The sequence below is a fragment of the Ascidiella aspersa genome, chromosome 2, assembly GCF_963924565.1.
Source record: "Ascidiella aspersa chromosome 2, kaAscAspe10.2, whole genome shotgun sequence".
NCBI classification, from domain to species: Eukaryota; Metazoa; Chordata; class Ascidiacea; order Phlebobranchia; family Ascidiidae; genus Ascidiella; species Ascidiella aspersa.
This window is the reverse complement of record NC_139448.1, coordinates 11,393,153-11,603,106: the sequence shown is the minus strand read 5'-3', so window position 1 is coordinate 11,603,106 and position 209,954 is coordinate 11,393,153. Positions and strand designations below refer to the sequence as shown.

The following is a 209,954-nucleotide window of genomic DNA, read 5'->3' as shown; positions in this document are numbered from 1 at the left end:
CTTACAAACAACTATAGTACATACAAGAAAGTATAGGCCTACAGTGTTTGCCAGGTTTTCAAGTTTATTTCATTAATATGAAAGTCTGACATTTTAGCCCAAATTATTCTTTACGTATAATCTTTGTGCGAGCACCATAATAAAGATGAATTTTAATTTTGGGCGTTCAAATCCCTTACCAATTTACTAACCTTCTTTGAACAATGTTTAATAGTAGTGTAATGAAATATAGCCTAAAAACTTTCTGTAAACTTGGCTGAATTTGACCATAATCAAAACCCGCATAAAAATATAGGCCTAACACTGAATTACTGCTTTAACTCTAGGAGTCGAACCGTTTGAGTTTTCCGGTCCAGGTTCGCGTTCAGGGATTATTTCAGAATGTTGTTCAGTTCCGATTTTGATTCGGAGAAACGTAAAAGTCCCTTTCATCTCCGGTTCGACTTAATTTATTTTTAAAACCGATTAATAAAGTTCAGATACAACATTAGTTGCGGAAACCTAAAAAGGAAATCTAACATTAGTTGCGGAAACCTAAAAATGTGGGTCAATTGATCTTGGGAATGATTATTGATTTGTAACTCGTTGTTTATCTAAGTTTCATGACGTAGGCCTATTAATAAAACATGCATCACAAGTTGTACATGTGCCTATACGAATTATTATTATTAATTATATTATGGTTGAGTGAACCACTTTTTTGACAGGTTCGGGTCCAATTAAAGTTCAGGGGTTCTTATAAAATATTCGTTTTACTTTCGGTTCTTTTTCTTGAAATCTTTCAAAAAAAGGTTCGGGAAAATTGGCCCAAATACGGTTCATAAAGTTCCGGTTCGGGTTCGATTCGGCTCCCTGCTTTAACTTCTTAAATAAAACACTGTTCGCGTTAGATTAAAACATGTTCTTTGTGCGAATCTCATTTATGTTACTAGTTTTTGCATTTCGCTTTGGGCGAATATAACATTGTTATAACATATTTCTGTATATAGAAAGTAACACTTGTCCAAGCCTTATACTAAATAATGCTGCTGCTTGCTACTAAGTACTTGGTTATAATTCAAAAGGTTGATCGATATAATTCTTTCAACCAAAGAAAAGAAATACGTTACGTAAACTCTCGAGTTTTTAACAAAAGGCACTTTGGGGCGTGGTAGTGGGTGTGTTTCAAAAACGTGTGACGTCACAATTGATTGCGAGTTAATGCATTTCATGCTTCACCAGAGATAGAGCTAATACAATGTTGTTATTACAGGTCTCACAGGATTGTATGTTACGCAACCTATTAGACTTCTTTCTTAGCAAATGCAATAGATATAGAAATAAACTAATAGTAGATCATAGTGAAGTGCTGCACCTACATGCTACAATACCTTCGCAAATATTGCTTTAAAATATTACAGTAGTAGAACTCCTACTGTTGTGTTGTCTTGCAATTATAGTTGTGCTCTGGCCGTGCACCTGTTTGCATTCTGTGGCAGGTACACACCCGATATTTTAAAGAATTTTATGTGCACACCATAGTACATTATACACTAAAATTTCGAAAAAAATATAGAAATGTGGAGGATTCTGTATGTACCTCAGAAATTTTTCACCCCCATTATTCCAAACTAGGAGACAAAGTTAAAGTTAAAAAAGTGTATTGTAACAAAGATTTTTAATTAAATGTATTGTACATTTTCCGGCGCTGGTCTAGAATCCTACCACAACGCACATTATTTTGGTTAGGTTGCGGGTTAGCGTTTGGGTTAAGGTGGGTCAAGTATTATTATTAAATAAAGAATATAATAATACTTGACCCACCCACACCCAAACGCTAACATGCAACCTAACTCATATTTGTGCGTTGATTTCATGACTGTGGTAGGATTCTAGACCAGCGCTCATTTTCCTTGATAGTGTTTTAGTTTAACTTTAATTTGATTTAAAAATAAAAGTTGTAAATGTTTACCCCAAAAGCAGGATTTCTTGTCAAGCATGTAGTTGGTCGTATCAAAACTGCAACTGGTGGAATTTCGAAGTGTAAGTTCTTTTGCCAACTTTTTAACTAAAGTTAAATATTACCTTGTTTATAGTTAACAATTGGTAAATGTTTAGCTGAGCTTAAATAAACTCTAATATTCTGCCGACGACCACCCAATGTCACAATCATGGATGGTCAGAATATTTTGGAAAAGAGTCATTCAATGTCCTGTATAGTACTTACAATTATTTCTTTTTACAGGTGTTGTTCCAACTTCTTGTCATGCAAAATCAACATATTCCTGGCAAGATGCGTTTAACCTTGAAGGACAACTTACATCTGATGAAATTTTAATACGAGATCAATTTCATGCATACTGTCAAGACAAATTGATGTCTAGAATTACACTTGCTAATCGCAACGAAGGTCAGAATGCTTAGGTTGTTATTTAGCAAAGTACAATATTCAACTTTTTTTTTAATTATTTTCTACTTTTTGCTTAATATAACTATAAGACCACATTAATATATGAAGTAAAATGTAAACTATTGCTGCCAGGCATAATGTATAACCGAGTGTTGCTCATCCAGCAATTTTATATAATAAACAATTGACATTTCAACATCCTATAAAAGACTCCTTAATCAGGATAGTAGCATATCATGTAAGAAACTGCCGGATGAGAAACACTCGGTTATACATTATGCCTGGCAGCAATAGCTTATTTTTTACTTCATATGTTAATGTGGTCTTATGGTCCTATATTTTTATTAAATATTATTGGTTATATAGTTATGTCTAACATTTAATTTTTACATTTTTGTGCACAGTCTTTGACCGGGACATTATGTATGAAATGGGTGAGCTTGGAGTTTTGGGAGCAACAATACAGGGCTATGGATGTGCTGGGGCAAGTCCAGTGGCATATGGGCTCATTGCAAGGTCTGATTCGGCATTTATATAGTTGTTGTATTGTACACTGTTCCATTTCAGAAAAACCATCAATTTTTTGTGCAAACTATTATTAACTTAGCCTTAATTTACCATTTTTTCTCATTGAATGAGAACATTTTCGGAAGAAAATTGAAGCTTGCTCCCTTTTATGACCAATTCCAAATAAATTTGATAAGGTGAACAAACTGTCAACCTTCTTAACTAAAATGTTGTTGCAGCCCATTTTTTGTTGATTTAATGGCGCTGGTCTGGAATCCTACCACATTTTGTCTGGGGTTAATATTGCTAACATTAATATTAGGTTAGGGTGCAAGTTAGCGTTTGGGTAGGTCAAGTATTATTATTATATTATTTCTAACATTTTTTTGCCTTTTCTTGCAATTGCAATTTCAACAACTCGCTTCGTTACTGTTAAAATAAATGTGGTAGGATTCTAGACCAGCGCCGATTTATTAAATACCCCTTTAGTCATTTTAATGTAAAAAATTTAGCCAGCCCTATACTACCTCATTACCTATATTGAAGTGACACAGCATAACTTTATTGGAATGTTGTTGTCAATTAAATTTACAGAGAATGTGAACGAGTGGATAGCAGCTACAGGTCAGCAATGAGTGTTCAGTCCTCACTTGTCATGCACCCTATAAATGCCTATGGGACAGTTGAGCAGAAAGAAAGGTTTCTACCAAAGTTAGGTAAGGTTCTACCGACTTTTGACTGCCACTCATTAAACATTTTTGCTAAGTTACTTTTTGTTTAAGTTGGTATTCATGAAGTGAGTGTTTATTTTAAAAAAAAAGAATCTTTCTTTCCTTAAAATGCACAATATGTATATGTTGGTAAATGTTATTTAATAATTAACAAAAGCTATATTTTTATGTTTTTTGAATTTTAAAGGGGGTGGTTGAAAAGTTTTATGATTTAAAATGAACCAAATTTGTTTTACAAATAGAATGGTATGTATTAATGAAATCAAGTTTTACCTAAAATTTATCTTAACTATTTCCTTGCATTTTGTAGCCAAAGGTGAATTAGTTGGTTCATTTGGACTAACTGAACCCAACCATGGAAGTGACCCTGGAAGTATGGAAACAAAGGCTGTTTTTGATAAGTCATCCAACACTTATACATTAAATGGTTCCAAATCATGGTGAGACATCCATTTTGTTTCCATGCTATAAGTTTTCGAGAATAGTACTTAGCCCAATAATGTGACCGAAACTAAATTTGTACCTAGATTTATATGCTTGCCAAAAGATGGAATGAAGCATAGTTTTTTATCCAGTTCGATTTCAAATTAAGTTTAAGGTAAATATGTTGTTTTTGCCGAGTTATCAACTTTATTTTTACAGGATCACAAATTCACCCATCGCTGATGTGTTTGTTGTTTGGGCAAAATGCAAAAAGGAAAGTACTGGTAAGGAGGTTGTACGTGGGTTTATACTTGAGCGGGGAATGGCTGGTTTGTCCACTCCTACTATTCAAGGCAAGTTTTCCCTTCGAGCATCCGCAACTGGCCAGATTGTTATGGAAGATGTGAAAATTCCTGCCGAGAATGCCTTTCCTGATATTGAAGGACTTAAGGTATGCAACAACCAACCACATTCATTTTAATGTTATTTATCAAATATATGTCAGAAACATATTTCGCGAAATTACTAAAGAATTAATTTAATAAACCATGTTCTACGTAGTAAAGTTGGGTAGCAGTTCACAATTTAAAAAAAAGATGTTGTGTCAAAAGTGAAGCTAGGTATCTAAACAATTTTTACTTTATAATTTAATGCGGTTTGATGGTTTCACAGGGACCATTCGGGTGTCTAAACAGCGCCAGGTACGGAATCTCTTGGGGTGCCCTTGGCGCCGCCGAATTCTGTCTGGCCGCCGGGCGCCAATATGCCCTAGACCGCCTACAGTTCGGCAAACCCCTGGCCCGCAACCAGCTGGTGCAAAAGAAGCTGGCCGACGCTTCTACCGAGATTTCAATCGGTCTGCAGGCCTGTCTGCGCGTCGGAAGACTTATGGAGTCCGGCGAGTGAGTGAAATCGTGTTTGTCTGCATTGTAAAATGGCTTAAGCGTAACTTAGAAATACGTTTCGGGGACGGTAGAAAAAAGGTTCTTAGGCCAGTTAAGTCAGTCACCAGGCGAACACCCCCCCATAGGACACAATGAAACAAGAATAATGGTAATTTAGAATAATTTTTAGATTTAAACAGCTGTGCAAAATTAAAATTATCAGGAAAATTCATATTTGGTGGTTCTAAACCAGACTTGCGAATTGACTTCAATTTGTATAATTTTGCCACGAAGTTTTCGGTAAGGTTAAGTGAGTTAAAAACTTCGACTTTGATCTCTAATTTTAACCGTTGCAGCACTACTAATGCCACTCGATCTGGAATTTCAGGTCGGCGCCCGAGATGGTGTCTATGGTTAAGCGCAACTCTTGCGGCAAGTCGCTAGACATCGCGCGCCAAATGCGTGACGTACTTGGGGGCAACGGAATCAGTGACGAGTACCACGTCATCAGGCACGTCATGAACCTGGAGTCGGTCAACACGTATGAAGGTGAGTTGGTTTGAATGCAACAAAGAAGACGGTTGTCGTCAACCCTAGGCGTAAAGATAAAGAGGCATAGGGTGGCTATTGGCTTAACAACTTTCTTGGGGGTTTAAAAAATACGTTTTTTCGATCTACGTTTTACAAATATCTCAAATTGGATGAATATTTGGCTCAATGATACTGATTGATTATCCCTAGTTTAGCCCACAAAGCACCGGTAACTTTACCTATTATATTACGTTTACTGAGAAAGGTTAATCCTTGCCAGGTTTTACTTATATTTAGACAAACAAAACTACTTAAAAACGTACAGAGTTATTAGGTAATTTTGGTTATGGTCATTTCAGGTCTAATATTGGCGTTAAAAACACGACCTCCTTTTTTCAAAAATATAAAAAAAAAACAGCCACGTGGTTTGGCAACCGGCTTTTTTAACAGTTTTTCTGCGTTTTTGATTGGATGATATTAATCTGAATTTAGTTCTGTTGTAAAGCCAAGGTCAAAAAATCAACCTAAATTATTTTCCGCAGGCACCCATGATATCCACGCACTCATCTTGGGAAGAGCCATCACAGGAATCCAAGCCTTCACGAATTAAAACACCTGTTCTAATTATCATTTTTCCGTTGCGCAAAAGCCACCAAAGAGAATATTGGTGGCGAAATCATTTTACCTTAAATAATTAATAGTTGTTTTAACTTGACACTTTATGTTAACTAATCGTAGTGAGTGAATTAGTACGAACGTGTCTTTCTTGTCTTTGGGCATTTTAACTTTTTCGAAAGTAAGTTGCACTACCGGGTGAATATGAAGTAAAACGTTAGCACTTGTTTCAAGTGCCTTTTCATCGCTGTGTTTATTTTTGATTTCTTGATAAACGTAGATCTTCTATTCTGTAGAGCACACAGTGATAAATTAAATATCGCAAAAAGGTGTCCTGTCTTATGATTTTCCGTACTACTGACAGATATATGATGCGAAAAGAACAATAGAGTAAACATTTTTTATTCCACGTTATTTTTGGTTGCCGTATTAAGCAGTAAATTGTAACAAAACAAAAAATAAATCCGATTTTTTTGAAGGCGGTTCATTTAAATAACAACACTTTCGTTTTAAAAAAAATATTGTATACATTCTGTTGACTTGAGCTTCCAATTCGCAAGTTAGCGTAGCAATTGTAATAGATTTTATAAAAGCGTTTAATAAACTGAACGCATTTATAGTGTAATCTCCGAATCATCGTGCAGCACATTTCTCACTTTGGTATTTTTTCCGTTATCGTTTTATACTGTGCAAAGTTTGCTCGTTACGGTCCGACTGACCGCAGCTTACTTAAAGATATTATTATTATTATTCTCGAGACGCACCAGGTGAAGTATATTTTTCCTAAATTTTACGGTTTTCAGTCCAAACTCGGCTTTCTGTGTTACACCACGCCAAACAGGGGCGGATCCAGGGTATTTCTTCTTAGACCTGCAAGATGAGTCTTGTTAGCTGCTGTTTTATATTGGTCTTCATTCATAGAATATTTTCGCACTGAATTGTGGATACGGGCATAAATAAAACAAAAATGGAATAATTTATAAAAATATCCCTCACCAACACTTGAACCTGAACCCAAACACCAACGACAAAATTATGTTATATTTTAAAAATTCTATGAACTTTTGACAAAAAACGTTGTTAACTTAATGTATAAAATAAAACACTGTATCCGCCACGTGCTTAAATTCGCAATACAGTCCAAATTTGAGAAATGTTACATTTTTGCCCAACTAATAAGCGCGAGTAGTACGAGGTCACCGCATCAAACCATATGTTATCCTCTGTCAGTAGGCCTATATCATCTTTTTAGCTACTGTGACTCGATATCATGGCTGGATCCAGGATTTTTGTTTGGGGGGTCGGAAAAGCTCGTGCACAAACTCAGCTAAAATCCGGTCTAATCGAGCGAAAAAAATTGACTAAACTTTTAATATAAAAAGACACGTGACGCATTGGGCACATTAATAAGATTCGCATATTGCTCGAAAAAAACGGAATTGGAAATTTATTTTTTTAGAGCCTATAGCTAGGTCACACGGTGCAACATGTCAATGATAGGCAACGACTCGATGACCGCAAGGTCCTTTTGCTATCCTTGTGTTATTCTTGGTGCTCTTACTTCCATGTTTGCAAAGATGCAAAAAAGTGTGTAGTCTGTAACGCCTCTTTGCAAAAACTGGCAAAAAGCATAGTTTGGGGGCATAGCTTGGTTCCACTCTGGATCCGCCCCTTTTCGTTCTAACAACAAATACCTTAGCACCGTGGTCGGCAAACGCCGGTCCGCGGACCGGTACCAGTTGGTTACCGGTCCGTAGCAGGGTTGTAAGATTAAAATTTTGTTAAAACACGAACTTAAATATCCTTATTTTGAGAAGCTGGTAATAATATAGGAATTGGTATTTATGTTATACGGTTATACCAGTGTGATTTAAGAAAAAAACGTAAAGGCCTAAAAGTTTTGAGATAAGCCGCGGGCTGGGTTAAACTAAATTGTTTTGCTGGCCGGATGCCGCTCGCGGGTTTCAGTAAGTTCAATAATTCTTAGATGGGAGCATCTCTTTGCGGCAAAACATGCATAAAGTTCGCATTGAAAGTTGTAATAAATTTCCTTTCCTGAACATTTGTTGTTTTTTCAAGGCCGGTCCGCGACAAAATTTTAGTTTTAAACCAGTCCCCGCAGTGCAAAAAAGGTTGCCGACCCCTGCCTTAGCAAACCATATGTGCAACGGAATCCTCAAATTGGGATGGATTAAAATTGTCCTTAAAATGTGGTGGATGTAATCTGTTGAATAAGCAGTAAATGGTTTATTAATTTTTCGTAAATATAAACCTTTTTTGGTCCATGGTCTGTCAAGATGACAAGAACAATTAAGGTGCATTTACCTGATCACCCATTAAACTTTAGTAAACATGACATAATCATACAATTTCGACTCTAAATTTCAGACAATAAAATCTCTTTGGCCATAAAAGTATATAACACGTTTGTGTGCATAAAATCCAAAAATATGTAGAAACCTAACAATTTTTTGCTGTAGCGAAGAAGCCTTCACCTTGTTGGGTCATGTCAATCAAGACATGAACAAAATCATATAAATTTGAAGGATAATATTTTTGTTGTTATAGATAAAATAACGTTTACAAAAAAATAAATACGACCGGCTGAAATATTGTATTCGTTTCCATTAATTATTAAATCTAAAATCTTATTTGATTTTATCAAATGTTATTGTAAATTGTGTAAATTTGCCCTTCCATCAGGCGTATGGGATTTATGATTTTCATCAAGTTGTCAGAACAGAATAGGTGTTAAAAGTTTGGAACGCTGGGTAATACAAATTAAAAAACAAATAAAGAGACTGGTTTGCCGAAGCAACTACAGCAGTGTTTGAAGAAGTGATGTATTACAGTAAAAGTAATATGCCGTTACCAGGCAATATATAACATATTGCTTTAACCATAATCTTTGGCAACTTGTAGTTAACTAAATATGAATTTATGTTTGCATTGATAGGTAAATTTAATAAATTGCAACATGTCCGCCACAAAGCACGGGCTTCAAATTTTGAAAAAGATTCGACCGACCAATGCAGTCAACACCAATTGGGAGGTTGGCAAGTTTGCAAATCAGCTTGACAGCATTAAAAGCGATTCTTCCAATTTGGAAAAGAAATGGGAAAAGCTGAATTACACAGCAACCGGTTACGCTAGGTTGGGATTGCTCAATGACGACATGTTACACGAGGAGAGCTCCCTTATCAAAATGGCCCGAAAAAGGATGACCGATGAGCAGGCACAAGCCCGTTGGTTTCGAATCAACCGAGCTATGTTGCTCTCAGCCAATCATCAGTTGCTTCCAAAAGACCAGTGGACGCCCATGGATGCCGAACATCAATACATGAAGCCTATTGTCGATGGAATGAAAAAAGAGATCCAGGAGAGAAATCTGATGAAGTGTGCCCTGTTGGATTTTGAAAGCTCGACCGAGAGACTCGCCATGATCCCCTTCCGTATCATAAACTACCTCCAAATCTACAAGCTACGCAATCAATTGAAGCAACAGCTGTTGGTTTAATTTAAAAATGTTTCCTAGGATATCTGCAAGCTTTAGGAGTTCCAAAATATTATAATATTTGCCCAAAACGGATATATCATTCAATAAATTTGTGTTTGTTAAAGGATTTTGTGGTTGAATACACATTTGTATTGATAAAGTAAACACTTTAAGGATAACACTTGGTGTACATCTAAACTATTTTTTAAAGCATAGCTTAACTCATTAAAGGGTTGTGTCTGGAAGAGTAGATCAGAAAAAGGTACACTTTTCTTGAAATTTATACTACTGTTAAAGTAATTCCTGCGACCTCTAAAACATTCTGTGTGAACCTTAGTTTAGGACAGGGCTGCAGAGTTGTAAAAAATAACCCTAAACCCTAATCTGTATCAGGCTATAAAAATAAACCGACCTGTCTGACCCCGGCGGCTACTACTTATTCCGCTTATTTGAATAGAATGAATTTCAGCAATCAACTTCTAGGGGTGCCTGGTTTAGGGTGTTTTGGCTTCTGTTATGAAACAGAATAGTTTTCTACATATACAACTCAAATGTTGTAATCTTTGTATATGTATGTATAAGGCTCTGAATACCCTTCTTTGTATATGTATGTATAAGTATATGTATGTATAAGGCTCTAAAATCTTGATCTGTTGCTCAAAATATTACACATGGAAACTACTTAAAAAGAATGTGCAATTAACTAGTGGAATGAATTTAAAACATTTGTTGCTGTTGAAATAACAAAATGCATTAAAAGCAGTCTATATAAAATATAAGTTAATCATCCAGCTCAAGATAAAATATTTGTATTTCAAAAACGAACATAAAAAGGAGAAGACAAGACAACAACTGGACAAAAAACGAATTTTGAGAGAGGACATTTGGATAGAAAGACAATAAGCAATGACAATGTTGTTAGACAAAAATGATAAGCAAAAGGACAAAAAACAATAACTACACAGTCAACCAAAATTTTAAATTAAAAAATAGGTTAAATTCCATTTAAACTTTGTCCGCATTAAAGTTTGACAAATATTAATTAATTGGGATTCAAGGAACACATTTTTTTGTTATGGAAAAGAGAATCATGAACAATTTCTTTTGGCAAAAATTAAGGGAAATGAATTAGGTGGAAAAGGGAACAGCACCAACCCCGACACCTCCATCATGGGCCCACATTCGGTCAGAATCCTTCCAAGAGTTTGATTCAGGGTCATAAACTTCTACGGAGTTGAGATTGGAGCAGCCATCATAACCCCCAAGAGCATAAATTTTGCCGCCACTTACAGCCACGCCGACACGGCTTCGCCGTAACCGCATAGGTGCAATGAAACACCACTGGTAAGTTACCTTGTCAAAAACTTCAACAGAGTTAAGAAACTTTTGCCCATCATAGCCGCCAACGACAAACATGCGACCTTGCAAAGAGGTGACCCCATGTCTGCAACGCTTCGACAGCATCGGCACACTCAGGCACCACTTATCCTGTTTAGGGTCATAGTACTCAATGGAGTTGAATAAAGACAAGCCGTCGTGACCACCAAGAACATATACAGTTCCTTCAAAGACACACACAGCAGCAGCACTTCTGCTCTTATTCATGTTGGCAATCTTTGCCCAATCCTGCGTGTGTGGCCGGTAGACTTCACAGCTGCTTAAGGAAGCAATACCATCATATCCTCCACACACAAAAAGCTGGTCATCATGAGCGACACATGCCAAGGCACTTCGCTTTTCCTGCATTGGCTTAATGTCACACCATTCGTCAGCATCAGGAAGATAGAGCTCAACAGTATTGAGGCGATTTGTACCATCATATCCACCAACTGCATAAAGCTGGCCAGCCAGAACTGCCACACCAACACGACTCCTGCAGGTGTGCATTGATGCCACAATCTCCCACCTTCCAACTATTGGTGTATACTTTTCTACAGTGTTTAGTGCTTCTCCAGCAGAAGTCAGGCCACCAACAGCATAGATCATGTCAAGAATCTCGCTACAGTAACGTGGACGTACAACGTTTGGAGGAAATTCAGATCTTCTATCAGGAATCAGGTGATAATCTTTTGCCTTGTCCACCAGATCCCTGCAGTTGAGACAGGGCTTAACTGCTTGATCAACCTGCACAACGTCACTAAGAAATTCGGGACGTAGCAGGGGAAGCCGGACTTGTTGAAGCAGCTCATGCATATAAGCAGAACGGTTCTCTGGGTCATGTTTTGCCCAAGCAGCAGCTGCATGAAACACTTGTTCCTCTGACTTCACATGAAGCTCATTGCGCATCAGAATCTTGATGACGGCATCCTTTGAAAGTGTGAGGAATTCTTCTGACTTGGAAACTTCCACAAAATGCTGGTGTAGATAGCTGTTGGCTTTTTCAACAAGGGGCAAGCACATAAGCATTTCGCCAAACTGTCGGATGCCAAGACAGTTGTTAGGGTGGAGCTGTTTCTTCATGAATTCACAGCAGAAATCTTTGACAACGTCAAGCTGAAGAAAATTGGCACCGACCATGACAGATTGAACACTTCTGTTGTCAACTGTGATACTACCAGTGTAGGCATAGTTAATAAGTGATTCAAGGGCATGTTCTTCGATGCCTTGTATGACAATTTCATTTTTATGAGTCTCCATCATGTCGCAGGTGAACATACTGTTGAAGTAGGGAATTGAAGCGGCTAGAATGATCCGGTGAGCTGAGAACTTTGTGTCATCTACCTTCAGTGTCACATCACACATTTTACCTTGACGTCTGATATGCTGCATCATGGAAAATGCTTCACTGTTGAAGTTGTGGTTTTGCAATGTCTCCTCCGCAGTGACATAGTCAAGTTCAGATAAGTCAAACGACATTTTTTTTAAATAAAATTTCATGTACTAAATATGAAAAATATAAATTACTACACACAAGGCCTAGCTAAACAGCCAACAATAAAAGCACGCCTAATAATACAATGATTCCAAATTTTAGTAAGCATATATGGAATTTTTGTTTTGAGCTCATAGATTTGCATTGTATAAATACTTAATTAAACAAACATAACTATTCAAAACATCAGCTTCAGCGGTGGTTATGATGAATAACCTAACTAAAGTGTTGTAAAACGAGTCCCTTCATATAATTTATTTTATAAAATAACGATAATACTTAAACACCAATGTAAAGAGATAAATGTCATCAAAATCTTACAAAATATTATATTGCCTCCCGCATTTGAAGTCATTTATGTGAAATAGTCAAACCGGTACCAAAACATTTTATTAAATGCTATCAAAAAATTGTTTCGCAAAGCCAAGACTTTGAAACCGAAACTAAACCTCTTCATATTGCACGTGTAACTTTAAGCAACGACATATAACTTAAAGATGGGGACATTGACTGAAAACCTTGTCAGCAAAACAAGCGCGTCATGGTTCAGTGGGCGGCATTTAATCGGATCGCATACCAATATCCACTGATGCGTCAGTAGTTCACACCTGTACTTCATAAATTTTGCATTTTTTGTCTGTTCTGTTTTATGTTTTGTGCTGAGACGGCAATTTAAACAGTTTTCGTTTTTACGAACGATACAATCAGATATTCCTTTTCCTTTTAAGTTTTTAAAAAAGTACAATTTTTGCAAACCTAACTAGGGTAACGGTGTATTTTTTCCTTTTCTTCAAATTTATAAAAAACGCCTTTCGAACTAAAGTTATCTCAAACAACGTTGTTTTAACTTTTTCGGTTGCCTATATTAGCAAACGTCTAAAGTATTGCCTGCTGTGCATATAGTAGCCTTTTAAGTTAATTGTGATGATATAAATAAAAGTACTAATTTCTTATTAAATGCTCATACATATGTAGGGTAATTTCAAAATATGGCTACTGGTCATACATATATCCCTCCTGCACCGGGTTGTTTATTAAACATAGCAACTGCCGTAATTGTCCCACTTGAAAAAAAAATAATGAATGAGACAGGTGCGTGACGGAAAAGTACATAAAAGAGAAAATAAAGAAGCTAAAATTTTACCAAATAAATTATAATAATTGAAACACTTTCACACAAGAAAACCCTCCTATCGAAATTGAAAGTTTTACTCAACGATTTTCGAGCAAATATATACGGTAGCTCAGAAGTCCGGGTCACTTCAATCTGTTTGTTTTTCAAACCACATTATTTATTTTTTGCTTCATAGGCCGAGAAAAAAACTTTGGATGATACTTTAAAAAGCCAGTTAGGCAAAAATTGCGTCGCCAAATTTAATAAGCGTTCTCGCACCCCTCTTCGCCAACACACCAGTATACAAACGCGCTATTTTACCGGTAATTTGCAGGTCCAATACTTAACGTCACCGTCCTGCCTAATTATCCTCTTCACACATTTTCGTTGCGGCCGTGTGCAAACCTTTTTGCAAGTTCATCTCGGTGTAACCTGTTTTTGGACCACCATGCTATACAAAACATGGTGTTTTCGCTAAAGTCGAGGACAATGATTTTTTTAATTTCTTGTTCCTAAGCTTTTTAAGAGTACCGTAATCCAGTGCTCTTTCACAATGTTGGTGAGAGTTTTATATGGCTGCAGACTGCTTGCGAGTACTGTTGAATGTCATAAAACAGCATTTAAACAAACTTGAAAAAAAAATAGCAAAGAAACTATTTAATTATCAATAAATCTGTGAAGTATTATTGGTTCATTAAAAGTTTATGATGCACACTTGTATACCCTTTCGTACTGGTGAACCCCATGCATATTTTGGTGCACCTTAGAGTGTAGCCATATTTTGGTGCACCTTAGAGTGTACCGTGCACAACGGCTGAGGAGCACTGCCGTAATCGATGGACCTCCAATGCTTGTTTCGACAAAAGATCTGTGCAGAAGTAAACCAATCAATAGATTTGACCCAAACGTGTTGCAATAGAAAACTTGCCTCAAGCGACCAGGGAGCTTCTAATCTAAAACATAAAATCGGACATATGGGCAACATTGATTTAATGAAAGCAGTAAACTGTCTGCCTTCTATGACCCATGCGTTTCTACCTGGGGATTAGTGTGTATTGGCAATGCGTAAAACGTGACAGGGCAATGTTGATGAGTTAGTGCTTTGTGAAGATTGGTGATGGCTTTGGCCTGCGCTATCAACGCATAGCTGCCATATTTGCCACCACTGATAGAGTGTCACTGTCTCGCGAAATTGCTTAAAACATATTTGCGTTGCCCCGAAGGGACAGGAAATGTAGGCTTTGGGCAAATTAACACTGCTTAAAATTAGTATCAAGGCCAGTATACACCGGAAGCCTGTTCTAGAATGATAGAGGTATTCAGATACGCACGAGGCTAAAACGTATTTAAATATACTGTGAAAAATACATCAGCGAAACATTTGGTCACACAGATCAGAAAACGTTATTAGATATTACAATTTTTTCCAGGGCAGCCATAGTGCGCTAATAGCGTAGAGTATTTTAGCCAATATGGACTATAATTACCATCGTCGTATGAGATAACAAATATCTGATACTATTGTAAGAAATACCTAATGGGAGGAAGCATTGACACAAAGCTGTAACTTCTGCTTGCGGTTATTTCGAACTCGTTCACGCCTATCTTTTTTATTGTAAGCACGTAATTTAAGGTATAGCATTAAAAATGGTAAGAACTTTGCATTTGACAATGACCCAAATATTTTTTATTTTACCAATAAGCTTATACTTATTTGAATACACGTATGTACTAAAAGTATTACATTAGGACCAATGTCGTTGCTTCGGAAAACAAACAACATTGACGTAATCGGAGAACCGTCGGAAGTTAGAAGACATATTGTTAAACCATTAGTTTAATGTTATTTTGCGTTTAGTACGTGAGATAACAACTATATCAAAAAGTTGTGGTGAAATATGTTAGCAAGAATAACCGCCTCTCCCGAACTTTTGCTAACAAAGGATCCCTAGGCGTATAGGTCTTTAAGTATATACAAATCAAAAGCGATTTCATGGTCCGGTACGATAAGACGTATCATAAATCTGCTGCCAAGAAAGGTTTATCTTACCGACAACTTGGAATTATAATGTATTAAAGTTATTATTTTCTGAAATTTGTATTAAAATACGTTGTAGTTATATTGCTTTTTGGCAGCTCAAATACTTAACGAATTGTCGGATCCCTGAGCCCTAAAATAAATTATTACGAACTAAAAGTTAGCTTTTTTTTTTTTCTTAAATCAACACATATTTCAAAAAAACATAATCATTCAAGACCTAATTTTTTATAAAATATTTATTACCTTTTTTTTTTTTTTCAGAAAAGCAAAGAATTATTGGGGACCCAAAAACAAATGAAGAATAGATAGTTATAAAAACCACAAAAAATCAGCAGTTACCAATACGTTTATTTGTACGATGAACTTTTCATAAACTTAAAAAAATATTGAAACATAAAATGCAATTAGATTCAAAGTGCAAATCCACTTTCATGTGAATGTGTTGTTTGTTAACCGATTCAGCTAACCTTTTGTCCGGTGTTTGCTAGATAATAAGTTTATCGCGGCTTATGCGTAAAATGCTCTCGACCTTCGCCGTTTTAACTTCACCTGGCATTTACGAGGTGCCGGGTTAACGCAAAGCTGACCACAAATAACGCAACAAGTCATTAACAAACGCGTCATCAGTCTCCGACTTTTACCTCGGATTATGCCACCACGTGCGCCAGGAACCGATTTCTTCAAAGAACGCCTTGATCACGCGTTCAAAGCGTGATCGACAACAGTTTGGTCGTGACCTGAGCAAAACGCGAGCATGATTAGTTGCGTGCTAAGAAACAGGTTTTACGTTTTTCACTTTCGTGGTTTCCGTGATTGCGTGTTGCGATAGCGGGATATTTCACTTGCGGATAAGTCGGTTGAAGCGGAAAATTATTTTGCTGGGTTGGGTGGCGTTTGTTTGACAATTTACCATATCTCAGCTCGAAGAAACACACGATGCTAATTACTTTCTCTCCTGCCCGTGGTATGTCTAACTATAGGGATATCCGACAATATTTGATCGAAGCCGATGCCCAATACTGAGACGTAGATGTGCATCGATCCGAGACAACATTAATAAAGGCGTTGATGACATGATATTTTTTTGTTGAAAAACAATAAACATCATTTTCCACAGTTTTTTAAAATAAATCATATGCGTACATGACTTTTATGTGCCAGATCTGTTTTGTTCGGCTCTATGAGATAAAAATAATTTTGATAACAAAACTTATAAAATCGTGCCACTAAATATTTAAAAAACGGAGAGGTTGTTTTTATTACTAAAAAACGCACGTAAGATATATTGGGTTAGACGTATTATGTCTTAAGCTGCCCATGAATTCACAATCTAATTCAATTCCACAACCAAATACAATGAAAAAAACGAGACTAAACCGGATAAACTATAAATCAGACATTTATACCGTTTTAGAAATAAACGCAAATGAGACACGACGGTTATATTTCTCAATACATAACCTTTGGCACCTCGGGATACAAATGTCAAGTCAAAAATATACTATGTTCCTGTAATAAGACGCTGTGTGATAAGTGTTATGGCATTACTTTGGCTCTTTTTAAGGGAAGTAAAACGTATAAATGATGTTTTCTATTAAACATTTTTTTAAATAATACGCATGTTGATATCGGATATTAAATCAGCTTTCAAACGTTTGGGAAACCTTTTTTTATTTTATTTCGTAAGCAATATATTCAAGAAATTTTTTCTTTAAAAAAAAAATAGCTAGTTTAAAAAAATACTTTAAAGACAAAAAAGGTACACTTTAAAAGTCATTTAAAAGACAAATATGGGTAAGATTTGAAAAAAGGCGATCTTTAAAAATATAGGTATATAAGCTTTGCTTTATGGCAAATTTCCCCGATTTATAAACCGCAATCTAAACAAGCGCTGGTTGCTGCAATTAAGTTCTCAACGGGACCAAGTTCCCGTCACCTCGCTTGCAGTGACTCCAAATATCTATATAAACCAGTTTGTGAAAGGGTAGGGCGCAGCGAAAAACCGCAGCGGGAACGGTTTGCGTAGGCAACAAATCCCTCCGTATAGGCCGCAAATTCAGAAAGGAACCGCGAGATTAGACGCTCGCCAAAGGCGCCGGTAGTTGCTGAACTAGTTAGTCCAGTTCGCTGCCTAATACATATAAATCACCGCGTCACTATATTGAAGTTGATTCGAGGATCTGTTGAGGTTGCGACAGCAGCCGTTTAATTGGAGATGACAAACTGTGAAATTACCGTCCAGGGCCAACTGTTGATTCCGAGGACGTTGTGTTTTAACCGTAATTGCGTTCACACGGGCTAGGTTCGGTTTGTGGAATTACTTCCTTTTGGTTGCTGCGCCGTAATTGCCATATACACCAGCATATAAAGCTTAGCCTCCGTATCTGCTCCTTACAGGCTCTCGCAGCAGTAACGCCCGGCACCTGCACGCTGCTCGCAATGTCGGGTTTACCGAGATCCGCGCAACCGTCGGTCGGTGACGCACGTGGAAAGGCGCAGATATTCTTGTAACTTTCGACTTGAACGTGTCACGCAGCGACGTCATCTAAAGCGCTACAATTCGGATCTCTTACGATAATAATGAATCAGGTAGCGGAGTCACGCGTGCAAAACCAGAGCGACATATTTTTAGTTTATGGAAGGTGTCGTATTCCGTGGAAAATTGGGCAATTGAGGATGCGGCTTGGACCCCGAAGGACGTTTAGGTAGGGGTTAGCTGATTAATTGAGAGTAATTAAGAACTTTGCTCCTGGTTTAGTCGGCATAGTGGGGTGTGGTAGTAGAATGTCAATTATCAGGGTTCGTGACAAGCTTAAACAAGGTAAAATAAGAACCAGCAAACTAATATCTTTATATTTTTTTCTGCCGGAAAATACTACCTACGAACGTTCGTAAAGTTCACTGTTGTATTATAAACGCGATGTGGTTGTTGGTATGGAAGAAAATAGTTTAGAAATTGTTTTGAATAAATTTTTGAATCATTTTTTTAATGATGATTGTATTTGAATAAAGATAAATAGAACAAAAGTGTGAAATAACATATAACTAGTGGTGTTTTGGTGCTACCATCAAATGGCTTTAAATACTTTTTTCTACAAAGCGTGAGAATTGGTAACCAGCGCGAAAAGACCCGCGAACTTCACCTTTTTCTGAACATTACGACAACGATTACGAAACCTCCCGACACGCGTTATTTCAAGACTCTGGACAGCGTTGAAAAGAAAGATTTCCTCGGTATATAGTTATTTCGCTTGTAATTACGGGATTGTGTCTTCCGAACCTTTTTTTTCTCGTGTGTTGGTCGAGCACATTTCTACTATTTAACAGTGTAATGCTACACCCCTTATCAAGGTTCAATTGAGAATTGCGTTTAGACAGGTTTTGAGATACAGGTTAGGTTTAGTGAAAAAGGACGACGAGTTCCGTTTTTAGCGCAAGTTTTAAAGGCATCTGTCGAGATTTTATAAAAACACAGTTCATCATTTTTAAGTTTGTAGCGTGCACTTGTTACGTGTGGAATTGTGTTCAGTAGAATCTTCGAGCTTTGATTTTATCGTGTTTAATATAATAGTGAGAAACTGGATATCGTGCGGCATGTTTAAGTTTTTAGGACGATTATCAACAGTGTATTTTTTTTATATATTAAGGTTATTGTGTAATAATTATAGATATTAATACGTAAAATGTACCACATAATCACAACATAGAGCACTTTTCCAATTTTCGACTAAAATTTAAGCAATATCACCAAGATAACGTGTCGCTTAGATCAATAAAACTTCGAATTTTGTATTGTTTAGAGAACGGCGCACTTTAACGAGAAGGTTCACCACAAACCTTTTCATATCGGTTGATGTTTAAAGACAACAAACAGACTCATTTTCATCCGTGCTTAAGGGCAAAGAGTGCGCCACATCTTTCATGTTTTGACGCTGTGCAACTTTTAGGACATGTCGGGGCACAGTAGGACCACTGGATATTAACTTTTAATTGAAATAATGAATGTGCAATGAATCGAACTATATCGGTTGAAATAGTAAAATCGTCCAGCAAACATCACCGACGAAAATGAAAACACCCAACACCGCAGAACTTGTCGTTCTTTCAATGTTCAACCTAGTTGTCATTGCCTTCACGATGCCCGCCAATGTGGACAATATTCAACATGAATCCGAGTTAAAACTCGAAAACGCGATGACCGCGCAACATATTCAAACCGGGTACATCGAGGTGAACCTCACGACGCCCTTCGAAATTTTCGGCCAAGGAAAATTCCACAAGTTATTTGTGAGTATATAAGATGTTCAATCGTGGTGTGTTGTTATCTCACATATCTGACATGAGTAATTGACACAATAAGGCCATTTGTTACGTAAAAATTTTAGCCATCATATTCGGAGTGAATAACAGTCAGGCCATTTTTTACGTAAAAGTTTGCCCATCAATTTCGATATGACAATATATATTTAGCAGGTTATAAATTAAGCATGTGCCTTATTTAAATTAATTGTAAAACATTTGGGGTAAATGTATTCAGGTGTATTTTTAGGAAGCTTTGTTAGGATATCAAGTGTCAAATATTTCGACAAGGGGGTATTTTAATTCAGCTGTAATTACAACCGATAAAAATGTCTCATTTTTCATTGGCACTATAGGGCTAACTAAATAATTTTTGAAAAGCCTCAGGCTTTTCTCGACCCGAAAGCAAAAAACACTGCGAACTTTGTTTCGGTGTCATGAACAGCGGGCGAAGTTGTTGTATAAAATTTATCGTCAGCTAATCCGAAACCCGTTGATAATATCGACGAGGCGCATGCTAATTGGTGGGTTTCGCAAGTGCAGTTATTATGTATGTAGGTGCGTATAGGTACCGGCGTTGATTTCCGGACTAGTTTCCTTCTCTAGCCTACCGCTAAGTTAGTTTACCGGGCTTTGAGAAGACGTGATAACCTTATTTTACTGGTAGAATGTGTTTTTCGCCTATAACTACATGAAGTATGGAATTTAAAAATCCGCTAAAACCGTCGAATCTGAAAACCCTCAACAACATTGCGCCTCGAACAGTATTGTAGATGAAAATACCTTGATAGATCGACGTACAAATAGCACAATACTAAGTTAGATCTAATCACTAAAATCGAAGCTACGACAGAAACGTCCACGTCATGGCTGTGAAGCACTACAGCTACGTCATAAATGGAGTTGCGCCCCAATTATTATCCACGAACACTCATTCACGTAAAACGGCAGTGCAGTCCCTAAATTAAATCCAGACAGACGGACTGTCATTCGTCCAAGAAATGCAAGTCTGCGTCGCCGAGATTCTTATCGCGTTCGATAAGGTATTTCACGCCACGGTTAAAAGTTCGCATTCCACAAACAGACACTCACCTACATATGTGGCAAAACCTAAATACTCCCCTCATAAAGGCATAGGCATGTACGTCTTTACTTGGGTCGCCTATAGACGTGATTAGACGGTTGATAACAGTGCAAACCTACAATACAGATCAATACAGTGGGAGCAGTGAGCTTCGGATCACCACTGCGCACCAGCGTCCTTAGCAAGACCAGGAAGGACGTTATTATCTTAGCTCCGCTGCTTCTCGACACCACATCACTGAAACGTGAGTTTAGAACGGTCAATTTTCCTCCTATATTTTCAAATGTCAAAGCCAATAAATAGTTCTGTCACTTTTCCCAATTTTCCTCCTATTTTGTTTTTAATTTCAACAATTGTCACAGTGTAAAGCGTCCCTGAAAATGGCCTCTTGATATATTGTTCATGTATTCAGGGAATCCGAAAATGAGTTTCTCCCTATTTGAAATACGTTTCGCAAATGTGATACAATTTAAACCATATGACGTAGCGTCTAACCGCGCCTTAGTATTTCATCAAATGAAGTTAGATTTCCACGATAGTGTCATGGAACCTTCAATACAGCAACGCAATTGCAAACTATGTGAAAACAGATGGCATAACGTCTTTTGCAACCAAATAAGATTTGTGCGTATATTGTAACGCATTGTTTTGCTCTTGTAAACTATTTTTAATAGTTACTTACAAATCGTTTATGGATCAATTGTAAAATAGTTGTTGTTAAAAGTTATTGGTCAAAAAAATTTTTTTTTATAAAAAATCGTTAACATAGAGATTACAACAGACGGGTATCTAAGAGCAAACTAACTATTTCGGCAAGGTTGGGGGCCAGGTGATTTTTAGCTCCACAAGTGGTTTAATCCAAACTAGATAAAGCAAGCATTCAAACGCTTTGATATCGATCACAATCATAGCGCTATGTTTGACAGCAGCCGAGCAAAACATAAACTTCGGTGTTGTCGGCGACGAGGAACGAAAACAAGTCGAAGCCGATCTGCGCGTTGCAATGAAAGACGAAGAGATCGTCGTTGATCGCACATTTGCTGTTAGATTCAACTTCACCTTTCAAAACGTAAGTTCTAGAAACTGATATATAAACCAACCTGATACTTCAGGCCTGACAATTTCTTAGGTTTGTTTTTCAAAGAATAAAAAAAGTCATTTGTCAGAATGCAAAGTTGTTTTAGATTACAAAAAATAGGAGTGTCAAAAAGTATTTCATAATTAAAAATCAACCAGCACATTGTGTAATTCACTCGAACGTAAATTGTTGGTTTACTTTAATTTCATATTTTATGGAGAATTCCCACATAACCCAAGATGTATATTCGAGCAGTCAAAATAGCTAATAATAATAGGAACTTCCTGGCAATTATTATAATTGGGTGGTACCGAGGCCGGCGTTTTTTTTAACACTTGGAAATCTTACCTTTACAGTCAGTCGACAGTCCTGCGCAAAACAACGCCTTTCAAGTCGTAATCACGAGCGGCGGCGGCGAGACATACGTCACCTTTAAATATGACTCGGTTGACGTTTTTGCTGTAGGAGATACGTACGCCAGGGTAAGTACTTTACGTCGAAAACGTCGAAATTTCCCATTGTGACTTATCTGTTAAATACAGGCAAGGACGAAGAACTTTTCTCTTTATTATGGGCGGATGATTTATTCCTAAATCAAACAGTTCTGGGAGTTTTCTTTCGATCGTAATAATTACACGATTCTGTTTATATCTTAGATCGGCATGATGCCGAGTGTTTTTTAACAGAATAGTAGTTTAACTAGAATTAAAACGCCGTTTTGACTTGTTAATGTTAAGAAATAGATAAGATTTTAAAACACATTATTGTGTTAGCGTATTTTTCTTGAAGTTTGCGTTAATATTTTCAAAGCGGTATAAACTGTTTTTTAGAAATTAATATTGTAAGCTTACAACCTTGATAATTTTTATATATATCCTCGTCATAAAATACCTTCAAAGAGGCCAGTTCCTCACTTAATGAACGTGCGAAATAAAGCAGAAAATAATAGACTATTTACTCCTCGTATCAAATAAGGGCCTTTTTCACCGCATTTTAGGCGGGACTATTTGCTGTCCGCGATGGCGCTATCCAATGCACGCATGAAATCGAACAATCGGGAACCGCCGCTATGAGTGACGTCACAAATTCGACCAACGTTGGGTTGCCGGGACAGCTTTATTGGAGGGGAGACTTGCCCCTGGAGTGTCGCAATTTTCGTAAGTCAAAATATATCGTACTAATAAAAAGATTTTAAAATGATTTGAGAAACCCAACTTAGAAATTTTACGAACTCGTTGTGAAAATCGTTTTTATTATACGCAAATCTGGATTACTTATGATATTAAAATGATTTTACGCCGTAAGCAATTTTGGCGTAACTGTTCCGCCTGTAGTATAAATAAATGTAATGTAATGACAAATTAACTGTTCAAACTTTTTGTAGAGACTCTCACTCAAGGAAGTGTTTTTTATGTTGAACTTTTACACGTACTTCTTTATTAGCGAATACATACTGGCTACAGAAAGCAAGAAGTCAAAGCATGACGCAACCTTACCTAACCAAACTGATTCTTATAATTTAGGTGAAACAGGTTCTTCTGAATGTTCGTATTATTATGTTAACAGCCCAGCCGATAATTTTGTTTTGGGACCTAACAGTTCGAAAGAGATATAAAAGCTAAGAATCCAGCGTGTTTGTTTTTAGTTTGCCGTTATCTTTCTGCCGCGTTAATACGTGTAAGTTCGTTAGCATACTGATTCGCGTTGAGCTTGAAAATCGGACTGAACCACGTGGACCGTACACAGAGCCAGCTCACAGACTTACCACAATCGTCGCTTTAGGCAAGATTCGTGCCGGTGCACCTCGATATTTTAGTTGAAAGTTATTGTGATATTTATTTAAATCAATGCATTATGCGGTGGATATACGCGGTAATATTTTCGTGGGTGGAGCAGATATACCTCATGCAGTTAGGCGGTCTGTTTCACGTATAACAGACAAAAACCTAGCAGTCTAGCCAGGGTAACTATGTAGGTGTTAGACATATACAAAGTGTGTGGGCGATTCTGGGTAGTTATGCAACGGTTTCCTTCTATGTGGGTGTAAACATTAAAAGAGTTGTTCAACCAGTCTCAATTTTACACAGAAATTCTACGTTTCTGCCTTCCAAAATGCAGGTATTTACCGAATGTTAATAGCAATGTCTTTGATGTAGATCTTAAGTAATAGAAATTTTTGAATTTTATATTATCCGGTCTATTCCGAAAAGCAGATTAAAGCGCTAGGAAGCAAATATCGGGTGTCGGCACGAATTTCTTTAAAAAAAAATTGTTAAAAAGAAAAAAAAATATCAATTTTAATTTTGGGTATTCTTTCTTTTATTTGTGCAAACGGTCCCCTTAGAATGTTTTCTAATGATTTTTTGGGGGGCTTTTTAAGGTATTGTTTATTAACCACTGTTTCATTTTCTTTAGTTTTCAGAACATTGTATAGTTGCGTGCTTGGAGTAAATCAGGCCTCAGCGAGTCCGGCAAAACCGACAAATCTTGACTCGTCTCCCTTTTTCAATGCCATTATTATTTGTTGTTCCCTGTCAGGCTCGGACTGCGGCAAGGTGAAGGAGGTGCCAGAAAACTTCGACCTCTGTCCGGTGGGCAGCTTTTTCGAGACGCTTACCGACGAAAAGTGGCGCTTCTATCGTTTCTACTTCTGCACGGCAGGGCGAACGCTAGCAAACGGGCTGGTGACGGTGAAGCAGGAATGCCGCTACGACCCCGACTACTACAGTTACGAGTGGCGGAGCCTATCCGAGGCCGAGCGCTGCTCAAAGCGAATCAAAGGTGCGAGTTACAGTCCGATCACAATAGCCGGCTGTTGATTTTGTTGAAACTGAATAAAGACTCATTCGAAACGTACAAAAATATTCCCTATACTTCTGTATATGGGCTTTGATGTTTCTACTATACGTTTAACTAAAACCTCCGACCGTACGGCTAAAAACATTGCAAACACAGTTAAAATATTTTTTTATTTTGGCCTTTCAACTAAACAGCAAGTCAGTTCGAAAATAAACTTTATTGTTATTCATTTTGCTAAATAGGCTACTTATTCCAAATTTGCTCAAACGATTGCCCGAAAAATCTTAACAGGCCTAACTGTAACTATAAGAAAAATGTTAGAATTACTAACCCCTTTTCAATAGGATTTGAAATACATTGCACAATTTAAAGCATATTTTTTCCTTGTTGCAGATTTCTGGGCCAACTTTCACCGCACCTCCAGCATTTTTGGTTAGCAAGACCAAAAAACAACAAAATTCAGAGCAATCCCGAGTCTTCAACCGTCATTCACCCTACCCTTTATTAACTTAATTCGCAAAGTGCAGTGTATTCATTCGGTGACCAGTATCGCTTCGCAAAATAGAAAATCCTATATATTTATCAATGCAGTTTGATGTCATGCTGCTTTTAGTTTAGAGGAGTCTAGAGGCGTTTATTTGGTTTAAATTGGCAAATCTTTCAATCCAAACCAAATGGGCTGAAGGGAAGGAAAAGAATCGCATGTTGTTAAAAATATTGGCATTTATGTTCTAATTTAACCGAAATTGTATTTTAAAGATAGTGTCAGTAACGCGGCGCAACAAGTTATAATGTAGGTACATCAGTGGTCTCCAACCTTTTTATAGGCGACCCCAATTTAAGTAAAATAAAATCAGAATTTACATTGTGACCCCATTTTGGGAACCGTGGCTACATATGTGCACCAAAATGATTAATTTTAGAAATTAAATTATGAATTTGAATCAGGCACACGAACGAACCCAAAAAATTCAATTAAGTTCAACACTAAATTGCATTCAGTGCGATGCATGTACTAACAATCCACCAAAAAAATAAAAAAAAACGCGACTTCACTTTGCAGAAGATAACCGTCATGTTTTACTTCTATGCGATTTACGATGTTTCGTTTTTATTATGCTCATTGCGCGGCATTTCGTGAAACACAACCATGTGCTTGAAACGGAAACAAGTTTACTCACAAAATTGAACAGTCGGGTTTTAATTGCATCGAATCGAAAAGTAAATATTTATTTGCTGAACTCTTTGTAACCTACAATAGCAGCTCCTCAAGCTAAAAACAACTATGTTCGGTATAGAAGAAACACAACCTTATCTTTGCTATCCACTCATTCATGTTTATCGTGTGACGTCATTGTAAAGAAAATACAAAAATTGTACCAAAACAGCAGAAACGTGATAAGTTATGGCGACCCCAGAAAAATTGTAGGCGACCCCACAGGTTGGAAACCACTGATGTACATAGCGCCTTGATATAAACGGACTTACTTAATAAAAAACTATTTACATCCGTCTGCTCACAGTAGCAATGCTCTTAGCCAATGACCAGCATTTGAAGACTGATGTTTGCCTGGCCCATAGCATGAAAACCCTGCTAATTTCAAACCTGTTTCAAAATGCGAATTTGGGAATTAGGTGGACACAAGTTTTTATCAACGTACGTCTGCCAACACATGTATTTTTCTAACCACGTGCATGGCCGCAAAAGTTATAGTAAACGGCCACAAGTTGTGCACCCCTGGCCTATAAAGGTTTTAAAATACACGGTTAAATCATTTAGGTTTCTTAATAATTGTTAACATCGTCGACCGCAGTAGGTATGGTTAGATTTATTGAGATTGGTTTTGAGCGAGATTTCTTAAAAATTTGAGAAAACTGTCAGACTAATACAAATAAATGGATCATAGCATGAAATTAATTTTTTTTTGATGCTAATGTCTTGTGATTAAAAAGTTTAGTAAAGGGTTTCTATTTCTAATGCTTTTGCTGTTATACCTAAGCTTAGTGTTTTGGTCGCCACGGAAAAAATGTTGAAACACACTGCTTGAAATGCACAATAAACATCGAAAGGCTGGTAATACACTTTGGTATTTACCGGTAGGTTGAATAAATCGCAAAAGCAATATAGACCGTAGTACGTCATTTGAACTAAAACGAAATAAAGCTATTAGTGCTATGAGCGAAAGGTCAGACAACCCTCTTTATGGAAATACATGTAGAAAAAAGAATGCCTTTAGATGTCTTTATTAATCATTAGGAAAATTCCTAAAACTTTCTAAACTGAGCTTTCAATTTAGCGCCTGTTATACTAGTTTGGAGAAGTAACCTTAATGTCTTGCCAACAGATGTACGCTAGTCGGCAGTTGAAAATTTTATTGCAAAAAAGAGACAGCGTTTCGCGAGATACGGCTAACAACCGTGGCGCAACGGCAAAAAGGGCGGCAAATACTCTCAAAAACGTGCCAAGTCTGTTCCTTGTAACGCACACACACCATATAGGTGGCCTATGTGCAGCCAAAACAGCCAGGTAAAAATGTAGACCTTGATGCTGCGTCAATCACTGCACGAGCCTATAGGTGATATAGCGACCTGCCGTCTCGCTGGGCCGAACGATCTTGACCACTTGTCCGCGCTTGAGTCCAAAATACCTGGCCACCGGGTCGCCGGCCTGTATACGCGGTAGCTGAAAGTCCTTCAGCTTGTAGCGCGTTAACAGTTCCTGCTTCTCTTCGGGCGTCAGTACAACGTGCTCCGGTACAAGCTGGAGAGGAAAGATGTTTTTTACATGTGTACGAATTGTGATTATGAACAGCATTAGGAGTGACGATGCCTCGTAGGCGAAATATATATTTCTGTTAAAATTCAAGCAATGATTTTATGTTTTACCTGTTTTTATAAACAGTCTTAAGATTATCTAATACGAAAACAAGAATCTTTTTTTTTACATTTTATTGTCTGCGGGAGATTCTTTACTTCCTAAAGTGCTTCAGCTTGGCTTTAGGAGAGTGATAAATAAATGGGGTGTGTATGTTTAAGAGTGTTGATAATAAATGGGGTGTGTATGTTTAGTCACACATCGTTTTTTTTACCATTTATAATTCAGACACTAAACTAATCAATTAAGTAAGGTGTGTTACTAACATTGCACGCCAATTTAAGAAGTCGTTCCATAACTAGTTGAACACAAAATATGGGCATTTCAGTTATTAATGCAATAGTGGTTTAAATGATTTGGCTTAATTCAAGCACTATTTGAATATAATACAGACCTCATGCTCAGTGATGTTGATAAGCAACTCTTGCTCTAAAAACTGTTCAAGGATGTACTTTGGCGCCATGTCAAACAGTGATTGCTTGGCTGAAGGTGTCATGCTCTGTTGGACAACGATTACAGCCCTTTGTATGTTTTCTTCCTGCATTCTCTGGCAGTAGGTTTTGATGGTTTTCACCCCAACTTTGGGTTCCTCTAAAAAACGAATCAACAAAGCAATGCTTACAAAGTCAACACAAAACTGTGAAATAGAGAAAAATTCCCCTTTTCTAGATAACTTTATGTACATATTACATTTTTATTAAAGAATATTTTTTAATTGGAAAATGATGTCAGAACAGAACCAACAAAGTCAACACAAAACTGTGAAATAGAGAAAAATTCCCCTTTTCTAGATAACTTTATGTACATATTACATTTTTATTAAAGAATATTTTTTAATTGGAAAATGATGTCAGAACAGAACCAAAATATGTCAGAACAGAACAAAAACTAAGGGATCTTAAAACTACAAAGGGCTGAATACACGCATTTAATGTTATAAAAAAATTGATGTCTGTAACAAAAATGGCTACTGAGTACATATTTGCCTTATTTAATATTTCCCTTAAAAACAGCAAAAAGTCATGCATAAACAAATATTAAACCAGATTACTCAAGATCACCTGGGAAAAACACAAACATTTGATCAGTTGGGTCATCATTGTGAGCAACGAGAATGGTGAGATCTTGTCTTCCGGGCTTTCTCTCGCTTGGCTTGTCACCAAATTCATCTTTGAATTCTTCCAAAGATTGATCCAGCTCATGCTGAGTCACCAGGTAACCTCGATCATGACACAACTGTAAAAAAATGTTTTTTTTTTATATTTCTGCCAAAATTGCTTTTAAATTAAGTTTGTAATGAAATGATTATAAATTTGCCAAGCAAAGACTTTATGAAAAAAAGATATTTTTATGGGAATATTGACTTTCTATTTTCACATTAAACAAAATGAAAACCCTTGACAGAGATTTATTGGCCATAGTCTAGAACAGGGGTGGGCAATTATTTTTCACCGCGGGCCGCATGAGAATTTATATATCGTCATACAACTATAAAACAACTAAGCTGACGAATTTGTTATTATGTTTGGAGTTGTGCATTAATGTGCAGTTTAAATGAATTTAAAAATGCCCCAAGACGTCGCGCAAAGCACAAAAAATTGCTATATTGGTTTTAAAATGCAAACTTTAGTTTAGATTTAGAGGGGGTCGTAAAGCATTGTGCACAGACAAAAAAAAAGTACACTGCTTGATATATTGGCGTTAATCAAGTTGTGGGGTGACTTGAAGGTTAGGCTAAAAAACATGGCATTAACTAAATTAGGTTGACAAAAGGTAAATCGGTATATTTCAGAGTTTGGAAAACAGTCGCCATTTCGTACATATTCTAAAGACGAAATACTTTCAACGCGCGAAAATATACAAATATTAGGCTCAGTTTGTTAAACTTTCGTTGGAGAGAGTGCTATTTGTCTTTAAAGTTGCCAAAAATCGCAGGGAACGTACGAGAAAGACAGAAGAGATTCACGCCAAGCGCGTAAACAATTTCCGTTTTAGAATTTAAAACAGGCTAAAAATCGAATTTGGCGGGATCATAACTAGATCCGTCCCCGGAAAAAGTGCTAACGATACAACCAAGCATGCAGAAACCCTTGTTTTCGCTTAGCCTATGTATTTTAAGGAAAATAAGCCGCGGGTCAGATTAAACTGCTTGGCGAGCTGGATCTGGCCCGCGGGCCGTATGTTGCCCAGGTCTGGTCTAGAATCTTCTCACATTTTGCCCGGAGGTATATTGTGCTAACAGTATTTAGATTAGGGTGTGAGTTAGGGCTTGGATTTGGGTGCGAGTCAAGTATTATAATTATATTTAATCTCCTATTGTGTTGCAAATCTCGTTTTCTAGACCAGCGCAAATTTATTTTTTATACCTAGTTACCTGGTCATATGGTGTAATTCAACAATTTACACTGTTATAACAACATGAAACCACCGCTAATTTTCGTGTTTTTTATGGGAGGAACAGATATTCTTGTAAAGCTTTTGGAGTAAACGTATTCTGTTGATTTACGTCAAAAGGCAACACGACATAAATGACGTGCCAATTACATACAGACTAATTCGCGAGGTAATCTAACTGCATGACGTAGTATACCTGCATTACAGTCTTTCGAATTCTCCACAGTCGGTAAGTTTCCGCTTCGTCATCCATCGTGAGCGTATGGCACTTAATCTACAGGTTGAAAACTACTGGCTTTCTAATAAAACACACGTCGACCACATCTATTAGGGAAATACAACCTAACCCCTAATGGAAAGCAAAAAGGAGTTCGTCATGCCGAAGTGATCAACCGTGACGTTACTTTGAGGCTCCTTTTGTAAATTATTTATTCTTTGACATGTAATATTAAAAACCACAATTCAATTCAAGTATAACCCGGAATGAAATTATTTTATGAGGAATTGCTCTATTCGAAAAAATTGAATAACGCTATATCTAAATTTTCACCTGACGTAACGGCGGTTTCACTATTTCAGGTAATTTATCTTATCATCGTTTAAAAACATTTTATTGAAAGGTAAGCAAAATGGACTCATCATCTACATCTGAAAGTTATAAATATGTTAAGGACCTTTTGTGGATATACACGACTTTGCTTTCAAATAAAGAGACATGTTGAATATTTGAATGTATTTGAAGTTAGCTAGAAGCCGTTTATGAAAAATCAATAAAAAGGCTGTATGAATTAACGTAATGGCTACGGATTGTTGCAAGGTGCAGATTGTCAACTGAGCACCACGAGTACAAACAAAAAATAAACTCTATACTTTACGACACAGAACTGCAACATGAATAACAAACCATTCGAGTAACTACTGAAAAGCATATCTTTAATATCTTTAAACATTATTAAAAGAAGGAACTTTTATTCTCTCACATATAAAAAAGCCAATAGTTACGATAATTCTGCATTTCAATATTTTGAAGCTACATCAAACAACTAAAATATAAGACAGCTATAATATAAATCAAATAACTATAAAACGTTTTGAGCTAATAAAATTAGTACAGTGCAAAAATATGATTATTACAGTGCAGTACTATTTAAAAAAATATATGATGTGTAAGTGCTTGCTAAGATAAACGAATATAAGGTATAAAAAATAATCAAATGGAACTATGTAAAATGGTAACAACAAAGATTAAATATGCAGATCATTGAACTCGGAAAGTTTTTTTCCAAAAACTTTAACCTCATAGTTAACCAGCTGATTGAGAAAACCAACGTTTGGTTGGACAGTCGGTCTACAGTCTTTTAACCAGTCACAAGCATCTTTCAATGACCAATGCTTGGCCTCCATCAAATATCCTATAACAATTGTGGAGCTCCGGCTTCTTCCAAGGTTGCAGTGAACAAGTACCCGATTTTGGCCATCTTTCGGCGTACTAGGAAAAATAATAATATCACTTATATTGTAAGCATGAGTGAATATTTCAATACTTTGTAGTAATTTTGACTATAATACATTGTATTTTTAGAGGCCTTGGCCATCTTTCTAAACTATTCCTTTTTTATTAACTATTACCATACAATAATTTTGGGCTATCAACACCCTTTCAGAATATATTTTAATACGATAGGCAAAGCATTGACATAACACAATACATTTAGTACCCAGAAGCTATTTTTAGAGATTTCCTTGTCTGACATTTGTTTACAAATTAAGGCCTGTATACCAAGGTAACCTAAATACCTGCTTAGAGCATCTGATATGAATTTCGTTGACTTTGGAATCCAAGATGAAAGATTTACATGTGCTTCGTCTTTGAGTCTCACCGTCATATATTTAATGGTGTCCGGGAATGAATTGGGCTTATCCAAAGTGATGTTTATAATATGAGTAATGCCTGTAGTATAATGTAATGTTTAGATATTATTATATGATGGAACAGTCTACAAGCAGCATAATTATTACATCTGAACTACTGTATATACAATACACAAAATGGGGAAGAAATCTCACCTAATTTTACCATAATATTGCAGTCTGCAACATGTGTAGCAGCGGATTGATACAATTGACCTTCTAATACTTCAGATGGCCATGTCTGAACAGAATTAGAAAATAAAGTGACTTAACAAACAGCAAATCAAACTTGGGGAATAATTCGATCTTTCAATGACATGTTACATATTTACCTTTATACTTTTTGTTCTTTGCTCGATTGTGGCTACTGTTTCAGATGTGCATAGAAATGGATACTTGCGATAAAAAGTTTTAAACGCAGAGTTCAGCATGCAAAATGAAACATTTCTGGCTTGAAGAGAATTTCCTACATATCCATTATCATCATTGTATCTGCACAATATGTTTTTGCAGAAACCAATTTTTTTTTTTGAAATAAACAAAACATTTACATATTAACATAAACTATTTACAAAAAATCTATTAAAGCTGCCTGTATGGAAAACATACTGTTGCTTACAGAACAACCATGTCAAATGATTCCAACTGCCCTGAAACTTCCAATAGACAGCCAAACTCTGAAGTCAGGCAAGAATGATGCTTTGCGGTGATCACATGATTTTCTTTGTATTCCTCTTCATTTCTGAAAATTTGGGTCAATTTGCGAAAATTTCAACACAAAGACACCATAAATAATAATTGTTTTGAACATAATAAGATGCAAAACAATAACAATGAAATCTGTTACCTGTTCACATTAAAACACATTCCAACCTGTAAATACTGAAAAAAATAAATCTTTGTTTACCTGCAGTCAATTAACAGGAGGTAGTTCAGCCTATGCAGTTGTGCTTTTCCCAACCAGGATTCAGCAATTAAAATATTATACAGCTCTGTGACAGTCCATTCAGAATCACCAACAGGTAAGCCATTCGCATTGACTTTCTCAGGTGGTTTTACATTTTTTGAAACATGAAACACAAATTCTTTTGAATCGTTGCCTTCCATCTTATCTTCGATGTGACTTAAAAAGAAGCCCTAAAAATATATGATTTTCTTTTCAAAGCAACAATTGGCAGTTGGCAAATTATTAACTAGCAAATCATTAAGATTTCAATGTGTTCTTTTGTAGCACTGCAGGGAAGTCTTGTGTTACAATAGGTTGAGTAAATATTAAAGTTGGCAGTTAAATTGGCCAGCATTTCTCTCCTAAACTAAAACAAACTACAGTAGGTGTTTTTATATAGCAAACCTACAACCTACATGTTTCAATATGTAGTAATGTTGGGTAAACATCTACTGAAAGTACATACTAACATTTGCTGGTGCATAAATATGCCTTTGTTTCTGTGATCCAAGGTTTGAGGGGACGCTGCTCGATCTTGGATATTTTAGGGAGTCTTCGGTCTTTTTGTCAACAGATGAGACACTGATCGACCTGAGCTTTTTGGAACCTCCTGAGCCCATTGCATTTTTATGCTAAACATTTCATCATATCTAAAGGCAACACAGAAAAGTTAGTCTCTGCAGTATCCACTCATATCAAATTAGTTCAGATAAAAAATATTTTCGAGTCACGGCTATTTATGTTATAAAATACACTATTATTTATCTCGCCGTGATATATCCCAGTGTGTATTAACCACATTTATAAACTAAACATTAAAAATTTATTTAATCATCGGACAATACAATGTTGCCAGGAGGGGCCGAAAAGTAGTCTTCAAAAACTACTTTGGCATTGGACATTATGTCTTTAGTGCTCCCAAAATCTGTAACCTTATCTTCACGAAGATAAAGGGAAGTGTCTTCTAAAACTGTAACCATAGGTTCAACACCTTCAGTATTTACATTGTTTAGTGTCCTAGCCCATTGTATTGTTTCTTTTAATGATTTGATTTCACTTTCATTGTTCTTAAATTGAAGAAGTGACAGTCTTTGAAGCTGGATGAAATCTTCGTTTTTTAGTTCTATTTCGGGCTGAGACGCATTTCCCATCACATGAGGTGCCAAAGGTACATATTTGGTTTTTATATCCCGTTTGAAAAACAAATGTTTTATTGAAGGCATACTTTGTGAAGCGCAAATTAATCTTGGAAGCCGGGTAGACAGCATTACCTATTTACCTATGCAGGCACCTAAACATAGAACACATTTTTAAATATATAATTTTAGGTTCTGGATGAAAGCAGAAAACAAGTTAGGTGAAAAACATTTTTACATATTAGTTTAACTGGAACTTGAAGCAAAAAATAAATGAATTACATTTTTAAAGTATTGTCTTAAACAGATAAATATGGTTACACTTTAACATTAAGAAATTGTTACGAAAAAATAGTTACAGTTATTTTATTATAGTTAAAGGGTACATATGGCTAGGTGCATTTTTGGTAACATCAACTTGAGGAGTTTCAACACAGTACATTTCACAAAAACAAAAATTTGAGTGCTTAAATAAGTTAGGACATTTTGTTATTTTCATTTGATCCAGATTCCTTCTCGGCGATCCAACTGTTGATTCTTTTGCGCAACTCTGAATCAGGCACAAGCATTTCTGGTTTCAATTCTTGGCGGTTAAAAGGATCAGTTGAGGAGTTAAGCAAGTGCCTCATTATAATACCACGGTCCATTATGTTTCCACTCGTGGGCAGGCATACAGGATCGCGCATCAGAGTGTCCATCAGTGGATCCCTAAACTCATCGGGAATCTCTCCGTAGTCCACCTCAGTTTTGTTAAGTTTAATAAACTCAGCATGCACCTGATCTGCAAAATGCTGAAATTCGCTGAGTTCGAAGCGGGTTTTGATGCCCAGTTTCTCAATTCGTGCGATTGCAGTTTCAAATAGCTCTTTTGAATAGGAACGCTGGTCGCTTGCAACATATGTAATAAATTCTGGTCCGTCAAGGTTTGTGTACAGATCTGTCAGCCTCTCCAACCACTTTTTAGGTTCAAATCCATATTTTTCCGGATTTTGCACCTTTAGGTCTTTGCATTTCGGCCCACAGAGTTGCTGCAGATTAAAATTTAGCATAGTGGCAATTCGGTCACCAAGTTCAGGGCGCAAAAAGGGAGCCTGGGCCAACTTGGTGAGGTAGTGCAACATTTCAAGGGTTTCGTTTGTAAGAATCAGATAAGATTTGCACTGCCTCTCGTCTTGCTGCAGTTGACGTTCGCGGCTTGTACGCCTTTCAGCCGGAAGGGCGTTCCATGCTGCTTGGTCTTTCATGGCTTCTTGTGCTTCGTGAATTTGCTTGAGGGAATCGAGACTTTCGTCTAGCAAAAATGTAGTATCGTTTATCAGCATATTTACAAAGCGCACGAACTCATGCCCAGAGCGACTCTCTTCGACAATAGCATCCTGATATTCGGGATTGTGCCACAGTCCTTTAAAAATGATTGATATGTGATACCGGATGCCAAACTTGTCATAAAATTCATTACTGCTGCCTGTTGTTTCAATCTCAGCATAAAATTTCATCAAGGATGAAGCCAGATGTTTTACAGCCAGTGGGTGGCTTTCGAACATCTCATACAACGGTTGTGCTTTGGGCTGTATGCTTGGGTTTAATACAAACATTACTTCAACCAATTTTGCGACTAGGTAAGGGTTGGTAAAGTAGTTAGGGGAACACACAAATACAATCAAAAAGGTAGCAAATTCGCTTCTTGAGAGGTGATGGAGTGCCCCAGTAGCATACTGAAGAACAAAAAGCAGGGCTTCGGCAATGTCTTCCACATAGAACTCAGGCAGCATTGCAAAAAGTGGTTGCACCTCCTCGGGCAATGGTAATGAGAGGTCATTGATGTTTTTGTTTGGACATGCAAGTGCAAATAAATATTTGATAAATGATGCATAATACTCCAGACAATGACCAAGTAAGTTATCGTCATACAACCCAATGTGATAACAAGTTCTTTCTTTGTGCAAGGTAGACAGTTGCTGTTTACACCTTTTAAGCATTGTCTTGTTCCTGGTTTCCTGTGGAGTGTTTTTCCACTTTGCTTCAGTTGATTCAACCTGTGTAATCATAGACTGTAAATCATGAATTCCCCTAAGCTTTCTCAAAAAGATGCGGGCGGTTTGCAAAAGTGAGAGGTGATGTGCTTGCATAGTAAGAAAGAAGCACTCTGTGGGAAATTTTGGGCTCTCCATAGTTTGCGATCTTTCTGATTCCCACTTTTCCACCTCATCTGATGTAGCCTTAATTCGAGTTTGGCCAGAAATGCTCACCCTGCTTAAGTTACTATAAATGTAGAAAGGCTCTACTTTTTCAACACTGATTTTTAGGGAAAGCCTTTGCAAGACACAGAGAATGTTCATCATAAACCCTGATTTAGCAAGCTGAGTTTCATCAGCTTGAAACTGTGCCCACTTCTCATTTTTCTTAAGAGCAGTTGAAAAAAACTGCACTGCAAAGTCCCGTGACTTGACATTCAATAAAAGATTGTGGAAGACCTTGAATTGCTCATCCCTGACTTTTGCCAGTTGACCCTGCAGATGGTTGACAAGAAATTTTTGACTTTCCTTTGATGTAGCTGGGTTGCTGAGATATTTGGATGCTATTTTCTCGTCATCCTGTGCAAAAACAGACATGGACAAAAATGGGCCAAGGAAGGAAAGTGCCTGAATTTCGAGACCAGCTGCACTTGATACGGTAACAGGTAAAAAGTTCTTCATGTTTACTAGCAGGGTGCAAATGGGGCGTTCACGCGCATTCTTTCTGCTTGTGATCTGGCAGAGCTGTGCCAGTGCAGACACTGGTGACAGGTGGTCATCATCAGCAATTGATGCATCTGCTGCTGCGGACCTAATGTAAAGCAAAACTTCCTCGAAAATCAAGTCCAAACAGTCTCTGTCTTCTGCCTCCAAAACTAAAGCTCTTAAAATATCATGAAATATTGTTTGTTCAAGAATTTTCTTTGATAAACTTTGGACAACTGATAAGGCGAAACCCTGGCCGCCAAAGTATCCCTTGATTAGCATAATTATGTTGGAAACACACTGACGTCGAACTTCTACCACTATGTTGGCCGGAACAGTTGTAATGTTACAGGCTTCTTCATAGCATTGTATTAGGTAGCTCAGTATTAACTGTTCATTGGTAAAAGATTCTTCATGCAGATTTAATGGAACTACTTCTAACACACCACAAGCAACATGCATAATGCATGTATTCAAAAGATCTGAGATTACACTTGCTAAGACAGGAGGATTCCATTGATCACTTTCATACAGTTTATCTGAAATGTCTTTTAAATTGGGCAATCCGTCGTTATCAGCAGACAGGGAAAATATCTTGCTTAATCCTTCATACATCTTTGCTATTTTTATTTTATTGATATCTTTATCAACTTCAATTGAAATTATTGGATCCACAGACATTAAACTTTCATCTTCAATTTCTATGTTTGTGTCGGCAGTTTTTGAAAGTTCCATGGCCATATCTGATATAACCATGCTTGTTCCATTATTTGCAGATTGTACATCCCCGCCATTTCCTTCTGATGGCCTTGCAATTTTTTGCTTGGGAGAAAGACAGGAAACTTGTGAATTTGTTGTTGAATCACTTGACACAGACATGTCAGACGATCGATTTTCTCTGCCTTTCGAAAGGCGTGCCAACCTTTTTTGTCGGATTTCTTCGGGAGTTAATTCGTTTTCACTCATTTTCTTGAGTAAATTTAATTGCTTTATAAATGCCTACAAAACCATAAGATAAAATATTATTAAGAATTAATTGTTAATAGATTTGTGAATTTAATAAAAAATGGGAAGTGTTGTAATCATTTGCAAATTCACTAGAGTAAATACCAATTTTGATATTGGCAACAGATTTTTATTGTTATTGGCAAAATATTTAAAAATCCAAAAAAGGAAAAAACTTTTAAGTTAACTGTTTTATGTGAACAATGTTAAGGTAAACAAATAATATCAATATATACTGAAAAAACTAAATCAAGTTATTAAGAGTGAATAAGGTGCTATAGTGCGTTTAGGTCACACAACACTTTTTCACACTATTATATTTCGCCATATAACAGCAGCACATATAGAATATATCTGTAAAACACACTTTCACCAAATATGAAATTTGAATTTTTTGGTTTATGCACGTTTTCGTATATAGTTTAAATGATAATACAATTTCTAACTAAACCATACAAGCTGTTAAACAAATTCAAACACCTTAAATTATTACTAAATACACAGCAAGACAGCGGTCACACACTTCAAGGATCTTCTTACAAGGCCGCCACTGTTAACAGATGGGACTCTTTGTTTTGTTGGTTACCATAATTATATTCATAAGCAAGACGCCACCCAGCTGATCGCTGTTGTCATTACGTCAGGTTTTCGCTGTAATGCCGTGTCATCCAAACTGCTAAGTATACGAAAATGCGCACAAACAAACAATAAATTTGAAAAATTGAAACTTGCTTGCAGTTCCTGCCAAAATTTACGTCAAATTTAATGAAAAATAATGATAAATGTAAAGTTGTATAGCGTGTTCTTATAACTTCATCATATATGTAAAACTTGCAGATATGATCAAGTTTCTATAGAAACTTGCAGGTATAAACACCTGTTAACCTACAGATCTGATTACATTTTATTACAGTCACTTAAAAAAATTAAAAAGTAATGATTTCCTCTTCAAAATGCGATTTTGATTTTATTTCAGTTTTTAGCAAATTTTTTTGAAGGGAAATCCGTTCCGCTTACTTGAGTATATTAGTAAGATGAATGTAGGTGTAAAAGCAACTATATTTGCTGAAAAGACAAATGGAATTGTTTGTTCATAAGATATTCAAAACATATTTAATTTATTTAAGATGTCGGCTAGTGTAAATTAATTTGTAATGAGATAATGGCAAACCAAGAGTTTGATGTCGATTTGGAGTTTAGATATGACGACTGTGATGCTTATGAAAATGAAATAAGTGAATTATACACTTACACCGAAGAAGCTGAATTTGATGAAAATTTAAAGAACTTTAATAAATTACTCGTGGAAAAAGGTTTGTTAAAACAAACTGTTGTACATATTTGTTACTTTGATTTTTGTCTGTTATGTTTATTTACTGTTAAATGCACTATTATATAAAACCACATTGTTTAGTCCGGTAAAGTCCAAAGTTTTCATGTAGCTTAATTACTAGCAGGTTGGAAAGTTTGCCTTGCACAGGAATTTAATCTCAGAAAGTTTCACAGCTGTGCATTTAATGGAAAGTCCCCAGGAAATGCGCTTAGCCACGGGGGAAGTGTACTGCTGCTCAAGTTTTATCTAATTTAACATTTTAACTTGATGACAGCCGCATAATTTTAGGCTGCATAAACCCCTCCCTGTACAATAACCAAAGTTTGTTGATTATTACCCTAACTAAATTTTAAATGTCAATTGGAAGCTAATTATTATAAGCTTGATGCTATTATATAGTTTTAGCGCATGAGCTACTAAAATAGGCTATGATAGGATGGTAAAATAAAACTGTACTTGTTTATGTTTTAGAGTTATCTAGTTGGGGAGAATTAAATGAATCTCAACGGACTTCAATAGTACAACACATAGTACAAGTGCTGGAGTTTTCAAGCAGAGATGAAAGGTAATTTATTTGATCTGCAAAAACAATTTACCAAAATCATAGTAATATTCCATAATGCTTTCACAAATATGTTAGAATTGTTTTACAAAACTGTATCGTGAAAATAATAAGGTTAAGATATAGTGAGCAATATTACTGTCATACTATCATCATGTTGTTTACCAGTAGTAACTTGATATTTGTTTGTTTCACCCACTTATGTAAATATGCCTTGCAGAGAAGCACTGACTATTTTTAAACCATGATGCTGATAAGCTAAATTAATGTTTTTTAAGTAACAAAAAAACTTGGTATTTCTAGAATTGTTGCTACAACTTGGCTCCTTTACCTCGTGCAAGGTGCCTATGGTGAAACCAATGATGTTGCTTTGCAAAAGAGAGTTTGCAAAGAAAACTGTTTTCTTTTATATAAACTTGGCATCTTCACAATGATCCAGGACCTCCTTCTTATGGAGATGAAGTATGTGCTTACAATTAAAAATCATTTATGGTATTTTTAATGTGGTATAATTCAGGGCTGCGGAGACGGACTCGGGACTCGGGACTCTAGTAAGACTTTGTAAAACTACCCGAGTCCCGAGTCCGACATGCGCATGTGCAGTACCGAATTTTAAAACTGATATGGCCGCCAGATGGAAATTGTAAAGGTGGAATATTATATGGCGGAATTTTTCCCAACCATGTATTGTGAGTGAATGAATTATACGACCCCCCATATTAAGTGGATTGCTGATTATCCACGTTATTTTAGTTACGTAAATTGGTGAAATACAGGCTGCAGTGTCCGGGCCAGACGCGGGACTCGACAAAATCCCACTTTTGACCGGAGTCGGACTCGGGTTTAGTTTTTTGGCCGGAGTTGGACTCGGGTTATTTTTAACCGACTCCGCAGCCCTGGTATAATTTCTACAATTAAAATTTAATTATAATTTAGTAACAAGCATTAACAGGATTTATGGCTGCTTTATGTTAAAATATATTTTTCTAATATAAAAATAATTTAATTAAATAATGTTTTTAGTGTGACAAACATGGATTTAGCTGTTGAAAAAAAGGCAAGTGTTATGTCACTGGAGGACAGTAAGATGTTGAGATACACTATTAGTATTTTATACACAATGTTGGAAACTATTCGAAGAAAAAATGACAATGACACTGAGCAGCAGCAGAAATTGAGAAAAGACTTGCATCATGAACTGGGTAACTAAGAGTTATAAGAATGTCATATAAACAAGAAACCTTTAAACAATGTTGACCTTTATATAGACCAGAGCCTGAATGAAAATGAACCATTGGTCATTGTGCTTTTTAATGCTATCCCAAAGTTCTGTTCGCAAACCTCTTCAACACTCCCAATGAAAAAACTACTGTTACTGTTGTGGAAACTGCTTCTTGTAAGTGTTTGATTGTTTACCGAATTATTGACTTGAGTAATCAAACCTTGGAGAAACACAAATTCAAAATCTTTGTATAACAATTCTGTACAAAGTTATTTACTTTTTTAAATGAACAAATCATTAAAATCATAGACAAATTTGGTATATCTGTCACTTAGCAACATTGATTTCTCACAGCTTTGTCCTTACCCACTGATTTGGAGTTATTGCTTTACCACTTTATTAAATATATACTATCTTGTTTTGGCCTTATAATTGTATTTTTTTTTGCCAATTAAATAAATAGATTTTTTAATATTAAAAATATATATTTTTTTTTAAATAGACGATCCTTGGTGGATTTGAACAAATAAACAACACCAAGAACGGGCTACGCCGTGAAGCAGGCCTGAAAGTGATTAACGAAAACCCAATCGAAATTGTAAGAAATATGGAAGCATCAGTTCCACCCACATCAGCAACAGATCTTCTTGAAGGTGGAGTGGGAAAAAAGAGGGGAAGACGGGTGGGTTTTGTTTCTGTCACAAACTTCCATTGTTAATAGTTCCAACCCATGGCAGTCATTATGCCTTTGAATTGAAAAAATTACGCATTTATCTAGTTAAAATAGCCTAAAATAGGATAAATGGCCCAAAATTTGACAATACTTTTGTGTTAAATGAACCTTTTTTTGGAATTTTCTAAATTAGGCCATGGCAAAATTAATGTAATTTATGTCAGAAAATTTGAAAAAAATTTTTATAATTTTTAATGTCGGTTTGGTACAAGTTTATTGACAAATGTAGAGTATTTCAAGGTATACATAGTATTTATTACCATCTTTAGAGTGTCCTATATGAATTTGATTCTGAAAGCACTGAAGTGGAAGTTGACTCATCAAAGATTGCTGCTGATGACCAAGTAATATCTCATGTTAGGATTTATTTTTATTAGTACAAATGTAACACTTAATAAAGAAAGTGGTTGTTTAAAACCAGGAAAAAATATATAATATCTAAACATATTTGTGAAACTTTTGTTGAGTCAAATGTCTTAAAATATTATGAGTTATAACTTTTGCTAAATTCCAGCCGTTTGAAGAAGAAAAGGTAACAAGTATTGATGCACCACTGGAAGAAAGTGTTGGAGAAGAAACGAGTGCAAACCAATCTAGTGTTGCCACCGAGATTGTACTGGACATTACGAATGGCATTCCACAATCTTCTGCAGTTGATTTAAATGACACTCCCGCACCAACACCGGCTCCTGTAGGAGTAAGTTCTTTGAATTCTGATGTAAATTAACTGAGCCTAATTCCTTTACTGTTGAAATTGCAGCACTATGCAATATGTTTTCTTTCACACAGCATTTTAAATTTAAATTTGGATGACACTTTGTTGTATTGCTTGAATGTATAAGATTAATGAACTTTATTAGGACATAATCACAGGATAAGCAATTGAGTGCATTAGGCTTTATGAAATGTAAAAGGTATGTTTGCGGCATAGTTTTCCTGGGTAAAGTGTATCAAGCGTTTCCCTTTGTGCAGTTTGTTTTTTAATTAGATTTTTAAGAACCGGTTTCTAGAATATTTAGACAAAAAAAACGCACTCTACAGTAGAAATAGTTGAGAAGTTGTGCATTGATACAAGAAAGTTATTAGCCAATGAAAAATGTACAATAATAGTTAGCAATCAACAGCCCCAATTCGCGCGAATTATAGCAGAAAGAACAACATCATCCTCCACGTGTACTTTCCACAGACTCCGATGCCGGGCAAAGAGCCAACCCTGACCACCGACACGGCCGCTATCGCCGCCAAACTCATCAAGCTTAAGCAGGAGCAGCTGGAGGCGAGTGCGAGTCAGGATCCCAGTATCCCTAGCATCAGTGTTGCTCCCGGGCTTCCATGGGCGCCCAAGGCTCGCAAGAAGGACGTCGAAGCGTTCATGAACCTCGTGCGACAGAAGTTCATCGGGTTCCCGCTGCCGGGGTACGCCAACTAGGCTGGTGGTTCTCAAACTCTTTTAAGAGCAATAAGAAATACAACGTGCCAACAATCTCAACACTATTGTAGACAGTGTTTTAGAATTTTACATTTATTATCCAAGTTGGATGGCAATTTGTGAATAATTTAAGGGCTCAACTTCGCACTAAACTATATTCGCCGTTTTGCCTTTTTTATTAGGGCTTTTTTATAATGAGAGCGCTTTGCATAATAACATCTCCATACATTAGAAAATGGTTACATTTATCATCCAAAGTGGACTAACTCACTGTTTGTAGTGCTGTGGTCGTTTGACATGAGACCTTGGAGTATGTCAAATGTGAACAAAAAACAATCAGACTTTGCGTTATCAGAGTCCTAAAATCATAATATTTGGCCTGAATTTCAGGGACTTTACCACGGTGGCCGGTCTGCCGCAGCCAACCCAGGATAGCATCCAGGTTCTCCGCAAACACACGTACACCTCGCTCTCCGACCTCCAGATACAACAGGAGGAGGAAATTACAAAGTGCCCGCTCACCATCGGCAAGAAAGAAGTGAGCGTTACAAATTGTTTGTTCTTTTTTTTAGTTTTCACACTATGCGTGCAACTTGTGATTTCTTTCTAAATCCTTCCTTGAGAATCACATTGTATTTTTAATATTAAGTAACGAGTTATTGTTATTTATAAATTATTATTAAAAAGTTTTGATTTTTTTTTTGTGTAACCATATTTTATTTCGTAAAGTGGCGTATGTCTCGATTTGCCAATTTGTTGAGGCGCTAGTGCACTTAGTCCGGTTGCAAGTACGGACGATCGGACATTGTAGAAATTTAAAAACCAAAATTTGACTTAACACCAAATTCTAACTCTAGTTAGCCTTGTTTATTTATTGTAGCGTGAGCGAAACTCGCGTGAAAATTGACTGTATATTGCTAATACTTTTACCGTGCAGGTGATAGGAGACACGGTGACGGAGCGCTTGTACCAAGCGATGCTGCCCAACCTGCAACAATACATGATCGCACTGCTCAAGGTGCTACTGGCCGCCGCCCCAACCGCCAAGTCGAAGAACGACTCCATCAACATACTCTCCGACGTGCTGCCCAAGGAGATGCCGTGAGTGGTGGTTTTTGTGAAAGTCGGCTCGCAACAGTTTGCTACCGAACCCAAACCTTGCCGTGATAACTTTGTAAAAGCTTAAATATTGCAGGTAGTTGCAAATTTGCCGAACTCAAATGAACCGAATAATCCAGCGGAATTACTTGTTTTATAGAACTGACAACGGCTTAATTACGCGAGGTTGCATTCAATTATAAATCTTTAAGCGGCATGTAACATGCAGTTTAAACCAGTAATGTACAATACCAAAATGGCCGCAAAGCATTTATGTGTTCACGATATATACAAAGTGCAAACACTTTTGGTTCGATAAAACCCAATTTTGTTGCATTAAATGGCTCGCACATCTAGCTATAACCCGTAACTGATACCGTCCTGCTACTGACTGGTCAAACCTCTAATTTGCGTTATCTTAGATCTTTTTTTCTGCGTAGTAATAAAATAAAATTCACGGCCACAACTTTCTTACCACTGCGTGCGCATGTAACCTTACATTTTGCTACCTAACCCAGTAACCTAACTATAAGTCATCGGAATATTTGTGTTAGTATTTTTCCCATATCTTGCCTATACTGTATGGCATTTTTGTTAAACAGAACCACTGCTGCGACTTCACTGAAGCTCGGAATCGACGTTAACCGACACAGGGAAATCATCGTAAAAGCAATTTCGGGACTTTTGCTGCTCCTCCTTAAGCACTTCAATCTTAGTCACGTTTACCAGGTGCATAATTCAACTGTTATACAGTTGTGCTAGGTCTACACTGCATAAGCGTTTGATAAAAAAGTTTTCCTACTCAAGTATGTTTAATATCTTCCCAAATTGGACAACCATATGGAATCTTGTAACTAACTAAACAAGTTAAGTCACGTTTTACTGACACCTTAAAAATTTTCAAATTACAAATGCTAAATCGAACTGAGTCAATAACTGATAAGTATACAACTACGTATCAAATCGTATTTCTTTAGATGACGTCGATTTATTCATTTTCAAGCTACATTATCGACCCGTGCATAGTGTTCCCAAGTACAATGCTAAATTAGAGTAAATCTAAGTCTTTTATTTGTTTAGTTCGAGTACACGAGCCAACACCTCGTTTTCGCCAACTGCATACCCCTGGTTCTGAAGTTCTTCAACCAAAACATTGTGGCTTACGTCACCACGAAAAATACTATTCCATGCCTGGAGTTTCCGGCCTGCGTTCTCGGTACGTATATTGCGTTTGCATAACGTGTTTGTTTAATGGTAAATTTGTGTTGTTGTGAGCGCATGCTTGCCGAATTTAAAAGACCAAACTCAAACAAGCTGACTTAGTTAAAAAAAACACTTTAAATCACTAAGTAGCATTGGGAAACTTCTTTAAAAAAAGAAACTTTATCTCGTTCTGTTTGTGTATTTTAACTACAGCGCTTTACATTTAAAAAAAAAACTGCTGTTGATAAAAACAATGTTGAAAATAAGTTTTTTTCACTGCATTACATCGTTAATTAACATTACCTACAGCAACGGCTACTCTAATTTACCCTAACGTTTTGCAAAATGCTTCAAATTTTACCCAGCATTTTTACCGGCCAGCGCTTTATACTCTTTGCAAAAAACACGAAAACAAACCACGAGCCTGTAAACCAAGCCAACTTTCGCAAAACAACCAGAACTGCTCGCGAAAAAGCCATTCCAGTAAACAAACCAAATTATTTCAGGCGAAAAGCAGGAACTGACGGCTGAGAGCTTCGAGGGCGTGGACACGAGCAGCGCCCCCTGCTGGCGAAATCTCTTCTCCAGTATCAACCTCCTGCGCATCCTCAACAAGCTGGTCAAGTGGAAACACTCCAGGACTATGGTGTGTACATATCGCTTCAAGTCTCGTTTCGAATAACTCTTTATTCATTTTCAACATAGAGAGAAGGCACTCATTATAAGTTTATATGTACGCCTGAGGCAGACGTCAAAAACAAGGAAAGATACACTATCTAAATCGGGGTGTCTTACGTCTGCTTCAGAAGTATATATACACTTACAATCAGTGCCTTCTCTCCATGTTGAAAATAAATAAAGAGTTTTTCGAAACGTTCAAAATGATACCTACTTCTGTATGGGCTTTTGGTATTCTTATTACGTATTTTGCATTTGTTTGGACATTTGTTGTCAAGTATATTTTTTCCAAGATTAAATGATGTCGTGTAATTCGAAATTTGTGTGCTTTTCATAAAGTCAATTAACAATAGCAAAACGTGTGAAACTACAAAATGTTTGAAACTACATGTCCATTGTCCATCCTCGTACATTTATTATTTTTATGTTATAAAAAGGAAATCCTGTACTTAAGATTTTAATTGTTAGTCTCCCAATAAAAATAATTTGTAGACCTCAAATTTTCCATTAAATTGTAGTCTTGTGAAAAAACATGTGCTTAAACATGAGGATTTCTCTTCTGATAGTATAAAACGATACAAATCGCCCCACACAGTATGCATCAATATGTGCGCGATTTTCAATTTAATTCAATACTATTAACCTCCCACAGATGCTGGTGGTTTTCAAGTCGGCTCCCATCCTGAAGCGAGCGCTCAAAATCCGCCAGGGAATGTTCCAGCTTTACGTGCTCAAGCTGCTCAAGGTGCAGACCAAGTTCCTGGGCAGGGCTTGGCGCAAAAACAACATGAAGACGATGTCGGCCATCTACCAGAAGGTCCGGCATCGACTCAACGACGACTGGGCCTTCGGAAACGGTTAGTGTTTCGAATTTTAAGTGGATTTCGTAATCACTGCTTGGTTGTATTGGTGGAGAGCGAAAAAAATACAAAATTACATTGAATGATGTGTTGCTCGGAATGGCTTTTGCATATTGGTGACCAGACTCTGCAAACAAAACAAAACCGTTTATACTTAAAATGAATTGCTTTCCATATTTCAGCACCAATAAAAAAAACTTAGTAAATTGCAATGGTAATCTAATTGAAACATTTAAGGGAGTAATTGCAATTGAACTGAATTAATATAATTGATCTAACTCTAACTAGTACTACTACCAAATGCCGTAAATATTTGTATGTATAGCCTAAGCCAGGGATGGCGAACCTTTTTATCGCGCGGGTCACAAACACGACCTTAATCCTTACAAAATGCACAAGTGGGTCATATATTTATTTATATTTTTATTTTATGCGAAACTTTGCTGCTGCGTCGTTTTAAGTGTTATTGCCTAGGTTGGTAGTTAAAGGTTTTTGGACGATTGCCCAATTCGGATTCCCACGAACATTAAGGACCTAAATAGTCAACAAATGCTGCAGCATTTTTAGGGGATTACAGGAGTTTAGCAGAAAGCTTTTCAGCATGACTTAACTTGGGTTTTCAGAATTTTTAGTCTGCAAGCTCTTAATTTCCCTTCTTAAAGAATCGCCACCCTTAACGCTTTACAGCGATAAACAAAATGCTTTTAGTTTTTTTAATGTTGTAGGCCTACTCATAACCCAGTGGTTCGCCATCCCTGGCACAAGCCAAAGGTAATGCGACTTACGTGACAAAACTGTGAATTCCAATACAGACATGGACGCACGCCCGTGGGACTTCCAGCAGGAGGAGTGTGCTCTGCGTGCCTACGTCGAGCGCTTCAACGCAAGGCGCTACAAGGTGGCCGTCTCGGCGCCGGGAACTTCCCCCGTCGGCACCCCGGGCGCCACGGAGGACTACCAGCCGGTCAACAACAACATGCAGACCCTGCTCGGCGAGGAGTGAGTCTTAGGGGCAACTAACCTTAAATGCGACCGTCGGTTCTGTAGAGCAGACTTAGATAATTTTGTTTATTCAGTTGGCGAATTAGAGAGATATGATGCTCTAGTTTTGATCTTATTTTGGGACATAATGGTTGGAGGTTGTAGTGAAACGTTGTTTTAACATCAAAGCCCATACAGAAGTAGGTAGATTTTTCAACGTTTCGAATGTCTTTATTTATTTTCAACTTAGTGAAAAGACACAGTTAATTTTGTCTTTGTCTCGCGGCGTGTTTTATTTTCTCAGTCGAAACAGATGTTCAGACATGTAGGTAAATTAAACAGCTTGAAAATGCCGATCTTGGTGTCCTTATCTTTAAAACTCAAATGTATTTTTTTTAATTCGATTTTATTAATAATGATTGTGGATCAATTCGTGCTAATTCTGGTTAAGATTTACTTTTTATTTTTTTCTGGCGTCGTATACTTACGGCAACTGCGTTTGTGATACGCTACACCTTACTAGACTAAAAACAACATTTTCACCCAAAGTTCATTGCATTTTCAACTTCATTAATATAATATAACGCGACTATCTACAGGGTCGAGTTGCCGCTAGAATTTCGGAAGTCGTACGACGTTTGGCTCGAAAGAGAAGTCTACCAATCTTCAACCGACTGGGACACGCTACTTCAGATATCGTGTGTTCAATGAAGGGCCGTTCAAGATTTCGTATTTGAGATATTTTTCTGTTGTTGTACTACTCTGCGCCAGCGAGTCGTCCCTGCTTTTATTCTTCGTATAAGTGCTGTTAACTTAGAAATTTTTCGCGACGTTTTTTTCGAAAAATAAAAAATAAAAAATACCGCTCTGACGTAACATGATTGCCACCCAATGTTTAGTTCCAATCATGCATCCTTTTTCACAACCAAACGTTGTTTTTTCGATATTTATATTTTTGTTGCACCCGTATATAATAAAAATCCTACCAGAAGTGGAGAGGGTGGTGGAAATTCAGGTCTGTTATGCAAGTGGCACATTCCGGTTTAAATGTAAAACTTGAACAACAATGTAAACTATTGTCACTGGGGCAACTTTATAAACTATATTCCCTAGTCTTATTTCAATTTGAGTTAGAATTACTGTAAAAAAAACGGTTTTTTTGTGAACCAGGAACTCTCATTGCGATTTTAAACCTATTTTTAGGTGAGTGGTCAATAGTCATATATGCTTTTCGGCCGAATTATGTTGTTTAATAAACACTTTAATTTTAAGCAGCCTGTTCCTACATAGCTGACTAGCATTGAATTTTTTTCTCCAAAACGATGTAGCAATGTTTGCACGACGCACGTGTTATAAATACCCTTGAATGCAGGATTGCTTTCTTTCACTGTGCTAAAAATAGTAATTTTCCCCGGTTAAAAATAAAGAGAGCGAAAGTATGATCAAACGGGTCTTCCATTGTTTTTTCGTGTATCAATCAAGACCAAACCACGCGAAAAGAAAAATACGGTAGAAGTGTCGGGGCGTCGAAAAAGCCCGCGTTAAGAAAGTGGGAGGGGTACCGGGCAAGCGAGTGCGAGATCAGTGGCCTTTTACTCTCACATGCATCATTTTCGAAGTGAAAGTAAATACTCTAGGTAGGTCTCACTAGGAATTGGTGAGAAATATACGTTTTGGACATGAAAAAATAATGATAAAAGTGTTTTACGTTACTATTATTCAAAGATGCTGACAGGTGCTTAGTAATATGACAAGTTTTTTCGACGTAGTGTAGTAGGTGAGCCACACAGTTGGATATGAGAAAACGTTATTTAAAGGTTCCTTTTTTTTTGATCTCGCAATCCTTACAGCATTTGAATTAAGATTTTCGAGCAAAATTTGCGTAGGGTTGACGCCGACAGTGCGTTTTCAGCGAAGCCACGCGCATTACGTAAACAAGTAATACGTCCAAGAACAATGTTTTCACCTTTCAGTTCGATCAAAGTAGCAGAGTGCTTTTCAAATCGAAGCGTCGCAAAATAAATAGCGGAAAAGACATTCTCCAGTAAAGCATGCCACGGGAAATCACCCAAGATGACAATGAAGTTCGCGTAGTTTTCAAAATTAAATAACGCCAAATTTGTTTGCAATAAAAGAACTTTACACGGCGTCCGAAAAATTCTGAAAGCATTCTTCGCGCTGAATATAAACGCGTTTGCGCTCAGGTAAAAAGCTACCCAAATAACGCGACTTCCGCAAGAAAAGACGTTCGCAGGTTGTTAATCGTTTTTGGCGTGTTTAGCAGACTAAGCAAAGCGCTGCCAAAAGAGAAGGCAAGGCAACACACTTTAGCACACAATTCTCCTAAGCAACGGTTTGAGAATAACGATCTATATAGCAATAAAGATGCACTAAAAGCTTTCTAATTTAAAAGTATAGGAACTTGGGGCTGCTTCCTATAAATTATCTCGCCTCTCTAAACGGTCCAATATACTTTAAGGTAATCATTTGAATACCTTTGTAATTGCGAAGTATAAGTAAATCAAAACGCCCAAGGTGTAGCCTATCGCAAAAGATTTTGTCTTCTGTGGCCAACGACTGGATACTTTGGTTTGCGAAACAAAACATTGCAATTATTTCTCGTCCAAACGTAACTGCTAGATCTTTTTTCACGATTTTTCACCCGGTGCCGAGAAAACAAACGAAACGACGACGAAAAGAGGCGCTCGAAAATTTAGCGCCGTTCTAAATAAAACCGAATATAATATATATCACCAAGCAAATTGAAAGAAAACGACAGCGAGTGTCGCGCGCGGGTTTTTGCGGCGCGTCGGGCGTAAATTGCATAACATCGGTCGCAGAGATACAAACTCGTATATATGTATTGTTCGCTGACAACAATTTGTGAGCTGTGTGATCCCAATGGAGAAAAGCACATGCACGGGGGGCGGGTGTGGCGAGCGAATCGCACAGTTCACAAATACACACACAAAGAGCAATGGGTCGAGTCGCTGGCCACTGCAGATCGTGACGTCACAGCACACAGGCGGCCTCAGCGCACGTGCTTGCTTAAACCCGACGACGCAACCTCTTCCCGGTTGCCGTGCAGTCCGATAGGGGATCCTCCAGTTACGAGTACGCGTCCCTGTAGGGTGAGGGCGCGGTGTTGGTCGCTGGGCGTCGGCGAGGGAGCCTTGTCGCTGTCATCGTCGCTGTCTTTGCGGTCGGCCGGTTCCCGAAAACCCCACTCGGGAGCTTTGCGCTGCTGCTCGCCGGCGCCAAGCACGGGCGCTGAACGCGAGCCGACCGCGCCGGACGAGAGAGGCGGGGCTTGGTTCTGCTGACGCTGGTGCTCGCTTGAACTGACGAGCAGGGCGCCGCTTGTTGGGGAGTTCACGTCATCGGCCAGCACCGAGTTACCGACCCCGGTGTCGTCGTTCCGGTTGTTGGAGGAGTTGAACGACGCGCACTGTTCCGACTTTACGTTTTCCCTGGACGAAGAATCGGGTCCCGAAGCAGCGCCGGGGGCGTGAGAAGGGGTGGAGGCCAGCAGGGGGCAGTCGGCGGGCACGGCCGGTTCCACAGCCAGTGGTCGAGGGCTGGACTGGACTTGGGAACCGATCTGCTCCTGGCTGTCGCTCGGGTGGGATGAAAGAAGAGAAAGAAGGAGTTCCTGGACGAATTGAGCTCTCTCGACATCCTCGCTGTTCTGCTTTTCGCGCTCGCTCTCGCTAAGGTTGGGCTCGTCCAGACTGAAGGAGAAAGGATTCTGATAAGTTTATCTTGGCTCATGCGGAGACAATTACAATGCTAAGAGGAACACTTGATGGTAAAAACTTTTTTCTTTAATAAAATGAATATTTAGTAATGCCTTCTTAGGCTTCTTTTATCACTTACAAACCTGTTTTATCTATGGGGGTGGTTATGCCAAAAAATCAAACTGTTTTTTGTTTGACAAAAAATATATAGACTTATAAGCATAGTTTTGGGAAAATATGTGTATTTTTAAGCAGAAAACAAGGGAAAGTACATACCAAGAAAGCAAGTATCTCGAGTCTTCACTCTCTGAAGCATTGCTTGATAACTTTTTACTTGACGTGGCCTTGGAACCAATTACGGCTGCCCCAACTGTTGGGTGAACACTGATCCCTTGAGATGTCCCATTTCCGACTTGACTCTTATTAGGGAATCGCTCCAGCTGTATAGAAAGCAAGACAAGAATTGTGAGTCACAACAAATGTAGTGGAATTCAATATTCTTGTTGCAAATAGCTAGATAATGAAAATAGGTCATCTCTTAGTGTTTTTCCTGGTGCATAAAACAGTAAAATTAGTTAGTAAACATAAGCAATCTTTGCAGAGCTGTTAACATGAGGCAAGTAGACTTGTAACATTTATAATGCAAACAGCATAACTGTATAACGCTAATCATACAGTTTTTAAAACGATAATCTTACACCCTAATGCTAATGTGCCTATTTATTTTTTGAAAGTCATCAACAAGCAAAACAACAAAATAGCAACATCCCTAATATCTTTAATTTTCATTAATACAGCCCTTGGGAAATGAACATAAATTTACCCAATTAAGGTGCCCACAACAATTCTTGACATGTCCAAAACACAAAAATTGATTTACAAAGGAAAAAACTAGTACTGAACTTTTTTAATAACCTAAGCTAGAGAATAAAGAGGTACAATACTCAAGCAAGCATCTATATACTACGATTAATCTGTTACACTAAATTGTACAGCATATAACTTCAAAGTTGTTACATAAACCAATAGGCAATTTCACTTTGGTTAGTTTACAATTTAGTGATACACAAATGGCAATTTATACAACAAACCAATTGTTGAAATTCTGGACTATACACAGGTGGTCTGTGGGGGCCAAATTCTTGCAACATTGGTATTTCGTTTCCTGTAACATGCAACAACTCCTCCATAAAACTTGCACTGATCTGGTGGAAGTTTGCTGGTACAGAATGAGGCGGTAATGGAATTTGTTGATTACTGCCCACAGCAGTGTCAACATTTTGATTTCTTGCAATTGGTTCTCTTTGGGGAACTCTGGGGGGTGTCTGGGGTCTATTTGAAGTAATGGCCATAGAATCAGCAATAGTCACTGAAACTGCCTCAAATTTTTCAGCTGAGTTCCAGTTATTGGCATTTGGGCGTCTAGCATTAACAGGGTTCGGCTTTCCAACTGTCGACCCTGGCAAATATCTTTTTCGTTTTGGCATTAGGTTTCTTTAACAACAGTAATAAAATTACTGGCAAAATTGCTTACTTGCTACTGCAACTAAAAATATGAATGCATGTTAATATGACAAAAGGCTTTGTGACAAAACTGGCCTCTATGACTAACAAAGGATGACATCATCAAATGCAAAACCTAATACATAACATAACCTAGTAAGTACTGAAAGGTTTTACCTAAAATAAAGAGCAATTTGATCACTTAAATGGGATATAAAAACTGTTCAGCTTTATATATTTATAATTTTTTATATAGTTTTGCACTAGTGAAACATCATGTTATACTTTTATAACTGAAATGTGTCATATACCTCCAATTTCTGGAGAACATTTTGTCAAAACAAATTTTAGCGCATTTTAACTTACAGCTGCAGAATGTTGGCTGTCATCATCCGAGACATAAACCACAGAGGAATCCTCATCAGCATCTTCTTCAGCTCTTGATTCCCGGTAGTTTTGCATTATCCTAGCAAGTTGTGCTCCTGACCCTGATACTCTACCTCCTCTTTGCCTATTGTTTCTCTGTCTAGAATATCCTGAAGTTCTGCCAGTTATTGTTGGGTTGGTTTGCCGAAGAGTCAACACGGATGAGGGAGGATCAGGTATATCAGCAGCAGAAGGGGGAGGGGGTATAGAGCTACCACCAATAACTCTTGTTGTTTCTTCTCCATTTGTTTGATTTGAAGATTCCGGTCTACCCACATCACAATTCCAGTCCAATATTTCCACATCAACTGTATTGTCATCTGAGATGCTATCCCAGTCTTCTGTGCCATCGCTGTAGTGATCAGTTTCTTGTACTTCCATCCTGACACGTCTTGGGATGTAAGGAACCCAACCGTACTCATCAACATCAGCTAAACTGGGTTTTGGATAAGCTTCAATAGGATCTTCAACCAATTTGTTCTTCACCTCACTTTTTGCAGTCAAAGTATATTGTGGCACCCAGGAACCAAGCTGAAATCGATTTTTAGGAATACTTTGCTGTTGAGGATTGAAAGACCAATTCCAAGCAGACGGCGATGAGGAAAATATGCTCTCGAATAAGTTGCTCATACCAAATTCTATTCTTCTACCAAGTAAAGTGTTGTCTTTTCTTAAGCTGGTTATTATATAGAGAGTTCTCTGCAACTTTCACTTTACTTCTTTTCTGTTGAGTTGTAACCCCTTTAGCTAGCAGCTGATTTTCACACTTTTTTCTGTCACTTTCAGCACACATTCTCACTTTAAATAGTCAGCAGCATGCAGCACATGTGTCGTTTGACACTATCATTTGATGCACATTTAGCATCACTGTTTGTCATTAAGCATCATACTGCATCATATTTTCATAGAAATGTCATTTTTAGCAGGCCTGTCAGAGCACATCATACTAATAAACTGTAACCAAGTGAAAAGTGCTATAAATAATGAAACAATCTTGTTTTTAACAGGCTACCTTTTTAAGTGAGATACGAAAATAAGCCAAAAACAGAAGTCTACAAAAGCAAACATTATATTCACCAGGTTTAAAAAGATAGAGTTTCTAACAAAATAAATAATAAATAATTAAAGTTGACTATTGCAGGATTGGAGGGGCAACAAAATATAGCATATTAGAGTGTTACAACACCAATATTCGTTGTTGTTTAAATAACGAAATACAGTTAGGCCAAGAACAATTATACTGGTTTACTTCCTCTTGACCCATATGGCATATTGCACTAAAGCACAAGTATAAGGTAATATATATCCAAACAAACAAAAAAGACAACAAACAAACCAAGAAATAAAGACCAACAAAACTGTTTAACAAGGTATTTTCAAAATCTGAAAATTGGAGTATACAATGTTAAACCCCACAAAGCACTATATGCACCTGGTAACATTGTCAAACAATGTTTTTTTCAATTGTAAATGTTAACATAAATAATTTCTTGTTAACTGTATATTGTAATTTTAAGAAAATAAAAGGGTTCATGTACCGGTACCTGCTGCCGGATCTCAGCAGCCCGCTGGCGTTCTAGTTGTAGCTGTGACTGGAGTTCCTGCAGCTGTGATGCAGTCGTGACCGTTTGTTGGAGTTGCTGGGCGCTTCGACGAACCCCACTCAACTGGGAAAGAAGCTCTAGACAAAAAGTCAAATTAAATTAGCTGGCAGCTTCAACTTGTGACTATTTTTTTTTACTTTGTAACTAAATATTGAACCGCAAAAAAACTACGTAATCTTTTCATTCTTCTTTATATATAATAAAAGTTAAATGTTAAGTAGTCCCAATTGTCTAGTTCGCCAACAGAACCCAAAATAAACGACACCGTCAATAGAAATAATGACACAAAGTTATATTTGTCTTTTGTGCAACATAAACTGAAAATGCAATCATTTCCTGCGTTTGTATAAAAAGCCACCTTGCACTAATTAACAAGCAAACGATCTAAGCACGATGACATTAATTATTTATCAAATTGCAGCACAAAAAGTTTAACAGCATTTGAATATTTTAGGGACAGTAAAAGGATAGAATGGAAGCCAGTAAAAATTATTTGTTTTTCGTTGACAATGGTTACAGTAAAATGTTGCTAATTGACAAAAAATGTGTATTGAAATGTTTAAAGTAATGCAACCACAATTCATCTCCTAGTCAGGCGAGTTTCTCAAATAAATCAATTTCTTTATCAGACTTTTAATAGAAATTAAACCTAAGGTCGGCCTGTTTTGCTTAGGTAATCAATTCGGAGAAGAGGCATATTTCATTTGCATTAGCCCAAAATAATCAGAAAAAAAGCTTGTATGAAAATAAGAATTCAATTAGTTAAGTTTGAGGTTTAAGGTAGGAAGATTGAATGATACTTTACAGAAAGTAGTTTACTATTAATTGTGCTGAAAATTAAAAAAAGAATAATTTCACTCTTTAAAGCTTCACCCTCTCTACCTGCAATTGGGTCCATGGAATCCCGCATTGAGGTGGACACCGAGGCACTTGTGTTGTTGTTGCTTGAAGTTGTGCCGACAGCAGGAATCGCCGATGAGCCACCGGTAAAGTTCATGGTTCGGTGGTTGCGCTGTCGCAATCCACGGCCTGGATAGAACATGCCTGAATATGAACGAGCCAAAAAAGACACAATGTTGGCCAGTTCTATGTTGCAGGGTAGGCATAAAACGAAAACATAGCAAAATATAGCATGAAGATCGAAATACACTGATAACTAATTCCATTAACAAAAAAAATGATTTGCACTAAGACTACATTTTAATTTTTCACTACTTTTTACAAAAATTAATGTTCGATTGGCTCAAACCCCCTCCCTTCCCAAAAAATACCACAGACAGCTAATAGGTATTGTGACTATACTAATCAATGATAAAAACAAACTTACCAGAGTGTTACAAGCAAGGCAAAATTTTTATTAAATGGAAACAAGTTGTAATGGCTATTTGACAAGCAAGAACTGCAACATACGACAAGCAAGAACTGCAACAAAGAATGATTAACTTACGACGAATATGTCTTCCCCCAACTGGGTCGTCAACATCTCGGGGTGTGCGATGCTCCATCGTAAGATGAGCTGCTAAGTCATCAGTGACAAGGTTTGGGTCGCCACTTGGCAAAGCCGCACAAATTGGACATACCTGTGGTGAATTTTATGTTAAAAAAGAATTAACTAACATGGTTTAGCTACACATCTGAAAATATATATAATACAGTTTAAACACAATAAATAAAGCTATACTTTTTATTTGATGTCTGATTCTTTTCTTAAAATCTATTCAAGCTCAAGAATTGCATAATATGATATGATAATTTTGTTAGATGTCTTATTGTTTCAAGACTAACATGTTTGCATATAAAAAACTATGCTGTTTTTTGTGTCTGTGTTCTCACTGACATACTCAAAAGGAAAAATATTGCATGCCTAAGCATAAATTAAACACAATTTTTTTTTTAAATAAACATATATGACAAGTTCTATGTAATTGTAAAATATCTACTGAAAGTGGACTGTTAAGGAATAAGACTTTCTGCTTTCTAATATGGTTTACACTAATATATAAATAATATTCAAACAAATAAATTTCATTGGGATACATTAAAAAATATAAATACATTTATAAAACTACTTAATTAAATATTTTTTTTAAATAATAAAAAATATGAGAAAAACCTGGCGAGGAAACCTTACCACTTCAGTGTGTAAGTTTGCATGGTCCTTGGTGACATGATCATATAGCAAACTCTCTGTGAACCCAAGCTTGGTGCAGAAAGGACACACAAATGAAGGTGGTGACTCGGGGGTTATGTTTTCTCCTCCATAATACAATTCTATTAATATATATGACACAAATTATTTTTAGCAAATAAAAAACGGTATAAAAGTAGTTAAGCCCTATTGAAAGAAAAACGGTGAATCAGCAATGGAAGATGTGCCCGCTATATTAATAATAGACTAGTGACACACCTAACCAGCGATAGAATAGTTTATTTTGTAAGCAGAAGTAATTTTGCAATAAAACAGGAGTTCATGTACACAAATTTATAAAAGGACAGTACACAATTGATAACACTTACTGAAGGTTTTTTGTTTTTCTCGCTAAACCTGTTTGAGTAAGGGGCAGCTAATGTTCCTGGCTCGCTGTTTGTGCTTATACCCATTGTTGGTGTAACAAATGACTCTCTAATTGACGCAGATTCTCTTAGTGGTGTAACTTACTGCCTTGAGCGTTTATTGGTGTCCATTTTTACGAAATGATAGATACTGCAGAAATTATTCTCTATAAGCATATTCTAATACCACATCACAGTGTGACATAATTATTTTTTTCGTCAACCACAGCTTGGTTTTTAGCTGACTTGGTACACAGCTACAGTGCATATGTTGCAATAATCGTGGCATAATTAAACCCATCAGCGGTGATCTTTGTTTTGTAGGTGGCTAAAGGCATGCACATAACTTAGTGCACTACTGTGCATGGGACTTTAACTGTGCTGCTTATAAAGAAATTATATTTGTGCTTAAACAATCAAATATATTTCTCAGTCTTGGTTTAGGTTCCCGACAGAAGTTCACGATTGCACAACAAGTGGTTTTGCAGCTAGCGCCTGGCAGGAGTGTCGCTTTTGCTTGATGTTAAATGGCTCTTTTCTGATTACCTATTTTGTTACAACATTAGCATACCAAAAGATGATGTCATTAGTCATTACCGCCAGAAAAATCGAGGGAATTCCTAAGTTGAAAAATCGGCCCTGAACCTAACCTTCATAGATCCGCATGAAACAAGTCATTTTTTTGGGCAAAAATTCTGATTTTTAAAAGTGGTCAACTAAATGAAAAATAAGAATTAAAAAATGTATTGTTGTTTGAAACATAAGTAGCTGTAAATCAATCACATAACAGATCTTGTATAGGGTTTCTATACTGGATGAAAAATGTTTTAAAGACAAATTAGGAAAGGAATCTAAATCTTGTCCTTTCAGAAGTACTTTTTTATAAACAAAATTAGGACAGAAAACATACCAACATTTTTAAACAAAGTTAAACAACAACTAATAAGAAAATAATCAAACAACATAAGTCGGTTATAAAAAGCATGAATCACCGTAGTCGTTGCGTGTTAGTATGCATTGCATGGCATGCGATGCCAGGTGCCTAGAAGTAGTGACGTTCATGTCATGGCATCTCTTGCAAAGGTCGTAGTCGTAGCAAATTAGACATTTGAATCTCTTGCCATCAAAGTTGCTCATCAAACAATTGTCGCAACTTACTCCTATCATATAAAGTGAAACAATTGGAAAATATTTGATTTGATTTCATTTCATTTGCGCATAAACTGTCTTTAGACTCCCTTATTTAGTTAAATGTCTTATTGTTTAAGGGGCATGAAATTGTTTTTGAATACAGTTATTTTCTTCGTAAAGGTGAAACAAACCTTACAAGATTGGCGGAAAAAATTCCTCATTAGATACCACTTTTTTAAAAAGATCTGACGTTTGTTCAGCCACAGGTGTAGCAAAATTGTCCCCAAATATAATAATATATATTTAAAATCTATGCTTATATTACAGACACTTTTGTCAAAATGCAAACTGTGGTAATCGTAATACCTGTTGTAAATATTATAATATAAGTAAAAAACTTACCTTCATGTCTTGACATGTCATTGATTAGCTGACTTTCTGACATTGATTAAAAGACGTATTGTGATATAATTTTAGCAGACTTTAATGGTTGAACAAATTGTATCACTGATATCTCACCAGCACTAATTTATATACATAAACAAACAATCTGAAAAAAGGAACATTAAATTTTTAACACATAAGTCCAACCTAACGTTTTTACTTTTTTTAGTCAATGTTTGTGTTCCAATCGAGTGCAATAACCCATGAAATATTTTCCTGCATTGTGCATGCTCATTGTGTGCTTCAATTAAACTTCCGGAAACCAATTGGAAAAAATGCCAGTAAGGGTGACACTACAAATCTTTCTAGCAGGAGAGAAACCAAATAGACTAGGGAACGACTGATCTAACATCCTACGTTAATGGGCAAAACTTAGCCAATGTGATATGACAATTAGTTTTATTTATGGTTTACACAGAACCAATGTAGATACTAAAAAGAAAAGTCATTATTTATTGCCACAAGTTGACCTGATTTACCACATACATTTCTTCAATAATATAATGCAGATCAAGGGGTCTTAAACTGGAGCCCCTGCGTTCATGGACTATCTAAAGGGGGTCCATATTGGTCTAATCAATATAGGTGCATACTTTATAAAATGGATGACCATTTTTAAAAGAGTCTAATTGAAAGAATTCTACTTAAATGTATTCAGACTTTATTTCAGTCTCACACTTGTTGAAATAAAAACAAGTTTCTACTTGCTTACGACACCACTTCTTACGCAATCTCCAAAAATCTAAGTCTGCGCGAACCAAATATATTTTAACACCACAGTGAGTCTGAACAAACAAATCTACGTTAGTAGTTATCTTCTCAATTCTTTACATGAACTGCGTACTACATTAAAATAGAGTATTTACTTGGGGATTTCGGATCAATAAAAGTATTTACAATAGCAGCAAAAGTAAACCAAAGTCAACACTTTATAGCTTTAATAGCAAAAACAGTATAAATTAATGTTTCACACAAACTGTTCTATAAAATTATACTAATAAAGCAAGGTATTTTATTTGGCATTGACATTAGCAGAAATACACATACAGCCGAAAAAAAAATGGATGTTTACTTTTGTTAAGTGTACTGCAAAAGGAATGTTTGTGAAATTGTGATTTGAAAAAAAAAAGAATTGAAAGTGTGTACAATAAATCTGTAAAAATTATTTTCTATTAAAAATGTTTCATTTTACATATAAATAGTCTTGGTCACAGCTAAAAGCATGGAACAATGATAGTTTGTGTGTGATGAACTTATTTTGCATAACTAAAACACCTTAAAAACATTTAATTCCATAAAATTGTATTAAAAAAAATATGTCAAAAATGAGGTAGAATTTTATTCTTGGTATTTACAGCCATTTTTATCATAGCACCCACAACCCAGATTAAAAGTTGGACATTGAGTTGGAATGTATTTAGGCCACCTAAAATTGCTTGGCAGTAATACAGTTACTGCTAAATTTGCGCTTATATAAATTAGATTTCAGCTCTGTAATAAATTCCTACCTAAAACTTAAAGCTCAGGCCAGTCTGCATTTCTTCACGCCGAGATCTCAGGTGTACTAAAACAAATTTCGAGCTGTGCAATCATTTCTTTTTTTCGCACACCTTACATTGGAAATCTCACCAACATTTAGCTTTTTTTTTCATTTTAGGTGTGTCCACAAATTGCTTTCACGTACACAGGGTAGTTTTGTGTGGCTAAACTGATTTCCCACTATGGAAAGTATGACAAGTACACCTGAATTTTTTTGAACAGACTAGACCTGCAGCCCTAGAAAATGAATATGCCCTGGTTTTTTCAATGTCATAATGGCGGGATGCACTTTTGACCTATGTTGGACATGGTCACACAAATTTTTTAAATGTGCCCCTGCGAGATCTGCCATACTTTCCAGACGGGCAGATTTCATTTCAATTTTCCACTAAATGTTAATTCGTAGCTAATAGCACAAATACTGGACAAACTTTCCAATCGATGACACCTTGTATGTGAGAGGTTGATAAAATTGGGGTAACAGAACATATAGAAAATGGTTGCAAAACATATAGAAATAATAGTGTGCATTTGGTTTTTAGGGTGCAGGTTAGGTCTTTCGAAAAAAAGGTGCAGTTGCAACTGGTTTAATTTACACAGTGGCCAGGTTGGAAAGTAAGGCTTGATAAATCCCCCGCGCAGTTTACCGCTCAGCCACGGTCATTGCCGCGCATTTCATGTAAAACCAACGTAAAATGCGGTCAGCCGCGAAAAATGGCTTAAACGGTTTTCAGTCATAGTACTGCATTTTTAGCCGTGCAAATTTTACAAATAACTTTATTACAGCTGCGCAAATTTGGGCAGAAATGTTATTACAGCCGCGCAATTTTAAGCTGCAAAATCGTCTCCCCCACGCAAAATCCAAAGTTTCCAATCTGGCACAGAGGCATCCTGTGTGGACAATCTTTCCAGATTGTGGGTTATATGAATTTAAAAAAAATGTTGAAATAACTTATAGTGTTGAAAATAATGCGCATCAGCAGGTGAAGTGGCTGTTTCTAAAACAAAAAGTGCAATATAAACATGTATACAGCTAGAAACATTTTTAATAAAACTAGGTTTGTTGTACAAAACGGCGCTCTTTCACTATTGTACGTAAAAATTAATAAAAAAAAAATTTTCTTTAAATACCGCATACCACAACACATATTGTTTGGGTTAGGGTTAGCGTTTGGTTGAGGGTGGGTCAAGTTATTATTAATAATAAACATAACATTACTTGACCCACCCTCACCCAAACGCTAACCCGCACCCTAGCCCAAACAATATCCGTTGTGGTATGCGGTATTATTATTATTTTATTTTTGCATAATTTTTTTACGTACAATAGTGAAAGAGCGCCTACAAAACATATATCAAAGCAGTTTGACCTTTTATAAATTGTTATCAAACAGTGAAAATCCTTTACTTTAACTAATATTAAAATAACACACTTTACGTAAGGTTTGTTGTGCTTTTAAGTTAATAAAACACTTGATTGACTGCAACAAGTTTGCATTTAAATAAACAGGAACAAAAACAAATTAAAAAACAATATATTTAACTATTTATGGCAACAAACACAGACAAAGAAAAAAACACAACGGTAATTTTAAAGGTTTTCTACTTGCAACATCCCAAATTTTACGGAAATAATATGGCCATAAAAAATAATAAGCGAAAAACGTAAAACAATTTAAGTCGCTTTCATCATCAACAAGAAATAGATGAATACATCGGATGACAGCTAAATTTAAAGTAAATCCGTAGCAACATGGTACAGATTCAAAATATTATTAACCAAAAAACTTCAGTTAAATGCAAGTTATAAGCAAATAAACATAAAAAAGCATATATTGTGATATATATATAATAATAATGAGAATAAAAAACTAATGATTTTTGTCAATAATACATGTTAAAATTGTGTATGTCTGGATATTTTGTGTCCGCATTACGATAGATGTCATTCCTTCTCCAGGGAGAATATCTCCACTGGTCAAATTCAGCCCAGCGATTTATCATGTAAATCAACCAGGGAATCGAACCGTTTGAGGTTTAGTCTGGGCTCAAGGATTTTTTCGGATTTCAGTTATGTTCCCGTTTCGGTTTGGAGCAATTTAAAAGTTTCGGTTCTACTGAATTTATTTTCAAAACAGTTTATAAAGTTCCTTGTCGGTTACGACATGAGTTCCCTTAAATCCAAAAATGTGGGTCAATAATTGTAGAGAGCAGTTATTGAACTGCAACTCGTATTTAATCTAAGTTTCCTAGTGTATTAAAAAACAAGCAGCCATAATTGGTATTTAAAGCAACGTTTTATTCAATGCATATTCTTTTTGACACAAATATTTCAAACGTGGCATAACTTGAATCTGTAAAATAAAAGTGGTGACGTCATGCTGGAGTGAACCCTCTTTTTTAAAGGGTCAGGCTTGGTTAAGGTCCAGGTTCCTTAAAATATTCGGTTTCGTTCCAAACTCTGACAGCATTAAAGTGTTACTGAATAAATCCGTCGTGTAAAGCATTCGCATGCTCTTTTCAGGACAGGTGTGACAACCAGTCAGAGACCAGGAGCCACATTTCGTACTTGTTTAATTGCAAAGAGCCACACACTTGCACATGCATAAAAAATAAATATCAGCTGTTTCTTCCTCACTTACATTCCAATGATCAGTTCGATTTGTTATATATGATCAGTTCGATTTGTTATACTATGATCAGTTCGATTTGTTATAGATGTTGCACACTAACAACATTTCGTAGTCTAAATTTGGCGATTTTTATTTACACATTTAGGCGAAACTTTTGTTTTTTACGACTTGGCATAAAATAAATTTCGTGTGCAATGTGCAAATATGCAATGTAAATCAAGCATAATTAGATTCAGGGGACAAAAAGCATTCTCCCCGTTAGGTATTGGCAAACTGTCATGAGACGTACGATGTGTTTATGGTTACAAAATTTCTTAAAAGAGGTCCAAAAAAGACATAGGGCCTACTTGGAAGAAATTTATCACGTGAGAATTGGAACTGGACATCTTAAAAGACCTAAACGCAGTCTGAACGTAAGAGTGACATTAAAACCGGTTAAAGAGCTATATGCAGGGTTACCATTTGCTCAGACCAAAAAATAAGCACGCTACGAAAGACCAGGGGAAAATCCAGAATTCCTTGGGTGAAATCCAAGCTTTCAGGAATAACGTCATAAAATATAATAAAAACTTAAAAAACACCTATGTTTGTATGCGTAAAGCGTAGCTTAATCGCGTTTGTTTGGTTGAAATTAGCAAAACCATATATTTAAGAGGAGCCGTGACGCCTTAGGCCAGTGGCACTAAACTTTTTTCATAAGGGGACAAATAATTGTTAGTGCTAACCATCGGGGACCAAGTACCGGTATCACAATTTTTGTCGAACATAGGCTACTTAAGTTGGTTACTAAATTTCAGTAAACCAAAAATATAAGAAACTATGGAATAAAAACTATTGCCGTGCAGTTTAAAATGTTATCAAATCTTAGTTCTAAATCGCATACGACAACATTTCAACAGTACTTAACCCGGATCTTAATTTGGTGACCCCTAGCCTAGGCCAGTGATTCTCGAACAGTGTGCAGCGGTACAATAATATGCCTCTGGAGATTATTTAAGTGTGATCACAATGCATTGTTATTAGGTAATATAATTCATTGTTGTTATAATCTGGGTCAAATAAATAAATGAAGTCTCACAGTCCTCGGTCAAAGCAAAGAGTTTTGAAAATAAAAAAAAAAGTTATTTAAAACTCTTTGGTTAAAGTGAAAGATTTGAGAAAAAACACTTGAACTAAAATAAGACAAATAAGCACGTTAGTGTGTTCTAAGACACTGCACCCAAAAATAAGCACAAATCTTTAAAAAAAAGCACGGTATGGCAACCCTGGCTATATGAGACACGTGAGCCCCGGTTTTGCCAATTCTGTTTTAGAGTGAAGTGATTCCTAGAACTTAGAACTCCAAACATCAAATTTCACGCTTCACAAACAAGTCAGATCAAACCCCAGGCAGTTGTATGCTGCACATAATTCAATTTTAAACACACAAACTAGGCCTGAGCTGTCTTTTCCTGCTTAACGTTCTTTCCCCGACAACATAAGAAATCAGTTGTTATGCTCGCTTATTTTTTTGCGACCTTTCACATCATACCAAGGTGTCAAAAAAAAATTGCACAAAAAACAAAAAGGCACGCTAAAAAAGAAACGGGAAACCAATGAGTGGAAATTGCGCTCTTTTGCTAAGTTGTTACGTGCGCGAAACAAAAGCTGTTCGACGCAAGCCGATGTTGAAAAGAGCAGAAACTTAAATACGCGACCACGAGCAAAAGTTCAAGGGTATTAAAGTAAAAAATGTAAACGTTCTGCGCTAGCTATATACCACGAAAAAAAATAAAATTAACAAGCGATAGAGAATTTAACAGCAGGGAAAACGTAAAAAATTAATCGATAAGCATTAAAAATAGATAAATGGGAAAATACGCTTTATTAGAAGTGAAACCTTTATCATGACGGCCCCGACAATCAGGCCCAACATATAAAAACACAATTGCTTGAATCACTCGCATCTACATCGCTAAATCATTGCGATGGAGATGTCAGAACGTGTCTTTGTCGCCATCTACCGCTTCGTATGCGATTCGTCGACCGTCGTTGGCGGCGCCATGGAGCCGTTTGTGTGCGAATGAAGTGTGAGGGAGCCGAGCCTAAAGAAAGAAAGCGCGTCAATCAAACTTGACCAAGTTTTTAATTTACATTGTCATTTGAACTTCACAAATTACGTTAAAAAGCAGCGGGTTGATGACGTAAAAATAGAATACATAGTGGAATGAAGTGCTGAGTAGTACGAGGACTGTTTTAACCATACGATAACACGATAAACTTAATTATAGCAATTGGTAGCCAAATAAAAGACAGAATGTTTCATTTACAAAAATAACTGTCGCAAATTGTTAGTTCAATTTTTGAAATTTATAAAGAAATCAATATTAATGTTAGAATCTATATATGATCGAAGTTTTTCGAAACCCTACCAACAACATGATGGCTGAAAAAATATGATGAAGGTTATTTGGTCCTCCAATCAGAACATTTCTGGTTTCAAAGGTAACTTGGAATAAACTGCAGTGAATTCGATTTTGACCAGAACATATAAAAAGCATTGGTAAAATATTAACTGTTTCTTTTCAATGCTGATTACAATACCTACTTCTGCAACAAGCGAATGGAAATTCAACCAAGATGTTTCATTTGTATAAATCACATTACCTTGCAATAACGACTTGATTATATGAAAAAGGACCAGCAAGCATAAGTAAGAGTATAAAATTCAAAATAGATGCTTGTTTAAATTTGTTAATCACGTAAGTAAAGTCAATGGTTGCCCAACAGCAATGGACTATTATAAAGCGAACTCGGACAAAAACAACAGACGTTCCTCTGCCATTTTTGGATACAGTTTCGAAAAAACTCCCAAACCACGCCACCAGAGTAGGCCTTCCGAAGTCAATAGGCCTGATAGGACGGTAAACAACAATTACCTGCGAAACTAGACCCGGAAAGCCCGCAAGGTTCGGCAAGCACATTTTGTACGTAAATGAGGGGAAACACCGACGGGACAGCCCCGCGCGCCTTCGTTTAAGAAAAAGGCGGTCTTGGGTCAAATGCACTTCTCGCTGCGTGGCCTACATTTCGGTTTCGTGCATTAAAGCGGAACGCAATTTTCCATAATAAATAGGTTATTTTCCGTTGCCGAAATAATTAGGTTGTTTTCCCTTGCAGCGAGGTCATTCGCAGCAGGTATAAGCGGTCAGGAAAATTCTTTAACGACGCTAATACCTAAAATGGAGTTTCGGTACCCCGTATAAGGATAAACAACAGAGCATGTTACTGGTAAACGAGGTCACGTAAGCACCACCATAGTTGGCAACACTTTATTTAACAAAAGGCGTTAACTAGCGAAAAACGGTCTTGGAGGAAAATTTTTATTTACCATGGACAAGAATAAGTGGGAAATTCGTACATGATATAACGCGAAAGGGAAGATTCCGTTATTTTATCTGGGAAAGTTTGTTTTTCGGTAGAAATGAGCTTGTGGTATGTTAGTTTTTCTGAGCAGTTAGGACCGAGCACGATATAGAGATTTTGCAAATGGTTTATCCCTTTATTGCTTTTTTATGCAAAACTTTTTAGCAGATAAAACATTTAAGATTAAGTTTATGGACTATATAAATTCCAAATGGCGTCATGACAAGAAAATAGTTTTGTGCCTCAGCAGTTATCAAAGAAAAAATATTACAAACAAAAACAAATTTGACAGATTTGGGCTATATAAAACAGATTATAAATGCATTGCATCATAAAACGATTAAGACTTTTTTATAGGTTTAATTACCATTACATTTTAAAGTATCAAATATTCGATAAAATACAATTTAAGTTTAACTGAATTTATATTAAAACACAGGTTTGTACAACACCTTCGAAAACGAGACCTAATATTATTACACTAAAATATCGCATAAGCGCTTGTCGGAAAGTAAGCTATACGGAATTTGAAGCAGTGATGCTAAATTTGGGTCTCTCTATTAACAACCAAAAATATAAATGTTTACAGTTTATTCTTTGTTAAAAACAGAAGTAATGTATTACAACTGTGTACCATTGCATTAAAAGCGTGATAAAATTAAACCAAAAGTTTGCTAGACGGCAAGGCGAAGCAGCAACAGCTTTACCAACCCCACATCGTTGCTGCAAAGGCGTCAAGCTGGAATCAATTAAAACGCATCAGACCGTCAGCACCCACCTTTTAAGTATCTCGGATCCATTTTCGACCTCCGACTTGACATCATTAAGGCTGCTTTTGGCTTCTAACAGCCCTCGTCGAAGCTCGCGAAACTGACGCTGCCGGCTGTTGGCCTTGTTGGCCGTTTTGGCGCCGCCGCTCGCCGACGAGTTGGGCCACGACGCCGCCCCCACCACGCTTTTCAGGGGTGGCTCGAGCAGGGAGGGGCTGGGGCCGGGGAGGGAGGAGGGGTTTGAGGGTCTGGGGGCAAAAAAAGTACGATTGTTTTTTTTATATTATTATACTGTTACTTGAATCGATGGAAGAAAAAGTCGATAAAAGAATCGAAAGTTTAATATTGAACGTAGAGCTTTGACAAATCGGCACTTTTGTTGTATTGCGATATTTAATTAAAATATGATTATATGTTTGCGGGAAGAACAAATACAATTTTGCCGGAAAAATAATTTTACAATTGAAACAATGCCTGGCAGCAACAGCATATTAATTATGATCAAATGTATTCGATATTTTTTTAAATTGCATAGACAAGTTATAATCTTAAACGTTTTACCATGGGTAAAAGGAAAAAAATATCACGAAGAGTTTTCCAAATTAATACAAAGCCATGCTAATTTTTATGCTTTGTTGATAAAACATGGGTCAAACTTAGGTCCTCTATTAGGCAACATCAGGGCCACACTCTAATTCCAAATTTGAAAGACTTATAAAATCTCGTGTCTAACATTGCCGCCTGGTGCACGGCTCAGTAAAGCGTTTGAAACTATACAGCAGTGGTTCTCAACCTATACGGCTTGCGGTACCCCACATATATAATAAATACATTGCGGCACCCCTACAAGATTTTCCGTAGGTAATTCACTAGAATGTCACAATAAACGGAACTGAAACGACACACTCTGCAAAACGTATGAAGTTTAAATTGGATTTATTTCACTCTAATCTTACACAAAAAGTTGTAAGAGTTAAGCAAAAATCAGATTTTTAAAGATTCTCAAATATCTCTCCGCACCCTTGGGCATAAGAAATGGCACCCCGGTTAAGAACCACTGCGATAAAGGGCATTTGGCGAAACGCGAAAGGCAACTCTTTGGCGAATCTCACCTGGCCGCCGTCTCTTTGAGCACGGTCTCGACGATCGAGAGCTTTTCCCTGTAGACGCGCTGCAGCTCCCGCACGCCATCTTCCTGTCGCGTGCATTCCTCGCACAGACGAAGGATGTTCTTCTCGAGGCCGCCAAGTTGCCGCTGAAAGTCGGTCATGTAGCTGCGAGAAACAAAGAGAGATGCATACAGGGATTCTCAAACTTTTTTACAACAGGCCCCTAAACATTTTTTTGGCTAGCGGTAGGCAAACAAAAATTAAAAAATGATGTCAAAAATGTACGTCACAATACAATTGTACTTCATAAATTTGCTGATTTCGGTCCAAAAATGTAAATGCGAAATAAGGTCTTATACACTCGGTGCAAAACCGTTTTATTTTTAATAAAAGTTGGCGCTGGAAGGCGGTCATGTAGCCGCAAGAAACAAACGGGAGATGCTTATAGGAATGTGCGATAACTTGGAGTAGAGGAGCTGGCCAAAGCACAAAATTGGTCAATTAATTTCCATGGTATACACTTCACTTTACTCAAGTTTACGCCTGCATTACAAACGCTCGTCTGATAATAAATTGTACTCCAAATAAATGGTCCCCTTGATGTAAGACGCTGGGTGCCCCATATCAGGGTTCACGCCTACTGCTCTATAGATTTCTCGGGTCGGAATCGTTTTTTTTTGTTTTTTTGGTTTATTTTTATTTGTCGTTGCGCACGTTTTTGCAATTTAAATGTACGCCCGGAAAACGAATTTTCATTAATGATACGTTATTAGGTCTTTATGTGGCAAAAAAGCCTCCGGGGAAAAAAGTTATAATTGCACGAAATTCGGACGAAAACGAAAGGTAATCTTAGAAAGCTGAACAACATCGTGGAGCCAAAACATCTGTACAGTGAGTCAAGCGAATTTACACGGTGCTGGATCTAAAATTACGTTCAGACGGCTACGGATAGACAATGGCACGTAGAAAGCTTAAAAAAGAATTATTGACGCTATTTAACAAATCTGACTGAAATGATACCTCATTGAACAGTGGCCGTAACTAATCCGTTACAGAGTGTACTTTACTCAGGTCTTCAACGTTGTAAATTATACATATTGAGGTCGCGAACAGCTCATTAAATTGCTCGACTGGCTCTACCAGCAATCCAACATGTTAAAATAACCAGGATATATCTTCAATCATATTCATTGTCGATTTAAGGTCAGCTGAGCAAAATCATCTTACAATCAGAACGCCAGCAAAACAAAACCACGTCGACCTGAAGCGAGTTCAGTTTTCGCCGCAGGAATTCTAAGCTTCACAAGCCGACCCGAACGTTAAGCTCACCTGAACCAGACGGTCGACTCCTTGTGCAGCTTCTTGCACTTGGGCACCGACTGATCAGTAAAGAGCTTCACCGACGAGTCGCAGATCTCCGAGAGGCGCGTCTTCTCGAACTTGTGCACGTGATCGTCGTTGACACTGAGGCCTTAAACGAGATAGAAAAAAAAACGTTATCGTTTTCGTCGACTTAGGACACATGTGACACTGGGCTTTCGCATTGGGAAAATAAAGAACTTGAACAAACTAGCGCCTTTCCATTTGGGGTTAACAATAGGGTTTGATAAGTAAATGTGAGGATTGCTGTAAAAAATGTCAGAAACTATTATCGAATGATTGTCGATAGAAGTTCCTCACATTTATAAATAGTCAACTGTAAGGCTCGCATTCTAAACGCCACACAACTTTTTTCCCACCATTCTCACCGTTATTCATTAGAGTTGTGTTTGTCATAATTTTAGCTTAAAACTGTGGTAAAAATAAAGGACCTGTGGCAGACATTTTTGCAGTCATGCTTATTTGTAATACAAATAAGTAATTTTCAAAAATTACAAAGAGTTCTGCGGCATAATTAGAAATCTTTCGAAGCGCACAGTCCGAGAACCACTTATTTAGACCAGGGATTCTTAAACTGGGGTCCATGGACCCCTTGGGGGTCCGTGAACTAATTTGAGGGGTCCATGAAGGCCAAAATTGAAATATTACTGTATATTTAAGAGAAATCATTTTTTTCCAAAAAAAAGAGTTTAATTCAAAATAAAACATTTTAGCACTGAACGTATTTAGACTCAATTTAACTTAAATCATCAGCATATTTCTGAAAGCCTATTTGTATTGTGACGTAAATTTATGACGTCATTTTTTAAAATTTCTTGCCTACCGTGGTCCACGCGAAGCAAAAAAAATTTAGGCGTCCGTGGTAAAAAAATGATTTAGACGCTTATCACGACTTGAAAAATCAACACCTAAAAAACGCTTACGTTTGCTCCTCTTGTGCTGCTTGAAGAGCTTGTAGATGTCCCGGGACCTCTCCGAGGCCACCATCATGCGCTCCTCCAGCCGGTCATTGCTGCGCGATCCCTCGTCGACGAAGACCGAGTTGGGCATCTCGTCCTGGATGATGGTGCGGTCCAACTTGCGCACCTGCTCCGAGATCGCGTCGAACTTGTCGCGTATCTGAGGAGGAGGAAGTAAATGGTTGCTTTCCGGTGTTTTTTAGTATTGATTTGTGTTCGCGGGAAGAAACGGAATAGCAACACGATATACCGGACAGACTTGGACAACTAGAGAATTCTAGTTTTCTAATTCAATGAATTAGTGCAAAATGCGGCCAATTCTAATTCTAATCTAATATGTGAACTGCTTGTGTGCTCGAATTCAAGTTCTAATCTAATTCGGTTTTAACAAAAATGCTGCTTTGTCCAACGGCATTGTTAGTCTCTTAGACAAATCAAAGAATTCGAATTCCAACTCTTTGGTTTGAACGTAATTTCCACAGTGTGAAAAGCTAAAATGCATTAAAATTAGCACACATTTTAAATTAGCACACCAGTCAACTATGAGTTGATTCATATATAAAATTGTTCGTCTAAAAAAGTTTCGATTTTACTAAACGTGCCAACGTTTCGATGACCTATTCAGGTAAGTTTCGTCAGGGCAATGAACTTGAAACTGTGCGGAAAATACAAACAGCAGTCAAACAATAAAATGCTATATATATGTTTTTCGCTGAGTTTCAAGAGCACTGCCCTGACGAAACTGACCTTGATAGGTATTGAAAACGTTGGCACATTTAATGAAAAAAAATTCTAGGACGAACAATTTTATAATTGATGCAATGCCTGGCGGCAACAGTATATTCATGGTTGGTTCCATGCATATAATTTGTTTTCTTGCATTACGATACCGTGTTTCAGTGCTAACGATATTTATTTTTGTTATACAACTAACGATATTTTTTTTTTTTTTTTGTAATACTATATGCTTTAATTGTACAAATATACCGAGAGTTTGATTTAAATTGTCGACCAATTTACGCCTGTTTAAAACAAAGAAATATATATTGTTTCGTTATGTCTTACGTAATGATTTCTGCTTTTTATCAGTTTAAGTAAACAATTTAGGAATAGGAAATATGACAAGCTTTTGATACATGGTGCTAAGTGGAACAATAATCGCGCCTAAATATTTAAACCAGATATGTTTTTGGCAAAATAATCAGTATTAACATAAAAGTTCTATAGTAGAAAATTAATGCCGCTAATAGTTCAGTTTTTTTTTTTTTCGTTTACCCACCTATAGTTGCCGTAAACAGTAAGTTGAACGTCATTAATAATTAATTTACGCAGCTCCTGGTCAGATAAGTTGCTAGAGGCAAGTTCGCTACTGAACGGTTGGTTTATTTCCGCCGATCGCAAACAAAGACACAAATGGCTATAGTTAGGCCGAGTAGCGCGTGAAACCGTCGGAATGCCGATCGACCCGGTCGACCTGCCGTTTGACGCGAAAACTATAGATATAAGGAACGAGCGAATGCTTACCGCATTGCGTGCATTTGAACGCTGGCGCAAGAACTAATCAAGCAGTGGCGGATTTCCAAAATGTCAAGAGCGCTGCGGCTTTATGCTCGCAAAGTTCTGGCGCCCCGGGCGTTGCAAAGACTTGTGATTAGAAAAGCGAGGTCCGTCATTCGACCGCGAACAGCGCAGGAAAGCTGTTGTTGGCCACATGCAAACTTTAATGGCTGGCGCACTTGGTTCGCGTAAAGGCTAAACTGACCTTAAGGCACCTTCTGCTCAACGAAGTACGAAGTACGTTACACGACATTACTTGAAAACAGATATACCTGTATGAAAACGGATATACCTGACTGGCGAAATTACAAAACTTTATTATGGGCGTACAGTGGGTTACTCTCATCTATTTGCTTTGCTTTTTCAACAAAAATATTTTCGAAATGAATATTAACTTTCGTATGGTGGTGCAGAATGGCTTCCCAAAGTGTTAAGTTGGTGACCATTTCCTTGGTCTTTCTTTTTTAATCTTCGTTTTCAATTAGTTTTGCCATTACAGTATTAAAAGAAAAAAAAGAACAATTACATATGTATCATTTTTTTGTAAAAATGTTGTGTATCAAAACCGCAAATACTAGTTTGACAAACTCTGGGTCTCAGAACATTCATGAGTCATGACTACAAGTTTAGTTTTCGTTAGTACCTATACAACATATTCAATATTCATGCTTCGAATTTATCCATGACTTAATACAGATTTCTATTAAGAGCCGTGGGAAGCCTACAACGTAAAGCGGTCAAGGTTATGTGTGGTCGCCAATTACACGTACCACAAAGTCGGTAACGCTTTTATAAAAAGGGGAATGTTGGAGAGAGTACATTTAAACGAAAAACGTCGCTTAACCGACTCTGTATGCAAATGCCACCGAACGAGTAACGTCTGATAGGCCGACTGCGGTTGCTAACATCAAGCCGCCAAAATTGCCAGGCGCGAAAAAACCCATGTCGCGGCGGAATGTCCGTTGATTTGGCCTCCACGCCGGGCCACCAAGCCAAGTATAGGAGGCCCGAAAATGCAGGACGTGTTAGAAGTCGGCCTAGGTGCGATAACCTGTAGTCAACGCGGCCGACGAGGTAGTTTACGCGCGGCGATTTTCCGCGAAAAAGTCAATTGCACGAAATGTTGGGAGAAAGTGCGGTGGACGATATCGAATTCCGTTTAGTCCGAAATGTGAAAATCATTCGTACTTGTAGGTTGACTTATAAAATCATATACCCGCATTTAGCAAACAAAGGGATAGCGGGAAAATCTTGAACTGCGGTAATATCCCGCTTTTGAAAAAAAAATGTACGCGTTAACAAACCGGATTTGGGTATTTAATTTAGTAATACGAGTTCGACAAAAGCCATGGAAAAATGTTATACTCTGAGCCTTCCTTTTCAACATTTTTTATTTTTTTAAGTGTTAGTCGTCCAGTTATAACCTCCCAAGAAATGACACTATAAAGTAGTAATCCAAATACGGATTCTTAAGAGTAATGATTGCGCTATAGCCGAGTGGAAATTTTCGGAAAATTCTATACTTATCATACGAGCCAAAAAGAGCGTGCTTTTGTTCGCAGTTCTCCCATGGAGATTTATGTGTTTGTTCTGGAGATTGTTTGTAATGGGATTAATAAGCTATATTGGAACTTCACCGGACAAGAGTTTCACAGCTACTGAGTATTTGCGTTTGGTTTTCTTGTCGACTGGGAAACATTCGCCGTTAAACTTCTTTACTGATCAGTGATTAGGAATGCGAAAGTAGTTTTTGGGTAAAGCGGAAAGTCTTCGGTACTTTCCGCGATTCCTTAAAAAGGCAATGGTCAAAGGCTAATTATTCTCTCATTTTCTAATTGAACCACGTTTAGATGAGTGGGATTTTTTCATGCTACGTTTTTAAGCATAAGGCGCGTAATTTTAATTCCGAGGGAAGTCGTTGGTGTCGTCTCACCTCTCGAAGGCACTTTGTCTTCTCGGTGATGTGCGTAAAATACAACTTGAGTTCATTGACCTCTGGCGGCGTGGACAACATCGTGGATATGACACGGAGCAGTGAAGTTTCGCGCTGGTAGCTGCGATAAAAAAGCATAAAATGGTTAATCTTGAATGGATTTAAAAAAGACAAAAAAATCAAAACCACAATCGAATCTGATAAAGATCAATCAACATCAAGGATGTCTGATATTTAAAATTCCACTTCGATACCGGTACTCGATATTTTGGGCAAAAAGTATCGCGATTCGTTCGTAACACCAAATGACGTCATTACTATGCTAAAAAAAAAAAATTACAAAATTAATACCAGAACTTGGCAGCGGGTATCGGATCCCATCCCATTTTATAGAACATTCCCAGTAAGTAATCATTTAATAGGCTAATATTAAAACGTTGTGGCCTGATGTCCAGGACTATGTTGTTCATAGGTATACGTTATAATCGAATTAGATGTTATTCGTTTTGATTTTAATATTGAGAGTGCATTTGGGAGTACCTAATTATTTTCTAGTAAAAACATGATCTGTACACAGCACAACCTATAAGCGGTTGTACAAGAACTTTACGGGCACCTAACTTCCGAAGATTTTTTATTTAATCAGATGTGAAATGGTGTCTCTTTCCAAACCGCACACTAATCCACCCAAAACAACAAGGGTATTTTTCGGTGGTCTCTTTAGGATGTAAGCTTAGGTTCCCAACGCCCCATTAAAGACCTAAGCTGCTGAATGTATGAACGCTATCACATTTCAGATATGGCTTATTTTAGTAGATTTTAATGTAGACTCGCGAAATATCTCTTTTATTGTGGTAACAATCACCATTGATTACGTGATTTTCTGTGGATGAGCAGTGGGTATTTTGGGCGTGTTGACTATTCGATTATCCATAAGGGGAAAACTGGAAGGAAATCCAGGTTTAAAAGAGCTTTCTGCTTTTGAAGTTAGCAAAGCACACAGCATTTGCTGAGGTTTCGTTTCCTGGAGTCAGAAAACGAATAAAACCGCAGTTGGCCTGCTGATAAAAGTTCACCTCCGATGAACAAACATTCCTTTCGGGACAAAAGCTTTAAAATCTCGGCATCTTTAAACAACGTTCACCACTGAACCACTAAAAAGGGGGAATTCGAGTTGGCAAATCGCTTCAATAGGTACTTTCGATCGCCATAAAGATTGGATAAGTAACTGGAAAACCATGGTTGTGTTTCGTTTTAAGTTTACGACGGGAATTTCTCAGGAGTTTTTGGAGGACGTTTGGACCAAGCACTTTAACAATGTCGGTCCGTCATTTTCGTCATGTTGCAAAGTAAAATAATTCTACCAGACGTTTAATAAGAGCCATTACGATTTGCAGCTATATTTTGTGGAGTACTGTATAGTGTATAATTATTGCAACGTGGCTACATAATATAAAAGAGCACTCTTCTTGCCAATTGAATATCTCCGGTATACGCTGGTATCAATCTAATTTTCTTATACGCTGGTCTCAGTCTAATTTTTAAGTGAAATCTTTATTAAAATTGTTTTTAAATATTGACATAACTAGCATAAACTAATTTGCATGTTCCGTGAACAAAAATCGGGGGTTTTACAGCCAACTTACATAGTTTAACGGTTCAAAAGCGGGGCAGTAAAATTGTTTACATTTAAAAAAAGTTAGGCTTGAGGAGCGGACATCAAGAGGCGAAATCCCAACTTAAAGACGCGAGATCCAACAGATAAAAATACAGGAAAACACCAGCCGGCAAACGTGTGTCGCCGCCCTAGCAGCTTTCCCTACTTAACAAGGCAATACTCGTAAGCTCGACAAAATCAGACTGAACAAGACAGAGAGTCTCGACGTACGCGCAAAACAACGCAGATCGCAAGGACGGGCGTGACCCAACGGCGGGATTTCCCCGGGCAAATCGGGTCACGGGCGAGTCGGGCGGGGGAGTTGAGAGTGCTCAAAACGCGATAAGCTGATTGATCGTGGCTCACGCGCCGACGTCGGATGTGGAGAAAAACGCCGGCTTCGGACCGCAGCCCATCGACCTGGCTTAATTAAACGCACTGGCGAGCCTCACGTTTTGCTAATTTGGCGCCCAAGCGTATTTTCTCGCGCCCACCTAAATTTAGCTTTTAACAATGGGGAAGTAACCCGAATGATATAACTTATTGCGTATTGAGCAAGCGTCGGTGATTGATGATTTTTTCGCCGGCTTTCTAACCACGACCTCAGCGTTTGGCGCTGGTGTTCGACGAACTGCACCGTCTTTACGTGTCCTTGGCTGTTAGATTCGAGGAAGAAACAAAAAGTGAACACATATTGATCGCTTAATGACCCTTCGGTGAAAAAGCGCCCCTTTAGCAACGTTAAATTAGGGTTGCTTATACTATCGTGATAAACTGCGTGGAAGGATTTATACACAACACACAACGGCGTCTTTTGACACCGACCTACAGGTTTTGCAAACGTGCCGTTGCCATCAAATGGCCTTATTGGTTTTGTAGCGCAGCCGCAGCGGCAACGTGTCAACAAAACGATGGCGTGTCCTTATTGAGCGGCCAACAGCTGCTTATGAGGGATTTCCCAAAACTTTACGCCGCGCCGAAACGGGTTTTCCCTTCGCAGACACGACGCGGCAAACAATTGTAACGTGTTACGGAAATGTAGGGCAAAGGCTACTTTTTGTACTTACTGCTCCTCGAAGATCTCCAGAGAGGTTTTGAGACAGCCCACTTTGTACTGGAGGTCTCCCTTCAGCAGCTGGACGTTGACAACGCGGCGTTTTAAATAAGAACTGAAAAAAATTCGCAGAAATTGCGTCAGTAGTCAGATCCCGTTGACAGGTAGGCTTTTGTAAACGCGCAGTAATTTGCGTGAATTTATTTTTTACTTGGCGAAAACTAAGATTTGGGCATTTAAAAAAGTGGGACAAAGGCAACAGATAACGTTGTAAAATGTATAGGTGCTGACACAAAGCGCACATTTTCTTTTGTTTGTCTATCGGGTAGGTTCGTTTGTCTTAAAATATCAACCAGCTAGGTCAAATACGATGACGCATTCAGTTAACCAAACATGAAAATGTCGCCGTGTTGGACTTGTCTCTAGTCTCTAATCAAGCATCTAAATAAATAAGAAAAGGACCAAGCCGGATTACGCATCTCTTGATGATTTAACCGCCATTCTTTAGTTTAGAGTGGGTTTAGACGAGATAATATAAAAGTACCAAAACTATTTTTGACAGAGGAAAAACACACACTCACACAAACCACTTGACGCCGAGTCGAATGAGCGACTCGACAAGAAGGAGGTAGGAAACAGTTTTGCGAATGTCGAACAAAGTGCTCGAGCAGACTTTCGCCAGACTCGAGTCGTTGTCCAGCGATAGAGAGGGCTTCACTTTTGGGGGTTTACCTGCGGCGAAAACACACAAGGAAAATGATCAAATTTTTGTAAGCTTTTTTGTCTTTGCGCCGGTTCTTTTTCTTACGACAAAATGTGGGAGACCGGGGTCAATTAAAACCTTATAAAAGTCACATACCAAAAACAATTGGAAACCGATGGCGTGAATATTGGAAATTCGTTAAACTTTTACAGTTGCCGTTTTTTTCTATTAAAAGAATAAAAGTAGAAAAGTCTACATAGAATGCTAATCAAATTTAGAAAACCAATATGTTCATGGGGTATTTGTCGCATTCCGTTTGGTAAAAATTAAACTGTTAAGGTGGTTTCTATTTTAAAAATGATAAAAATAAATTAAAAAATAAAAACAAAATTCCATTGTCAACAAGCAAAGTTCCACCGTTCTCATTTTAATCGAAAAGTAAATTCCTATCAGCGTAAGAAACCTTTTTTTTTAATTAGACTTATGGAGGGCAACAAAGTATGCCTGACCTTATGTAAGTCTGTTATTATTGTTTGGAGATCTATTCTGAAATTAGCCTTAATGGACGCTTTGATTTGAACGACAACTGGAGTAGGTGGTTTACGCTAATTAAGAATAGCCGCATAAGTTGATTTGTTTTGACAACGGACTCCCCGTGAATTTGAAGTTTGCAAATAAAAGCGATAATAATAGAAACTAAGATTTCCACCAATGATTGCAGTATGCTGTTTGGCTGAGTCGAAAACGAATGGAGTCGGTGTTGCTAGTCATATAAATAAAAAATGCAAATAAGGACCCAAAGTAACTGCAAAGAGGCATATGGACAATGCAAGTCATAGTGCGTGGGTCGAACTGAAAATGAGATGCCAGGAAAGCAGAATGGTTGAGCGTGGGTTTATCAAAAGGCATCGGCTTACAGCAAACTAATTTGAATTGAATGATTCAAATTCCAACTAAGGGCCGACGCAGAAAATTGGTCAAAAACATTAAGAATATACGACACCATTTTGTTTCTTTAACAATATACGATGAATTCTTCAAAAAACAAAATATTAAATTAATCGATAATGAACATTTAAAAAAAATGTAGGAATTTTTAGGCTAATAGCATTTATTTTAAAAATATATCACATTTATAAACCTAAAACCGTACAAATCAATAGCAAAAATCAAACGTTTTGGCAACAAAACATCAAGTCATTTAAGGGAAATACTAAATCCTTTAAATATTTTACGTTCACATTTGTAAGTTAAATCACTCTGCCTTAAATACCATGGCATTCGGAAATCGAGGTAGTCAAGTCATGGCATTCGGAATCGAGGTAGTCATGTCATTGCAATAATGAAAATGGTATACCAATATGTTGGCTAAGTTAAGTCTTCAATATATTAGGGTAGTGGTATTTATCCTGTTAGTAGTTACCCCAAAATAAATAATTTATTGATTCCATGGATGTTATTATGACAATGATATTAGACGCCATCTTTTGACTACTGAAAACCAATTGTTAACCAGCTTTAATTTTGTTTTAATTAGAAGCAAATTATCAAGTTATTCTATTGTTGTGTATTCATTTATTGATTGCAGATTTTCACTTTTTTCCGTTATTTGGAGAGTAACTCTATTTTACCCAACACAGGTTAAAAAAGGTTAAGAACCAACACATTGGGGCATTTCAGAGCTGAGCTATATATACCACAAGCGAAACGCATTCAAAAGACAGGGGCTATACTCACACGTATGCGGAATGGGCAGTGTCTGAAAGTCGCCCATGTCGGTGCTGAGTAACACGATGGGCCGCTCCGGCGTGGTAACCGGGTACTTCCCCACGCTGGTGAAGGCCTCCATGGCAAAGGGCGCGCCATCGAAGAGCATGAGTTGGCGACTGGACCTAATGTCGGTCAGCTCGGCTATCTGCTCTTTCACGCATACGAGCCTGTCAATTGCAAAATGTCATCAGTTAAGTTCATTGTTGCTCTATGTCAGCTAGTGATTTTCAAATATTTAAAAACAATTTTAATGGAGACCCTTTGCATTTTTTTTAATGATTCGCGGGTTCCTCGCAGTATACATTAAGCTTAAAAAGGGAAAACGTTTCTACCGGTACATAACGACCTAGATAACAAAGAAAAACATGGCATTTAAGTTCATTGTTGCTCTACAGTATGACAGCTAGTGGTTTCCAAATATTTTTGGAAGTTTTAAAGCCATTTTTGCAATGATTTGGGGTGGGGTCCCCTGCAATGAAAAGCTTAAAAAGGGGAAACGTTACTGCATAACGACCTATGTAACAAAAATAAACACAAAGGTAACTGTAGCGAAGTTTAAAATAATGGGTTAACTATATCTTCGATTTAAATTATTCACCTATTACGGGTTGGGTTAGGACCAACTTTCTGGAAAACTGCTTCACAGATTCGAATTAATTAGCGGGCAATACTTTGGAAAACTTTAATTCAGGCACCCGCCAACATTGCGGTGTCGATACAGGGCTAGAGATATCCGATAACAACGATCGATTGTAATTCCGTTTCCAAATCAAATACTTTTTTTGGCACGTTTCAATTATGGTTTGCGATCTTTATAAAAAAATCGAAAGGTGAATACGTTTTCTAGCGCGTTTGCAAGTACATTTGACATTGATGAGTAGAGGTATTGGATCCAACGTTTGTAGTTTTTACCAAATATATCGGTTATCGCAATAGGAACAAGTTACGAAGTATCGAACACCCACAGTAATTAGTATTGTATAACGGACACAAATATACGGTATGCCGACAAAAATAAAGCGATAGGCAAAATATGATGGTGCGTTTAGATTTTAATATACGATTCAATGAAAAACTCTCAGCGCTACTGGTGAAAAAATGATGCACATTAATTTGAAGATACGATAACTGCAAAATGTCGATACCTTTAAAAAATAAATACTTTCGTTAGCCAGTCAAGATGAGAGTCAAAAAATACCCAACGCATTATACATTGCTTAAGAATGATACTTAGCATGTAGAAAACCTTGGCGATTAAATTCGTCATTATTGGTAAAAGCTTTGACTTTTCGCTTAATGCAACATGTTCGTGAAACCAGGTAAACCGCGATGCGTGCGGACAGGCTATTATTAGAACGAGCGTTTTAACTCAAACGGACGACGAAGGCATACAGGAAACATGGGTCAAGTATAAACAGATAGGTCAACGCAAGGGCGATGTTTATCGACGGAAACCGAGTAACCTTTGATAGATGGTAAAAGCTTTATTTGATAAAGTGATATCGGGTATTTAGTCTCAACTTAAATCAAAAAAGTTTTGCCCTTGTATTTGGGTAGTGTTAAATAGAATGCTTTACAAATCAAATGCCGCGTAAATTTTAGCTTAGCTGGAGGTGACCACAACTGACTTCCAAATCGTTACATGATTAAATTACCAGCCAATATTGCTAGGGTTTCAGAAAGAGTCTAGTTGGAAACTCATGGCGTCGGAACGCTGGGACTTCAGACGATACAGTCATCTGTTATTTGATATTCGGGCGTGACGCAGTTTGTTTCATTGCCTTTTCGATTCGCAATTCTGGTTTGATTAAGCGATGCGCACCACAAAATACTGGTTACAAAGGTCCGCCTAGGCTTGTGTACGTTACGATTCGAAATCAAAGTTCGCTACAGAGGAAACTTTATTTTCCACGCGGAGGGGAATTTTTCAGACTTGCGCTACGGGTATGACGCCACAAGTGTAGTGTTTGCTTAACGGTGGCGTAAAAGCGTATGTTATTGGGACTGAGTATCGAATATCGTGTTACGTTACACAAAGCGACGATTGACTGGGTTACGGGAGGAAGCGTAAATTGGCAACTTTGAGCAACAAAGGGCAAAGAAGGGAAATGGAAAGCGTCTAGACGTTTATATTGCTTTCCACGGAATCCGATATTTCTTTTTACCCCACAGATCTTGTGCAAATGTATACCAAGTGTTTCAGCAACGTGTCTTTTTTACAGCAGCGGCTTTTGTGTGCGACGATGAATGGTTTACCAGACCATGTTCCAGACAGAGTTAAGCCAGAACTTATTAAAATAAAGCGCGCGTCCTATTTTCCTTTTGTTATGGCGATTCTCAAATATACCAGAGGAGTCTGGACCCTAAAATTACGACAAACTAACAACACCAAAACCAATCTTACGAGTAACGAAACTTGATATCATGAAGCAATAAATTGGGACCATTGTTTGTTGAAATATGACCATCTGTGTGTTTTGAAACAAAGGCGAAGTAAAAAAGGATGACGTTTTGTACAAATAATTACATTATTATATCAGACAAAGTAGCTAAAAATAAAGACAAATTAAAAAAATAGGGCGGAATGGCAGTTCTGTATATACCGCTTATGTCAGGCTCCGATCATACCAATTTTCCATGCCTTTTTAAAAACCAATGAAAAAAATCACTATTTATAAAAAAAAAACAGCTACAAGATGGTAACCTTGTGTAAACTGACGGCTCACGTAGAGGCTTTGCATTTCACTCACGTTTTTTCGGGCGAAATGTAAATCTTGTGAAGCATGGCGGAGGGAACGCTGAAGACGTTGATCACAGTTTTGTGCAAGATCTCCTCGACCTCGGAAAAGTAGCGGTCAAAGGTCGTGATCTTGTGGGGGTCGCACTCCAGAATGCCGGAAAGCACGGGGGTGAAGATCTGCTTGAAGCTCCTGCAATTTTTTCGGGGGGTTATTGGGTTTAGTTCGCTCAAAAACGGTGAAACAATCGACGAGCGTTGAAAAATTGGTAGAAACGTGATAGTTTTTATTGAGTTTGAAAATTTAGGACATATTCTAATCGCAGAAATCAAAATTACTTTAGATAAAAAACAATTAGGTTTTTATAAAGTAAAATGCTTATACATCTTGTAACAGTTACACATCACTTAACTGCCCCATTTTTTTTTCGTGAAAGACAATGGCAATAACTATTAAATATTTCTGGTAGCGGTAGGAATTGCAAACTTCAATTAGACTTGTCGTCGGAACTCAAATACATTAAAATACATCACTATTAAATAGAGTCATCACTAAATAAGGGAAGTTTTTTTTTCACTTTTAATTAATCATTTCTAAAAATCTTTAGAGCCGTTACATACTGTTCAATACAAAGATAATTTCAATAATCAAATTTTCCAGCAGGTTGTAAAAAGCATGGCATATATGCAAAAACACGGTTTCGGCAGAAACCTATTACCACAACGAAATTGATGCAAATTTTATTGAAATATAAATAACTGCCAAGATGCGATACGATAAATCGGATATGTAAGTGATGTAAAGGATTGCTTTCGGGGAAACACCACCTGTCATGAAAAGTGGAAATGCAAATATCTAAAAGGAAGGAAATGCAAACAAAGCTTACTGGTGTGACAGAACTACGGGTTCGATAACACTACGAAACTAATTTGCATTTACGGTTTCGTAGAGCGTTTTCACATCAGGGGAGTTCAAAAAGAGAAATACTTAATCCAGTCATCAAGAGGAACACATCTATGTTATCAATACCAAAATTCCAACCACGCAGTTCCACATACGCCTGTCATGGTTTAACGCAACTGCTTTACCGACTGGGCTTCCCCGCTTTAAATAACTTTCAACGTAATGCTTTTCTGCAAATGTGTCTACTGCGTCCAAGTAAACACCAGCTTTTAATGATGAAACTGTCGCTCGATCGTATTTCATGTAAGCTGTTTCTGTCTTGCTTTTGAGTTCCACGAGCAAAAATGTGCACAGCTACCTTACTTGCAAATGATAAAACAATACACAACTTCAATTTCGGGTAATTAGAGGGAAACACTTCTTGTTTTCCGATACCAATTATGTTGCGTTTAAAAATAAAAGGCAGCAATATCAGTTCTGTCAGCCAGTGTCTCTCAACCTATTTTTGCAGCAATTCAATACTAAGCGTAGATATAACAGCAGATTTGGCGACCCAATTGTATCTTTACTGTATTTAGCATAGGACAAATAGCATAAATAAATTCCACTTGAATTCATATCATCTATGTCTTCGTATTGCGTCGGCAATTTCCTTAAATATTCGAAGGAATCTTGCACGAATCAATCAAAATAAAGTTCACTGTGTGAACTACTGCAGTCGGCGACCCGACTAACTCAAACGGCGACTCAACTTTCAAACGTTACTTAATGGTTAAGAAACACTGCTGTAGACAACATTTAGCAAGCTAGGCAGAAGCAGCAAGTTCTGAATACATTAATGTTAACTCACTGAGATAGACGACACGTCTTTGGAAGTTCTCGGCTCCACTCAATGTTGCCTTGATCCGTATGCTGAACCCCCGAAATTACTCCCGAAGGCTTTTCAGTCGTTATCTTGTACCTGTTAAAAAAGTAAATGGCTATCAGGTTGCTGAAAATTAGATTTGGCTTTTTAAAGAATATATTTTATGAACACTGAAGAAAATAGTAATGCATAACAAATAGTGTTTTTTTTTTGGTTTTGGTCGGACACAACAGCACCTTTATATTAAGGTTCTGCGGTACTTTAGAATACGATGTGTAAGCGCTCATTAAATTCATAATTGGATCAAAAAACGGGACTTTTTCTCAGCCATCCTGTTATGCAAAGTAGTTTGTGGATATAGGGCGAGGTGGCTTGAAATAAGTACAATGCTGTTATTTGAGAACTATAACGAACGTTTACCATTGACATTGTAAAATTAGTTTTCAGCGGCTTGAAAAATTTCGTTTCGCGTTGAAATTTTTCTAACTGGCCTATGTGCAATTATTACAGTGTGCTAGTCCAATTTAAAAGCTCAATTTTTTTTTTAAATTAACTATTTCAGGGTTGCCACACATTTTTATGAAATAACTTCCAAGACATTCAACAACTTTTCAGATAAAATTGTATATTTTTTCAAAGACTCAAGATTAGATCACTGTACGTGTTTTGTATAGTAATTAAAAAACAAAAGAGTATAAATGCATGGTTAACAGTTTTTAACACAATAAAAAATAGTTCAAAATATGTGTTTTACCACGGCACTTTCAAAACACTTTACTTGAGTTGCACATAAAATACATTCAAAGACCTTTGAACAAATATATAGTTTTCAAAGACTCTTCATAACGCAGATCAACACTATGGCAATTGAATCCAGTTTAATATTGACGATTTTGCGGCAACCGTACTTATTACGTTCAACAAGAAAAATGTTAAACCAAATAAACAATAAAGGAAAACGAGTTTTTTACTAAATAAAACTAGGTAGAAAGTAAAGTAAGGGCCAAGGGGTGAATGTGTGAGTGGCAGTATTCTTCCCGAAACGTAGGCCGGAAATGAAAAAAACGAAAATTAACTTACATGACTTCCTTGTTGCGCCTGGCGCCGCCGTAAGGCCGAAAGGGAAGCTGACCAGTGGCTACGTGATAAAACGTCACTCCCATGCTCCAGAGGTCGACGGTGGAGCAGAACTTCTTCCCTGCGTGTTTGCGCAACACGGCACGTTCGTAAATGTCGGGATGCTGCAAAACGAGGAGGCCAAGAGATTAGCCAAATATAGTGCAATCGTGTTAGACCGCTACTATATAAGAGGCGAGACGCGTTCCTTTTGCGACTGTGTCTCTCGAAAATGGTTGTAAGATTTAATATTGCTAAAAGAGATATATTATTGATAATAAATTGCAAAGCCAAAAAGGTCGAGTAGATCGACATCATCTTGATTAAGACGTTTCGATACGAGCTTGTATCATCTTCAGTTAATGTGACAAAGTTAGTCACATTAAAGGGCTTCGCAATTTATTATCAAGCTACATGACAGATCCGTGCATAGTGTACCCAAATATAATATTGCTAAAGAAAAGCGCTACCGATTTTGCAGTGGTTCACAACTCTTCTGGATTGCGGCACACCATTAAAAAAATATCCGGTAAAACAAACGCTTGAAAAAATAATTTAGAAAGTGACGCTTACCCAGAAAACACAGCAAGGTAATAAATACCGTAATGATGGTATTATCAGCTATTTTAATTTAAACCGCGTGCATTTTAATATTGTCTAAGTCGAAAATTAGAAAACAAGTCGCTCCACACTTAGAATTTCCCAGGGCGCACTGATTGTAGAATGGCTTATTGCTTTACTATAGCGGTAACGTAATGAGAACGAGCATATTGGCAGCTGAAAAAACACCCCGGATATTGTTTCAAAGCGAGCAGGGAATTTTTTTCTGATTAAATTGCTTCATTAATAAACATCAACCAAACACGATGTGCGGGTGCTTTTCTGTGTTGCCTGTCACAGCAGACTAATAAGGCGAATTTCAAGCCCAATAAAAAATCGACACCACTTCCAGGGGGAATTGCATAGTGAACCATGTAAAGCAGGAAGGAACATGAAATTAGGTGGGAATTAAAATGGCTTGTGTGGTGTTTATAATCATGTGACAGAATGTGAATTCGCTTACTATGAAATCTAAAAATGCATCACAAAATAGAGTTAAGGAAAGTTTTGTTTTCATTTTTTATTAATCATTTTTAAAGATCTGTAAAATTTTTAGAGCCGTTACATACCGTTACATACAAAGATAATTTGAATTATCAAATTTTCCAGCTGGTTGCAAAAAGCATGGCATATATGCAAAAACACGGTATTGGAAGAAACCAATTACCAAAACGAGATTAATGCAAATTTTATTTAAATATAAATAACTACCAAGATGTGATACAATAAACCAAATATGTAAGTGATGTAATGGATTGCTTTCGAAAAAACACCACGTTTCATGAAAAGTGGAAATGCAAATATTTACAAGGAAGGAAACATAGCTTACTGGAGGGTTATGTGAAAGAACTACGATTTTTCACTACAAAAATAATTTGCATTTCCCCGCTGAATCAGCATCATTTAAAAAAAAGCATTTGCATATTTATGGGGACTGTACCCTTAGTCAGGGATTTGCAAATTTATAAAGATGGTTTAGTGTGGTAGTTTCGTTCTATGGTCCAATTCCTAAGCTGTACTCAGTTTCGGGTTATGCCTTGACTGCCTATTATATTCAATAACCCCTTTATTAATCTAATTTGAATGAGGAAGCAAATAGCGTCCTATGTGCGTATACAGTGCAGCAAATGCAGACAAACAAATTTAAATAGCAACTTGCCAAGTATTCTTCTGTTCCGTAAAGTGACATGAATTGCTCATTGTCACTCAGCTCACGTGCAGCACCAAAGTCGGTTAGTTTATACAGTGTGGAGCCATCTTCTGCATATGTCCGCATAATGTTTCCTGGCTTCAAATCGCGATGCACTATTCCTTTATCATGCAAGTGCTTCATACCAGCAGCTGTTTAATCATAAACACTAGAGTGAATGAATGGTAACTCTTACATCACACAAAAAATTATACTCGCCAATAACAATACTTAATTAATACAATAGCTAGTAGCTAGTTAAATCAACTCAGTGCATCCCAACAAGCGTGGAACAAAGCTTTTCCAAATTGTACATTTTCTATTAGATCGGGAAATTTTTGAATCATATCCAATATTTAAGTTCCGCATTAATAGTAAATTTCATGTGGAAACATGTTTTTTTCTCATTAATGTGGTTTTCATTAGTCATATCTCATTGTGGGTCGCACAAAAAATTGCAATAAAAGTGGGTCGCGAACTTAAAAAGGTTGGGAAGCACGGTCTTTAAAACTGATATTAATCAACTTAAAAAGAGTGTGGGTAAATCAGTGTTGCAAATTATAAGTAGTGTCGTTAGAGCAAGAAAAAACAATTTCAGCATATGTATAGGAATATAAAATTGAATAAGATTGCTGTAAGTGAAACTCACTAATATGACGAAGTACCAGCTTAAAATCTTCTTCATAGAGGCCATAGAGGTTCTCAGGGTCATCAAGCATATTGAACAAGCTGCCGGCAGTGCATAGTTCCATTATTATCACGTCATGCTTAGTGGATAACTGAAAATAAATGTTACATTAAGTATAACATAATACAGAGCTTCTGGTGGAACTCACATAAGTAAAAAGTGGCAAAATATTATTGGTTCATGGAAAAAAAGCAAATCTATAAAACCGGTGACGGGGTTCTTGTTACAAATGCTGCATATTAGTTTACAATTCAAGAGACAAATTTTTGTCAATGTTCAGGTACATTCTACACAGTTGTGTCCAATATTATTAAATCTAGATGCTAATTAACTGAAGTTTAAAAGTTTAACTTTATTTAGGGTTTTCTTTGATAATTGCTTTCACAAACTTTTGTTCTGGTTTCTTGATGTAAGTGTTGGTGTCCACATTAGAACATATTATTTTGTTTATCGATACTGCCAAAATTTTTGTCAATGTTCAGGTTAAATTCCATTGGGTATATTTACAAGACTCAAATGAAAAAAGGGTAAGGAATATTTTATACAAAATTATAGATAAATAACAGTTGTAAAAATTGGTTGCACAACAGAAAAAAGGAAACAAAGTAATTAATCAAACAGAATATTTTGATTGTTATGGTATAAAATTGCTTTTAAAAATTAAAAAATCTTTATAACAAATAAAACCCTTTCTGCAATACAAAGTTTTACTTTCCAATCTGTTACAAAATAAGCAAAGGATACAAAATCACAATTACGTTTACAATAGGATTATGCACAGCCAATGAGTAGATTGAAAATCCAAAACCAACAAGTTCTTAGCCAATTTATAACCACCTAATCGAGACGGTTGATTTGTTAAAAAAAAATTATGAACTAGTTGATAGCCACAAAAGTTTGAATGTTTACTTATAATTTTGTTAAACTACGTTACAAACCTCTTCCTCAATATCAAAGAGCCGCACAATGTTTGGGTGGTCGACCTTCTGCAGTACGTCAAATTCCCTCTTTCGTACCTCATGTGGTCGTGCCATGTAACTGAGTGGGTTGAAAACCTTGACCGCATACTCCTGGCCCGTTTTCTGTTAGATTTAAGGCTTCAAGGTAAGATAACTACTATCCAGAGTAAATGTAGAATTGTTGCTAACAAGTTGAAATTGAAAGTTGCAATACATACTTCAATAATGGCTTTGACATTACTAAAATAGTCATAATATGAAGTCCATGATTTCAACAACAAAATTTATACACTTTTTAGTAATGTGTTTTAGAGTTGAAAAACATACTTTTGCTCTTCCTTTATACACATATCCAGTTGCACCCTGTCCAAGGACATCAGACGCAAACCAAATGTAGCTAGCTGTTTGTGTTTGTCGGGACGTTGTAGGATTATTGTGGGGATGGGCAATCATAATATCTAAAATTAAACAAATAGGATTTGAAGTGGTTATCACAAAACAACAACATTAAAAAATATTTTTTAAATTGATTGTGAAAGAAATCAGTCCTAAAGTAATTTAAAGATTCACATCTTATATACGAAATGCTGAAAATTCATTCAACAGCACATTTTTAAGTTGTTACAAAACTCAATACCAATAGATAAAATAACAAACAAAAAAATAGAAATGAGAAATTCTGTGATGCTGGTTGGTACATTTTAAGCTAACAAGTTTCTCTATATATGTTGTAAACCACAAAGTTTCTTTACACAATTACACAGGGCATAAAGAAATTGTTAACAGAAGCAACAGACCATGATGTTTGGATTGTAAAACATAAATGGTTCTTTTTTTTTACAATTTTTTACTTTTCTGATACACACCTTACGAATAACAGCATTACATACATCGCACCCAGCACATTGAGATGTTTACAGGTTTTTAATATACATCCAATAATATTCTGTAACACATCAATTGTACAGTAAAAATTTGCCAGAAAATTACAACTACCTAGATTTTAAAACAAACACACAGTCCTAAATTTAAACGATCAAACGAACAATCATGGAATGCAATAAACAACAAGGAAATTCCGTTTTGACTCTGTCTCAATTGAATTTACTGTGGCGTAAACACCAATTTTTATGGTTGATTTGTTGAAAATCGCCTTTCAGCTTCTAAAAAACTCAACATTTTCAGTTCGGAACCATTTCTACGTTATTAGTCATGCCAAAGGCTGAAACTCCCGCCTTCAGGGCTTTTGTCTCGTAAGTGGTTTAATAAAAGTAAGCAAAAACCTACAACTTCTCTAAAACAGAGTTTGGGAAATTCCCCATTGAAAAATCTGCACTGGAACTGTATGAAGTAAAACCAGTTCTATTTGCTAAACTTTTCAACTTATTGTGCAACGAGGAATAAACAAATCCTGCATAAACTTTGGATAGCAGGTAAAAAGTTATTTTAACTAGGAAAATTAAAATTTCCCCAGTTTATAAAAAAACTGTGCGCTTTTACGCCACCACGCGAAAGTGGAAAAGATGCAAGTAATGTTTTTTGGCAATAAAACGTACGAATAGGGGTCGCTAACTGGCAGTAAACATATGTCTTAGTGACAATTTTTGTAATCAGGATTTTTTATCTTTTGCTGCATGCCGATTTTATTTAAATTGTCATGTTTTTGCAAAAGCATTAGTTATACTTGTCAATTAAAAAACATTGGCGAAATCAACGGATTAGAGTTTTTTTTATTTTTTTTCTTAACTTAAAACAACAGGCGAGCTACTCTTTCAGTGTCTGTACAAAAATAATCTAGAATTGCGAATGAAAACAAAAGCAAATCTATTTAGTTTGTTTGATAAAACTTTTTTACACTATTTCGCTAGCACTTTGTTGCCACGTTTTTAAATTCTTAACAATTTCGTACTAGAATGATTTTAAAAATATGCGTAAAACAATTTTTGTGACAAACATATGTTAATACATGCCGGCGAGTTTTGTATTCAAAGGACACCTGGGGGTAAACTGGAGATACAAAAAGATCTAGAGGTTTTGTAGAATCTCAACATAAAGTAGATAAGCTAACACTAAAAACTGTTAGACGATTGTTTTATTCTAAACATGCTTAAACATCAAAACAAACCGGTTGAACATCAGGTTCGCTTATGACTATGCGATATATGAGAAAAGCGTTCTTTTTGGAACGAAAGGGGCGTTTTTAAAGTTAAGGTTTCCAAAAAAGCATGTTAAGTTCATAATTCGCAAAGCAGTTCTTTTTTCAAACGCTCTGACCGACTGCATTAACTATAGCATGGATAAGGTTTCTAACTTTATAGTACAAAAAAATCGACCGACCAAATCTAAATGTGGTAGTCACCATACCCGCACAACAACAAAATCAGCAAAACACAGTACACCACCCAAAACAAGGCCATGGCCAACATACCGTTCTTCAGGTTGCGATAGTGTCCGTCAGCAATCCAGGCCTCGTGGCAACGCGAGTGGGCAAAATTGTTTTTATCTTTTCTCATCTTGTCCGCATTTAAAGCCGACGGCAGTTTCACTTAGCCACAGTAAAAAGGGACACGAAACAACCTAATCTGTTATGTTTTACACAAACATTTTTTTACAAATATACAGTTGGCACAGTATCAATTCCATTGTTCGTGTCTGTAGAAACTCTATCTATAACCGCAATGAGTTTCATAGTGCCCTATCAGAATTCGTTTGCTTGGTTTTCAGCTAGAACAACACAATAGTATTCAGGAAAATTACAGCGGCTATTAACTTGAAGTTGCTTGTGAAGTACTACACACATTTAGCAAGCTAAATACTCAACGGATAAAGGCAAATTTACGATGCTAAGTATTTCGAAGCCGTGCAAAGATTGACAGCCTCCTGTAATTTGTTACATTCAAAACGTTCGCGAGAGCTAGCGGCACGTCTTACGTCGTTTGCGTTTGCGTAAACCGCTTACTTCCCTTGACGTAATTTCCGTCAAAGATCAAGCTGAAATCAAGCGTAGGACTAGTAAATAGAAAAGCAGTGCATATTACGCCCTGATAAATTGATGAGCCACCGGGCCTCTGTGCTAAACTACCCATCCTGTGAGAAGCGAGACAACACCGTCGGAATGTATTCCCAACCTTTGTGCAAAATTACAATTTCGGTCCTATATATACAGATGTCAAAATCTGATCTCAACTGTTTAAAAAAACAAAGCTTTCTTCAACCTTGCTCTGTGACAAGCCATGTTAAAATCACACCTAATGCTTTAAAGTAAAGCAATGTTTAAAATTGGACAAAAATACTCTCACCACTACTGCGACATAATCATCACTGAAGCCCTTATCGCAAATCGCAAAACCATTATGCCACCACAAGATACAGACAAGGAAGCGTCGAACTGTAAGGAATGTAAACCACTACTAACCTTAGAAACGAGTCGATTTTTAACTGTGTATAAATATATATATATGGTCCGCGAAGCTACGAATTGAAGTTATATGGCAAAACGTTAACGGGGACTTTTTTTCTACCCCATGATTTTTCTGTATGAAAAACAAAAGAAAATGTCAAAATATTTGACTGCTACGCACCTTAGCGGAAACCTGACACCACGTGAGCAAGCGGTAGCCCCTGTTGCCCTTATTAAGCACAATAGACTGCACTAAAAGCAGCACGAGACGTAAATGTCAACTTGCATTTCTCCTTACTCGATTAAGCAGACCCACGCAAAAACGCCGGTATTTGCGTGGTGACGCTCACGCACAGGTGAATGGGGTTTCAAGCATTTCAAGCCGAGGTCACGTCCGCTATGTCGATTGAACTTGGAAATTGCGGAAGCGAAACTATACATAAAGGTTGAGTTCGTTTATGATCACGGGTTTAGGGCAGACCAAGGATGTGGATATTTGCCCGTCACTGAAACTCAGTTCAATTATATGTATATGCTATATGAACCGCCATATTCTCCTACCATGAGTTCGCGTCTTTTTCCGACTGTTTCAATTGTAAACTAACTGTGGTCCAAACAAATTGTTAGCTGAACACCTTGATGCTGTATTGAGATCCATCGATATATGTTAATGGAACGGCAAAAAAGAGTAAAAGTACGCCTGATTAGAAATACAACTGACCGCTTTTTCAAGATGAACATAACTTATCTAGAATAAATGTTACAAGCTACTGATACCTCATTTCAGTAAGGAAATTTACAAATATAAATCATCACTATGGGAAGGCAAGTATTTCGCAAAACAAAAAACGCTCGTCACAATACAATCGCGGGAGGCAACATTACGAAAGACGCACACGGAGTTCTGCGATACTCAGCGTTGAACAGCATTCACCATCACATGTAATTTGGTTTGAAGCAACACTCCTTCTGACTTAATTACTCAGGGGCGCGGCGAGCTACTGCGCAGTTTGCCCAGAATAAAATTACACACCTCGCACCCTTTTAGCTGGGCGGGTCCACGAAAACTCAAAGGTAATTTATGGTTATTGGATTTTTTATGGAGACTGATCGGGGTATTTTTTGTCCGCGATTTAAATTTCGAATACGCCAATGGAGAAGTGAATCAGCACACTTAGGGTTGACAACACTTGGGCGTATTCGTAAAAGGCACGGCGGGCACCCTACGTCATCAATACGTTTTTGGAGCGTCCGAAATTCCATAATAGCGCGGGAAAATTCGTGAATCAGACAAAACAAACTCTATGTCAAATAGGTCACGTACGACAAAACCAAAAAGTGGCTTAGCACAATCCGACAACGATCGACTGGGCTACGGTCCCATGTCAACGCAGAACAAGGGGAAAATTCCCATATCTGAATCACGCTTCATTTTTTCCTTTGACCCGGGCGACACTTTCACTCGAGAAAACAGTCAATTGGCGATAAGCAGAGTTTTTGTAGGCAGCTCACGCGTCTGGTTTGACTGACGAACTGACATCTGGAAAGCCCGCCGTTTAGAGCTAAAACGACACCTTTATGTCTTGAAGAACACGAGTGTTTGCTTTAGTAATAATGCTATTTTCTTTCTTTTGAATATTTTTCTGTAAAATATCAACTTCACTTCTATGAGTTAACTAATTACGGTATTGGGTTGCACTTAAACAGGATTCACGGTAGTTATATAGTTACTCGTGTTATCGACTCAAAATTTTAAAAACTGTTTAAGAAACTTCAAATGCTAAGAGAGTCCATTGCGTTTTAGGTTGTGTCAACAACGACAAAAACATGCAAAGCTGAAACCTTTAACCACAAAACACTGCATGTTATAGGAACTCTGATTTCAGTAGCCTTTTATACCCCCAAGCGTATATTTAGTTTGCTAGATTTGCATCTAAAGAAAACACAAATGACAGATAGTTAATCCCCGCGCAATTTCACACTAATTTACTGCGCCTATGGAAAGCAGCATTGGCCCAAACTAAGTTAATGCACAACATCGCATTGTGGTCTTGTTGGGCTTATCTCATAGCATTTACCTCTACTATAAACAACTCATATTATTGTCTTGAAATATTGCCAAATTCCCAACACACGAAAAAACACTTTAAATAACGCAGTCTCGCTTTGCTCTTATTTCCTCAAATACAGAACAAATGTCGCCATGCCGTTAATAAATGGATAGCAAACTTTCCCTTAAAAAAGGTCCCCGCTCTATAAACAACATTGAAATTGGGCTGAAAATTCCTTTAGCGTATATCTCAGTTTCCAAATGTGGTCCGTAAAACAAGGCTTCATTGTTTTGTTTACTTTATCACTGTCGAAAACTGTTCTAGGTTCGGCCCTCGCCAACCTTTGCTTATGTGTACATTTCCACCTGAACGAATCGGTGCTTTCCGATATAGGCGCCGTAAACAAGTTGAATTACACGTTCTGCGAGTTGAAAATTCCCAAACGCCGAATAGATTCGCAAGCATTCCGTAAACAGGTTTGGCTATTCATGCGAGGCGCGAAATAACAACTCCATGTCACGTATCATCCAGAGGAAAGGCCGGCTGGCAAACGCTGACGAACATCTGACGCAATGCGACCTATGACGTACGTCTAAAGCGTTCACTCGGAATTTCAGTCACCACACGAAATAACCAGCGCGAGATCGAAATAGCAACTCGATCAGGCGCAGAAATTAAAAACTGCCGTCAAGAAGCAACAGAAAACCGGGTCCAACGAAACGCGGATAGGAAGGAAACGAAAACAGCTATAAAGTACTCCCTGCTGCGCCGAATGGTCAGCACCCTATTTCTGCGTCTGGTCAGCGTCAGTCGGCGAGACAGGACCAAGGAGCCCGAGTGTAATTGCCTCCATAAAAGCGAAACAACCTTCCCAAGCACCTTGGCTGCTGGCCAATAAACGCCGGGCGGCGAGGCGAAGTACGTGACCGCGAGACTTGAAAGAGCATTCTGCGAGCTCGTCGAAGACTAGTCGTGAACCGGATGAAAGCAGCGGCCAATTGCGATTATAAATCACCGTGTAGCGCTCGCCACCTACGAGGCCGTTACTCAGTCGTTGGACGGTTCACCGCGTCCCATCGTTTACCTTAGCTTGGAAGACACCCGCATTTGATCGCTGGGTTCAGTCATCGGCGTTTTGTGCAATTCCTAAAGCTGTGAAAAGCTTTTTTAAATAAAAACTGAAACACCAAGATTTAATCCAAGGCGTTGAGATTCTGCGTTGGGGCTACTACTCGTTTTAATTATATTTTGGGGAAAGCAAGTAAAATAGAAAATCACAGCAAACGCAATCTTTTCCACTGTTTATTGTTTTCAGTGTTTCCGCTGCTAATATTTTAGTTGGACTGCTTAAAAGTTTAACGTTTAGTTGCTTAGCTCTACTAAACAATAAAACAGCTAATAGCGAATATAGTATCCGCTTTAACAGGCAAACTACGCCACCTAAAATCTCGGTTTACGAGCACCACGCTTGCTGTAAAAAAATTAACATAAACGCCAATTAGCTCGACAGTAGCATCGTACTCGTGTCCATTTGCCGCCTGTTAAAAATACCAGTCTCATCGCAGTTTCACTCGGCATATTTCGGTTCTGCTCAGCCTCAAACGATCGACACAATGGGCGCACATTTCTGTTTTTCTAAGACGCAACACAAGGCACTACACTAACGCCAACACGGTGACTTTTCCAGTCCCCAGCTTAGCAACGCTACAGGCTAACATGCCATACGCACTTATAACACATACTGGGGCAGAAATAACTCTGGCCGCCATTAACGCCTGAGTCAACTGCCACCGACGTCCGCCGCCGATTAGCCTGCGAGGTTTTTTCCCAGCAAGAGATTCGTCACCGCTTATTCATTAAAAATGATCGGGGGACTTTCCCAGCCTGGTTGTGTATAAAAGGCAATATTACACGCCCTAAGAGGACAGAGACACGTAAGCTCATGCGAACACTCAACAAGTTATGTAATCTTTCATATCGATTTTAATACGATGCCGGCTACCGTTTGAGTAGCAACTCAACGGCTGCTCTTTGTGGGTGAAAGGTCCGTTTTCCATTTCGGGAACAATGTACGTAACGGCAGTTTTCCAGCGCAGACACAATGAGGTTAACGAGTCCATAACCCGGGGGACAGCGAAATTGGAGACGGGTGACATTTTATTAAACCTGCTATAAAAACCTTGTTTTACTACTTTCATCAAGAAACTGTGGCAAATGAGTTAAGGAGGCAAATATTGCGTGACCCGCACATGAATTTGGTTGGGTATAGTCCACGGAAACAAATTAAAAAAAAATATTCAACGCGGTCACTACGTGGCGCTCCAAAAAGACGGCCTTTTAATAGCACAACACGAAATCACATTAACCTTTTCGACAGGTTTCGATGCAACAGTTGTAAAGGGCATGGTACGAGACGTCGCGAGATTTTTCAAAACGAACCGTAAATTCCCCGAATTTCTGCATACGCCACTGTGTGGTCACAATACGTCGGCGTATTCAATCGAAAAATTACGCCGGAAGCATCGCGAAAAGCCAGATTCAGTCTTTGATGAGGAAACTTATGCAAAGTCTGCCGCCGGCTTACCGACGGTAAATAGAGAAGACCCTGTTTGTAAAATATCACGCGGCACATTCAAGTTCTCAAAGATCACAGACACTTCAAACCTTTGATCAGCAGCGCAAAATAAAAATGAATATCCGATTTTAAAGTCAGCACCGAAACTTCCTTATAAGCCAACCAGAAACCTAAAGAAACGCCGGAAATTGGAAATACAGCAACCAGAAAATAAATTTGCATTTCGATGTTTTTTCAGATCAAACTCACCCACAAAAAACTAAACTAAGAGTAATTTGTAAACTGAGTATGTACAGCTTAGCCAACTTATACCACGTTAGCATTGTGTAATTTGTTTTCCAAGCACCAACAAAACTCCCGATGTTGTCACGGGTTTACCAACGAATGTCAAACTGCCAAAAACACGTGATACGAATTCTCGCAGAGAAATTCCAAAAAAAGAGTAATAAAGTAAAGAAGTGACGTCATAAAGACTTTAAAAAAATTCAAGCGTGTCTTGCATTTATTATCACGAGATATGCAAGTGCCGTGTACTATACGCACGTGATTACCTAGTAACTCAAAAAGGGAATTCCCAGTCAGCCATGTGACACTCAGCAAGTCAAACCTGTAGACTCTATTCTATACAAATAAACGTTTAAGTGCTGTTTATTGCGTGCAAATGCAAGTTATCTAATTAAATGTGAGACTATAAGATTTATGGCTGCGTTTTTCGTTCATGCCTAATTATAATATGGTGTCATTTTTATTATAACGTTTTGTCAAAACGGCAACCGCTTTCTTGGCAAAGTGAACACTAAATGGCAAATTTTAGTTATATTTGTTATACGACTATATTTGTTATACGGTTGCGCATGCACATTTGTATTAAAATGATTCACAGCAAGCATTATATAGCTATAGTCAATTAATGCGGTCATCGCGTCACCTGCTATGCTTACGTAATGCCACTATAATGGACCTTGTGCCCAATATACAGGCACAGCATTTGGTAAAAACATTGCCGTGTTTTTCAGCGCAGTTTGGGGCTTTCGTGACTTGGCTGGAATTTCAAGTGACCTTCACGCGTTTAAATTCAGAGAAAGAACGATTACAACCCATACCGCTTAGAATTTCACTGAGCCTGATATAGAGTCCCTTTTGGTTTGACGGAAAAACACTAGATAGCGACTGGAAGACTAGAAAATTTCCCTTAAACATTTTTTCTAGCCCTAAATTGCTTTTATCGGGGCATTTCTGAGATGGATTACAGAATATCCCAGACGGAAACGCTTCCGCTGTCCGTAAAAGTACGCTCACGTGACCTGACAGTCAAATGTCAGGATGTATCATGACATCATATATACCAGAGTGCATAAACTAAGACTTTACGGTCTAGTCTTCCATTGGTCTGATTATAGGGTACAGCTTAAAGGCAACGAAAATCAACTCTAAATCTTTAAAAACTGCTTTACGTTGAATTTGACAGGGATCAGCAAATGCAATACTTGACAAAATCAGTAATATAAAATGTTGTAATTCTTACAAGGGTATGAAAATAAGCATGTAACGATATACAGTACAGCGATGTTTACTAGTCAAACTATTTGACTAATTTGAAATAAAAATCAGTTATAAAATAGTGCGTAAGTTACACACTTTTATGTACAATACATGTTGCGTACAAATTGGAGACTAAGAATAGTTTTTATCTTGGTATCAGACTATCAGTGTTAATATTGCTTTTTAAAAAAACTCTACAAATGAAACGAAATAAAATTATATAATTGAAATTATAAAATAACTTTTATTATAAACAAAAATAAAGCAAATCCATTTGCGAACTTTATAGTGTTGAGCGACCAGACACGGCCTGCTTATTAGGTTTCGTAATCACGTAAAATGACGTTGAGTTTGGCAAGAAACGTTGATGACCAAGAACACTTTATTTTTATACTTAGTTTTCTTTCGCTTTTCTGCTTTAGTCGGATGAAAACATTATTAACCAGAGCTGACTGAAAGTCGTGAGTCGAATACCGTGCTTTAATTAATGGACGATAATCGTGGGGTAATTATATTTCAAGGCGTGCAAAGTGACATTCATTTTTAAGACGTTGCCGGGGTCGTCTGCAAAATGAAGGGCAAAGTACAAAGGAACCTGACAAGCGAAACTTTGTGATTTGTCACGAAAAGCTGAAAACGCAATGCTATCCGTTAAGGAAGTGTTTCCAAACCGTTTTACCGTTTTTTGGGGGTACACTTACCGCCACATTTTCGGGATATAGCGGGATATGCCTTAAATTGCTTATTTTTATAGCAGGCTTCATAAATGCATCATTACAGTACAGTGTGATCAATGAGATACGCCAAAAGATTAGGTAAACGCATTAAAACAAAATATTTCTATTTTTGATTGTTTTTTGTATTTGCTTGCTGGTACACTGGTAAAGTAGTGCTGAGCTAAGGGTCAGTATCGCAATGTATAACAGTTTCGGACCAGAAATTTTGTTGCAACTTATTTCGCTTCTTGACCAAAATGTCCTAAAAGTCGTAAAACAGTTCAGACAGCAAACATTTCTACCAGAATAAAAAAATATGTTTTATATAAAGCGAATGGAACTTCTGAAATTCGTCATACGAATTGCAGCCCAGAGAATCTAGCCTATGTGTGTACGAAACGGATTATAAAACCTATTAATCACGGTCTATTTCGGCGCCGCTCTTAACTGACCGATTACCCACTGGCCATCCAACTGAAAACTCGTACTGAACCTGATGAACGGTGTTTTTTAGCTCCATATGCGAAAGGAAAACACAGGACGGCATGAATAAAGGAAAAAAAACCGAGGACAGGAAATTCACCTCGATTCCTCACTCGCGCAACGACAGGCCAAAGCAACCGGCGTTTAATCACCTACAATCTAGCAACAGCAACTCGAGGCAAGAAGGGAAATCGACCGAGGATGTGCCCGTCGGAAGGCGCTTGACGTTTCCCGGTATTCAGCATACCGTGGATATGTATGGGGGAAAACAAAAAAAAAATTGCGAGGCGACATTTAGAAAATCGAATAACGGCAAAGAGCTGCTTTCGTGGCTACCCTTTTAGTCAGCCACGTGGTTAACCTGAACACGTTTCTCATATGACAAACCGAATGTGTCAAACATAAAGAATTGAAGATATCTCCTCGCCCCTACATGTAAATTACGACAATGATTTCAAATGGGAGCAAATATTCTTTAGAAAGTCAGTCATTTAATTAATATTTAGTCAGTCATTTAATAAATATTTAGTCAGTCATTTATTAAATGTGTAAATGTTTAATAAATGACTGACTTTGACCAAGATAGGAAAGTCTAAAGAATATTTGCATGTTTCTCATATTCTCATTTCAGTCTCGTAATTTACATAATATAGTTTCCAAATGTAAGCCCTGAAAATGTTAAAAAAAAGTGTTTACCTGATTCATAGTTGAGCAATCGAATCAATAACTCTCTAAAGAAATTTATTTTTGTTGTCGAGATGGCATTCGTTCTCTCTCTTTTGATAGCTAATGATAGTTAAAACGGTCACACCAAAAGAGTGGACAGCTAAACTATAACTATATTTAAATGGTCCATCACATTTACTTGCATATTTTGCACAAACATGATGGGGAGGCGGACGTTTTTCGTGCGATGGTGGGTTGGGTGGGCGCCGGGAAGAGGGGTTACAAGACAATATGGTGGAATATTGAGTGTTTCCTCAGTGACTTTGATTTGTTATGTACACATGAACCGTTATAGGGTTCAGATAAAACAAACCTTCACAAAATTCGTATGAGCCTGGAAATCGATAGATATGAAACACATACTGCTCTGTTTAACAAATACCGATCTTCATATATAAAAAAATCAAAAAACCGGCTTTGATACGCGCAAAAAAACACTGTATTTAAAAAAATGATGAGTAAACGTCTTGCAAATCGCGTATGCTTAATATTACAATTGCCTATAATTAACGCTGTAAAAGAAAACTGACAAAACGATTCGGCTCGGTGTCTCATCACGCTTTGTGGTAAAGACAAGCGAAAATTCAGCTGTTTGTTTATTACTTTTGCAAAACGTTCTTACCAAGACTCAAAATGATTGTGAACCTATTCTCTTATAAACGTTACCAAAAATAAAGGACTGTTGTGTTCGGACGGGGCGCTTTGTTTGTTAGGAAATAGTTATGGCGACGCGTATAAATAAACCAAACGCAAGATAAACATGACTTTTGCTCAATGAACAGGCGCACCAAGTCCCCGCGCTTAGGAATGTGAAAATTCGGAAACGATAGAACTACTAGCTCATGGCTTAAAGGTCACTGAGTCGCAACCCCCATACGTCACCTTTTAAATAGATCTTGTGCTGGATTAAACACAAGTCTATCAATATAGGAAAAGATAGAGTTACAAATTTATGTCTTTGTAGTTGCGGATGCCAATGATTTCAAACTGATATATTCGCCCCTTGTCACAATTTGAATAGTTTCTGCCGTTTTGGTTGCATTGTATATAGCCTTTTTAACAAACGTTAAATTTTGTTTTGAGGCTGTTTAGTTAAACTCCACGTGTTCGAATTTTTGGAAATCATTGAACAGTTAATGCGTGGGTGCTCTGTAATATAGTTAGCACAAACTGTTACTTGCTTTTTGAAATGACCGTATAATGGGTTTGGCACCGGAATTTTATTGTGACACCACTTCTTGTCTAGACTTTAAACTGTGTAGCCAACTAAGGGTGGGCAATTATTTCTCACAGGGGGCGAGTGCGAAACAGAAAACGTCTTGTCGGACCGGTTTAAAAAAAGGATTTAAAACATCAATAATATAAAGTATAATTCCTTTTAAAAGAAAGCTGTAGATATCCTTGTTTTTACAAGATGCTGGTAGGAATATGCGAGAATACCTTCCAAGTGTAATTGCTTCAACGAATATTCTAATGTCACGAAAAAAAACTTTAATATAGTTTGGCTCAAAAATGTTTTACGGCAAATTGCCGCGGGCAGATTAAATTGCTTAGCGGGCCGTAGCTTGCCCAGTTTTTTTGCTGTACATTGAATGTCCGGCGAAAGTCAATATTTATGTTAAACCAGTGGTTCTTAACCTTTTGTCAGCCGCGCCCCCCTTTGGCAATTTTTCTATGCCTCGCGCCCCCCTAAGAAAAACAATTCAGCATTCTTCAATTAAATATCACCGAAACAACATAAAAATAGTAATGTATAACGTTGGTCGCTCGAAGCGCGAAAACAATTGAGTTCTATTTGGTTGAATTGGTTAAACTGCAATTTAGGAGAACTTTTCGAATTGGGCACACAACAAATTGCTGGTGCTCGACACATGGATTTTTATCGAGCTGATTTTGATACACGTGTTGTGAGGGCATTTACTCCACAGTTGTAAGGCTGGAAAGAAACCACGTAAAAATGTCAAGTGCAAAAATTAAACATTGCGTTATCGTGTTTAAAAAGATGAGACGGCATACAATACAACGGTAATATTGCAAAATCATTAGATTCCCGTAAAACACTTCGAGTCCCCTTGTTGGTAGCCTGTTATCATATATAAATATGGATAAAAATAGTTCGAACGGAGTTTTTTTTTATCGTTTACATATATATGTCAGCAAAATTGTAATTAAATAGGGCCGCTGTACCTTCGATGATATGAAAATATGCAAAGGCACTCAAAGATAATTTGTGCTAAAAAAGTCAAGTATAAAAAAGAAAGAATGCTTCCCATCTTTTCACCCAATCAGGGTCGAACAAATTTTATTTTTGTTTAACATCTCGCCGACACATGATTGCGGAGGCCCATCAAAATGTTATTTTGTTGTTTTCTGATTCTGATATCTTGGTTTGTCTGATTTGGATTATTTTTGTTGTATGATTCTGAAAGAAATAACCCTAAAATAACTAAAAAAAGTGGTTTAAAAACGATTTTGTTGTTCTATGTTTAACAATTCGTGAAAACGTTTCGGTGTTACGTAAGATGTAAGTTAAATACCAACTGTGACTTGTTTATTTAACCTAAAAACAAAATTTAAAATGCAAATTGGGAATTAGTTTTAATAAGGATTTTCGCGGGGCACGTCAAAGAACTAAGCGGGCACATAAGCCTCGCGGGCTATATAGGTTGCGCAACCTTGCATTAGACTTACACAACTTTTGTCAAGAAACAGTATTCCGAGTCGAATGTTTTAACATTCAGCGTGGCAAAAATCCCTTGGCATAACCTTTAATGTCACCCAGACACGACCTTTTTGTCACAAGCGTGTACCTTTTATAATCCCCGAAATAGCTATCCTTCCAAAGTGTGTAGGCGCGATCCTTCTTCTGCCATTATACGCCCACATATTTGCTTTGGAAAGGACAACAAAGGTGAGTATGATAACGCACTGTTGCAGAAAAACTTGGCTTTGAAATCGGGGCTTTTAGCTGGGGCGGATAAGGGAACGATAATATGTCCGCGATTGTATTTTAGAGTTCAGATTTCAAGAAAATCTGTTTCCCAGTAGGTTCCATTGATTTTTTTCAATAAAAAAACAGTTACACTTGCCTCTAAAGGGGTACAGCGAAATTGTTAAAAATTCATCAATGAAATTGTTATGCATCAAGGTTATCGACCGTTCTTGGTGTGAAAAAGCAGCAACAACCGCATTTATTTCAAAGATACATATCGGCCATAAATAAATATAAAATATAGGCTATACGGGCCTATTCAAAGGCCCCTATATACATAAAACACATATTAACATTTCATAGTAACCATGCTGCAAATGAACGCCAACCTCTTTATAACAGCCATTAAAAACATATACTTGCCAAGTGCAATTAAAAAATGATTAATTTATGAATCAAACTTTGTCTATATGCAACATGCTTATTGACACGTTAGATTTTACGAGTGGAGTGAACTATTTGACAAGCGCGAAAAGCTCGCGAATGACACCACGTGGCTTGAATGAAAGCGAACGCCTCAATATCACACAAATAAAACACTGCGTTTGAGGTAGGGTCATCTTCAGCAATCCTAAAGCTTAGGATTTGATAAATTATTTAAAATGTAGTAAGTTTGGCGAATTTGTTTCAATACAACATTAGTTATACAATCTTCACCTCAACTAATTAATCCAAAGTTAAAATAGTATTATCTTGGTTAGGTTGAAAAGAGTAAAATCAGGGGAGATAGCAATAATGAACAATACGGTTAATGTTAAATAGATAATTAAACATGTCGTCTTCATTAAGCATATTGTAGCAATGGAGCGACATACAATAAATAAACAAAAACAATCCTATATTAGTCAAATATTTGAGCAACTATTGCATAAACTTGAAGCTGCACAGAGCTTTACATTTACACTCAATATACTAAATAAAACATGACCACATTCAATTCAAAACAAGGCAGTTTCATTAGAATATTTGTTCACCTGGATATATACTTTAATGCAGGGGTCGCCAACCTTTTTGCACTGCGGACCGGCTTAAAACTAAAATTTTGTCGCGGACCGGCCTTAAAAAACAACAAATTTTCAGGAAATGAAATTTATTACAACTTTCAATACGAACTTTATGCTTGTTTTGTCGCAAAGTGAGGCTCCCATCTAGGAATTATTGAACTTACTGAAACCCGCGGGCGGCATTCGGCCAGCCAAATCATTTAATTTAACCCAGCCCGCGGCTCATTTCAATAAAACGTTTAGGCCTTTACGTTTTTTCTTAAATTACTCTTGTATACCAATATTACCAATACCTGAAAGGCATAGGATAAACATACGTACAAGGCTTGCCAGAATGGCTTTTTTTGACAAACGAGAGCTTGATACTAATTGTGATTTTTTATTAGACCAATCAACAATGGAGTAGAGTAGGCTTTATTAAAACGAAGGTAAATGTGTTAAATATAAAATACATTTAATTATTTTTGACTTTAACCAGGTTTTTACGTACAGTTCGTGTTTAAACAAAATTTTAATCTGACAACCCTGCTACGGACCGGTAACCAACTCCTCGCGGTACCGGTCCGCGGACCGGTGTTTGCCGACCACTGCTTTAATGTACACCGAGCAATATCTAATGTCACAAATCATTCGAAGTAAGTTCACACGCCATTCGAAGTATAGTTTTTATTACCAACTCACGGTCGACGTGTTGTATTGGACAGTTTGCTGGGATTCGTAGTTGGCTTCATTCAGTTCGCCAGGCTTGATCCGACTGAGTGAAATCGAAGGTTTGAACGAAGTATATGCTTCAACACTTGACTTAAAATTTATCCATGCACCTATAATGCCGTAGACGGCGTTTACTCCTGTTGGAAACATGAAAGTTGCATTAGACAATGTGTTGCCTTAAAATGACTTCCAGTTTAAGAGCGTTAAATTTGATTCGACTGAAATCTATAACTTGACTGACAAATTCTTCATTTAAAAATATTGCAATTTATATTATGTTAGTTTTAGTTACATATTACGCTTGCAATTTAATAAAAACAGTGATAGCTTTGAAAATGAATGTAGGAAATCCACAATAACTATAGCATTTGTACAAAGCAACTAGGTACACATAAGTATGATTTATTTATTTATATAGGATGTCTATAAGCTCATTTGCTTAGGGCTGGGCCAACAATGTAATCTGTTTCCTTTTGGCACAAAGTAGATGCAATGGCGGTTCACATACGCAGTAAGTAGAACGCTAATCTCTGATGTTCAAAAATAGAAACCACTACAGTGCACCCTACAAAACTAAGGTAATGTGGATGCAACGCGATGCAATGTTAGATTTAGGTCCAACAGGTAACATATCAATAGAACGAAATCGCTCTTCTTGCGTAAAAGACAAGGTTATAAACCGATGTTTCGGCAGCAAATACCAGCTGACCTGATAAGGGTTAATATTTGATTGATCACTTACAGAGGTGCGATTTCTATTTTTTTTACCAGGATGAGTTTTGGCAAACTCAAAACATAACTAGGCACCGCTTCAGCAAAGAGAAGGTCGATCGTGTGCAAGTGTTCACTAAACCGCGACGTTAGGCTATACCTCTGAAGCTCGCAAGGGTGTTGGATGGGAGTTTCCAAAACGGAAGTAACGCAAAAATTGTTGCGCCTTCTTCATTTTGCAAATGCTGAAACTACGCAAATCACGATTTTACCGGTAAGCCGGCTCTGCGGTGATTCGTTTTCGCCGCAACCACACGGCGCTCCGAAACGTACCGGCGTTGGGATGATTAGCTGCAAGTAAATCTGCAAACACTAAACGAGTGTCTACTCTATGCCACACATTAGTCTTTGCCACAACATTTTGTTTGCCTATAACGCTTAAAGTGATAGTTGTTTGTGATTATTGCATTTTCAAAGGTGAGATGTAATTACATTTAGAACGCTTCTGGCTTTCTTGTTTTGCTTTCTTTTTTCACACTTAACCAGAGTTTTAAACAAGTTAATAATCCCTTTTAATTTGTTTGCAAAATAAAATCCAAGATAAGGCATTTTAAACAAATGTCTATAGTCCAGTTCTAGTTGATCGGCTTTCAAAATCACAGAAAACGTCAGTCATCGAAGAAAATGTTAAGCTATATTAAAATTGGTCGTTCAAATCGGAATAATATTTTGTAACTGTTAAATAAAGCAATTTTATACAAAAAATTAAATACAAACACTTTATACCAAGTCAGTCAAGTAAATTAAGTACAAGTCAAGTAATTTTGCCCAAAAGGAGTAAGTAAGTCAATTCGTATTAAAAAACAGTCACTTTGAGTGCTTTAAGACATAATTGTTTACTATATTTTGTATAGCCTACTTAGCACCAGTTAACCAAATACGATATTTTAAATCTTTAAAGTACCTTACGCGATTTGACGATTATAAAATGCCATTAAAGAAGACAGTTCGAAAGTTAACCGTTATACACATGATTTTCAAAGGCGTATCACTCTTTAGTAAATTTGATCCTACAAAACGTTTCTACTAAACTCCATGCGGTTACCACAAATAAAAAGGATACACACGACTGCACACTTAATTGTTGTTATAGCAATGAAAAATTCCACACGCTATCTGTTCCAAGATCCCTAAAGCGTTCTGCAAAGAGATTTGCCCAGGTATGGAAGCACAACCCTTTATAATGCGAGGTGCTGCGGAAATTCCCTACCGTGACTTTGCATCAGTCAAAACAACCACAGGCCGGACCAGGATTTAACAGATAGCCTTCTTTGGGATTTTTAGGGGTTAAAGCTTTGGGTTAAAATCAGGCCAAATAGCTGAACGTTTTTTAATTCTGCAACTGGCTGGCATGCATTGAACCTCAATTTTTGGAATTCCGACCGTGCAGAGCGATACATTTGTAATTTACACTATGAACTAGAAGGTTACAACAGGAGTGGCTTTACAAGACTATGGACTTTATTTTCAAATCAAAATGTCATTTTGGAATGCCTGAAATAATTTAAATCTTATTTTAAATTTTCTGACGAAGAAACCTGATAATAATATTACAATTATAACCGAGTCTAAACGCTCAATTTATGTTGAAAAATGTAGCAGCAAAGTAGCCACAAAAGTAGCAGCAAAGCAGAAGGTTAATTATTTAATTAACTGCAAGATGAATAGATTTCCGCGATTTTTCTAAGTATAGGGGCACTTATAAACCTCTATAGACATTCAATTGCAACGGTATCCAATTGCACCATTCCCATGGTCACTTAAGCATACGCAAAGAGATAATTGATATAGTAATCTAACAGCAAAATACCGACTTCAGATACAAGAAAGGCTATTTAATACAGAAGTCATTGCTTCCTTGGGTCTTTGGTCGTAAAAGGAAAAACATTTGAAGTATTCAGCAACACAGTAATAAAAACGCAATTTACGATGCTATAGCTTTGCTTATTGCCACCACCAAGGCAAAATAAATGTATATGATATAAAATTGTTGCAAAGTGTCCAACGAGGTAAAACACAGATTGAGTCATATGTACAACTTATTAGACTGGAATTATGACTTGCTATAAAGTAACACTAATACCAACGTATAAAAGTCAACAAAAGGAATGCAAAACCAAGCGTTATTTCAAAGTTTTTATGTAAGTGAGACCTAAACATAAACAAAACCTTTAAAATAACAAACCCAAATCCTTCAATGACCTGGCTTTACAGAGTTAGCTAGGTTAATCAACAGGGAGTTTAAACGAAACGGTTGCTATTTTTTCTTAGGCAGCTGCCCACCTTTTTGGATATCATATTGAAATGAACTTTAAGGGCACAAGCCGGAATATATTGACCTACTGATAAAGCCGGACCGGATAACCATTTTTGCAGCCAACAATCACAATATCAGGTCTCCTATTGCTTTTCCCACGCGAGGACAAGTGGGGCGAATCTCATAGAAAAATAGGCGCCACTGAAACGAAAACCAGGCTGCCAAAGGGGGCTTTCACATACGTGACGCGAAGATAATCGCTTGCAAGCGACCTCCGTGTGTTGGCCGACACGAGCCATAGCTATAACTGTGGCCGCAGAGGCACGACGTGAGGAAATTGTAGACTATCACAAAGCAGGTTCACGGAGTTACCGGCGCGCCTTTGTGGGTGAGAGAGCGCAAGAACGTAACTAGCGCACGCGTGGGCGGGCAAGGTCACCTGGCATTCAGCCGGAAATCGAGATGTATTTCAAAGAGCAATGTACACATTTCCTCATTAAAAGCGTTTCATTCTAGAAAAAACATAAAAAAATTACTCCTCAACTGACTCTGGCGTCACTTGTTTCCCGTGATGGCAAACAAGCTTATTTTATTTAAGTAGCATTTTTTTAATGTTTTTTTAAAAATCCTGATTGTCAGTAGAAAATTTTAATAGCACAAGTAAGCGTATTTACTGTCCTGTAAGTTAAGCGCCCTGTGCTTATCGTGATTCCTATAGAACAGGGGTGTCCAACTTAAACATGCCGACGTGCCAATTTTTATCTTATAACTTCTTCCCGTGCCAAAGTTTGGCAACTATTTTTTTTCTAGTATTAAAAGCGCTTTTATACAAAAAATAAAAACAGTATAGTGTTATAATACGAGAAGTAATTGTTTGTTGTCGTTATTTCTGGGATTGTTTTGTATTGTGAATAAACAATAACAATTGACTGTGTAACAAATTTAGCTTTTTTAACAATTGGCTGTATTTTATTTTTTTTTTTGGGGGGGGGTGCCTTATGTTGAACACCCCTGCTATAGAACAAAGCTTGTTGTTTGTTGCTAAAAAAAATATCGTTCTCGATCAAGTAACTTAAAACAATTGGAGCCACAACCTGTAAAAAACAGTTTTCATGGAAAATTTTGTAAACAGACGCTTAAACCTACTGATGAAGTTCATTCAGCCACCTATTTGTTGTATTTGTTGCTTAGCTTTGAATGAGAACCATCTTCATCAACATCTAGCGGACATTTAGTTTTTTGAGAATCGGCTCTAAAACTTGCATGGGTTTTCACATTTGAAATTTCCTTAAAGCAAGAAACAGTCGGGAATTTCTATCTTATGCAAAGATAAATATTATAGAAGAAAGGGAAAAATACAGAAATAGGAAATTTGGATATTTCAGTATTATATCTTTCATAAAATTTCTGACGTGCTGGGAAAATTGTCGTTTGTTCGGGCTCAGTGGGCCATCCGAAAATTCCAAATCAGCGTTTATGGTATAACAGCGAGCTCAAAGTATGATGCTTGCAGATAGATTTGAAGGGACAAACTTTTGAAATTTGAAACGACCAACAACACCATTGTCGTGAAATGACTTTAATGTAATTTTCCCGGTAGCTTTTGACTTTGTAGTCACTTCTGTAAATAGGTGTTAAGTAGAAAAAAGTCGTATGGTTTATTTTTAAGTAATTGGATAATTGAATGAAAATTAAACTCAGCACGTTTTTTACAGCTTGTAACAACTTGAGTAGTGCTTCACACAATTTATGTTGCAAACCCCATGCCGGATAATTGGTGATAAAACACACTTTTGAGGGGGTTATTCACCAGTGTTGTAATGACTTGGTTCTGACTTAAGTCGTTGTGTCAAATCATCTGGGTTTAAACAAGGCGTTTTCATGAATCTTTGTTTTTCAAAAATTGGGTTATCCATCTCATTTTTCGCACGTAAAACATTGCGTTTTTTTAGTTTTGACTTATTGCTCACAATCCAAAAAGTTTACCAATATTAATAGTTTAACGTTTTTAACTTTTATGTTAGTGAGATGACTTGTAGTTGAATGGACTCATAATGACTTAAATGGGACTTGATTTTGTCAAATGATGACTTGGACTGGGACTATTTTTGCATAAAAATTACTGGAACTTTAGTCATTTTAAAATGACTTGACTGGGACTTAAGTTACTGTTAACCGATCACATTCACTGGTCTAATGTTTTTATTTTATATCAATGACTTGACTCCAAGTTGACTTCCTCTAATTATGACTTGACTTGACTGGACTTGTTTATTTTGCAAAATTTGTTTATTTTGCAAAGTAGTTGACTGGAAATTAAAATACCGTTGTTAACGGTATGTATTGGTTGCCTTAAAGGCCGATAAAACAAGAGTTTCAACAACATAATTTAATCCTCTGCATATTATATTTTTACGTCGACGCCCTGTTTTAGTAACCTTCTGTACCCTGCAACCAATTTCGCTAACCTTTTCAATAATTTCGGGCTATACTAAAAACAGTAAAAAAAGATCGACGTGTATGTATAGTGAATCACACCAAACGTTACAATGTTTACGCAAGCGATAAAAAAGAATTCCCAAAGCATGTTATACATCACATAAAGTCAACAACGAAAAGAACCTATGTCGTATTTTAGTTTGTGTTACCCGTCGACAACTTGCCGTGCAAACAACCTTTAAAAAATCAACAAAAATTCCTAGATATCATTCAGATCAAAGCATGACGACATCGTCGTTTGTTAACCCCCCAAAATGATTAAATGTAAACTAAAAATAGAAATAAAAAAACACGTCGCAATCGTGACTAAGCAAATCAAACAACTCATTTGACTATGGGTAACTAGGTAGAAAGCCATGTAAAACCCTAACATTTAAGGTGCGCCATGTAAGCTTTTATAGCTTTAAATATTATATTTGTTTCGTGTAGATAATATAGTTCTGTGACTTAGGCTTGTTTGCTGTAGCACTGCGGTCAGTCCTTCTGGTACGCCTATAGCAACACACTTACTATAACAAAGATATGCTAAAGAAAGAATTACGGTATTTAATGTTATCGAAATACCTGAACCAACAACTGAAATACTCTTTGCAAAGATGTGGCTCCTGGTTTAGCGCATTTACACAGTATAGTGTACCAAACTGACCTCTTTAAATGTTAGCTCATTTTTGTATAGTATTTGTATCAGTCGGCCGATTTTACTCAAAATGGCGCAGCGGTAGCGGCGAAAACGACCTACAATAGCTATGAACAACATTTTTAAAATTATAAAACCCATAAGGATAGAATTAAGAAAAAGCTTGTTTTACGTTTGCAGTACAATGACGGTTCGTTGCATCTGCTGTACGCTGAAATAGGCCGCCAAAATGAGGCGAAAGCGACTGGTAGAAAAATGTGAGTTTTACGATTGGACACCATATCGTCGTGTAGCATTATTTATTGACAGGTAAAAACCGCTAAAAACGTTGGCGCCACCATTGTTATACGTTTATCAATAGTCATTGGGATGGAAGCTTGTCGTGTTCGCCTAAAACTATGGCAGCAAGAAGACATAAATTGTATCAGATGGAGGCTAAACTATAACAGCTCAAAACACAATAAGACAAAAGCTTTTTGTCGATTTTAGGTGACCAGTCCTTGCGAAATTTTTCGGAAATAAAAGGGCTGTGTGTATATAGACAGCGTTGTCTGGAGATACACGCGGAACCAGTGATGGCCAAAAGTGCGCAATAGTGAAGGGACATGGTACATAGTTGCGCCATTCTCCCTGAAGCGGAAACGGGTGTCTGTGCACCCACTTATACCCAGCAAAAGCCCTGTTGGAGAAAATCACACCAAACTTCAGGACGAAAAATAATTGGGATAAAACTCCAGCGTGCGCGCACAATAGGGATTTATTTTGGTAAAAATATAGTTACTGTTGTTAGTCTTAATACCAACATTTTTTTGGTGACTCAAACCAACTTTTGAGTAACACCAAATAAAAAACGGGGTAACGCTTTTGTACCAATTTTGCATTGGGTTTACTGAAGCAAAAAAATAAAAGTAGCTCGGTTCTAGTTATTTGAGAAAAAACGCAGATGATCGCGTTTTGAGTTAATCAAACGTCACTGGAGTTGGGTGACGAAAACTTAAGAGTTGACGCATGCGAGTACCCATGTGACTCGGGAGAAAATTTCCATGAAATTTCGATACTGAACGAAAGAAAACGCTGAATGTTTGAATTCGCTCAAGTTGCCACAAAACGTTTTTGTAAATAACGTTTTTATTAGCAAGATAGTAGACAGAGAGGCGACCCTGTTGCTTAACGCCTATGACGAATTCAATAAAAAACATTGTTTTTGTTTGCACAACGCAATGACTGGTCATCTGGACGGCTGTACAAATTTGAAGTACAGTACTAAAGAAAAAAAATGGAAAAATATTTCATATATCAATATTAGGCGCTTATGGCCAAACATGTGAATCGCCAGCACAGTTTACACATGAAGCCTGGTGTCAACGACCGTTTATATTAAAAAAGCAGAACCCCGGCACCCCCAGCTGAGTCACAGTTATCAATATCGGGTGAATGAACGAACAGACGATCTACAGCGCCAACACGCTCAAAATCCGTAAATACTTTCTATCGTAAAATCTATGATACCTGTCGCGCAATGTGCTTGTGTTAGCTTTGGAAGTCTTGATACAAATACAATTTTGTTGCCTAAAGTTTGTCAAACAAAATTCGTAAGGGCAATGGATATAGCCTACGCACATTTCGGATAAAATATTTTTTAAAGTCCAACAACCTCTCTAAAGAAATTACTCAACAAGAATCGCTGTTAAACGAACTAAATTTAAGTTTTGTATATGTTAAACGCATTATATTGGTCGGGTAAAAAGATTAACACTGTTGACTCCACAGCTGAATGAATGCAAAATTCGTAAACAATTGGAGTCCATACGGCTGTGTGCACAAAAACGGTAAAAACTAGACAGGGTGTGTGGTTTTTGTATATTTTGCTAGGGGGGTATAGCGCGGTTCTACTATATTATACCAGGGGTATATAGCGCAGTTCAACTATACTTTACCAGGGTGTTGTTCCTTAGTTGTTCTATATTCTTTCAACGGGTCTTATTTGTCAGTGTCCATATACTCCCAATGTTGTGCTTCCAGTTTCGGTGCTTTAGCAGGCAAAAGCGGATGTGGCCCGAAGCTGCGTGTTATAGGTTGGACATGGTGCACTTTTACAAGATTGATTGCCAGTGGTCTTAATATAAATTTTGCTGCGAAGCAAACCTAAAACTTGTCTTTATAATTGAAAAATATTTGACAATTTTTTCTTGCACCCTATACGCCTCTAATTGGAGACAAAAATCAATAGTGTGACGTATTCGATTTAGTTCTTTACAGCTATCTACTCTAATCTAGCGGCAGAAAACCTTCAATACCGGATTCTTTCATATCGCTTGCTTTATTCTGGCCGCGAAGCGGCTGGCTCCCTGCTGTGCTTATTTTGTCCAGCGCGTGCAACATTCATCGTGCAAAGTGTCTCGTCTCAGTGAAACTAAGCGCGTGCGACTTGCCTTTTAGAAAGAGGCTTCTCTAAGGAAATTAACTTATTGCTCTTACAAAACAACATATTTTACCGCCACAAGTTTAAATGAAAAATCTGCCAGGCAGTGTACACCACTCTGTTTGCAGTTTTTTATTTTATCAGAAAATCACTTTAATTTCTATGTTTTTGGTTAATTATTTCCCCCATGAGTTAATTATTTTGAGTTGAAGGTCAAAATTTTGCTGTGAAGCAACCTATAATTTGTCTTTATAATTGAAAACTATTTAACAATGTTTTCTTTAGTTTTTTAGACACCTCTAAACACAAAACAGCCGAATTTTTTATTTTGCCCCCCCTAAAATACTCCCCTTTTTTCAAGAGGTAAAACGTTTATTTTAACATCAGCTTTAAATGGTCCTATGACATTTGTAAAATTTTCAGATTTTTATGTCATTTTCTTCTAGTGTAAATATATTATTGAAATTTCCTAAAGTGTTGTGCATTTTGACCCCCCAGATGAAAAGTTCAGGGGTACGGTTTAAAATTTTGTTACTTAGGATTGTATATGTCATGTATCCATCATTTATAAATATATCAGATTTTTTATCTCCGAAAAGTGCTTAAAATCAAAATTAACAAAAAATGACAGTTTTGTCCCCCTAAAAATCACCCCTTGGAACCTAGGAAAAAAAATTTTATATTAGAAACAACTTTGGGAGGGTATTTAACAGTTGTGAAAATTTCATGTTCCAACTATGTTTTTTTCCTTGTCAAAAGTGAGCCACAAAAAAATTTACTGAAAAAAAACAAAAAAAAAAAACAACATGTGTCCAAAAAAAAATTTTTTTTTTCGGGCCACATAACTAGACAGGGTGTGCGGTTTTTGTATATTTTGCTAGGGGGTTATACCGCGGTTCTACTATATTTTACCAGGGGGGGTATAGTGCAGTTCCACTATACTTTACCAGGGTGTTATTCCTTGGTTATTCTATATTCTTTCAACGGGTCTTATTTGTCAGTGTCCATATACTCCCAATGTTGTGCTTCCAGTTTCGGTGCTTTAGCAGGCAAAAGCGGATGTGGCCCGAAGTTGCGTGTTATAGGTTGGACATGGTGCACTTTTACAAGATTGATTGCCAGTGGTCTTAATATAAATTTGGCTGCGAAGCAAACCTATAACTTGTCTTTATAATTGAAAAATATTTGACAATTTTTTCTTGCACCCCTATATTTGCAATTTTTTTTCCATCAAAAAATTACTTTAATTTCTATATTTTTGGTTAATTATTTTCCCCCATGGGTTAATTATTTTGAGTTGAAGGTCAAAATTTTGCTGTGAAGCAACCTATAATTTGTCTTTATAATTGAAAACTATTTAACAATGTTTTCTTTAGTTTTCTAGACACCTCTAAACACAAAAATGGCCGAATTTTAATTTTGCCCCCCTAAAATACTCCCCTATTTTCAAGAGGTAAATTGTTTATTTTAACATCAGCTTTAAATGGTTCTCTAACATTTGTGAAATTTTCAGATTTTTATGTCATTTCCTTCTAGTGTAAATATATCATTGAAATTTCCTAAAGTGTTGTGCATTTTGACCCCCCGGATAAACAGTTCAGGGCTAATGTTTAAAATTTTGTTACTTAGCATTGTATATGTCATGTATCCATCATCCATAAATATATCAGATTTTTTTTACATTTTTTCATCTCTGAAAAGTGCCGAAAACCAAAATTAACAAAAAATGACAGTTTTACCCCCCTAAAAACCACCCCTTAGAACCTAGGCAATTTTTTTTTATATTGGAAACAACTTTGGGAGGGTATTTAACAGTTGTGAAAATTTCATGTTCCAACTATGTTTTTTTCCTTGTCAAAAGTGAGCCACAAAAAAAATACTGAAAAAAAAAATAAATAAAACTAGACAGGGTATGCGGTTTTTGTATATTTTGCTAGGGGGTTATAGCGCGGTTCTACTATATTATACCAGGGGGGGGGGGGGTATAGCGCAGTTCCACTATACTTCACCAGGGTGTTATTCCTTGGTTATTCTATATTCTTTCAACGGGTCTTATTTGTCAGTGTCCATATACTCCCAATGTTGTGCTTCCAGTTTCGGTGCTTTAGCAGGCAAAAGCGTATGTGGCCCGAAGTTGCGTGTTATAGGTTGGACATGGTGCACTTTTACAAGATTGATTGTGGTCTTAATATAAATTTGGCTGCGAAGCAAACCTATAACTTGTCTTTATAATTGAAAAATATTTGACAATTTTTTCTTGCACCCCTATACGCCTCTAATTGGGGACAAAAATCAATAGTGTGATGTGTTCGATTTAGTTCTTTACAGCTATCTACTCTAATCTAGCGGCAGAAAACCTTCAATACAGAATTTGTTCATATCGCTTGCCTTATTCTGGCCGCGAAGCGGCTGGCTCCCTGTTGTGTTTTTTTTGTCCAGCGCGTGCAACATCCGTTGTGCAAAGTGTCTCGTCTTAGTGAATTAACTTATTGCTCTTACAAAACAACATATTTTACCGCCGCAAGTCTAAATAAAAAATCTGCCAGGCAGTGTACACCACTTTGTTTGGAATTTTTTTTCTATCAAAAAATCACTCTAATTTCTATATTTTGGGTTAATTATTTTCCCCCATGGGTTAATTATTTTGAGTTGAAGGTCAAAATTTTGCTGTGAAGCAACCTATAATTTGTCTTTATAATTGAAAACTATTTAACAATGTTTTCTTTAGTTTTTCAGACACCTCTAAACACAAAAATGACCGAATTTTAATTTTGCCCCCCTAAAATACTCCCCTATTTTCAAGAGGTAAAATGTTTATTTTAACATCAGCTTTAAATTATTCTCTAACATTTTAAACCTTGAGTTTTTAATAAAATATAACAACTGTTGTGGTGCTAATGTCGTTTTTTCGTTTGCTGCAAAAATGCCGTTGCAAAAAGCTATAGAATATAAATGCTCCATCAAAGGTTACTTTTCATAAATATCTTAAACGTTTGCCCAGCGAATGATGTTTAATTTCCAAATCTTTAAAAAACCTAACTATCTCTCGCACGAGGGTTCGCCTTTTTTGCAAATCAATCCCCGGTAAGTAAGGGATTTTTTGCAGGCACCCGCAAGAAGCGAAGCTTGGCAAAGGCGTACTTTCCCGAGCCTAATCTTACGTTAACAAAGTAGCGTCGGAGCCAAGGTCACACTAAAGCACCAGTTTGCTTCGCACGTTCGAAAACGCCCGCAGACAACGAGCAGTTGAACTATACTCCAATAAATAAGAAAGTCATATCAAAAGCCTGACAGACACACTTTATAAAAAAAAAACGGTAAAAAGAGTAAAATTGTGTTTCATTCGTCAAAGTTCCGATTTTTGCTTTATTTGAACAGCGGGATTATTTTTTTACTAACCTGCTTTGTTTGTATGTTACATACACATCTAACTAACAGAACTGGTGGACGCTATAATTAGGATCGTAACTGCAAAGTGCAAAACCATCGCAACCCTTAAAATCATCATACATATTTTAAAAGTTACAACAAAACTAATAGAAGCAAAAAACAGTAGAAAAAATGTTTTTTAACTTTTTCACCTTCTTTAAAATAGGTGACTAAACTCTTGGTCTGTCCTAGTACCTATTTTTGCAGCAACGATGCAACAAGATTATGGTCCACCTAACGATGTTCCGTTTGGATACTTGGGAAGAAAGTTTGGAAATACCCGAGGTTTGTGCGTTTACGAGGTGAACAACATTTACTTCCAATTCCCATGAAGTTCTAAGGTACACAAGCTTCGGGTGGCGTACCAACACTACCAACTACCAAATGTCTAAGACACATATCAAGATACCGACAAATAAGTCATGTCTGACTGTCAATGTCGTTTTTTAAAGGATATTAATTAAACAATCATTTTTTTTCTGGTTATAATTCAAATTTTGTATGGATAGAACTTCTCAACTTGTTACAGACCAAAAACAACATCCCTTTATAACTTGCATAAAGTCTGTTAAATTAGAAGCTTAACCTAGTTACTAACTTGTCTGAAATAAGTTTGACGTAAAAACAAGCAAACATGTTTAAAGTCTAAACATAAGCCTCAAAGTATATTATTTCACACAAAACTAAGGGAGCACATAATAAAATCAGCACTTTTTTCCACGAACAAAACTCAAAACAACAACAAGGCTAAAAATTAGGCTAGGAATTTTAACTTGTTTAACAATGACGAAGAAGAAACACAAAGAACCTTCACAGGTAATAGCTTTAAATTTGCAGATGTCATGAATGTTTTTGCAGCAACGCAACTCTCGCGCCGGGACTTTCCGTTTCGAGGCGGTATTTGCACGCACTAACGCCAACGGCTCTACTAAAACGTTTGGGAGATTTTTACTGGCACCGGATGTTTTTTTAAGTTTTGCTACTGTAGCTGCGCTTGTAGTAAGCCTGTTACCGAAAACAACCTTGTTTATCTAATTTGAGGTTAAATTACGCAGTGTGTACCAAAGAAATTGTGTCACACCGGTAGCTATAAAGTAAATTAAAACTGGGAAAAGCAAAATTAAAATCAGGCTATGTATAAACTGACTGTTTGTTCTTCATGTGCACATACCTTACTTAGGCTGCTGCAGTTCACTGGTAAAGCTGAACAACAGATAGTGTATTATTTACACGGCGTATTGCACTGTTGCAATTAATTTCCTGCAAGACCTTTACGATAATTAGAAACCTGTTGTAGACTACTTGGAGAACCTATAGTAATTTCAACAAGAAAACAAGTTTTGCAGGCATTGCGGCATTCAAATGTGGAATAAGGTGCCCTTTGCGAAATATTAGACGTACAAAACCATAGCTGCTCTTCTGTTGAAGCTGTCAGACCAATGTACAGTCTGCGCTACAAAAAAAATCCCCGGATATTTTTAGGTAAGGGAAGTTCCACGCTGACGTGACTGTACGACTGTGTGGCGAAAAACGGGTTGAACACCGCTCCAGTTTTGTTGGCTCTAAAACTTAGTTTTGCGCATTTATGGGTTTACTGTCTATTTGGGTTGTTCAAATTGTCAGACGTGAAACTATAAGGTTTACCCTTTGTGTGTATCTTCATATCATTTCAAAGCACCGTTAGAGTCACAATACTCAGTATGAATTGTTCAAACTTAAAAAGGCAAGCCTATACCGTACTGTTAACAGGTATAGCCTACTTCTTATAATCCTGGTTAAGGCTGTATTCCTAGGCAGGTTGTAATGGTATCACAGCACAAAAAAGGCAAATAAACATTAAAATATCTAAATATTGGCAGTGCTACTCAACTCAGCAGCCCTTTGCCGACAATGCCTATGAAGAAACACACACTTTTGTTAGTGTCAGGTTAGTAGACCCAGGTTATTCGGTATGTTATTTTGCTTGCATTGTGTATCACACGGTTAATCGGTTATCTTACTCTCGTCGCAAAACGCTGAAAGCGGAACTAACAGATGCCGTTGAGCATTTCTTTTCCTCAATGATTACCAGCAATCAGTGGCGGGAATAACCTGTGAAATCACCAATTGAATACAAGAACATTCTTCGACGCTTACTCAGACCATTTCAAACGTTTGCCCTGCAGTGTACACAATGTAATGCCCTTTTGTTGCCTAAGCGAACACAATACGAATTACGCAACACAGTTCAAAGAATTAGAATCCTTAGTTCGATTTATTTTTCGTGAAAATTATATAGCCCCCTAGCAGGTTGCGTTAATTGTTTTTGGTGAAAAAAGTCGGACGAACATTGGCAAAGTTGTAATTGACTAAATATTATTTTTTTGACTCGTCAATTTATGGGTTGATGATACAAAAATAAAACAATCCATCAAACGGTGTTGTTACGGAATGCCACATCACTAGCGGAGCCCCAAATATCGAACAAAATAACAATGCAATTACAAAGAACACTTGAGAGTGTGCAAATAGCGACTGTTAGCTATTATACAAAACACAAACAAACGCCCAGTTGACACCTTAATTTGATGCATATTGGCCAATCAACCGACGCCAACAGTTGAAAAGGCAACTGATTGTCGTTGGCCCGCAACCGAAACTGGTTTGCGATGTTGCCTTTATACCCGTCTGCTGAACAGAACAAACGGTGGCCGTGGCATAACGATATGAGTCAGATTGCTCGGCTGAGTATAGATGTCAGAGGGTGGCCACTATATGTTGGCATGCACACAGCTACAGGAATCTAAACAATAAAGCGTGGTGCTGACGTAGGCTCTATTCACAAGTTTCCACTGCCAGCGCACAGTCATATATTTAACCTCGAAAATCGAAACATGTTAATTACGTAAAAAGCGACTTATCGCCAAATAAAGGACATGGCAATGTTACAACTAAGTTGGTCTGATACACCCAGTGAGAAATAGAAACATATTGTTTTATAAACATGTTGCAAATTTGGATTTTAATTGTATAATGATCACGAATTTTAATTTCCCTTTTCAAGCTAAGTTACGTCAAGACAACTTTTATAACCTTTGCCTTTAATCTGCAAACAGCAAAAGTTCCCCACTAACGGCTAACTCTGCAATTCACACAAAAGCGTTTACACAAGGCGAGTCTTATTTTATTGAACGGAAATGCCCTAATTTTACGCTTTTAACAGAGGGTGACCTTTGAATCCGGAATCATCTATAAAACACCTAAACAAATAGCATCTCTCGAGAGTCTAGAAAAGTGGTTCTCAACGTTTTTTCTTTCGTGGCCCACTTACGTCGCAAAAAAAATCTGTTACCCAATAAATATTTATGAAAGAAAAAACTGTAAAATAGGTTTAGAACAAAACACAGCAGAACATATTTCAAAACAGATCATTTATTGAACTGTGCATTAGTGAGATACTTGCGGCTGCAGAATAAATTTATATTCCTTTTTATTTCCTCCCCAAGCCATTATTCCTATAAAATTAAATATAGTGACACAAATGAAACTAAATCTAGCTTTTTTAAATTGGTCTGTGGCCCACCTTAAATGTTATTTTGGCCCACCAGTGAGCCATGGCCCACTGGTTGAGAACCGCTGGTCTAGAACATCTTGATGCGTGAATAATTTATTCGCTAAAAATACTTGTTTTCGGAGAAGCATTTTGTCGCAATATTTGTGGAATAAATGGTAAAATAAAGGTTATTCCACAAATCGATATTCTTGATTGCGCCAGTGTCATTTCGTTGAAGAGTATGGGATGGCAAGATAAAGGTATTTAAGCAGCTGTGACGACTCAAGGCAAACCTGACCGTGCGACCGCGCCCACATAACACACTCACACACCTCCAAGTTGTAACAAAGTCTCCGTTTAGTTCCTCTTACGAATTTGCAGAAATATGCCAACAGGCGTTTCTAAAGACATTCAAATAGCCAACCACTCCTCCTAATGCGAACAAGAACGTAAAACAGTCACACGTGGCTCAGTGGGAATGCGAAAGTTCATACGCTTTGGCGATTACACAACAATCAACGTTGAGTTATTGCTACAAGGGAAATACCCAACAGGAAGGTATTGGCTAACATCAGTGTTGTAAACAAGTAATTTTGAAATGACTTAAGTCCCAGTAAAATCATTAATGAAATAACTTAAATCTAAGTCACGTCTTTTAAAAAAATAACAAGTCAAATCCCAGTCCAAGTCATCATTTGCCAAAGTAAGGTTCCAATCAAGTCATAATTGGGACAAATCAACTCAAAGTCAAACTATTAATATAAAAATAAAACGATAAACGATTCAAATCGGTAAACTCGCCCGATTATGAGCAATAACTCAACTAAAAATATCACAAAAGAAATTTAGCAATCTAATTATTAAATAAGAACTCTTAGTTTGAACCCAAGTCATTTGACTTACCGACTTAAATTCAGGTCAACTCAGTTTACCGAAACGACTTAGGTTGGGTCAAGTCATTTGAAAACAGTGGATTAAGTGCACTTGAGACAAGTCATTGACTTAAGTCATTACATCCCTGGTAAACATATTCACTTGGCTTTCGTCTTTTATGGTTCTGCCTACATCGAAACATATTTCAACAAAAAATTATATCTCACAGTGATATTTTTTTAAGCAACACTAATTCCATCTGAAACCATTCATGAGCTGGTATTGGGCGGTGACTACGATTACTGGATGTAAGGAGAACATTTGCATATTATATCATCACGTAATTGGATAGTTTGGCGTCACCTGTGTACAATCAAAGGATTGTACGTATAGCGTGCCGTATAGTACACCAGGCCGACTGAAACGAATCTCTTTAAAAATACTAAACAGGCTGTAAGTTAAACTGCAAGCTGTTGTGAGCCAAGTTTCTTCCCAACCAAAAAAGGAACGCTGTATGTAAGGATGACAACAACAAAGTATAGGATAGACTATGCCTCGTCACTTGGATGCGTATTTTCTTGTATTCGTCGGTTTTGCAACTTGTTTAATCGCTCAGAGCAACTTACCTGCCGAAACAAAATTTCAATATAGGCGGAAAATAAATTTTAGGATTTTTTCGTCCTTTTAAATCAATGTTTTATTGATGATTTGATTTCAATAAGCCTAATTCAAAAAACACAAACGCCGTTTATGAGCTTAATACTCTTTTGTTACTATTGTACAAGATATAATTCAAGTTCAAGGGTCAAGAAATTTTTAATGATAGACCGGCATAATCATTGATCATGCTTTTTTGTTGCAAACAATCATATTTATGGATTACAAATCAAAAAAATCTGAGCTGCCACAGAGTACTATATTCCATATTATTTAATTGCTCATGGTCCGACGAAACAAAAATGCTTAACTTGACCAATAATGGTTTCTATTCTCTGGAAAAGAACGTATCCAAATGACGGAAAATTCGATTATATCTGTTTATCTATGTAGTCAAATTTATCAACCGTTTAGCTTTCTAGAAAAGAGAACGTTTTCTGGGTCAACAGTATGTTTCTGAAATCTGATACTGCTAAGTCGACGTTTTGAGAGGTTATACCAGGGGTGTCCAACAAGCGGCACGCGACCAAATAAAAAATGGCACGCAAGCCCCCCTGAATTACTCAATTTGTTGTATAGCCAATTGTCAAAAAATACTTAATTTGTTATACAGTAAATTGCCATTGTATATTCACAATATAAAACAATCGCTGCAATCACGACAACTAACAATTACTTTTAATACTATAACATTATATTATAGTGGAGGCTTTCACATAACTATCAAGTTTGGTGTGAAGAAGCAAAAAGCAAAAGTTAGCTCACCGACGGACATTTAGATGCAGTAATGCGCACTGCTGATTACACGTTTTTGTTATTAGAAAGAATTATATTACTAAACTTTGGCACGGGAAGAAGTTATAGGATAAATATTGGCACGCCGGCATGTTTGAGTTGAACACCCCTGGGTTATACCATCAACGTCTCTAGTATTTTTCACAAGATCTACTAAAGAAAAAAATCATAGCTAGGATCGTATGTTTGTAAGAAGGTCGGTTACTTCATAATCCGCTCAGTATCATAATCCTGTTGCGGCAACGTTGTTATTGCTGTCTAAGCCAGGGGTTCTCAACATGAATATCTTTCTAAAATTACTTGGCCCTGACTAAAGCACATTATTTTATGCCGATCACTTCGTCTATTCTCCTCAATGACATGAATCTTTTCTGACCTTTTCTTGTATTCAGTTACAGTGACCGGCATGTGGGAAGTTACTTACTAAGCTCTACAGTGTTGTCAACTTGTCAATATAGTTTTTTTATGATGCGGATCCGGATGAGTGGGCTCGAGGCCATTGCCTGTCAATTAAATCTGTTGCCAAGTTTTACTACATATTAAGTTTTTGCAGTTTTAAGGAAAACTTTTGTACCCAAACGTGTTGGGCACACTATGGTATGAGACGCCATGTGAAATCATCTTGAATTGCAATTTCTGACAAATTAGATCGAGCATTATGCGAATCTCTGTTATGTGATTGTATGTGTGACGTCTTTTTAATTAAAAGTTTTGCTAATGGAAACCAAATAAATGTATATTTTTGGGTTCGAGTCGATTAGATTTAACTTCGCTTGAGTGTTTAAGGCCCGGGTCCACTCGAGGACAGCGAGTGTTTTTTTAAGATTATTAGTTTTATGACTTACGTTATGACGCAATGGTGATGTCATCTCCTGAACATTACAGGCCCCCACAACAAAAATCTTAGATCGCCCTGATCCTCTTATGTCCAGTTGAGCTACTTTTCAACTTCGTTTTAACACGAGCAAATAAAGAATGAGCCTCTAACGTGCAAATCCTTATTATTAGCGCTTTGGCATTTTTGAAAAACTTCTGAACCATAATAAAGGGTCAATTGTTTGCTCGACATGACTTACTGGCAATCTGTCATCTTACAAACTCAAACGAAAATACAATTTTAAAATATTTCTTTCTTGTTTTTAGCGCGCAATAAAACGCAACAACGACAATCAATAAATACGAGAGACTGGAAAACAGTTGTATAGTCGGTGAAAGACCTTTAATATACCGAACGTGGCACAAAATGCAATATGGAAATTTTCGAGTAATAGAAGGTAGTCTTTTAAGAAAAAGCTAACAACAATTTTTGTTTCTATTGTACCTGAAAATGTACAACTTAGTATTGCCTATTTAGGCTTTAAACCAATAATAACAACAAAAACAGTAGCAAAATCTGGGACAATGCTGCAACAAAGTATTTATTTCACAGATCACGGAACCTTATTCACCGCCACATTTAAAAAATAAATTAAGTGAAGAGCAGAATTACCGTAACACCAACCACACGCTGCAATTATTGGGGAAATCAGCAGCGTGTTATATACGCGACCGATATCTGTGTAGCCCACTTATGCGCTAAAACGACAGCGTACGCAGGTAAATTAATTAGGAGCACAATGATAAAAGGGGGGAATTTTGCCACTTCTTGAATTATTTAAAACTGATGTTAGCGCTACATAGGACGTAAATCATACGACAGACTGACGCTTTTTTTTGAAAAAGTTTAATGTTTATCGTCGATGTTTTTTATTTCGAGTAAATAGAAAAGTAACATTTGAAAGAATTTTATTTTCTCATTTTTCATAAGATTTAAACGATCTAAAAAAACGCTTAGACTCTCAGTTAATTTTTGTTTTTACGCGCACGCAAGGGATAATAAAAAATAACACGTGCCGCACACACACCAGATAAAACTAATCGTTGTCAAACAGAGATGTTTGTTCAACCTAATAATGGAGAGTTGCCGAGAACAAGGGAGACATTGTTAAGAAGGGGTATCTTAATAGTTACGACCTAGCAAAAAATTAATAAACCAATTTTTTACGAGTAAAATATGTTTGTTATTAAACACTAGGGATTTTGAACCATACGTTTTTGTGTTTGAGGATATGGTGCTGGACGTAATAGCTAAGGCATAGCGCTGGTTTATAGCACAAAACTGTTTTTCCCGCGGTTTAGTACATTACGACTCATACGAGTGATGTTTTTTGTCAGAATCGTTAACATAAAATAACTGAAGACTGCAATGGGGTGATAATAAAGCGAAGTTACCCATTCGTAAACACGATTATTTCTAAATGAATCGGTATCTGTGTTTTTTAGCTAATAGATCGCAAATTTGTGAGTTACATTTTATTAATTTAAACGCTGACTTATACTCAAAAGGTGTGGCAAACTCAAGAAGAAATAACAAAATACAACACAAATTGACTGGGGTAGAAAACTTCACAGAATTCCAAAAGATGATAAATAAAACAAACATTTTAAAGAAACCTATACTGACCAGCGGTTATTTTTTCAAAAGTGATCTGCACAAAATGGAAATCGTGTGTTTTAGAAAAGGACGCAAAGTATAGTTTTTCTAAGGCCTTATACATAACTCTGTTATGCCGTATTGTGCTCAGCGAAAACAAAAACACAAAACTTGACAACATGTGCGTTGCAAGGTGTCAAATTTGCTGCCGATTGCAATTCTTTTAAACTCAAATATGTAAAAAAAATCCTGCGAATATGTGAAAAAACTCCCACGGAACTTCTAATCAAATTTAAAGACGAAAATAACGACATTCAGTAAAGACCAAAAGAGCACCGGTAAAACGCAATTCACGAATAAATGAAAGCAGTCGGGTAAAACTTAGGCGAAAAAGTTAACACAAACTTTGCTTCGCGCCAATAACTAGTGGCGAAGGACGCCAGCGATTAAATTGCACGTTAAATCGACTTTAACCAAATCAGCAATAAACAGCAACTCTGCAGTGGATCCGCTCGTAAACGAAAATAACACTGCTTCAGCAGTTTTTGAGGTTTGTGCCCCATGTTTGCGGAAAGGTATAATAAATTAGGCAAGTGTCAACTCAAGGCCGCCATTGAAGGTTCAAACAATACAGAAATCGCACTTTAACGGAAATTACTTGCGGATACCTTAGGTAACAAAACGCGACATTGCGCAACTAGACGCACCTAACAAAAACGCAAGAAGTTTAATCGTAACAACGTAAAGTAGATAAAACACCGTTTGGCCAGAACATGGATTACTAAAGTTTTATCAATGTCCTAAATAGAAAAACTTATTAAATGCCTTTTTTCCTCACGTTTAGAAATTTTTATTTCCGCATATCAGCCTTAGTCGGTTCGTTATATTTGCCCGCAGGGACGTAGTCCCAAAATAGTTATGAGCTGTGGCGCAATATTAAATGACGCCATCAAACCTATGGAAAGGCCCGTCGGCGTGACTCAATTCCAACAGAGGGAGAGACTACAAGCTTGCGGGGGTGTGACGTCATAGCATGACGCAACAAGATCCCTGGGAGATTGCGACAAGCTTAGGTGTGGCTAAATGTGGAGTAGTTTTTAAAAGGAGGAGTATTGCGAATGTGGTTTAGGGCAGAGCCCCTGCTATGTATTCGTCATATACTTCTCCGTTAAGTGCTTGACTCAACCCGGTGAAGCTATTTTCGCTTAGCGTTGAAAGCAAATAGATAAAAATCGTCTGCGGACCATAGGAATGCCATCAGGAGGTGGAAAGCAGTTTCTAGGTCCGAAAAGGGCAAATAACCTTTTATTAACGAAATTAACCACTTCGCTTTGCAAACGTAGTACCAAACTTCGAACAATTTAAACACTTTGTTAGCTAGCTGGGTATCTTAAAACCTAAAACTTTGCCGCATAAATAGCAATAAACTTTGTATAGATAACCATAAGCCTTAAGCAAATTTCAAGAAGTGGGCAAACAGAAAATCCCTAAAGGGAGAGAAGCATTTCGATGACATTAGCAATGTCAACACAAGCTAAGCTCTTAAAACTTGACGACATTTTAACATGGTACCATAACGCGATTTGGTCAAAAAGTAGTTCGTATGTTAATAGTTTATTTCAGCGGTCGGGAACCTATAGCTCTTTTAATGAGGAAATCTTGTTTGCAGATAAATCAAAGCTATCATTCTAGCATGGTGTGAATAAAACTGCACGTGGCCATTTTTGCGCTTAATGTGCCCTGTCATTTAAAGAAGAGCAAAACAAACGGCCCTGCTCAGATTACCATTTTGTTTCAAAATAAACTAGTCCAGTTTAGAGGTCTGTTTGTCTATGCTTTGCTTTTTTCAGAGTGTTTCCTGGCGGTTCGCAGTATATAGGATCGTAGAGCATTTTTTTTGGGAGGGAATCCGGATTATCATGTGCTGATCGTATCGTGGTTTGTTCGAACGACCGCTGATGTTACTTCGTCCCAGGGCGACCGCGATCGATAGGGAATCTCCCACTTGGCGCTAATCGATGGGAAATCTCGCGAGCGAAAATAGAAATTTAGCGAAAGTTTCCCGAATAACGCGCGACACCGCGGCGATTTGATGAATAATTGAACAAACGAAAAATTAAATTCCGCGGCGAAACAGAGAAGGGCAATGTTCGGTGGAATTCTCGGAAAGGTGACAAATTCCTGTTTTTGTTATACATTTGTTAGAATTTGCCCCAGCCGTTTTATAGTTACGTTTCGGTCGAAGGTCGGAAGTTGGCCATGTGTATTTGTTTTTTAGTTCAGGACTGTCACCTTTTTAATCTGACAAACGTGTCATATTGAAATATATTTAAATCGAGATGGTACATCAAATGTTTTTGCTTCTACGGGTGCCAAACTTTAAAGATATCGTGCCAAAGGTATACAAGTGTTTTTTAATAGCACCATAACCGCTGGCAATTTTTTTTTGTTAGCACTGGCGAAGACCATTTAGAGTAACTTTCTAAGACTTGTTTATTTTTTTAGAGGAAGCTGCTTCCCAAAATGACGGTTTTTAGTTTGTTCGCGTATGGTTTCATACATCGAAGGACCTCTTCTCCAGAATCGAAAGTAGTCGGACGGCATCTCAACATGAAATGGGCGGCTCTGCCTAACTTCAGGCCAATAAGCTCAGGATTGCAACGAAGCGACGGAATTTCCTTGTAAGGCATAACGGTTTGCTACGTCTTTGCGCGTTTGAAAAACATCTGAAGCAATAAAAACAATATTAAAGAATTTTTAGAATTAAACTTAAATTTCAGAAGTTAGAAAAAACTTTAAATGCCATTTTCGTGTTAACTATATCTTTAATAACTGTCTTTGATCTTATTTTTCAGTGGTTATAAAAAGAACAACGCCGAGTTTTCTAATAAGCAATTTGAATTGGTCCAGCCACAAAACTTGAATTAGAACAATACGTTAACGTCAGAATAATAGGACAAATTTCCGGTCGGAATAACTAAATGGCTTATACATAATACAACCTTTAACCTAACGCCAAATCCCACCCTTAACTACCCTAATAATGTTATTGCTTTGTAGGTCTTATTGTGTGTTCCCTAAAATTGCGCGTTAATATTTTATATGCAACAAAAAAATATTTAAGAAAAAAAAACGTTACGGATATAGGATTATGCTATATGGTTTCTAACACTGCTTTATAAAAATACCAGTAAACTTTTGATTTTTCTAACTCACCTTCAAGTAGGTTCTGAAGTCTCTGCTGTTCATTTCGTGAAGGGCTCGGCAAAATTCCTGATAGTAGAAAAGCAATATGGTTTGAGTTGTACATACAGGAGAATGCTCTTTAAATATTGCTAATTGAATTAATATAGGTCGAATGGTATGATATCGAAAGTAAGTAACTAAGGCTTCCGAAAAAACTTCAACTAGTTTGATGATGGAAAGGTCTGGTTAAATATTACTGTGTAAAAATCGTGGACAGAGTTTCGTGTTTGTATGGAAAAACATGTGTCAAATTATTTGCAGATTTTTCAGCAATACTTGCTTTTGTGACAAATTAGGAAATAAAATAGGAAAGTCAATATTAGTTTTTTTGTTTTATCAGAATTTTTGACGCAACGTGCATGACTGTTGTAGAACGGCAGAATACGCATCAGAGCCTATATATAGAATTAGTAAACATTGCTGAATGTTTAACGCTAAATAAATACTACCCGTACGCCGTACCAATCCCGGTTTCCTGTTACTAAACTAAATGAATTAAAAAGTTAAAATTCTACTGGGATGGTCTGAACTCGCGAAAAGCACAACGGCATGTTACACAATCGAGCGAAATCTTTTTCACGTTTTGATGCCATTTCATGTTCACCGCAAAACGCCTGTTTTATCCACGTGGTTATTAAACCGTTTTCCCAACTATCCGGTAACACTCAGAAAGGGCGGCAACGACCTCTCTCGAAAAAGTCTCGAAACAACCGCCAAGTTGACACACAACGATGGGAAACACCGAGCTTAAGTTGAATGGGGAATTTTCGACCTCCCGAAAGAACTCACGTCGTCTGTAGTCATTAGAATGTCGACTTAAACCGTAAGCAAAAGTTGGTTTGACGCGGAATAGTTGGCGCACACAGCGTGCTCGTAAATTTGCTGGCAACCCGTCGGTGTTTCGTAATGTTCCTTTTCAATAAGGACAAATGCAGGATATGCCGAGAGAACCGATTCCGCTCCTTATGGCAGCACACACATAATGGGTATTTTTGTAATGAATTTCCGACCAAGGATTCATAAGGAAACTTACCGATTCGGCTATTGTGGAATTTTTTTGGTCTTTATTTATTAAGAGCTGTGGTTCCCAACCTTTTTGAAGTCGTGACACCTTTCCGGTTTACAAAAAACCTACGCGACCCCGATAATGGTGTACACAACCACTTCAACCAAGTTACAATATTATACAATTTAATTTTACCATTATTAGACGGATTGTTTAAAAATGTTTAGGGTTAACGCCATAAAAATGTTCAACTAACTAAAATGACCGTTTAGGCTTATTTGTGACATAACGCCTTTTTTTGTCAAAAAGAGAAAATCTATATTGTGTGATAATGATGTAAAAAAGGAAAATTTTGTGTCGTAAACTCGAAAAGTTACTTGAACAAAACAATAAGAATTAATTTACAAGTTTATCTTAGTTGATACCAAAAGTGATTATAGTACACCGAAAGCCATCGCAGACTGACCGAACCTGTCGAACAATGTGTGCGTCCTTCATTAAAGAGATTATAATATCGATTAAAAGATTGTAGTTTATATTGTTTGTTTTTTCTTGACATTTTTTTGACAAATAATGCACGTCTACTTCCCTGACACCTTCTTGCAAGTTGCGAGCCCCTTGGTGTTCATGACCCCCGGGTTTGGAAACACTGATTTATGAGCTTATAATTTAGCTGCGTTATTTTCAAATTATATGAAACAGGATTGAAAATTAAATATGAATGAGCTTTTTAACAAAGTCTATTATTAATGTTTATTCTGAGATCCTGTGGTCCCGAGAAAGACTTATAATTGGTGGAATTCGAATTACACAGGAAACTGGGAAAGGGGGACAGCAGGCCTATACATCCATTTTTTTTTGTAGATTACGTAAAAGCGTAAGATATATAGGAGCCCAAAAAGAAAGCAATTGTTTCGTGGTAAAATTTGCCTAGAGGCCGCGCCCGTATGTTGCGACATTCACCGACAATATAAGCCAAGCATATGTCGGTAATTTGCATATATGGTATGCTAATGATTTTACGGGATAGGGACGCCTGCATGCAAATGCACTTACGTCGGCCACAGATTGCGAAGTGTTGAGAGAGGGTAGATAGACATCGCGAAGGTGGCTCTCCAAGTTGCAGCCCTGCAATGAAAACAAAACACGAGGGTCAGAACTGATTTACATAAAAAATAAGAGGCTCAGAACCTGGGTTGGAAATACGGCTACTTTTCGTATATAAAATTTAAAAAGGTACTGCGATTTTCGGCTAACAAATGACGACCCTATCAGTTCCCCTTATATTTCAAAATAAGGAATTTTTAATTGGCATTAGGAAATGCTTACCGATTTTTATGAACAAATAAGAACAATCGCTTTCCCAAATTTTGCAAAAAAATATACATCGAAAAACTGACCTGTTTAAATTTCAAGAACACATTACCCATTTGCCTAAAGAAAGTGTTTACTTTTTGGCGCAATATAGCACAAGAAATACAAAATAGGCGGCGAGCGGCCTTAAACGGGAAAATATGCACTTTGGCTATTTGAATCCCTTTTTGAAGCGTAGATTAAAATCCTGTGCCTTGGCAATGTGTTCCTTTTTAAAATGGCGCCGAGCAGACAGCAAAAGCGGGGATTTTATATCGACCCGGGGAGAATTGCGGCAAGCTCTTTAAGCTTTTAATGGGCAGGACAGTTCATGATACCTTTGGATTGTGATTTACTGCAAAATATATAGCGCCCTAAGCCACACCGAAAATTTCCCTATCGGAAAAATCGCAATGTCATTGTCGACGCCGAAAAATTACTGTAATATCTCTAGAAACGCAATATTCAAGCGATTTTCATTTTAATACGTTCAAAATCTGAACAGTTTTCAGCTTTACCTGGATGGCGTGACGACAGACGCCTGATATACAAAGTGACCAAGGTATGTTTTACACAGTGGATGTCCTTAAATGACTCGTGTTACTCAGATCAAACAAAACTAAAAAGCGCCTCGATTAACAAAAGCCAGCGACCGTTTAGCATGTAACCTGATCGTTTTCGCAAGGTGTTACATAATCCTAAAAAGGTAATGGGTCACAGGGCGCAGGCTATTTAATAAACAATTGTTACAATCCGGTAGACGTCGTGTGAGGCATGGATAGGTAATAGGGTTGTTCGAAAAACACTTTTTTGTCAAATTGCAGTGGGGAACCCCTGAAATTGTTAGGTTGCGTCTAAAAGCCCCACAAAATAAATCCAAGCACGTTTGGTTCAGTATTCACCGTGCTACGTCAATTTAAAAATACAGACTTAAGCTAAAATTTTTGAAAAAAAAAATTATTCTCCCTCTGAAAAAAAAAATGTTTTCTACTTTTTTTGCATTGCTTTGCAAATGAATAGCTATAAATAAACCTGTTTTTAAAAAAGTGTGTTGTCATGGTACAAATGTCACATTTCAACAATATTTGTTAGGCTGTTTTATACGAAAAATGGCTTTTTAGCACACAATTCCAGGGGTCCCCACTAAAATTTGACAAAAAAGTGTTTTTTTGAACAACCCTAATAGGTAAGTATGAAGTTCCTGCTTTGTTTTTCTTGACGTATTAGCACAATTAACAAGGGTAGCAAATAGGGATGTTTGTTAACATCAATCTGAGATAATACCCGATTCCAAGTGGGTATCGTCCCTTTAAACGTTTTGTAGACCCTTGGGACTGTGGGAATTTCAAAATTAGTGAAATAAAAGTCGAATGTTAACTTATTTTCAACAATTTTTTCCTTAAAACCAAAAAAACATTACAAGTACAGTTGTGCACGATTTAATTATTCCATTTTGGTATTTTGCCAAATGACATTATTCGGTATCGTATAAGATAGGCATACATTTTGACCAAGAACGGAGAAAATACAATATAAAAGGTTTTCGGACAACGCTAGTTACAAATGTTGTAGAGAAAACCGACTGGTGGAAATATTTTGCTGCTTTAATCAAAAAAATATATATATCCGCTGCACACCTTACTCGATCCACAAACAGCGAACGGGTTAAAAGTTCGTGCTGCGAAATAAATCTCTGAAACCGAGAGATAAATTTTGAAAGCCGAGACCAGTAAAGCGCCATTTGTTTTGGCAAGAAATCAGAGCCAGGAAAAGACCCGCGTCCAATGACTGGCATCACAGCGGCAAAAGTACCGCGGCTTTGTTCTGCCTGCGTCTACGTGTCAGTTCGTCCGAACCAACAAGGGGTCAAACGGTAATAAACAAGCCCCATGTTTACCGTTCGTATTGAATTTGATCGAACAACATTGGGACATTGAAGGTGACACGTTTATCGTTGGCATATTTACAGTTGTCGCCCACCAGTTGCCGTATAACACGAGCGACCAAGGAAAGCGAAAAAAGGCGTTTCGTTGGTATTGAAAAGATGATAATAAAATCCGTGACCAAAAATGGAAACAGAGTGAAAAGCAAGCCTTGGACGCGTAAAAATCAACCTTCTAGAGCAGTGGTTCTCAACCGGGGGTCCGCAAAACGTTTTCAGGGGGTCCGCAAAAACTTCTAAATATACCTTTAGTAAAATCATTAACGCTGGGAAACATGCCTAACACAATTTGGGTAAGTGCTGTGAAATGTTGTAAATCGCATTATGACGTAACAAATCGCATTGAATGTGACGTAATACTTTCATTGTAATGTAACACAAATAGATTGTTAAATGAATGGCAGGATTATTACAGTTTCCACGTATGGATTTGGAAAAGATGACATGCGTTTATCTATTCTAGCATTATCGAAAACACAACCACACGCATTTAAAGCCTCGGAGATGCAGCAGGAGAAATCACATTAAAATAAACGTGTTATAAAGTAATTTGGTGTTGTCTGTTAATTTATTCAATATAAGGTACACTATAGGCAGATATACTGAATTATTAAAAAGAACTATAAACGCAGATATTCCACCATTAAAATGTAAGGGGTCCGCGACCATTTGAAAGCATCAAAAAGGGGCCACGGGTACAAAAAGGTTGAGAACCACTGTTCTAGAGATTAAGGGTGCCTTGTCAATAGGTAAATAGTCTCGTTTCTCTAAGTTGACAACATCAGGTGCGGTTAAGAAAATTCCCGAACCGGTCATTGGAGACGGTGGGAAAGGACTGGTAAGCTTTCAGACATATTTGGGGCTGTTAATATGACACTGCGCTCGACAAATTAAGAAGCTAGATTTGAAAGAGCGCGCAAATGGCGGCCTAAACGCATGAAACTGCGGTAGTCCCAGACCTCAAACCGCACCAGAACGTCAGCAGGGGTACGCTACCGCCGTCGCCTACGACTCGTGAGCTATGTTGTGTTCGGGCTTCGAACGCTGTCGGAATTTCCAACTGCGGATCGAGAAAACAATAGAAGGAGCCTTCTCGCGGTGGCAGGCAACGGATCACTTAAACAGTCGGCGGCTGTTGCCATTCAGGCTTTTCAACCTTTTGTTTTTCTTACATTGACGTTATAAATTTACATTGACTGCGCCTTGTTGCATGAAAGCTATGGGTGGGGCTTTGGTGAAATTGTTTTGAGACGTATAAGTCGCATTTAGGCTGTATCAGGCCCAGCGATGTGGAGTTGGAAACACAGCGTTAAAAAATAGTGACATATTCGAAATAAGTGGTTTCGCACGTAAAAATTGCACCCAAGCACCCAGCCAAAATAGCACAAAATTGTGGTCAACAATAGATTTCTAAATATCGGACCAATTTGGAATTCGCTTTATTAGACAAAAAAAATGCTAAGTAAGGTGCGACCTCTCGAGCGTTGGAATTTCAAACCCAAAAAGGTCTCGAACATACGTCAAGTAATGCATTACCAGCAAGAGGCTTTAATTGGATTTATTTGCACAAACTATTTTTCTACGAATGAGGTTTTAAATAAAAAGCCAAGAGTGACTTAACCCTATTTGGTGAAAAACCGAACAAGACCCCATATATAAAAAAATCAAAACACAGTGAACTAACATAAATTGCGTGTTAATCCATCGGAGAACCGCTGAAATAAAAACTATGAACAATCCAAATCAGCTCGGCATACCCCGTGTAAACGTCAATCACCTGCTTTACGTGGAGGGCTTTAAGCAGGTAAGCCGACTCGTTGAGGGCGAGGACAGTTTGCGCGTCAGCAAGGTCAAAGGTCGCCTTCATGGGCGCCATGAAGCAAACTGGGATGAGACTCTTGGTTGCGAAGTCCCACATTGAAACGTCCTTCGTGGCCGCGCTCTCTATTGAACGAAAGAAACGATGTATTTTTTTGCAAAATTCATGCGACGACTAAGGGGACTCGAATATGTCATTGTGATTTTTTTTGTTGTTTTACGTTATTAGTTTTTATTTTTCTAACGTTTATAAATGGCGAGGAATTTTAACGAAGGTTTGCCACCAACAAATAGTAAATTGACAACTTAAGTACACAATACAATAGAAACAAAGTGAAACGCAGATGATTAGTCATGATGACTCCTTCAGGTTTAATTCTGATTTTGCGAATTTTCCAACTTACGCTTTTCCCTCCTTGGTGTAAATTTATACCGTGATAATTATATCCTAATAAAAACGGTGTTGATTGAGCTGATTATACATGAAAGGGGTAAAAAACAGTGTCCAGAAGTTAAAAAACGTAAACTCAAAGATATTAAAGAGAACGCGTTACAATTTTCGGTTTACAAGTAGAAAGAACATTTCGAAACTAACCGCATATTTTCAAATTAAGAACGTTTCCGCCTTTCCTAACCCGGATTAAAAACATTTGACCTAATAAACGCCATCATAATCTACAAGAGTCCCCGACTTACCCCAGGCCTCAATTAGCTTGACCAGCACCCCGAAACAAATCTTCTGCGATATCGGATCAGGGAATTCCCCCGCGCCTTGCACGATAGTGGAAAGAACCATCTCGGTATCGGCGGGAGCTAAAGAAAATGTTTTAAAGTTGTCAACGAAGGCTAACCAAGGTGTTTTATCCGATAATTTCTTAGTTTTTACCAAATATTGTGTATTAGTGTTAAACTGTTCTACTCGGCTTTTAGTATACATCGACGAAAAAAATTGCTGTTTTGCAACATTTTTAAAGTAGATTCATTTAAAATTTAAATATATAAAACTGTTTTAAAATGTTCTGTTTAAAGGCAGCGTTTGAGTTTATAATAAACTAAAAAATAACTCGAGTAATAGTTCTCAATTTTGGTGTAATTAAACAAAAACACAAAAACTATACCAGATCTATAGCAACATAATAACAAGATCAACTACGGACAGTGTTGAACAGACAAAGATCCTAATGTAAACACTAAAAATATTTGTATGAACCCTTTTTTAACCTTGCAATTTGTACAACAACATGATAATGGTGGTTGGGGTAAGGAAATGCGAACAAGGTCGAAATTCGTAAAAATCGAGTTACTGATCTAGAAAAAGCATCACAAACTTAATCGCAAAATGGACAATCATTTAGTCAGTAGTAGCAGCCTTATAGCGACTTGAGTGGTGCGTTACGTCGGGCATGCCACATCCGTTTATCGAATGACGTTGTAAGACAGCACAGCAATAAAGAGGCATGAATTCCGAAACATGCGTAAACCATTTCCACGAGAAACAGCAATAAAAATTAGGCAAAAGCGAACGGGAGGAAATCTGGAACGTGACGAGAAAAAGAACGCGGAAATTTTGCAGCGAAACGGGGAATTTTCGAGCAATTTGACAGAGCAGCAGAAAATGCTTGGCGCTGACTCGCCCGTTTTCCGTGCAGCAATGAATGGGGAAAACCGAGAAAATATCGCTTTCCCCACTATGCAGGCCCACTCGTTTCATTGTTCCCTGGCTGGGATTCCGCTGCACTTTATTAATAAAGTGGGGATGTTTGCGCTGACTGGCAGTGGTCGCTCGTTGTTCGGTCGGGGGAATTCGCGACGTTTGGCTTTCCTGTCTTTCTTGTGCGTTCTCATGTCGTGCCGCAGAAATGGACGCGAATTTTTAGGGCGAACGCTAATCATATGAGGGCAATCGGTCATAGTAATTTTGCGGCGCGTTAGAAAGCGTTGCGGCTTGGCAGAGATGTTTTGCCCTTGTTAAAAGAATAGTACTTATTGCGAAGCGTGTTACGCGACTAATGGCTGAGCGATCGGACTATAGGTTGATTTTTATTTTTTTAATATGTTGAACTTGAAATTGTTCATGTAAAGTTTTATAAAGTATACAAATGTTGCAGATTAATCTACAATTTTTATGTCTCGAAACATTTTTTACGAAATTATTTAATTGTAAGAATGTCCAATAAGCTATTAGGAAATTGAGGTGTGTATGACTAACGGGCATACAGTGGTGACTTTTTTCGCAGATCAGTACATCAATGTTTAGCATTCCAGGGTTGCATTTTTTTTTGCAACGCTCTTTACCCTCAAAAATTTGCCAGCGGGGCACAAAAGACGGAAACCTGCTGCCAATGTTATATCCGAAATGTCACGTAAAGTCTTATCACGTAAGTTTTATCATTTAACCAAACCAGGGTACGGAGCTGTAAAAACACAATATAGGTGGTTCGCGACCAGGTAGAGCTGTAGCAGGGGTTATTAACCTTTTTCCTTTATTATTATCCATTTCTGTCCAGATCAAAGTCTTATTATACAAAATCTAATATCTATTTTGCTATTTTGCCATACTAAAAATATAAAAAAGCGTTATTTAACAAAAACAACATTATATTTGAAGAACAACATTAATAGTGTCAGTGAGACACTTGCTCTTGGTTTTTGTATACAATTGAAGCAGTATAGGGTGCGATTTTATATACGGTACTGCACAACGCAAATCTGACTCCAGATCTAACAGCTTATTTCGGGATTTTGATTTCAAAGCAACACTATGACCCAAAAAAATAACAATATCTCTGTGCTTGTTAGGTTGTTTTAAATGGATTTAAACTTCAAAAAAGTGTAAGTAATAAAGCAACTTCATCACTTACAGCTGTGACATTGTTTACATCTATAATTATAAATATTCTGGTTCAGGTAATCACCCACCTGCTATTCTGAAATTACCAACATGTGGGTAATTACCCATAGGTTAAGAACCGCTGAGCTATAGGGACACTGCTGTACGAAAACAAGTAAGGTCTCACCTTGACCTAGGATAACCTTTGCCACGTCGTTTGAAACGAGGGCGAAGAGAAATTGGAAGTAGGTGCGTCGGATCATCTTAGCGTCGTCGTCTCCTGTGACTACGGCCGCCTCGCCATTGTTGGTGCCGTTGTGACGCGACAATAGCTCGAAGACGGCGCGCACCACAAGCATGAACACCTCTTGCAGAAAAGGCTCGATCAATTTCTGTCAAGATAAATAAGTTAGAAGAAAAAGGAAAGTGTGTTCTTTCGGACTGATTTAAGCGAGTTATTCTAACTTTATAAGGGCGTGAAGATCTGGCGCAGTTGCTTTTACCCTGTGGGTAGTTAGCTCCAAAGGATAGTTTGGCGTTTTACGGGGGTAACTATGGGAATTTAAAGAAATGCTATCGTTTTAAAACCTAATACGTTTTAAAAAGGGTTAATTGGACTTTTCTCAGGCAAAGGTTAACAACTACTGGCCGAGCGAAAATAACTTAATATTTGTCGTGCGATACTTCGTCGTACTTTTGCTCATTCACAATAAACCAGAACAAAAATATATAGGTATTTTTTATGACGCATCCAATTGATTGACATTAGCTATCCCTGTGGATTAAAGTACCCCACTGAGGCAGAGTCAGGCAAAGTCCAGGAAAAATATCTAATAAAAGGAAACCACCAAGTAACCGCAAATGATATTTCCCACCAATTTCCCTTCAGTCGTGAGTCACAAGTGACAAAATCGTAAGGCGCGTAATCTCCAGTAAAACGTGAAAAAAATGGCAGCGATGTTCGTAAAACACGTGGCGAAGATTCAGTGCGACCGGGACATAGCTCTAACTCATAAAAATTCAGGTTTAGAGGAGCTATTAAACTTCAGAGAGATAACGCCTCTTTAACGGGGAATTTATTTAGGGGAATTTCGTCGAAACTTCCTGGAAAGGTGGTGGGAAATACTTTTTGACTGAGGGACGCATGACAAACAGAACATGTTGTGGCGGTCAAGTAAATTTGCGATTATTTTTCAAAAAAGTTGTAGCGGTGTTTGGACAAGCTGGGTAAAGTACGGAAAGTTGCCGTATAAGTGTAATTTATTCAACAAAATATTCGTAAATCAAAATAAAATCGTAAAAGGTTATTTTACCCCCCAAAAAATGTTCTACAAAAAATTATCCGGGGACCGGATTAAATTGTTTGGCGGGCCTTATTTCGCTCAGGCTTCCTATAGAAGGAATAAAATAAAACCTTGAATTTGTTGACGATCTGGTTGAGCAGCGGAATGAAATCGTGCAAGGAGCGCGATTGGTCGTTGGAGAGGAGGTGGCGTACTGTGATTGGTACGAAGGGAAGCACCTCGTCTTCCATGCATATCACCATGCGGTGCAGATACTGACGTACGCCTGCGATGGGGATTGTGTGAAAGATGAAAGATTTTCTGGTGTTTTATTGTCGGAATCAAAACGCATCGCCATACAAACTATTTTGTGTATATGGCATGGCAAATAAAAAAAACGAAAAAAAAGAAATCTAAGTTTTTGTTGTTGATATTGACACTAAGATTTCTGTATTTTTTTCAGTTGGGGTGTTTTACACGCATAATAATACTACTACTTGGCGGTAGAAAATATATTGGTAAGTTTTTCTAAAGGCATCCCTCAACATATAGTGGTAACATTTGTTTGATAGATATGAGCGTTTTGAAAGGTTTTCTAGTTAACTTTACGTTGGCCATATGGCTCAACATAGACACCTAGCGATTTTAAAGCTAAAAAGATGATGGATTAAGAATCAAAATGGCGAATCAGGCAGTCGTCACGGGGACTTGTGGTGTACCATATTAATGGTTGGGAATTTTATACCGATTTACAGTTTCGTAATATGTTCTATTGTAGCGGCTCTGTAATTTCCTACATACGTGTACACGAAGTGAACCTTTTTCTCTTTTCTCTCCTATCGCTTTTTATGCGTATATCGCAGCTCGCTTTGCCCTTCGATACTTGGTTGCTAAATCGACTGGTTGTCGCCTTTACTATATCATATGGTTTGTCGTTTAAAGAAGTCGTTTCGTTCTATATGAAGCCATTGAAGGCACAAATAGCATTCGAATGATATTTTACCACGTTAAGTTTATGTTTACGACCGATGTCTCACCCAATAGCGATGATATCTGTTTAGTTCTACTTTAATGTGAAGTTAAGAATAATCACAAAACTTGGCTACAATACCATGGTTAACCAATTCAAACAGTATTACCAATTACAATCCCGTCACATACCGGTGTGCAGCAGCTGCTTATGTACGTTGGTGTCCAGTGATGTGAGGAATACCTCAAGTGCTCCAGTGTAGACGTTAGCGCAACCCGACTGACTCATCGTGTGCTTGTTGCTGAACGCCTTGCTGGTGCGACTGCCGACAAAAAAAACTTGTCTTATGTGGGTTTAAACTTAAATAATAAACCGAGCCGGTGTAACTTTGGCGTTTCTTGGCTACAGTGTCATTCTTAATCTCGCAAATTTGTTGCACGTAACCTCACAGTTGCGCGTAACCTTACAATATTTCAACGGTTTATACACCAAACTTGCCATTCATTCGTGGGAACAACGTACCATTACGCAATTATTTATTGGAACCCAGTGGCACTGGACACATGACGAGTTCTGCTGTAAATACTTTAAATATACCAGATTTTAACTATATTTGCGCCTAGGCTCGATGATATTACACGATATAACATCCTTGATCCAACTGAAGCCATTTTTTACAGCAGCATATCTTTTTAAAGCTACAGAGCTTTATAGCAGACCACCCTTTTTATTTTCGAGCCCTATTTAAATAAGTGACGCGCACCTGGCGTACGACATGGCGTAGTTGAGCGTCTTCGCCACAAGTCCGCTTCCGCTCGGCTCGTCCTCCTGTTGTCTCTGCGAGGCGGAAAGCTGCTCCTCGGCGGCGGCGAGCTCCTTCATTCGGACGAGCAGCGGGCGAAACTGTTCCACCAGTGGGCGCAGGAGCGCGGTCATTAGGGTTGACTTTTTGTCGGGCGTGAAGGTGCTGTTGACCACCACGTGTCCAGCAAGCTCGTAGATAAAGAGCTGGTCGTCGGGCGAGAGAGCGCGATCCGCGCTGCTGCCGGTCTGCGCATGCGCGTTGTTAGGTGTGGTTTACAATGGTGGGAACAGGTATTTACTGTGCGGAGTGGCGTTTTGACTTTCACTAGGTAATTCGTGTGACTTACACAGTGACAGGAATACTTTCATTCTTAAGCCTATAAAAAGTCTATTTAACTAAGCCGAACACTGAGCAAAGAAGAAAACATAGCAGCGAATTAATAAAATCAAGGATTCCAGTGTTGTTTAGTAAACACCAAACCCACTTACAGCTTTGATGTGCAGAAATATTTATTTTGCTAACTGTGATTTAAAAAAAATCGGTACTAAACTGGCCTGCACAAAATCAAGATTCACATTTTCGATGAAGTTAAACTTTAAAAGTACCCGAAGTCGTTTTGTGTTGCGGAGTCGATCCGAACTCTTTACCTCTTTCTCCCAAAACTGATACCTTGTACGAATGCATATTTTAACCTAGTCACAAAAGTAGCGAGTTTGTACGTAAGAGTAGAAATACTTACCGGATTGAGAATGACTAGATCTTGAATTTGATTCAAGATTTCCTCGCCGAACGGAGTAAGCTGCTTGCCAAGAGTTTTTACGAATCTGACGAACATGGCAAAATTAAATACGGACAGTTCAAACAGTTTTGCTTCTTAACAAGTTACATAAAAACAAATTAAACAAATTGCAATAATTGAAACCCTTGTAAATAAATCACCCTTTCCTGTAACATCCAAACTTATTTCAACCAACTGAATCTCCATATTTGTTTAAATATATTATTTCGAGTTTCAAGGAAAGTGTTTTACTAAATATCATTCAAGCTAGTTAATACGTGAATTTCTTCAATCTGCCTTTGTACTGTGTGTGTCTTAGTCATAACAAATCATTTTTTGAGCATTTTCGATGCGTTTAAGTATTATGATATGCGATTTAAAACAGAAACTACCTTGAAAACAGATAAGCGCATCGACTGCGCACTTTGGGGCATCCAGATCTAAGGCCTCGTTGGTCCAAGAAGGCCTGGGTGGTCCGGGCTACCACACGGGCCTGGTCTCCCTCACCCACGGCCACGGGGAAGTACCGGTCGTAGCGGACCACCGTTTCGAAGAATTGGAGCCGAACTGCCGAGTGCGGATGGCTACTCACATCACTGGTTATTAGCTGTTGAGGAAAAACAGGGTTTTTTTTATTAGTGCCGGGCAGTTAAAACGGGCTGTCTAGTTTTTAATTGATGGTTCAGAGCAAGGACATGGGTTAATCTAAAATATTAATTATCAGTAATCGGATATTTAGTGAGTTCTGCATGCTCGCCGGTAACCCTATTTGCTACACAAAAAGACGAAAAGTCCAACACACTTCTAAACCGCTTAAAAGTCTCGGAAACACTATTTTAAACCATAATTTTGTTGGTGCTTTAATTTGTGTAATTATCCAATCAAACCTTATATAGTGACTTGGGTGTCATATTATAGACTGTGAAACATTATCATGTTAAACAAATTGCCCCAACTCATGTTACTTTTAGTAACTATTACGCATGAAAAATACTGAAATTTTACGTTATGCAAATTCAAGGTGACGAATTCGTATACAAGGTTACGTAAAATGACTTACATTTTTAGCCATTTACATGAGGCCCCCTTTCCGCTTACCTTTGTCATCATTTCGTGGAGCGGCGAGCTCTTGTTGTTTTCCACGGAGAAGTGGGCACTCAGGTTAGAAGGAAGGGTTTCTCCGAGCATATAAACCAATCTGTAGCAACACAACAATGTGTTAATTGACATCACGAGGGCGACGGTGCATCTAAATGTGTATTAGGCAGGGATATTTTTTGATCCCCCTATCCATATACAATATTTTTGGAAAAAGCACCGCTGTCCGACTAGGAAACAGCCTAGTATCGAGCAAGTGGCGCTCTAACCTCTACCAGGCAATATAAATTACCTTGAATCCGATATAATCGGACATCCCGAGTGTCAAGTGACTAAGTTGCACGCAAACGATAACAAAAGAAAAATTCCAAAATATTAATTATTATCAATAAACTATAGCAGACGTTAGAGACGAAAAAACAGTTTCTTTTATGTTGCTTTTATAACATTTAATAGGCCATTTACGTTGTTTAAAAAATAACAACCTAATTGTATATATGATATCTCTTTTAAAACTGGCCCTCAACATCAGTTTGTGTCTCTAGTATACCGAACTGTATACAATAAATGTTTTCACACCTTATTGCCACCTCCACGTCATGGAATGGGGCTGTTTGCCATCGAGAGAGTGTGTCGAAGAGGAGAGCTTGCACACTCTGTGCTGCCATCTGTGGCGCCAGCAAGGCTAGGTTGTCGAAGAGGATCTTGAGACTTTTTAGGAACTCCTGAAACTCAACTTCCTCCTCTCCCTTTTACAAGAAATATGTCTCAATTCTAACGCTATTGCATGAACTACTTACTACCAATTTACAGGTAACATAAACCTCGGAAAACCACACTCATAAATCAGGCCATATAGGTTGTCCACCAACGTCATATTTACTCTACTATACAACGATAAAATTGAAAAATAATTTGATGCAACAAATTTTAGTAGGAATATCTAAGTTCATAAAGAAAATCTTATTTTAACACCTTGATACTTCATCATGGTTTACATCCACATGTGATTTTATGGTTATACTTTTGACAAGTTATATTAATTAACAGTCCCTTATAAATTCTAATCAAAAAACACCAGAAGCCAATGGCAACCTTTATTTGAGGGGGTCTTTTTGTTAGTTAAGGCTATTAAACATCAACTGCAAATACAGAACCATTTTTGAAGTTTCACGATTATATTAGTAGATTTTATTTTCTAACCAAGCTTCTAAACAAAGTAGGTGACCTCTTACCTCATTTTCAAAGTTGTAGTCTTCATCATATTGCAACTTTTTAGCCACCACTAAAAACAGTTGGGTAAACAGTTCCTCTCTGTAGGAGACTCTGCAAAAACGAAAAATAAAATTTAACTTCATTTTTTTAATGTGGTAGCTTTGATTAGTATTTAAGCAAATGGATGGCTGGCTGGCCCATTTTGGAACAAACATGAAATCAATTGTAACTTATAATCCCATCCTATGTTGTGCATGTTAATTAACATTAAAAAAAATCCAGTTAAAATTGCTGTCGCACAACTTGTGATAACTATGCACAGCATGTGGATCTGGCAGCAAATGGTTCACATTACCTGTGTGCATTATAAACCTGTATTAAATCCGACTATTTGCATATAGCAGAACAGTATATTGTAAGACATGCTTAATAATGGCAGCTGAACAAACAAACTTACTGCTGGATTTTCTTCTGCATGTCGATGTAGTCTCGCAAAAAGTCGACACACTGAGCAGAAACGTCATCGTCTTCATGACCAAAAAACTTGATGCACATTGGCAGCTTTGTATTGATGGCATCCAGCATCATAGAAGCTTCATTGTTGCCGTTGGACGGACTTACCTTTATAACCCTTGGAAATAAACAATAAAAAGTTTGCAAAAATGTATTCTATTACAGGGCTTTTCAAACTGGGGGTTGCACAACGAGTTTAAGGGGTCGCGAGTAAGTCTATATAAATTTTTATACAAAATGTTACATTAACAAAATTGGTATTTTTTGATATTCTAATGATAAAGTACAAGCAAAACAAAACACTTAAAATGACTTTACTGAAACGCAGTAAGGCAAGTCACAACCCAAGTCATTTGCAAAATACAATAAGACAAGTCTTTTGTTCAAAAGACTAATTTGTCCAAATCCATACAACTCAAGTCAGGTTATCTTAAAACATTGAGGAAAATGCACTAAAAGCAAGTCATGGATTTAAATCAGTGGTTTGGCAAACTGTGGGCCGCAGCTTAGGATCTTTCTGTGAATGTTGATGATATATATACAAAAAATAACAATATGGGAAGGCTTTAACAATATGAGAATCCTTTCTAAATATTTGGTTTGCCATTGTAAGATAGGTTTGAAGAATTTTTAGCTTTGAAAGTCATACAACTAGCAATCTTACTTGTTCCAAGCCACAACCAAAGCAGAAGCCATTGAACCAACCAATCTGGAAAGCTTTATGACAAAGTCAATTTCAGCATCATCCTGCAATTTTAGAAGAAGGTTATAAATTCAAACCCTGATTAACACCAATAAAAAAAGGTTAGAAATAAGTTCAATTTGCCAAGTTAGCTTAACAGCAAATTCTGCAAAAGTTAAAGTAGCAAATCTAAATACTCTAACAAGCTGCATTACTTGGTAATATTGCTTTGCTTGCACATAAAGGTTGGCCGATTGGTTTACAGTACGTTTAACAAAAACCAAACCTTAGAGATGACCAAAACTTCCGTGCCAAGCAAAGCTCCCCACAGTGTTTCGATAAGGGCAAGCTTATCAAGTGGAAGCATCCCCTTCAAAGCAATTTCCCTCAAGCAGTCACAAGCCGCTTCTCTTGTTGCCAGGGGATATGAGTTGCCAAGATACCCATAAATTAGCTCCATGTAACTGAGAAAAAAACAAAACAGTATTAGGTTTAGTTCTGAATGATTGGTCAATCGTTATGCACGATTAGCCTGTTAGACAAAACAATGCAAACTGTATTTACATTACACAGCTTTAAGTCTATACATCACAAGGTGTTTTACAATTTTAAGCATCCTGGTTCAATATATTATTATTTTAGTATTGTCCACAGCCAACAAACAGCGTGCACCAAAAGTTATAAGCAAACATACTGTTAACCATATAATCAAACAACAACAGATAATCGAGTATCAACAATATAATCAAAAATTTGGCAACCTGAAATGGTAACCAAATTGCTGGATAAAATAAATATTAAATTGTTGAAAGAGCTTTAAGCATACTATGCCTAGTAGCAACAGCATATTTTATCCTAAAATAGAATATTCTCTATATTACTATGTAAACATAAAAATGTGTGGTAAAATGACTGATTTAAGTCATGTATAGCAGGTTGCCACAGGCCACATGTGGCTTGCAGGCCTGACTTGGACCGCCCTGGTATACCGTATAATCGGCTTTAACAAAATTAAATTGATTTTTCCAAAAAACAAATTGCAATTTAAAAGCCTGTATACAGTTTCATCTGCTGATTAGAGTAAGTCATTTTTGGCAATACTTTAACTTCCCATTTTATTTTTTTTAAATTAAATTCATTAAATTCCATTAAAAAGTGAAACATTTCATAAAACACAACAAATCTTATCAGGCACAACAAACTTTAAAGTTATGCATATTTTATTGGCTTTATTGCAATAATAAATAAAAAATAAGCTACCGATGATTGGCGATGAGGTTTATGTCGATCCAAGTAATATAAGCTCCAACAACTTGCAGACAAGTAGCAATGCACTCGCTTGTTTTGTAGTTGACCAAGATCGCATACCACGAATCAACCATCTGGGTGACGCAGCGTTGACGCATCGTATCCTTCAGTAACTGGTTGTGTGTTTGCTCCTGTAAAAAAATTAAAATAAAAAAAAAATTGTTTTCCATTTTATAGTTACCAGGTTAGCTAAAGAAACTCTATTAAAATAAAGGTATTGAATTTTTGGTCAGGGTTTACCAAGTTTATTGGTCGTACATTCAAAATGACCTAATTACAGAATATCTTTACTTAAACTCATAGGGAGGAAAAAATGTGGTCCTTGGACAAAAAAATGCATGTCTGTTTTTTAAGTAATTTGCCAATATTATAAAAGTATGAATTATTGGTTGATTAGGATGAGATGAAACCTAAATACAAACAGCAGGACAAAAAACTACTCTGGAGATGTTACAATTTTACTATGTGTGTATGTATTTGGAAGTAATTCACTATACAAGTACCATGCCAAAACACATGCATGCACAATAGAAATAACTTTTTTAACATTACCTCAGTGGTGTGATCAATGGTTCTATCCACAACCTCAGAGTCAATTGCCAGTAGAACTCGCAGGTACATGTCTCTGCCCTTTTCAGACACACTTTCACCAAAGGGATTTTCCCCCAGTGCGGTATACATGGTGTCGTGAATGAAGGTAGTCCACTGAGACAGATATTCGTGAGAGAAGACAAGGGCAAAAACTTGGGCAGCCTTGTTTCTTAGAAATGATGGGAGATTCCTTGTTGCTTGCTTGCTCTGAATAAAACAAGACACACATTTGTAAAATAAAACAAAACCATATTGTATTTAAATCACAATAAATGGAATAAATATTTACAGAGAATATTCCCAAAATACATAATTTTTAACGATGTTCAGGTGAAAACCAGTCACAATACTGGTAAAAAGTACAACACAGCAAAAAAAGTTTCTTAAATTTAAAAACCCACTTACATAGTTTTGCAACCATAATAGCAGGGTTGCCCTCAAGCCATCCCTTAAATTTTGTGGAAGTTCTGCATGGCGAAACTTTATTTGGTGTTCCAATACCTAAAAATATTATGTTAAGGGTTCGTTGTACTATCAGCATTCAAATCTTGACTAAGTGGAAGAAGTAGATAAGTCATTGTGAAGTTTAACAACTGAAAATAGGGGCACAGTAGAAGTACTTCTCGGACAATACCTTATCACAAATTTTGTAATATAATATTTGAGGTCACAATGATATTTAATAATTTGCAGTACTTTACATCTGATATATTGTTATTCTAAAAACATAAATTAATATTTAGACAAACATAAACTTTAATCATAGTTTCTCTGACCAAATAAAATTTAGCATAATTTTTTTTTCGTGTCAGTTTTTACTATCCTTCTTGTCGGACTTATTTTTACAAATGTAAAATAAACAAAACAATGACTAAAAGGTTATGGCATTTAAAAAACAAAATAACAGTGTACCTGCCAAAGAAAGAAGTTAACATGATCTTCCTGATAAGTTCCCTCTGCCAAGCAGGTCGCACACAACTCCAGGCCATGGTTACAAGACTTCACTTCTTCAAAATATGCCACAGCCTAAAATTAAAAAACAGTCTTAATTATTTGGGCTCTGGATGTGGAGCACTAGATCAACTAGAACAGCGGTTCTCAACCAGTGGGCCAGGGGAACTTTTTAGGTGGGCCACAGACCAATTTAAAAAATCTACATTTATTGAAGAATTTAGTTTGATTTGTGTCACTATACCTAATTTTACAGGGATAAATGGCAATGTAAATGAAACATAAATTTATTGTTCAGAAGCAAGTATCTCACTAATGCACGGTTGAATAAATAATCTGTTTTGATATATGCTTCGCTATTTTTTGTTCTAAACCTTTTTACAGTTTGTTCTTTCATAAAAAATTATTGGGCCACAGAATTTTTGTGCAATGAAAATGGGCCACGAAAGAAAAAAGGTTGAGAACCACTGAACTCTAGAGAAGAACAAACACAAATACAAGGGGTTCGTCGCTTTATACCTACCTTTGCATGAGTATATGAGTCTGCCATTGGGCCGAGCCCCCTGATCACATCAGCTTCCATCACTTTCCCAAGCATCACAGGTTTACCAACAAGTTATGCACTATTTACAGCTCAACTTTTACAAAATACAGATAATTTAATAATTATTAGTTTGAATTTCCGGCGCTCCTTCAGTTATGTCTGTAAAAAATTAACCAAAACAACGGTCTAGAAATACCACAAGGCACATTGTTTGGGTTAGCATTTGGGTGAATATGGGTCAAGTGTTTTATTAATAATATTTAAATGTAACAACACCTGACCCACCCTCACCCAAACACTAACCTGCACCCTAACCCAAATAATGTGCCATGTGATATGCGGTATTTTTTTGTTTTGTTTTTTCCATAAATTTTCTACGGAAGTGAAGGAGCGCAGGAATTTTCTTTACCTAAAACCAGTCAAGCAATGACTCACCAAATCTTTAGGTTTTGAAATCACAATTGACTAATTTAGGTGTGCATATTATTGTTTTGTAAAAATATTAGTTGACCTCACAATGCATATAGTGGTTTTCATATACTGGTGGGCACTGTTTTTAACTGACTTTACTTGACTTGGGCCTTACGAAAATTTTATCGACTCAACTTCTTTTTACAAAATATTTGACTTTACCCAAGTCGTATAACAAGGGTTTTAGCTTTAACAAGTCATTTAGGCAAATGACCAAACTTTTCCCTAATTGCGTTTTTAAGTTTTTTTCATAAAAACAGATTGCTTAAGTAACTACATATTATGTTTTTGATGAATTAAAAGTTGGAACGCAATAGACTTAGATTCCAACACAAAGTATAGATAAACTTTCAAAAATCTGGTTACCCGTACGCCAGAATAACCCAAACATATAATACCTATAGAAAGCATATACATTTTGTTTAGCCATTAACTTCAGCAGACGTCAAATTAGCCCAAATGGCTAAAGCTACTCAACCTGGCAACCCAAGTAAGAGGTTCCGTACGTTACTTGACCACTCCAAGGCAAAACAACAACAACAGCAACGTGACGATATTTTTCGCAACGCGGTACTTTTTTTAGGGGGCGCTATTTTAATAAACATTACTAATCTATGGATGATGCAAGAAGTAGTCAACCTCATACAACCTAATTTATATCACCTGGATATTGAACGAATTTTGTATATCCAAAATTATTTTTAAATGCATTGACATGAATATGACCAACGAGTTTATAACAAATTAATTACTACATTTTAGTGTCAATCTAAAATAGCTTGTCCATTTCATTACTATTTTTAATACTTAATTTTTTTTCAAGTTTTTCTACTGGATTTTTTTAGCCTTTAAAACAAAAACTTAGTATTATTTTTCTTGCCCCTTAAATATTATTTCCCACAGTACCATGCGGCGACATGATTCTGACTGGTTCTTTTTTCTGTGGAGCTTGAGTGCGAAAGGATGAAGGCTAAAGGACAGGCAAGTTTTAACGATTTTTAAAGAGATATATTGAAAATTAGCTCATCAATTCTTCACAACTGGAGGTTGAAATGATTGTGACTTAATAAAGATTTGTAAATCCACTCTTTTGTATCGATAAAAGATAGTTTTTGTTCAAAAACTGTATCGTTTTCTTGTCACTGAACGTTTATGATAGCACAACGGTATTAATGCTCATATCTATGATTCATATTGGTGGTTTTTAGTCGGTTTGGTAAGTGAAATAAATGTGTTGTTGTTAACAGTTGCGAGAATACAAGGTGGTTGGCCGCAAGTTGCCTTCCGATGCGGTTCCCAACCCCCCACTTTTCCGCATGAGACTTTTTGCACCAAACCATATCGCAGCCAAGTCACGGTTTTGGTAAGTTAAAATTACAAGTTGTAAGTCTTTGTGCTGTAGCGAAAAGTACACAATTCTATAGTTTAAACTGATTATAGCTTTGTATTTTTTTGTTCATGCAATTCTTGTACCAAACTTTTGTTGAGTGATTGGGTTATACGAAAACATTATATTTATTTATTTATGCTTAAGCTACCATTCATACTAGGGTTAATGGGCCATATTGTCTACGCCCTAAGAATAGTATTTAAGCAACCTGTATATGAGAAAGTTTTAAAAGGGCTTCCAAATATATATTATTTGGCAGCCTGCATGCAAACCGCGATTATTTTGTATAAGTAACTTTTTAACTTTCGTTTCTATTTAATTATCTACCATACTATAAGAAAGCAAAATAGGCTTCCTGGTGAAAAAGTTTAGAGAACTGCTGTTAGACATCAAAGGTCATAAAATGCATCCTGCTTGTTTAAATGTGAAAAAAGTGTGGTGCATTTTTTAGTTTAAACTTGCAGGTTCACTTGCTATGCGCTAATTTTATCAATTGGTAACTGTCCAATTTCTGTCGCAACAATTATGTTTTTATTCTAATTATGCATAACATAACAATCATCAATAACCTATAGTACGATTTACATGTTAACATCCAAAAATGTTATTTAGGTATTTCCTTTCCTACTACAAAAAGGTTAAGAAGAACGCCGGTGAAATTTTGCAATGCAGCAAAATAGCAGAGAAATCTCCCGGCAGAGTAAAGAACTTCGGAATCTGGCTTCGTTATGACTCCAGAAGTGGTTCCCACAACATGTACAGGTAAGATAACGCTTATCTGTTTATAAATTGTGTTTTGTAAAATATTTTTTTTCTTTCTGTGTTCCAAGTTAATTTACTATGAGTTATGATTTAAAGTTTTTGTTTCCTTTGCTGGCAGATTTACAGTACAAACTGAATATTTAACAATGAAATGCACTTTACTAGCTTGTTCAATGTTTGGTGTTGTTTGTTACTCAGTTTAAAATGGCTGATTAGTTTTTTTAATTTAACACACCTGTAAAGAAAACAACTAAATTACATTGTGGAACGTTCTATTGAATTCTATAAGGTTGGACTGATCCACTAACCATTCCTGAATTTTTATACAACTTGTCAACTTTTTTATGTAGGGAGTACCGTGATGTCAAAGTAGCAAGTGCAGTTACTGCCTGCTACAGGGACATGGGTGCCAGGCACAGAGCCCGACCTGGTTCAATTCAGATAATGCGCGTCGAGGAAGTTATATCATCAAAGTGCAAGCGAAAGCATGTCAAGCAGTTCCATGTAAGAGTGTTAATAAATCTTTTAATCACCTCTTTTGAATAATCATACTTAAAATTAGTTTATTTTAGCCATAAAAAGGATAAAAGTTGCTTACTTTTATTTGAGTTTAAACTTAATGGTCTAGCAATTTATGTTTACCTTCTGGATAGGTAAAGTCGCCATAAAGATCGTAATTTGGTTTCTAAATTAAACCGTCTTGTTTAAAATTAGAGTTCTATGATCAGGAAACAATTTTCTTGTGTGCAAATATACCGTTATGGTTTTCATTAAAAAACAACACAGTATTGGACAATGCGGAAAATCGCCTCCTAAACACTTGTTTTTTCGCCTGCAGGATTCCAAGATTCGATTCCCGATGCCGCGAATGGTGATCAGCAAGTCGCAACAGAACGCGCCGCGCTTCACCAGCAACAAGCCAAAGCTTTTCTTCTAAGTGGCTTGTGTCGGTCGGCAATAAAACAAAACACACAAGTTATGCTTCTTTGTGTCGCCAAGGAAACTCTTAAATTTTAGATTAGTGCTTTGCAACCGGTGTAACGCAACACTGGTCATACAGGGTTTCCATAAAGTCCCTTTTTCAATTTAAAAAAATTATTAAAAAGTGAAATGATGAGATATCGCAATGAGGTTTGTTTATCTTAATTAGTATTTTATCAAGTTTTCATTGAAACTTTAAATATATTTTTCAACATTCAATTAAAAATATCCTTAGTTTATTTAATACACTTCTATATGGGCACCATTTTCATAAACAGTTTTGTGCAAAATAATGGACTCGAGCAGCAAAAAAACTTGAAACCCGTTTGAATGACTTGAGAGACCACCTTAATTTTTTAGCAGCAATGTCGAACAACATGGGATCGATCAGAACTGCAGAGTCTTTCAACTACAGTGGTCGGCAACCGCCGGTCCGTAGCAGGGTTGCCAGATTAAAATTTTGATCTAAACCAAAACCGTACGTAACAAGCAAGATAAAAGTAAAAAAAATTAAATGTATTTCTATATTCAAAACATAACTTTCGTTTGGATGTACTCCATGGTCGATTGGTATGATAAAACTCACTATACACGAGTAGGCCTATAATTCAAAACAGCTTGTCTGGTATGGCCATAGGAGTTATAGCACATTCACAACGTTCAAAGTGTTTTTTCTTATCGTAAAATCCAACTCCTCGTAGGCTACGTACTGTGCAATATATCGAAAAATGGACCAAAATATTATGTTTTTTTATGTTAGTGAGTGCTCACCCTAAAGTCTATTCTAGCATAATAAAATCATTCGTGTATTCGATGATAAAGTTAAATTGATTAACCCCATGCACTTAAAGACCCGGCAGTTTAAAAAGCTATGTGACTGTGAGGACATGAATGCGCCACAGAAATACCTTCTTTTGCACACAGAAGTAAGGTGGCTCTCACGAGAAAAAAACATTAAACAGATAGTGTTTAAATTGCGTGAATCACTGCTAAGATTTTCATTAGAGAAACATTTAGACCTTGCTAACAAATTTATAGACGAAAACTAGGTTGTAAAACTTGCCTACTTGTGTGACATATTTCACTTGCGTGTTATATTGCTAGAGTTCAAGCACTATTTTCGTAAAGACCGTGGGACTGCAAATAAATGGAATCGTAATATGTAATCCATTTGTTTTCAAAACAGGTGAATCGACCTTAGTACCGGTAGTGCGACAAGAGTACCTGCAATTGCTGGACTTTGTAAATAATGGCTGCTTAAAATGAATTTTTCATGCAACTACTTTACCAATGTTTGGATGAAGGTCTTACCAGAATACCCTGACCATGCCATAAAAGCGTTACAGCTTTTTGATGCCATTTCCGACATCTTACTTGTGTGAATCTGGATTTTCTGCGATGACAGCACAAAAGACAAAACCACAAAACAGAAAGAAACTGAGGGACATATTGCGGGTTTCATTAAGTTAAATAATAATAATTCCTATAGATTGCGTAAAACAAGCTCAAGAGTTCTTATTGCTAAAAGTTGCACTAAATTTACTTTACTGAACATTTGTTTTTTTAAGGCCGGTCGGCGGCCAAATTTGAGTTTTAAACCGGTCCGCAGTGCAAAATAGGTTGCCGACCCCTGTTCTACTACACTTTAATTTGGAAAATAATTACCCTTTGACAGAATGATTTTAGAAGTATTTTGTTAAACTTTGTGGAAATTTTCGGTTTACGAAAGCAAAGTTTAAAGAGGGTGTCCCCTGGGTTAGCTTATTGTTAAGGAAGGGGCTGGAGACGATGTGCGGCGGCCAGGCGGCTTTCTTCCTCAAACGAGAGCACCTTTAAGAGTTAGTTTATTTTGCCAGAACTTGCGGCTTGTTCCGTTTCACGAATGAAGGCATTCAAAAGAAATAATGTTTATTTCGGCAAATAGCAATTAGTCTAATTAATAGCACTTTGGCTAGGTAAAAAAAGATACTCTCGAAAAAATGCATTCATATAATAAAAATATAAAAAAAATCAGTTTTGGCAAGCCTTTGGCCTCGTGATCATTTCTAAATTGTAAACTATGATGTGACAGTCTGCCACGTACATTGCATTTTGATAGTCGAAAACAGCTATCACAGCGATCAAAGAAAAGTTACGTTTTACTTGCCCCCCCCCCTGGAATTTCAAAATGTGATTATTAGAATTATTTGTAAGTGTAATATGTATTACTTATGAAGGTTAAAAATAATATACACTATCCATTGCCCCCAGTGGCGTATCCAGTGGGGGCGGGAGTTCTTACCACCCTTTTTGTAAGTGATATTATCGTTTGTGGTTCGTTTTTGTCATGGTTTAACAAACTGTTCGAAGCGGCGTGCTTTTTAAGTAATTGGGTCACGCGTCTTATTCTAATGCGAATCCAAAATCGAGCGCAAAACGCTGTTTTTCGTCTTTAGTTTGATCGACCGTAAACCCTGGATAGTTTTTCTCTTTCGTTATTTGTTTAGGTCAGTAGTTCTCAACCCTTTTTCTTTCGTGGCCCATTTACGTCGCAAAAAAATTCTGTGGCTCAATAGAATTTTTATGAAAGAAAAAACTTTAAAATAGGTTTAGAACAAAACACTGCAGAACATATTTCAAAACAGATTATTTAATCAACCGTGCATTAGTGAGTAACTTGCGGCTGAACAATAAATTTACATTCCTTTTTAATTTCTCCCAAACTATTATTCCTTTAAAATGAAATATAATGACACAAATGAAACTAAATCTAGCTTTTTAAATTGGTTTGTGGCCCACCTTAAATGTTCTTATGGCCCCCACTGGTTGAGAAGCGCTGGTTTAGGTTGACTGATTAGCAAGTGTGTATTCGACAATTGACAACGCTAAGTCAAACCTTATTTCTTTTTTTCTCGCTAAAAAACGTCAAGTTATACGCAGTATGTTTCTCGCTGTTCGGTCTCTGCGCTAATATCCGGTGTTGGTGTAACATCGACATTTGTTTAAATGAAGCAGATTCTTTAAAGGAGGTATAATGGTGACTGTCGTGCGCGTTTAAGTATAAATTTTTAAGTAATGATAGTTAACGCAAAATTATGCTCTTTAAGCATACTTTAAGACCACGTGCTAAGTGTGCAATGAACACGACTTATTTCCCCTCAACCACAGCTTGTAATTTAGCTGACTTGGCACACAGCTCGGTGCAGATGTTGCGCCAATCGTGGCATAATAACACCCGGTAAAAACGATCTTCGTTTAGTATTGCGCGTGGTGAAAGGCTTGCTTCTAATTCAGCGCTAGTTCCGTTCATGGAACTGGAAAACTGCGCTGCTGATAGTTAAATTATGTATGATTCTACCACAATTAAACACACATATTTTAAGGTCTTGGTTTGTTTTTTTGCCTGAAGTTAACGATTGCAGACTGTGGTTTCGCTTTTGCTGGACGTATTTGACTGTTTCTGTTTTTTTTCTATCACGTCTTGCAATCACCATTCTATGACGTCATACTGTCACTAACATCAGGCGGAAAAATAGGGGAATGCCCTAAGTTGAAAATTCAGGACACCTTTTTTGATTTTCTGGTTACGTTCCTGATTGCCCCCCCCTGGAAAATTTTCTGCGGGCGCCCCTGCTTCTAAGCCATGACTTTAGCTGATTTCTGATAAAGGAAATGATGTACTCTTAGCGAATTGCTTCATTTATGCGTATACACTTCACACAAATCGCGGGAGTTCATTAAACAGATGCAAACGGAAAAAAGAAACATCTGATAATTTTTTTTTATTAATTAACAATAACGAATCACGGCATGTTACGGTTATAGCAGTATAGCCTAGATAGGTCATTGTATAAGGCGGAAATTTGACGATTTTTACTTAAGTGGCTATTTAAATAAGTTTATTACCGTACTGTTAAAGTAGCGATTTAGATAAATTACGGATTCGGTTTGTATAGGAAATTGCTTCAGTTTTTGTGTTTCCTACATCGATTTCGTTTTCTACACTCGAAGTACGTGTGCGTGCAAACGTCGATAAGAGGAACTGAAGGATTGCTTGACAATGCTGCTCTTAAAATCGATGCACCAAACCGCCTTGATCCCGAATTTACCAGGAGGCTTGCTTGAGCAAAACATATATAGGCTTTTACCCAGGATTCCAAAAATCGAAATTCAGTTATCGAACTGAATTACACTCTTTTAGACACAAGAAACCAAATATATGGAATCATGGAATCCAATATAGCTAATAGCCTAGCCCAGTGTTTCTTAACCTTTCTTACTTCAAGGCGCATCTAGAGGCATTTTAAAACGTGACGGAGCACCTCGATCAGATTAGACGAATAGAATCAACCAGATAAGACGAATAGAAAAGTAAAACAATATATGTATTTTATATAGTAAAATATGTTTTTTTGCTCGCGACGCACCTGGCAACCTTCCATGGCGCAACAGTTAGAAAGCACTGGCCTAGCTGAACAAAACATAAATGTTTTTTGTTTTGTTGTGTATATGCTTTTACATATCTCCTTCTTTTCGGCCATGAATTTTGGGGGACGTTTCAAACACTCGATATCCTATCCCGTAATTAAAGTAAACAATGACACACAGTAACATTTATTGTCAGCATAAAACAGTCGACATACTAAAACAGGTGAGATTTAACTGTCAGAACACAAAAAGCTTTCGACAAAGTTTTAAAGGAATATTTATGTGCAGGGGCACCGATTTGTTTCAAGTAGTTATAACTTAAAAAAAATCCCTGAATTGCGACAGTAAGCATGTCTTTTCCATAATACATCCTTACATACAGCAAAAGAATGTACTTGACGCTATTAGAGAAGAAATTGCAAAACGACGAGCACTGCATCCAAAATTCAATAACCTCGGGCAACCGCAAAGTAGGTCTAAGCGCAAAGCAAAACAAAAAATAAGAAAACTTGCCGCCAAAAACGCAACAACTCGCTTGCTGTTTGAAGAAGTGACATAGAAAAACACAAGGAACAATGCAGAACCCAGCAACAGCCAAGTCGTCCACAGGAGCCCATTCCTAGGGCGAGGCTTTAAGGCTCCTGTTTCATTAGCGGCTGCTACTTTCGGCTTCCATAGCTCCTTGTACCAGTACAAAAACAGAAACAGCGCAAAACACAAGACACATTTGATTTCAATACGTTTCAGAAGTTAAAGGAAGTTATGGGTCGGGGAAGGTTTCGACGCCTATACAGAGCAAACCAAGAAACAAAGCTTTGGCATAATTTAATAACTTGTACAGTTGTGAAGTCATATGTAAAATCTTGTGTTTTGCGCCTTTTCCGCGAAAACGCAAACAAGCTTGGCTGGAATTCGCCGACTGACTGGAGCATCAGAAGGCGAACTTAGCCTCACCCGCCGGCTCTGTGCCTCGGCTCCTGTGCCTTCATGTTGCGGGGGTAGGAGGGAGCGGCCACTACGATAGTTGGCTTCTCCTCGTAGGGTGGCGGAAGGCTGGTACGCGTTGGTTGGACATCTGCGAAAAATCACAGGAGTTATTTTACAAAAAAATATCAACATTAAGACTGTTTTGACGAGTAGGAATATCGATACCCGATATTTTGGACAAGAAGTATCGCGATGCGACCCGATACTAAATAACGCCATGCTATAATAGGCAAGACGTTCTAGGGCAGTGGTTCTCAAACTGGGGTCCGCGAGACAATTTTCTGGGACCGAAAAGCACCTAACGAAAACTCAACACGACGCTCCTGAAGAAGAACATTTTTTGTGCAATAAAATTTTCAGTCAACTTACTTCACCAAACGAAGTTGATTATTATTATAGTTGTTTATTCAGGTTATTGCACGCTTTAAGTTGAATTGTCCATGGTGACGTCATAGTGTTGCGTAGCGCTCATGAGAATTACGTTTTTACAGCTTGCTGCGCAGGCAATGTGGACTATACGGTCATGGTTTTAAAACTGTTCGTAATTGCTTCACTCAAATAAAGCGATTCGTTAGAGGTTTACATAGCCGAGCTGATAGCAAAGAAGCAAGTGTATCAGTCCCATTAATACCTTTAAAAACTACGTGCTATTTTGTGTATTTTTAAGGGACCGTGAGCAATTAAAATTACTGGGGGAACGCTGCGAATTTGTTTTTAAAAAGTTTGGGAACCACTGTTCTAGGGGATTTTTATTGTAAATTATAAAGACAAAACTTGCTTGAACTTTAAGAAGTTTACCCACATCCAGTTATTAGGGTATTTATTTTTTTATAAATTTACCCTTCAGGGTAGAGATCTTTGCGTTTGATCGCAAACCATGGCTGACAAGCCAAAATCAATTTGGCATCGGATCGGCACCGATACCACCCTAGTATCGTGCGACTATCGATACTATTATATCAGACATCCCTATTGGCAAGTCACAAATCTAATTACAAAATTGCATTTAGGATAACCGTCGCAATATAACTTTGCTTAGAGTGGTGCTTTTAATAGATTTATATTTAGAGTATTGTTGGTGAATTATATTGAAACTTTTAATGTTCTACGTTTTCCACATTCTTAATTAACATCGCTTTGAAACTTATTGTTGGCCTCTATACTTTTCTGCGATAAATATTGTACTAACTTACTAAGTACAACACTTAGAAAACCGAAAGTCGGTTTGCTTTGGTGTTATATAAAAAGTATATTTTATTCCTATGGGCATCATCAGTATCTTATTCACATAGAATTATTCTATCTATTTGTTCTTATTTTATATATATTTTTTTGAATAAGATACTGCTGATGATCATAGGAGTGAAATATATTTATCGTATAGCATCAAACCAAACTAATTTTCAGTTTTTAGGCTTTGTACTTTATTGGTTTGGTCTTTATTATTTTTTTTTATTAAATGTGCAACCAAATTGTTTGATTTTTCCATTTTGATTTGGGCAGATTTTGTTTTCGAAATAAACTCGAACTTGCTTTAATGTAGGCATCCATTTAAAAAAATTGGTATTAGTAGTTTGTATCGACCTTGTTTTTATTTCCATACATGTGAACAAAAGTCGTAACAACAATTCTAGTTTAATACCCAGCTACAGCTTAACCAACTGCAGCTTATGATTTAAAGAGAAATTTACCAAGTGAAGTCATTGAACGCAGACTGTATTTATATAACAGACTGTATTTATATAGCTGGATGTATAACGCGTCACACCAAATGTCGACGTTGCGCAGCTGCTGGTATACAATTGCGGTTGTTTTTAAATCGTTGAATAGCGGATGAATCAACGAATTTTAAGCAGCCAAACGCCACCCAGTTTCGATGTGACATAGCAAATCTCGCAATATGAGGAGTCACGATTTAAAAATGGTATTTTTCTTCGAATTTTATTAAGGCTTGATGAGATTTAATTTTGACTTGCGTTAATCAAAGTAATTTTCGCGAACGTGCGCACGGATATCTATCATAAAAAACTCTTGACATGCTTTAGAGGACGAAATTTAGCGATGGGGTACTACCAATGCGTAATCGCACGTCCAACGGACCCAGCGTAATAATATATATTGCTGTACATTAGTGAAGTTGCGCGCGAGAAATCAAACGTCACAAACAAGAACAGAAAACGCGCCAATATAAAATTAAATAAATTAACTAATGCTGACGGTAAAGAACAGAGTTGTTTATACGTATTATACGTATAAGATTGTTTCGTTCGACCGATGCGATGACGTTTAAAAGGCAAATATATTAGATTTACTTTTTCAACTGGTTTTTGTTACCAGTGTGTCAATAGAAAACGCCTGTTAAACAGCAACTTACTTTTCGTTTGGTTATCCTTCTTTTCTCCGACGCAACAGATAGCCTTCCACATCGCCTCACAGGCTGGAACAAAAGTGATTGGTTACTACTTATTATTCGTAGAAAAATAACGTCTTTAAAATTCTACGGGCAAAAAGTAAAATCCCGCTTTGTCGAAGTTTAATTTACATTTAGGAAAATCAGTTATTTCGAAAAAGTTAAAAATAAAATTTCCACAATTTATGTTTAAACTGGTATAGTTAAATTCTGGTACTCCCTTGTTACACAATGCTTTATTCCATATAGCCCAAAGAAAATAACGTAATATTTGGCAAATGAAATACTTGATATTGCATTTCATGTGCTGGCCTTATGCACGAGTCAAATTGCCGGACTCAAAAATATAAAACCAGAGGTGCGTAAGCGGCAACCAATAAGACGCGCGTAAACTTGGTGACGGGTCACACTATGACCTGAAGCTGTGATTGAAAATTACTATTACTGTGTTTTGCTAACATGTTTGAAATGTAGACGTCATTCTGCGCGTGTTAAACAACTTGGTAAATCGTGTTAGCCTCATACAGGACTAATACAAGTGTTAAGCGAACCTTAATTGCCATATTACGTTATCTGCTTTACTGATATGCTAAAACAGGCGACGTAGGCTAATTTCGGACTTTTCAACTTTACTTTAAAATTGTTGCTATTATTTTTGGCAAAAGGTCTACTACTGCTTGTTGTGAAGGGCAATGCAGATCAAATTACTTTATGGTATTTGTAATGATACCGATTTGGTAAAAACAACTCTATCACAAAATGTTCGCTTTTAGCGATTAAATATAATATTTTAAATTATTTTAAAATTGCCTCATTGACGGCCAATTAACCGTTATAGGGAGTTATACCCGCATATTAACAACCACTGCTGTAATTGATCAAATAAACTAATGCTTCTTTGCCCTTTTTTTGTAAAGGATATTACATCAATAGGCTATGAACAGTAAGCTTGTAGTTCTGTCAAGACCAGGCCTGCACAACATGCGGCCAATTTTTCAATGCGGTCCATAACATGATAGCTTTTTTTATTTTGTAGATGACGTCGAATTTTGATATGTGTTAGGTTATGTATTGCATGAGCTTAACAAAATAAGGTTCCTTTCTTTCTAATGTTAACACTATGCAGTTGTTTTTGGTGTTTACCTTACAATACAAATGATGCTTGTAAATGGCCCGCGATAAATAGTTTTTCTTGATGTGCCGTGTCATGCCAGCCCTTGTTAAGAGGCGTTTTAGTAAAGTTATAGTAAATTAATCAATAACAATAGAATCTTATGGTTTACCGGATATCAGCAGTCAGCACATGTAGTTTCGATCCTTTTCGCCTTTCCTCTCAGTAAAAATATGTTTAGTTATTTACAGCGTTTAAAGTAAATCTACAAAAAAGACATTTCGACGTATTAACATACAATTTTCAATGTGCACTTCAGTGCAAACCAAACTTGTACTTAGGACTTTCGGATGTTTGCCTTTCAAATGGACGGAGGCGCCAACACAAGTCGTAGCTCTTGTTCCAGTCTAATACCTTTGTCGATCTAGTTGTGAGGCTAACTATACAGTGCAGGAACTACAATGACAACGCACAATCCACCTACGACCTATATGTCATAACTTATTAACGCACAAACAGTCGACGCAGTAATAACGTGTGCTAATAGGTTGGTAATGGTATCGCATCGAACTGTTTGCAGAGCAGCTCACATGATGACTAACATGTCGGGCATGGCTGAACTGTTGCACTGTCGAGTGCACGTTCGTTCTCGCTCAGGTCATGGATACTGCAACTTGCGTTACATTGCGGCTCGTGTGGAAACTGCACAAGCAAATCCGATTCTCTGATAGAATCAAAACCGATCAAAATCTGCCGAAAGTCACCATGACAAGCAAAAAGTCGTTCAGACATTCTGCCGAACTTAAGGCGCTTTTGCCACGCGTTCGGCGGACAACCGTAGCCAGCTTAATCGCAAGTTGAGTGCCAATTGTTGTGTTAAGTCGTCCAACGCACTAGGGCTTTACATAAACCGTGAAATGGTGTCGACTTAAGTGACCTGCTGGCAAAAAATCCTAGTCCATACGGCCGACTGTGCGACAAACTTTAATTTGCTACTTTCTAAAGTGCTGCCTGTACTGACTACTCTTCCAAATATTAACGAAAGCTTTACATTATTCGTCGATTGCGCCTCTGCACTATGTTTATGGTCGACACATAGCGTCAGTTCAAACAGCAACAATGCCACAAAGGCCCTTCCAAGCAACGGATAAAAAACGCACTGTCATGCCTTTCTTTTATTGTCGGAAAGAGCTGTACTGCGCCTGCCTCACTCGCCTTTGCGAAACTACTGCCCGGCACAATCTATGAAGGAAATGCTTGCGGCGCGCGTGGAATGGTAGGTGGCCAGTTAATGTTTAACACCCATTATTGAACTGTCGCAATCGCAAAGCACTTTGTGTTTACGCCTACTCCAAATCTGTTTGAGTCAGAAAAAGTGAATTAAGCTTACACTTGTACGTATAAACTAAAAAGCCTACATTCACTGATAACGTTTCAAGTGTAAGACATGGCGTAAAACATTTCGTTAAATCAAATTTCTGCCTAATGTTACTTCGAAACGGTTGCTGTTTAATTTGTATTGAAATACATAAGACACCGGAAATTCGATATGGGCGAAGCAAGGGAAGTAGAGCCTCCGGCTTTGTAAATCGATCGCTTTCGACGTATGACTGTGTGTGTGTGGTTGGGTCATAAAAGGCTCACCGAGTAAAAAGGCACGGATGTTCGCCTAACTGAACATGAACGGCTTTTGATCCCGGATACCTGTATTTCTTTGAATGTAAACGGGACCAAGGGTGTGTCAGCGTGTTGTTCGAAAAACGCCATTTTCTTTAAAGATTAACGTAACGTGTAAAAATTACGAGACAATATATTTTAATGGGTGGAATATATTTTTTCTCGTTCTTTATTAGGATGCATTTTAGTTCGTTTTATTGATCTAGGATTTAAAATTAGGATTCATTTTGGTTCGTTTATAAATCTAGGATTTAAAATTAGGACACATTTATTTCGTTTTTGTTGATTTAGGAGGCCAAAAACAAAACAACGAATAAAAGCCACATGGCGGTACACTTTAGAATGAAGCCCACAGCACTACATAAATACAAATTGTTGTACACCATGCACCTTGGATTGAGCTGCACATGAACCCCTAATTGACAAGCATTGTCCTAAAAACACACATTTGCTTAAAAACTATAGCGCCGGGCAAACAAATATTTCGAAAAAATATTGCCTTTTTAATTTGAATTAGAGATCTTTTTCATAAAACGTCGACACGCACGTTACCTCTCAAGTCTGGTTCATTGTTTCGTTAAAAAATATAGATCTTATGTCATTATAAAAAAATATATATATATTTTGTCATTATAAAAACACTATCTGCTAGTTTATGCTTCATTCGCCAATTTAAAGGAAATCGCCATGAGTAAACGTTTCAAAATCTGCGTTTAACGTAAAATAGAGAACCAAAGGCGAATGTATTGCTGATAGTGACGATCATCCATTAAATAGCAGATTTTGAGAACGAAAATAATGGCGATCATCCATTAAATAGCAAATGATGTGTTGAACATTGCCAAGTACTGGAAATTTAAGCATCAGGCTTTTAAATTAAAAATCAAGCTTTAGACCCTGTTTAAAAAGTATATATGTCCATTCATTATTCTTTAAATATAAAGCATTGTTTAAAATATAAAGCATTTTGTTTTAAATATAAAGCATTAGTTTTAAAGTGATTTTCAACTTTTTATGTTTTACTACCGTTATTTATATCCGCACATCGCTAAAAAACATTTGTTGTATTTGTCTGCCGTTTTTTAAAAAAAATAGAATATTTCTAGGTTAGCGCAATCAACGCTAAACGCTTTGCTTTTTAACAGACACCTGACGACGATTGCGTTGTGCAATAGGTATATAATACGTTATAACTCCAGACTCTCCGAAATCTGTTAAGGGTTTAAAAAAAGTTAGAACGCAATGATTTTAACTTGTGGTACACGTACCACCGTAGTGTATAGGCCTATGCCGTTTAAACGACACGCGAGCAACTTTCAGGTTTTATGCGAAAGAAAATTATGAAATATTTATTGCGTTCCCACATTAGATCGACCTAAAATCGAAGTCTACAGCCAGTGCTGGGAGCATATGGTTGTAAGTATTTTTTCGCCCTTAACAAAGCAGTTTGGGCAAAATTTATTTCAGGATCGCAGGTAAACGTACGCGTGCAGCGACAAGCAAAAAATCGTTTTCGTTCATGTCGAAATCAGATAACTCTATGGACCCCTAGATAGGGCTGTCAAACTCTTACTGTGGTTTGCATTAAATGAAATTTGAGAACGTCAGCAGGCCGAATAAATTCATAAGTAGAAGCAAACACTGTTTTATATTAAACTATATTTATTGTAATATAGGTTGCCTATAACTTACACCAGGGGTCGGCAACCTTTTTCTAGCCGCGGGCCAAAACCAAACTCAGAAAGGTCTTTGCGGGCCGCACAAAGTGTATACTAAGAATTGTGTTATTAAAATGTTATAAATGTGAATCAGGCGGGCCTCGGATCGTTTTTGCACTTAAAAACGTGTTTAATTACATTTAAGGAGGCAGTAAAGTGTTGACGCAAAGCGCGAAAAAAAGCGTTTGTTTGGTTTAAAATTAGAGTTCACACGTCGTCATCCGTGCAACGAATGAAAAGTGTAATAAAACTGCTTTGATGGAACTCTATAACATTTAAAGGTAATTTATAGCTCAGTGTTTGTTAAACTTTTTAAGTCAATGCACCTGGCGAGCGAAGCGAGCGCGATTTTTTTTTGTATCCGGGCATTTCTTTTAAATTTCTCGCAAGTTTTTTATTACATTGCCGAAAATAAAAAATAAATAAAATGGTATATGTCCAATATTTTGGAATAATAACGTTTTCCGTTTTTTCGCGACGCACTTGGCAACCTTCCACAGCGCAACGGTAATAAAGAGCTAATAGTTTAGAAGACAGCGTCAAAACGTAAACAAACCGGCGCAGAATGGTCATTTGCGCGAAGCACTTACGTAGTTAAAATAGTCAAAAAGTATGTGAAATGGACTCGTTTCAATTTATCAAGGAGGCGGCGGTCCGAATGAATTTTTTTCACACGCGGGCCGTAGGTTGCCGACCCCTGATTTACACTGTAGATATGTATAATAACTACATCCATTGTGACGTACCAGTGCATGACAATTGAAGGTGTGATCGACGGTTGTGCTACTACTGATCATAAATCCTACAAAACAATTTTTTTGAGGGTTGGGTATGGTCCCTGTGGCCCCCCTGGCTACGCCTATGGCCGGTAACTGTTAAGATTTACGATGGTGAGTCGAAAATAATATTGCGATCTTGGGTCGGCCGCTTCAAATCATTCATGCATAAATGGGGCCTTGTTTCTTCTGCGGCGTGCGAATGTGGCGCGGAGGAACACACCGCTAACCACATCATTTCGGAATGCCCTATTTACCGACCTTCCAACGGAATAAACGGTCTGATTATTCTGGACTGCGATACTAAATACTAAATGTGTTTAAATTCATAAAAGTGATACAAATGTAATGTTTAGCCACAAAAACCAAATTTGTATGATTAACGGAAACTTAAAATCTTGCATTCACATTAGTTGTTAGCCCATTTTAACATATGGTTAACGTATTCATTGTAATACTAGCAGATGGTAAACGAAATTACATCAGCCGCTAAAGGCGTTGTGTTAAATTTTCGTTTTACATAGAAAGCCTAAGGTTTACTTTTGGAAATCGTAGGTATAAATTATTTCTGTCATATTCGCTTGTTAAGAAAAATTACTTCAACACGAATTTGACCGCAAGTGAAAATTTTTTAATCGCATCAGTGCATTAATATGACGTAATTAATCCGTTATGCACTGCATGGCTGTTGCTTTTACGTCTGAATTGAAAGCTTTGATAATGAGTGTTTACTAATTTGTTCTGCAACGTAGTAAATCTGTAATTTTAAACTTCATTTAAAGGTTGTTTTTCGTTTGACGACTTTAGCGAACAATATGGAAAACAATAAGGACAATCAGCAAAACGAAGACGAGCCGTTTGAAACACTTGAAGGATTGGGTGATGTTCCAAGCGATTCGGACAGCGACATGTACGATGATGACGATGGAAGCGGGCACTCTGAGGAAGAATGGACACCAGAACAAGAAGGTAGCTTAATTTACAAACATATATTTAGTTTTACGTGCTGTGTTTGTGTATCTCTAAAGACTCTAAAACAGTGCTTTCCTAAACCTTTTTTAAGTTTCGTTCACCCCTAGCATCTATCTCCAGATTTCATTTATCCTTGTTTCATGATATGATAAAACTATCTCACCTATCTATAACAGCACAAAATGACTTACATTGTTTCGATTTTTGTTAAAATCAACTCAAGCTAAGTTTTACCACTGCAAATTCACAATTTCTCTAGTCCAGACCTGATTGCATTCCACTGCCTTCCTGCCGGAGATCTTTGGCGTGGAATGCTAGCCAAAAACCACGCCAGTGACGTCATTTGGCATGGAATAAAGATTTTGGCGTGGAATAACTAGTGAATTTACCAAAACTAATTGTCATGTTTGGCGTATATTGTCCTATTTTGGTGTAGGATTTTAACCGAAAAAAATTTTGGCGTAAATCTTTGGCGGCCACAAATTATAGAATGCAGTCAGGAGTCCAGAAATATAAAGCTACAAAAGCACAACAATTTTGTACTTAGACACTCAGTGCAAACCAACTTCACTATTACAAAAAGACCAAAAAAAAACAGGTTCGTAGTCAATTTACTGCAAAGCTATCATCCATTTCTAACGGTTCACCCCTGCAAAAATTGTTTCACCTTGGGGTGAACCATTCACCTGTTTAAGAAACACTGCTCCAAAACACCAAAAAAAGAGACAGTAGTAAACTTGCTCAATTCCCTGCAACTTGTTTTTTTTAATTAATCTCTGTTTTGGTGTTACATTTTGAAAAAATAAATGATTCTGCTCAAATACAGGTACTTGTAACCTGTCTAAAATATATATATTATTGGCGCTGGTCTTGAATCCTACCACAGCATTCAAACAGTTATTAAATCAACCAACATTATTTTGATTTGGGTTGGGTCAAGTAATATTATTTAATAATAATGCTTAAACAACCCTAACCCAAGTAATATGCGTTGTGGTAGGATTCAAAATCAGCGCCAGATATTTTAGTGTGCTGTTTTGTTAGAATGATTGGTTCAATCATTTATTCTGAGGCAAAAGCTAAATAACTTTACCTGTTTTTATAATTTGTTTTTTTATTGATAGAGAAATAAATATTTAAAATATAGTTTCCTCAAAATATTTCACTTAACAGCAATGCACCAGGGACAGCTCAAACAAACTACACAAATAAGGAACTATTTAAGAGAAAAAAACGATGACTGGGAGGTCCCAAAAACAGTCACGATTCTGGATGGGCCAACTGGAGAGAAGATATATCTCGTTGGAACAGCACACTTTAGTACTGAGAGCTGTGAAGATGTGGCAAAGGTCAGAAAAAAATATTGTTTAAAACATTCGTTGGTCAAAAAGCAGCTTCAGAAGGGCTAGATCTCGGTTGTTAACACTCATACGTGTGTACATATGTTTCATTGTATTGTTTAAAACATGTTTGAACTTATACCTGTAATTAGTTAATTTTTTTCATTTACTGCCATGGATGTAATAGGAACCACCAAGTAATTAATAGCATCATTAGGTAATATACAAAAGTGTTGTCATAATATGATGTTGTACTAAGACTGATTAGGCCAGTGCTTCTCAACCTTTTTCGAGGCATCCCAAATATTAAGCGTAAGTATGACGACTAAGTTTTGACCCATTTGTTTTTTCTTGTAAGCGTACTGAAAACTAGCCTCTTGTAAGCAAACAAAAATAGGCATTAAAGCACAAAGAATTTTGAATTTTAATAATTATGTTAAAGACATTATATATTTGTATTGCTTCCTTAATTTTTTTAGTTGAGAAATCTTGTTCAGAACCAATCTCAATTAGTATAAACATGCGAAATACCGCAGTCAGTGACCCAACCAAATCAAACAGCGATCCCCATTTTGGGCCGAGACCCATAGGTTGAGAAGCACTGGATTAGGCAAACAGATATCAGCCTTTTTGAAGGCATTCAGAATATTATTAAGATTTGTTAGACATTTTACGTAAAAAAAGTTTGTTTTCTATTAATGACTTTATTTTCTTAGGTTATATCAATGGTGCAGCCTGATGCTGTTGTGATTGAACTATGCTCGTCACGGATTCAAGTACTAAGTATGGATGAGGACCAATTGGCCAACATGAGCGATGGGGGAAAGATGGAAAGACTAAGGAAGTGTGTTCAACAGGTATAATTTGATAGAATAGCATAAGTTTCATGAATTAAAATGCAATAGGTGGAATTTCATGGTAATGCGTTTTCACAATGAGTAATGTAATTAAATGTCCAAATTTGCCTTTCAGAAAGGATTTCTTTCTGGTCTTGTTTTATACATGATGCTACAGATGTCTTCGCATATTACAAAACAACTTGACATGGCACCTGGCAGTGAGTTTAGAACAGCTTTAAAAGAAATGAAAAAGTAAGAAAAAATATGTAAAAAGGTCATCCTAAGAAGCCAATATTATCACCACTTTCATTCTTGCTCATGACCAATATTGCATTTTTCACCAGGGTACCTGGTTGTAGACTTTATTTAGGTGATCGGCCTATAGAAATTACACTGCAAAGAATGTTGTCTGCACTTTCCATATGGCAGAAACTACGATTTGGTCTAATGATGCTGCAAGAGTTAAAACCTATCAGGTAAAAGTAATACATCTGCATAAAAAAAAGCAATAAATTGATTTGTCAGCAGTTAACAATTACTTTAATATAAATGCGAAAGGCAATGCGCTTTTAAATCCACAACAGAATGAGCTTGTGAAACCCACAACTCCATTGGTGGCTCAAGTTAAATTTCAATAAAATTAATTTTTAGGGACTTAATTAAAGTATTTTAAGTTTGTGTGTATAACATTGTTTTCAACAAGAATTTAATTACTGTAGTCCAGAAGAAGTTGAAAAAATGAAAGAGAGGGACATATTTGAACAACTCCTGGATGAAATGGTAGAAGAGTTTCCCCATGTGGCTAAAGCTCTTGTAAATGAGCGGGACATTTATCTTACTGGCTACCTGCAAAAAGTAATGAAAATGCCTGTCGTCTTGCCTAACGATGGTAAGATATTGAAAATCTACATCTATTAACAAGCAAACAAATCTGTTTTTTTGTTTTTAAAATATTTAGCTTGGTGTGTTTATTTGTACCTTTTATAAAATCTTTTTAAATTCCCACTTTAAAAACTAGAAGATTTACATTTTTGTTTTACCTTTTTTTTAATTAAAAATTCAATATGCTTTATGCTGTTATTTGTAGAAGCACAACCTCCTGTCATTGTTGGGGTGGTGGGAATCGGTCACACAACGGGAATAAAAGCCCATTTTGACAAAGAAATAACTGATGATCAGATGAAAGAAATTTGCATGTAAGTTAAACTACAATGTAAAAAAATCCTGTGTAAGATTAAAATATAAAAACCTTTGACCACTAACTGGTATTTAATTCTTCTTTAGAATTCCCCCACCTTCAAGAGTAAAACAGTTTGGGAAATACTTCTTTAAAGGGTCGCTTGTGGCGGCAGCTATTTATTTCCTGTACAGCGTTGCCTGCTGGACTGGTATCCATGAGCGTCTAACTTTTTGGACGCCCGTAAAATAACGCCATTCACTATGCTTTTTTAATACTGCGGTGTTGCACTTGTTGGAAACAGTTTTTTCGGGATTTGTTTATGAGAATTGTGTATGTTTTTTATTTCTATCTGTTTATCTGCTGGGCGTATTGTTCTGCCTAGTTTTGGGAAGGTACAATGGGTCAACTGGAGATATTCATTATAAGTTTTAATCGGTTTTGTTTGATTATTTACTTTTATATGTATGCTGGTTGAAAATTAGGTGTGTTGACATAATGTGAGTCTCCAACGAAAAATGCATTATATAACCAACCTGGTTATAAGGTCGCATTTTCCCAAATATCCACTTAGGAAAAGTTTTGTTTAACACACTGTTTCCAAACAGAAAATATTTTTTTTATGCTAAAGTGTCGACCTATTCGCTTTTATTTCGCTTTGTTTTGCTTCTGTTCCATTTGTCTGAAGCTTTCGCTATTTTTAGAAGTGCAAAGAATTCGGACTGTGTTGTGTCCAATTGACAGAAATAAAGAAGGTTTTTAACCAAACAGAACGTTTTTAGTTGTGTACATCGAGCGTAGTAAGAAATCTCTGATTATTACATGCATCTGTGGTTTATATTTGTAACCATTGGGTTAAGTGGGAGTATGTAAATATTTGTTCCCACTTTAAATCTTTTAAAAAGCCTAATTAAACTCCCGAGTTGAAGACATTGCGCTTGTTTAAACGTAAGAAAAAAAGGAGACTAATCAGTAGGGCCTTTTTTATTGTGACCTAAAAAAAATGTTTTGACTTTATTTTTATCAAATTTTGACTTTACCTAACGAAATTGCTTATTCACAGTTCTTCCTTCAATTGATATCAGTTACCCAAACATAATATTTTGTCGATTTCAGACCCAAACGTAATATTTTGTCGAAAAGTCCAGGTGTTTTATGGATTATAAAAAGTGCATCGTGTTTTTTGGCGATAGATTTGGGTAGCTTATGTTATTTTGTCCTTGTGGTTGTGGAAAGGCCACTTTGCCTCGATTTTCTCCGCATGGTAACTAATATACAGCAAATTAAACAGGGAAGAAGTAAAGTAACCCCCTTTAGGTGGCTGTAAAGAAATCACCACAGAAAAGCTTGCTTAGGTATTTTGTATTACAGAATATCAGTGGGCTATTCCTAAAATCCAAACTACTGATCTTCGAAAAGACCACGTTTATGAAGAGAAAGTGTTTCATAAGAATTATTTAAATACGTAACAAGGAATAAAAAATTTGCGATAAAAAGTTATTGCTGATCCAAGTGGGCATTCTAACATATTTCCTGCTTTTATGGGTTAATATGGTTTAATCAATGATACTATAGTATTATAGTATCATTGGTTTAATTGTGTCGCAGTTCCTGATTTACAGTGCTTCCACGACGATTTTTACAAAAAATTACGCTCAAGAAAGACAAAAACTTTGTCAAAAGCCATAATTTGACAAATTTTGACTTTATTGAAAACTTTGACCTTATTGAAAATTTTGACTTTATTTTGACCTATAAACTTCTTAGAAACAGACCCCTAGGTACTGAAAAAACTTTATTCTGTGATTCGTGGACATACGAGGTCCTTAATTTTGAAAAAAATTTGACTTTATCGACTTTTGCGGGCTCTATTAATCAGTCGTCCCCTCGGTTTTAGTCGAATTTAAAGATTAGGAACTAGTCAATAAAAGTTTTAGTGTGAAACAAGCGTTTTCCGCGCTTTTGCAGCGTTGTTCCAATGACAAATACACAAAATGTTTAAACAACTGAGCACGTTAACATTTTTTTTTAAGTTTATTTAACTAAAGGATTAAAATACTTTGCCAGAACCCAGTCGAGTCTTCATAGGTAAACTTTAATCTTACCTTTTAAGGTGTGCTACAGGACAATCAGCAGACAACATTTATTCTGCATCCTACATAAATAAATTCATTTTCTAAACGTAAATTATATCTGCACAATGCTGGCATCCAGTGTTACGTCACATAAGGTGCGAAACAATGGGGTTAGGCAAATTAAAAGTTTTTCGGAGTTTTATTAGTTTTGCTTCAAGATTCTTGTTGTACTATAGTTATATTTAAGGAAAAAGCAGAAACAAAAATTCTGTTTCTTTGTACGTTCGTTTCAAATACACACGTTTACGTCTGAACGTGAACCAAACAAGTTTCTGGAATTGAAGAAATGTAGTAGGCACCATAGGCACAGCTCCGCAGTCTGTGGAAGAATTCCGAAAAGATTTGGTGTTTAACATGACGATGATATTAGTTGTAATTATGATCTTGATCTCCGTTTTTATAACAGGAGGGGTAGCAGCAAACAGGTAGGTCAAAGCATACTTTTGAAATGTTTTGTTTATAACCGTGCTGGTCACTTGCGTCAAACTTTTGGCGTATGCTGATCAGAGTATTTCAGGCTGATAAATAGCAATGAGGCCAATGTTGTATATTTTGGGCCGCTATGATAGTGAAGTTTGTTTTAAAATTATTTTCTAAATTACCACTTTTCACGATTGAAGGTAACAAGACCTGATTGACCTCCACGAAGATCAAAAATATTAGAAAGTGTGGATAGCCTCTGTACTCCTGTTTCATTTTCTTAGTGATTCTAACTGATCATTTTTAAACGCACAGGTTGACAACCAATGCGAAAATGCGAACTCCGGTGTACGAAAACTTAACCATTACTACAACTAGTTTCCCAAGAGCCTAAAATAGGGATGAATATCAGTTGAATTTGTGGTCTCCGCAAATATCAGTTGACTTTGTGGTCAAGGAGAAATCATCCATTTGTAAAGTTTCCCAACGTAAACTGGAACCAGATGGTAGAAACAGTCGGCAACATGCCAAACAAAAAAACACAGTTAAAACACCAGCCAAAAAAGACTGGCTTCCATTGAGAAATTGCGGAGCATACAAAATTAGGAGCTCTATCTCGAAGAAAGTCGCAAGATGCCACTTCCGTTTTCAAAGCAGCATACTGATTTAAGAAACTGAGAAGTGAGAGTGAAATCAACCCACGTACCTCTTATGTTGCTGGCGAATGATAAAGCGCCAAATATTGATTATGATGTCAACCAGTGAGTAGCCAAAATCGAACGAAGAAGATGACCGATAATATCTGATCGAAGCCGATGCGGTTTCTACCTCTGCGTTGATAAAATAAAAAAAAATGGTTTACGTTTAACAACTGGACCTATAAGCCTATAGGTCGTTGCACCAATATCACAATATTTCAGGTATGAAATCGCACAATTTTTCGGTTGTGCATTGTTTACTGGATCTTAAATTTTGATGTGGTCGTCGGCAGCTGAGGGCCATAACTTCCACCGGTTCCCCTCGTGCACTCTACTAAGCCCCCGAAAAACAAGAGAGTACAGCACGATGTTAAATGTTAAAACCTATGGTACTTATTAATGTTTTATTTTGAGTATACGTGTAATCGTTTGTGGCAGCTTGATCGTCATTAGGTCTATACAAGCGGTTCCCAAACTGGGGTCCGCGGTCCAACTGGGGTCCGTAAAGCATTTTCAAAGGATCCGCGAGGAGAATTAGTCTTTAAGCTTTTCAACATTAGACTTTAGCGAATGTTTTTTAAACATTAGTCTATGTTTTAAACATTATCTGTCATCATGATTGTCTTAGAGTTATGCTTAATTATTCGATCATATATCGTGTTTTATGATGTCTCTTGTGACATCATAAAGCACTTATTATGCTGTACTACCTGCTATCAGCGAATCGTTCGTATTAGTCAAAAAGTTGTAACATTAGAAAAAAACGTGACTGCAGTATAGTGTACTACAAGAAACATGGGTCATCTGACCCTTGAATTTTTATAGGGCCGCGAAATTTCAAAATAATTGCAACGGGTCCGCCAAGCAAAATTTTTAGAAAAGTTTGGGAACCGCTGGTCTATACGGTTTTGTATTGTTTTTTACTAACACATTATGGAACTCGTTTTAACTAAGTTAATCGCAATTTCCAGTCTTTGTTGTTAACGTTGTTCTTTCCCGGGGTCCTTTTTGTCCCACTTTTCCCTACTTTTGGGTCATATAGGATATTTGTAATAAAAAAAATAATTACAAGTATATCCGCACTTTTTGGAACATTGTTGAAGCCGTTGTTAAACTGAGAAAAGTCTATTAACTGAATACTATTTAAAATGGGAGCCTCAAAGTAAAGTTGCACCAAACTGACGATAAATGTTCGAGATGTTTCAAGACAAAAGACTGATCCACATAATAACATTTTAGTAAAAGTCATGGGAAGGAAAATAAACTTAACATCAACCCGCCAAACAACATTCACTTAACACAGACCGGTAGCGCCAAAGTTCTGCTAAAAATAAAGCTAAGAAAATTGCCCTAAGATTGAAAGCGTCACAATGGGTTTGTTTAATAACACAAAATATCTAAGCTCTTAAAGTAAAATATGTAAAGCGTGCTAGAATAAAATGTTAATAAAGTATCGCTTTCTACTGGTCTGTTGTAAAGAAAATGTACAAGATCTCTCGTTACGCTTGGTGCACATGCTCTCTCCATATTTAATTCATCCTTCGATATTGAATTGGCAAATGGTTGTAAAACGTTATTTTACTATAACTACAGTTTACACGACGGGTTTGATTTTGAGTTTGTTAATTTTGATTTTGACTTTGTTAATTCAGTTGTGTAACCAGTAAAGTAAAAACTGTTATATTTTGTTATCGGCCATGCCACTGTGTCTGTGATAAGCAGCCCATCTGAAAAGTATGACAGTTTTCGCCTCTTGCGGTGCACGGCCGAAAAAAAATCGGGTGACTGGATGTAACTAAGGTCAAAAGTGCACCCCGCCACTATAACATATGGGAAAACTGGTTGCATATTTATTTTCTAGAAATGCAGGTCTAGTCTGGTAAAAATAAATCGCGGGTGCACTTGTCATATACTTTTTATAGTGGATAAGCGGTAAGATAACTTTAGGAGAAGACAATTTAGCGCACTCCGCTCTGGTTTAGAATCCTGCAACATTTTTTTAGTTATACTGACGTAATTAATCACCAAAAAATGCCAATTTAAATTGGAATGTTTACACAGCCTAAGATTGTGCTGCTGTAAATAAAGGTACTTCTAAAATTTGTGCGAATGTTGTGGATTTAATTAGATTATTACCAGTTAACAAATTACTACTGAAATCCATTAAAGTTTTCCGCAATATTGACTTTTAGCGGCTAAACACATTTCACTGAAATTCCTTACAAAATGAGCAGAGAGTGAACGTCATACTCTCCAATCTGGTCGGTAGTGTAGTAAATTAACGTATAATTACGACTGGTATCAAAATTCGCTCCAATAATATTTTGCTGAATTTCTGTATCAAAATTTTGGTTTTGTATACACACTAGAAAGGTCCTTTTTCATTGTTAGTTCACAGGCCCTCTATATTTCATGGCAAATGACATCACTGGCATCGCTTTAGGCAAACATTCCTCGCCAAAGATTATTGGTGGGGAGGGACTGGAATGCATTCAGGCAACATCCCAAACCAATGCTTGTTGGTGTAAAAGTAACTCACTAAAATTTTGCAATGAAGGATTACATCTATAAAACTTGTAACATACTGTTTACTTTTTCAAATGATCTACACATTTTAAATTTCGGACTTTTACACTCTTGGTAAGTTGTATTTAGTAAATCATGCTAGAAAAAGGCTGACCATCGTTTTAAGTATTCTCTTGTTCATAGACTTTATCTTAAATTTATTTTGACAATTTCTTGCCAAAAATGCCTTTTAAATCTGGAAATGAAGAAGAACAGAGTCGTAAGTTATTTGTTGGTGGGATATCCCATCAGACTACAGATGAAGGTATGAGGGACTATTTTGCTAAATTTGGCAATGTACATGATTGTGTTGTGATACGAGAACAAGGAACTGATCGCTCCAAAGGATTTGGCTTTGTTACATTCGAGAAAGAAGAAGAGGCTGATCTTTGCATGTCGGGAAGACCTCACAACCTGGATGGAAGACAAATGGACGTAAAAAGAGCAGTTTCGAGGGAAGAATCCTCAAAACCAGGCGCACATTATCAAGTTAAAAAGATTTTCATTGGGGGCATAAAAGAGGGATGTGATGAGTCTTCTCTACAGGATTTCTTTGGACAATTCGGATCCGTTGAGTTGTGCGAAATCCCTAGAAATGAACAGAAACAGCCCAAGGGCTTTGCCTTTGTTACATTCACGGATTTTGATGTTGTCGATAAGTTGGTCGCCAAGCGGCATCACAATATAAATGGGATCCGGTGCGAAGTCAAAAAAGCCCTGTCTAAGCAAGACATGGAGAAAGCAAAACAACAGCTTGAGACCAAGCAAAAGCGAAGTGGAGGGGGCTACGAAAGAAGAGGGGGACAAAGTGGAGGACGCAACAGAGGAAGTAGCCAGAGTTATGGTGGTGGTAGTGGTGGTGGAGGTGACAATGGTTATGGTTCATATGATGGTTATGGTGGGTATGGAGGTTCAAATGCTGGTTATGGTGGTGGTAATGATTACGGCTCATCTTGGGGTGGCGATCAGTCAAATTATGGCCCAATGAAATCTCATCACGGCCAGCAGTCTCGCTCCAGTGGTCCTTATGGGGGTGGTTATGGCGGCGGTGGTAGTAGTGGTAGTGGTGGTGGTGGATATGGTTCCTCTGGGGGAAATAGTTACAGTTCATATCCTGACACATCTGGCTATGGCGGCTACGGCAGCAGTTACGGTGGCAATTACAACAGTAGTGGTTACAACAGTAGTGGTTACAACAACAGCAGCGGTGGTTATGGTCAAGGATATGACAATCAAGGTGGTAGCAATAATGGCTATGGGGGTTATGGCGGACAATCACAAAGTGGAGGCAGGGGAAACTATTAGAGGTTCAACTTATCCACACCTAAAGGAATGCTTCAATATTTCCGCTCAACCTCTGTCCGCACTTCCTTGTTTAGTTGTTTTTCTAATAAATAGATTGTCAGCCTTTGCTGTCATTATTTTTCTCAACTCTGTTTTAAGGTCATTAAGATGCGCCAAATTTTGCTTTGATGAATAACGTTGTTCTTCAGAATATATTTCTAATGACAGTTTTATTAAACATAATATGCTATTTGTCCAGCTCACAATTTGATATCGATTTTAATATACGTCAAAGCAAAAACTGTCAATATTATGTGTTTATTTGCTAGTTTAGTGAGGTTACATAACGTTAAATATAGTCATGGACGTTTCAAAATACTTAGCAAACAATGGTGAAAATTATAAGTTTAACTCTAAAATTGCAAAAGAGTTGAAGTCAGGACCTTGTTGCCTTGGAATTGATGAAGCTGGAAGGGGCCCAGTTCTTGGTAAGATTTGAAATAATGCGATATTTTGTTTATTTTTTTGGTTTTGTTTCATACCTCTTGTTATATAGTGCCAATATATATCCATCGATGATAAAAAGCTTACCTATAGGCTATTAGGTTATTTATATACACAAAAATATGGTTTAGTTAAAAGTAGCTTGTGTTATATACCAGGTATGTCCAACCCGCGGCCCGCCCAATGTTTGCATGCGGCCCACCACTTATTCTCACTTTCAGTAACAATTGTTTTCACTATCATCAAAACGTGTACAACTCACAGTGTTTGATGTAGGCCTAATCTTATATATTTTAGCTATAAACGAGTCTAGTGTCGCATTTCAACATCCGTTGAATACTTTTGTGCACCATTATTGCTAAGCAAGACTGGTGTTTTTCTGAATGTGTGTTTTTGGGGACCTTTTTAAGGAAATATATCAGCCCAAAGGTGTCTAACCATGACATGATACGGCATGGCGATATTTACGCACAGGTTCACTCTCAAAGAGTGGGTGTTTATTATAAGTTAAGTTGTTTTATGACGTAACTTATGATGTCACCCATTTAATTTAATAGGTTTTGCCGCCTATCGTAATTTTTATAGTGGCAATGCGGCCCATTCGGCTAAAAGGTGGGACAACCCTGTTATATACCAATATATATCCATCCATGATAAAAAGCCTATAAGCTATATATGTTAGTTATATACACAAAAATATGGTTTAATTAAAAGTGTAGAATAAACAAACATTTAAAATGTTGATATTTAGGACCTATGGTGTACTCTGCTTGTTTCTGTCCCGTTGCGCGCAAGCAAGACCTAGCTGATATGGGTTGTGATGATTCAAAAGCATTGAGTGAAGAAAAAAGGGATGAATTATTTGTCACTCTCAATAATGCAACTGATGATTTTATTGGATGGATGACCAACATTTTGTCGCCAAATTGCATATCGACATCAATGCTGAGCAGGTAGAGAGTTGCTTAGAAAGATCTAATTTATTGATACAGCTATAAAAGCGCTATACTTTTGTATGCAATATATATATATACTGGCTACTACAGTTACATTTTTACTTTGTAGAACAAAATACAACTTGAATGCCCTTTCCCATGACACAGCTATTGACTTAATTCGATCCACAATCAAATTGGGAGTTGATGTGAAAGAAGTTTATGTTGATACTGTTGGACCACCTGAAACGTACCAGGCCAAGTTAAAAGTGAATTACTGTTTTTTCTACTGTTAAAAGTGTATTCTATTTGCAACAGGTTTGGGTTTTCATAAAAAAGTTAAATTTAACAAGGTGATTGGGTAATGGGTATTATTATTTCAAGAGTCAAAACTACAGTTTTAGGCAACAAGATTATAAATATATATATATGTATAATCAGATTGTGAGTAAAAATGTATTGGACAGACTTTTAAAACTATTTGGAAATAAGTTTTTGCCAAAAACTTGTTCTTAGATCACACAATGCTAATGACTAATCACAAATGTATGAAAAATGAATAATATTTTGGCAAATAATTTTAAATAACATTTTGTTCTCGGCTTCAAAAGAGGAAGCATCAGGTCACTGTAATAGATTGAAAAAGCTACCTGATAGTATTAATCTATCAAGAACAGTACCAGCAGTACAAAAAGCATAATAGTGCCCTTTTTCTGGATTTTTTCAGAAACTTTTTCCTGACATTAACATCACTGTTGAGAAGAAGGCTGACGCGAAATTTCCTGTTGTAAGTGCTGCTAGCATTTGCGCCAAAGTCTGTCGCGACAGGGTCATAAAGGAGTGGACATTTAACGAAGGCGATGACATCGGCAAAGACCACGGTTCCGGATATCCAGCAGGTATTTTTAAAAGAGCCTGACACATATTTTGAACTTCCGATAAAGAAAAATGGTTTGCCATATTTTTGAAACTTTAGCTCAAATTCTTATGTAAAGAAGACCGCGTTGACTGGTTGAAACTTAATATTCGTTTCGCCTCTAATCCGCCATTATTTTTCATTTTGAATCCTACAACGCTCATAAAAAGTATTTAACCGGAGCTTTCTATTGTTACCCCGCGCACAGGCCGAACAGTTTTTGACGACAAACTTTTATATAATAATAAATGTTTGCTGGCTTATATCTTAAAGAGGATTCACACGTCCAACCCCACTTTTTATACCCGCTCTTGGATGTGTTTACGTAGCGTTGCCATGACAGCTACCTCCTGGCTGCTCTCCCTGGGAACAAAACAATCGAACCTTATTTGCCTGATCACGATTTTAGTGCAAGCAGATCCAGGCTAAAAAAACAACCACCCTGCAGTAAGGTTCGAACTCACGACCTCCGGACATACCGGGACAGTCGCTCTACCAACTACATAGGTTCAGAGGAAAGTCGTGAAACAACCATGACACCATTGCTTCACTAAATTCAGCACAAACTGCCCTATATTAATGGAGAGCTGTACAGTGCTTTACTTCCCATATGTATACATTACTCGACCGCGTACACGATGTAAAAATGTAGGTCATGAGTTTTCGTTTGTTTGTTCGCAGACCCACTGACGAAGGCGTGGCTTCGCAAGAACATCGACCCCGTTTTCGGCTTTCCGGGCTTCGTGCGCTTTAGTTGGTCGACAGGTAAATATCGCGCCCCGTTTTCACGTTAAATTTTATATCGCCACACTTGTTAACTCACTTCTTATAATGTATTGCAATTTGCCTCAATTGATTTTGCTGCGAGACATCTGGCAGTGTAACAACCCAACCCCGAATCTAAAGTTACCTATCACGAATTTGTTACTTATTTTTTTAAATCAGAAAAAATTCAACGCAACAATCATAAATCTAATTTGTACGACCACACTCTGTAGCTAGCAAGATATTAGACGACGAGGCGGTTCCGGTTCACTGGCCCGACGACGACGACCAATCAGAAGGCGACTCGTCATCCAAAACTCCTGCCATTACCTCATTTTTCGGTTCCTCCAATCCGGACCCAAGGCATCGCTATTTTATCGACAACAACTTAACTTCTGTCGCCACTCTCTGAAAGTTAATTGTTCTCTTACCTTCTACTGTCCATCGTTTTTCACTGCCCGATTTTTTTTCTTTGTTTTTCTAGTAAAACTTTTTACCAAACTTACGTTTATTGTATAATTGAGTGTTCTTGCATAGCGGTATCCAAAATGTTTGAGAACTTGTATTACAAACCGGTTCGCTGTTTAGTTAAAAACGTTAAATTTTGTCAGTTTACCAGTTGGATGATCTTACATCTATTTGTTTTCTGTCGATTTTTTAGTAAGAGAGATGGTAAAAAACAAAAAAGACACCCCTGATACGTTTAGAGATTTTATTTTCAAAATTACGAGAAAACCTTATGAAAAAAGACTCTTGATTCTACCAGGAGCGGATCCAAAATTTTTGTTTAGGATGTCCATGAAGCTTTTATAAATGACGTCAAAAGTTACGTCATAAAACAAATAATCTTAAAACTTTTAAAACTGGTTGTTTTCGAGCTAATTAAACGTGCGCAAAAAGTGGATCCGTGACACCTTATGCGCATATTGCTCGAAATAACGGCATTTATAGTCTATTTCAAAATAAATTGCACTTAAAATAGTTTGAGTCACAAGGCGCAAACAAATTTTTATTTACGTAGTAAAAGTTGCCAAAAAATGTGCTTTGTGACCGTTACTATCCTTAATTTAAAACAGCACGTATGTCGCTAGGATACCTGGAAGATGATATAATAAATGTACAGGAAAATGGATAGCATCGAGGTAAATTAGTAAGGCTTGTATGTATGCTGTTTGGCCAAGAGGCTAATGTGGCAAACCGTTTTGAACGGCTTTTAAAGCTGCGTTCCTACAGTTGCTGCTCTTGGTCGGTGATTTGTCATAACAGTTCTCGCTTTTTCGCGACAGAATATGCGTCGCAAAAGTTTCTTCGACGCCATGCGAAGGTTACAAGAACCAAGGTTGTAAAAAATCGGGTTCAGACATTCGCTGAACCTAAGGCAGAGGTAGGTCGAGACGCCAAACCAGTAGTCGGTGGCGTAAATATCATGCTTTGGTGTTACGGTTGTCCAGAGCAAATACACCGTTTGTGGAATGTAGCCAACCATAAAGGCAAACGTAATGAGAGTGAGTTGAACGACAACGCGCCTCAGGTTTTGATAATGCATAACGTCGGAGGATGAACAGTTTTGCTGTCTGACTGCCGCTGGTGGGGTTCGAACTGGCGAAGTCGCCAATTGCGGCATCGGGATTTCACATGGTTCTGGTGAATTCATCTGCCGCTCGTTGGCTTGAACACTGCTGTTTGCATCAATTACGATGTCCGGCAGGTTTTCGCAGACCGTCGCAATTGCAGGGTTAGATTGGCCCCTCAGGGATCGCTTCGGCGTAGGAGAATGGTACTGCTTCATCCATCTAAATGTTACGTTAAGGTGTTACTATCGCGATGCCATATATAATACAACAAGGCCTAAATTAATGATAGTAAGCCTACACGAAAATTTGCCCAAACTGCCAGTTGAAATATTGACGCTAACGTGCCATTTAAACACGACACGTATTACTCAAATGAGACTCTGCGGTTGTAATACGCTCACTGCTGGTTACTCAGCTTAGCACATTCACAAAGCCTGTCAGCAAATGTTAAATGCGTTTAGGCTTACTTGCGTCGCTGCACGAGCGTTTTCGCAATCATCACGGAGAAGACTATCACAAAGATATCAGGCGCATAAAAGAACAGCGGGCTTGTTATTGCCATGTAGATGTTATACTGCTGCACGCAGCAATCCACGTCTGTTACATCCAGTATTGAACAGGCCGGCCAGCTGCTTCCGAATGGTTCGTCGTCTATACAAAAGAACAACAATCCACTGGCGAATTAAACTTATTTTCTCATGGATTCATTTTGTGTCTTACGTAAATGTCTTAACGGCTTATCTAAGGTTACAATTTTGTTTGTTATACTTAGCAAAACTTTTTTGCCACAGTTAATAATTTTACAAATCCGACTGTTTCGATTACCAGTTAGTCAAAACCTAATGTCCTAAAAGGTTTCGTTTATTGCCCTTCAACAATCACGGGGTGGTTTTCCTAAATATCTAGAATTATGTTGAAACGTTAATTATACGAATGGCAGTTTGTTACATTTTTGTACGTTATTTAATGTCCTTAAAATAAACATAGTTAGCTTTTTATAGACATGTTCAGGTGTTTTTTAAGGTTTGGTTTGGGTGACCGCTAAGTAGTTTTAAGAGACCGCAAGTGTTTCATTTAAATACCAAAAAGTTGCAAGTCCAACATTATAGTTGAACAGCAGTATAGATATGAAAGTCTAAATGTCTAAAAGGTTAAGCTGTATTATAGAATGGAATTTACGGTCCAATGTTTTCTAAATTTAGATTTTTTTATACTAACCTCTGTAGTCATCAACTCCCATAAAATCTACCAGGGGCAAAGCAGCTATGAGTGCCACCAGCCACAGACAGACGATGTATATTAAGGTGATCGGCCTGGAAATCTTTGCAATGAGGAATGGCCGCTTGATGGCGATAAGGCGCAACCCGGCAAAGGAAAAAATGTGCAATGACGTCACGTAACTCGTTGTAAAATCGCTGGTCCAGTAAAATTTGCCTAAAAAATTTAACAAAAATTGAATAAAAATATTTGTTTGTCATATATAGGCCTACCCATGGACATTGTTATATTGTCCTGAAAACAAACACTGGTGGTTTCTGCTTAATAGAATATGACACGCAAAGAAAATATCGACAGCGGGAGAAAGCGAAATAGGAGAGCTCTTGTCTTTCTTGTTTAAACAACGTCGAAGATAAAAGGGCTTTTAGTTAATGTTGGATGTTGACCTCCCTTTCCTGATTACACATAGCGTTATATACAAATATATTTTTAGCACGAACGACAAGTAAGCAATAGCAACGATTTCTCCATCATTTAACGAAATATCTGGTGGAATTTGCTTAATTATAACTGTAGTAAAAGGATAACAACAACTAGCATTTTAAAGGTCTCCATAAAGCGGTATGCATCCTAGTGTGCATATTTTTCCTGTTATATCTTTCCTTACTTGATCTCCCCAGAGTGCCATTTTAAACTACTTTCTACCTGTATGATTATATCGATAAGTCAATATCACCGGAGTTTTATCATAATGTTTTAGTGACGGAGGTCTACAATTGCCAACACATCACAAGTCTAACTTACACCAAAATGAGCCCCAATGCCAGTGTTGAAAGCCCCAGGTCCTCCTGTAGAGCCAGAGTGGAGAACAGACCACCGCCGAAATAAGGTCCGAGATACAGAGACTGAATATGAACAAGTTTGGGGCTGTATGGAGGTGTTTGTTGATGAAGATTACCGCCATGGTTAGGGTGCTGCCTGCAACTCCCACAACCAGAAATATGACGATGAACAATGAAATGATGATGTTTGACGTTCCCGTTGTAATATTTTCTGTGGAGGTATGACAAATTTGGGTGAAATTTGATCTATCGGTGTTTGTTGAAGGATTTATCGTTTCGGGCTTACAGTCTGAAACTTTGTAACGCTGAATAATTTTACCTGGTAAAGCTTTGTCTTTCGAAATTGATACAAGTGTAGGAGTTATATTTTAGGGCACAGTTTCTTAACCGTTGTTATTTGGGGGCGAACCTAGATACATCGAAAAATATGGCGGCGTAGTTAGAAATAAGGCGTAAATAGGACTAATACCTAATACAGGTAGTCGTATTAACGACGAAATCGAAAGAAGGCCTAAATAGCCAAAATAAGGCCTATATAAACAACCTTTTATAGTATGGAAGAATCACATATTATTCTGATTTGGATATTGTCGCTTTGTAGGTCTTATTGGAATGGTCGTTTGTCGCGGTTCAGTAAAGATCTTATGATTCGTTAGTTTATTATTAGTGAGAAGAAAATCGCTCTAATAAGGTGTTTTTTAAAAATGGTTTTACCGTCTGCTAAGTCAAATTGATAACATTTATTTAAAATCGACAATCCAACCTGTAGTAACCTGCTGGGAAAATACCACAAAATAAGCTGTGACTGTGACAGGTCATTTTACGCAAATATTGATCAATTCGACTAGCCGACCGCCATATTGACATTCTGTGCGTTATTTGTAGGCTAACGTCTGTCGCCTGTAACATTTCAGGATGTTGACCCGTTATCAAATACTCCTCCCCAATAGGAATTTTAATTGATTTTCTTGTTGGCTGGGTTGTTATTTTATCAAACACCACAAAAAAGTGGATGACCAAATTGAAATATTTAAACCAATCCAACCCTAGATACTTGAAAGTTAAAATTTGAACCCCATTATGATAAGTTCATATTCGCTATGTGTTTTACCACGTGTTGTCAAAACCGTACGAATTACAAAATTATTTCTCATTATATAATATCGTTCAAATTTAAAGAGTTAGTGAATTACTGGAAATAAAAGTTACTGAAATAACACAACTAGAAAAAGACGTTCCAAAATACATTTGTTGAAATTACCGAAGTCGGTGAAAGTGAAGTAAAACAATAACCTTAGTACAGTAGTTATCAACAGGGGTGCCGCGACACCCTTGTGTGCCATTTCTAATGCCCAAGGGTGCCGAGAGATATTTGAGAATTTTAAGAATCTGACTTTTGCTCAACTCTTACAACTTTTAGTGTAAGATTAGAGTAAAATAAGTCCAAAAATAAATTAGCTAAGTTTGCACAACTTTGATTACGTAGTTCAGTTAAAAGAATAGGGTCTTTTCAGATATTAAGAGATAGAGATTCCCCGAACAGAATAACACATAACAGTCAAAAAACAATAAGTATTCGCGCGAAGCTCCAAAAATTTGCTGATATGTGTAATAAAAAGGAAATAAAAAGTTAGAAAAGCGGTCTTGTTGGCGTGCAGTTTATTCAGATCATGCTGAGAAATGATAACTTAGATTCATCTCGAAAGAAGATTATTTCATCAAAATAGCCATATGGCGACGCAAAAAGAGTCATATATGGCTCGCAAGCCATAGATTTCCGACCCCTCCTCTGGACTGTCGCATATATTTTGCTAGATATCTCAATTTAAATATATGCGCACATTCACGACCCCCCGCCCAAACTGTAAGAAGATGGAATAATATTATGAAATAATTAAATGCGTATAGGCTAAATAATCCCGCGACTGCGAGATATCTATGAGGTTGTTAAGGGTGTAAAAGTGCCGAATAATACAATACGACTGCAATTATCTTTCCCCGCGTAATATTTTGCAGATTATTAGCATAACCATTAAGCATACCAACCCAGTGAAATTTCAAATTTCTCCAGCGGTTTCCCAAATTTTGGACTTGCAGCTTTTTGGTATTTAAATGAAACACTTGCGGTCTCTTAAAACTACTTAGCGGTCACCCAAACCAAACCTTAAAAAAAAAACCTGCGTATTACAACCTAATATTGTTCAACTTGCGATTGAAATCATCATGTTTGCACGTTTTCGGATTCTAACTTTAAATGTTTGCTGACCTTTTTTTTTTTGTTTCAAGTTTGACCGGACACAGCGCATCTTACTGTACGTTATTATTTTTGGTAAAATAAGGTGCTGTTTGGTGACACATTATAGGCTAAACTGAAATTTGTTTTGTTTTATTGTTTAAATATTGGACAATTTATCTTTTTTTAAACCATATTTAGTCCAATCAAATCCTTTTTTAAATCAAATTAAAGTTGTGACACTACTTGTGCTGGCCCAACATAATTATTTATGAAAATGATGTCAAATATTAGACTGAGATTCGAATGCATTTCTTATGTGAACTTAATCCAATTTGAAAATATATTTGACAAACTTTATACTACAAACGTATGGACATTGCGGCGAACCACATTTAGACATATCATAAGTAAAATTTAGTCCTCTAGAAAAAGTTCTTTAGATAAATAAACTAACAGATCCTACCTGACGAAGAAGCGTTTGTAAAGTTCATCTTGTTCAGCGCGAAAAACCTTTATTCGCACATTCGTAGAGCTTTATATTGTCGTAAGCCGCATTATTGCAACATTTCCTTGCAAAGGCGGTATTTTGGGTGACGCCGCGGGTGACGGCAAAAACTGTTTTTTGCTATACCTTTGTAAGCCTTTGCTAATCCAGGTATCGGAGAAGAAATCGATCAGTATAATAATATTTGCTCAATTTCAATATTTTAAAATTTTCCCATTGTATTTTCTCTTTCTGTTTGTTGCATCATGCTTTTTTTAGCCTGGTTGAAATACTTCAAAGCTATGTGGTCATATTTTATTGTGAGCAACCTTAATTAAACTTGTGATTTATCGTTCCCTGCAACGAACTAGTAAGGTGTATAGTAGCCCTAATCGTTACAAAAGAAACAATAAATTTAGGATCCCTGTTAATTACAAATATGCACACATTAGGTAAATCTCGTTGTTGGTTTTAAAAATCCTGATGTTAAATAATTAGAGTTAAACTATACTCTCAAAATAACGAGTTTGTTCATGTTATATGGCTCCAGTTTTATTTTTGCATTGTCTTAATGACCGCAGGCAATACGCCATCACAGCATAATCAAAACATAAACCAGCCAACGTATTTTCCATGCAATCGAAATAAATTATTTTCCCATAAAAAATTTAGAAAACCTTTACATATGATCACAAGTTTAAAGAAGATATTGAATGATGTTGATGAGTTTATTAAATTGGTTAAGGTTTTGACGAAAGGTAGGCTTTACTTGCATTTGGGAATTAAACTTTATTATTATGGATAACATGTTTTTTTATATGCATATTAATATAATTTATTGATGTTCCATTCGCGTAAAAAGTACGTCAAAGCTTCTGCAATATAGTGTTAGACACCGACTGGAGCAAAGTTTTGTTTTAAGTGCAGGAACAATTCGTTACACGCAAATAATAAATGAAACGTACACCATAAAAAATCGCGGGTGTGTAGGAAAGGCCGTGGCAAACCGTAGCAAAGTCAGGAGGTGCACCGTTTTGCTTTTCCCACACACAGGAGATATATTTAAAAGGCAAGATAAGCTATTATAACTACAAAACAAACAAAAAAGCAAAAGATAACTTGCACCACCAACAAAAAAGGCGCGTGTGCGCAATTCAATAAAGGCTGTGCACCTGATCGTTTTGGCACAAAAAGAACAATTAAATGTATGCTAATTTAGAGAATTGATCGATTTGTTGTAAAGAAAAAATACTATAAAACAACTAGGGCCTACCAATAACCCAGTTTTTCATTAAGTTGAATTGTTTTTACACTTCGGTCGGGGTAAGGGAGGCGCTACCCATTCAAGAAGGTGCTACTCAATTTCAAGCCAAAGCCGAAATTGACTTATTTTTATTAGCTATTTTATCTAGGCTCGTATGTGTGTTTGCGTGACCCGGGTCCGTGTATATTCAAACAAGCAAATCCGGCACTCGACATCATTATCTGCCTCTGCGCTTGACGGTGGGCAGAGGAGCGGGCATGTGGTGATAGATGGGCGAGGGCAGAAAGGCGTAAGTGCGGTCCAAACCGGACGCGACCGGTTTCTGCTTGTTCATGTCACGTGACGTATCGTCGGTCAGCGAACCCGCGTGCGACACCTCGCGGTAGGCGTTATTGTTGTGCCTGTCGCTTGTTTTCTTCTTGGATTCGACCGAGAAACGCTTGGCCTCGTTGGCGGCCCTGGCCATCAGGTACCGTCGGTAGGGATCGGCCATCAGGTGAATTCCGCTCACACCTGTAATCCCGCCGTCCGCACGGGGTCGCAAGAGAGCCGACGAAGAATAGCTGTTTAAGACGAACTTTCGATGCTGTAACAAAACGTTGTATTAATTTGTCAACAAAATACTGGCTTAAGGTTGGTTTGTTTTGCTTTAAATTGATAGCTATTCGTCGTGTCACACCCATGGTTAAAATTGCCCTGTATTACCAATACCCGTATTTAGCATATGATAAACGTCTGTGTGTACATAAATGTCTGTGTGAACCAAGGATCATTTGTTCACACATCGCATGAACTGATCATACAAAAAACAAAAACGTTCTACGAATTTGGCGCAAGTGCAGCAATAAACAGCAACATTCAATTCGAGTGTTAACATTTAAAAAATATTGACTTAGGTGCTTTTATACCTTGTTGCTAAACAATGTAGAAAAGAGTAAGTGTTATTTGAAAGTGCAAAATATACTATTATAGTTTTAAGCGGAACGTTGAAAATATAATTTAAAACGATTTTTTAAGTAGGCCTATGAAGTTTTTTTACTAAAAAATACCTCGGTCTAATAACTGAAGTGTGCTAAAATGGTGCCAAACACAAGTCTTGTCTTATATTTAATCAGTCAGTGAAAATTTATCACATTTTTTTCGAAATTACTAACCTCTTCGCGAGTCATCGGATCATGTCCATCCTCAGACAAACCGGCGTTCGTAAAACAATGATCCAAGGGTAACTTGACGCGAGATTCTCGGGATTTTGGGTTGCTTCTTTATAAAAAAGCACATCTAAAGTTAGAGGATTGCGCAAAAGCTTCAACGCTTTTGCACCCGGGCGGTTGGTGAAGGTTTTATTTATATTTATACCTTTTAAGACCAACTTGTCAGGGATTAAGCTCACTCACCAAGTCGATATTCCAGTACTTCTTATGTGGCTCTTTGTTAGTTTTGGTGATGTAATTAGTTTTAAAAGGAGGGCATATACTTGTGCTGTGGTGTTACAAAAGTTATTATGACTCATAAAAAGTTTCCATAAGGTCAATACACATGCTGGTTATGATAACTCCAACGCCTTGGTATGTTGGCTGACGCACACGTTATTCTCGGTCAAAATACCTACCTTTTCACAGTAAACTCCGGCACCGCGGTGGGGACAAGGTTGGTGGCTCGCAGATGTTCCTGGTTCTGCGACAGCGACACGCTCCACTTAGCTCCACCTCGTCCGCCTTGCCCTAGTCTCGCAGCAGCGGCGGCGCGGTTCTCGCGGCTGACTTCAGGGTCCAGCTTGAAGGTGACGCTCTTGGAAGGCGAAACTGTGACCAACCGAGTCGGGTCGTTCCGGCTGGCGGAACCAGCTCGATTGGTGCGCGAATTTTCCGTTTCCGTCCGTTTTCCGCGCCGGAATGAGGCGCCCAATTGTGGAAGGTTTTCGAGCTCTGGCGAGTGGCGCCGGTTTTCCCGCCGCCCGTTATTGGCCGGGAGACTGTCGGAGGCGTACTTAGTCGCGATCTTGTGAATGGCGGCGGCCTCCTGCATCTTGCCGCGCTGAATCAGTGACGCCGTGAGCTTAGCCATGCCAGAATCGAGCGACATAACGCCGAGCGATCGTGAAGAACGGTTGCTAGTCCCGGAACCCGCCCTTTTCAGTATCGACTTTGGCATCGGGGCCGGCTCCTGCGGAAAAATGTCCTCGTTGTTTGCTGGTGGCGCCGGCGATACACTGAGAGCGGGAACGGTACGAATCAGAGCCGCGTTGCCGGAAACCTCTATATCTGGCTTGGAGGTACGTCGACTGGTTGGGCGCGACTGGTAGGCTCCCCTGTGCTTGTAATCACGTGATACGGGCCTTACCACGTCCATGGCTCTTCGTACTGGCTTTTCAGCGGCAGCGACAAGCAAACTTTGTTCGGTGGCTGTAGTTTTTTGCGCTGGTACAGAGTGCGCGTTCAAAAGGCTCTGGGCGGCGGGGGCACGCTTTTTTGCCATAACTGGAGGCTGCGCGCTGGTTGCTAAGCGACGCGGAGGGGAGTTGCGCGTTGGGAGGTCCTGTCCAGAAAAGGTGAGACTTCGGTCGAGGAGCGAACAGCGTTCTACTGTGATTCCCGGCAGTTTCTCCAGAATCTGCATCATCGTGGCGAACCGGGGACCAAATATGGCTACCGTTTCGCTACTGCGGGCGACCGCTTGCCGTTACCATAACTTCACAAGTTTGTTGCTGTGCATTCGGCTTACGTTAGCGATATTGTGCACAAGCCTGGAGGTGCGGAATTATTTGTCGGCACAGACTCACCGCAGACTAAGTACAGCACCTGCGGTTAAGCACACAAAAGATAGGCAAAATAAGAAAAGTCGCGGTTGCAATAATGCGATTATACGTGCACGAATAAGCTCGGTGATTTTGCACAATAAATGCGGCTAGTTTTATGCAGATAACCTTGTTCAATCTTTAAAACTGATTCCAGGGTACTCCTTACAGCAAAACCATTATTTATTTGGCAAATACCTCACTCGTTTAACAAAAGTAAAAGCGTTTTGAACTCAGATTAATTAACCTTCCCGAACTCAATCTTTACAAATTAATAAAGACAATGGCATTGAATTAAAACCAACCAAACTGAAACAATTAAATCATATATTTAAGTTAACAAATTAATATTGGCATGTAGAATCTTTACTTTTAAATCATTTCTGTTTGACTATTTTATAAGGTTTCATTTTCTCAAGGTTAAATATCAGTAAAATGCTGATATCACTGCCAATGTATATATAGAACACAAAGGAAAAAAAATGTTTTCTAAACTTGAGTTCCACAAGAGTGTTAGTGGTTATCGGTAGCAAATTTTACCACTGACTAATAAAATACTTGTTTCGAAAATTTGCGGCATTCCATACGGGCAAGACTATCAGTTGCTCTACAGCTCGCATCGTTTATCTGTTCGCGAACATTAATTATATTTAGCAGCTGTGGTTCTTAGATCATAAACCAGTTCTCGGAAAGTTCAGAAGCTTTAATCAACACGTCTTCTCAGCTCAATTTTCGAATTTTCGCACTTGTTGTAAAAAATGTATGTCAAGTGAGACCTCGTGTTGTTTGGCGCCGCAATGCTAAGCACGCATTTAATGTACTCGAGGTACACGGGTAATTTCACAATAAAATGAGAATGTGCGTAAGTAGAAGCAATTACAACACCTTGTTGGTTCGAACTGTGACTTCTGCTTTTACATAGCTTATAGATTTAAAGCAAACATTACAAAATTAGATTTATCGAAAAAATGGCCTGAAATTTGATTATATTTGCAAACATCAATAAAACTAAAAATGACCTCTAAATAAAACCAAACGGTAGCATGCGGACTACCCGTTATAATCCCTCATAGTATGCATTTTAAACCCAGCAATATTCCAAATGTTTGCTAACTTAACCATTCCCTAACTCTGACAAAGACATAGCAAACGTCGAAATGGCCACGACGCACACTATATAGGAGCAAAACTAATTGTATCACTTGACTTTATACCGAACAACCTCTACAACGTCGCTCTACATCGCTGTTCTAACGTATAGACCAGTTGTGTTTAACATTACATGCAAACGAAGTCTACAACCTAAATAACCCCCTTTTTGTGTTCAAAGTGCACTTCTGTAAACCAAAGACCACTTGCGGCAACTTGTTATTTTAGTGACGTGGTAGGGAGAGTTTCGCGAAAGGAATAATTGCGACGTTCCCTGTTTTTAAGATAATTATTTTCGTTATCCTGAAAGCCGCTCCCACATTTTCCTTTACCACATTTTACGCAATACGCGGTAGTTTTGAAACAATTACGTAACCCTTACGCCGGTTTTTGTACTAACTTATATTAAAATTATATATTGTGGTTATAAAAAAAGAAAAAATGAAATGATGTAGAATCACTTTATATAGCAGACAACACGACTTCAGCAACTTTTAAAGCAAACAAAAAACATAAAGCAGTATCGTCACAGGTTGTGCAATTATATTCTTATGTTAGAACGGAAAGTTGATTGACAATCGTTCTTCAGACAAGACAAACTCGATCGGCCACCTTTATTTCTTGTGTTGCGAGCTAGCTTGGATTTCTGTCCAAAGGTGTTGCTCGCACTTACGGAAACCGCCCGTTGATCAGATAACCATTCCGATAAGGAATCAGTCACCGCAGCTCGGTGTTCACGAGGTGATGTTTAATCTAATTCGCCCGACCCGACCGCTGCCTAGAGCAATTATTATCCAAACCGTTGCTTTACTACAAACAAACAGATAGGAGCTCAACCGGATTGCCTTAACGTGCGGCTTAAAAACTTTAACCTTGTTTGTGGAAAGCTGTGTGCCTTTTTGTAACTGGCTACGAAATACTAGTATATTTCTACACATGTTGGCCAGAAAACAAAATGCTGATTAGAAGCAATTAGAAAAAGTATAGCATTATACTCTTGTGTTTTGAATAAACGACAACTGATGTTATGTAGATCATTTTAAACTAAAAAGTATAGATCTTTAATATTTACATTGTTCTAGAAAATATTTGTTTATTAATTGCTAAATTATCAAAATGCTTTGCTGGTTTACCGAATCAGGATTTGTTTCCAAAACCACCTAAGAATAAAAATGTTTTACGCCAAACGTCACACAATAAATAATTGGCGCTGTCCCTTTTAAATGCCCAACTGGACCTTTGGGACTAATCTCCCACAATCAAGCAGTCAAAAGATAGCTTTGAATTTTTCTAGTTAGCCAATTTACCCAAATTTGACAGTTTAGTTTAGAGCAGTGGTTCCCAAACTTTTTTTTTTTTTTTTTTTTTTTTTTTTTTTTTTTGAAATTATTAAATTATAATGAATAGTGCGAATTTCAGTCTAAAATGCTCGCGCGTATACCTATTTGCAATACTAATATACTCTTCTTTTCTTAAATTAAAAAAAGTTTCGCGGCACACTTGACAATTTCTCGAGGCACACTAGTGTGCCGCGGCACACAGTTTGGGAATCACTGGTTTAGAGCAACGGTTTTTCAATTTTTTTAGCCTGTTGCATTCTAAAAAATGCCCAGCCCACCCTCTACAACACAATACGACCTTAACTTGACAATCACCAGGAACCCGAGCATAACACAAAATAGCCAGGAAATGTAGTTTTTAGACGAGTTCACTCATGAGAACCGGTCGCCATTCCCTTCGACGGATACTTTCAGTTTACCGACTTGCATACCGGCACGTTTATACAAGCAACCAATAAAGCGATGTGGCAGTCCAATCATTGCTAAATTTCGCAACAAAATCAAGGTCGGATCTTGTACGGCTGTACCAGCTTCGCAGGGCCAGAAACTTGATTTGTACAGCCGAAGTTTTTGGCGTCAAAGCGTCGCTTTCGGACACTACATGAAACATGGCTAAGCACCGGGTATGTGCGAGCTCGGCCTGACTTCAAGGTACTGCCGCGTTCTCCGAATAACAACCTGTGTTTTGATAGACCGTCGCCGCGGCTGTTCGCTTACTCTCGGCGCGTTGTTTTAGTTCATCTTGCAGAGGCTTTGGATTTTGCCAACCAAAGTCGTTCGCGGAATTGCGCTTTCCGATACTCGCCGGGCATATTACTGATAAAGTATGCCCGGCATCTACGGAAGCGACGGGTCATTTTCACGCTAAAACTCGTTTCTAGAATAACACAACCTGGTCGAATTTTAACCCACTTCAAAACACCAAGAATAAACGATTCGGCAGGCAAACATGTACTACTTAACCATTACACAATAGAGTAGACAGAGGTACCTACGCTGCCTTTGTACATTTTCTGTTAATTAGGGCCGCAACAAGGCTAAAATTAAGCTTGATATTTTAGAGAGGCATTGTAAACTGGCTGACAGCGACAAGGCACCCAAACAACATTGTCATAAAGATGTTGCCTGCCTCACAGCAACGCTTTAACCAGTAATCCCCTCTTAAGCACGGCACACGATCAAAGTGCGGCCTACGCGAAGCGTTTAGCAAGGTTTCCATGTAAGCGACTAACCTTGGAGCAAATCTTGGGCCGAACTTTCGGTTAGGATTATCCCCTTTTCACAGAAAAAAAAAATGTGATGTGGATAATCTAAAACGGGCCTAAGCTGTGCATATTTCTAACAAACGAATATATGCAAAAACAAACTTGCTTCACAACGTAATTGGTAGGAGCCGCGAAACTCAAAACAAAAACAGTACACCGAAAGCCATTGCAGCACAATAATAATAACAAAAACAAAAAAACGCCTAAATCCTGATAATTAAAAGCTGTTTGCCTATTTCACTGATGGTTCTTATGAAAGACTTTGACATTTTGTAGTTCAATTAAACCAAATTTCCTCTAAACTGTTCGATACTTTTCTTGGTATTAAAGAAAACGTAACTCAGTCATATTTTTAATGGTTATAAGCTTAAATTCTTATCAATGCTTTTTGGCCCCCTTACGGTCTATCTAAGATTTTACAATGTAAGATTTAAGATTATCGTGACCTGCCGGAGTTGCTCGTATTCTGCCAGATTGCTCGAATGCATAAAATTGGAATGGAGATCCTTAGTCATCTTTAGTCGGTATCTCGGGCATATCACTTGTTGACGTATAACATGATCGCGATATAACGGACCAATTAAACCGGTTTTTAGGCAATCTTTCCACCACCGAACTGAAACGCTAGATTTGACAGTGGGTGTTTTTTTAATTTTTTAATAGGCTAATCATAACGGAGCCTACGCATCCGAATATAATTTCCAAACTTATCCCGCCCACCCGCGATTCCGTGCCGCGGCAGCATAGAAATCTTATCGAGATCGCTTCATCACAATCGTTTTCCGCCTAATAGGACAGTGGCCTGACATGCGCTGACCCAACCTGAGTCCCTGTCTATAAACAACGTTAAGCGCTGCGGTCGACAGCTTATTGTATAGTAGCACCTAACGTGGTCGCGCATTTACACAGAGTGGCGACTTTCGACTGAGCGCGGGCTGGGGCTGTCGACTCGCACAATAAACCGTGAGAGCCAACGGCCGGAAAGCCTAACTTCATTTGGGCCGAGTGCCCTTCAGCCGACACTCTCCTGCCCTTCGCTACACGCAAGTGCGACGGCCGCCATGTTCCGTGACGTCACAATTACGCCCAGCATCACCACACATTATTAAATGTCCCCGGGAGGGTTTTCGCCGACAAAGCCTATTGGACATGTGTACGTTTGCTGTCCTGAAGTCGACAAGCAGCTTTAGGAAAATTATAGCCTATCGTTTTAGTTAAGGGCATTTCTTTTCAGTCTTAATATAGCAAAATACCGTACATTTCTATAAACGCCTTTTAAACTGTTCGATAAATGCTCCATAAAACTGTGCGGTTTTACCGCGTCCCAGAAAACCTTCTCCAATTCTATTGAAATTGCTTCGGTTACCTCACACGATGGGATTGAAGGCGTATTAATGGAAACAAAAAATAGATAAACTAAATAGTTGTAATTCGTAGCAACCCAAGATAAAAAATGAACAAATAAACTATTATTTTACAAAATACATGGGTTTTGAGCCTATATATAGATAAGGTTTTTGGATTGGATCAAAAATGTTGCCAATTTTTGCGTTTAAAGGTAATATAGGTTCAAATTAAACATTTAGCAATAGCGAAGTTTGCCTTAAGAAATGCCTCCCTATAGGTCTGCATTTCTGATATTAATAATATGCTAAATCTTACACAGTTCAACTCTGGAAATAGCGCAAGTAAAAACTAATTCGGTTTCACCTCGGCACACATGGCATGGTTTCTCGTCACAACTACACACCGGTTGCCGAAAATATTGGACTAAACAACAACCAAGACGAACTTTTAGCGAAAATGACAAGACCGCTATCCTCGCTGACACTGATCCTCTGATGTGGAATAAACACTGCATCGAAGTGTTGGCTATAAGTACTTGAAACGCGTCAAAAACAATTTAAAAAAAATAGACGAAAAACGCCAAATGGATGTGTTTATTCGGAATTGATGCGCTTGCATACTATGAAAAATTGAGTTTAATTCGACATACGTAAGGCCAAATCACTCGAAATATCTCTCTTGTTTGCTGAGCACGCTTTATTTTGCGTCAAAATCTTTCACTGAAAAAACAGCACGATTTTTGTTTAAACGTATAAAGCTGCAGTTCACTGAGGTTCAATTCAAGCAAAATGAAAAACTCAAAACATTCACGACCGAAAGTAGCTGCTGTTCGTTATCTCAACCTACTAGATCAGCAGAAAATATTCCTGACTATTCAAATCGTCAAAACTCTCGATATATTTCGTGTTACTCATTCAAGTTTACCAGTCAGCAGTTTAATCATAAGATCACGTAAAAACATAACGAGGAGATAATTTATATGCCTGAAAAAAAGTTGCTTCAATTTACGTGTATAACCTATGGTTTTTTTCAACATCTCGACCATCCATATAAGGATAAATGATAGCAATCTCCCCCAAAGAGCACGAATCAGGTTAATAAATAAACTATAGTATACATCCTATCTAGAGAAAAATACATTTTAGGCAAATGTTTTGTGGTTTAAACCAACCTAACATCAAACACAAACACAAGTTTGTGCCACATTTGAGTTTAATGCTTATTATCTGACAAGGTGTTATAAAAGTGGTTCTCTATTATATCACTACCATACTGCTTCTAGTTTTATCAGGCAATGCTTTCTGCATCGAAGCATTGGTTAAAAGTACTTGAAACCCGTTAAAAAAAACGATTTAAAAAAATGGACAAAAAACGCCAAACCTCATTTTACAACCCTGTATTCTCAATTGCTGGAAGTGGTGGGTGTGTTTATGCTGTTCGAAATTAATGCGCTTGCACACTATGAAAAACTGAGGTTAATTCGACTTACGTAAGGCCAAATAACTCGAAATATCTCTCTTGTTTGCTGAGCACGCTTTATTTTGCGTCAAAATCTTTCACTGAAAAAACAGCACGATTTTTGTTTCAACGAATAAAGCTGCAGTTCACTGAGGTTCAATTTAAGCAAAACGCAACTCAAAACATTCACGACCGAAAGTAGCTGTTATTCGTTTTCTCAACATACTAGATCAGCAGAAAATTTTCCTGACTATTCAAATCGTCAAACCTCTCGGCATATTTCGTGTTACTCATTCAACCCGTCAGCAGTTTAGTGATAAGATCGCGTAAATATATCACGCGGAGGTTATTTATAAATATATGCCTGAAAAAAGGTGCTTAACGTTACTGGAATGAAATATGGCTTTTTCCAACACCTCAACCATCCATATAAGGATAAATGGTAGCAAACCCCCTAAAGAGCACGAATCAAGTTATTAAATAAACTTCAATTTACATCCTTGTTGATGGGGTTTTGAAAAAATACATTTTAGGCAAATATTTTACGGTTCAAACCAAACTGACATCAAAGACAGACACAAGTTTGCGCCATATTTGAGTTTAACACTTATCTGACAAGGTGTTATAAAAGTGGTTCTCTAGCCTATTATATCATTACCATACTGCTTCAATATCAAGTCTTATCAGGCAATGTTCTTTAAAGTATTAACAACCGATGCGTTATTTCGATGTACGATATACGCTATCAAGACTGCTATAACCTGCGGAACGAATGGGACAATTTGAACTAATTTAAGTAATTCAATGAAAACGCACACCAAGTTAGAGCTACGCCTATGGCAGTATAGCCGAGTTTTTATAGTTTACAAGCGACTTGATTTCAGTATGACGCCCACACGTATAGCAAGCTCAAAACGTGTAGAAACCCGGGGCATACCAGCCAAAAAGGAAAAATCAGTAGCCTTAGTGATGTACCGCAGTCTACGTGGAGCCCTCTTACAACCGACGCCTTCCCTTGCCGAAAAGCTCATTAGGGCACGCGCAAGTACCTTTCAACATACAAGCGAAGATCGAGATCATCCTTCGTGATCGTCTTGGAGCCTTCTTGACCTTAACCACACCGTCCCGCGCAACACCACAATACCCATTATAACGCCAACCGCGATATACCAGTCGTTGAATTGTGCCCTATACTTGGCATCTTCAGCCGTCTGCACATTCGTACTTTACTTCAAGAAACCATTTTTTCTTTGCCAAATTGCTGACTTTGCGTAAGAATGTATCGACTTCGGCCAAGAAGTGCCCTAGAATTCCCGCCCTAGTCGATTTGACATGGCCCATGGGATTAGCATTTGTGCTTTTACAGATTTTTGCTTAAGCGCTGACAACTCAGCTGAATCATAGAACTGTGGATTTCAACTGAGTTGGCGACTAGGCCTATATTTAGGTGCGTAAACACATTCATTGTTTCAATTTATAACAGCATTTGATATTTAATAGAGATTCATAACGACTACTCAAAAGTTAGTTAACACATACTTTTCGATGTAGAAGTTTGAGTTTCGTTTTCTTCATACATTTACTAAAAGCAAATCCAATAGGGGGAATTTGTTCATTTTGGTTGGTAAGTCAACAATTCAGCCCAATGACATTGCATATATAGACGTCCTAGGAACACCCTGTCTTTAAACACGCGGACTCTTTTGCGAAACTTGGAATTTACTTTGCGCCGTATTGTTTTTTTTGTTCTACGATTGACTTTCCGTATTTGAAGTTGTCAAACGCTTCAGCTACATCCAATAAAAATGTATTGCTTTATCCTGTTTATTTATAACACTCACACAAAAGCAGACAAAAGTAGACAAAAGATTTACGCAGACAAAGCTTTATTGCTTATTCTTGGATATTGGGTTAAGTATTTTTAACACAGTAAAACAGTACTGTCACTAGTAACTGTGTGCTAGTTCAACCATTTTAATTTATTTTAGATCAAATACGTAACATTCGTGTGCATGCAGGTTATTTCAGGTTTTGTCTCTATGGCAACCTCTTTTCGCATTCGGCTTCACTCGAATATCGTGACGTAACTAACCTTTAATACCGTGTTTTTATGTTAGCGTTTACCAGGCTTTTCTGAAACTGCTTGTGTATAAAACTGCTACGAGTTTCTGTCATATGAACACAACGATAACATTGTAAAACTCCGACGATTTCAGGGGAGCAAATAGCACTGACCAAACGTAAAATTCGTAAGAGCTTGGGTTTTAAAGTCTGTTTGGTATCAGCGTAACTGTTCCTTTTTAATACTTCAGATAAAGCCGACGGAAAAGACGTTGTATAATAATTAAACTTGATTAGGTCTCGAGCTAGCGACTGTAACGCTTACTCTTCGTATCACAACATTCCCGGCCGATAGCGCCAAAGAAAACGATGTTGCCAGTCGCGACATATTTGCTGACGAGTGCCTGTCTTACTTGTAAACACGCGGGAGAAAGCTTCAGCGAATGCTGGCCTCAAGCTCTGCCCGCCGCTATACCGCGTAAGGAGCCTTAAAACAAGCGGAGCCGTATATAATCCCGTATATCGGCTCTCGTCGCGTTGGCGTCGCGCGTTCGCCCATTCACCGTTTGTTTCTGCCGTAAACAGTCGCCGCTTTATCTGCCCAGTTCTCGCGCCGCCACCGATGTCGACTCGAATTCACAAGCCAGGTTTACACGACCTCTTCGAGAAGACCCGGCCTGTCTCTTCAAGCCACGCTTTGCCACCTCTAGCCAGTTTAACGGGTTGATTAAAAGGCTGAGGACGCTGTTTCCCACCCGCTTTTCCGTCGGTTTGGTGAAAAAGGGAGCCGCCTGAAATCAGGGCGGCCGTGTCACTGGCCTTTTGAGGAGCGGGCGTCACCCTTGTTTTGGGTGCGCGCATTTTCGCATACTCATATCGCTTGTCGCTTGTTATTCTGCGTAACGCCCCGTATTGCTTTTAAAACAGGCGCGGATTAAAATTAAACCCCTGGGTAGAGTTTCGGCGCGCTTGTGTCGCCGTTATTACGTAACCTCACGCGAAGTGGGCCGGCTTCCGATGGGAACAACGCTTTGAATGTTGTGGCTATAGCGACGCAAACCCGAGGGAACGAAGATGTTACTCGCCAAGGGAGTTCAAATATCTGATAAGGTTCGCGGAAAGATGGTCAAGCTAACAACGCGACTCAAGCTCTTCAAGGCCTAAAACAGTTTGGCAGGCTCATCAGTCATACCAGTTATAACCTATAGAAAATAATCAAATTAAATTGACTCCGTAGGACGGATTTCTCCTAATTGCTATTAAGCCAGTTAATTTTTGTAACTTCTTTAGTGTTCTCAATATTCAAAGCCACAGATTCCAAACCGCTATAGGAGGCCCTTTTGAAATTTTGATCCTATAAGGAATATGGATGACGTCACTATGACGTGTTGGACACGTTTAATTTTCGGGAACTTCTTTTTGGGAGTTCCTGGCACCTTTCTCGTCATGAATCAACAAAAAACCTTCTGTTGCAATTTGTTCAATTTTTTTCACCTTATTTACTGGCCTATTTGTTCAGTGTATCATACTAATCCGGTATAGATTACTGGTAGTTTTAATGAGAAAAGTTTGCAATTATCAATATATACTGCCGATATGCGTCTGAATTTATTCCGGCCGTATATATTTATTTTTACCTTATATATTCAATAGCTTTTCTTGGCGAAAATTGTTTTTCACAGGAAAATAACGAGCAATTCGATTTTGTTTTTTACTGACCGCATTTTTGCAGGAAGCACAAAATACCACGCACTTCGTGACATTTCTTTATGTTTGTAAACGTAATAGTTGCAAAACACGATCTGCTGCGGTTGGTCGTCTATTTTCTGCTTTCGATGTCAGAACAATACTCACTTGCAAGAATGCGGAACTGTTTTTAATAGCATATTCAACAATACAAAGCGCCTTTCGTTATAATTTGGTGCAATTCTTAAAATAAAAATGAAGGTTCCCACCCTAATGTTTTTTTACTTCCATGCACCTCCTTGTTTCAGTTCTTCTTTTTTGTAATGTTTTGTGTACGGACAGTTTGCATACAATATGTGACCTGTGGAAACTGAAGTGGTTTTCATAAAATACACACATGTTTTTGCGAACGATCATATACAGCTGGGTCACGAAAAAGCTAAAATACTGTGGACGTTAATATTTATGAAGTTTTGTGTTATAACACTATAACAGTGTAGCTAATTTTGACACATATTATAGCAAGTTTAGTCGCGATAGTCGTTCAGTGCTGCGCACCACGATTGTTTACATCGACAAGTCCATTAGTAATGACGCGTGCACAATTAGCAGACATAACGAGCGACGGGGCAACTAATCAACTGTTGGTTAGGGCATTGAATATATCTTGTTCAAATAAAGGGTGCTGGTGTGGTTCTTGGGATAAACTTAGATTCACTTGGGATATAGAAAGTGTGGTTCCCGAGATATCGAATTCTGCCCGTTTTGTAAAAGATATAAAACCGTTCGAATAAATAAAACAAAAAATGCCTTTATACCTTCGGTATAAACCTACACAGGCGCCTAAAATACACAGAAAGGGTAAGAGCCGGGTCAAACAAGGACCCAGCGGTTAAAGCGACGGGAACCGAGTTCCCACCACCAACAGCAGCTGTAGCAGCTGAAGCAGCTCGCCGGTCGTCGACGAAATCTCGAAAAGTGACCCGCTTAGCGAGCTCGTAAGTCCTGTGGTCGAGCAGCTTAGTATCCTGTTGGCAGCTGCTGATCGCCATGGCCGTGTCGTAGCCCTGGTACCTGGCCCAGACCGCGCTCTGCTCGCACAGGTTGCTGACCAGGCCGATGTCCGAATAGTGGGGTGCTGCACAGGCGACCTGGAAGCTGACGAAGCGTCGCGTGTCGATCTGAGAGCACAAACCTCTTTCCACGTGGTCGGTGAACTCCAGCAGAGGGGTCAAGGTCGCACTCACGTCCGGGTTAAAGTTCAAGAACGACTGGGCGGCCGTCGTGCGCGGACTGCCGCCAACGTTCACGGTGCTGAGCAGAATGGCGGCCAGGCGGCCCGAGGTCTTCTCCCTGTAGCCGAACCCGGCGTTCTGGCTCATAGTGTGGACTGTCCTGTACTGGAGCCAGTTCTCCAGCTGTGTTCTGTCGACCGCTCCAGCCGCTTTGCAAAGCAAATCTCGACTCAGGTAATTATCGACCACGAATCGGCACACCTGCTCTGCGTCGTCCGCCGTCGTGATCCGATGAAGACGCAGCCACTGCGGTATCTTTCTCGCGTCCATCCTTGGCAGCGTTCAGCTGTCGACTGACGCCTCTGTCGTTCTGTTTACAAACGACCAGCGCCCGCAGGCCGCACGCACCTCTCTGCTGCACAATACACACGGGACCACCACGCTTGGGAAATCGCTTTAAAGGGGCGCGCGTGATCTCTTGCAGAGTATCTCACACAATGCGTATAGCGTACCGGAAACGCCGGTGCAGGAAACGCGTAAAGCATCTTTATTGCGCTTTAAAGTTTTGCCGGGTTCTGTTGGGTGGCAGCGCGTGTGCGCGTGTGTGCGTGTGTGTTTGTTTGCGCTAAATGTGGGCGGGCCTTGCGTCACGCCTGCGTGACGTCATCTTGAACTGTGTGCGTCCTCAGTAAACGTGACAGGGTGACTCAAAAAATACGTGCGACAACGTCAAAATATTTTGTTGAATGTGGTATGTTTGGCTTTGCTTTTTTGCTGGACATTTAAACCGAAATTTCTCAAGAGTGTTTTTTAAACTCTGTTATTATCGATATTTTATCGCAAAATTATAGATTGTGCAAAGCAAAATGGTTGGAAACCTTTTCTAAACGTGTAACGCGAAATTTGGTTGTGAATCTAATCGTTTCGTTTGATTTATCGTGATTAATTTGTTCTGGTTCACATTGCCCACATAATTTGTCACGAAGTTAGGTCACTTTAAAATGCCCGCACATGCAAATATACACTCATATTACACGAACACAAACTTACGCACAAACTAAACCACCCACACAAAACATACACAAGTTGTGGTCATCACCTTTTTTCTATTTATATTTAGAACATTAATCTATTTACGTTCATGACTGTAGAAAATATGTTTATTTATGTTTTCACAAAACATTATAGAAATAGAATGCGTATCGGAGGAAATACCTTTATTATTATTTCAAAGTACCCTCGCTATTCTGATCCTGGGTGCTGTCTATCCACTTAATAAAACGATAGTATGACGCTTTTTGACATGCATAGAGCTAAAAAACAGTCCTAGGTTATTTCACATTGTGTAAAATCTATGTGTAAATAATTTGTCCGACAGCACCTGGTGGTCAATACCTTTAATTTGCTGCCGGTTACCTTGCAGCCGTCCGCTTATTATGGCGTTATTCCCATAGTCCATATTTAATGGCTACATAGCCAACAGGGTTCGATGTGTACGACTTCTCTAAGTCTTTGAAATGTAATCATTTTCAGCATTTTTTTCTCCCTCTAAATTAAATCGAAAAAAATTATGTACCGATATAACTTTAACGCCAGTGGTTAATAAGGCGCATCAGAATTTGACAATTTTTTGTTATGGTTTAAGCAATTTTGAAGCTGTTTTGTGTTTAGGTGCACATATTTGTTGCTTTGGTGTTATTACAAGTTTTTGTTTTTTAATTTTCGTCATCCATACACGGATTTAATGCCAGGCGCGTTTAATAAACCAATAATAGAATCTGGTAATCAGCTTGTTTCTGTAATAATGCGGTCAATTCAGTAAATATCACAAGAAAGAACCCAAAACTGTGTAAATCAGAAACGAAAACTCACAAACAAAAAACAAAACAAAAATATCTTGCAACTTTCTATTACTATATCAACCATTTACATTTTTTTAATGTTTTTTATACTGGTATTCAGTGTGATCTCAAATATTTATTTCCAACATACAAGTTCTTATCACATATTGTATCACGTGGCCGTTTTTCGAGGAATTTACCTATATGAAAAAACTAATTGCAACTATTAACACCATAAAAAGCAACAAAAAAAAAACCTAAAGGGCAATGTATTAAAATATATCTCAACGCTTTTTACTGTTAGGGAGCTTACCTAAAGTCTGAGAAATCATAAAAAAACAATAATCAAAACTGCTAGGGCCTCCAGTTTTGAACAAATAAACTTTCCGATTTCATTTAAAGAGTAAATTATTTTCTGATTCTACTTAAATTAGATAATATTTAAATATTGTCCGATTTATAGCCTAAATCGAAAAGTAATTTTGTCCGATTTAGGTAAATCGGATAGTAAATTCGCCCGATAACGCTTGTCCTATTGAACTTAAATCGGACAAAATCGTCATTCGATTGAGGCCAAATAGAACAAAAAAGTTGTCAGCATAAGCGAATAATTTTTTTTTCCCGAACGGTGTCCCGAAAAGCTGGGGTCTTCATGTATCTCTGAAAGCAGAGCAAGTGGTCAGCATCCTCTCGCACAATAGATCGGTTTTCACAATGGATCGGTTTTCGGCAAACAATATTTTCTTGATTATAAAAATAAGGTTCGGTGTATAGAAATATTTTACAACTTGTTCGATGATGTAAAAAAGGTTTTTGGAATAACTTAAGTCGCGGTCAAGTTACGGTAAACTATTTGTAAAATGATCCGATTATTATGAGTAATAACCAAAGCGAGCGAATTGTTTGCAAAAGTTGAGATAATAACCCAATTTTATTAAGTTAAAACACTTAAGAATGAAAGACGTAATTCTAAACAAAGTTATTTATTTCGTACAAACGTGCCTCATCAGGTCAGAGCAAGAGTAACAAATTCTTGCTCTTAAATTAAATTAGGCATCATTTTAGTTCTCGCAGTTTATACTTTTGATCGTAAGTTGCCACTTGTGGATTACAATAATATATAATGTGTTGAAACATTATTACTAAAATAACAGGTTTTATTATGTTATTAAGGAAAGCGCCTTTAATTAAATATCATGCTCAAAAAGTATGCGCTCATAGCGAAGTTCGAAACGGGGACCCATTGACGATGTTACGAGCCCTGCTTACGTTCCTGGGCTTGGATAGATTACACTGGCCAACAAACAAATTTTGGCATGGAAGGTAAGACCGATTTTAGAGTATATAAGGGACGCTGAGCCCTGCTTACATCCCTGGGCTTAGATAGATTATATTGTAGATATTGCATAATAAAAAATCAACGGTATTGAGTATAGGCTGCAGTAACACGATTGTTTTTATCACACCCGTTAATTACGCTGAAAAAGCTTTTAAAACTTATTAACTTGATTTTCCAATAGGATCTGAGTATCAATTGGCAATATTTGGCTAAACGAAACGCAAAACGAAATCGACCTTGTAGACAACATCATAAAAACTTAAAAAAACATAAAACGTACAACTGCATAAAACCAGAGCCGAAGGAATTGGCCACTCCTGCTCTCTCTGGGATCAGAATTCAAACTTTCTTGTAAAATTAGTGAAGTTCAATTTTCTGTTAGACTGGTATTTATACACGATAATATGGCAACCTGTAGGCCCTACTCTTATTATAACATGTGTCAAAATGGTACACAGAGGATAAAAGTATTTGTTTGTTTCAATTTAGCTTTGATATTTTAAGAAAACAAAAAATACAAAGCATATTCAAAATTATTGAATAGTTACGAGGCTTTAAAACGGAACATTTTGAATTGACACTACACAACATATTTTCATACGGGTTGAATGTTAAAAGTAAAATCGCTTTAAAAGGTTAGTTTGTTGGAGATCTTGCATAAAATAACGAACAAAATTTTTCAACCCCTGAACCACCAATGTAGAATACACGAGCACCCTGTAAAATTATTGCTTGTTTATTTTACATAAGTAAGTTACATTTTCCAGTTTATTTTTTTGAAAAATAGTTTAATTATTTAAATCAAAATACAACTTTACATTATAAAAATGTATATCAATGTAGCATTGGTAGTGTAAACGTAGATTTTTGTTGGTGTAAACTGGACGTTAAAATGAAATATCAGTGCCTTTATCAGCAGACGCAAATTAAGCAAGTGTTATACAGCGGGGTCATATCAACTTTTTAATTCATAGGTTGATGTAGTTCAATGACTCGGACCTAACGAATTGTGAGTTGTTGTTTATATAAATATATTCGCTACTGACACGTTTCAAAGCAGGATGTGAAAGGAACTAGCAGTCACGTGACTAGTGGTGACCGCAATCACGTTATAAATACGTTAATAAGACTTCCCCGTAGTTTAATAAAATACAAACCCTTGGGTTCTATTAAAAAAACGTTCAGTTAAGTTTATTTGTTATGGCAATTTTAAAGAAATCTGCTTCGTGCCGTGCGTATACGCACTTACATGTCACGTCATATTTTGGTGTTGTTTATTCTTGCTTAAGTTAGAAACGTTAGACAACAGACTGTCAATACAACATCGGCAGAGTTAAAACCAGTGCAATTTTAGTTTTTAAACTGAAGTGTGCAATTTATCAGTTAGCTCTTCTTAGTGATGTATATCTTGTACCTATCAGTTTCGTAAAGGTATGGTCAGTGCAATTTTGTGCCAAGAATTCAGTCTAGCACAGTTTGCAACGAAAATGCAATTAATCTACCATATCCCTTTCTCAACTTTCTATTGTTTAATCACTGGATGGTTTATATTTATAAAGCTATATGACATCGATTACTTTATAGTTCATACTCTGTTATTAGGATATACTTAAAAACGTTTATGTTTGTCTATACGCGTGCAGCTTTCTTCAAAATAAACTAATATTATTCTGCAAGATAGAAGATAGTAATATTGAGGATAACATTTGTTATCTGTTTTAGTGTGGCCAAATTCGCGTAAAACGCTTTAAAACAATAGAAATAAAATGCAGGCAAGTTTTTTCAGCTTAAAAAAGCATTTATTGTTACATAACCTGGATGCATCGCGGAAATACTCTCTGAGGTTTTTCTAAGGTCTTTCTTACGCTTTTTACCCAGCTAATTTTTTCGAAGGTGCCGATGCACACCCAGCACTAAGTTCGTAAATATTTTATTCCACAATTAATCACAGAGCCCTGCTGAAACCTGTCATAAGTAGTAACAACATGGCCACCGGCTTATCCGACGAGTTTGAGATGCGGCAAATCACAGAGGAAGACTTTGAAAGCGGCGTCAAAGATTTTCTCACCAAGTTCTACAGCCGGGCCGACGTTCTGGTCCAGGTACTGGGTGCAAGCGAAGCTGACGAGGACGGACTGTACGCCTATCGCGCCTACGTGGCCCTCAAGTACCACAAAGCTTCCTTTGGCGTTTACAAGAAGTCGACCGGTCAGCTTGCGGGCGTCAAATTTAACTTTGTGCACAGCGAGCAGGGCTCGACGCCCGTCAGTATGCTGGAGGCGAAGTACGGGGCGGTTTCGGACAAGGCGAAGACCGCTATTAAGTTTGTCGACAACTTCTTCGGCGACATTTACAAGGAGCTTGGCGTAAAGCGCTACATGGAGCTTGGAATGGTGTGCGTCGACAAGCAGTTCGCCAACATGGGACTCGCCACGCAGCTTGGGAAGCGCAGCACTGAGGAAGCCAAGAGACTAGGGTGTGAGTGCATTGTGTCGTTCAACACTTCGGTCTTCACTTCCAAGTGAGTACTGGGAACCTGGATTTAACTCTAACTCTAACTCTAACTCTAACTCTAACTCTAACTCTAACTCTAACTCTAACTCTAACTCTAACTCTAACTTAAAAATGTGCGCACTTTTTGAAGGCATTTTAAAAAGTGCACATTGTCAAAAAACGTGCGCACATTTTTAAAGCAGTTCAAAATGTGCGCTCATTGTGAAAAAAAGTGCGCACATTTTAGAAGGCAGTTAAAAATGTGCGCACATTTTTTGCACATTTTGGCGTGCATATTTTTGCGCACATTGTGCAAAATATCGCCACGTCCCCTGTTGCTATAAAGGCCTAAATGCAATGTTAGTGTATATTTAAGAAGCAATCAATTTTTTAAAGAAAAGAGTTTATTGAAAAACAAAACGGTTTTGCACTGAATGTATTTAAACTTCATTTCACTTTCACATTTTTTGGACCGAAATCAACAGATTTTTGAAGTCTATTTGTCTTGTAACGTCAATTTATGACGTCATCTCTGAAAAGTTCTTGCCTACCGTGGTCCACGCAAAGCAAAAAACAATTGGGGATCCGCGGTAAAAAAGTTGAAGAACCCCTGCTTTAGCCATAAAATAAAACGAAACAAATCGTTTAAAAGCACTTCGCTCAAATCGAATAGGACAATTGAGCCCGATAAAAGGTTCTCTCTTTGGGCTAAAAAAGATACATTTTTAAACATATTGTGATTGATGATCTTGGCAATGTAATGCTACATATATGCATCTTTTTCGTTGCAGGATCTCTCAAAAGTACGGCTACACTCTGATGCGCGAAATCAAATACGACGAATACGTGGATCCTGACACTGGATGTCGCCCTTTCACGATCGTCGATCCTCAACAAACTCACGCCAGAATCTACTACAAGCGGCTCTAAAACACTTCGCTTTGAGTCTGTTGGTGATCATGCCCAACTATTTATTTTAAAATGAATATATCATATTTGCATGATGTTAATTCAAGAAAAAATATTTTGTTCATATTGATAATAATATCATTTACAGGACCACAGTAAAAAGAGTTAATTTTTGGGCATTGTGTTGCTTCATAGCTTTCCTTAGCGATATTAAGGTTGTAAGCGTTTTATAAATTTGTTACATCACATTTTTCATAAAATTGTGGATCAAAACACAAAAAAAATATTATTAAAACTTGGATTCAGTTTTATTAATTTATGCTCAATTGTCAGTTGAGCAAGAAGTAACTGAACGAAAACTAAGAACAGCACCAACGATATCAATTAATGACAACAGGAGCATATCAGCAGTTTTATCGAACACATTTATCTCCGCCTTATTTAATACTTTAGGAAGTTCGCCTTTGTTTTCCTTTCGGCAGCTTTCCAAAAAACTTTTAATCTCCCCTCCAGGTACACACACAGTTTCCCAATCATTTCCCTTAAACATTCCAACAACCGATCCTATCATCTTCCCATTCTTCGTCACTACAGGACCTCCTGAAAATCCCGGTTGCGTCAAAAGCAAGCAGACGGTTTTGTCCTCGCAAATTCTGTTTATACATCCCCACCGAACATCGATATTATGTGAGGGAGTATACCCGAAAACCACTACTTGGTCCAACTCCTGATATGTGGTGCTGATATCAAATGCAAACGCAGGGCATGTTATGGGAATGCGAATGATTGCAATGTCTTTTGTTTTATGGGATTGAGCCGAGGTTGGTTTTATCATCTTTGAAGGTGACTGTAACTTAATTTCGATGTCCTTAATGTCAATGTGTCTAACTAGATGAGCCGAAGTAATAATGCAGCACGACAGTTCTTTCAAATCTACCGTTTTAGTAGAACCAGCGTTACAACTAGTCACGATAACTCCGGTCCAAAGCCTTTATTTTGTACAAATATTTGGACTGTACATTTCTTGCCGCGGGTAACAATTCGTTCTTTGGTCTCATCATCCATTTGAAACACCCCAGCTAACACACAACGTTTTTTCGACGTTCGGATATTTTTTTTAAACTAAGTAAACGTTGTGGGAATGTGTCCAAACGAACGTTAAGAAAATACGTCGAGGCCGTGTTATCAAAACGTAATGTAAAACGTTGCACTAACGTCAAAATTAACGTTAAGAAAAACCGCAATGCGACCAAATTTCAACGTCATTTGTAACGTACAAACAACGTTGATTACAGACGTTGATCTTAACATGTTTTACATCATTTTGGACGTCACTTCGAACGTTTGTTGAACGTTATTTTTTAACGTTGCGACGAACCACAATGAAACAAATTTACAACGTCATAGGTGACACGCAAATAACGTTTATTACTGACGTAAAATCTAACATTTTTAGACCGGTTTAGACGTCTTTTACACGTTTAATTAACGCTGTATATTTAACGTTCCGTAAAACTATAGCGCAACCAGCTTAGAACGTCATACGTGACGTAGAATTCACGTTCATTTCTGACGTCACAATTAACTTGTTATAGACAAATTTTAACGTAACTTCAAACGTTTGATTGACGTTCTTTCGTAACGTTGAAACAAACCAAATGCAATTTATTTTAAAACGTCATAAATCACGTACAAAAAACGTTGTTTACTGACGTCAAAACTAACGTCTTTTCAGCCACTTTTGACGTCGTTTAAACGTTTTTTCAATTCAATGGTATTCTTTAAAAAAATTGTGGCGCACCACAAAGTAACCTGATTATAACGTCA

The 209,954-nt window shown here is 37.4% G+C and overlaps 20 protein-coding genes and 1 long non-coding RNA gene across 29 annotated transcripts; 9 read left to right on the top strand and 12 right to left on the bottom strand.

Annotated features, from left to right (window-relative positions):
* Positions 1-1,871: 1,871 nt before the first annotated feature.
* On the top strand, positions 1,872-6,404 carry LOC146163665 (glutaryl-CoA dehydrogenase, mitochondrial-like). The gene is made up of 9 exons (XM_083381361.1): positions 1,872-2,022; positions 2,225-2,389; positions 2,794-2,905; positions 3,491-3,612; positions 3,938-4,067; positions 4,270-4,501; positions 4,723-4,952; positions 5,323-5,483; positions 6,008-6,404. The coding sequence occupies exons 1-9, from the start codon at positions 1,944-1,946 to the stop codon at positions 6,073-6,075; spliced, it is 1,299 nt and encodes a 432-aa protein (XP_083237487.1). The 5' UTR covers positions 1,872-1,943; the 3' UTR covers positions 6,076-6,404.
* Positions 6,405-9,040: 2,636 nt separating this feature from the next.
* On the top strand, positions 9,041-9,737 carry LOC146163664 (cytochrome b-c1 complex subunit 7-like). The gene has a single exon (XM_083382096.1). The coding sequence runs from the start codon at positions 9,058-9,060 to the stop codon at positions 9,595-9,597; it is 540 nt and encodes a 179-aa protein (XP_083238222.1). The 5' UTR covers positions 9,041-9,057; the 3' UTR covers positions 9,598-9,737.
* A 689-nt stretch (positions 9,738-10,426) lies between these two features.
* On the bottom strand, positions 10,427-12,466 carry LOC146163663 (kelch-like protein 18). The gene has a single exon (XM_083382095.1). The coding sequence runs from the start codon at positions 12,451-12,453 to the stop codon at positions 10,705-10,707; it is 1,749 nt and encodes a 582-aa protein (XP_083238221.1). The 5' UTR covers positions 12,454-12,466; the 3' UTR covers positions 10,427-10,704.
* Positions 12,467-19,554: 7,088 nt separating this feature from the next.
* LOC146163662 (uncharacterized) lies at positions 19,555-25,898 on the top strand. 2 transcript variants are annotated; one of them, XM_083382293.1, is made up of 7 exons: positions 19,555-19,890; positions 21,113-21,230; positions 21,916-22,055; positions 22,421-22,546; positions 23,062-23,221; positions 24,603-24,845; positions 25,257-25,898. In XM_083382293.1, exons 1-7 carry the CDS (start codon positions 19,672-19,674, stop codon positions 25,298-25,300), a joined length of 1,050 nt encoding a protein of 349 aa, XP_083238419.1. In that variant the 5' UTR covers positions 19,555-19,671; the 3' UTR covers positions 25,301-25,898. The 2 variants fall into 2 exon arrangements, with proteins under 2 accessions (XP_083238419.1, XP_083238418.1); XM_083382292.1 differs by having other exon boundaries at positions 21,913-22,055.
* A 1,329-nt stretch (positions 25,899-27,227) lies between these two features.
* On the bottom strand, positions 27,228-30,473 carry LOC146163661 (DNA-directed RNA polymerases I, II, and III subunit RPABC1). Its single transcript, XM_083381544.1, has 4 exons — positions 30,329-30,473; positions 28,800-28,974; positions 28,133-28,329; positions 27,228-27,624 (listed from the first exon to the last, which is right to left on the bottom strand). The coding sequence occupies exons 1-4, from the start codon at positions 30,383-30,385 to the stop codon at positions 27,421-27,423; spliced, it is 633 nt and encodes a 210-aa protein (XP_083237670.1). The 5' UTR covers positions 30,386-30,473; the 3' UTR covers positions 27,228-27,420.
* Positions 30,474-31,123: 650 nt separating this feature from the next.
* Positions 31,124-33,611, bottom strand: LOC146163660 (serine/threonine/tyrosine-interacting-like protein 1). Its single transcript, XM_083381656.1, has 7 exons — positions 33,460-33,611; positions 32,951-33,180; positions 32,663-32,785; positions 32,376-32,535; positions 32,200-32,284; positions 31,930-32,083; positions 31,124-31,642 (listed from the first exon to the last, which is right to left on the bottom strand). The coding sequence occupies exons 1-7, from the start codon at positions 33,607-33,609 to the stop codon at positions 31,378-31,380; spliced, it is 1,167 nt and encodes a 388-aa protein (XP_083237782.1). The 5' UTR covers positions 33,610-33,611; the 3' UTR covers positions 31,124-31,377.
* Positions 33,612-33,816: 205 nt separating this feature from the next.
* On the bottom strand, positions 33,817-34,257 carry LOC146163659 (glutamyl-tRNA(Gln) amidotransferase subunit C, mitochondrial-like). Its single transcript, XM_083381657.1, has one exon. It carries the CDS (start codon positions 34,255-34,257, stop codon positions 33,817-33,819), a length of 441 nt encoding a protein of 146 aa, XP_083237783.1.
* A 23-nt stretch (positions 34,258-34,280) lies between these two features.
* Positions 34,281-37,840, bottom strand: LOC146163658 (ubiquitin conjugation factor E4 B-like). Its single transcript, XM_083381655.1, has one exon. The coding sequence runs from the start codon at positions 37,809-37,811 to the stop codon at positions 34,602-34,604; it is 3,210 nt and encodes a 1,069-aa protein (XP_083237781.1). The 5' UTR covers positions 37,812-37,840; the 3' UTR covers positions 34,281-34,601.
* Positions 37,841-38,941: 1,101 nt separating this feature from the next.
* LOC146163657 (striatin-interacting protein 1 homolog) lies at positions 38,942-48,731 on the top strand. Its single transcript, XM_083381075.1, has 17 exons — positions 38,942-39,163; positions 39,655-39,748; positions 40,049-40,207; positions 40,769-40,947; positions 41,014-41,141; positions 41,470-41,649; positions 41,970-42,044; positions 42,215-42,397; positions 42,887-43,116; positions 43,520-43,667; positions 44,067-44,230; positions 44,830-44,956; positions 45,308-45,443; positions 45,937-46,076; positions 46,761-46,965; positions 47,781-47,967; positions 48,549-48,731. Exons 1-17 carry the CDS (start codon positions 39,013-39,015, stop codon positions 48,658-48,660), a joined length of 2,598 nt encoding a protein of 865 aa, XP_083237201.1. The 5' UTR covers positions 38,942-39,012; the 3' UTR covers positions 48,661-48,731.
* A 676-nt stretch (positions 48,732-49,407) lies between these two features.
* Positions 49,408-59,441, bottom strand: LOC146163656 (E3 ubiquitin-protein ligase KCMF1-like). 3 transcript variants are annotated; one of them, XM_083381401.1, is made up of 8 exons: positions 59,306-59,441; positions 58,765-58,932; positions 57,351-57,490; positions 56,667-56,799; positions 56,102-56,263; positions 55,154-55,296; positions 51,963-52,126; positions 49,408-51,680 (listed from the first exon to the last, which is right to left on the bottom strand). In XM_083381401.1, exons 1-8 carry the CDS (start codon positions 59,346-59,348, stop codon positions 50,981-50,983), a joined length of 1,653 nt encoding a protein of 550 aa, XP_083237527.1. In that variant the 5' UTR covers positions 59,349-59,441; the 3' UTR covers positions 49,408-50,980. The 3 variants fall into 3 exon arrangements, with proteins under 3 accessions (XP_083237527.1, XP_083237528.1, XP_083237529.1); XM_083381402.1 differs by having other exon boundaries at positions 55,160-55,296; XM_083381403.1 differs by having other exon boundaries at positions 56,102-56,248.
* A 5,539-nt stretch (positions 59,442-64,980) lies between these two features.
* Positions 64,981-105,205, bottom strand: LOC146163655 (serine/threonine-protein kinase TBK1-like). Of its 5 annotated transcripts, XM_083381129.1 has the most exons (18): positions 91,303-95,235; positions 89,741-89,820; positions 89,202-89,332; positions 88,854-88,997; positions 87,877-88,006; positions 87,198-87,379; positions 85,403-85,563; positions 84,308-84,418; positions 82,567-82,746; positions 79,784-79,983; positions 77,925-78,075; positions 77,357-77,458; positions 74,633-74,753; positions 71,107-71,302; positions 70,133-70,274; positions 68,807-68,968; positions 67,703-67,942; positions 64,982-65,603 (listed from the first exon to the last, which is right to left on the bottom strand). In XM_083381129.1, the coding sequence occupies exons 3-18, from the start codon at positions 89,325-89,327 to the stop codon at positions 65,519-65,521; spliced, it is 2,433 nt and encodes an 810-aa protein (XP_083237255.1). In that variant the 5' UTR covers positions 89,328-89,332; positions 89,741-89,820; positions 91,303-95,235; the 3' UTR covers positions 64,982-65,518. The 5 variants fall into 5 exon arrangements, with proteins under 5 accessions (XP_083237257.1, XP_083237255.1, XP_083237256.1 ...); XM_083381131.1 differs by lacking the exons at positions 89,741-89,820; positions 91,303-95,235 and adding an exon at positions 105,045-105,205 and having other exon boundaries at positions 64,981-65,603; XM_083381130.1 differs by lacking the exons at positions 89,741-89,820; positions 91,303-95,235 and adding an exon at positions 105,037-105,205.
* Positions 105,206-124,131: 18,926 nt separating this feature from the next.
* LOC146163654 (exportin-T-like) lies at positions 124,132-148,447 on the bottom strand. 2 transcript variants are annotated; one of them, XM_083381848.1, is made up of 22 exons: positions 148,332-148,447; positions 147,770-147,883; positions 147,263-147,358; positions 146,819-147,064; positions 146,219-146,397; positions 145,245-145,422; positions 144,941-145,023; positions 144,221-144,394; positions 143,784-143,874; positions 143,128-143,297; positions 142,549-142,648; positions 141,843-142,057; positions 141,412-141,496; positions 140,631-140,917; positions 140,059-140,189; positions 139,029-139,183; positions 137,802-138,006; positions 135,449-135,597; positions 134,744-134,893; positions 130,728-130,799; positions 128,636-128,692; positions 124,132-128,145 (listed from the first exon to the last, which is right to left on the bottom strand). In XM_083381848.1, the coding sequence occupies exons 1-22, from the start codon at positions 148,404-148,406 to the stop codon at positions 128,119-128,121; spliced, it is 3,039 nt and encodes a 1,012-aa protein (XP_083237974.1). In that variant the 5' UTR covers positions 148,407-148,447; the 3' UTR covers positions 124,132-128,118. The 2 variants fall into 2 exon arrangements, with proteins under 2 accessions (XP_083237974.1, XP_083237973.1); XM_083381847.1 differs by having other exon boundaries at positions 134,744-134,910; positions 135,481-135,597.
* A 1,304-nt stretch (positions 148,448-149,751) lies between these two features.
* Positions 149,752-151,950, top strand: LOC146163653 (large ribosomal subunit protein eL20-like). The gene is made up of 5 exons (XM_083381370.1): positions 149,752-149,804; positions 150,071-150,186; positions 150,826-150,975; positions 151,326-151,479; positions 151,814-151,950. The coding sequence occupies exons 1-5, from the start codon at positions 149,787-149,789 to the stop codon at positions 151,910-151,912; spliced, it is 537 nt and encodes a 178-aa protein (XP_083237496.1). The 5' UTR covers positions 149,752-149,786; the 3' UTR covers positions 151,913-151,950.
* Positions 151,951-156,533: 4,583 nt separating this feature from the next.
* On the bottom strand, positions 156,534-161,138 carry LOC146163652 (uncharacterized). Its single transcript, XR_014494555.1, has 3 exons — positions 161,044-161,138; positions 159,725-159,787; positions 156,534-157,438 (listed from the first exon to the last, which is right to left on the bottom strand). It is a non-coding gene; the product is annotated as an uncharacterized LOC146163652 (long non-coding RNA).
* Positions 161,139-165,646: 4,508 nt separating this feature from the next.
* On the top strand, positions 165,647-170,143 carry LOC146163651 (traB domain-containing protein-like). The gene is made up of 8 exons (XM_083382146.1): positions 165,647-166,011; positions 167,188-167,363; positions 168,071-168,211; positions 168,327-168,445; positions 168,538-168,669; positions 168,913-169,082; positions 169,281-169,389; positions 169,478-170,143. Exons 1-8 carry the CDS (start codon positions 165,858-165,860, stop codon positions 169,620-169,622), a joined length of 1,146 nt encoding a protein of 381 aa, XP_083238272.1. The 5' UTR covers positions 165,647-165,857; the 3' UTR covers positions 169,623-170,143.
* A 5,193-nt stretch (positions 170,144-175,336) lies between these two features.
* Positions 175,337-176,493, top strand: LOC146163650 (heterogeneous nuclear ribonucleoprotein A3 homolog 2-like). The gene has a single exon (XM_083380561.1). The coding sequence runs from the start codon at positions 175,372-175,374 to the stop codon at positions 176,491-176,493; it is 1,122 nt and encodes a 373-aa protein (XP_083236687.1). The 5' UTR covers positions 175,337-175,371.
* On the top strand, positions 176,370-180,091 carry LOC146163649 (ribonuclease H2 subunit A-like). Its single transcript, XM_083381051.1, has 6 exons — positions 176,370-176,960; positions 177,728-177,929; positions 178,042-178,180; positions 178,639-178,810; positions 179,509-179,592; positions 179,826-180,091. Exons 1-6 carry the CDS (start codon positions 176,834-176,836, stop codon positions 180,002-180,004), a joined length of 903 nt encoding a protein of 300 aa, XP_083237177.1. The 5' UTR covers positions 176,370-176,833; the 3' UTR covers positions 180,005-180,091.
* A 714-nt stretch (positions 180,092-180,805) lies between these two features.
* On the bottom strand, positions 180,806-183,363 carry LOC146163648 (neurotensin receptor type 1-like). The gene is made up of 4 exons (XM_083380560.1): positions 183,189-183,363; positions 182,385-182,600; positions 181,634-181,817; positions 180,806-181,385 (listed from the first exon to the last, which is right to left on the bottom strand). The coding sequence occupies exons 1-4, from the start codon at positions 183,346-183,348 to the stop codon at positions 180,806-180,808; spliced, it is 1,140 nt and encodes a 379-aa protein (XP_083236686.1). The 5' UTR covers positions 183,349-183,363.
* A 3,966-nt stretch (positions 183,364-187,329) lies between these two features.
* LOC146163647 (uncharacterized) lies at positions 187,330-191,273 on the bottom strand. Its single transcript, XM_083380558.1, has 3 exons — positions 188,820-191,273; positions 188,365-188,470; positions 187,330-187,796 (listed from the first exon to the last, which is right to left on the bottom strand). Exons 1-3 carry the CDS (start codon positions 189,827-189,829, stop codon positions 187,428-187,430), a joined length of 1,485 nt encoding a protein of 494 aa, XP_083236684.1. The 5' UTR covers positions 189,830-191,273; the 3' UTR covers positions 187,330-187,427.
* Positions 191,274-200,494: 9,221 nt separating this feature from the next.
* On the bottom strand, positions 200,495-201,886 carry LOC146163646 (uncharacterized). The gene has a single exon (XM_083382573.1). The coding sequence runs from the start codon at positions 201,873-201,875 to the stop codon at positions 201,123-201,125; it is 753 nt and encodes a 250-aa protein (XP_083238699.1). The 5' UTR covers positions 201,876-201,886; the 3' UTR covers positions 200,495-201,122.
* Positions 201,887-206,710: 4,824 nt separating this feature from the next.
* LOC146163645 (uncharacterized) lies at positions 206,711-208,148 on the top strand. The gene is made up of 2 exons (XM_083380557.1): positions 206,711-207,246; positions 208,010-208,148. Exons 1-2 carry the CDS (start codon positions 206,711-206,713, stop codon positions 208,146-208,148), a joined length of 675 nt encoding a protein of 224 aa, XP_083236683.1.
* The last annotated feature ends 1,806 nt before the right edge of the window (positions 208,149-209,954 follow it).

What these genes read in the sequence shown, in the direction of transcription:
- LOC146163665 (XM_083381361.1), top strand. Translation starts at nt 1,944, where the DNA reads ATGTTTACCCCAAAAGCAGGATTTCTTGTCAAGCATGTAGTTGGTCGT. An exon ending in AACTGGTGGAATTTCGAAGT is followed by an intron (nt 2,023 to 2,224) that starts GTAAGTTCTTTT and finishes TTCTTTTTACAG; the next exon opens with GTGTTGTTCCAACTTCTTGT. An exon ending in AAGGTTTCTACCAAAGTTAG is followed by an intron (nt 3,613 to 3,937) that starts GTAAGGTTCTAC and finishes TGCATTTTGTAG; the next exon opens with CCAAAGGTGAATTAGTTGGT.
- LOC146163664 (XM_083382096.1), top strand. Translation starts at nt 9,058, where the DNA reads ATGTCCGCCACAAAGCACGGGCTTCAAATTTTGAAAAAGATTCGACCG.
- LOC146163663 (XM_083382095.1), bottom strand. Translation starts at nt 12,453, where the DNA reads ATGAAATTTTATTTAAAAAAAATGTCGTTTGACTTATCTGAACTTGAC.
- LOC146163662 (XM_083382292.1), top strand. Translation starts at nt 19,672, where the DNA reads ATGAAAACACCCAACACCGCAGAACTTGTCGTTCTTTCAATGTTCAAC. An exon ending in GAAAATTCCACAAGTTATTT is followed by an intron (nt 19,891 to 21,112) that starts GTGAGTATATAA and finishes CCTACAATACAG; the next exon opens with ATCAATACAGTGGGAGCAGT. An exon ending in TAGGAGATACGTACGCCAGG is followed by an intron (nt 22,547 to 23,061) that starts GTAAGTACTTTA and finishes ACCGCATTTTAG; the next exon opens with GCGGGACTATTTGCTGTCCG.
- LOC146163661 (XM_083381544.1), bottom strand. Translation starts at nt 30,385, where the DNA reads ATGGATGACGAAGCGGAAACTTACCGACTGTGGAGAATTCGAAAGACT. An exon ending in AATGTTTGTGTTTTTCCCAG is followed by an intron (nt 28,330 to 28,799) that starts GTGATCTTGAGT and finishes TTCGTTTTTTAG; the next exon opens with AGGAACCCAAAGTTGGGGTG. An exon ending in TCAACATCACTGAGCATGAG is followed by an intron (nt 27,625 to 28,132) that starts GTCTGTATTATA and finishes TTTCCTCTCCAG; the next exon opens with CTTGTACCGGAGCACGTTGT.
- LOC146163660 (XM_083381656.1), bottom strand. Translation starts at nt 33,609, where the DNA reads ATGGGCTCAGGAGGTTCCAAAAAGCTCAGGTCGATCAGTGTCTCATCT. An exon ending in TCATTTGACATGGTTGTTCT is followed by an intron (nt 32,536 to 32,662) that starts GTAAGCAACAGT and finishes CATATTGTGCAG; the next exon opens with ATACAATGATGATAATGGAT. An exon ending in AAAGAACAAAAAGTATAAAG is followed by an intron (nt 32,285 to 32,375) that starts GTAAATATGTAA and finishes AATTCTGTTCAG; the next exon opens with ACATGGCCATCTGAAGTATT.
- LOC146163659 (XM_083381657.1), bottom strand. Translation starts at nt 34,257, where the DNA reads ATGCTGTCTACCCGGCTTCCAAGATTAATTTGCGCTTCACAAAGTATG.
- LOC146163658 (XM_083381655.1), bottom strand. Translation starts at nt 37,811, where the DNA reads ATGAGTGAAAACGAATTAACTCCCGAAGAAATCCGACAAAAAAGGTTG.
- LOC146163657 (XM_083381075.1), top strand. Translation starts at nt 39,013, where the DNA reads ATGGCAAACCAAGAGTTTGATGTCGATTTGGAGTTTAGATATGACGAC. An exon ending in TAAATTACTCGTGGAAAAAG is followed by an intron (nt 39,164 to 39,654) that starts GTTTGTTAAAAC and finishes TTTATGTTTTAG; the next exon opens with AGTTATCTAGTTGGGGAGAA. An exon ending in TTTTCAAGCAGAGATGAAAG is followed by an intron (nt 39,749 to 40,048) that starts GTAATTTATTTG and finishes TGGTATTTCTAG; the next exon opens with AATTGTTGCTACAACTTGGC.
- LOC146163656 (XM_083381401.1), bottom strand. Translation starts at nt 59,348, where the DNA reads ATGTCAGAAAGTCAGCTAATCAATGACATGTCAAGACATGAAG. An exon ending in ACTAACACGCAACGACTACG is followed by an intron (nt 57,491 to 58,764) that starts GTGATTCATGCT and finishes ATATATTAATAG; the next exon opens with AATTGTATTATGGAGGAGAA. An exon ending in TCGAGATACTTGCTTTCTTG is followed by an intron (nt 51,681 to 51,962) that starts GTATGTACTTTC and finishes TTTCTCCTTCAG; the next exon opens with TCTGGACGAGCCCAACCTTA.
- LOC146163655 (XM_083381127.1), bottom strand. Translation starts at nt 91,387, where the DNA reads ATGAGAAAAGATAAAAACAATTTTGCCCACTCGCGTTGCCACGAGGCC. An exon ending in GCTGGTACTTCGTCATATTA is followed by an intron (nt 87,380 to 87,876) that starts GTGAGTTTCACT and finishes ATGATTAAACAG; the next exon opens with CTGCTGGTATGAAGCACTTG. An exon ending in TACATTTCGCCCGAAAAAAC is followed by an intron (nt 79,984 to 82,566) that starts GTGAGTGAAATG and finishes TGCAATTGACAG; the next exon opens with GCTCGTATGCGTGAAAGAGC.
- LOC146163654 (XM_083381848.1), bottom strand. Translation starts at nt 148,406, where the DNA reads ATGCTTGGGAAAGTGATGGAAGCTGATGTGATCAGGGGGCTCGGCCCA. An exon ending in TATTATGGTTGCAAAACTAT is followed by an intron (nt 147,065 to 147,262) that starts GTAAGTGGGTTT and finishes TGTTTTATTCAG; the next exon opens with AGCAAGCAAGCAACAAGGAA. An exon ending in AAAGGTTATCCTAGGTCAAG is followed by an intron (nt 135,598 to 137,801) that starts GTGAGACCTTAC and finishes CATTTTCTTTAG; the next exon opens with CTCCCGCCGATACCGAGATG.
- LOC146163653 (XM_083381370.1), top strand. An exon ending in GCAGCCAAGTCACGGTTTTG is followed by an intron (nt 150,187 to 150,825) that starts GTAAGTTAAAAT and finishes AATGTTATTTAG; the next exon opens with GTATTTCCTTTCCTACTACA. An exon ending in GGTTCCCACAACATGTACAG is followed by an intron (nt 150,976 to 151,325) that starts GTAAGATAACGC and finishes TTTTTTATGTAG; the next exon opens with GGAGTACCGTGATGTCAAAG.
- LOC146163651 (XM_083382146.1), top strand. Translation starts at nt 165,858, where the DNA reads ATGGAAAACAATAAGGACAATCAGCAAAACGAAGACGAGCCGTTTGAA. An exon ending in ATGGACACCAGAACAAGAAG is followed by an intron (nt 166,012 to 167,187) that starts GTAGCTTAATTT and finishes TTCACTTAACAG; the next exon opens with CAATGCACCAGGGACAGCTC. An exon ending in CAGATGAAAGAAATTTGCAT is followed by an intron (nt 169,390 to 169,477) that starts GTAAGTTAAACT and finishes ATTCTTCTTTAG; the next exon opens with AATTCCCCCACCTTCAAGAG.
- LOC146163650 (XM_083380561.1), top strand. Translation starts at nt 175,372, where the DNA reads ATGCCTTTTAAATCTGGAAATGAAGAAGAACAGAGTCGTAAGTTATTT.
- LOC146163649 (XM_083381051.1), top strand. Translation starts at nt 176,834, where the DNA reads ATGGACGTTTCAAAATACTTAGCAAACAATGGTGAAAATTATAAGTTT. An exon ending in TGGAAGGGGCCCAGTTCTTG is followed by an intron (nt 176,961 to 177,727) that starts GTAAGATTTGAA and finishes GTTGATATTTAG; the next exon opens with GACCTATGGTGTACTCTGCT. An exon ending in CGGTTCCGGATATCCAGCAG is followed by an intron (nt 178,811 to 179,508) that starts GTATTTTTAAAA and finishes GTTTGTTCGCAG; the next exon opens with ACCCACTGACGAAGGCGTGG.
- LOC146163648 (XM_083380560.1), bottom strand. Translation starts at nt 183,348, where the DNA reads ATGGCGGTAATCTTCATCAACAAACACCTCCATACAGCCCCAAACTTG. An exon ending in GCATTGGGGCTCATTTTGGT is followed by an intron (nt 182,601 to 183,188) that starts GTAAGTTAGACT and finishes TAAATTTTTTAG; the next exon opens with GCAAATTTTACTGGACCAGC. An exon ending in GGGAGTTGATGACTACAGAG is followed by an intron (nt 181,818 to 182,384) that starts GTTAGTATAAAA and finishes TCTTTTGTATAG; the next exon opens with ACGACGAACCATTCGGAAGC.
- LOC146163647 (XM_083380558.1), bottom strand. Translation starts at nt 189,829, where the DNA reads ATGATGCAGATTCTGGAGAAACTGCCGGGAATCACAGTAGAACGCTGT. An exon ending in CCGGAGTTTACTGTGAAAAG is followed by an intron (nt 188,471 to 188,819) that starts GTAGGTATTTTG and finishes TTTTTTATAAAG; the next exon opens with AAGCAACCCAAAATCCCGAG. An exon ending in ATCCGATGACTCGCGAAGAG is followed by an intron (nt 187,797 to 188,364) that starts GTTAGTAATTTC and finishes GTTTTGTTACAG; the next exon opens with CATCGAAAGTTCGTCTTAAA.
- LOC146163646 (XM_083382573.1), bottom strand. Translation starts at nt 201,875, where the DNA reads ATGGACGCGAGAAAGATACCGCAGTGGCTGCGTCTTCATCGGATCACG.
- LOC146163645 (XM_083380557.1), top strand. Translation starts at nt 206,711, where the DNA reads ATGGCCACCGGCTTATCCGACGAGTTTGAGATGCGGCAAATCACAGAG. An exon ending in ACTTCGGTCTTCACTTCCAA is followed by an intron (nt 207,247 to 208,009) that starts GTGAGTACTGGG and finishes TTTTCGTTGCAG; the next exon opens with GATCTCTCAAAAGTACGGCT.